The 227,305-nt window shown below is 41.4% G+C and overlaps 11 protein-coding genes, 1 long non-coding RNA gene and 2 other non-coding genes across 26 annotated transcripts in view; 10 read left to right on the top strand and 4 right to left on the bottom strand.

The window, feature by feature from the left end:
- Positions 1 to 8,574: 8,574 nt before the first annotated feature.
- Positions 8,575 to 15,854, top strand: dyrk1ab (dual-specificity tyrosine-(Y)-phosphorylation regulated kinase 1A, b). Of its 3 annotated transcripts, XM_015951118.3 has the most exons (12): positions 8,575 to 8,712; positions 10,248 to 10,314; positions 11,757 to 11,953; positions 12,188 to 12,280; positions 12,630 to 12,818; positions 13,009 to 13,156; positions 13,256 to 13,542; positions 13,687 to 13,833; positions 14,055 to 14,195; positions 14,302 to 14,605; positions 14,777 to 14,901; positions 15,044 to 15,854. In XM_015951118.3, exons 2-12 carry the CDS (start codon positions 10,305 to 10,307, stop codon positions 15,629 to 15,631), a joined length of 2,229 nt encoding a protein of 742 aa, XP_015806604.1. In that variant the 5' UTR covers positions 8,575 to 8,712; positions 10,248 to 10,304; the 3' UTR covers positions 15,632 to 15,854. The 3 variants fall into 3 exon arrangements, with proteins under 3 accessions (XP_015806604.1, XP_015806605.1, XP_015806606.1); XM_015951119.3 differs by lacking the exon at positions 10,248 to 10,314 and having other exon boundaries at positions 8,576 to 8,712; XM_015951120.3 differs by lacking the exons at positions 8,575 to 8,712; positions 10,248 to 10,314 and adding an exon at positions 9,156 to 9,315.
- Positions 15,855 to 18,894: 3,040 nt separating this feature from the next.
- On the top strand, positions 18,895 to 18,966 carry trnap-cgg (transfer RNA proline (anticodon CGG)). Its single transcript has one exon. It is a non-coding gene; the product is annotated as a tRNA-Pro (tRNA).
- A 1,484-nt stretch (positions 18,967 to 20,450) lies between these two features.
- On the bottom strand, positions 20,451 to 20,522 carry trnap-agg (transfer RNA proline (anticodon AGG)). Its single transcript has one exon. It is a non-coding gene; the product is annotated as a tRNA-Pro (tRNA).
- Positions 20,523 to 21,098: 576 nt separating this feature from the next.
- thap12b (THAP domain containing 12b) lies at positions 21,099 to 24,584 on the top strand. Its single transcript, XM_015951117.3, has 5 exons — positions 21,099 to 21,320; positions 21,996 to 22,116; positions 22,217 to 22,324; positions 22,408 to 22,444; positions 22,551 to 24,584. The coding sequence occupies exons 1-5, from the start codon at positions 21,232 to 21,234 to the stop codon at positions 24,449 to 24,451; spliced, it is 2,256 nt and encodes a 751-aa protein (XP_015806603.1). The 5' UTR covers positions 21,099 to 21,231; the 3' UTR covers positions 24,452 to 24,584.
- A 6,884-nt stretch (positions 24,585 to 31,468) lies between these two features.
- Positions 31,469 to 42,106, top strand: map6b (microtubule-associated protein 6b). Of its 2 annotated transcripts, XM_015951116.3 has the most exons (4): positions 31,469 to 32,450; positions 33,995 to 34,208; positions 34,407 to 34,446; positions 38,505 to 38,641. In XM_015951116.3, the coding sequence occupies exons 1-3, from the start codon at positions 31,753 to 31,755 to the stop codon at positions 34,440 to 34,442; spliced, it is 948 nt and encodes a 315-aa protein (XP_015806602.1). In that variant the 5' UTR covers positions 31,469 to 31,752; the 3' UTR covers positions 34,443 to 34,446; positions 38,505 to 38,641. The 2 variants fall into 2 exon arrangements, with proteins under 2 accessions (XP_015806602.1, XP_015806601.1); XM_015951115.3 differs by lacking the exon at positions 34,407 to 34,446 and having other exon boundaries at positions 31,477 to 32,450; positions 38,505 to 42,106.
- A 4,124-nt stretch (positions 42,107 to 46,230) lies between these two features.
- zgc:112083 lies at positions 46,231 to 52,649 on the top strand. 2 transcript variants are annotated; one of them, XM_015951114.3, is made up of 10 exons: positions 46,231 to 46,329; positions 46,635 to 46,810; positions 46,899 to 47,125; positions 47,201 to 47,309; positions 47,385 to 47,537; positions 47,624 to 47,698; positions 51,307 to 51,427; positions 51,639 to 51,777; positions 51,847 to 51,971; positions 52,037 to 52,649. In XM_015951114.3, exons 2-10 carry the CDS (start codon positions 46,660 to 46,662, stop codon positions 52,452 to 52,454), a joined length of 1,518 nt encoding a protein of 505 aa, XP_015806600.1. In that variant the 5' UTR covers positions 46,231 to 46,329; positions 46,635 to 46,659; the 3' UTR covers positions 52,455 to 52,649. The 2 variants fall into 2 exon arrangements, with proteins under 2 accessions (XP_015806600.1, XP_015806599.1); XM_015951113.3 differs by lacking the exon at positions 46,231 to 46,329 and having other exon boundaries at positions 46,343 to 46,810; positions 51,621 to 51,777.
- On the top strand, positions 47,706 to 49,143 carry LOC139062405 (uncharacterized). Its single transcript, XR_011515975.1, has 2 exons — positions 47,706 to 48,173; positions 48,903 to 49,143. It is a non-coding gene; the product is annotated as an uncharacterized lncRNA (long non-coding RNA).
- Positions 52,650 to 53,060: 411 nt separating the features above from the next.
- Positions 53,061 to 55,273, bottom strand: LOC129163799 (uncharacterized). Its single transcript, XM_070543248.1, has 6 exons — positions 55,238 to 55,273; positions 54,704 to 54,796; positions 54,477 to 54,542; positions 53,667 to 53,766; positions 53,378 to 53,598; positions 53,061 to 53,177 (listed from the first exon to the last, which is right to left on the bottom strand). Exons 1-6 carry the CDS (start codon positions 55,271 to 55,273, stop codon positions 53,061 to 53,063), a joined length of 633 nt encoding a protein of 210 aa, XP_070399349.1.
- Positions 55,274 to 62,135: 6,862 nt separating this feature from the next.
- LOC107380075 (mediator of RNA polymerase II transcription subunit 13-like) lies at positions 62,136 to 95,495 on the bottom strand. 2 transcript variants are annotated; one of them, XM_015951104.3, is made up of 30 exons: positions 95,200 to 95,495; positions 93,231 to 93,465; positions 91,157 to 91,325; positions 80,965 to 81,110; positions 80,678 to 80,875; positions 80,162 to 80,356; positions 79,916 to 80,072; positions 79,717 to 79,824; positions 76,889 to 77,578; positions 76,592 to 76,805; positions 76,452 to 76,482; positions 76,240 to 76,361; positions 76,083 to 76,158; positions 75,812 to 76,008; positions 75,529 to 75,719; positions 73,625 to 74,493; positions 73,372 to 73,539; positions 73,070 to 73,293; positions 72,730 to 72,925; positions 72,272 to 72,641; positions 69,568 to 69,784; positions 65,023 to 65,214; positions 64,714 to 64,937; positions 64,474 to 64,616; positions 64,240 to 64,398; positions 63,980 to 64,162; positions 63,745 to 63,902; positions 63,477 to 63,641; positions 63,155 to 63,255; positions 62,136 to 63,078 (listed from the first exon to the last, which is right to left on the bottom strand). In XM_015951104.3, the coding sequence occupies exons 1-30, from the start codon at positions 95,263 to 95,265 to the stop codon at positions 62,946 to 62,948; spliced, it is 6,297 nt and encodes a 2,098-aa protein (XP_015806590.1). In that variant the 5' UTR covers positions 95,266 to 95,495; the 3' UTR covers positions 62,136 to 62,945. The 2 variants fall into 2 exon arrangements, with proteins under 2 accessions (XP_015806590.1, XP_015806589.1); XM_015951103.3 differs by having other exon boundaries at positions 73,625 to 74,496.
- A 950-nt stretch (positions 95,496 to 96,445) lies between these two features.
- Positions 96,446 to 118,716, top strand: c18h3orf33 (c18h3orf33 homolog (H. sapiens)). 4 transcript variants are annotated; one of them, XM_070543587.1, is made up of 5 exons: positions 96,446 to 96,646; positions 96,923 to 96,982; positions 97,095 to 97,254; positions 118,066 to 118,223; positions 118,309 to 118,716. In XM_070543587.1, exons 1-5 carry the CDS (start codon positions 96,503 to 96,505, stop codon positions 118,564 to 118,566), a joined length of 780 nt encoding a protein of 259 aa, XP_070399688.1. In that variant the 5' UTR covers positions 96,446 to 96,502; the 3' UTR covers positions 118,567 to 118,716. The 4 variants fall into 4 exon arrangements, with proteins under 4 accessions (XP_070399688.1, XP_070399686.1, XP_070399687.1 ...); XM_070543585.1 differs by having other exon boundaries at positions 96,447 to 96,646; positions 118,063 to 118,223; XM_070543586.1 differs by having other exon boundaries at positions 96,447 to 96,646; positions 118,306 to 118,716.
- A 1,378-nt stretch (positions 118,717 to 120,094) lies between these two features.
- On the top strand, positions 120,095 to 194,883 carry plch1 (phospholipase C, eta 1). 5 transcript variants are annotated; one of them, XM_070543580.1, is made up of 24 exons: positions 120,095 to 120,298; positions 129,918 to 130,031; positions 152,161 to 152,307; positions 159,550 to 159,793; positions 159,986 to 160,115; positions 163,775 to 163,945; positions 164,283 to 164,376; positions 165,172 to 165,375; positions 166,940 to 167,060; positions 169,587 to 169,758; positions 172,439 to 172,546; positions 178,520 to 178,675; positions 179,333 to 179,395; positions 181,171 to 181,265; positions 182,561 to 182,658; positions 182,747 to 182,926; positions 185,099 to 185,206; positions 186,587 to 186,711; positions 186,887 to 186,971; positions 188,666 to 188,812; positions 189,132 to 189,211; positions 189,335 to 189,394; positions 190,838 to 191,225; positions 192,044 to 194,883. In XM_070543580.1, the coding sequence occupies exons 2-24, from the start codon at positions 129,953 to 129,955 to the stop codon at positions 194,731 to 194,733; spliced, it is 5,745 nt and encodes a 1,914-aa protein (XP_070399681.1). In that variant the 5' UTR covers positions 120,095 to 120,298; positions 129,918 to 129,952; the 3' UTR covers positions 194,734 to 194,883. The 5 variants fall into 5 exon arrangements, with proteins under 5 accessions (XP_070399681.1, XP_070399682.1, XP_070399684.1 ...); XM_070543583.1 differs by lacking the exons at positions 120,095 to 120,298; positions 129,918 to 130,031 and adding exons at positions 144,209 to 144,503; positions 191,636 to 191,663 and having other exon boundaries at positions 192,044 to 192,180; XM_070543581.1 differs by lacking the exons at positions 120,095 to 120,298; positions 129,918 to 130,031 and adding an exon at positions 132,117 to 132,293.
- A 5,318-nt stretch (positions 194,884 to 200,201) lies between these two features.
- Positions 200,202 to 204,449, top strand: LOC139062578 (extracellular calcium-sensing receptor-like). The gene is made up of 11 exons (XM_070543824.1): positions 200,202 to 200,600; positions 200,828 to 201,051; positions 201,193 to 201,284; positions 201,520 to 201,699; positions 201,787 to 201,975; positions 202,061 to 202,504; positions 202,688 to 202,897; positions 202,972 to 203,095; positions 203,194 to 203,387; positions 203,570 to 203,851; positions 203,944 to 204,449. Exons 1-11 carry the CDS (start codon positions 200,335 to 200,337, stop codon positions 204,364 to 204,366), a joined length of 2,628 nt encoding a protein of 875 aa, XP_070399925.1. The 5' UTR covers positions 200,202 to 200,334; the 3' UTR covers positions 204,367 to 204,449.
- Positions 204,450 to 214,494: 10,045 nt separating this feature from the next.
- Positions 214,495 to 220,301, top strand: LOC139062579 (extracellular calcium-sensing receptor-like). The gene is made up of 11 exons (XM_070543825.1): positions 214,495 to 214,770; positions 214,972 to 215,195; positions 215,308 to 215,399; positions 215,548 to 215,727; positions 215,821 to 216,009; positions 216,095 to 216,538; positions 216,722 to 216,931; positions 217,006 to 217,129; positions 217,228 to 217,421; positions 218,834 to 219,115; positions 219,209 to 220,301. The coding sequence occupies exons 1-11, from the start codon at positions 214,505 to 214,507 to the stop codon at positions 219,629 to 219,631; spliced, it is 2,628 nt and encodes an 875-aa protein (XP_070399926.1). The 5' UTR covers positions 214,495 to 214,504; the 3' UTR covers positions 219,632 to 220,301.
- A 3,913-nt stretch (positions 220,302 to 224,214) lies between these two features.
- Positions 224,215 to 227,305, bottom strand: part of LOC139062580 (extracellular calcium-sensing receptor-like) — a 5,696-nt gene continuing 2,605 nt past the window's right edge. The window contains exons 6-9 of the mRNA XM_070543826.1: positions 226,579 to 226,854; positions 225,581 to 225,808; positions 225,376 to 225,499; positions 224,215 to 225,255 (exon numbers count right to left, since the gene is read on the bottom strand). Of these exons, the coding sequence (XP_070399927.1) occupies positions 224,333 to 225,255; positions 225,376 to 225,499; positions 225,581 to 225,808; positions 226,579 to 226,854 (1,551 nt within the window). The 3' untranslated portion in view covers positions 224,215 to 224,332. The remainder of the gene's footprint in view (positions 225,256 to 225,375; positions 225,500 to 225,580; positions 225,809 to 226,578; positions 226,855 to 227,305) is intronic.

The following is a 227,305-nucleotide window of genomic DNA, read 5'->3' on the forward strand; positions in this document are numbered from 1 at the left end:
GTGTGTGTGTGCGTGTGCGTGTGCGTGTGTGTGTGTGTGTGTCCTGTAAATAAAACTTAACCACCGTACAACACAAGAAGCTAGATTACTGGAGGAATGTACTGATTCTGATTGGCTGCACAGGTTTTACATGAAATTAAACATTGAAATGCCCTTGAACCTGCAGTTTTGGGACTTAAAATGAATTTTTTTTCTTTCTTTATATATATATTTTTTTCTTTGCTCCATCAGTGTTGAGAAACGATTGTTTGTCATGTAGCCATAGCATCACTTTGTGATCAGAGAGAGAAAAGGACGCGTGTCTCAAAGTAGCCTTTACCTTCTTTAAAAAAAAAAAAAAAAAGAATAAAATCTACCTGTACCTACTTCAGTTTGTGATGTGCACTAGAGTTCATGTTTCATGTCTAATTTGTGTAGAATACAAAGAAATACGTGCAGCTGTACATGTCACAATTTTGGTCCAATAAGAGCATTTGCTAAACCTAAAAAGATGTATCCAAGACCAGGACGTAGATGTGAAGTGTGTGAATTTCATTTTCTTTATGCTATTTATATGGTACAAGATTAAATATCCTGGTAGGCATATTCAGTAACTGTCACAAATCTCATTGTCCAGCTATCTTGGCTTGAAACTCTCCATGAATTGCTTGCAGACGTTACAAAAATGTAATGAAGACACCTGTAGTTTGCTCTCAGCATCTGGTAAAAAAAATATACCCAGCATGTAATAATCTCAGATCTCCGAGCTGCTGTTTGTTGCCTACCTTGACTGGAGAAAAAAAAAAGAATAATCAAATTGGAAAAATGACCAAAGAAAGTGAACAATGCCATGCAAGTATTGTAAATATCGTATGTTTGTTTTTGTACTTTTGTTTAAAATAAAGTGTACATTTGAAAAGGTATGTCCAATGGATTTTGGTAGTTTTTGTTTGTCTTTGTCTTTAAGTATGTTATTTAGAAAACTTATGATCCAGACTGTGATGAATAAAAGAATAAAAAAGTACATTAAATATTTCCTAAACGGTCCTGCGTGGATGTGTTTTACCATTTCTGGGCCTATAAATAATATTTTTATCGGATACAGAAATCTGTAAACAGATTTGAGTATTTTTAAGTAGTTTTCGATGAAATGAGCAGTTTTTATTTTTTCTAAATTTCTTTTGACATGTTTAGTGACGTTTCTGTGAATTTTTGGGAAGGAGGATTTTTCATGTGCTTGCGTTCTGAGACGCAATGTGTTTTCAGCCTGTTTATCTGACAGTTGAAAATCATTTTGCAGTGTTTATATTGATGATTAATATATTTGTCACTAGTAACATTTGTATTTTTGTTGTATAGATGATAAACAAAGACCAGTCGGTGGTCATGATCCAATTTAATAATGCCCAAAATTGTAACTTTCCTTGTAGAAATTTTAAGTTTTCATTTTACTGATTGATTGAAGTCAAACTCGAAGCAGATTTATATATTTGATTTTTTTAAAAATGTTTTTTTATATTATACAATTATTAATTAATACAAAATTGCAAACATAGTCAGTACGGAAGCCCTTTCCTGCCAGAGGCCAGTCATAGGGGCAGAATCTACGGTTGTCTGGACCAGTCAGAGCAACAAACAACATGGCGTGAATTCATAGCAATGGAAATCAGTCGATGGCGCATTCTGCCATACACCGTCGATAAGAAGTCTAATCTAAATCGTCCAAAGTTGATTCCAAAGCCATTTTAAACAAGTGCCGTTCCTGAGCCACCACCTTCTTTGTTGTTTTTCTCTGTTGCAGCTTTATCGTCACTGTGAAAAAAAATTTAAAAGTTCTGCCATAATGGTGCTAAGCCCGCCCAATGTTTCTTTCTACAAACATGGGGCACTGTGATTGGCCTAACCTACAGTTAACTTAGCTAATGGTAGACCTGCTGAGGCTACAATCGAGGTAGATCAACCAGCAGAGCGAAATCTTTTGTTTCTGCTACGGTTTGTCCAGATTTCTAGGCTACATTCCTGCCAATCTGATGAAAATCAACATTTGTATCTCATAATATGAGATACATGGTTGTTGTTTTTTTTATCTTTTTTTTAGAGTGGCAGAAATGGGCTTCCATACACGTAAAAAGCAATTAACCTGCAAAACAAAATCTAGATATTCTGCCTTAATGAACTCAATGGTAAATGGCCTGTATTTGATATAGTGCCTTCTAGAGTCCTGGAACCCCCCAAGATGCTTTACAACAATCAGTCATTCACCCATTCACACCCTGGTGATGATGAGCTACATTGTAGCCACAGCTGCACTGGGGCACATGCCAGAGGCGAGTTTGCCGTACAAAGGCGTCATCGGTCCCTCCAAACACCACCAGCAGGCAAGGTGGGTTAAGTCTTGCCCAAGGACACAACGACAGCGACAGACTGAGCGGGACTCAAACCTGCAACCTTCCAGTTACTAGGACAGCATTTAAACTCCTGTGCCACCATCGCCCTGATTGAACAAAGAACTCTTGAGGCTTTTTCACTGAGTGAGCCTATCTGTTAATGGATAGCAGTAAAGTCCATTAAGATGATTTTAAACTGAACAATTCAAGTCATGATCAGCGAACGTGAAACCCTGTCGACGATTGTTGCAGATGTCAGGATTTCAGAGTGTCAGAGGAATATTAGATCAGCTTGCATCATCAGTAATTCTACATGAAACATGAGGTAATACTGCACACTTATCATTCACAGCATAGATTATGATAACATCAGTCAGAAGGTTTTTACTATTTATAGTCTATAGAAATAAAAATAATTAATATTGTTAAAAGCAATTACATGTGGGTGATTTGACTCAAATATACCCGCTACAAAAACTATTATATTCTTTTATGTTACGTTGTTATTATCATCTTATAACTGTCTCTCTGGACAAGGTGTGTTAAAATGATTTGCTTATGTGAAAGTACACCACCAACCCCCCAAATAAGAGCGTGAAAAAAAATCACGTTTAGAAGAAGAAGAAGAAAATATAATTTCTATAGAAATGATATTTTCTTCTTCTTTTTCTAAACGTGATTTTTATCTTGAGTCGCTATATATATAGCGACTCAAGATAAAAATCACGAGGCGCTTCACAAAAACAACAAATGGAAAAATCTAAAAAAATTTATAAAATGGTTAAAAATATATTTAAAATGAGCAAAAAATAGACAATTGTGATTAAAAACAAAATGTTAAGTAAGAGAGAGAGTGAATAGGAAAGAGGGGAATCAGCAGATCCTGAGGAAGGTGGAATAGGTGGGGAGAGCTGAATAAAGAGAGAGTGGTGAAGAAGATCATACAAAAGCCAGCTTGAACAAGTGAGTCTTCAGCTGCTTTTTAAAGGAGACCGCTGAGTCCACTGATCTCAGGCTCAGGGGGAGAGAGTTCCAGAGTCTGGGGGCCTGATCTGTCACCTTTGGTCTTTAGCCTGGTGCGCTGCACAACCAGTAGGCTTTGATCACTGGACCTCAGGGACCTGCTGGGGGTGTAGGGACTAAGAAGATCACCAATGTAAGATGGTGCTTGTCCATGTAAGGCCCAACAGACCAGAACCAGGATCTTGAAATGAACCCTGGAGTTGATTGGCAGCCAGTGAAGCTGGAGGAGAAGCGGGGTGATGTGGGTGTGTTTGGAGGACTTGGTCAGAAGCCGAGCACAGGCGTTCTGAACCACCTGTAGACGGTTCAGGGAGGTTCTGCTCAGACACGTGAAAAGAGAGTTACAGTAGTCTAAGCGTGAGGAGATGAAGGTGTGGAGAACAGTCTCAAGTTCAGAGCGGGACAGAATGGGACTCAGCTGCGCAATGTTCCTGAGATGGAAGAAGGAAGAGCGAACAAGAGAATTGCCATGAGAATCCAGGGTGACAGTTGGGTCAAAGGTCATGCCAAGATTCCTGAAGGACAAAAGAGTCTGGCGATCATAGGAGATGGTAGCAGGGACACTACTGAAGAGGATCGTAGACAGGAGCAGGTGGAAAAGAGGAGGTTAGTGGAGAAAAGTTTGAAAAAGTGGCCGGTGACCGCAGCTAAGCTAAGCAAGGCGCCATCTTGTTACCGACCGGGAGCATTATGATTGAAGCCATCCTTCAAAGTGGACATTTTTCCTCAATTTTTCACTACAGTAAATAACGATTTTGGCTCATGGACAAAATAAAACATTAAGTTTTAGTTTATAATTTTACAGGAAGAATTCCGTGGATGTGGAGAAAGCATGTGGCAATAAGAACAGGAACACACTGGGATGATCCGAGCTAAAATTAGCTTCTGCTGCCATCCTCTGGTAAAAGGACAGATGGTCTATTCAAGGAAAAATACTTTTCTGCTAAAAAATCGAAACCAATGAAAAAAATAATTAAAATATATATATGAACAATGGTTTTGTTTGTTTTCAGCATGACTTAAATCCCAGCTGTGTAACTTTTTTCTGTAACTTTGTGTGATGCTTGCTGCTGGGATTTTCTTCCTGGTTAAATAAAATTTAAATAAATAAAATGAATAATATTACCTCATTGCTGTAAGCATAGCATATTTGGTACTTAAATAAGGTGGTTGAAGATGTTTATGTTTTCTTCATCTATAGTCGCTTTGGAATTTCAAAAATGTTAGAAAAAAAGAAATTTGCATTTTCAGCTGAGATATTTTAAATCTAAACAATAGAAATGATTTAGTTCATTTGTCATTTCTTTGGGGTTGTCTGTTTCATTTTTATTACAACGAGGCTAGTTTCACAATAAAAACAAAAACTAATTCTCATTTAGGGTAAATTAATGCAACAAGATTAGTTTTCAATCCCTTTTTGGCCACAGAACACACAAAACTGTTTGGTGGATTATAATTTTTCTCTCTGCTGTTTTAATTCATAACTTTTATCATAAATGTGCTTTTAGTTGAACCTTTCACATTATATAATACTGCTTCTAGATCTTTAAAGTTTTATAGGCTAATAACACATATGGTCTTCATTAATAAAACAAACTACTGATTTTAAAAAGTGGCATGGTAATAAATAGCTATATCTCTTTGTCCTTCACTCTATATGTGTACATGAAAATGAAGAATGAAGCACCCAGAACAACAAGGCACTCTCAGTCCCCACTTGGTGGTGCCCCCGTGCCAAGAAACTAAAAGATGTTTCTGAGATTTTACATTTTAAATCACTTTTAATCCAAATCTCACTTTTAAACAGTAATTAGAGCTTTTATTAACATAAAACATCAATCCAAACTGTTTTAACGTGATGTTTGCTGTCACTTTAAACAACGGGAATGAAAAGATACAAAGAAATGTTGGAAAATGTATTATGGGTGCATTAGGAAATCGGCAGCAGGAAAGAAAACTTTGTGCCATCTTTGCCTTTTGGGGGTAAACTGGGGAGCAGTATAACACCATTTTTATGATTGAAATGAACCAGTTGGGTTGTTTTGTTTTAGGATTATGTCAACGTTAACATCTGAAACCTTCAAACGCCGCGGGACCTGCAAGAATCTGGAAAGAGTCACAAAGTAAGTGAGGAAATGTTCTTGTTTCACTTTTAAATAGACGGACTTATTTTCAATTAACATTAACTGGACTTGGAGTTTTTTTTAAATGCCTAACATGCAGTTATCAGTTGTTACCATCGGTTGTTACATATATTCAATTCAATTCAATTCAAGTTTATTTATATAGCGCCAAATCACGACAAGAGTCGTCTCAAGGCACTTCACATAATAAACATTCCAATTCACAGTTCATTAAGCCAATCAGAAATAATGTTTCCTATATAAGGAACCCAGCAAATTGCATCAAGTCACTGACTAGTGTCAGTGACTATACAGCAATCCTCATACTAAGCAAGCATGCAGCGACAGTGGAGAGGAAAACTCCCTTTTAACAGGAAGAAACCTCCAGAGAATCCTGGCTCAGTATAAGCAGCCATCCTCCACGACTCACTGGGGAAACACCTAATGTTGATTCAGAATCAGATTGTGTAAAATACTAATAAACAGGTACAGCTTATATTTGGACAGTGACCTTTAGCCGGGTAAACAGGTTCAGTTTCACCGAGAACCACTTTTAAAATCACATTGATGTAAATGTTTGGTAACACTTAGGGTCATTTTATTAATGTTAGTGTGTTATTAAGCATTAATAAACCAATAAATAAAGTATAAACAACTGCTTAAAGAGCAAGTCACCCCCAAATAAACTTGTTTTTGCTGATAAACTATATAAACGAGTGTCTGAGTGTGCTGCAAACACATGCAGTCAATAATTTGGCACTTTAGCGCATCTTAGTTAAAATTGAAATATTCTGCCTAAAACTGTCACTGTTGCGCCGTCGTCAGGTAAAAACTCTGCACTGCATTTGAATTTAAATCTACCATCACTATTGGCTAAGAAGTACACTATGATGTCAGCTAGTACATCATGAGATCACAATGTCGTTGTGAGCCTATGTGTGTTTAGTTGTTAGCGGCTCTGTCCTTTCGGTCTGCCAAGCAACTGCATTTTTTGCGTTTTTCAAACAGGAATTGGGAGTGGAGTAAGACTCTGGTAGGGGGTGACTTGCTCTTTAACCATGTTATGTATCGTATTACCAAGTAGACACCCTTCCCCTCCCTGCCCTTCATCCCAACCTTAAGGACACCTTATAGTTAACGATAATGTTAATAAAGAGATCCTTTGTTTATTAATGCTTAATAATACAATAAGTAACTTTAATAAATATACCCTTGCTGTAAAGTGTTACCAAATGTTTAAAATTAGCTTAATAATAATGTTAGCTAAGCGGTCTCAAGTCTTTCCTCTTGAGTCATAAATTAGGTCATGTTCATATTGGTCAAGTCCATGTACCAAACTTTTAATTCAAAATCCTAAACATTAATTTGGCAAAATTAGTTATTTCATTAATTAACTGATCCACTAATTATTAATATTTTTTAAACTTACTCCACTGACTTCTCTAAGTCATGTGACTCGTGTCCAATGAAGTAATGAGGAGTAGTGTGTGTGTGTGTGTGGGGGGGGGGGGGTTCCAAGAAACCAAATTTTACAAGAATTTTCAGAATGTCTGGTCAGTGAACTTCATTAAAATAAAAATAACACAGCATTACCTCATTTCAGTAAAACTAGAAGAGGTAGTAATCATTAATGAATCGAAACTGCCTTATGGGAAAATGTAGGGGACATGTCCCCCCGTCCTCACACCATAATTGTGCCCATGCTCCATTCTACACCTCTGGTATAATGTACTCATGGGAAAACAAACAAAAATACAGTTATAGATAGCTATTTGGTTTCACATAAACTTGGTTTATATCAACATTTTACCCTTTAGCTAAAAAAACATTTATGGATGGTTAGAAATTAGAATATAATAACATAACATTTCCATTTGTTAGAAGTCATCTGAAACTTGTAGCTTAAATTAGTTTTAATTATTAAATTTTTTGTACAGAACAAGGACTGCAGATTTGATGATCCTGTTCAAATTTAATTTACGTGCTAATAATTTCAATATTGTCAATAACAGTCATTTGTGTTGGTACTTAATAGGCTAATTGTTTATTAAAAATAGAATTTTCAGCATTTATTTGTTTTGCTGAGATAATATTACTTAAATATAACTATTATTATTATTATTATTATTATTATTATTATTTTCATCATCATCATCATCATTATTGGATTTAAAATATGCTGAGGAGGAACCACCACATAGTGAAATATTATCGGAATAAAATAAGCATCGTCATCCAAAAAAAATAGCAACAGGCCGAATGAGGTTAAAAACACGGAGAGGGGCACCGCTGGACTCCTGTGTGCGCTGTAACTCTGGCCAGCTCCGAATTTATTCGTCATTGGCACATCCGGGTATTCTTTCTCTTTTTTTTTCTTTTTTGATTGACAGTTTCCATAGCAACAAGCTAGAGCATCGCCATTTTGTCAGGAGGGTTTTTTTCCCCCCCAGCTCAGTCTTTTCAAATGTTCTCCCTTCCCGCCGGAATAATGCTGTCAGTGGATATATTTTTGACGTTTTTGGATATCGAGATGCGTCTAGTGGATCGGATTATTAAGAAGACAAAGAGCCCGACGTTTTAACCTAGTTGAAATAATTAGGCGGTGCCGCACTAACTCAGTTGTCCGTGTCTCTGGTCCACCGGGCCGGTTCACTGCGCAGGTTTGGACCGCGCGCCATTTTGTGAAAATTGACACAAAATTCCAAACCAAAATTTATCAGAGGACACGGCTTCTGCTTAGTGTTTAAAATGCACTAGATGTAATCGCGTTGTCGCCGCTCATCGAGGTGACCGACATTTCAGTCGCAAAGACGAGCGTTAAATCAGAATTTGGCATAACGTTTATTTAGCGGTGGCTAGAATCGTTAGCTTCAGGCTAAGTCAAAGGAGCTAGCTGATGTTAGCTGCCTTCATTTTGTGAACCAGCTAAGGTTAGCCAGTAAGTTACCCGTGCTAGTTAGCATGTTGTTGGTCATCAGCTGATAGTAACGTTTGATGAAATTACTTCGATCACGGATGTTGCTCAGCAAGGCTTGGACAATGAAGCGCGTACTAGATGTGACTGGTGAGTTATTTTAGCCGGCCAGAGGACGGGGGATTGGATTTACTCGCTAACCGTGCAGGGAGGTGGAGAATCAAGCTGGATAAGTTTCCTCATCATACAGGTTATTGGACTTTAAATGAAGATCGTGCCATTAGAGGTAAGCAGATCCAAACTGTTCTATTTCACATTTGCGTTAATTTGGCTTTTCTCGTACGTATATATGTCCCATGTAGCGTGAATGGTTAACAATGATGGAGGCGGTAGTGAAGTTGTGGCGGCTAAGAGATTTTGTGGAGCCAGGGTTAACGTTTGCTTACAGTCAGTAGGTCAAGAGACGGGTTTTAATGCTGAACGTGAAGGAATTTCCAGCTGACTGTGAGTTTGGACGGAGAGTCGTGATGGCACGGTGTTAATGTTCCTGCTAACCGTGCTATATTGGGTCCTGTCATTGTATGATTGAAGCCGTGTTAGCTTACCTCCCCGATTTGATCTACTGCATGGGCCTCATAGCCCGCTGGCTGCACACAGCGTCACTAGCTAACGTCGGGCTGGTGAGAGATATGCTCATCTGCCCCGCAGTTTTCAGGGTAACGACGACAGCGTTATAGCTAGTTAGTCCGCTAGCGGTAACGTGACGGGGAATATCATCTATTTGAGGATTTGGACTGCCTCACGAACAATATGTAAGCAAGAGAAGACGAAAATTAACACTGAATATGCTTTCTAAATTCCAACCATGACGAGATCTACCTTATCATCTGTAAGTACAGACCGACTCGGTATATATTTATTCCCCGCGAACGTTTAGCATTTAATTGTTTTGGATCGGTTATGTTTGATCCATCTTTGGAATGAATCTAATCAGTTGGGCGTGAGAGGATGACACACGGGGCTTGTTACAGAGATCTTTAAGCATCCTTTTGTACGATTCGGCTTCTAATATCAAGCTAGCTGTCGATATATTTACACATAAATAGGCCCACAGATGCCATAATGACCAGAGCCAAGAAAGGAACTGTTCATTTCTTAGTACTGAAGAATAAGATAAAGCAGACGTTTAGGAAAAGACTAAAGAGCTACAAGTGTGCTAAAAATTGGCATTTTGTACCACTATTATTTTACTTGTATTACAATTAGTTTAAACGTTTTAAATAAAATCAAGTCTCAAGACTGTCTAATAGAAGTAAAGCACTCTCAAACTAGTTACTTCCCTCCAGTTCTTTGTAAAATTACATAGTCCTGTACACTAAATATAGTTGTGTTCAGACGAACAGTTGTCTATTTTATTGGTGTATATTTAAAGCTAAAATTCTCGTTTAAATAACATTTTTACCCTAGAGTATACTAAAAGAAGCTAAAGCCTCAAGGCCCACAACAATGTGAATTCTGATTTGTTTAATTTATTTTTTTAACCGTTTTACAGCTTTGCGATTGAATTTTAATTCATTAAAATCTCAAGCAGCTCATAGTTAAAACCTGAAATTTAAAACTTTTAACACACATTTTTAAAATATGCTTTAAGTTGTTTTATTTCCACAGCATTCACATCCAGCTCACTTTTACAAGTTTTTGGGGGTCCCTTATCATCTTTGGTGGCCATCTGTCACTGATTCTTAACTCAGGTTTAATCTCAGTGATGTTAAATCCCACCCAAAATGCAAAATTATAATAAAGTGTTTTTATTCTTTGTAGTGGGTTGTGGTTTGCTGCTGGACTCTCCTCCCAGGATGATATGAAATTAAACAGAAGATGCATCCAGGTTAGCAGCTGTACATTAGGCTTTAACCCTTTGCTGGGGAAAACTAGTTCACTTATGATCTTTTCTAACTTATGTTGCTGTTTTGAATTTGGCCTCAAGACTTAACATCTATGAGTCATCATGAGCAGGACCAAGTCACACAATCTGAACTGCCCGGGACTGTAGTTATTATTTTTAAATTGTTGATGGTAGTTTTTATTTAGTTATTTAGGTTATAATGGTAACATTTATTTTACACAGCAGGATAAACAGTAACAAAGACATGATGGATAATAAGGATATATTTAGAGCTCATAAGATGAACAAATATTTAATATAATCTTAAGTGTAATTCACTTTTTAATTTGTTTAAATTACATTCTGAAAAGGTATAAATGTGTATTTTAACATATTTATAGTGGCTGAAAAAAGAGATGCGTCTTGGCTCTCAAATACCTTGTTGTCTGTGCTCTATCACTTTACAGTTCCTCTTGTTTCTGTCAGTGGATGTGTATTTTCTGCTTTTCCAAAGCTGGGTCAGCTTTCTAACGCTCTCAGATGAAGTGCAGGTTTTAGGCTGTGCAGCTATTTTACTGTCAAGCTCTTGTGTTGAAAGCAACGTCTAAGTGTGCCAAAGTTCAGTTTTATTTCTTGTTTATTTCTTGTTTTCTCATTGGAAAATGGGAGCAGCTCTGCCCTGGCAACAAAAGTAGGCTATTTGCATACTGCGTTGTGATTGGTCTGTGCATTGATGGGCTTGCCAAATCACGCTGTATCTCTGTGGTGATAGGCTATGCTAATTAGGTGCTGTTGCTGGGATTCTGAATAGTGGTTACTGTGTAGCGCTGGTGAATTGTGTTGTCTGGTGAGAGATGCTGATAGCTGAACATGCTATTTAATAATTTTTTGATTCCTTCTGGCTTAAAATGAAGGATGATTCACTGTACAGTGTGGAGATGCTGTATTCTCGCCCCTTCTCACTGTTAAACCTACCGTTTTCTCCCTTTTCTTCACAAAGGTTGATACATTGCTGCTGTTTTATTTTTGCTGTCCTTTTCATGCAATTTAGATTTGGTTAACATGTTCATTAAAATGCAATATCTAAACATTAATTCAGATACTGTGCCTTTTTTTCCTAACATGGATTTATTAAAGACCTGTCTTATTTTAACATGCATGTTATAAATAAATATATTTTATTCATAATGAAAATTGCGCATTTTTGTAAAGGTGTAAAGGGTTTTTGTTGCTTTTTTGAAATAGTAAAAATGAGAAGTTTATATTAAATCTGTACAGTCTGAATGACACTTATTTTAACTGTAATGCAAAAAATGTTTAGCATGAAAATGAGAATATAACATACCATTTTTTTATAAACTTTTTCTTTCTTAATGTTATTTGTCAGTTTATATATTGGGGATTGAAGTGAAAGTACATTCCCTAACATTGTTCTTTTCTCTTAGGAGGAGAGACTTCAGCATGCAAACCTTCGTCCGTCCGGCTTGCGCCCTCTTTTTCTTTACACACTGCTGGTCTTCAGATGGCTGCTCCAATGCCCCATACGCACCAGCAGTACAGTGACCGCCACCAGCCAAGCACTGACCAATCTGTTACAGTCTTACCGTACAGCGACCAGACACCACAGCTCACTGCCAATCAGGTATACGAACCCCACCACATAGCTCCTCAAGGTTTTACAGTTTTGGGTCCAATATCAAAGCCTACTTCCCTTTTTCTACTGTCACTAGGCAGAGCAGCTACATGTCAAATGTCACTTTCAGTTTAATCACGTCTTGTTAACCATCATTACTTGCAATGATTCAAGAGGATGCTGTTTCTTATGAAATTGCCGTGTGTTTTTTTGTTCATGAATACTTTACCTGTGACACTCCAGAGGCACATGCCCCAGTGCTTTCGTGACCCAACTTCAGCTCCCCTGAGGAAGCTCTCCATCGACCTTATCAAAACATACAAACACATCAATGAGGTTTGTTTTTTTAGTTTGTTTTGATGCATTTAAATCTAAACTAATTATTTACTTTAGCAGCTGAAAGAGTTAACCAGCTATACTTTTAATCATATTGGATATGCTTACAATTAAAGTTACTGCAGCTTTTTTTTTAAATGTCTTTTAGATTTTTACTTTTGCTGAGACGAAACAAAATGCAACATGTTTTAATTTACTGCATTTTTATTGAATAAAACAAAGTCATGTTGGTGAGATCATGATAAAATAATCCATTAGAAGATTCAACTTAACAAAGATCATTGTGTGTTTCATTAGCTCGTCAAAGACTTGTGTGTGTGGTTATGGGATGTAATGTGTTAACTTACAGGTGTATTATGCAAAAAAGAAGCGACGGCACCAACAGGGTCAGGGTGAAGACTCCAGTCATAAAAAGGAGAGGAAAGTGTTCAATGATGGCTATGACGATGATAACTATGACTACATCGTCAAGAATGGGGAGAAATGGATGGACCGCTATGAAATTGATTCCTTGATAGGAAAAGGATCGTTTGGACAGGTGCTTCACTATCAGTTCCACTCAAACGTTTATTTGATTCATAAGAATACAATGTTCTTTCTAAAAGTATTAACCAGCATTTCTGTACATTTTCTTTTGTGATTATTGACCCTAAACGTTAATATCAAAACTAATCCGTAAAAACTTCATGCTGAGCAAACTGTAAACTGTTTGTCGTTGGCGTGTTTAGGTTGTGAAAGCGTATGACCGAGTCGAGCAGGAATGGGTTGCCATTAAGATCATCAAGAACAAGAAAGCTTTCCTCAATCAAGCCCAGATAGAAGTGCGCCTCTTGGAGTTGATGAACAAACATGATACCGAGATGAAATACTACATTGGTAATCCACTCTTGAAATTAGCATCTAATCTGATCAGAAAAATAAAAGGCCAGGGGGTTTGTTACTGACTAACATGGACATAATTTGCTTTTTCTGCAGTTCATTTAAAGCGACACTTCATGTTTCGGAACCACCTCTGCCTCGTGTTCGAGATGCTGTCGTATAACTTATACGACCTGCTCCGAAATACCAACTTCCGCGGAGTCTCGCTCAATCTCACCCGGAAGTTTGCCCAGCAGCTATGCACGGCGCTACTCTTCCTGGCCACGCCTGAGCTCAGCATCATCCACTGTGACCTGAAGCCCGAGAACATCCTCCTCTGTAACCCAAAGAGGAGTGCCATCAAAATAGTGGACTTTGGCAGTTCATGCCAACTGGGACAAAGGGTAATTAGCAGCAGTATTTCTCATCAGCTATGAGTCAGTTGGGTGCAATAAAGTCAATAAGTAACTGTTTGTGGGTTATTTATTTATTTTTTTTACGTTTTTTTATTTTTTTTAATTTGTCCCTTATGTGTGTTTTGTGTATAGATATACCAGTATATCCAGAGTCGCTTCTACCGTTCCCCAGAAGTGCTGCTGGGAATGCCCTATGACCTGGCCATCGATATGTGGTCCTTGGGTTGCATCTTGGTGGAGATGCACACTGGAGAGCCTCTCTTTAGTGGAGCCAATGAGGTATAACAATCTGAAACATTAGCTAGGTGGTCATATTTCAGTGAAGGATGACAAATGCTTTCATCTTGTGTCTGCATTTTAAATCTGATTGTGTAACCATTGGAGATAGAAAAGAAGACTTCATAACCTTAAAACATTCTGAACCATTTGGTTTTTTAGATGATGTATTTTACAGCATTTATTGTGTATAAAGAAGTAACACGATTTGCTCACCTCCTCAGGTGGATCAGATGAACAAAATAGTTGAGGTTCTTGGGATCCCGCCTAATCACATAATGGACCTAGCCCCCAAAGCCAGGAAGTTCTTCGAGAAGCTTTCTGATGGTACATGGAGTGTTAAGAAGACCAAAGATGGCAAAAGGGTGACTTCTCTCTCTTGTGTGCATGTGGACCACTGAATATAATGAAAGGTACTTTTTGGTAATTATAACTGACATGCTGGTGAATATTTTATTTGTACTTTTACAGTATAAGCCTCCAGCTTCGCGGAAACTCCACTCTATCCTGGGTGTGGAGACAGGGGGTCCCGGTGGCCGACGGGCGGGGGAGTCCGGCCATGCTGTTGCTGACTACTTGAAGTTCAAGGACCTGATCCTTCGGATGTTGGACTATGACCCTAAGAGTCGCATCCAGCCCTACTATGCCCTGCAGCACAGCTTCTTCAAGAAGACTGCTGATGAGGGGACCAATACAAGCAGTAGTGTGTCTACAAGCCCCGCATTAGAGCAGTCACAGTCTTCTGGAACCACCTCCAGCACCTCCTCTAGTTCAGGTACTCGTCACACAGAGCAAATCAACTGTTTTACATCACTTCAGCTGTGTTAGAAGCCTGTAAAACACACAGTTGTGGAGCTCTGCCTCTATGAGCTTAAGCTGAGGTTGATGTAGCATTTGACATGAAGCTAATGAAGATGTACTTGTGTCACTTCTACTTAACCCGTAGGAGGATCATCTGGGACCAGCACCAGTGGCAGAGCGAGATCAGACCCGACCCATCACCACTTGCACAGTGGAGGACACTTTGGCACGACGATGCCTGCAATCGATGGTGACAGCCTCTGTCCACAGGTCAGCAAGTTGAAATCTGCGAACACGTGGTTAATGTTGTGTGGGAAAGTGTTTGTCTTCACTTGCACCGAACCTTTTAGATACTTTTTATTTACTTAAAGTATTTCACACCTGGCTCATTTTATTTATTTGGCTCTTACAGGCGAGGCAGCCTTACCCGCCCCCGCTGGTGTGGGGAGGTGGCGTTGGACCTGAGTCAGTCACTGGAGAAACCCACCCAGTTCAGGAGACCACCTTCCATGTTCCCCCCCAGCACCCTAAGGCCCTGCATCCCCACTCACACACTCATCACCACCATGGGCAAATGATGGCTACTCGTCCACGTCCACGCCACTACACCTCCCCGACACACAGCTCTTCAACACAGGACTCCATGGAGGTGGTTCATGGCCATCTGTCCATGACCTCCCTGTCTTCCTCTGCCTCCTCTTCCTCTACATCATCCTCTTCCACTGGTAACCATGGCAACCAGGCCTACCAGCTCCGCCATTTACCCGCTGGAGCCCTTGACTTTGGTCAGAATGGTGGGCTGAGCATGGGGCTAGGTGCCTTCTCGAACCCACGGCAGGAGACTGGCATGGCAGCGCACCCTGCATTCTCCATGGGCACGAACACAGGGCCTGCCCATTACCTAGCGGAAGGTCACCTGGGCATGAGGCAGGGCATGGACCGGGAGGAGTCTCCAATGACTGGAGTATGTGTGCAGCAGAGTTCTATGGCCAGCTCGTGACTGCACTGACATTTGGCTGTGTGTTCCCCCTGTGCGTCATTTTTAAGGTGGTGTTTTTTACTACAAGGTGTGTTGAGATCAAAAGCTGCTCACGTCAGAAGGGAGATATCACTGAACCGCTACTACAGAGAAAAACCTTTGTTAAAAGTATATATGTAATTTTTATCAGTTTTTTCTTTTGCAATCATTAGGCACAAAATAATACTGCAGAATAACCATAGTGAGATTGAGACATCCATCTTACCATTTCACCAGTTTCATGTAACCACGAAGTAATCACCATATGGTATTATGTGGCAAAACCTTCTAAGGAGCGTTTCAGAGCAAAGTTTGAAGCTGATCTGCAGCGAGCTGTTGGTGATGAAATGCTTGGTGTCCTTTAGGTTCAAACCGTGGAGCGCCTGACATTATTGTTCCACTGGTTGGTAATTAATTTTGCCCTCTTTTTTTTTTTTTTTTTTTGTGAAATTTCACATCAGAGCTGCTTGTAAATCCTGTAGCTTGACAACGAGGGGAAGTGTTTGCAGTGATATTTCTTGTTGTTGGTCGGTTTTGTGTGACTCTGTTAAAGGGGAGCACATAGCAGTGGAGTCCCTATGCGTGTGCTGGCCGGGTGGAAAGAAGACCCCGTAGGTGGATGCTGACACCAACCGGGTTAAAGGAGAGGGAAGCACCACCCCGTAGGCCTAGAGGTCCTGTGGTCCTGCAAGCTGCAACCGGGCCCGGCACAGGCGAGAGCAGCGATGGGCGTGGGAGACGAAAGGATCCGGCCCAGGGAAAGGAAGACAAGTCAGTGGCTGGTTCTAGATAATCCTTTGGCCTTATGACTCATGGACTTGGAATGGAATGGAGATGGACATTATCATTCGAATTAAGATGGCTTTTCTCTATTTTTCTCTCTAGACAGCCCTTAATTCTTTAAGGAAATTAAAACAATGTAGAAATGGTAAATAAGAATGGTAATTTGAGGCCTTTCTTGACAAAGATTTCGTCTTCAGCAGGGCCCCACATAACAGGGTCTTATTGTACACAACAACCTCCTAAACATTACTTCCTTGAAATTCACTGGTTAAGGATTTTGCAGTGGAAAGAACTATCTATTCCAGAGTCTACCCTTTTATGTTTTTATTTTCCCCCCTTTTGCATGTAGTCCCTCATCAGAACCACCTGCACAAGTCTCTCCATCTAAAACAAGGAAACTGAAGAAAAAAAAAAGAGTTAAGTGACTGCCTTTTTTCTCCTCAAATTATGCTGTGAATTTTACAAGAATTTATTTTCCCTTTGGATATGTTTTTATACCAAAGCAGTTGTTTTATAGCATATAGGTGTCTGTAACCAATAATGTAGCAGTTCACCACTTTGACGCAAACTTTATCAAGATCTTATTTTAACGTCAACACAAACAGCTGCAATATATTCCTTTAGCAAAACTGGAGACCGTTGTCGAGATCGTTGGCTGTTGTGTATTCTGGCCAGACTTGTTTGCAACGTTTTACCAAAACTGTTTCCATATTAATTGGTAGATTATTTTGGGAGTCTTTTAAAACTTCAGTATGTTTAGAAAATTTGGTAGTTACTCTGCAGGCTCCGGAGTAGCGAGATAGAGGCTGATGGTTTTAAACGAAAAAAGGAGACTAATGCGTTCTATTTCTGTCATCGTTTTCTTTCTTTTTTTTTTTTTTTTTCATTTTTGTTTATTTCCCCTCTCCCCCTCCCCTCCCCCCATCATACTATTTCAAAGGGTGTTGCTGCCTTTCATACATCATTTGGTCAACTAAGCTAGTTTCTGCCGTGAAGTGAAGCAAGACTTTGTCGTTGCCTTGCCAGGGTAAGAAGAACTGGCGAACCGGTTTGTGTTTAACGGTATAGTTCTGATTTTGGCAGGACGAATCCCTGTGATTGTCGTCCTTTTCAAAGGTAAAGGGTGTTTCGTCAGTCCACCTTAGCAGTGCTTTCGCCTAGGCAGACATGCATGTCCTCAAAACATTTAGTCAATTACCCGATTTCTTTTTCTTTTTGTTATATCAGGGATTTAAAAGTGCTTTCCTCCTTCTGTTGCTCATTTTGTCACTTTTAAAATCGAAAAACAAAACTAGAAAAAAAATCTGCCCACAGTCACCTTGCAGTTAAAGAAGGGAGACAGGTCATGCCGTTGTCATTTTGTAAGGGGAACCATCCCTAGCAGTCATGCTTGGTATTTCCACAAACACAAATGTAAAGCTACCTATATTGAGATTGGGGTTTTATCTGGATGTCAAGGTTAATTGCATATTTGCAATCATTTTTCATACCCCGCTGAATTTGAGACATTTAGATCTTGTCAGTGGTTTTTATTGCTGGCACTCATACTGGTACTAAACATTCCAAAAATAAAGACTGAAAAAGAAAAAAAATTGACTGCTGTGACTCGTAAGTGTGCGCCTATTTCAGATCATGCTGATTGACCACTTATTTAGAGCAGTTGTCATGAAATGCAGCCCCTTTTTAATAGTTGAAATAGAATTTATGTATATATTTATATTTTTTTAATAAAGGAAGTATAGAACTCACTACCTTGCTCCTGCTGGTATGTTGATTATGTTTGTCAATTTGGTGACCATTCAGTGGGCAGGATCTGTTTCTTTGTGGCAAAACCTTGCCTTTTGGTGAAGGTACTTGACTACATCAGGACAACACTATGAGGTAGGGTTTGAATCAAACAGGGAAAGCTAGATCTTCAAACCTTAATAATTTTCACAGGGTATATTGTAAGTGCATGTACATCACAAACCTTACGTTTTGGTTATATGAGAAGCACATGGTTGAAAAAAAAGGATCCATCTTTCATAGGCCTGTTCAGTTTGTGGGTTATACACGAACGGAGTCTCGGTAACATATCTGAACACCCAAGAGAAGTCAAGTCTTTATTTACCTTGAATTTATCTTTTTCATTTTTGGTTTCACATTTTTTTCCCACTTTTTTTGTACATGCTACATGCACTATAGAATTGAACAGCATGGGGGAAAGGATAAGTCCATGTATCCACAGATTGTAAGATCTAGTCAAGACTTTGCTGTGTTTATGACAATGCCCTTTGTATTATATTAAGACAGTCTTATGTATGATATATAAAAAGAAGTTAATTGAATTGTTTGGTGTCGTTATTGTTTGTCTTGCCAACTGCAATTACATCACACAAAGCATTTCGTTTTAATCCTGGGTAACGTTCGCCAATGGGCCAGAGTACATATTTAAGAGAACATGGTGACGTAGTTTATGTCCTGGCTCGTTGGTCTAGGGGTATGATTCTCGCTTCGGGTGCGAGAGGTCCCGGGTTCAAATCCCGGACGAGCCCTTGTTTCTTTTAACTTTGGTAAATTCTTAAATTTAATGCGAAAATACTTCGTTAATCCCAGAGGGAAATTAGAGTTTCAGTACACACAATTCTTTCTATCTTTAGTGGCTTTGTCTACACAGAAAGATGTACATAGACACATGACAAGAATTGGTGACTGGTCATTCGCAACCTGAGTCTCACTACCATAATAGATCAAGAGGGTTTATATCATGAGGATAGAGTCAGGGGGAGGGGAAAAAAGGCACTTCGGAGTCCCCCCACCACCACCACCACCACCACAGAGAGGGCAGCTTTGCTATGCAAAAAATCACCTCAGACAGATACTGTATGTACACAGACTTCAGACATTACACAACATAAGTATCCACTGGGTGGGGAGGTAGGTTTGGGACTCCTCGCTTCAGTGTGTGCAGCCGCATGGGGCAGCACTCATCACCTCTGTTTGGACAGGGGAGGGAGATAATGGGTTAGAGAGCACAGTGGCTACTAGATATGGTTCCACTGCCTTCACCAGTCACAGTCCCGTCCAGGCTGGGATAGGGAGAAAGAGTTTCCATAGCTACGGCAACATTCCACATTTCTTTTGAGGGGGGAGTTATCACTTCAGCCTCACAGGCTACAAGGGCACCAGATAAGAATTGTTTTGGGGACAGACAGAGATCATTTCCTCTCTGCCTTAGTGTTCTGTTGGTCTACAACCCCTCTAGATCCAATAATGGCGTAATTAATCTATCCCAATCAGTGCTGATCCGTCCACTCGCTCCTTGATTGAATCAACCTTCTGTGCCAGAGCCTGAATCTCAGCCAAAGTTCCAAGCTTACGACTCATCTCAACAATTATATGAGTTTGTGCGTTCACAGCACGATGCATTCTATCCCTGAGCTCCGGGATTGAGCCAATATTCCTCGAAAGCTCGTTAATTTTCCGGTAAACCAGGTAACCGCTCAGGCCAAACAGCAGGAATCCCGACACCAAAACGACGAATATCCAAACATCTTCAGAATCCTCTACAGACAGTTGAGAGAGGCAGATCAAGTTCCACTACTTCCAGAGTCCATGATATGCCCAGCTGGCTCTGTCCCAGAGGGGCATCCGGGAGCCCCTTCTCCCGTTCTCATTGTTGAACGTGTGTGTATCCATTTTTAATAATTTCCAGTTTCCAGATGCAGAAAGCGCCGTGCACAGACAGGACAAAGAGCCTTGGGATAAGGAGGGAAGGAGAGGAGAAAAAAAGCGCCTGTACTCTCCAAGAGCTAGAAAAATAATGGAATATGGCGGAAACAAAAGATTGCAACACAATACTGACATTTTACAAACTAGTGACATTTTTCCTGTTTCAATTAGGTTATTTATACGGATATTTTTAGACATTTTACTAGGTTCTTGGGACACTTCATTCGCAGATCAAGTCAATATTTTTCGTCTGTTCTCTAGAAAGATTTCCCAATGAGCCAAAAAAAAGGACTGATGAAAAAACACCGGGCTCGTCCGGGATTTGAACCCGGGACCTCTCGCACCCTAAGCGAGAATCATACCCCTAGACCAACGAGCCATGTGCAATTTTATACCTATTTACTTTTAAATAGAAAACATATCGAGGATCACGATGAAAATTTTATTTGTCTCTTATACTGTTGATCTATATTGATCGGGATGGTTAACCCCTGCTCAATATGGGTAAGTATGTTATGCAGACTGTGTCTATGGCAACACACAGTTTACGATATTTTCTAGAGACAATACAATAAATGTTATAGTTGTACAACCAAATGTTAGTCAACAATAATGACAGACGTAACAAATGTTATTTTAACAGTGCCAGAAAACAGCGATAACCTTCTCCCGCTGGTTGTTTCCTGCGATATTGATGTATCCTGTAGGTGGCAGCACAATAAGTTACTTTCAATGCATTTAATTGCGAAGAAGAACATTTTGAGTGCTGTCATTTCATTGGTTCGTACAGAGAAAAGAGTGACCAATTGCTGTGCTGGTTATTGAAAAACTGTCCAATCAGATTCGCCATAGGTAATGCTAAAGTAGCAAACCGATTTAGCTCCAAACCAAATGTAGCCGTCTTTGTAGTTTGAGCGGCACTAAAGTTATTACTTTTCTTTATAAACATCCGTTTTTACTTCAGTTGTCTATGTAAACGTGGATGTGTCGTTTTACGGTCACAAACATTAGCAAGACCCTAAAGTAAAGTACTCAAGTCCGCAGATAATAATAGACGGCGTTATACGAGCTAACTTTTAGGCTACAACATGCCAAATTTTTGCGCGGCCCCAAATTGTACACGGAAGAGCACCCAGTCAGATTTGGCGTTTTTTCGGTTTCCTCGGGATCCAGAGAGGTAAGGCATATCTACCGTATTGTTTCCTGTTCAGCACGATTTCGTTGTTGGATGTGAAGTTTTGGAACAAAAAAATAAAATCAACAATATTCTTTTATTAAGTTAAATGATTCCAACCATGAAGTTTTGTCATAAAAATTGAACGTCAAAATTGATGGAATTCTATTATTTGTATAGACTTTAACGTAAGGAAAATGTAAATTAATCTCCAGTTTAAAGCACATACATAACATTTAAATTATTTTTAATTCGTGCATGTTTTTTATGCTTCTATTTTATGTTCAGAAGTGAATAAGAAATTTAAGTGTTGGCAAAAGGAGATCTGAGGCACTCAGGAGGTACAAAATGAATGATTTTGTATCTCCTGAGTGCCTCAGATCTCCTTTTGCCAACAATTATATTGATCCCTTGGCTGAAGAGCACCAGTGAGAGCACCAGATAAAATTTCTTACATCCCTGCAGCATTTCCAGCATTATTTCTATTTTCATTACTTAAGAAATATAAGTGTTCCCAAACGCATTATTTTAATACCACAGCTGTAATGCGAGAAGGGAAATCAACGTGTACTAACCCTTAAAAAAAACGCCTCTTGTTTACATCAGACATCTGTCGCATAAATACGGCTATCTCCTAAATGTCAAATCTAATGTTTGTGTTTTCTTGCATTTTTCCAGATGCAGAATCTGGGTAGAGAATTGCCGCAGGGCAGATCTGGAGGCCAAATCATCGGATCAGTTGAACAAACATTACAGATTATGTGCCAAACACTTCGACCCAGCCTTGGTGTGCAAAACTGTGAGTAGCAAATTGGTAGTGTTTTTTTTTTTTTTTTTTGCACCATGTTTGCAGATTTCAGATGATTTCCTGATTGTCTCATGCATGATTGTGATCTCAGAGTCCCTATCGGACTGTGCTGAAGGACACCGCCATCCCGACAATTTTTGATCTAACAAGCCATCTAAAAAACCCTTACACCAGACATCGCAAGCAGATTAAAGAACTTGTAAGACCATTTTAAAAGTGAAATTGTTTTTAGTAATTTGTGTGAAAATAAGTATAAATATGTAAATGTATTTGTTATTTCAGACTGATGAAGATATTAGAAAAATGAAAGAAAGAAGGTGTAAGTATTTAAGAAAAATGTGGCCTTGCGGGGATAATTTTTATTTAACTGAATACATGTTAACTCAGAACATGTTAGTCATTATTTTCTCTCTTTCTATCCTTAGTGGCTTTGTCTACACAGAAAGATATTAAAAATGATCAGGATACCATAAATTTGATTGAGGATGAACCTCAGCTGTCTACAGAGGAGAAGGAGTATCGGGATTATCTGAGGTCCTTGTTTGAGATTCTGCTCATGGTGGCAAAACAAGGAATTCCTCTAGAAGTTGAGAAAGTATCTGAACCTGAGCTCAAATCCAACAACTTCCAGGCCCTTCTGGATTACTGCATGAATGCTGGAGATCAGCCTCTCAGGAAGAGGTTTGAGGGGACAGCTGTGAACACAGAATACTTGTCCACCATCCAGCAGAGTCAGCTCCTTGACGTTTGTGAGAACACAGTGCGAGAGGAGATGCTCATGGAGGTCAGAGAGAGTCGTATCTTCTCCCTGGTGACGGGTGACCTTGTTGAGTTTGCAGACGGGAAACACTTCCCTCTGTTTGTACGCTTTGTGAATCAGCAGAATGTTCTCAGAGAGGAGTTTTTAGACTTCTTACCATTTGTGGATGGAGATGAGTCTGCTTTGGTAGAAATACTTGAGGCCCAACTGACTGACCGTTGGGGGCTCAGCATGGAGGACTGTCGCGGTCAGGCCCACAGGGCCACCGGGACCTCCACCACCAAGATGAAAGCCGTTGCAGCCCTCCTGATGGAGAAGTACCCTCTTGTACTGCACATGCCCTGCTCTCATATGGCTCTGAACATCCACTTAGCCAACAACCTCCCTTTTCCCAATGTCCAGATTGTCATGGAAACTCTGAGAAGAATCGAATCTTTGTTTAAAACCCCGCTAACTCGGGGTGAACTCGATAAGGCCATCTCGACCCAGCACCAGAAGAACGAGGAGAAAGCAGCAGCTGTGAAACAGTTGTGTGTCTCCGGATGGACGGAGCAACACAACGTCTTTGATGTGTTGCTGGAGATTTTACCTGCGCTGCTGCTGTGCATGGACAACATCTGGGAAAACGGCGACGTACTGTTTTCCGCCTCAGTGGCAGCGGATGCGTATTCCATTGCAGAAAGTCTTGCAGATTTTGAGACCGTCGTCACCAGCATCATCTTAAAGAACGTTCTGACATTCACCAGAGCCTTCGGGAGGAATCTGCAAGGAGACACGTTATCTGTGTTTGCTGCTGCTACCAGTCTAACAGCTGTCCTGCACTCTCTTAACGAGGTCAACGATAATATCGACGTCTACCATGAATTCTGGTATGAGGAAGCTGTGAGCCTGGCTGCCTTGATGGAGATCCCCGTGTCGATCCCGCGGCTGTTCGTCCGGAAGCAGCGAGCGGCCGACATGGGCGAAATCCAAGCCGAGTCGTACTTTAAGGAGTATGTGACCATACCGGTCATCCGCGGCATCATGCAGGAGGTGGAGGACATGTTCTGTGAGACCAACATGAAAGCACTTAAGTGCTTGTCGCTGGTTCCAGCCGTCATGGGTCAAATGAAGTTCAACACCACCGAGGAGAACTACGCCAGCGTTTACCACAGTGACCTCCCCAACCCGGACACGCTCCCCGCTGAGCTTCACTGCTGGAGGATCAAGTGGAAGCACAGAGGCAAAGAGGTGCGCCTGCCTACCACCATTCATGAAACCCTGCAGCTGCCGGATGTTAAATTCTTCCCCAACGTCAACAACTTCCTGAAGGTGCTCTCCACGCTGCCTTTGCTCAAACTGGAAGGAAATAAGAGCGAAACGGCAAGCGAGCGCCTGCAGACGTATCTGGACAGTGTACCGGCCAAGCAGTGGAACAAAAGTATTGCGATGCTCGGCGTGAACACTCACGTGCGACATGACGTAGATGTCATGGTGGACAAATACTGCAGGCTCTATCCTGAGGATGAACCTGAAGTGGAGTCCGAGGAAGTATCTGGGGAGGACATCATGAAAACTGTGGTCTGAGTTTGTGGCAGAACAGAACAAAACCCCTATTTTTCTCATTTCTCCTGTCCAGGCTGATATTTTCTATCAATCCTAAATGTTTTTGTTAGCTGTGCTTAGATAAAAGTGTTAATTATTTAATCAGAAATGTAATTATAGTTGATATTTCTCATCAATTACCTCAGTTTCTTTGTGCAAGAAATGAAAGGAAAGGATCTTTCTGATATTTTTAGTGTGTTATTGTGTGAAAGTTACAATGTTGGGTTCTGTTGGACGTAGACTATTTCTGCTCTAGAAGTTGTCTATAAGAAGTAATTCATAACGTTACACGAATGCACTTAAAAGTTTCTGAAAATACTTTATAAAATGATGTTAAGAGTAATATGTAAACATTCCTTGTAAATATTGTGTTTTTTACTTCAAGTTCTCCTTTTGTAGTAATGCTGTGATTCAATTATGTAAATAAAAAATGCACACGTCACTGGCTGTTTTTTAATTTGACCAATTTTTTCTGTTTCGTTACGGAAGCCGTTGTTTGTTTTTGTGCTTTGATTTAAAATCAGACCACATGATGGAGCCCGAGCGCTCCAGAACTTCTACTGACTAAAACAAAACAAAGATGGCACCAAAGACGAGAACAAAAGAGCCAGCAGCATCTCTGAAATAATGTTTCTAACTTGCTTACACATTTTCACATTTAGGATAAGCATTGTTTATTTTTTATATTTAAATGTTCCAGTTGGACAAATTCAATTCAAAAATACTTTATTAATCCCAGAAGGAAATTAATTGTTGTAGTAGCTCAGAATAATAAGTCATCAAAGAGTTACTGTATATTACAATGGCTGTTGGCAGGAAGGATCTCCAGTAGCGATCAGTGTTGCAGCGAAGCTGAAGAATGAAAGAAAACCAGTTTTGAAATGATTATTTTATTTGGTAAGCAAGGAAAGTTATCCAAACCAAGTTGGTCTTACATGAAAACAACTGGTTTTAACATGTTTGGTGCCAGTGACTGAAACGGATGAGTGGGAATGAGTCACGTCACCCAGTCTTCTTCAGATTAGTTTGGATTCAGCCTCCTTGGAGGGTTCTCCAGCACCAACACTTTTTCGGGTCTTGAATTCTCAGTTTCATCAACAATCTCATGTATCCTACTAATTGTATTCTAGTCAAAGTTGCAAATAAAGACATCAGCAGCTATGCTATTACTAATAAAAATTGTAATAAAGGATATCCATATTAACTACACTAGTGGGAATTAAGTTAGAGTTTCTCAAAATCCTTAAAAGAATCTTTCCGGAGTTTTCCCCTTTCAGAAATTACGTATGACATTTTCATAAATCCGTAAAAGTGATTATCTTATCATGTACTGTGATACAATATGAGAAATACTTTTTTGTTGTTGCTAACCACGCCCCCTGTCCCGCTATGCTCCATGTAATGAACAGAGTGCCAACCAGATCTTGCACTACCGCTTACTTGCTTCAAATTCAAGGAAGTACCTCGGTTGATGCAGAGTTGATGAACTTTTCACGGACAATTTAGTCTTTAAAATATAAATATATGAAAACACAACAAGACATGAGAATAATACTTGTAAAAAAAATGTGTTTTAGCTCTGTCGGCTACAGAAGCACATTTAGAAACTAGAAACGTGAAGTCGCCATCTTAAAAAATGTATCAAGAGACTGTGTGATATGCTTGTCAGCCACTAGATGGTGCCATCAGGTAAGAGAAATACTCTGGAAAGAAACTTTAATTTGGTCGTTGAAACATTGTTTAGGCCAACTGGGTTTGCAATCCGGATATTTATTCTTCTTGGTAGAAATTAGCATTCCAGATATCCATAATAAAAGTCATCGTCGTCTTCCTCCGCTTATCCAGATCCAGGTCGCGGGGCAGCATCCCAACTAGGAGCTCCAGACCGTCCTCTCCCCGGCCACCTCCACCAGCTCCTCCGGCAGGACCCCAAGGTGTTCCCGGACTAGATTGGAGACGTAACCTCTCCAACATGTCCTGGGTCGACCCAGGGGCCTCCTGCCGGCAGGACATGCCCGAAACACCTCCCCGGGGAGGCGTCCAGGAGGCATCCTGACCAGATGCCCAAACAACTGACTCCTTTCGATCCAGAGGAGCAGCGGTTCTACTCCGAGTCCCTCCCAAATGTCCGGGCTCCTCGCCCTATCTCTAAGGCTGAGCCCGGCCACCCTACGGAGGAAACTCATTTTGGCCGCTTGTACCCGCAATCTCGTTCTTTCGGTCATTACCCAAAGCTTATGACCATAGGTGAGGATTGGGAAGTAGATCGACCGGTAAATCGAGAGCCTGGCTTTCTGGCTCAGCTCCCTCTTCAACACGACAGATCGGCTCAGCGTCCACATCACTGCAGACGCCCAACCAGTCCGCCAGTCGATCTCCCGATCCCTCCTACCTCCTCCTGTACAGAAAACATTTTAGATGTAATTGTAATTCTTCCTCAGACATTAATACATCACTTTTCCCATCCACATGTACTTGGTTTTCTCAATGAACAATGTGGATAGTATCTAAAATTTATTATTATTTATTTAGTAGTATAAATATATGTTTGGATACCCAAATTAAAATTACCGATAGCTGGAACAGTGCTTTCATTATCACAAACGAGTTTTTACTTGTAACAGCTGAATTGGAGCTAGCTAACATCTAGTTTTGTCTAGTAAGAATTTAGTTTCTAATATCGATAATGTCCATTCAAGATATTGGAATGCATTTGTAGATTGGAGGTACTGCAAACTAGGGCTGGGCGATATGGCCTAAAATCGATCTCACGATAAATTGAGGATTTCACCTCGATAATGATAAATGGACGATAACTATAGGAATTTCAGCTCTGGATAAATTCTAGTCCTCGAAAAAGACGAACCAGAGCTTTGTTTTCCCAGAGAACAACTTTCAAGGCATTCATTCCTACTAGAGACCATTGCCAAATGAGGAAACCGCATCTTTAAGATGTCTGAAATGTTCATTTTGGATAGTAAGAATTTTATTATGGATATCGTCGTCTTCCTCCGCTTATCTGGGTCGCGGGGGCAGCATCCCAACTAGGGAGCTCCAGACCGTCCTCTCCCCGGCCACCTCCACCAGCTCCTCTGGCAGGACCCCAAGGCGTTCCCAGACCAGATTGGAGATGTAACCTCTCCAACGTGTCCTGGGTCGACCCGGGGGCCTCCTGCCGGTAGGACATGCCCGAAACACCTCCCCGGGGAGGCGTCCAGGAGGCATCCTGACCAGATGCCCAAACCACCTCAACTGGCTCCTTTAGAACCGGAGGAGCAGCGGTTCTACTCCGAGTCCCTCCCGAATGTCCGAGCTCCTCACCCTATCTCTAAGGCTGAGCCCGGCCACCCTACGGAGGAAACTCATTTCGGCCGCTTGTATCCGCGATCTCGTTCTTTCTGTCATTAGCCAAAGCTCATGACCATAGGTGAGGATTGGGACGTAGACTGACCGGTAAATCGAGAGCCTGGCCTTCTGGCTCAGCTCCCTCTTCCCCACGACAGATCGGTTCAGCGTCCGCATCACTGCAGATGCTGAACCAATCCGCCTGTCGATCCCCCGATCCCTCTTACCCTCACTCGTGAACAAGACCCCGAGATACTTAAACTCCTCCACTTGAGGTAGGACCTCTCCCCCGACCCGGAGTTGGCAAGCCACCCATTTCCGGTCAAGAACCATGGTCTCAGATTTGGAGGTGCTGATCCTCATCCCAGCCGCTTCACACTCTGCCACGAACCTACCCAGCAAGAGCTGAAGGTCAGAGCTGGGTGAAGCTAGGAGGACCACATCATCCGCAAAAAGCAGAGACGAGATTCTCCTTCCACCAAACTCGACACACTCCACACCACGGCTGCGCCTAGAAATTCTGTCCATAAAGGTAATGAAAAGAACCGGTGACAAAGGGCAGCCCTGGCGGAGTCCAGCCCTCACCGGGAACAGGTCCGACTTACTACCGGCTATGCGGACCAAACTCACGCTCCTCTGGTAAAGGGACTGAATGGTCCTTAACAGAAAGCCACCCACCCCATACTCCTGGAGCGTCCCCCACAGGGTGCCCCTGGGGACACTGTCATAAGCCTTCTCCAAATCCACAAAACACATGTGGATTGGTTGGGCAAACTCCCATGCCCCCTCCATCACCCTTGCAAGGGTATAGAGCTGGTCCACAGTTCCACAGCCAAGACGAAAACCACATTGCTCCTCCTCAATCTGAGATTCAACTATCGATCGGACCCTCCTCTCCAGTACCTTGGAGTAGACCTTTCCAGGGAGGCTGAGGAGTGTGATCCCCCTATAGTTGGAACACACCCTCAGGTCACCCTTCTTAAAGATGAGGACCACCACCCCAGTCTGCCACTCCACAGGAACTGCCCCCGATGACCACGCAATGTTGTAGAGACGTGTCAACCATGACAGCCCTACAACATCCATAGCCTTGAGATGCCCAGGACGAACTTCATCCGCCCCCGGGGCTCTGCCGCTGTGTAGTTGTTTGACTACCTCAGCAACTTCTGCCCCCGAGATTGGACAGTCCATCCCCAGGTCTCCCAGCACGTTCTGGTTCCTCCTCGGAATGTGCATAGGTGGGATTGAGGAGCTTCTCAAAGCATTCCTTCCACCGTCCGACTATAGCCCCAGTTGACATCAGCAGCTCCCCATCCCCACTGTAAACCGTGTAAGCAAGTTGCTGCCTTCCTCTCCTGAGGCGCCAGACAGTTTGCCAGAACCTCTTTGGCGCCGATCGATAGTCTTTCTCCATGGCCTCACCAAACTCCTCCCACACCCGAGATTTTGCCTCGGCAACTGCCACTGCTGCACCCCGCTTGGCTATACGGTACCTGTCTGCTGCCTCCGGAGACCCACAGACCAGCCACGCCCTGTAGGCCTCCTTCTTCAGCCTGACGGCTTCCCGAACCTCTGGTGTCCACCAGCGGGTACGGGGGTTGCCACCACAACTGGCACCGGCCACCTTACGACCACAGCTAGCAACAGCCGCCTCAACAATCGCAGAGTGGAACAAGGCCCACTCGGAGTCAATGTCCCCCACTGCTCTCAGGATGCGGTCAAAGCTCTGCCGGAGGTCGGAGTTGAAGACCGTCTTAACAGGTTCTTCTGCCAGGCGTTCCCAGCAGACCCTCACTATGCGTCTGGGTCTGCCAGGTCTATACGACATCTTCCCCTGCCATCTGATCCAACTCACCACCAGGTGGTGATCAGTTGACAGCTCCGCTCCTCTCTTCACTCGGGTGTCCAAAACATATGGCCGCAGGTCAGATGATACGACTACAAAGTCTATCATCAACCTGCGACCTAGTCTGCCCTGGTACCAAGTGTACCAATGGGCATCCTTATGTTTGAACATGGTGTTTGTTATGGCCAAACTGCGGCTTGCACAGAAGTCCAATAACGAAAGACCACTCGAGTTCAGATCAGGCGGGCCGTTCCTCCCAATCACACCCCTCCAGGTCAAGCTGTCATTGCCCATGTGAGCATTGAAGTCCCCCAGCAGGTTAATGGAGTCCCCTGATGGAGCACTATCTAGCACTCGTCCCAGGGACTTCAAAAAGGCTGGGTACTCTGAACTGATATATGGCCCATAAGCACAACAACAGTCAGGACCCGTTCCCCGACCCGAAGGCGCAGGGAAGCTACCCTCTCATCCCCCGGGGTAAACCCCAACACACAGGCAGAGAGTCTTGGGGCTAACAAAAAGCCAACCCCAGCCCTCCGCCTCTCACCCGGAGCAACTCCAGCAAAGGAGAGTGTCCAACCCCTCTCAAGGACTTGGGTTCCAGAGCCAATGCTATGTGTCGAGGTGAGTCTGACTGTATCTAGCCGGTACCGCTCAACCTCTGCCACAAGCTTGTGCTCCTTCCCCGCCAGCGAGGTGACGTTCCATGTCCCAAATACCAGTTTTCTTGTCCGGGGATTGGACCGCCAAGGCTCCCGCCTTGGTCTGCCACCCGATCCACATTGCACCGGACCCTTCATGTTCCTCCTGCGGGTGGTGGGTCCACAGTTGGATAAGCCCATGTATCCGGTTCGGGCTGGGCCCGGCCGGGCCCCATGGGCGAAAGCCCGGCCACCAGGTGCTCGCTCACGGGCCCCAACCCCAGGCCTGGCTCCAGGGTGGGACTCCGGTAACCCTCCGGGCCGGGTACTCTGACTCTTTGACTTTACCTCCATGAAAGATCCTGTGAACTGTTCTTTGTCTCACCCTTCACCTAAGACCAATTTGTCATGGGAGACCCTACCAGGGGCACAAAGTGCCCCAGAACATAGCTCTTAGGATCATTAGGGCACTCAAACTCCTCCACCACGACAACCACGACAAGGTGACGGTTCAAGGAGGATTTTATTATGGATATGTAGAATGTTAATTTCTACTACATTTATAAATATCTGGAAAGCATATCCATCCTGCCCAATAAATTGTAAAACGGCTTGCCATAATCATTACTCTAACACCACCATGCTTGGCTGTTATTTTTCTAAAACGGAATGGGACACAATCACTTTCACATTTCTTTTTGGTTTGGTCCACTTGGGGAACACCAAGATGTTTTTGGTAAATGTCAGATGGGTCTTTAAGCTATTTTTGGTCTGCTGAGGACTTTTGGAACTCATTTTTCTTATTTAAACAAAACCTTTTGTGCTCTGGATTCCTTTGTTCTTGTATTTAGTGTGGTGGTGTGTTGCTTTTTCTTTTTTGGATCTTTTCTTATGTTTTCAGAGAGGTTACACAACATCTTTATTTTATATTTGCACGTCTGATATTAATCAGGCTTGAAATAATCATTTTCAAACGTGTTTACTATAATAATGAAATGTGTTTACTGATCTGACTCTTACTTTAAAAATTTGGGATTTTTTTATGCACAAACAAAATAAAGTCTTCCCACTCAGAGCTGTGTTTTCTTCTTTGTGAGTTTTATTTAAACATTTCCCAGTGACACTGGTGGTGGTTTTAGTCTAATAGCCTACGGCAGTGTGGAAGGAAGGTGATGGTTGAACCGTGCAAACGCAGGGATCGCATCAAGCCAGGGGTGGGGTCGCTTTGATACGCAACCAGACGTGGATGTACGCTCCACGGCGAGCTCCAAAGCTCTAAACTTTAGTGAGAACAAACCTCCTGCAGGAGGAGACAGAGGGAGGCTGCAGGCGTGCAGGTTCCTTTAAAGATCTGGTCCATCCAGGAAAGCTGCGCAGTCCAGGATTTATTTTACTAGACAAAAAAATAACCTCCACTCAGTCTTTTTTGTCTGCATCCTTTACTGGGCGCCATGGCGTGGCCGTGCATTACGCGCGCTTGCTGCATCAACCGCTTCTGGACCGAGCTGGATAAAGGGGACATCGCGGTGCCTTTGGTTTTCACCAAGTACTCGGATGTGGCTGACGTGCAGCATCTGGCCCATCACCCGCAGCAGAAGCAGAAGCGGGCCGCCGCAGCCTCGGAGACCTGGCCGCATCCTGAGCAGCCGGAGGCCGCCAAGGCACCGCCCGCGACGGGTGCCGCAGCGGGCAAAGATGGCTCTGCCGCGTCCGTCATGCGCCAAGACTTTAAGGCGTGGAGAGTGCGCCCTGAGCCCAGCTGCAAGCCCAGAAACGAGTATCAACCCCCGCCGGCCCCTTTCAGCAACGAAACTCAGTATCAGAAGGATTATAAAGCCTGGCCCATACCGAAAAAACACGACCACCCATGGATCCCCAAACCCGCTCCCAACACCTCCTCCGGCGGCCCAGAGAGGAGCACAGAGCCCGGTAAGCTGGAGCATCAGCCCGCTGAGACCGAGGGGGGCATGGAGAAGTGCGAGATCGAGGAGAAGATACAGGAGAAGGAGTCAAAGCAGGTGGTGAGGAGGGAAAAGTCGGCGGAGAGGAAAGCTGGTGAGTCTGCAGAAGAGCAGCGGAGAAGCAGAGCGGCTGCAGATGCTCTCAACAAGCAGATAAAGGAGGTGATGTCCACCTCCAGCAGCTACAGGTAAACACGAGGACTCACAGGGCCTGGTTCACTGGGATCTGGCCTCTAAGCCACAAGAGTTTAGCTTTCTGCAGAGTCTCTGTTACCATCAGTCTGAAACAATACAGACCAGGGCCGCAGCATCGATTTTTCTTCCTGTCTCCCTGCTTCCTGATCACTGACAAATGAATGCTGTCAGTTAAGGGCTGGAATGTTGTCAGAGATCTAATCCACCAGAATTAAGTGTTTTCAGGAAAAGTTCCAAGAAAACAGCTTTCAAAAACTAAACAAAAGAATGGTTTTATTATCTCTGTGATGACCTTAGGTTTTAGTTCAACACACACACACACACACACACACACACACACACACACACACACACACACACACACACACACACACACACACACACACACACACAGTCAGAAAAAAGTATATTTTACACAAAAATTCTTTAAAATGACCAAAATAGTTCATCACAAATTCCCAAATTAACACGCAAATATTTACTGTATCTTTTGTGTGGTGTAGTTCAAACTCAGACTGCTAGTTTGCAGCATTTCATATATATATATATATATATATATATGTGTGTGTGTGTGTGTGTGTGTGTGTGTGTGTGTGTGTGTGTAGTATAGTCTCCCCATTATTGTGATATTTGTGTTGCATTGTTTCCATATATTGTGATGTATATCATCATGTTTACATGTATTGTGGTATATACTGTATCGTCTCCATGCATTGTGATGTATATCACAAAGTCTCACCATTTTCGTGATATATATATCGAATCATTTACGTATATTGTGATATATATTGTATCGTCTCCCATATATTGTGATATATATTGTATCGTCTCTCCCTGTATTTTGACAAATATTATATCCACTTCCCTGTACTGTGACATATATCATATTACCACCCCCTTGGGCTGGGCAATAAATTCAAATTTATCGTTATCGAAATTTCTGACTCTTATCGAGATAATTTTTCCCATTGCAATAAATTTGATAATAGAAAATGAAAAGATGTGTGTTGGCAACGTTCATGTTCCTTTAAGAAGCTGTACCACCTTGAGTCATGTAAAAATGTGACAGCCCCATCTAGTGGACACGTTTGTTTCTGCACCCACCTGTAGTTATCGCCCATTTATCGTTATCGAGGTGAAATCAGCACATATTGATTTTAGGCCACATCGCCCAGCCCTACCTCCCGCTGTGTTGTATTGATCTAATCGCCAGGTTCTTGCCTAAATACATCCCTGAATACAAAATCCTAATTTTGTTCATAAACAAGTTCAGTAATTTGTTTGTGTGCAATAAACCACGTTTAAACAGAGTTCACTGAGTCCAGTCAGCCCTTTAAATCCATACCCAGCATAGAGACTGTTCATTAATCTTCAGCAATTTCTGTAACACAAAACCTGCCTGGGCTGACACAGACTTCATTGATGTGTTCATCTCTCGCCTCCGCTTTCTTCTGTGTCACTTTTCTCCTCTAAATAACAAAGAATCAACCACGCTGGAAGCATTTAAACCCTCGTTTTTCATGCTTTGATTTTTCAGGACTGAGTTTAAAGCCTACAAGGATGTGAAACCAGTGAAGCCCATTAAAGCTCCATCCCAGTATAAACCACCTGGAGAGGAGACCAGCCTGGAAACAAGCTACAGTGCCACGTTCAAGGGGGAGCAGGTGAAAGGTCCGGCGACTGACAACAAGCTGCTGGAGCGCAGGAGGATACGCAGCCTGTACAATGAGCCGGGCAAGGAGCCCGCCAAGGTGAGGAGAGCTCCGAGCAACGAGCATCTTCCTCTAAGGATTTCTAACAGTTCTGTGTTTTAAACGTAGAAATGTAATTTTTAAAATCACAGATAACTTTTCTAGGCAAAATGAGATGCGCTTACAGGTTTAACAACAGAGTGGTTTTAAATTGTATATTATGTGTGCTCACGTGGCCGCTCCCTCTCGTTCTTGTAGGACATCTCAGAGACTGAGAACCTGCACCTGCAGTAGTCAGGTGTGTTTCTTCTGGAACGCATGGGGGGAGCAAATCAATCAGACGAATGCAAACTGTGCATACCGTTCACGCACGTTCCACGCACAGTTTGCATCTCGGCCCATGGGAGGCTCTGTCACTTTTATCACCCGGCTGCCAGAGTTATCAGCCTCATGCTCACCGTGCGCTCACCTCTCAGTCTGCACCACAACAACACGTCATCAATGCAAACAAGCCGATGATAAATGATGAGGAAAAGGTGCTGTGACCGCAGGAGAGTCCATTCAAAGCATTTTTAGATGAGCTGCATAAATATTTTTTAGTTTAACACTTAATTTTGGTGCATGTTAGATGATGCAAAACACTTTCCACCCATCGTGCAAATTCCTTTGAACGCCACGGGGATTTTATCTGCATTGCCTTATGTCTAATTTTACTCCACAACCTGTTTTTGAGTTTTTTTTAAATTTGTTGCACATTTATAAAGCAAGAATCTCCTCCATCCCTCAGCTTTTACTGCCTCCAAAGCAGAATGACGCTCATTCAAGGCTGATCTATGTTTTAAAAACCATTTTAGAAAATTTCAACATAATAATTCCCCCTCCGTGCCACTAGGTGGTGAGAGTGCACACACGTTAACAACATTTGAAGATTGGCGTTTACGATTTACTCCCAGATTTTACACACTTCACATAGAATCGAAATTTAATGGCGACACAATTGGACTAAAAAGTGAGACAGACGTTGGAAAACAGGTGAAAACGACTCAGTTTCAACGTAACAGTGGGCATGCAGCAAGTTGCTGTGTCATTGTTTCTCAGAAGTGCTGTATCACAAGTTCAAATAGGTACACAAAGGATGCAAAATATGTTTTGATGTTAAAAACAATCTATGCACAGGACCTACAACAGCATTCATGTCTGCAGACATGGAAGCCTGCATGTTAGACTTTAACACTAATAAAGGGCAAATGTTTATTCCTAAATGCATTTACTAACATCATATACTAATAAATTATTTGAATGCAGTGTTAAAAAAAGTTTTATATATAAGTTTTATATATAAGACAGCACCAATCACCATTCTTTAGAGGGCACAAATGTATTGTTTTGTGCTGTTTTCATAACACTAACCACACACACATCACCTGTGAGACCTGCCAGTATAAAAGGATGTGCTGCATGTTGTAATAGAAGTTTGACTTGATAAAAGCGGATATTTCTGGTACGTTTTACTAAACATTTCTGTGTTTTTTTTCTAAATTAAAGTGACTGTGTCATTTAGTGGAGAATTATTTTTCTTCTAGTTTTGACTTTTTGTCACACTTAATCTTTCAGGTCAGGTAATAGAGCACTGCTGTTGTGTCCTTGGGCTAGACACTTAACTCCCCTTGGCTGCAGGTGGTGGTCAGAGGGACCGGTGGCGCCGGTGTTCAGCAGGCCTCGCCTCTGTCAGCGCGCCCCAGGGCAGCTGTGGCTACATCGTAGCTCATCCCCACCAGAGTGTGAATGGGTGGATGACTGATTGTGTTGTGAAGCGCCTTGGGGGGTTGTAGAACCCAAAGTAGGTGCGATACAAATACAGGTCATTTACCAGTCCAGTCAGGATGTACACATTTTGTTTCAAAATGATGATTTCATTTACTGAGGAAATGTTGCCTGGATCTATGTGGAATCATAAATGAACTGTGATCAAATACGTTATTTAGATAGTTGCCCATGTCAGTAACCACGCCCAGGCCTGATTACTTGCTGTAGAATGAAAAAAATCACGTCAATAGTACCTGTATGAATCTGGTGTAAAACCAATCATGTGGACAGCCCCTTTGCTCTGTCAGCTGTAGGTTTCTGAAGAGCTGAATTGAAGCCAAATGAGCGGTTCTCCACCATCTTGGCTGCATTACACATCTCGTCACTCCCGGAAAATAAAAAATACGAATGCAGAATACGGAATGCAGAATATCATCAGGGGGGCAGATTGAGACATGATGTCATGCGTCTGTGACAGTGTGTGTGTCTTGTCACTGTGACTCGATTGATCATGCGCCCTGGCTCTGTGGACAAGGGAGATCTCCCTTTGGCTGACTGGTTAGCATGTGTGACTTTCTCCCGGGAGTCTGGGGATCAAATCCCGATTGGACCATTTTTTTTATATCCGCCACAGATCTCTCTGAAGAATCCACAACATTGACGGCTTCAGCAACGCTGTGCCACTCGGTGGATTTTCTCTTATTTGTTTTGCAAAAGCACTTCCTTTCATTTCTCCACCTCACCCACAGGTACCTCAGCTTCTGCTTGTGAAATTGCGCTTCCTTGATCTGCCTTGATCTACGGTCGCCATCGTCATTGGCGGAGCGCTGCAACAGCCGGCTTATGTATACATGAGATCCACAAGGCACTTTGCATTGACTATTTATGACAGTAAGTGGGCGTGGTGAGGGCGGGATGTGACTAAAAAGCGGCTGAGAACCTTTCTAGATAGTTTTTGATTTATGAAGCGGAGATTGCGTGCAGCTGTGCATACTCCATGTTTGATAGGTCACAAACCTACTTGGCGTAAGTACATTTTTTGCTGAGCTTAAGTACGGTTTTAGTAAGGATTCTACGCAATGTTTGATAAATGAGACCCCTGATCTGGAAGGCCAGGGCTCCTGATCGCAGCAGTCTGGCCCTGCTTGGAATTTAACAGTCCCAGTCCGTATTAGATCTCACATTCGGCCTAGAGACGAGTTCGCGGGTGGCAACACCCCCCACCTCCACCGCTCTCCCAATGGGGAGGGCCGACTGAGGGCAGATGATTCGTAAAAATTTCAGGGCTGAATTTTGGTCCCAGTCCACCCCTGCTCATGCTGAACAATCAACACCCCCTCCCCCCGATGGTTGGCGAACGAGTGGCAAAAGGTCCGCTTGGTTCCACGAGAGTCAACAGGAACTTCCTCCTTTCTGACGCCAGACCCTGGTGGACGAAGAGGGACCTGCAACTTTTGTCACCCAGTGATTGTCCCTTGTTGCATTTCATTAATGGAACAAAATTATGTGTGATGGTCTATGGTTGATTTGCTGCTTCAGGAACTGAAACACTCTGTAGTTGATTAAACCTTGTAGTCTGCTCTCTATCAGAAAATTTACTCTCAAAGACCTTGACCTCTGACCTTTGACCTCAAAGAGCAAGTCACCCCCAAATCAACTTCGTTTTTTGCTGATAAACTATATAAATGAGTGTCTAAGCTGTAGACGCTTGTAGTCAATAATTTGACACTTTAGTGCATCGCAGTTAAAACTTAAATATTCTGCCTAAAACTGCCAGTTTTGTGCCCCCTTCGGGTAAAAACACTACGTTTCCATTTAAATCTGCCATCGCTAAGAGGTACCTTATGACATTAGCTGGTACCAAATGATGTCACAATGCTGCTGCGAGCCTGTGTGTGTGTGTTTGTGTGTGTGTATTTGCTAAGGGCTCCGCCCTCTTGGTCTGCCAAGCAACGCCTCCTTGTGACGCGTTTTTCAAACAGTTAGACTCTGGTAGGGGGTGACTTGCTCTTTAAACAGTCCATTCATTCTTGGTTCTGAGTTACATTTAGTTTAAATTACTTTCCCCACAGAGTCAGGTTGGTCTGGATGGCCTTTTCCCCTTTAATCGATGAAAACATAGCTTGAAAACAACATTTTCCTTTTACTCAGGTATTCTGTATCTGACAAAGAAACATTTAAGTGTGACAAAAAAAAGATAAATGGTTGTTCTCTTGGTAATCGGGGAAGTCGTCTGCATGCCACTGGAGTGCTTGTTGCTGATTTCACAAATGTGCTTCCATAATCTAATGCTTGTCTCAGAACAAGCATGGCCAAAAACAGCTGAATTATGTATCATGGAATAGACAATAAACTTGTAACTTTAAATGTCTTTGCCATAAAATGATGACATTAGGAACTCACTGCTTCACCTGTCAAAGACCTAGATTTGTGCTAAGCTAATTAGCTGCAGCTTTAGTTTGCTGGACTCATAACACTCATCTCAGAAAGAAAAAGCTGATTTATACATGTCTAAAAATATCTGATTAACCTCTTTTTTTCTCCTCTCAGGTGGACAAGCCAGTGTCCCGCACCAAACCAAGAAAGGCACCGACAACAACAACAGGGAAGACGGTGAAAAAAGCTAAAGAGAAGCAGATTTCTAGTTCCCAGTCAGCAAAGAAGAAACCCCCTGGAGGCTCTTCAGAACCCAAACCGGACGGCGCCGTCTCCAAGAAGAGCAAAGAGATCAGCAACAGACTGGCTGAGGCCAATCAGTAGAAGAGGATCATTTCTAACCATTTACGTGATAAATTAAGCAAATCTCTTCCCTACAGTTTCTCTCCTCCCTTCTTTTCCCGACCTGCGTGGTCCACCTGATGTTTCGCTTGTAGAATAATGATATGACTGTAATCTGTGAGAACGAGTGAAGGTTTGTGATTCTTTTTGTATTTTGGTGCACTGAACTGCTTTTATATAGCTGAGCACATAATTTGCACATATGACTTTAATTTGCGATCAAACTTTATAAAGGAAGGGGACACGTGTTTGTTTTTGGTGCAAAAGTCTTGTGCTGCCCTTCATGAGGGGGAGGTTTCTGTCATTGTGAGTGCGTCTGTAGTTATCTCATGGATGGATTTAAAGCAACACTAAACAGTTTCCCGCTCCTCCGCCCTACTGGTTGACAGTGGAATTACCACGGTCATAAACAACCCTGCTGCAGCTAGCGCTAACAACGAGCTAACACTAACATGAGTAAACAATACTAAAATAAACCAGAAAGGAAAAAGATCCACGCTGTTGGACAACGAATATTATTACTTACAAGTCCAGTAGCAACAAAGCCAGGTCACCATCAGTCCGCGATTTTATAGCCTCCTTTAGCTCTCTCAAACTAGAGTAGGCCAGTGTTCACTCGGGTTTAGCTCTTTGCCTCCAAAGACATTTCTCTGACTTTTACTTCTAGGCTCCATCATGATGCCAACAAAAAAAGCAAGCTTCCTTATTTTCTTCTTGTGGTTTTTATTGATTTTCTGCAAACCTAAAAAGCTAACTGCTAGCCTTTTAAATTAGCGACCAGCACAGAAAATAGCCAACAGCCTTTAAGGAGGTAAAGAGCGCCCCCTAGCGCACCTACCTGCTACACCAAACTGCTGTTTCTGGTCAGTAGAGTGCTGTAGCGTGAAGTTGGTGAAGTTTCTACCTACACAATCACTGAACCCCACTTTTAAAGGAATTGGTTAAAGTGTTAAAACCTCCTTTGTGTCGCTGTAAGTGAACTTTCAGAAAGTATTCAGTCATGATTTCCGTTACAGCTAATTTACATTATCCAGCACAAAAATGGCTCCCGGTCATTTTAGCTTTACGAATGTTGAGCTAAAATTGGATTTCGTAGCAGCTGATAGTCTAAATTAGGTTTTAACAAAAGAACAATTTAATTTGCAATTCTGAAAAGCAGCGGAAATTAAGCTTTTCCTCATTAATTTCCAGGTCTTTAAAACAGAAGTTGGGAGTTTCCCCCTACAGGTATTATGTATGATTTTTTTTAAATCCATAAAAATCTGCTGACATAATGTAGGCAATACATTTTAGCTAAGCGCGCTCCATCCCACAGAGCCCAGCGCAACTTCAACTGAGCGCCATTTTACTTTAGCCAATAGCGTTGGACATCCGTTTATGCACAGATGTTGCCAACATTTTTAAGGACAAGTAAGTCTTTAAAAAACATATATATGAATAAATAGTATAACGTAAGAATTGTAATTACTAAAACAAGGTGTTTTGGCTCTGTTGGCCAGCTAGAGGTGCACGTTCACAAACAAGAGGCGCTGCTTCTAGCTGTAATCACAGAAGTAGAGGGATGGACTTAAGGTGCAATGCATTTGTTCTGCCTCTAGATGGCGCCCGCTGCTTTAGCTATTTTATATTTTCCTCAAAATAAGCCAGACTTTCTTGTAATCCTTCAAAGTGGTGACGATCATTAGTTCAACATTCCTGAAAGTTTCTCTTTGACCTTTGCTGTTTCACACCGTTTTGGTCCATGCGTTGGAATGAAACTTTTTTTTAAAGAAATCCATTTTTTTTACACTTTTAATGTGACCTTTAAGTTGTTTGATGAGAAAACTTTCCCTGATATAAAGGAGAACATCTGAATTAATATGAAAACGTTCTCTTGAGTAACTTTGACTGATTACGACCACTTTTATTAAAATTACAAGAAAATCCAGCTTCTCTGAACTATAAAGTAATACAAGGGGATGGCTTGAGACTTTTGCACGTTATTGATGCATGTGTGTGAAACGTTTTTTTTAAACCGTTGAATGGACTGAGATCAGGTTTAATATAAATCAGTTAAAGGACCTAAAGCTTTTTGTTTTCTGAGACCGAACCACACGAGTGATCTAGGGAAAGGTCAAACTCTGTTTTCCGATTTCTTAATTTCCAGTGCCTCCGCTGTACGGTTCTCGTTTCATTCCATTGTTCTGGATGATATCTGGTTTAATCAGATTGGTTGCTAAGAAACCAAACCAACTATAATGTAATTTCCACTGCTTGCATGCAAGATGCTGCTCTCCTTCTTTTTATTTATTTTTATTGGTTAAGTAGCAGCATACAGCAGCCTGCACTCTGCAGTCACATTCTAGCTTGTAAATTTGCAGCATCAAAGGCAAATTTATAGGAAAAAGACATTTTCAGATATAATGCATGAGTAGAAATAGGTAGCAATCACACCAGAAGCTACACTCAGAATAAAATCATAATCGGGTGACTGTTAAAGCTGTAAAAATGACAGAAAAACGGCTCTCTCAAATGAAACGAGATCCTCTGGAATTTCAACATAACTACAGCAGTTTTGTGACATCGTAGTGAAATTATAGGAAAAAAAGGTGATTCGCTGACTAATCTTCTCCAGGTGTTTAAAGAGCAAGTCACCCCCTACCAGATTCTTACTCAACTCCCACTTCCCGTTTGAAAAATGCAACAAATGCTGTTGCCTAGCAGACCGAGAGGGTGGAGCCGCTAACAAATACACACACTCACGACATTGTGACATCATAATGTACCATCTAGCATCATAGTGTGCCTCTTAGCCAATAGCGATGGCAGATTTAAATTCAAATGCAGTGCTGAGTTTTTACCTGACGACGGTGCATCGCTGACAGCTTTAGGCAGAATATTTAAAATTTAACTAAGATGAACTAAAATGCCGAATTATTGACTACATTTGTCCACAACACGATCAGACACTCATTTATATAGTTTATCAGCAAAAAAAATGTTGATTTGGCGTGACTTGCTCTTTAAGGACAAAGAAAAAGGCCAGGACTAAATTAATTCAAAACGCTGCTGTCTGAAATCACGTGCTGAAATGTCAGCCCAGCCTTCCCTTTCAGGTTGTTATCCGCCACGAGTCTCGTCAGCGGCTTCAGCGAGGGGCGCATCCGAGCCCCCAGGTTCTGGTGCCGGTGTCTGACCTCGTCAGTGCTGCTCTACACTCCAACATCTTGGTGCTATATCTCATCGGCTGTGCTGTCTGGTTTGGACGTGCGTGTTTGGCCTCGGATCAGAGGGAGGAGATGACGCCATGACGTCATCCTGCTGCAGATGTGTTGTGATGTCCTGCTTGTATTTCCAGCTTGCCCTGAATGAACTGATTAAAAAAATGCAACAAACTCCCGTGTTTGTGTAGTTTTCACAACAGCGTTTCACACATTTAATTTGTTAAAACAAAGCAGCTCATCTGGTTTCAGCTTCCTGCTTTCCTGGTGCTGTAATCTCAAAGATTTGGTCAAAATTACCCAGATTATGCAGGTTTTAGAGGAATCCTCTCTGACTTGGGATCCATCAGGAGGAGCTGGAGAGTGTCGCCATGGAGATGGATGTCTGGGTTTGCTCCTGGATCTGCTGCATCTGTAACCTGAGCTGCAGAGAAGAGGATTAAAATGGGTATAGATGGATGGAGAAGTGGACAAAAGTAAAAAAAAAACTACATTTTGTCACATTTTTTCTGCTCTGGTTTTAATTTTTTGTGAATCAGTCAACCAGTCAACCAGACAGAAATCTGCATGAATAATTCAGTGATTATGGGCTCTTGTGTTTGCAGAGCACTATGAAATATTAAATAAGAGCCCGGCGAGGACGAATGTCTGCCTGGTTTGGGCCTCATCTTAGTTTAGCTACCAGTCATCCTACTAAAAGGGTGATCTTTGTTGTTATTAAAACCTTATTTGTTTGTATACTCAGTTCACATCTGAAGACATTAAAATACCGTTTTTAATGAACAGAAAATTCCTGCATGTAGAAGAGAGGAAATACAGTGAAACAGCCGTGTGTGTATATAGATGCTTCTCTGCAACAACGCACTTGTTTTTCTAGCTGGATTATCTATTTGTTGAGCCATCAAGTGCTCCAGAAGCCTGTTGATCACCCATTCAGTCGTTTCAAGTGGTCGGAGCAGGGAAATACCTGAAACATGGTGTATGGAAGCCCTCGAATGCCAGGATTCTTTATCAGTTTTCTAAGCAGATAATCTTTGTTGTTGTTTTTGGAGTCACAGGAGATGCAACCTGTTTCAGATGACATTAGATGACTTATGGGAGGAACATTTAGGAATTGCATCCCCAGTTTCACATCACAAAGTCGTTTATGTGGAATTATCCGATTGTTTACATGCATGGTCAATAGACAGGACAAGAATATACAAAAATTGACAATAGTGAAATAAAACAACACAATAGCGCCTTTTTGGACCTTAATCTGTGGAGAAGGCTGGTCATTTTAACTAATGATCATACATAAAATAAATATACCCCAGTTCTTACATACTTTCAGTTCTCTTGGTCTTATTTTTAAAATGTGTATTTCATTTGACTTCCTTTCTCTTAACAGGTTTATTCTCATTTACCATGTGAATTTCATCATCCCTTATTTCTAATTTCTGGGTTTTCTTAGTTAGGTGGTTGCTTAAAATCCACTCCTTCAATAATTATTTATTTCATGTATTTATGTATTCATATTAAATATAAGTCTCTTAACTCTAATTTTTCAGCATTTGGTTCCAGTTTTATTGAAAAAACAAACAAAAATAATGCAGATAATGAAAAACAAATAATGATAAAACAAACTTTTGTTTAACAATGCCTCAGAATTAACTAATTTTCACTGTCAAAGAAATAATTTACATATATATGGGATAACTAAATTTGAACTCTGTTAATTTTCTTGTATTTGATTTAAAATTAACTTGCATTGACTGTGATTTAATGTAATTTTCCTCTGGAAGTAATCGAGTATTGGTGAATTTAATATTAAATATATTTTGCATGTAGTGTGTGTATATATTTTTTCTTTTATTAATACTTATTATTGTTTGCCATTATTATTTAGTGTCATACCTAGATCATTTTATATGATCAACTCGTCTTCGTCTTCGTCTTCCTCCGCTTATCCGGGTCCGGGTCGCGGGGGCAGCATCCCAACTAGGGAGCTCCAGGCCGTCCTCTCCCCGGCCTTGTCCACCAGCTCCTCCGGCAGGACCCCAAGGCGTTCCCGGACCAGATTGGAGATGTAACCTCTCCAACGTGTCCTGGGTCGACCCGGGGGCCTTCTGCCGGCAGGACATGCCCGAAACACCTCCCCGGGGAGGCGTCCAGGAGGCATCCTGACCAGATGCCCAAACCACCTCAACTGGCTCCTTTCGATCCGGAGGAGCAGCGGTTCTACTCCGAGTCCCTCCCGAATGTCCGAGCTCCTCACCCTATCTCTGAGGCTGAGCCCGGCCACCCTACGGAGGGAACTCATTTCGGCCGCTTGTATCCGTGATCTTGTTCTTTCGGTCATTACCCAAAGCTCATGACCATAGGTGAGGATTGGGAGGTAGATCGACCGGTAGATCGAGAGCCTGGCTTTCTGGCTCAGCTCCCTCTTCCCCACGACAGATCGGCTCAGCGTCCGCATCACTGCAGACGCCGAACCAATCCGCCTGTCAATCTCCCGATCCCTCCTACCCTCACTCGTGAACAAGACCCAGAGATACTTAAACTCCTCCACTTGAGGTAGGACCTCTCCCCCGATCCGGAGGTGGCAAGCCACCCTTTTCCGGTCGAGAACCATGGTCTCAGATTTGGAGGTGCTGATCCTCATCCCAGCCGCTTCACATTCGGCCGCGAACCTACCCAGCAAGAGCTGAAGGTCAGAGCTGGGTGAAGCTAGGAGGACCACATCATCCGCAAAAAGCAGAGACGAGATTCTCCTGCCACCAAACTCGACACACTCCACACCACGGCTGCGTCTAGAAATTCTGTCCATAAAAGTGATGAACAGAACCGGTGACAAAGGGCAGCCCTGGCGGAGTCCAACCCTCACTGGGAACAGGTCCGACTTACTACCGGCTATGCGGACCAAACTCACGCTCCTCTGGTAAAGGGACTGAATGGCCCTTAACAGAAAGCCACCCACCCCATACTCCTGGAGCGTCCCCCACAGGGTGCCCCTGGGGACACGGTCAAAAGCCTTCTCCAAATCCACAAAGCACATGTGGATTGGTTGGGCAAACTCCCATGCCCCCTCCATCACCCTTGCAAGGGTATAGAGCTGGTCCACAGTTCCACGGCCAGGACGAAAACCACATTGCTCCTCCTCTATCTGAGATTCAACTATCGATCGGACCCTCCTCTCCAGTACCTTGGAGTAGACCTTTCCAGGGAGGCTGAGGAGTGTGATCCCCCTATAGTTGGAACACACCCTCAGGTCACCCTTCTTAAAGATGGGGACCACCACCCCGGTCTGCCACTCCCTAGGAACTGCCCCCGATGACCACGCAATGTTGCAGAGACGTGTCAACCATGACAGCCCTACAACATCCATAGCCTTGAGATACCCAGGACGAACCTCATCCGCCCCCGGGGCTCCGCCGCTGTGTAGTTGTTTGACTACCTCAGCAACTTCTGCCCCCGAGATCGGACAGTCCATCCCCAGGCCTCCCAGCTCTGGTTCCTCCTCGGAATGCGCATTGGTGGGATTGAGGAGCTCCTCAAAGTATTCCTTCCACTGTCCAACTATAGCCTCAGTTGACGTCAGCAGCTCCCCATCCTCACTGTAAACAGTGTGCGCGAGTTGCTGCCTTCCTCTCCTGAGGCGCCGGACAGTTTGCCAGAACCTCTTTGGAGCCGATCGATAGTCTTTCTCCATGGCCTCACCAAACTCCTCCCACGCCCGAGATTTAGCCTCGGCAACTGCCACTGCTGCACTCCGCTTGGCTATCCGGTACCTGTCTGCTGCCTCCGGAGACCCACAACTCCTTCTTCATAAACCCAAATAATTTGAATTCATATAATGAATACTAAAATATTATAAGGTATATAAATTCTAAGTTTTTTCTAACGTTTCCAGGGATAATGTAATATTTAAAAAGTGTGGTATTATGGATACAAATTAGATCAGAGATACACTATCGCACGTAAACTTGACCTAAAAATATTGTGTTTAAACCATTGACATTTACGGTTTAAACCTAAACCAGGCAGGAGGTGGAAAAGTCTGTGCACGTTGTAGTTTTACAAATAACCACAAGAGGGCAATAGTTCCACCAGAAACAGAAGCCAAAGATCAAAGTTTCGAGATAAGTCGCTGCTTGTCAAAAATGAAACATCTCCACTAGATGTCTTTGATGTCTTCATCTCCAGCTAGAATAAATTTAAATTATTTTTAAAAATTACAAAGTTGAAACATGTCATCTGTTGAACAAGTAAAAGAGGAAATGACAGAGAGCCATCAGCGGAAAGATGAAGCCGTAGAACCGCAGCGCCGCCACGCAGCAGCCATTTCCGGTTACACAGGAAGTAAACAAACTCAGACAAGCTTGGAGGAGGGAAGAAGAAAAAGAAATAGCTAAGAGGTAAAACGCTGCTCGGCTTTTTTAAAGAAATCATTTACAACAAACAACGTCACGGTGTTCGTATGTTTCTGTGTGTGATGTCGGAAGTGTATCTAGAGAAAGTTCTGACAAACTAGAGCTCGAATGATGTCATCTTGGCGGTGGCGAGGCTGTTGGGACACAAAATAATTTTATCTACATTTTCACGTATAACAAACGGCTAGCATTTGTTATGGCCTCATCACATTTTAGCATAAAGTAACTGCAACGTAAAGACATCACCTACTAACTTTTAGTTAATTGGTAAAACAAGTCCATGTGTAAAGTTTACAGCTGAGCACGCGCCACACCATGACGTCGACAAAAAGACGGGAGAACTTTGAGGTGGTTTGTGCCTGGGACTCCTGCAGCTTTGAGGGACACAGCATGGAGGAGCTAAGTGAACATATGTCTCATCATCTGAACGACTACCTTGGAGACAAAGATGCCCTGGAGGAGCTGGGTGAGAGAGGAGGACACACCCGTGTCCTTTTTTTTTTTTTTTTACACCTTTCAAACTTAAGTTTCAACATTTTGTCTTGTTTGTTCAGATGAGTTTGCTTGTCTGTGGGACGGATGTGAGTTCCTCTCCATGGGCAGCCCTGCAGAGCTGGAGGTGCATGCATATTTCCACAACTACCACAGTAAGCTCAAGTTTGTTGGGTCGCAGCTGCTCAAGTCTCGCCCTGACCTACCGAGCTGCAACCTGGGCGTGCACAGCAACAACCTGTTGCCCGAGGGATCAGATGAATTTGTCTGCCAGTGGGAACATTGTGACGTAAGCACAATTTGATTTAAAGTAATATTGTTAATTAAATAATCATTAACACTGCTGTTTTCTTTCCGTCTCCAGAGTACATTTAACAATCCTGAGTGGTTCTACCGCCACGTGGACAATCACGTAGAGAATGCTGAACAGCAGTCTCTTTCCCAGCAGCAGGCGCTCCTCTGCAGCTGGGCGGGTACGATTCAGCACGAGGAGATTTCCTTCACTTGTCCCCGCTCTCTTTTCACGGTTCTTCCTGTTTCCATCCCAGGCTGCGACGCCTTCTTCAAGATCAGGTACCGGTTGAGAGAGCACATGCGAAGCCACACTCAGGAGCGTATTGTAGCCTGTCCCACCTGTGGCTGCATGTTCTCCAGCAACACGAAGCTGTTTGACCACCACCTCAGGCAGGCTGAACCCATCGGTGAGACTCTGCGAGGTTCATTTGTGTGAATTCTGATGTTTTACGTGCATTGCATCATGTTATTGTTTCTTCTTTTTTTTTAACAGAGTCGCTAGTGTGTGAACATTGTGGAAAAGCATTTCCCACCGAGAGGCTTTTGAGGGATCACGTTCGTCAGCACGGTAACAATAGTTTTGGGTAGAGCTGAAACAACTAATCGATTTAATCGATTATAATCGATTATTAAAATAGTTAACAACTTTTTTAGTCATCGATTAGTTGTTTAATAATCATATTTTACCGCATAAAGTCTATTTTTTACCACAATCTGACATCGGTTACAAGCTGTTAAATTTGCCGCCAGTGTGTGGCAGTAATGAGCCACTGATCTACCAGTGGAGCCGTAGAAGAAGAAATGAGCCAATGGGTGCCCTCGGTTTTCATGACGTATCACGTTACTGACGCTCATCTTGCTGTGAGAGATGGCGGAACAAGAGGAAATACGGAAGAAAAATAGAAGCGACAAAACTGAAGAGAAACCCCGGACAAAAACCTCACGAGTATGGGAGCACATTTGAGACGAAAGCATGTGGGGGCTGATGCAGCAGAGGAAGAGCACCGCGGTCAAGTGAGCCGTCATTTGGAAGAGCCAGCCCGGTAAGTAACAGAAAATAAACAAGCTGGACTTAGTGTTTTAGCTGAGTTCGTTATAGTGGATGTTAAACATGTTTTTTTGCCGCGTCAGTCTGCGGTGTTCTACTTCTGATTGACTAGATGCAATCGTGAATCTCCTCCGTGTTGTGTATCATGCGCTTGCCAAATTTAGCACGTCTGTTTATAAGAATGTTCTCGTTAAGAGAAAAACGGCACAAACCCATAACTATGTTCCTCATTCAAAAAAGGACAACTCCGCGGAGAAAAATATACAGACAAGCTGTGTCCAGGTGAATATAACGCGACATAGTTGTACACTTTCAATTTTTAAATACAGGAGAAATTCAGAAAAAGTCATTTTTTTACTATTAAAAGGCTGTTTTACTATCTAACGCTGTAAAACGCCTCACAACACATTTTTATCATGTTTCTTAAACAGTATTACACAAAATAAACATTTTTCACATTTCTCTGGCTAATTTAAACACTCCCGACTCAAAGTAAAAACCTCATGAGCTTCTTACTTAGAGCTTTTTAATAGTAAAAATGTTTTACTTTTTTTCTGAATATCTCCTGTTGCGGGCTATTTTGTAGAACGTAACCCTCAAAATAAATGATCACTGTATATTGTTAATTAATTCAAATAATATAATATTGATTTAGTGTTGTAGTGTGTGTGCTGCTTTATTTTATATGTGTACTTATTTCAGTCTATTTGTGTTTCTTATGCAGAAAAAAACAAGCAACGATGGACAACTACATGGGGAAGAAGACACTCACCCCCCAGCAATTCATACCACTTACAAACTCTATTCTAAACATGCTGGTAAAAGACATGAGGCCACTATCCATGGTGGAAGGAGCAGGCTTCCAGCTAATGCTAAAAATTATTCTGGACTGATATTTTGCACTGTTTAGCTCATTTTATACTGCTGACTGTGTTCATGTGCAATAAAATAGATTGCAGTCAACTGCACAATTCTCTTATGTTTTTTTGTTCTTAACTGAAATGCATCCATCACTTGTATAGGTTAAATAGCTAAACAATAACAAACCGATTAATCGATTAATCGAAAAAATAATCGACAGATTAATCGATTATGAAAATAATCGTTAGTTGCAGCCCTAGTTTTGGGTTTAATTTGGATTAATGAAAGAGTTTAATTATTAGCTATAACACTTAATATAAGGGTTCGGACCTAAACTGTGAGTTCAAGTACATAGAAATGGGAAACATGTTTTATATTTAAAGGTACACTAAGTAAGAATTTTATAGTGAAATAATCACAAAACAGTCTAATGTCTCAACTGTGTTGGAAAGAAGGTTAGATTGAAACGGATTCCTTGTCATCAGCTGGAGGGTTGTCAGTTTTACTCCTTATGAAGAGTCTGAAGAGAGAAGGACATGGTATTTGTTTACAATCGGACCCACCTCCATGCTTCCTGGTTCTTGAACCAATCATTTTTTGACCCCTGGGGTTGCCAAGTCTGCGCTGTCATTTGGAATTTGACACTTCAGGGTAAACTTCAGCAGGGTGGAAAGGCACGATGGAAGCCAGTAAAAGGAGCGGGCCAGAAACAAGAATTTTTTTTGCTCGTGTCCAACGGGAAATCTATAATAAACAGAGGAGGAGGCCTCAGGTGTCACCTTTCTAGCACTAAAGTGCAGTCTAAACCTAACTCCCAAACAGTTTGAGTCTAAATCACACCCTCGTGCATCTAATCAAAACAACCATTCTAACACAGTGGAACCTAACGACACCAGCAACTGCTCGGTGGTAGGAAGGAGGGGTATTCATAGGTAGTTTCATGTCGTTAGGAAACAAAAGGGAGCTACAGTTTATAAACTCGATTTTACCTTTTACCAGAACTGACAAAGCTCCTAGCATGAGAAGCCTTCAAGAAACCAGGGAACCCTTTGGAATACTAGAGGCTAGCGTTGAGCTACGATGCTAACGGTGAATTACAAACAAATAGTTACCAACAACTCAATGTTACAGTGAAACATATTTATGTACTTATCAATCAATCAATCAATCAATCAAAGCTTTATAAAGCGCCTTCCGCAACCCTGTCAGGAAGCCCAAGGCGCTGAACATGGTACAGTAGAAGGTAAATATATTGAATAAATCAAAAATAAAAGCAATTCAAATTACAAAATAGGTGAAACATTCTGGTACAGGACAAATGTGTAAAACAATGGATAGAGTGAACCAATGAAAACTGTGAAATAAATTCAACATAAAAGAGGGCCAAAATCAAACATGTTCAGGGAACGCCAAGCGGAGGAGGTGGGTTTTTAGGCGACTCTTAAAGACTGGCAGAGATGGGGACAGCCTGACTGAGGGTGGCAACTGGTTCCAGAGTGACGGTGCTAGGACTGAGAAAGCCCGGTCCCCACGGGTACGACACCTAGACCGAGGGACAGCGAGCAGGCCTTGGTCAGAGGAGCGCAGAGCACGTGATGGGGAGTGTCTCTTCAGGAGTGTGGCCAGATAGGGGGGACCACCACCCTGGAAGAAATGATAAACAAAGACGAGGATTTTGAATTGTGAGCGATAGCAATCGGAAGCCAGTGCAGAGAGGCCAGAACCGGACTGATGTGGTCCCGTTTCCTGGTCCCAGTTAGGAACCTGGCGGCGCTGTTCTGCACAACCTGTAGGCGACGCAGTGTTGACTGACACAACCCTGCATAGACAGAGCTGCAGTAGTCAAGCCTAGAAATAACAAAGGCATGCAGTACCCGCTCCAGGTGGGCTCTCGACAGCATAGGCTTGATATTTTATCAATTTTATTTATTCATGTCTTATAACTAGAATCTTTTGGCACTGAGCCATAACTGATAACCGCCATGAAACTGACGAAGGAATGGGGCTGACGGTTGACTCGTGTTTTGATCTGCAGTACCTAAAGTTGACCACAAGATGTCAGTCTTACTTCATGCACCTTTAAAAACTGCAAATTTAGTTTTGGACGAAATCCTTCTAAAAGAGGTTTCGGTGCAGTAATTTACTAAAACAGAGAGTTTCTACATCAAAGCAAGAGCAGCTTGACCTAGCATCATAAATATAATCCATGTTACGTATCTGCGTGTCTAAATATTCTCTTCCCCCTCCACCACCTCTGTTATCTCCAGTGAATCAGGTGAAGTGTCCCTTCTGTGACATGACCTGCACCACTCTGGCAGCTCTGAAGATCCACATCAGGTTTCGCCACTGTGATGAGCGACCCTTTCCATGTGACTTCTGTGATAAAAGGTTATTTATGTGCAATTTTACCACCAAGAAACAAAGTTCAGCAACAGATGAAATTCAAAATTCAGTTTCAAGGTTCTTAACCGAGGATCGTATTTTATTACGGTTTTTAATATTTCCACTTCAATTAACTCTTGTTACACTAGTTCAGTGGAACAAATGTTTATCTGTTTGTAAAACTAATATTTGTTCACAGCTTTATGAATTATTGCAGATTTAAGAACCAGCGGGATCTCCAGAAGCACACGGACGTCCACAACGAGGGCACCGTGTATTACTGCACGGTGGAGGGATGCGATTATTCCTGTCACACCTTCCAAACCATGAGCCACCACTTCAAGAGGGCTCACGAGGTTCGTTAGCAGCAACAAACGATTACAGGAGTGAAGTTTTGTTATCGATCCTCGTTTTTTAACCGACAGGTCGGGGGAATGTCCAAATATAAATGTCACATCTGCGATAAGGTCTTCTCCTGGTGCTACACCCTCACGCTTCACCTCCGTAAGAAGCACGAGCTGAAATGGCCGTCTGGACACTCTCGCTTCAGGTGGGCGCCGCTTCATTTTAGTTTTTCGGTTCTGTGCAGATGACCGTCATGCTGTGATTTCCTAGATACAAGAAGGACGTCGACGGTTTCCTGAAAGTCAACATGGTGCGTTTTGAGACCGTCGAGGTGACAAAGGAGATCATGAAGAACATGGCCAAGAAGCCGCAGAAACTCAGACACAATCAGAGACCCAGCAGCCGGAGCAAGAGGGCGGCCGCCACGCCGTCCACCACCGGATCCTCCTCGCCGTCCTCCAGCTCCTCCTCCTCAGACTCCTCTGACCTCTCTGGAGGGGAGGACATGTCGTCCCAGCACAGCCCCAGAGGCAGGGACTCTCCGGTCTACTGCAGGATGAGGACCGTCCCTCACACGGTGGACGAGGCTGGAGGACAGAGTCGGGAGGACTGTGATGGTGAGGGGACCTCCGGGGCCGTTCAGGCTCTGACGGAGGTCGCCAGGGGCCTCGGCATGGACGTAGTTTGATGTTTTAGAGCGGAGCTGTCAGCAGAAACATGTTACATGATTACATTTCTGAATTTCAAACGACTTTACCGCCACGGGACAGTTGCACCACGTTTGGTTCCTATTCTTAAACGCTGGCTTAGCAGGACTTTTATTTTGTGCTCTTTAGTTTTATGGTTATACATTTTAAATCATTAAAAAATATATTTGCGTCTGTTGTTTATTTGATTGTTTTCACTTTAGATTTCAACCACAAGATTAAACAAATCAGCAGATTTCTTAAATGATACACGTTTAAAAAAACACTCGTGTGTGTTTTTGAATACATTTAAAGGATTAAAAGAGATCAGCTGATCGTGCAGATTCATGAACTCAAAATGAAGTCAACTTGTAAGAAATTCAGAAAAAAGGATTGTGGTGATGAATCGTGTGACTTCGGTGGATCCCGGCTGTACAGGAATCTGATTCTGATCCCTTAAAATCGGAATGATGAATCTCAAATCTTTTCCTAATCCTGAAGTTTTTATCCTTACAGATAAATATGTAACGGGAATAAAAGTGTGCAGATTTGAAACAGCTTATAAATAAGTGATTGCTTTGAAGGGAGTTTCTGCCTTTTGCCTTTTATCAAGTAGACTCCTGTTGCCAAAATGCCAGGATGATGATGATGATGATGATGATGATGTCATCTCCTGTGAAGATAACAGCCCTGGGAGCGTCTCCTGCCTCACAGCGAGAGGAAAACTACGAGATGACGTAAAGAAATCCTTAAACGTGTTGCAGAAATGATCTTTCAGGACTTTTTGCCTTAAATAGAAATCCACTCTGTCCTTCCACACCTGCTCCCATAATGCACTCTGGTAGGGATGTAAGTCAGGCCCTGGGTGGAACCTGCAGCCACTGCAGAAACATGAACCACTGAAACTCATTTGTTGGGTTTGTACTCTGTAGGAGGAAGGCTGAGGTGCGGTTGGAGCAGAATCAAACTGGTTCTTCGCTCTCTTCATATCCCTGAATCTGTCACAGTCTAACGGTCTCTTCCTGGATCTTCTGTCCAGCTCAGGATTCAGGTTTGGATCCCGGGATGAAGGGTGAAGGTCTGGGAGATAACTTCTGCTGTGCTTCAGATTTGGTGCTGTTTCAGTTTCATTCCTGTCTGAGGAACCTAAACGGGAGAAAACATGATTTAAAATATTAAACATGTTTTAAACGCCGTTTGAAGCCAAAACTAACCTGAAGATGGGAGTCTGCAGGTAGGATGGAGCCATTCTTCTGGATCACATGTGGGAGGAAACTCCGGTAGCAGCTGACTGTTTGGTTTGTGGTGCATATTCTGTGAAATTAGTCCCAAAGTCATTGAAACACAATTTACAGAGAGCTAAAAAAAACAAAACAAAGTGATGTGAAGAGGTGGGCGGAGCCTAGTTAGATCAGACAAATCAGAGTAGACTTTAAAATAATATATATACGGTATAAATTTTTTATAGGCGATTTAAAAAAAAAGTACAAACTTTATGATACAAGTTTTTATTCATGTATTTTAAAAATAACAGAAAGATTTTATTTGTAGGCCAACTTCAAAAAAATGTTGCCTCAATACTTTTTGCTGGGGTAATACCGGGTAGCTAAGAAAAAGTTTTTAGCGTAGCAGAAAAAAAACTCATTAACACTAAACTCAAAAAAACTAGTTAGCTGGCCAAACTTTAAAAAAAAATTTTGGGTAAAATTTTAGCTTAAATTTGTTTAGTAAGATGAAACAGTGTTTACAGTGCATGAATGTGTTACTTTGATTCATGCTCATTTTAAACAGCAGCACTACTACGACTACTAATACTACGACAAATAATAATAATAATTATTATTAATATCCTTTACTAATTTCATTCAATGCAACCTTAATACTTAAAATTATTCGAATTATTACTTTATTAATAGAAATTGCTTGTCAAATAACAAATAAATATGTGAATGAATTTATTATTCCAATGAAACAAGCAGGACAATTCTAAAATTATAATAAAACAAAAATGCATTTAATCAAACCTTCAGTTTGTGGTAGTAAATCCTCCATGCAATACAGACATGCAGTGCCCCAAATGGTCTATGCGTCTATAAAAAATGATCAATTACATTAATTTAAACCAAAGAAGATGAATGATATAGTTCTGTATTTTTTTAAAACTACCTGCATTAACATGTTATTTCAGCATTTAGGCTACCAAGTTAAAAGAGGGTCTAAACAGGTTTAGGCGTGATTCAGAGGAACTCACAGCTGATCGGGACGTTTTCTGAGTGGTTCTGTGAAAAGCCTTGACAGGACCTCGGTAGGTTCTCTGTGTTTGTTCATAAGGCTGCATGATGGGCTGCAGACAAACAAAAGACACAAATAAGTAAATAAATAAAGCTGGGTGGGCTCCAAGTCTATTTTTTCCTCAAGCCAGCTCCCGTTGAAGGTTTCTTCATGTTAAAGCAAGGGTATTCAATCCTGGAGGGCTGGTGTCCAGAACGTTTTAGTTGTTTCTCTGCTCCAACATGCTTGATTCAGTGGTTGAATCACCTGCAGCAACTCATCAGGCTCTGCAGAAGCCTGTTAATCATCCGCTGATTGGAATTAGGTGTGAAACAGAGTTAAATTAAATATTGCTGGACACCGGACCTCCAGGATAAAAATTGAATACCCCTGTGACTAAGCAGTATTGCTTGCTTTTAGCACCCCCTAGTGTCAGTTCTTAATTATCTGTGGTCAAATCAAAAGTGAATCTTATCTCCTCACCGTGCATTTGTCTTTTTAACACCTAAAATACCTCATCAAACTGCTGAAAGGTTTCCTCAGCCTTCATTAGTGTCTACAGAAATGATTCATCACTAAATTAAACAAATCAGCTGTGTTCATCATGACCTAAAACATGAAGGAAACGTGCTGGAAGCCCCATCTCAGATCCACTGCAGCTCCCTCCACCAGCGCGGGGGGGGGGGGGGGGGGGGGGGGGGGGGCAATAACACTACTGAAGTTGCAAGTGCGGCGGGGGTCTGAGTGACATTTCATTAAACCTGTGAAGGGACATTTTAGCATACTGGCTTGAGAAAAAACATAAAAATATGAAAAAGTTGCATAGTATCCCTTTAAAGGGGAGTTTTCTTCTCCACTGGCACTACATGCTTGCTCAGTGGGGATTGCCGTAAACACTGTGACACTTTTGGAATATTAACTTTTTGAAGTCACTCTTGTGATTTGGCGCTAAATAAATAATAATAATAATACATTTTATTTATAATGCGCTTTACATTACAGAAGTAATCTCAAAGTGCTACAGAGTATAGGGGACAGTTATAAGGTACACAGCTAGTTAAAAACACAGTTAAAATTTCAGGATACTATCAAGTATGAAAAATAAAAACAGTCCCCAGAAGTAGATAAAACCCACTAAAAAGTCATTACAGTAGATACAAACAATAAGTAAAAAACAACACAATAAAGTAAAACACTCAATAGGTCGTTGTGCACTAGAAAGCCTTATTAAACAAAAAGGTCTTGAGGCCTTTTTTGAAAAGCTCCACAGATTGTGTGGCCCTTAGAAACTCTGGGAGAGAATTCCAAAATTGAGGGGCCACTGCCTTGAAGGACCTGTCTCCCATAGTGGGGAGTTTAGTCAGTGGTTGGTGCAGGCGGTGTGAAGAGGTGGTAGATAGGAGGGTTCTCGTGGCAGTGTGTGGGATGAGAAGTTCTCTCAGATAGGCAGGAGCAGTTCCATGGATGCACTGGTGAGTAAGAAGGCCAATTTTGTACTGAACTCGATATCGGATGGGCAGCCAATGAAGTGATCTCAGAGCTGGAGTGATTTGATCGTATTTGCGTCTCCTCATCAGGACCCGGGCAGCTGAGTTCTGGATGTGCTGGAGCTTTTGTATGCTCTTGCCGGGGGGGGGGGGGGCAACGAGGAGGACATTGCAATAGTCCAACCTGGAGGAGATAAATGCATGGACCAATTTCTCTGCATCTGGCTGGGAAAGAGAGGGACGGAGTTCAGCCATGTTTTTGAGGTGGAGAAAGGAGACCTTGCAGAGGTGGCGGATGTATGTGTCAAATGTAAGATTTGAATCTAGTCTGATACCAAGATTTGTTACAGTAGAGGAAAGGGCAATGTCATGACTGAAAATGGAAATACTGCTAAGGGAGAGAGACTGTGTTTGATGTGGAGTGCCGATAATGATAGCTTCAGTTTTATTACTGTTTAGTTGAAGAACATTTGCGGCCATCCATGCCCTCATCTCCTCCAGGCAGACCTGAAGTACAGATGGAAGACTTTTAGGTGTAGTGGAGTCCATTTTCATGTCGTCTGCATAACAGTGAAACGATATTTTGTATTTTTGGAAAATTTGTCCAAGTGGAAGCATGTAGATGGAGAAAAGGGTTGGCCCAAGAACTGACCCCTGTGGTACTCCACAATTTACAGTGTGGGGGGATGACTGACATTGTCCTAAAGCTACAAATTCCGTTCTGCCCGTAAGGTACTCCTGGAACCAATGTAGTGTGGTTCCCGAAAGGCCAACCACAGTCTGGAGTCGATTTAGTAAGATGGTATGGTCCACAGTGTCAAATGCCGCTGACAGATCCAGTAGGAGGAGAAGAGATGGTGAGCCCTGATCCGCAGTTAGAAGTAAATCATTCATAACATTGACCAGGACAGTTTCTGTGCTGTGGGCTGAACGGAAACCGGACTGGAATTTTTCATACAGATTATGAGTATTGAGATGATTGTGGAGTTGGTGTGCTACAGTTTTTTCCAGTATTTTAGCTAAGAATGGTATGTTAGAGATGGGTCTGTAATGGGACAAGATAGCAGCGTTTAGAGAGGGCTTTTTCAGACGGGGACGAATCATTGCAGTTTGCAGGGCTGAGGGAACCTGACCTGAATGAAATGACTGGTTTATAATTGTAGTGATTAATGGACTGACGACTGTAATATTTGATTTTAAAAGTTGTGTCGGGAGAGGGTCAAGGGGGCAGGTTGAGGTATTCACGCTTTTTATTGTTTTCTCCACTTCGGTCTGGGTGGCTGCTGAGAAATCAGAAAAGGTATTTAATGTATGTGGAAGGGTGGTGTCAAACGGATGCAGAACTGTACGACTGATGGAGGATCGGATTGATGCCACCTTGTTGGTAAAAAAAAGGTCCATGAACCTATTGCATTTATCTACGCGAGTGTCAGTATGTGGATTTGTAGGAGGGTTTAGCAGTGAATTTATGGTGTAGAATAGCTGCTTTGAATTTCCAGCACTGTTTACGAATTTCTGTGAAAAATATTTTGACCTCGCGGCGGTGAGTGCTCTAGAGTATGTTCTTTGATGGTCCCGGTAGGCCAGTTTATGAACAAGCAACCCCCTTGGAGGTAAACAGACGCTCCAGGGCACGGCCATTTGTTTTCATTTTGCGTAGTTCTGTTGCATACCACGGGGCTGACCTGGAGAATGTAACTGACCTTGTTTTTATTGGTGCATGTGATTCAAGAATATTGTGGAGGTTTAGGTTGTAACTGTGAACAGATTCGTTTACTGACGTGTGATGTTTAACTGATAGAATATTCTGAATGTCCCGATTAAAGCGGATGGGGTCTATAACTTTTAAATTTCTGAAATGGATCTGACGTTTTGGCTCACTGTATGCATGGACGTAATTTTCACTTTAGAAGTGGGGGGGGGGCACGGGGGGGGGGGGGGGGTATCTTTACAATATGTTCTAAGGGGAAACCGGCTTCAACACAAACGGTTGCTTTCCGCTTGGTCATAGAGCTCAACCAGTGTCAATTTAATATAGCGTAATATTGTTTTTGGATGGTACAAAGTGCAGGGGTCAAAACTTGACTTTGGAAAAAGTGGGGGGGACATGTCCCCCCTGTCCCCCCCAAAATTACGTCCATGACTGTATGTGTCTTTTAGTGGCAGTTCCATGGAGACAACACTGTGGTCAGACACACCCAAATCATAAACCTGTAAGTTTGTAATGATAAACAGAACAGAATCTAACAGTCTTGTGTTTTTTATATTTTCCTGCAAATTTTCTGTTTTCTGACACATTTATTCAATTATTGCTGTGTGGGTAAATAAGAAACTGGAGAAACACGGATTTTTTTCTAATAAGTTTGATGGTTTTGTTTTTATTTGTTATGAATTTAGAGGCAACTTTATCCAACAAACCACACAGTATCTTGTTACAGTAAATTGCATTACAGATGCTAATCCTATTGAGGTATTCAGTGACAATCCCTTTTATTAAATTTAGAATAGATCATGTGATTAACGAAACTAAAGCACATTGATTGTCTACATTTGATGCATAATAAATATCTGCAAAATAAATGACTGTAAAAAACATCAGGTGACATTGAAATATAGACTTTAAATCTCAAGTTTTGCACTTTTTTAGGGAAACAAACATGTAAAAAGCAACAGTTAAAGCCTAACTGTTTTATATGTTAATTAAACATGATATTTTATGTACATTTACTAAAATTTAACAGTTTCTTTTACTAAAAAGCATTAGTTAATACATGCATGAACCCTAAAACCTTGATAAAATTGCACACTGAGTGAATTTTAATATTTTATGGGATCTGGATCAAAGTGAGAAGCCCTAAAGAAAGTCTTACCGGAGTCACCGATGGGTCACAGAAAAAAAAAACGTCCTTCCTTGTTTTAAAGTCCCAGCCACTCCGGCACATCTGATGCTTTGTTTTGTTGTGAGCGGAAGCGTCGGTTCTGCAGAAGCCACCAGGTGCTGTTCTGCCTCACATCAATTAGTCGGTGTTACTTATCAACACCAGGAAAGACCATTAACTACTCCCAATGGCTTAATCTAATCTAATCAGACCTCTAAACCTTTCTGATTCAGCTTATGGCGGCAGCAAAGGAAGACACACACAAAGAACATTATACAAAAAACAAATAAATAAAAACAAATAAATATGTTTATGGCATTTATACGTTTGCTCCTTATTTATTTAAAGATGCACCAACTACAGTATTTTCATGTTTCAAATGTCAAACTATTGAAAAACAACAGTTTTTGCAAAGAACCGCACAAATGAATGTTTTTTTTTAAATAAGACATAAATCAGTAGTTTCTGCCAGAGAAGGTCAACGTGAACTTCCACCGAAGCTCTGAGGTTTTTGGGTTTCCTGGAACTGAAACCCATCTTTGGGATTCTGTGGTCCAGTTGTCCTGTGTGGCCCCAGGCAAAGTGGGCTACCCTTCAGCTGGATCCCATTAAGCAGAACTTAAGTCTGATTGGATGAGGCTTTAGGATGACATGTTCTCCTTGATTAGCTAATTCCATTCTCCCAACGATTCAAATCCTGTTAGCGTGGGCAGGGTTGAAGCTGCCACGCGGTTCGACTGGTGCACAAAACACGACCCGTGATAAGCCAGAGTTTACCCAAACGCGTCCGACGCCTCACAGCCAGGGTTTCTGCAAATTCTGTATTTTGGGAGTTCCCACATTACTTATTCAGTTTTCTTCTTTTTTTTCTGAAATTTTCATTTTTTATTGTTCTTGTAAAGCGCCTTGTGATTTTTACTTGTGTAAAAATGTCTTCTTCTTCTTCTAATGGAGCATCTCAATTGCTGCAATTACAGTTAAATAAAAAAGGGAATTTGCTGCTGCTTGTGTAAAGTTGTTGTTAAGTTGTCATACCTATTAGCAACCACACGGGGGAGCTGAATCCTTATACATCTAATTTTAGAGGATTTAACTCCCTGATATCCAAGTTGGTGTGTTTATGTGAGAAGTGTGTCTAAAGGTGACCTCTTGGGGACTGGCAAGAGGTGACGTTTAAATGATTAACAAAAAGTAAAGTCAAGGAGCAGCAGTTTGCTACTTCTGTTGTATTTACTGCCTTTCAAAGTCCAGAGGGTCAAAATTTGTCTGTGCTTGTTGCCAGAGTGATGGTTACTATCTGAAATTTGAGTTTACTGCCACCCATCCATTTTCTTCCGCTTATCCAGAGTTGGGTCGCGGGGGCAGTAGCCTAAGTTGAGAGGTCCAGACTTCCCTCTCCCCAGGCACTTGGGCCAGCTCTTCTGGGGAAATTTCAGGTGTTCCCTGGCCAGGTGAGAGACACAGTCCCTCCAACGGGTCCTGGGTCTTCCTTTAGGCCTCCTCCTGGTTGGACGTGCCCAGAAAACATCACCAGGGAGGCGTCCAGGAGGCATCCTGACCAGATGCCGGAGTCACCTCAACTGGCTCCTCTGAGATTAAATATGGATAAATCAGTCACAACTTTTGTAAATTTTGCAAATAAAAGTAGAATCTACTGACAGGCTTTCTGAAAATAGGCTACAAATCATTAACACGAAGAAGGGTGAACATTATATAGTTGTATAAAAAATATTTATTTTGGCCACATTACTCTTTGAACACCTGCGATATCAGTCTAAAGTGGACACTGGACTTATTTCATGCATCTTCACAATGTTCTAACTTGGTGTAGCTATAAATATATTGTGAGATAAAAGAAAATAAAATTAATTAAGTTGTTCTGTCGCATTCCGCCAATAACCATCCAGTTGTCGGTCTCGCCGAACCACCGCTCTTCCCTGGATCCTGCATTCGTTACGCACTCGTGTGTATTTAGCAACAGAACACTCGAGTCCCATAAAGAAAAACACTATTTGAAGTCATGGACAACAAAAGACATTTGGACATTATTAAATTAAATTAAATCATTACTAATATTCAGATTTAGCTTTTCTGATTGACTGGGTACATTTGTTCCTTATAAATATAACCCTGACCCTTGGATTTGCTCTTTGCCAAAATGGATGTTTTAGACGAATCAGTTGTAAAAGTTCAGTGTTGATCCAGGGACTGAAAACATGGAAAACAGCGACCGGTGTTTAGCGCCACTTCGTTTCGTCCGGCATCAAGGTTTTCTGGTTCTGGCAGAAGCATCTCAGGGAAGATACCTGAGAGGAGGGGTGAGCATTCCTTGACTATATTTTTGCTCAAAATCTAGCTTGTTTAGTAAATTTGCTAGAACAGCTTTAACGCAGGTAAAACATGAAAAGTTTAATCAAAAGAAATAATAGACCTAACAAAAATGATGAAATGTGACTTTTGCCATTACATTGTCAGCTGTAAATCCACACAAAATATATTCATTTTCCCCATTTTTTTCCCCCCAAATCTAAATCAATTTTCATTAAACTTTATTTCCGTACGTCTTCCTGAAACCTTTTTCTTTCAGTTGATGCACATCTGCTGCAAACTTAACTTCCCAGAAGAACCTTGGATGGATGAATGAAGTTCTATTTGAATCATCTAAAAGCCACACTAAATAGCACAGATGAGAAAATTACAATAATCAACATGTATTTTAAAAAGAGAAGTTTATTTGGTCATAGTTTTCTAGAAGTGGAGTTTGATGACAATATTTTGCATAATAAAGAACGGTGAAAGATACAAACTGTTAAATAATCTTTAAAAGACCAAAGTAAAATATCAAATATGATTCAATTCAGCACATTTTACAATTAGTAGGTAATAGTGGCATTAAAGTAAAGAAAGCAGCTTTTGAAGCTTCAGCCAATAGATTCCTGTGCTGATTCGACCAGTTTTTACTATTTTTTTTTTTTTTTTACTTGATGCTTCTTTAAGGAAGTGCAAAACTAACTCTGGGCCAAAGAACAGTCAGCAAAAACAGACAGTAAGGTAGACGCACTTTATTCCTAAAACAGAAGCTGCACCATCAGTAGCGGCACACAAGTATATGTACACATATACACACACAATTACCTAAATCTGTTATATAAAATATATAATCTGACAATGTACCTTTAATTCCTCCTCAGAGCTCACTGAGTTACTGTGCGAGAGACAAAGAGGTAAGTCTCAGCCACTCGTTGGGTGGGACGCAAATGCCCAGGCCAGCTTTTACTTCATTTTTTTTACAGCATGGCAATAAAAAGGTCTGTACCCTTTGAAAAAATAAGATTCTAAAAGCAATCTACAGCAAAATCCACTTGAACGGTTTTGTTTTTTCTCTCTGGGATCTAATTGGAGAAAAAGTTACACTTTTTAATCCGATTTTCCTTTACAGTGAGATGTACACACTCCCTAGGATTTGTAATATATAAAAGATATTAAGCATTAAAAATTCCACATTTAAAAACTTACAATAAATAATATATGCAGGCATTTCAATAAGATAAAATTTCATAGATTGCAATCTACAGTCATTAAAAAGACAAATTTATTCTCCTTTTACGAAACGTCCCGTGATCATCCGAAATGCTGAAATGAATTCTTGGCATCTGATTGATTGATTTGGGACTTTCCAGTCAGCGCTGGGCGATAGACACCAGGGAGGAGGATGAGGCTGGAGACTTCCTCCGCATTCGCTCTGATGGCGTTCCTTTCGAATGTTTGCAATTCTTCATTGCACAAGGAAAGAAAAAAATCCACAAGTTTGACTTAGTAAATCCTCCGATCCGATCAGTTTGAAGCCGCCCGTAGTTCAGAGCATGTTCATGATAAAGTTATAAATCTGTGTGAGCACCACGAAGTGAACAGGCAGGCAGGAGCGCCGGTCCTGGGTCGCAGGGTTGCACGTCAGCCAGGAGAGGGCGTTGTATTGCTCTAGAACAAATCTAGTGCAGAGACAGAAATGTTAAACATGTCACAGCACAACTAATAACCCTCCCCGAGTGTGGACTTGGTTTCTACCTGAGCACGTCGGAGGTGTGGTTAGAGTCCAGCGGGTGGGAGTGTTTACTGTGCAGAAGCTCGTCTGATTGGACTGAAGACACGTGCAGGTGCAGAGAGGCCTGGGAAACACAGATACTGCGTCGTGAACTGATTCGAAGTACTGAGAGTGTTTTAAAGATGATAATAAGGTTTAATCATCAGTGTGTACGCAATATAGGATTATCTGACTGAGCCAAATGAGCAGGTTTAGGCACGCTTCACCTGCAAATTTCCAAAATTATGAGTTTAATATAATTTTTTTTTAAAGCACACAGAGCTGTGGCCAGAAGAGTGTTTTTACCTTGAGGAAGAGCGGACACTGGTTCTGGGCCTGGGGACAAGCCGACCAGAACCAGTCAGGCAGTGGACCAGCCTTGGCGGTGGAGATGAAGTAACCCAAAGCCATCGGCTGCTGCAGGATGTTCAGAGCCTCCTCGTGGGACTCCATCCGGTCGGCGCTCGGACCCTGAACACCAAAAACAAGCAGAACATGAGAAAAAAATTCACTAAATAAATAAACAAAAATGGTTTTTCTAAGTAACCTAAAGATGAATTTTGTTTTGACACACCTTGCTTCCATCTCCTCCCTGATGATAGTGAGAACCGGGAGAGTGACCCGGAGAGGTTGTGGGGGAGTTGGGCAGGATGTTGATCAGGTCTGGATCCACCATGTCGTGATCCATGTCGTTATCAAAAAGGTCAAAGATTCCCATCCCGTCAGATCCATCTACGGAAGAAGAGAACGGTTTAGGATTTGGAGTCTCTGGAGGATGACCGGGAGGTTTGGTGATGAAGGCACGTTACCGGGGTTTATGGGGTTGAAGCTGATGTCGATGGGCTCGGAGGTGTTAGTGTTGACCTGGACCACAGCTGAGGTGGGGAACACCAGGATGTGTGTGCAGGATGTATCCTGAGGTGTGCTCAGCTGGGACGTCTGCATGTTGAGGGTGGTGCTGCGACCGAACACCGAACCCGTGGAAACGGAGTCTGAAGATGCAAACGCATCTAATTTAGAGGTTTTTACATTTTTAAATAAAAACCCCAGACTCAAAACTGATTTTTACCTGGCATGATCACAAAGGAACCCTGTGGCTCCATGGCAACCAGACAAGCGCTGAGGATGCTGGGTGTGTCAGAAGCAGAGATGCCACACATCCTACAGGTCTCCTTCAGACGCTTACTGAGGGACTGTAGGTTCCTCCTGCTCAGCAGAATGCTCCAGTCTGAAACAACAAACCAGCACATCAGCACTGGTTTGACCCTCTTTGTAAACAAGCTAACCCCTCATGATGGCATACCTCTCAGCTCGCCGTGGCCCATCCGTCCGAGCCGCCCGATCACCACCCTCCAGGGCAGTGACGTCAACTGAACCAGACCCACGCACCAGTCCCACAGCTTCTGTAAACCCAGTCGCCTGGCTGAGCCCTTTTTCCTGCGAGCCCTGTAATAACACAGTAAATAAAGATGGAGTTGTTATTAACCGAGCCGGTAATCCGGTAGCTCTGAGGCGTGTGTTTAGTGTGAGAGGATCCACACACCTGTTCGGTACATCAATACTGATGATGCAGGACTCCAGCAGCTCCCCGTGCTGGTCGGTGCAGGACGCCAGCAGCCAGCGCTGGTCGTGAGAGAGGCAGTAGCCCACAAACAGGATGTTGTACTTCTGCGACGCCTCGCCAAACGTCTCCCCGAGCTCAGTCTGCTTGTCTTTCACTGGAGCCAGGATGAAGGGTGGCGTGTACAGACGCAGGCACTCCGGCCGCTGCACAAGAGAAAAGATGAGTTCCAACAACGACACTACGTCAGGCTCAGCCGGCAAGCTCCGAGCGCCCGAGACCAGGGCTCACCTCTGGGTTCTTGAGGGCCATGTCGATGGCGAGCCCAGGCCCGAAGCCCGTCAAAGTCTTGAAGTTGGTGGAGTTGGGAAGGGGACGACGACACTGAGTGTACACGGAAAAGGCCAGAGACTTCAGGTGCTGGCTGTAGGCGTGGCGCTCGGCGCTGTGCACCGGCTGCAGCAGATACTGGCAAGGAACGATCTAGAAATGAAAAGAACCACAAGAGTTTATTCCACACCCTAATGTCAGATTTGGTTCTCAAACTCGAGCTGCCTGAAGAATAATCGAAGATTTGTGTTGTACATGTCAGTTTGTCTGAGAAAACCTTCCTAGGCTAAGTTCTGTTGTTCTGTGCTCGTGACTAACAGAAGCACGTTGACGTGAGCCTCTGGGACACTTCAGAGCAAAAATACAAAAATTCTGCAGCTGCTAAACAGAACTTATCATTATCCTTTCACCGCCACGCTTCAGAGCTGGAATCAGGTGTTCCTATAAGATGTGTTTTCACGTTTAAGCACTCCCAGCTGTTCTTTTTCTAATGAAACAGTTTGACTGAGCCACTATCTCACTGGGCTGCCGGTCAACTAGAGACAAAAATATGCAACAAAATGTGCTCCTCCTTGAACCGTGACCTTATCGTGGTGGAGGAGTTTGAGTGCCCTAATGATCCTAGGAGCTATGTTCTGGGGCACTTTGTGCACCTGGTAGGGGCTCCCATGAAAAATTGGTCTTAGGTGAAGGGTGAGACAAAGAACGGTTCACAGGATCTTTCATGGAGGTAAAGTCAAAGAGTCGGAGTACCCGGCCCGGAGGGTTACTGGGGTCCCACCCTGGAGCCAGGCCTGGGGTTGGGGCCCGTGAGCGAGCGCCTGGTGGCCGGGCTTTTGCCCATGGGGCCCGGCCGGGCCCAGCCCAAACTGGATCCATGGGCTCATCCAACTGTGGACCCACCACCCGCAGGAGGAACATGAAGGGTCCGGTGCAGTGTGGATCGGGTGGCAGACCAAGGCGGGAGCCTTGGCGGTCCGATCCCCGGACAAGAAAACTGGTTTGTGGGACATGGAACGTCACCTCGCTGGCGGGGAAGGAGCCGGAGCTTGTGGCAGAGGTTGAGCGGTACCGGCTAGATATAGTCGGACTCACCTCGACACATAGCACTGGCTCTGGAACCCAAGTCCTTGAGAGGGGTTGGACACTCTCCTTTGCTGGAGTTGCTCCGGGTGAGAGGCGGAGCGCTGGGGTTGGCTTTTGGTTAGCCCCAAGACTCTCTGCCTGTGTGTTGGGGTTTACCCCGGGGGATGAGAGGGTAGCTTCCTTGCGCCTTCGGGTCGGGGAACGGGTCCTGACTGTTGTTTGTGCTTATGGGTCAAATATCAGTTCAGAGTACCCACGCTTTTTGGAGTCCCTGGGACGAGTGCTAGATAGTGCTCCATCAGGGGACTCCATTGTCCTGCTGGGGGACTTCAATGCTCACGTGGGCAATGACAGCTTGACCTGGAGGGGTGTGATTGGGAGGAACGGCCCACCTGATCTTAACTCGAGTGGTGTTTCGTTATTGGACTTCTGTGCAAGCCGCAGTTTGGCCATAACGAACACCATGTTCGAACATAAGGATGCCCATCAGTACACTTGGTACCAGGGCAGCCTAGGTCGCAGGTCGATGATAGACTTTGTAGTCGTATCACTTGACCTGCGGCCGTAAGCTTTGGACACCCGAGTGAAGAGAGGAGTGGAGCTGTCAACTGATCACCACCTGGTGGTGAGTTGGATCAGATGGCAGGGGAAGATCCCGTGTAGACCTGGCAGACCCAAACGCATAGTGAGGGTCTGCTGGGAACGCCTGGCAGAAGAACCTGTCAAGATGGTCTTCAACTCCGACCTCCGGCAGAGCTTTGACCGCATCCTGAGAGCAGTGGGGGACATTGACTCCGAGTGGGCCTTGTTCCACTCTGCGATTGTTGAGGCGGCTGTTGCTAGCTGTGGCCGCAAGGTGGCCTGTGCCAGTCGTGGTGGCAACCCCCGTACCCGCTGGTGGACACCAGAGGTTCGGGGAGCCGTCAGGCTGAAGAAGGAGGCCTACAGGGCGTGGCTGGTCTGTGGGTCTCCGGAGGCAGCAGACAGGTACCGGATAGCCAAGCGGGGTGCAGCAGTGGCAGTTGCCGAGGCAAAATCTCGGGCGTGGGAGGAGTTTTGTGAGGCCGTGGAGAAAGACTATCGATCGGCTCTAAAGAGGTTCTGGCAAACTGTCCGGCGCCTCAGGAGAGGAAGGTAGCAACTCGCTCACACTGTTTACAGTGGGGATGGGGAGCTGCTGACGTCAACTGGGGCTTTAGTCGGATGGTGGAAGGAATACTTTGAGGAGCTCCTCAATCCCACCTACGCACATTCCGAGGAGGAACCAGAGCCGGGAAACCTGGGGATGGACTGTCCAATCTCGGGGGCAGAAGTTGCTGAGGTAGTCAAACAACTACACAGCGGCGGAGCCCCGGGGGCGTACGAGGTCCATCCTGGGTATCTCAAGGCTATGGATGTTGTAGGGCTGTCATGGTTGACACGTCTCTGCAACATTGCGTGGTCATCGAGGGCAGTTCCTGTGGAGTGGCAGATCGGGGTGGTGGTCCTCATCTTTAAGAAGGGTGAACTGAGGGTGTGTTCCAACTATAGGGGGATCACACTCCTCAGCCTCCCTGGAAAGGTCTACTCCAAGGTACTGGAGAGGAGGGTCCAATTGATAGTTGAATCTCAGAATGAGGAGGAGCAATGTGGTTTTCGTCCTGGCCGTGGAACTGTGGACCAGCTCTACTATACCCTTGCAAGGGTGATGAAGGGGGCATGGGAGTTTGCCCAACCAATCCACATGTGTTTTGTGGATTTGGAGAAGGCTTATGACCGTGTCCCCAGGGGCACCCTGTGGGGGACGCTCCAGGAGTATGGGGTGGGTGGCTTTCTGTTAAGGGCCATTCAGTCCCTTTACCAGAGGAGCGTGAGTTTGGTCCGCATAGCCGGTAGTAAGTCGGACCTGTTCCCGGTGAGGGCTGGACTCCGCCAGGGCTGCGCTTTGTCACCGGTTCTGTTCATTACCTTTATGGACAGAATTTCTAGGCGCAGCCGTGGCGTGGAGTGTGTCGAGTTTGATGGCAGGAGAATCTCGTCTCTGCTTTTTGCGGATGATGTGGTCCTCCTAGCTTCATCCAGCTCTGACCTTCAGCTCTTGCTGGGTAGGTTCACGGCCGAGTGTGAAGCGGCTGGGATGAGGATCAGCACCTCCAAATCTGAGACCATGGTTCTCGACCGGAAAAGGGTGGCTTGCAAACTCCGGGTCGGGGGCGAGGTCCTACCTCAAGCGGAGGAGTTTAAGTATCTCGGGGTCTTGTTCACGAGTGAGGGTAGGAGGGATCGGGAGATCGACAGGCGGATTGGTTCGGCATCTGCAGTGATGCGGACGCTGAGCCGATCTGACATGGCGAAGAGGGAGCTGAGCCAGAAAGCCAGGCTCTCGATTTACCGGTCGATCTACGTCCCAATCCTCACCTATGGTCATGAGCTTTGGGTAATGACCGAAAGAACAAGATCACGAATACAAGCGGCCGAAATGAGTTTCCTCTGTAGGGTGGCCGGGCTCAGCCTTAGAGATAGGGTGAGGAGCTCGGACATTCGGGAGGGACTCGGAGTAGAACCGCTGCTCCTCCGGATCGAAAGAAGTCAGTTGAGGTGGTTTAGGCATCTGGTCAGGATGCCTCCTGGACGCCTTCCTGGGGAGGTGTTTCGGGCATGTCCTGCCGGCAGGAGGCCCCCGGGTCGACCCAGGACACGTTGGAGAAGTTACATCTCCAATCTGGTCCGGGAATGCCTTGGGGTCCTGCCGGAGGAGCTGGTGGAGGTGGCCGGGGAGAGGATGGTCTGGAGCTCCCTAGTTAGGATGCTGCCCCCGTGACCCGGACCCGGATAAGCGGAGGAAGACGACGACACTATCTCACTGGGCTGCCAGTCAACAACTAGACAAAAATATGCAACAAAATGTGAATTTTCTCTCTGAACTTTTTTTCACATGAAGTTTTACATGTGTCCATTTGAGGGTTTATATAAAGTTATTTTTGTCACAATTCTTCCTTATAAGGTGCTCAAACTAGATGATGAAATGTGTTTTGATTAGCAGCACCTGCTGGTTACTGAAAGCTTTTAATTCCTGTGAGGTCACTGGGGCCTTTTTTTTATTCATTTTTTTGCTTTGGTGGAGTTGAATTGAATGACATCATCATCCTATGTTGTTTTTATCCAACTTTAAGACCTAATTAAACTCAGAATTTTATAAATTGTTGAAAATAGCGGAGCTGCTGAACGACGTTTCACTGTTGAACCGACCCTGAAGCTGCTCATGTATTCACACCACTTGTGTTTGAAAACTCCCTTTGGTCTGTTGATGCAATCCTGAGTTGCTGCATAACCAGTGTGGCAGTTTTCATCTTCATTAGTCTCCGCTAATGATTCCCCTGCTTCTCCAAACCCTCCCCTGAGCCGCTGGAAACTGGCTCCATTACAGGTAACAGACAGTACCTGCACTGAGACGGCGTTCCTGATGTGAGCGGGTAGGAACGGGAGCATCTCCATGTAGCAGCGCAGCAGGCCGAATGTGAACGTGCTGGAGTGAATCTCTCTGTCTGCGTCTTCGTAGCTGAAAGGGTCCACGATGTAAACCACTATGGCGGGTGGGTAGGAAACGGCGTGCGACTCCCCGTCTGTTGGCTTGCCCACTTTGTCTCTTTCCATTGTGCTGTTAATAAAAACAGATTAGTCAGTGTCTCAATAAAACATCCAATCATATGGGTCGAATAAATATGCTGACTGAACAGAGTGAATTTTATAGCAAAAATTAAATCCTGCTGTGTTTTTTAACGAGCAGCAGTGTGCTCTAATTTAGCCATCAACAATGGCTCAAGGTCACTTTGAAGGGGGATATGAAATTATTTCTTAAAGGTGTGGTTTACTCATTTATTCGATACATTAGCAGTGTTCTCTAGTGTAAATCAATGCCTTACGAGTCATAAAAAAGGCATTGATGCTCCTGAGATGCAGAAGTTTGCTAGTGCAGTGACTGGCTGAAAACAGCAGGATTACTCATTATTATTAATGACAAGCACACATCTTGCTTCCGATTCGCTAACAGAACACATTCAGCTATGTGGCAAAGTCACCATCACCAAGACAATCTCTGCTTTCTCTTCTCGCTGCAAAAAACCTTAGAAATGCCTTCCTGTGGTTGGGCGCGAACCAAGATGAACGACGGGTGTAACAGTGTGACATACGTATATGAGGATTTTCACATCCCAGCATTTCATCATCTATTTTCTATCAGAAGCTAACGCAGGAGATAAGTGCAGAAGGCTCTTTTCATGTTCAGCCTGCACGAAAAACCCAGTGAGCGATAATAAGCAGAAACAATAATTAAAAATGTTTTTCAGTTAACCACACCTTTAAGTTATAATAATTCTATGGTTGATAAACATTTACGAAGTCTTTTTACACTAAATCCTTCTCACATAAAGAGATTTCAGCATCTTTATTCTTGACATTTTCAGTACCTTCCAGAACGAGCCATTTCAGGGCTCTGTCACTTTATGTTTATGTATTTAGCAGACGCTTTTGTCCAAAGCGACTTACAGGTGATGATCAAGCCATCAGGTTGCTCTTAACCTCCTGAGACCCGAATTTGTATTTGGTGCGATGGAAAATAAAATTAAATAAAAATCAACAGGTTTTCTAGAAAAAACTGAAAAGAGATGTTTTTACCTAAATTCGATATTAAATGTTTCTAAATAATAAAAAAATAAGGTCTAGTTTGAAGAGAATAAAGTCTTTCAGTGAAAGACGCCAATGTGGACACAGGGTCTCAGGAGCTTAAGGCTAACAAAAACTATTCAGTCAATCCTAGGCGGCAGTGAGGCAGCAATAATCAATCAGGGAGGGAAGCGAATATGGAGTGTGCAGTAGAGTGGGGGACAGGTGCTGGGAGGGTGCTAGTTTAGAAAATGCTCTCTAAAGCTTGGTTTATGCTTGACGCGTCCGCGAGGTTCGCACGGCTCCGCGCGGCAAAATTGCATCATTTTAACAACCACGTCCCTCCACCGCGCCTCCGCACGGCCCAAACTTTCCGCACCGCACACCTAGGAAAATTTCTAACCACGCGGACAGTCGGACGCGGAAAAACATGGCGGACTAGCAAGAACTAGTATGGCAGAGGTTCGTAAATACAGACATTTGTATGATTCAGCTCTCAGAGATCACCGTGATCAACATGTTGTTAATAATTCTTGGAGAGAAATAGCTCGCACTGTCGGAAAAGACGAGGACGCTGTTAAAAAATGCTGGAATGCCATGTTGTAAACAGTAATTTTTACTTCTACTATGGTGTGGTGTTGGATGCATGCCGTAGAGCTCCATGCTGCTGCCCCCTACAGTCTGGGAGAATATTGGCTCACCGCAGAGACAAGCCGCATGAACCATAAACGCTGCAAGTTGTGAAGCGAGTTCCATCCGCGAGCCGCATCACCAAGCGGAAAGTAAATGCGTCGAGCATAAACCAAGCTTCAAGAGCAGGGTCTTCAGGAGTTTCTTGAAAATCGACGAGTATGCCCCTGTTCTGGTAGTGCTTGGTAGGTCATTCCACATCTGTGGAATGATACGTGAAAAGAGTCCTGAGCGTGGTGTAGGCGCTGCTACCCGACGATCCTATGATGACCGGAGCGACCGGGCCTTTGCAAGAGGATTCAGGTAGACAGGAGCTGTACCATACAGGACTTTGTATGCTAGTGCTAGCGATTAGAATTTGATGTGTGCAGCTAGCGGTAGCCGATGGAGTTCAATGAACAGAAGGGAGACGTGCGCTCTTTTAGGCTGATTGAAGACCAGATGCGCTGCTGCATTCAGGACCATCTGAAGAGGTCTCACAGTACAGGCTGGAAAACCAGTTAGTAGGGCATTGCCGTAGTCAAGGCTGCATGTTCTAAGAAAACATGCGGGAGCTGGCCACGCCCACCCACACCCTTCATGATCACCAACAACAAGCATGATTGCAAAAGAAAAAGCAAGAATTCTTGTAAAGATGAGCTTCATTCATCAGAAGTTAAACATCTAGCTCTTTATGGTTTGCACCACTGGGCTCCGAACCCCAACGTGGGTCATGACAAAACAAATAAAGGGTCTCTGTGTGGTCTTCAGACACTTAATTAACATGAATGCTATCAAAGTAGAGGTGCCTCACCTCTCTGGGGTTTCTGTGGGACCTTGAGGCTGACTGGACCCGTTTTCTGCGAGTCCCCCCGAACCATGGGAATTCAACTGAGGTCCGTTCTGAGTAGCACCTCCCTGCAAGCCCGCTGACCCGAACGGCAGGTAGGAGCTGGGCTTGCCTGACGCCATCCCCCCGATGCTCTGGGAGGCTGACGAGGAGGAAGGAGGGGTGCTGTTGACCTGGACGGGCTGAGCCGCTCCGGCGCTGGTGGTGTTGGTGCTCTGGAGTCCTGAGGAGATGCTGGAAGAGTTGGTCTGGGAGGACGAAGGGGAGGTGGCCGCGGTGGGATTACGTTGGGCCAAAAGGGAACTGTCCAAAGGAAGCTCGGCCAAATTTGACGCTGAAAACAAAAAACTTTCATTTATCTGATCAAAAAAAATAAATACCTGATTAATTTAGGGGTTTTGCATCGTGAGGGGAGGTTTTACCTAGATCATAACGACACACTTGAGCAAAGAGTTTGAGCTTGTTGAAGGCTTCATTACTTCCTTCTCTAGCAGCCATCTTGAGAAACCAGTCGCTGAGAGGCTGCTCCGTCATGCTCCTGCCTTCTGTGGCACCGACCGTCAGAATACCCTCTGGGTGACTCTTGCAGATGGGCCTGTGCTGCCCCAGCTGGCAAGCCTGTTGAGAGAATGATAGTAAATGCAATGAGCAAACAGTGAGTCACTTTTTAAGGACCTCAAAGCTGCGTGCGTGTGTGTGTGTGTGTGTGTGGGCATGTCCGTGCAGGAAAAATGAGTTTTCTGAAGCGCTACAGCTACACACCTCATACATGACACTCAGATCTTTGAAAAAGGTCTTGGCTCCGCGGAGTAGGGCCTCGTTTTCTGGGCAGATGACCACATATCCCACATCCCTCTGGGAACCAAAAGGATCTAGGAGCAGCTTCTCCCAGTACGGCAACCCGAAAGGAGACAGCACGACAAAATCGTATTCGTAACCAACCAAAAAGGTCGGGATGGGCAGAGGTTCTGGAGACTCATCCGTTCCTGTAGTAAAATAAGATTGTTTGGATTTAGGAAAACCGATTCCTCGTCGTAAAAGTGAATCCCTGAGAGGAACGTTACCATATGAGCCCCTTCCAGCCATTTTGTGGAACTGCTGCCAGGTGAGGGGTCCCTGAACCCCCCAGGACCGCACACTCCTCTTCTTCTGAATGGTGTCCTGCAGGACGGGCTGCAGAGACAGCAACACCCGCAGGACATCCTGAGAGAAGAGCTTGCTCATGTCTGCTGCTGCAGGACAGAAGAGAGGGACACAAGTGTTGTACTTTACATCAAAAGAAAATAGAAGTAAAATGTGCAGAAATCAGATACATACATTTACATTTTGGCCACTGATGAAGGCTGGTGCTTTTCACTAGTGTTTCGTCCACTTTTCCTCCTGACATGTTGTCCATGAACTGCCTGCCGTGCTCCAGAGCCATGTAGCAGTCGTTATAACAGTCTCTCTCTTCGACCCTCAGGAACGAGCTGGGAGCGGAGCCCTGTTTAGAGTACTCCACACCAGCCAGTGGTGCCAGTGGGTTGGAGCACTGGTCCTGGAGCAGCAGGATCAACTCATCTGGAGGTTTCTCCTTCAAGCTGCTTCTCAGGTCCTCGAAACACCGCTCGGTGTCCCGGCTGGCATCTGAACCGCGTCCTACCACGTCCAGCTCGTCCTCCAGAAACAGCCCGGCCGACTGGCCGAAGCGCCGGTTGGTTACGGCGCTGAAGCCACAAGCGCACGAATACTGGGCCTCGCCGTTGTCCTTCAGGTACACGCCTACATCCGCCCCTCGGATGTTCATGTTGCAGACGCACACGCAACAGCTGTCAAAGTTGCAGTCCTTGAAGAGGTTCATGACCGACTCGGAGAGGATCAGGGTGACGTAGAGGCTGTGGGCCTCGGGGATGGAGGGCACGGTGGCCGGCTCCACCGAGCTGAGGGGTCGACAGGTAGAAGGCGTGGACGCCGGCGAGTAAAGGTCAGAGTTGTCATACTTTAGGGAGCCCTGGACGCTGGACGGACCGCGGGGCGTTCGTGGAGTGCGTGGCGTGCGAGGCGTGGGCACAGAGAAGCGCGGTGTAGCCGGGGAAGGCAGAATGCCAGGGCCGCTGTTGCTGGGCGGAGCGCTGCCGGTGTGGAAGGGTGTTTGGGTTTGAGGGGTGTGGGTCTGGTTGTAGTCTGGCTCAACACTGGGGACATTACTGCTGAACAAGGACAAACAATTATCAGGATTAAAGCTCCGAGTTCACAGGATAAACAAACACAAGCTTAAGAGTTTTCTGCTAGTTTAACGACCGTTCAGACTCTGGTCAGGTTTGATATAACTTTATTAAAAGGGATTTGTTGGACAAAGGATTTAAATAACGAACATCAAACCTGCTGTAGGTAGCTCCCCGAACCACCTCTGTTCATTGAGAATTTTAGTTCAACAGGACTGATAAGCTAACAGGTAGTCAGAGAACAGCCAAAAGCTGCTATCCTAAAAGATTTCATAGGCTGTGCTCTTTCTAGCTGTTAGCTCATCAATCCTGAAGGACACCATCTATTTCTCAGAATATGGTAATAATTATATTTATTTACTTTTACTGAGCCTTTCCACCGGACCTGAAGCGTAGTACTCAGCAATTAGCCACCGCTAAAGCCAGTGCGGGAGTTTCCACCGGCTGCAAGGTGGTGTGTTTTGGCGTCCTTGAAGCATGCAGACGTATTGCTACACTAAATTTACTCTTCCAGGTTAAATTTTCGGGCGCTACGCTTCCAGAACGCATCAAGCTCAGCAGTTCAGATCGGACCAGACAGGAAGCAAAACACAATATCAGTGTAAAACACCTGAAAACTTTCAAAATAAAAGACACTGCAGATTTCCAATTACTTAAAAAATTGCCTCTACCTTTGAAACCTCAGTGTCCGAGTTAAAAGAATTGAAAAAAGACCACAGACCCTTTTCAATACATGCGCCTGTCTTTCTATTTGCTTGTTATCACGTGAATTACTGAAATCACGCGTGATCTCGCAATCTTCCTGTGATTTCGTGGCCTTGTGGGATGAGCTGCTGGCGATTTGCATCTGAAACACTCCCAGTGGGAAGGGTCGTGCCGCTGAGCTCGTGGAAAAAAGCGACTTTTACGTTGCGCGCTACTTATACATCCAGTGGACAGGCCAGCTCACGCAGAAACACTTTAAAATCCCAATCAGGGACCAAATTGTGCAACAATCAGCAGTAATTACACATCTACCTGTCTTTGGTGAGGAGGCTGACGCTGGTCATCAGCTCCACTTTGCCCATGGTCCAGCTCGGTGTGTACATGCAGTCCTCTGGCAGTTTGATGGGTGACAGACACTGGCTGGGTAGTGTTTTTAAGGGGGCGTACATAGTTGAACCGATGATGGACTGACTAATTGCTGGCTTGTACACAAAGGAGAAGTCCTGAAAGCAGATAAATCAGTGGATTAATTCAACTGGAGAAAGAAAACCTTTGGTGCCTTTTCTCTTCTTGCCAATGGCATCACATGTCCCACCTTTAGTTCACATGGCTTTGGGCTGCAGTAACCCTCCTCCACCTCCATCCTGAAGTGGGTGTTGAGCTGGCTGATGTCCAACACGGTGAGACTCGCCCCTGTTTCCAGACTATTCTGGCTCCCAGAGTTCATGGGGGAGTATCCCTGCTGGTCCAGGGAGGGCGGGGTGGGAAACATCGTGTGCAGGTCTACTGTGCCTAGGAAAGTCGCACAGCGTTACAAAAAGATGACGTAAATGTCAGAATACATGTAAGCTACCGGTGCTCCTTACTTATGATGGTCGGTTGATCTGGCAGGGGGGGTCTACAGACAACATCTGTAGCATCTTCAGTTCTTCTGGGTCCAGGCTGAGAAGGACAAAAACAATCTTCAACAATTTTTTCTCATCAGCGTTTTAACAAGTGCAGCTTTGACCAAACTTAGCTTACCGCTAGCTCATCTTCATCGGAGTTGAATAGTTTATCCAGGTCGCTGTAGGACACGGCCAGGTCATTCTCATGGATGAGGCTGGTCGAGGCAGAAGGTTTACTGCCTGATGGACCCTGACCATCTACAGCAACAATATAGGGCAGACCTCAAATAAGACAATCAATTTCAATGAGTCCATTTCAATAAATGTCAAATCTGATCAGTTTCTCACCATCTGCAGAAGTTCCATTTCCTTCATCCATCTAAAGTAAAAAAAAAAGAAAGTTATTTTTTTGTTTATGAAATCAAACGGACCAGAACTACCCTCTAGACTCAAGTTGAAGTGTAATAATTATAAAAACGGAAATCCACCTTCTGTTTCTTGTTTCCTTCCTTCTCAGTCCCAGACTTGTCCTTCTTCTCTGTGAAGTTGTCGTCCTCGTCTTCCACAAAGGCGTAAGGGTCTGGCTCCTCGCTGTGGTCTCCGTCTCCTGCTGTGGAAGAAAGATGGCTGTGTCTCCGCTGAGCGTACGTCCTGACCAGCTCCTGGGAGACCTTCAGAGGCTGCGAGGAGTCGGACATCAACCTGAGAAGAGGAGAACTTTTAACATCCGCACGGCCGTTCTGTCATGAACAAACAGGAACACTCGTTCCACGTCAAATACGTACTCCGTGACAGAGACGACGTTTTCCGTTCCTCCACAATCATCTCGTGCTTTATCCACAGGCAGCTGAGGCGTCGACAGGTTGGAGGGCTTCCTGGGCAAGTTGAAATACTTCCAGGGGTTGTGGGTGGAGTCTTCATTTGGGTTTACAGCTGAACCTACAAACATCGTCAGTTCCAAGCTTTCGTTATAGGTGGGGGTGAAGGAAGGCACGGGGACGCTGTCCAACTGATGGTCCTCGGACGAGGCTTTATGTGGCTCCACTGACGGCGGGTAGATCGCTTGGTGAATAGGCGTGGAAGAGTTCTTAATGGCTCTTGGGGTTAAGTCGCTTTCTGCATGTTCACATGGATGTGGGCTGAGAGGAGGGGGTGGCGGGGATCCTACCAAGTCTGTGGGGGGACCGTGCGCGTGTAGCGTGGGTGCTTTGGGCGCCACTGTGTCGACGTGGTGCAGGCTGGGATACGAGCCCTCCTCCAGCTGTCTGGGGCAGAGCCGCGGGGTCTGTGGCTCCAGCGGCTGCTCCTCGCTCACAGAGTTGCGGTGATGAAAAGGCGTTTGTGGCCTCCTCTGCTGCTTCTCCCCCTTCTCCAGTTTCTCTCCCAGCTTGTGCTTGGGGGCTGGCTGGGCCGACTGGCCTGATGACGGTGGGTGTCCTGAGGTGCTGCCGGAACGCTGCTTCTGATTCTTATGCCTAAGTAGAAATAAACAATTACTATGAGGCACTTTTTGAAGAAACAGACACAGTCCAGCAAGTTTTAACCTGGGATTTTATTATGATGGAGTTATGATTGTTTTGGTCAAATCACTGCAAAATGTTTTGGAATCCATCATTACCGGGAACTGATTGACTCATGAGCTGCCACAGTTTAAAATTTGTATTTTTTTATGTTTATGTATTTAGCAGACACTTTTGTCCAAAGCGACTTACAAGTGATAATCGGCATGTTGCCCTTGAGGCTAACAACAACAACAACAACCAATTTCCAGTCAGTCGCAGGTGGCAGTGAGGCAGCATGATGAATCATTTCATGCTAATGCTAAGTGTTGGGAGTCCCATTTCCTGATATTTGGACAATTTGTCTCAAACTGGACAACAGCAACCCGACTACCACTGTTTCCATTTGCTTTGCAACGACGATGTTTTATCTCCACAAATAAAACAAACCTGGAGGAGCTTCTATCATGTGGTTGAGTTGCTAATGCTAATGGTTAGCTTCTGCTAGAAGAGACGTTATCTGCCGTTTTTCGATGCTAAACCAACAACAGCCTTCCCAGTCACGAGCCAGTATGGCAGGGTATCTGCAGGTTTAAGGGAGCCAAATTTAAGACTTTTTAAGACCTATTTTAAGGCCACTTTGACCAAATTTAAGCTATTTTTAAAATTAAGTTTAAGCTATAATTTCTAGCTATTGCCTGGAACCGGTGCTAACCACGTCGCGAACGTGAGATTAGCCATCCAGTTACCATTAAACCAACACATTCTCACACCCAAGGCGTCAAAATATGACGTGTGTGACCAAGCCTCAATATATGACGATTGGGGATGCCCCTGCGCGTCAGGAGATGATGATCAGGGACATGCCGGGACACGTGGCTCCGCTGGCATCACTGTTTGACGCACGAGGTCACACGGACATTATTCGACTATTTAAACTTCCCCCCCTTCCATAAACTGTGACCTTAAAGTTAGGATTGGGGTCAGGGGAAGGTTAAGTAGTTCACAAGTAGTTCTAATGTCCGTCTTAGCACCAGCGTCGGATACCGACGCTCTGGGACGCTGCATCACCAGTTTGTCCCTGATCGTCGTCTCCTGACACGCTGGGGCGTCCCGAATCGTCATATATTGAGGCTTGGTCACACGTGCAATATTTTGATGCTTTGGCTGTGAGAATGTGTTGATTAAACTTGCACTTCCCCATGGCTCAAGCTCCCACTAGCTTAACCAGCTAATGTGCTCATCTAAAAATAGCCCCCTTTCACAACCAACTGAATGTGTACGGTTCCGCTTACGCCAATATCATACACAAAAAATGCTGAACACCAACTAGAAAATCCCCAAAATTTTATAGAATCTTGTTTATTGGGTCTTTGGTAATTTAAGACATTTGGAAACTGAATTTAAGGATTATTTGTCATTTTTAAGGATTTTTAGGGCCTTAAATTTGGAAAAGCAAATTTAAGACTTTTTAAGGACCCGCGGATACCCTGTATGGGTGAGTCCAAGCGCTGCTTGACGTAGATCTGTCAGGTTTCTCAAAGCCTAGAGTTTCACCGTCTATTTCCAATCATAAGCTAATCAACAACCTCTTCTTATTCAGCTGTTTCTACCAATTCTGATGATAAAGATTGCAGGAGTGATTGAAACTGTCAGCAAGGTAAAAAACTTCCTGTGATAAAAAAAAAAAACCTAAAAATGCATTCAGAAGAAAAACAGAACGAATATACAAAATATATAATCAGAAATATTCATAAAAAAGGCAGAGTGTGGAATCTGCACATATCTTATGCAGAAGGCTCTGCACATAAGAACCGTCCATCCATCAGAGCAGAATGCTGATTTTTCTCTTTTGCACACATTTATTACATTTTTACTGAGTGATCATCTTAGCTTTCAGTGGAACATTTGATATAATTCATGTTTTTAGATTAGGAATTTATTTTACATACAATTTTACAAAATTTCTGGTCAAAACTGTGAGGAAACATTTGAGAGCCGAAAGAGACGTTTTTTTTCTGGTGAACCTCAAGGACCAGCTCTCTTAAAAGAGCCGGAGATCCAACCACTATTAAAAACAGAAATCCTTCGTAAATTCTCTACCGTATTTTTACCTTGAACAATTGCAAGATGGTCTGCAAGTAGGTTCCACAAAATCCCAGAGTCTTGTTTTCTCCAATTCCTCCTCACACGCGCCGTTTGTCAAGTTGGTAAACTTCCTCCTAAACAACAACAATGCAAATTTCAGCCAGTGGAGAGAGAAAACTTTACCAGTAAACAGCAATTTACAGGAAATGGTGGCAGTAAACCCACTTGTTCCCAGTACGGTTGATGTTATACTCCTGCCACACTGATTCCACCATCTGACCAGCCAGCCTGCGGGGGATTTTACCCCCATGAAGAGTGTTGTTAGAGTTGTAGCAATCGGACGCAGAAGACAGCTTTAGCCAGCGGTGGGCAGGCTGATAGTCTGAGGAGAAAAACAAACAAACAAAAAAACAGATTAGTAAGCAAAATCTTCCAGAAGCAAAGGTTGACATAAGTGCGTTTGATTCTCACCAGTGTGAGCCTCTTCTGGTGATGTGGGCGGAGTCAAGGTGACAGAGGATATGGCGGGGTCTCTGTGAGTCGCCTGACCCTGCTGAGCGCCACACTGGGCCCCCGGGGTGTTGGCCGAGCCCTGGGAGACTACGGCGGGGAGGTCCGATAGGGGGAGAAGCACAAGGCAGGATGGGTAAACCATCCTCACCCCCGCTGAAAAAAGCACAAACACTGATTTTAAAAACCGAATGTGACCATATTTACAACAGTTATGTGAATATTTAGACTCAGGATCACTGGTACAGTAAATTAACTGGGTGTTTATTAGTGAGGAACTCAATTAGGATTTATGATTTTCCTCCAGTCTCAGGTTTGGCTGTAGTCGTGCAGAAAAGCCTCTTAAGCAGTTTCAACTAATATCCATCACTAAACACATCCTTTGAAAAGATCTGTACACTTTAAGTTCAGTTAAAACTTACCCGCTTGCATCCCCTTCACTCATCGCTGCTTTATCAAATAATTATGACGCCTTACCAACAAGGACTTCCACAGCCGCTAGGGAGTCATCCTCCCAGTCCGTATCCTCCAGCTTGTCTTCCTGGGACTCCTTGGGATTCAGACAAATGGGATAAAACTGCCTCCACTCCTCGATGAGTTTCTGAGTAGGGTGATCTGACATCTTAAACGTTTGGCCGGTGAGTGTCCCGTTCAAGCCGTATGGGCTCAGGATTACTGCAAGGCAACACAGTCACAATAAATTTGATATGGGCACAAAAAAACCTTCGCAGTGAATGAAAAATAGATATAATATGTAAAACTACCTTGCAGGGGGCTGGAGCTCTGCTGTGCAAGGCTTGGATGCTCTTCGCCGAGTCTCTGAAGTGGCTGATGTTGGGCGATTTCCACGCTCGTGCACACATTGCTGTCGCCATGAACGAAGAAGGTGAAAGAGCAAGACAGGTGCTCGCTGTAAACAAAGGAAAAAGAGGCATTTTAATGTTTTGAACAATTAGTCAGAAGACAAACTACATTTTCAAACACACAAAAGGCAAAAATGAATGCTTATGTCTGACTTACATGTCCAAGAAAAAAAAAAAAAACTATAAAAACACTGACATCAGCAACAAAATCTATGTAATTGATAGAGATGCTCCAATCCGATCGGGCCCAATCGTGTGATTTTAAAAGGATCGGAATTGGGTAGAAAAGATCGGATTTAGCCTTAAAAAAAACATGACTTTTTACAATTTGAAACTGTCAGCGTTGATTTTGTTTTTTTCCCCCAATAATTGTTGTTATTAAAACAATGATAAAGGTAGAGTTTTATTGATCCAAAGTGTCTAATGTGAATTTTTCCTATTGCTTTAGTAGATGTAGTTAACATTTCCTTTACAGAAGTTGAAAATGATCGCATCAAAAGAAAAATACACTAAATTGTGACAAAAATATTAGCAATGCAAACGTGCAGCTGTTAGCCAGCAGGCTAACGTGTCTCCTCAGGAGGGTGAAAGTCATCAGTTTGGTGGCATTGAGTGTAACAGACGTGTGCAAACTGGGCATTTAAGGTGGTGGAAAAGGTTGAGCTGTCACCTATGCCACCTTCAAAACAAACTACTTTTAAGATTTTTCCTTCAGTTGTCACTAAAACAAATCACCGATTTCCATTGACTCCTAGTTTGCCACCAATAGTCCCAGTTCACAGCGGCAACTTGGACAAAAACGCAGAGCCAACCGACAAAGATATGCTGATAAAAAAAGAGATATTGCAGATGGCGGCCTGTGGTAGCTACTGGTGTTGTGTCAGAAAAGGTTAGCCTGCCAGCCCTGTCACAGGACTGCTTATTGTTCAATACATCCATATTTTGAAGGTTTGAAAGACTTGAAATATGAGCTACGCAGTAACTTTTAAATAACATTTAAATTTATTTTTAATCAATGTTGTTCTTAAAGGGCTCGTAAAGCCTGCCTCAGAGTCCTTCTCCACCCACATATCAATTTTGAAAAATGCAACATTAGTCGGCATTGCCTGGAGGACAGAGAGGGCGGAGCCACGGCAGTGACGAAGATGGAGGGGTAAGGGTAAGGGTTAGCGAAGCTAGCTCCCTTCACTCTGAGCAGTCGTTAGAAGTGGAGGACGTTTCTCCTCACCAGACAATCGAGAAGAAAGGGACCAAGTCTATTTGGAGGAGACAAGCGGACCTGAGCCTTATTATTTGCGCTTGTGAGTTGCCTGAAACAACCGGAACCGACCCAGCAGAACTAGCTCTGAATGGTAGGTAGCAGTTAGCCATAGCATTAGATTAGCTGCAGGGTTCGGCTCCACGGCCTTAGAGAGCTATTATCCAGCATGCTTTAGAAGTTTATCTGCTTCTACGCACCTGGTTTTAATTAGCAGCAAATTGCTGAGCTGCTGAACAGCTAATCTAACCTGTTAACGCAGGAAAACCACTGAAACGTGCTGGATAGCAGCTCTCAAAAATGAAAGTGAATCTTCAAAAGGACAACTTGAATGGGGTTTCCTTTGCTGAAAAAAATCGGATCAGGAATTGATATCGGCAGATACTCCAAATCAAGTGAGTCCGACTCTGATCAGGAGCAAAGAAACGTGATCGGAACATCCCTACTATTTCTGCCAGGTGACGGAGCTTAGTTTTATAAACAGAGACAGTTTGAGACATTCATGAGTGAAACTATAATCCTACAAGCTTGAAATCAGACATGTAATTAAGTACATTTTTCCCCGTCTGAATTACCTACCAAAAATACTTAACCTGGGATTAATAAAGTATTTTTGAATTGAACTGAATCTATAATCTTAAAACAATGCACATCTTTTATTTCTCACACCCCATCTGGTGGTCCAGGCAGCTAAATGCACTAAAATAGTATTTGTTGACAAGGCTGCAGTAAAACCACAGTGCACACTCAGCATATTCCAAAGACTGCTCTGTTTACCAGCTAGAGAGGGCAGGCGACAGCAAGACTGCCACTGGACTCTGTTAAAAAGGTGCTGCTGTGCGTGTCAAGGTGTCAGCCCACTTGCTCGTGTGTTTATGTTCAGATCGCATTATGTAGAAAACAGAAGAACGCAACAAGTGAGCATTAAATCCCACTCTCTTTCACACAACAGCTGCTCAAAACTCTGAAATCCATGAGAGTTGCCAGATGGAGCCAGACCAAAGAACAGCACATTAAAAAACGAGTCATATGAACACAGCTAAAAAAGCCGAGGCTCAGATTAGCTCACTGGGAAACTCTAGGGTTCCCCTGGCCCTTCGTGTGTCCTCAAGATCAAACAACAAGAGAAAACAGCAACAGATTTAGAAAGAAACTAGTGACGTATGTGCTCATGGTTGACCACAAGCATTAATTTCTACAACAAAACACACCAGCACATTCTCAGTCTTTCATTCAATTTCACATTTGCAGTAAAATCCACCACTTTTCCTGTTTAGAAAGGAAGTAATCAAGTATCTTAATCTGCATCCATTCATAACTTTAACATGAAATTTTAGTATATTTAATTATTAACATAAAATTATCAGGAAAATAAAAACACCCAATGATGCTTTAAAGCTGGGCGGACACTGTGCAACCTTTTCACTCGTAGCACTCAGCTTCAGCTCAAACTGTACGACTTCCTCGCAGGGCAGATCTCACGAGCCATGTGCTCACACTGTACGTCTGGTAGCAACACGTTGGACCTAAAAATATGCTAAAAATAGCTGTTTTTACACAACACGTCAGACTTTTTTGTCTTGTCTTGCCTGTTGTCCTTCAGGAGTGCTGCAGGAGGACACACAGGGATTTATGGGGGTTGGATGACGAAAACGAAATAAAGAAAGTAAATCTGTGTTTTGTGATCAGTTTAATTTGACACGAACACGACAAACACGCTTTCTTGACAATCTTTGTGAGTAAAAAACGTGTTGAAACAAAAACGAACAATGTGTGTTATTAGGGAAATAGCGGGCGAGCGGTGTTGATGCATGATTGTGCATGCGCCGTGAGCGGTTCTGATACTTTTTGGGTCGCAGCTGCTCGCAGCGCCGCTTCAACAGTGCGATATCTTCACGAGGGACGAGCAAAATATCAAACACGCCAGAAGTCCGTGCGAGCTCACGATTGCTGATCGGTAGCTGGTCACGTGGTGTTAATCGCCTATCGTAACCCCCTGTACACTACATGACGCTCAGCGCAAAACTCGCCCCGATCTCGTGGATTCTCGCACGACTGGAAAATCGGCTCAAAAAAGTGAAAAAGTCGCACAGTGTATGCCCGGCTTAAGTGTATTTTGAGCTTTATATTTAAACATAAAACATCATCCTTTCCCCAATAAAAGGAACATTTTACTTGCCATTAAATGCACCAGTAAAGTAAACAAAGCCTAGGTTTTTGGCCGATCACCGATCTTGAGAAAAACCTGACTTGCAGATACCAACTTCTGCCGATACCGATTATGTCTCAACAAAAAGCAGATTACGTCAATGTTTCAATTTTCTTTTATTGAGAAAACCAATATGAATACTCATGAAACAATACCAGTTTCAACTGGACATGAGGTTATGTTCTCAAATATAAATGAACATATTTAGCATTGCTGTTTCAACTACAAAATCATATTTGTTCTTTTAGACTTCTAATTTTGAAAACAACACTTATGTACCCATTTTTTTTGACACACTTGTGCAAAAAATAAATAAATACAATTCTATAGCAATAATTTGCTTAAACATTAACTAGGGGTGCACTGAATGTAGTTATTGCCCCCCCCCCCCCCCCCCCGCGAGATCGGGGTTGATAGACTGGTGCTCCCCTAATAAAGCCATAAAGAAAATAAGCATCATGATTTCAAAATGACCCAAATAAGCAGCAATTTTTAACAATAAACCCTGGGTTAATATCAAATAATTGATTCATAAAAAGATATATTCATTTTAACAGGAGAAAGAAGAATTGTCTGTTTTACTAACTTAAAAGTAAAAGAACAAATATTGCAATAAAATTTGTGTTTAAATTGAAATTCATTACTAAATAAAAATGCTAAACTAGAGATGAGGAAGATATTTCAAGAACGTTGTTTTGCAAATAGTTAGCTGTATGTTAATCTGATAAGTTTGTTGTTTGTCCTGTTATGAACCATCAGGCTAATTACAACAGCCGGGGGTGGTCGGCAGCCTCGCCTCTGTGTCCCTGCTCTGTGTTCTAGCGGTGTTTTAGTGGGAAAAAACATTCAGGTGGCCCAGAAAAACAGGCAGCCTACCTTGTTTAATTAGTGCAGGGAAAAATAACACAATTGAAAACAATTCTTACCTTTAGTTTACCTCCTCGCATTATTAGAGTAAAACCTTTCTATTAGATGGTATGATGTAATTTCCGGTCACATTTACAAATATACCTGCACATTATACAGATTTGTTTAGTTCATTAATACGGAGAGACAATTTGCAACTGTCAGTGTTCATTTTGGTATTTTCCATACATAATAATTATTATAAATATAAAGTTTTATCTATCAAAAGTGCGAAATGTGAATTTTTCATGTTTCTTTACAGTTTCAAGTACATGAAGCTGACATTTCCTTTACAGAAGTTGAAAAGTATTGCATCAGTAGAAAAAATATATATTTTTTAGTCGACTATAATGAAGTTCCATAAAGTCTAAGTCCCATTAGTCATCATCACACACTGGTGAAGTTACCTCTCTGCATTTCATCCATCTCCGTGGGGGGCAGTGAGCTGCAGCAGTGGCTGTGCTCAGGAACCATTTTGTGGATTTAAAGGATTTAAAGGATAAGGACTTCCATGGTCTCTTGAAATAGCTACAAAATCATCAAAGGCATCTGGAATCTCACCGAAACTATTATCAGCTTGATTTCGGCAAGTCAAGTGAGGAACTTTGGCCTAGATATGCAGACAGACCACAGCAAAAGCAAAATGAGTTTGGTCTGCGGGTCAGTCTAGCCATGCTTTGAGCCTCAGCTGGCCCCAACAGACTTGTGTCTGGCCAATCACAGCACTCGGTCGGTTTGGTGGGCAGGATGATGCGACCGAGCAAAACAGCAAAGATGGTGGTGGATCGTTTCAAACGGCTTTGGCATTAACTTTGGACTGATTAGACCTGGCCTTATCTTTGAGTTAGGGCTGCTCAATTAATCAAATTTTAATCCCAATTACGATCTGAGTTTTGAACGATTATAAAAACAAAACAAGCCAATTATTTGCTCCTCCCTCTTGCGCTGCCCTGAGTTGCAAATGAAGCGCTCCTCCCACAGTGTTGCCAACTTGGCGACTTTGACGCTGTTTCTAACAGCTTTTCAGACCTCCTTCTTGACTTTTTAAATCTTAAAAGTACCTAGCGAACACCTCAGAAACATCTCTGGTAACCCTTAGCTACTTTCTGGATAACAGTCGTCAACATTTCCTGCAGGTTAGAAAAACACTCCGCCTGCGCTCCGGACCGTTCTTCAGGACATTAGGAAAGGGAATGATGTAGTGATGTATCAGTCGCTAAAGAAACAGTTCTCAGAGCCGGCTCCCTGTTGGATTAACCAGAGTGAGTGACACACACCGTACCTGCGGACTCCTGAGCCACTAAAAACGGCTAAATGTGCGGCGCACTAAACACGTGCAGCTTGCCCCTGATTGCTGTGAGACCGGGTTAGGGGGTGGGGCAGCTGTGGTTGGGACAATTATTACATTAACTGATGGACCTGTAAATAAATAGTTTATAAATAAGGTAGAAATAACTTCCTCACGCTGATAACTAATGTCTCTGAGGACACGGTGCTAGTGCACTCTCCTACAGCACCTTGACATGACTAAATAAATGTTATGCAAAATTTTGTGAACATCAATTTATTTGCATTTATTTGTTATAAATGCCACTGTATAATTCTTGCTGTCAGCATTTGCAAGATATTGGTATTTGGGTCTGTACTGGTTAGACTTAAATGAGTTAAACCAAGGTCTATAGCCCTTGGGTCATAAACTATGAGCTAGAACTATATTGGTCTTTATATACTGGGAATCAGGAATTACTTTAGTGATCATCTTGTTCTTATTTATTTTTGTCCTGATTGTGCCCTGAGCAATTTTATGACAGAATAAATACAAATAAAATCAACATTAACTGAAAAATCGTCTTAAATTATCGAGATCTCAATTTCAGTCATAATAATCGTGATTATTATTTTTGTCATAATCGAGCAGCCCTACTTTGAGTCAAAAGCAGAGGTACTTAAACCCTTTATCTAGAAAAAGGATGTATTTGTGTCTTCTTCAACGACGTACGGCAGACTGCCCCGCTGACAGACATTCGTAGTGCGAGTATGTCACGTTGTTTGATGTCCAATAGCATGTGGAGACAATTTCAAAGACAACTGCCCCATGACTGAGATCTGTATCTGGGTCGTGGTCAGACTATATAGGCGTGTATCTGTCGTCTGAACTTCAGGGTAATGTTTTAGGGGGAAAACTGACAGGGAGATATGATGGCATGCGCCTCTCAGCTGTTGTGTTTCCATACAAAGTCAACCCTTTCAGGACTTTGCACAGAAGTTAGCATAACGTCTAAAGTAACATTAAAAGTTTTATTCTGTTGTAAGTACCACAATTTAATCCATTCTGAGCATCAGAAGAGTTGCTGTGGGATATAAAATGTGGTATTTAATGACCAGAAGAAGTACCATTTTTTACAGTGCTAAGCGAGAACACAAAGCCCTGTAAATTACACAGTTTTTACTAATACAGATTCTTTTAGACGACTGCAGATGTAATTTCCTACAGAAAAACCACAGCCGGTCAGCGCGAGTTAAATAAATGTTCCGATCAGCAACTCTACTGGGCATTTCCGAGTACCTATCCCGTTTCATGGCTTTCCGGGCTAGAGAAACTTTGAATCGATGACTAAAAAGCTAATAAATTTAGGGCAAACTGAGACATATTTATGATGATTTGTAAGCGATTTATTTAAAATTACATCACATACCCTCATGAGCAAGCCATATACAAGTTTCAATTTTTTTTAAAAAGTTATTCTGTGGGATTCAAACTAGAGCTGTACAATGTTGCATTTGAGCATCAATATTGCAATGCGTGTGTGTGTGAAAGTCACATCACAGGCCCCAGTGCTCTTACCCAACGCTAAAGACACCTGAAACACAATGATCCACCAATCACCAATTTACGTTTGCTGCCTCTTGGCCAGGACTCTATTGACAATGAGGTTTTGAATCTCAGTGGGACCTTCCTGGTTAAATAAAGAATAAATAAATAATCACAATCTTTCTTTCTCCGTTTCCAGAAACAAACCAAGAGAGGTTGGGTTTGAGTTTGTTTTCTTCCAGTGTATTTGGCTATTTGGTGTGTTTATCAACAACATAGTGTGTGGAATTTGGTTAAAGCTACACATCTGAGAATGGGGGCCAGACGTGTTGAAGTGGATGAGGTAAGGTGTCGATCAAAGGTTTGAAGTTATTAGTAGGATACTAACAAAGGATATGATGAAAACTTTAAGAAAGACTTGTCTGAAGGAGATTTCCATGGTTTTCTGTGGTATGCTATAAACATAAGACATGTTGTCGATGAACCATTAATTGAGCACAATAACTGAAAACTTGGATGTAAAAAGTAGGGCTGTACGATTAATTGCATATGCAATTAAAATGCAATGTGACAAAAAGGAGATTTTCTAATCGTAAAAGCTGCGATTGGACTGGCAGCAAATAGATAGCACAATGGTAATATACATGAAAAGACCCATAGGGATGCTAATGCTAAAATCGCAGATTACATTATTACAAATTTTGAATTATGAACATGCCAAATGATGACATTTGGAGTCTAATAAAAAGTAAAAACTGCAATCAAATAAGTACAGACAGATATTTTAGTAAAGCTAGAAAAAAGTAAGACATTTTAACTCCACTGAGTTTTGGCTAGCAGCTATGGATGTAACTGAACTACAGAAGCTCTGCATAGACAAGATATTTTTGTTCAAGATCATGCTGTTCTGTCAAAGACAAGATGTTTCAAATGGTGAGTCAGACATTTAGCATTTCTAAGTGGTTTGACATACATGTTTAGTCTGCCTACAGTTATGGTTGCATCATGTTGCAACAAAAATGCAGATTTGACCTGGAAGAATTGTCTAATTGTTAACCGTCAACTAGTAACACAGTGTATAAAAGGATTATGGTAGAAATTTTTGACTCAGTAAGATTATCCCTTTTATGGGTTTAAAAAAATAAATTATACATAATTTCTGAAAGCAGGAAAACTCTGGATTGTAGCTCTAACTTCTAAGAGCAAATGAGAAAGTAGGAAGAAATGTTATCTCTGTTTAAATTTTTTCATTTCAGTTCAAACAATGATAAAATTTGTGTTTTCATCCCATCTTGCTTGTACTTTATTATATCTTCTATACACCTTCTTATATCTCTTATTTTTTAATATCTTCATCTTTATTCATGGTATGAGAATTTTTGAGTTGTATTATTTGAAGAAAGTATCATAATACAACGTAAAAATTACTTGAAATGTTTTGTATTTTTTAAAGTGATGTGAAAAGGTAAGTGTGTATGAATGGTGAAAGTTTTGTTTTTGTAGCCGCCAATATTTTTCAACAACTAGGCATCACACAGCAAGAACACACCTAAGATAGGCATCATTTAATTCATTTTCAACAACATTTCAATGGATATTTCCAGATTTATGGTAAACACTACACATTGTCACTTTAAAATAAGTTTTGCATATTACACATAATATTTCTTCTATAATTGTATTTGTTCTACTGCATTTTATCTGTAAGAATGTTAAAAAAACATTACAATATATTGAAATATATATTGTTACCGCATGTGTATCAGATTATATCTTGATATGAATTATAGTCTATTTCACCCAATTCCCGAGTTACTTTACCAGAGTCCATTCCATAGAGTGCAGCATAACTTGTGTTATTCAAGTCATCTGTTGAAAATTCTTGCATTTTTTAATGTTGCATTTTACTTAAGTGTAGAAAAAAATGTGTTATGCGAATTTATTCATATGTCGTGCAGCTCTAATTACAACTGAGTGTGTATAATGATCTGCAACAACACAATCCCCATGGCACAAATAGATAAAGTGGAGTCAGATTTCTTACTATGCACCATTACAATCAATTGCAAAGAGGACAGCTTAAAGGACGGGTTATATTAGAAGGCTTTCATGCTGCGATCTTTTACTTTGACCAAAGCATGCAGCAGACATTTGATTCAAACCTCAGAAATGTCTGACACCAGCATCAGCATTGCTCCATTTTTTTCAGTTGACTACACTATATTTTCCCAAACCGGATAAAAAGATGTCAAAGGCCTGAAACTGTCAAACTTTCTGCTACAACTGGGATAATAAAAAATATATATCTGCACAGTGAGGCTTTCCCTTCAGATGTAAACAAACAAATCTTTATGAATTCATGACTGAGTCCAATACTGCTGCCAACAATTTCTCACATTTCACTGTATATCCAACTGTGTGTAAAGGGGATCTTTATTAGACATCTCAACCAGTAATCTGACATAGCAGATCATGACTAACGCTTGGCTCATCAGCACAAGTACGATTCACAACACTCTGCTCTGATTTCACATCTAATTCCAGTAATTATGTTTCTTTTGTGTGATAAAAAAAACAATAAATGAATGTGTGTACAATACCAGACTGCAGACAGAACGTAAGACTTTCTCTCCTGCATGTTTCATATTTCTGACCAAGTTAAATGTCTTCCTTGTGTTGCAGATGTTTTTCTTTGAAACATTTGCACAACATTTAAGATTCATTAACCAGCAGCTCAACCCTGGGATGTGCAACTAAGCAGGAATGCTGCATGGCACGATCTTACCGTACACTACAGATATGGCCGTCCTGTGTACATGCCCCTGATCCAAACTGAACTAGCCAGCTTGTGTGTTCCTGGAGTCCTGCCCATAATTAAAACAACTGAAGGAATGCTTCATAAACATACCTTTTATTAATGATCTTCTCCTCCTTTTGGTATGGCTTAACGAACCACTTGCCGACGCGAACGAAGCCACGGTTCATCAGGCAGCGCTCCAGCAGGTTGTGAATGGCTTTGAACAGGAGCGTTCGACACTCGTAGGACAGACCGCTCTCCCACTCACCATCCTCCTCGCCTGAAACAAGGCAGATTCATGAAATTAGACTGCAATGACACCTTCATACTCTCTAGTTAAATGCTTACTTCATAATAGACTTTCTTAGAAAGTCCCAACATAACTCGAAATAAGCATCATTTTAAAACTCTAGATGGTTTTATAGACCTGGATGCACAATAACAGGGACTGCTGTAAAAGAGTGAGAGCCAGTAGATTTTACAAGGCTTTAAAGACTGTAAACTATCTGGGTTTTCATAACTTTTTTATACTTTGTATTATTAAAAACTGATTAAAACTCCCCACCACAGTTTAGAATGATGAACCTCACTGACAAACACCAAACGTGTCCCAACACGGACAAAGTTCCAATAAGGCCGACTCTCTTTTCCTGTAACTCCCCTTTAGCATCGGAGCGCCACAGAAAGTCTTATCAGTGTCAATAATTAGACTCTTAAACTGTGCTTTGTGCCACTGATCATAGCCAAACTAAGTGACTAAAGTTTGTCAGTGAACAAACACACACAATTGTGGGCAGGTACAATGAATCAAGTTACTTAAAAATCGTGAATTTTTTTAACCAAGTGAAAAGTAACGAAAATCAGCACTTTTTTTTTTTTGCTGTCCCTAAACGACAAGCTGTTCTCTGTAGTTATGACACGAAAACAAGCCGTCATTGTTTCCTTGGAGATGCTTGCAAATATGAGCTTTACTAGTCAACATCAAGTTTGATTAACGGTATGGTCTCTGAGGGCTATGAAATATTGCCAAGGAGAAAAGAGGAGGGGTCCAGTTACCTCTGAGATATGGAAATGGCTTTGGTGATGCGGTGACCAATAGCAACCAACCGCATGTTTGAAGAGATATTTATCTGAAATAATTATTACAGCACAACAAACCTGTTGCTGCAACAGAAAATGAAAGCATGCAGAGGACTGTGTCATGCCTTGGATCCTCGTCACAAAAGGAAGTCTGTTTATGTTTGAAAAAATCTAAGAACCAAAAAGCGGGTTTTAAACAGAAGCGTTTCCCTTTTGGTATAATCAAAATTAAGTCAGATAATTCTGTTTTACAACAGGCGATGGTTTCACTCTTTCTGTGGAGAAGTCATTAATGTTTAGCCAGTCCTTGTCTACTAATTCTGGTTTATGTCATTAATTATTTTCAAACTAAAATGATGCACATTTAAAACCAGGTGAATCTCGTTTGTAGTCTTTTTCTGTTAAAAAAAAAGTTTACAAGCAGTTAATATCTTACCTGTTGTAGATAAATCTTTGAACACATGCTAATGACTAGCCCAAGTAGGGTCAGTTATCTGGAGTTTTGTTAAACCTAACAAAATTCCACAGCAGTTCAAACGGAATGTTATTTTATTAGCTTTTATGCCACCATAAATTTCTGCTGTTGGAGATTTTCAGACTAGAATCACCACAAGTGAGACGTTTCTGGGTTATTTACGGCAGAAATTAGCTGCAGAACTAGCTACTATAGAACTTTTGTTTGCAATTCTTGGTTATATCCGTCAGAATAATCATGAACTCTAAAAACAATGTAAAATGCTGCATAATCTAAGATTTTTTTGGGACTTTAAAAAATCTTTGTGACTGACCTAATTTGAACTAGCTGTTAGCTCCTCTGTCAGATCAGGACTAATCTACATTGCTCCAAACTAAAGCTGCTTGTTTTCTCTTTATTTTATGCATATAAAAGAGAAAATGTAATCAAAATTACAGTTTGACCATAATTCTAAAAAAAGAACAAACTAACCAATCTTAATTTATTTCTGTGATCATACCACCCACCCCTCAAGTAAACGTCACAATATTTCCATTTGGATCAATGAACATCAAAGTTGGTGAGAGTTAAACGGGATATTGTGCGAATCTCAAACCCGGCAGAAAACATGCAAATGATGCATTCACTTACTCGAAAGCTCATTGTGGATAAGCTCTGCAAAACTGGGGTCATCCCCCCACCAGAAAAGCCAAAGCTCCCTGCGACCCGGGGTGTGGTGCCTTCTCCACACACTTAGCACATCTGCTGCCAGGCATCGGCTGAAGCTACACAAGATCGGGTCCTCCTCGGTCACCGGGAAGAGGATGGGCGAAGAGGTGGGACCTTGCCACACAAAACGTCGCCATTTTATTCCAGTCAAATCAGCCTAAAGGGAAGAAAATATAAAAAAACAAAGTGTGAATAAAAATTTAAAACACAAAGGCAAATCCATGGCTATGCGTATGTGTTTTAGAAAGCTGAAGGCTGCTTTTTCTGTCTTATAGTAAAGCACTTTACATAATAAAGATAATAACAAGAGGATGGTTGACATTGTTGCACGCGGTGTATAGTTACGGACTGGGCCAACTTGTGACTGCCTAGTTGTATTATGAATAAACTTAGCAAGGCTCACAAAGTGCTGCACAACACTGCAATGCAAGGTGGCATCACTGGAAGTGACATGAGGTTCAACTTGTCCACAAACGTGTCAACAGATGAAGAGGAAAAGGCCTGAGCTGCAGGTGTCTTTCATCTGAGACACGTCTGACCCTCAGCACTTGTATTAGCATCAATGCACGGGGGGTTTCTATCAACAAATTAAAAATGAAGCTTTATGTGGTGGATGAACCAACTTATTTGTCCCTCTTTTCCATACAATCAACATGTTAAAAAAACTTGAAAAACATTTACATTTAGATATTTAAGCTTTTGTTTTTTAGAAAATAGAATGCACAAACATACCTGATGCAAAAATTAATAACAGAGAAGAACTTCAAAAGCTGATTAATTGAAGTATTTTACACAGTAACTGATCAAACTTTCTATTTCAAGATCATTTCAGAGCAAAGCCACCTTCTAGGAAAAAAACATTCTGTGTTTTCATTCATTTTGTTCTAAAACATGTAGACAACACTGAATGTTTCACTGCAAAAAAAAAGTAAGCATAAACTTGTAAACACATTTCATTTTAAGTTGCCAAGGCAGCTGACTTCATTCCAGACTTTTCCAGAGGTTAATTTCCAGACTGCAGCTGATTCTAGAACATTTCCTGAATTTTACTGTAAATATCCACTAAATAATTGTGAAATAGGCTAGTTAATGTGCACCTGGTATTCTGACAGTTATTTTAACACGTTTCTATAAAGGTCAAATGATCCAACTAACAAACAGAATAACACTCAGCATGGAAAACTCAAGATATAACCATGGAAAACCAACAGATGTCCATCCCACTAGTAATATAGATGTTATTATATTACACGTTAATTTTACGTGCATTTCATGATTAGTCAATAAATAATATCATGATCGCTAAGGTTTGTCTTCATTTTTCATGTTAAATAACTCCATAACTTAGCTACATTGTTTTGAAAAGCTTGTATGTTCACTTCTTTAGAATCTGATTTTTACATTTTTGAGTAATAAAATAGTAGGAAACGAAAGTCTGGTAACGCAAATGCGTTCCACACACTGCTCTTATTTCCATACATGTAACGGAAAATACAAAATAAAAACAATTTTATACTTTTTCAGACTGCAAAGAAAACCCTGTTATTCTGTTTATAGATCATTTAAAAACATATCCAACACAATTTAGAACAATCGGCTGTGTTTCAAACAATTCCCAACCCGTTATAAACATGTTGCTAACACTGATTATCCCTCTTCAACTGCAGTGTAAACATGGGCCAAAAGCACAATCGCAAACACGTCATTTTTTATAAAGTAGCCAAACAACATGTGTTTTGTGTGTTATTAAAACAAGCAGGATGACAATTTGAGACTTGAAGGCCCGATGCCTTCTCGCCAATCTGAAACTGACGTTACAAAGCTTGTTGCCTTCTGAGCCAAAATGGCTTTCTGGCCTTTCAGCAACACAACTAGCGCTAGCTAGGCTTACCAGGCAGAAGATGTTGGAGTGGCAATCCTCCAAACTGGCTCCGTTTGGTACAAAGCACGAACTCATCCTTTCACTGCGCGGTGGTAACGTTCAAGTCCATTGTCTCAACCACCTTTGGGGCAATAGCTGATAGGTGTAACTCGCAAGCGAAGCGACGTTCACTTGTAATTAAGTCAGCCAACTTCTAACCGGCGCTAGCTACTAGCCTGGCGGCTAAGCTAACATTAGACAGACAGCCAGATAGCGTCAACTGTAGGCTTCTAGCTAGTCGATTCATCAATCCTATTTGAAATGTATTGTCTGATCTGGTTAGCCGCAGAGCTGCGGCCACATCACATAAATATCAAACAATTAACGTTAACCTAACCAGAACAGACTAAAGTTAAAACAAACCCCAGAAATTTGAAAGAACGAGCTCGGAAACTAAAAAAACTTCATCACAAAAGCTTGGTCCCTGGTGTGCTAATGCTAACGTCAGCTAGCTGATCTGAAACAATTTCAAAGCAGAGGAACTCTCCCCTCCCCCTGATCTCAGCTAGCCTGCCAGCTAAATAAAACAATCAGCTACACCGCCCTCATTCCTTCTAAAACCTCAACGGAGCTCCGTCATGATAAAACTGTTCGTCAAACAGAATAAATGCCAAATCTCCGACACTACTCATCGGCTAATCGTCTCTGCCTGGATCCATGGGTGTCCTGCAGATTTCCATTATTTCACTACATGGATTGAATTCTTTAATGGCGGCCAGGAGGACAACTCTGCCTCTCAGCTCCCATTGGCCAATTTGTGTTGATGGGGGCGTTATCCGGCTTCAAGAAGCTCCATGACTTCACAGTTTACAAGATGAGAGCCTCAGTGCATCTGTCATACAGTGGTAACTCTTTACTTAACATGTCTCACTCTGCTGCCAGTGCTAGACGTTACCATTTTTATATAATATGTCAAGTTTATAAGGCGGCAATTTAGCTTTTGCACTTTTAAAACAAAGATATCAGCACTCTAATGTGTAATTGGGGATTAATGTGCAGATGTTAAATAATCTGTGGGCAATCTGAGTGGTTGCTGCTAGCACTAGCATCCTTAGCAAGTTAGCTAACTAGCCGAGCTTTTAACGTTCACAAACCTTTACGTTTTAAACCAAAGTCGACTGCACATGATGTTCTTTGGTTTTTTTTTTTTATGTAAACTTGATGCTGCTTTCGCTTCTACGTTGAGGGGCGGAGCTTCTGCTTACAGTCCCGTTTTAAACGTCCCTCCCCCAAAAAGGCGGAGCGTCAGACTAGTCGAGAAAATGTCAACAACATGCCGGAGCCCACCCGAGAAACAGAAACAGAGGAGGTTGTGAGTGACAGGCGACGGAGACGGGAAGAAAACCAGAACCAGCCGTCACGTAACGTCGTGTCCGTAGTTTCTCAATTCGCAGACGAGAATTTGTCGCTCGTGCGGGTAGGAGCCTCTTTTGTCTAGGATCGATGACGTATGTGGTCTCACGAGCTGAAACCTGCACATGTGGGGACATGTCTTTTAAGCTGCTCTTTTGCAACACACGATGTCTGGTGAATCACCACACCGGCCAGATATCCCATCGCCAGCTGTCAACAGTAGCCTTTAGTGCGCTTGTGTTACTGTCATTGCTGGGTGGAAGCACATCCACAGCTGAGTGTAAGATTTCACTCTCACCCTGTCACCTTCCTCTCCCTCTCTATCTCCTGTCTCACACAGAACATTAGCACTGGACTGGCTCTCGCTGGTGTGATAGTGATCGCGAGGAGCATCAAACTGGTAGGGAAGAAAAGCCCAAGTGATACTCAAACACACTCCGTTAACTGATGACATAAAAATAAACATGACAAATCCAAATCTAAAAGACCTTTTTATCTTTTGGTCTCTGCAGATCACAAAATTCCAAGCTGCTTGTGATATTCCCGCTCGTTTCATTGAGAGGAATGTCAGTCTTCGTGGGAAAGTTCATTCCATCACAGAGAAAGGAATCGAAGTGGAGCACGTTCCGATTTATCTACCTGTTCTCTCTCCATTACTGTCAAATCACAAGGGTAAAGCTGGAGTACTTTGTTATTATTACTGATTTTCTTTATTTACAATTACCAAAATAGCAGCAACATCCCCTGTTTCACTTTATTTACAACTACATTTAAAATATTTGTAGTAATGATACACAATAGGGAGCCTAAGTCACGTCCGTCTACATCAGGACTATGGGTCCCCAGCTGCCAAAACATAAATGGAAGTCTGATCCCGTTTGAAATGCGCCATGGATTTCACATATGACGTCCATGAATTTTAAAGGTGTGGAACACTTAAAAAAACATTTTAAATTATTTCTGATAATAATCAGTCATTCTGAGTGTTTCATGCAGGCTGAACATGAAAATAGTCTCCTACACCTCCTGCATTAGCTCGGCTGCGGCCTTTCTGCGTGGAGTTGCGTGTTCTCCCCATGCATGCGTGGGTTTTCTCCGGGTACTCTGGTTTCCCCCACAGATCACAACATGCCCTATAGGTTAAAAAAATTGTAAGTCGCTTTGGGTAAAAGCGTCTGCTGAGCACATAAACATAAACATTAGCTTCTGACAGAAAATAGACAATGAAACTCTAGGATTTGAAAAGCCTGACAGATCTACGACACACTGTCACTGAACGTTCATGGACTCACCCATCTTGACGCGCGACAGAGAAGGCTGTTGTTGGTTTAGCGTCCAGGAAACAGCAGAGAACGTCTCTGCTTGTAGAAGCTTACTATTAGCATTAGCGACTACCACACAGCAGAACTCCTTCAGGCTTGTCATTTGTGGAGATAAAACACCAATCTTGCAAAGTCAGTGGTTGCCGTTTGCCGGTCCGAGGCGAGATGTTCGAATATCAGGAAATAAGAATCCAAATCCTGTCTTCTGAAGCTACTTTCTCCCCCAGCTGAATTCTCTGTGCAGAAATAGGCACTCATGGGCTTTTTTTTTCCCACCTCGAAAACAACTTACAAGGCATTCATTCCCACTAGAGACCACTGCAGATTTATTGACTGAATGAGTGTTCATCACCTTTAAATACACATTTTGATGCCAAGAAAGCACTTATTTTCAAATGGCACCAACAGTTATTTCAGGTTTTTGTGTGAAAAGACGTAACAGACTACAAATTATCGTCTCACCAAATTGATGTCATCGAACCAGGCACGGAGAAGAGAAGATTCGTTTAGCGAGCTTCAAATCCTCCTTCCAGGATGAAAAAAGGAGCATTAAATGTGGAGAAACCCACTATAAATCTCGCCATATGGTAAGTAGCAGCGACGCTGCTGGGGAGGAGAGACTCTGCGATGACGTCTAATTTGTAGTCGTATTATTACAAATGTTTACAAGCTAATGAATCTCAAAGTACGTGACAGACATAGTCGGAACACATATTTACTTTTCATTTAAACTGAAGTACAGCATATGTGTGATTCAGGGTGTAAAGCATAGCAGATTAGAAAATAGTTTTTATAACTCTAATCGCTTGCATTCCTTCTTTCTTTGTGCCGGAGGCCCGTGAGCCGACCGGAAGGGAAGGAGACTTATGCTCCCTATGAAGTCATTTTGTCAAATAAATTTTAGACACTCAAATAACTAATGCAGCATCTGAGAAGGAAGATGAATGTTTTTAATCCCCATTTTACACAGATTAATTAAAAATATTTACAAATTGAATATGTGGAAAAGTAAATTTTTAATATATTAACAAAACTACCAATGCATAGACATTATTTCAAAATTACAGATTTTTCATAATATCTACATAATGTGACTTCAGTTTAGTTCCCTCATATCAGAGGAATAGTCCCTGTCGGCCCTAAAAATGTGATTTATTTTTTATAAATAAATAAAAAACTAAAATATTTTCACGGGGATTTTTGTTAACGTTTACTCCTCAAAATAGGTCAAAAATAGGAATAATAGTAAACCTCTGAACATAAAAATGTTATCATCCTACACCAAAAACCTGCTTGATAGACAATATTCAGCATAATAGAAATGCAACAGAGGGCCGCACAAAATATCTCTGAGGGCTGCAAAGGGCGCCTGGGCCTCAATTTTAACCTTCTGGCTTATATGTATTGTCAGATTGTCATAACATTCTGATATTGGTTGAAAACAGTTAAATTATTAAACATGGTTAGTCTTTTATTATTACCTACAGATGTGGACAAAATAGTTGGTACCCTTTGCTCATCCATCCATCCATCCATCCATCCATCCATCCATCCTTGGCTCCTTATCCGGGGTTGCATTGGCAGCAGCCTAAGCAGGGAGGCCAAGACTTATGTCCCCAGCCACTTGTGCCATGTTCCTCGGGGGAAACTTCAAGGCATTCTCTGGCCAGCCGAGAGACAAAGTCCCTCCAGCATGTCCTGGATTCTCCTTTAGGTTTTCTCCCGGTTGAACTTGCCCGGAAAACCTCGCCAGGGAGTGGTCAAGGAGGCATCCTAACTAGGTGCTCAAGCCACCTCATCTGGCTCTTGATGTGGAGACAGAGAAAAATATGCTGGCGCTTCAGTAAATGAAAGAAAAACCCACAATGGTCACGGAAATAACTTGAATTTGACAAAAGTAATAATAAATAAAAATTCTATGAAATTTAACCAATGAAAGTCAGACATCTATCTATCTATCTATCTATCTATCTATCTATCTATCTATCTATCTATCTATCTATCTATCTATCTATCTATCTATCTCATATATATATATATATATATATATATATATATATATATATATATATATATATATATATTAACTTGTGGAACAGGTTTGGACAAAAATGATGGTACCCATAGAAGGATTTAAAATAATGTGACCAAAGGGACATGTTAATTGAAGGTGTGTCCACTAGTTAACATCATAGGTGTCTACAATCTTGTAATTAGTCAGTAGGGCTCCACTGTGTTGTTTGGTGACGTGGTGTGCACCACACTCAACGTGGACCAGAAGAAGCGAAGGAAAGAGTTGTGTCAGGAAATTAGAATGAAAATTATAGACAAGCATGTTAAAGGTAAAGGCTTTAAGACAATCTCCAAGCAGCTAGATGTTTTTATGATTACAGTTGCACATAGTCAGACATTTCAGATCCATGGGACTAGAACAACCTCTCTGGACGTGGCTTCTAGAGGAAATTTGATGACAAATCAAAGAGACAGATAATCTGAATGGTAACAAAAGAGCAGAGAAAAACTTCTAAAGAGATCCAAGGTGAACTTCAAGCACAAGGAACATTAGTGTCAGATTGCACCATCCGTCGTGGTTTGAGCCAAAGTGGGAGACGACCAAGGAGGACACCATTGTTGAAAATAAAAACGCCAGACTGAAATATTCTAAACTACATGTTGACAAGCCAAAATCTTCTGGGAGAATGTCCTTTGGACAGAAAAGACGAAAATGGAACTTTTTGCCAATGTACATCAGCTCTATGTTCACAGACGGAAAAATGCAGCATATCTATGGGCTTAAATAAGGGCCATAATGTTGTTGTAGTTAAAAGAAAAATTTGAAATTGAAAATATGTAAACTGAAAGCAAAAGTCACATTTTTAGAGTGAACTTTGAAAAAGAAAGACTTGGATTTAAAATAAAATCAAACGTTTGGAATATTTGTAAGAACTGAAACCCCAATGGTATTTTTATTTAGAATTTTTCTGAGTAAACTTTACTAAAGAATTTTCAGTAATTTTTTTTAATTATTGTTTTTTTTAAAACCATTCAGTCTCAGATTACATTTTTTCACATTCAGATCTTTTTAATTAATGTACAAAAAATTTCTTCAGGTTCAGATTTTTCTTTCAGCTTCAGATTTTTTTTTCACTTTCGGATCTGTATTTTTCAGTTACAGACTTTTGGCCCTGTTTTGGCCTGGTGGGCATGGCTACACAGAGAGGGGCGGGGAATCATGAGTGACAGCAGGACGCTGGAGGCTGAAGACGGCCCATTTTTCATGTTGCCTTCAGGAAACCTGGGAATAAACACAATTTATCAAACACCTCCTGCACTGTATTATTTGATAATGGTTAGATAACATGTCATGCATAACTGCTTAAACTCAGTTACTAAAGCTCTTTCAATCAGTAATGTGTACAAATTACGCAGTGACTGATCAATTATGAGAAGTTTTCCCAACTACTACGTTAGAAGTAGTAGAAGTTAGGCACGGACAGACAGGGAAGTTGTCCGGGGCGGCATTTTTTCATGACACAAAAGGGACGCACAAGCGCTGAGTAAAAAAATAAAAAAAAGAAATCTGTGCCGCACCGAGGTTTTCTATTCTATCTGTCATATCACAGAGTCTGGATTGGAAACAACAAGTTGGCGCCCCCTGCAGCTGCAGGCGCTCCTGCTGACTGAGAGGGTTCAGGTGCACTGTGTGTGTATGAAGAAGAGGAAGGGGAGGGGCGCGGCGGGGGAATTCACCTCTGGGTCTTTCCCAAATGAAATGAGCGGGTAGGGGCTGAATCAACTGAATTAACATGGCTAAAGTCAATCACATCTTGATGTTCTTCCATTTAACACACGTTTCATTCATAATATCATAAACACAGGCCTATCATTCTTTCAGGTTTTCTGAATTGTGTGAAATGGCCGAATAAAAAAAGGAAAAACAAAACGATTTTGTGGTCACCCACCCAGGTCAAATTGTTTAGTCCTGACTAAAGGAAACTTATTGAGTCAAGAGCCAAACAGAAGAGATGAACATGAAAAAGCTAAAACCACCAGCCGCATTGTGGGGGCCTGGGAAAGACCCAGAGGTGAATTCCCCCCACCGCGCCCCTCCCCTTCCTCTTCTTCATACACACACGGTGCACCCACCTGAACCCTCTCAGTCAGCAGGAGTGCCTGCAGCTGCAGGGGGCGCCAACTTGCTGTTTCCAATCCAGACTCTGTGATATGACAGATTGAATATAAACCTCGGTGCGGCGCAGATTTCTTTCTTTTTATTTTTTTACTCAGCGCTTGTGCGTCCCTTTTGTGTCATGAAAAAATGCCGCCCCGGACAACTGCCCTGTCTGACCGTGCCTAAAACTGCTACTGATTTCACCATGAAAATTAAATAAAAAAACAGAATAGCCGAAAATGAATCTTACTTTTAATCGTAACAATAGCCACTTCGTAAATTCTTAGCATTCACAGACTGCAGTGTAACTTTTCCAAACTTAAACACTCACCTGACTGTTCGCACCAGCAGTGTTGTTGGATGACGACGCCATCGTTCCCTGAGGCACAACAGCAGCACCCACGTATGCTACTTTGAGAGCATGGGAAATGATCACTTCTCACGTAGTAGTTGGGAAAACTTCTCATAATTGATCAGTCACTGTGTAATTTGTACACATTACTGATTGAAAGAGCTTTAGTAACTGAGTTTAAGCAGTTATGCATGACATGTTATCTAACCATTATCAAATAATACAGTGCAGGTTACTGATTGAAAGAGCTTTAGTAACTGAGTTTAAGCAGTTATGCATGACATGTTATCTAACCATTATCAAATAATACAGTGCAGGAGGTGTTTGATAAATTGTGTTTATTCCCAGGTTTCCTGAAGGCAACATGAAAAATGGGCCATCTTCAGCCTCCAGCGGCCTGCTGTCACTCATGATTCCCCGCCCCTCTCTGTGTAGCCACGCCCACCAGGCCAAAACAGGGCCAAAAGTCTGTAACTGAAAAATACAGATCCGAAAGTGAAAAAAAAATCTGAAGCTGAAAGAAAAAATCTGAACCTGAAGAATTTTTTTGTACATTAATTTAAAGGATCTGAATGTGAAAAAATTTAATCTGAGACTGAATGAATTTAAAAAAAAAACAATAATTAAAAAAAATTACTGAAAATTCTTTAGTAAAGTTTACTCAGAAAAATTCTAAATAAAAATATCATTGGGGTTTCAGTTCTTACAAATATTCCAAACGTTTGATTTTATTTTCAATCCAAGTCTTTCTTTTTCAAAGTTCACTCTAAAAATGTGACTTTTGCTTTCAGTTTACATATTTTCAATTTCAAATTTTTCTTTTAACTACACAAACATTTTGGCCCTTATTTAAGCCCATACATATCAAGAAAAGAACACTGTCCCCAACGTGAAACATGGAGGAGGCTCTGTTATGTTCTGGGGTTGCTTTGATGCATTTGGCACAGATGTCTTGAATCTGTACAGGGTACAATGAAATCTCAAGGCTATCAAGGGATTCTAGAGAGAAATGTGCTGGCCAGTGTCAGAAAGCTTGGTCTCAGCCAAGTCATGGGTCTTGCAACAGGACAATGACCCAAAAACACACAGCTAACATCACCCAAGAAGGGCCAAGAGAAAAACATTGGACTGCTATAAAGTAGCCTTGAATGAGCCCTGACGCCAATCATATTGAGCATCTTTGGAAGGAGCTGAAACACGCCATCTGGAAAAGGCGCCCTTCAAACCTGAGACAACTGGAGCAGTTTGCCCATGAGTGGTTCCAAATCCCTGCTGAGAGAGGTGCAGAAGTCTCATTGACAGTTACAGGAATAGTTTGATTGCAGCGATTACCTCAAAAGGCTATGCAACAAAATATTAAGTTGGGGTATCATCATTTTTGTCCAGGCTTGTTCCAGGAGTTTATTATTATTTTTAATCATTCAATTAAAGCATGGTTGAAAAGCAATGTCTGACTTTCATTGGTTAAATTTCATAGAAGTTGTATTCATTATTACTTTTGTCAAATTCAAGTTATTTGTGTGACCATTGTTGGTTTTTCTGTCATTGGTCAAAAGGTACCAACAATTTTGTCCATGTCTGTAAATGTGAAAGCTGGGGTATGGAGTAACATTTTTATAAAATAACTTAAAAGGCTTAAATTTGACTATCTGACCCTGTTCTATGATGTAAAGTTTGTAATCTTTCAGAATTAATATTACCCCTTAGACCCTCTCCTGGTCTCTACAGCGAAACGAATAATTTATGCGTGCCAAGAGTGTTGACCAATAGAATTGTGTATCCACAAGAGAGACTGAGCCTCAGCACACCAACCTAGCATGAATGCTAACTTGACTTGCATTGTATTAATGTCAATGTAAACTTCAAGCTAATTTTGGAGGAGGAGGGAGGGAAAAGAAAGGGGATTAATGTTTTGTGTATCGAAGCTAAGTGAATATAGTGGCGTTCAACCTTACGCTACATCGGAATATTGCTGTATTCCATTGTTGGGTTAGCAACGAAAGCCCATGCCAGCTTCCTGCCGGTTTTAGATTTTTAGCTGCTTGAACGCTGCAGATTTGAAGGAGTTGCATAACTGCCTCTTCCAGTACATTTGTATTCATTTAGGTACAGTTACATCAAAACCAAACAGTGAAGAGCATGTACACAGTACGGTCTGCATAAACTTAATTTTTTTAAAGTCGACAGTCAAGTATTGAAAATCTAGTCGACTTTGACTAGTCGTTGATGACGTCATACACCTGAAGCGGTTGGTTCACTGGAGTTTTTAACAGTTTAAATTGCACCCACATTTTCTAAGTTAATGTAACCGGATTACAGGATACAATAAGATAATTAAAAGAAAAAATAAACAAATGGGCCAATAATTAGGTTCGGGGAGAATTGGAGGTTGTTAAGAATGACTGGAGTCACGGGTATAGCATGAAACGGTTTATATACTAAATCTTAATAATAATGGGAAATATAACACATAAAGATAACACACAAAAACAGATGAAAACAATCGACAATAGTAAAATGCTCGGTATGAGATTTGATCATATGAGTCACAAGTCAGCCGGCGTCAAGTCAAATCCCCACGCTTGGGGTGAAAGTCAGAGTCCGGTGGTGCGATTTTTTCCTACCACACCGTTGAGATTGTTCACAGAAGAGAGCAGTCTGCTCTTCAGTTACTTGAGATGTCCTGGTTCGTTCAGTGGTTAAGGCTCGCCATCTCCCTCGTCAGGAAGAAATCCAGTTCTCGTTCCAAGTGAGTGATCATAGGAGTCGGGATCAAACCCAAGGAAAAAAAAAAACCCAGCCTGTAAACAACAGGACTGTTAGCAAGTTGGCATCGACCCTTCTCGTCACATCACAGCATAAAGTCTTACAGACTTAAACAAATGCTTCACTCTATTGGCATAGCCAATCATGTTTGGGTTCACAGTTCAACTAACATAACATCAATTTGATTGTCTATTAAAATAATTCTCAGTAGCTCTGGAAATATAATTACATATGACAACAATTGTTCAGCTCAATAGGCTCAGTTAGATTCTATTACTCTACACTATTCAACAAGAAATACATTCATGACAACAAGGATACATTTAGTTGTGTTTCTATACAGCATTGTGACACCTTGTATATCTGTAACACAATAAATAAATAAATAAATAAATAAATAAAATGTTCTATAACAAAATTCAACAAAATATAAATTCTGGTCCTTTGGTCCACCCTTTGTAAAATAATTCCTCCCTAATCAGTTAGCTTTTATTTATTTTTATTTATCTATTTTTTTTTATTATTAAATGTTTGGTTAAGGGACGCATTGCTAATTCTATGGCGTTAGCTATAACGCCCCTGAGGACCTTGTACATCTAGGCCGTACCACCGTTAACTGGCGGTTTGAGCCGTTAACTCCTGGGAATCCTATATGCCGTACCGCCGTTAACTGGCGGTTTGAGCCGTTAACTCCTATATGCCCTACCACCGTTAACTGGTAGTTTGAGATGTTAACTCCTGGGATCTAACGTCTAGCAGCCCACTGCTGTCACCTCGGTTGCTGTAATTAGCTTTTTGAATTTAATAATTTACTGAATTTAATCTCATTCACTCACCAACGCGCTCCAACGGTTCCCTCCTACAGAGGATTGGTTCACTCGGTCGTCTCCACACAAATCTATAAGAATGGAATTAATTTGATAAGCTATTTAAGTTTCCTTTTTTTTTTTTAAGTTGCATCGTTAGCTTTTTCTCTTCTTTTTTCTTTACTCACCGCGTTGGTTCCAAGTTCCTAGCTCTTATTAGAAGGAGTCAAGTCCGCCTCTCCCTCTATCTATGCGGCACCCAAATCAGGGTTCTTCACGGCCTCGACCGTTGTTTTTTTTCTCTCTCTCTCTCTCTCTCTAACCGCTCAGTCTTTGCTTTCTGTATCTGCGTGCTGCACAGCCGTTTGTCTCTCCTCTCGCTCAGCTGCGTCGCACGGTTTTATTTCGCGGAGGCGGGACTTATTTCTCTCAGCCAATGAAATTTCAGATTCCCACCTGGACCAATAGTATACAGCTTTCCTCTTCTGTTTCTGTTAGGGATGTTCAAGATTCTTGTTTTAACCGATGTTTAATATTAAACTCGTTATTTTAGTTATTCACCCTTCCAATAATTCATTATGAAATTATCTATTAGTTAATTAGATATCTATTAATTAGTATTGTTAATTTCCTTAATTTATATTTTATATTTTATCTAAATTGAGGATGGATCATATTAGTAAGCCAATTAGTTAATACCTCATTAAGGTTCTAGCTTCTGGGTTACATCCTCCCCCATTAAATATCATGCACGTCCCTGTGCATTGTTTCTACGGGGTACACAACTTCTTGAGTAAGAGAGTCAATAAAAGCTTTATTAAGTCCTTGGAAAAGGGACCTAACTACGGTCACTAGTGGATTGCCCAATTGAGAGTAAGTTAGTCTTTGAGGAGGCTGACTACTTCGTTCAGATCTCCTGACATACATCTCTGGTTGCACAGTATCATGCTCATCCGTTTCGGTTTGATTCTCAACTGAGACAGGACGAAGTGAGCTCTCTGTTTCCGACAGAGCTGATGAGCTATTCTCTAAGACTTTGGTCTTTTCAGATGTATGTGTCTGATCGTGTATGATGGGTTCAAAACTTACATCACGTTGCTGCGACTTTAGGACACCATCCAATTGAGGTAGGTTTGTGTTAGTTTCATCCCCCGTTTCTACGTCAGGTAAGTATACTTCGTTTTTTTTCGTTTTTTCAGGTAAGTATGTTGCTGCTTCTTTCACTCTTTCAGGTAAGAATGTCGCAGTTTCACTCATTCTGTCAGGTAAGAATGTTTCGGTGTTGATGCCTTTGTCAAGTAAGGACAATTCAGCATTTTCATTACCAGCTAAGGTTGGTTCCTTGCGATCCCCTGTGTGTAAGGATAGTGTGTTTTGTTGTTGAATATTATTTACCGGTCCTGAATCTGCTATGAGTTCCCTATTTGGCAAGGTGACCGCTATTTGATAGGATGGTCGGTTTAGCACTTGTGGAAGATCAGAGTAATAAAACTCATCTACCTCTTCGTCAAGTGGCTCATCTGGGTCAGGTTCTAAGGCTGAACTCTGTCTTGTATGAGGTCTGCTAGGTTTCGTAACGCGTTCTGTTTCATTTTCTAATGAAGAGAGAAAACCACAAGGCAGTAAAAGATCTCTGTGGAGTGTTCTGTTGGGTCCTTCTCCGTTCTCTGGTTTTACAGTGTATACTGGCAAGTTTTCCATCTGTTTGAGAACTATATACACTGTTTGCTCCCATTTGTCTGCTAATTTATGCTTTTCTCTTAAGCGAAGATTTCGGACTAAAACACGATCTCCCACACCTAGTGTGGACTCACGAATGTTTCTGTCAAACCGTTCTTTGTTCTTCCTCGCTGTTTTTTGAGAGTTTTTTATGACAATGTCATAACTCTGTTCCAGATGACTCTTCAGTTCTTTAACATACTGAGAATGAGTTATAGAGGGCTTGTTCAAATGCGGTAACCCAAAGGCAATATCTATAGGCAACCGAGGCTGCCTACCGAACATTAGCTCGTAGGGAGAGTATCCCGTCACGTCATTTTTTGTACAATTGTACGAGTGAGTAAGTGGTTTTACAAAATCGCGCCAGTGATGTTTCTCAGTGGCTTGTAAAGTTCCCAACATGCTGAGTAATGTACGATTGTACCGTTCAACGGGGTTGCCACGAGGGTGATAAGGGCTCGTTCTGACTTTACGGATACCAAGTAAAGAACAAAGTTCCTTGATTGTACGTGATTCGAAATCCCGTCCCTGATCACTATGAAGACGCTCAGGAAACCCGTAGTGGACTAAAAAATGTTCCCACAGGTTCTTCGCGACGGTGGTGGCTTTCTGATCTTTGGTTGGGATGGACACTGCATACTTTGTAAAATGGTCTGTAATCACTAAGACATCTTTAGTGTTCTTACTGTCTGGTTCTATGGAGAGAAAATCCATGCAAACTAACTCCATAGGTCTGGTGGTGGTAATACTCACCATTGGAGCAGCTTTGTCAGGGAGGGCCTTCCGACGGATACATCTTTCGCAAGTTTTAACTTTGATTTCGATATCACTAGCCATTCTTGGCCAGTAAAAACGGGACCGAATGAGATCTGTCGTACGTTCAACCCCAAGATGCCCCATATCATCATGTAGGCTTTGCATGACTGTTGAACGTAATGAATCAGGCAAGACTAACTGCAATGATGTCTCTGGTCCTAATTGGCGTCTCCGGTACAGTAAATCATTTTGAAACTCAAACCGTTTCCACTCTCTCAAAAGGTTAAGAACCACCGGGGGTTCTGCAATAGTATCAGTTGGCGGTTTATTGTCAGTCATAAGCAGCTGAATGACTCGGCCAATGGTTGGATCTTTCCTCTGCAAGGAGACAAGGTCAGCATGGTTATACTTGGGCACAGCAAAGAAACTGTCACTATTGTCTTCCAACTGGAATAGGTCTGGAATGGCCGCTGCAGACATGGCAAGTGACTGAACTAAACCACAAGGAGAATCAGTCTCATCCAAGACCATGTGCTTTTGGCATGTTGCCTTCACTGCTTCGGCTTGAAGTTGAAGCTCGACTTCTTTGACAGAGGATAAAAGATGAGATCGGAACTCATCTAGTCGTTGGCATTCCTCAGTGAATTTTGAGTTGTCTTCAGGTTTATCATGCAGCCTCCTAGACAGGCCATCCGCGTCAACGTTCTGTGTACCTGCACGGTATCTGATGTCAAAATTATAGGTGGACAACGCAGCTAGCCAACGATAGCTCGTTGCATCGAGTTTTGCCGTTGTTAAGAGGTAAGTTAACGGATTATTATCAGTAATGACAGTGAATGTGTTCCCATACAAATAGTCATGAAACTTATCTGTTATGGCCCACTTTAAGGCTAGAAACTCCAACTTGTGCGCAGGGTACCTAGTTTCACTAGAGCTTAAACCGCGACTTGCATAAGCGATTACCTGTGTGACACCGTTTTGCACTTGGTATAGCGCTGCACCGAGTCCGGTCGTACTAGCATCTGTGTGTACTAGATATGGGAGTTTTGCGTCAGCGTAGCCAAGAACTGGCGAAGTGGTAAGTTTTTCAATAATAGTTTGAAAGGACTTCTCACAGTCTTGGCTCCAACGATTCCCAAAGGGTTCTTTGGGGTTCAAGTACTTTGATCTACATGGTGGTGTTTTAAAGTTTTTCCGTTTGGGTGGATAACCAGCCGTGAGAGATGTTAGTGGCTTGACAATATTTGAGTAATCTTTAACGAAGCGTCAGTAATAACCGGTAAATCCTAAGAAAGATTGGAGTTCCTTCAAAGTCTGAGGCTTCGGCCATGTTTTGAGTGCTTCCACCTTATCTGGATCGGTTTTTATGCCATCTCGAGATACTATATGTCCAAGATAACGCACAGATGTCTGGAAAAAACGACACTTATCTGGTGATAGCTTGAGTCCGTATTCTCTAAGCCGTTCAAGAACGTGAGAAAGTCTGGTTTCGTGTTCTTCCAAGGAGTTGGAAAAGACGATCAAGTCGTCTAGGAAAACTAACACTTCCTTCAGATTAATGTCCTTCATACACTTTTCCATAACCCGTTGGAAAGTGCTTGGAGCATTTGTTATTCCTTGTGGCATACGGTTAAATTCATAAAACCCAAACGGGCAAACAAAAGCAGTTTTAGGTTTATCCTTTTCACACATCTCTATTTGATAGTAACCTGACTTGAGGTCCATCACAGAAAACCACTGTGATCCAGCGAGAGCAGAAAAGGACTCCTCCAAGTTAGGCAGGGCATATGCGTCGCGAATGGTTTGCAGATTAAGCTTTCTATAGTCTATACATAGACGTACCTCACCATTCTTTTTCCGAACTACGACTATTGGTGAGGCAAATGGAGACTCCGACTCTCTTATTATACCGGTTTCCAAGAGGGCTTCCAAATGTTTTCTCACGGCTTCATAATCATGTGGATGGATCGGCCGAGATTTCTGTTTGAATGGGGTCTCGTCTTTTAAGTTGATGTGATGTCTTATCTGTTGTGTATGACCAAAATCAAGATCGTGGTGCGAAAACACATCGGAGTAAGTGTTAAGTTTGTTGGTGATCCTCCCTTTCCATTCTTTGGACAAGGGCGAAGTACCGAAGTCAAAACTGAGAGGAGGGTTTGAAGGTGAAGTCTGTTGCTGCAAACTACACGCCGCAAGTACTTTCTGATCACTTTTGTCAGGTTCTGGATATGGCATAACACGATCAGCTTTAACTAACTCAGCGATCACACAGTTAGTGGGTAATGTGATGTCATGGTTAGTTTCGTTTCTTAGTACAACAGGTACTTTGTATGGACCATGTGAAGGTAAGGAAATGAGGCAACAGTCTACAATTATACCCCCTGGTAGAGAACCATTGGTGGGTTGTTCAATGAGTGCATAAGGCTCATGCTTGTTTTGGCTGGGTTGCATAAACCCTTCTAGTAACAGTTTTTTATTTGCAGGGAGAACTTCTTGGGTTCTCCCTCGAAGCTTCACCACACCAACTCGTCCATCTTTGCTTTGTTTTTTTCTGACTGCTAAGGCTTTTAGCACGTGTTGGTACCCATAAGAGAGTGCCTTGGAATCAGGTAAGTTATTGGCAGACAATTGCTCATACAAAGGATCGAGTGTGTTTGTGCCAATGAGTAGTGGTGTATCAGAGTTTGAGCTTATATCCGGAACCACTAACGCAAGGGTAGGTAACTCAAGTCCAGACTGATCGAGCTCTTTTGGAAATGTGACACTTATCTCTATGTATCCTAAATAAGGAACTGCTTGACCGTTTGCGCCCTCGACTTCTAACAGATTACTGATGGGTTTAATTGAGAGGTCAGGTAAGTGTTCTTGGTAAAAAGAATTGGCAATGGTGGTTACCTGGGACCCTGAATCCAGTAAACAATTACATTCAACACTGTTAACTGAGACTGTAGCTGTGCATCGCCCACCCACTAATCTTTTGGGAAGTTTTGGCACTGAATGAGCATGAACTGGCTTGCAAAAAAGTCTCTCTGTCCTTTCCTTAGAGGGACTTGGTTCTACTTTAGCACCTATCTGTCCCACGATAGGAGCTTCTACCGGTTTAAAGGAGGAGACTGAGCAATTGGCTTTGACATCTCCCACTCGCGCTGCTTCTGTCTAAGAGCAAGTCTTTTAGTTGCAACTAGTGCTGGATTTGGCTCGTTGCTACAGCTAGAAGCTATGTGCCCATCTTCTCCGCACTTAAAACAGTATCCAGGCTTTGGTCTGGGCACCACTGCTGTTATCTGCTGAATCTGTTTGGGCTCATCTGGAATTTTAGTCCCCACACGGGGTTTTGACTCTTTTTGAGTTTTCTTTGCCTTTTTATCTGTGTTGTTAACCTTAAGCTGTGCAATTTGGCTCCTGAGCTCAGCGATTTGTTTGCGTAAGTCATCACAGTTATCATCTATTTCCAGTTCACAAGTGTTTTTACTCTGAGAGCATGTTGTTTGCACATTTGAATACACTCTAGTTCGTTGTGCCCCTAAGTGTTGTTTCATGCGTGCTGCTTTAGTAGCCTGTTTGTCTTCTTCAGTGCGCAGTTTGAGGAGAAGTGCTGTAAAATGAGGCGGGTTGTCTTTCTTTTGTTCGAGTTGCAGGTTTGAAATCAGCGAGCTGTCCCAACAGCCTCTGCAAAACTGCTTGAGCAGCTGCTGGTCGGCGTCACTGGAGGAAATTCCATTCCTCTGAATAACTAGGTTTAACAAGGTGTATAACCTCTGAAAGTAATCGGAAGGTTTTTCACCACTGTCCTGGTTTGTGTTTAAGAAGCGAGCAAAGAGCTCGTCGCCGTCTTCGACAGCTGCGTAAGCTGAATCGAGATGTTCAAGGTACGTTTCCGGGTCGGATTTTGGACTAAGAGCTTTAACGATGCTCGCTGCTGGGGCTGACAGACTCTCCACGATTCTTCGTACAATTTGGGACTTGGTGAGTGAAGGATCATTTATGCATAACACTACACTACTACGCCAAGTATCATAGTCAGTTTCAAAAGAAGGGTGTGGAACTTGCCCTGAGAACGGTTTTAGTCTGTATTGTGAAGTAGGCGGAGGGATAACCTCACTGCTTTTAACAATGTGTTCCACAATAACTCGCTGAACCTCAGGTGTGTTTAAAAGATTTGGTGGAATGCAAGGGTTTTGTTTTCCAGTCTCTGTAGGTGGACAATTGTCCTTTGAGTTGTTCATATAGTTAACTTCTGGTGTTAAAGGCAGGGAATATGTAACTTGGTCACTATGGAGCATTGGCTCTGGTTCAGTGACTGGTTCAGATGCATGGGTATCCCTTCCTAAAGATTCCCCAATTTTTGCCAGTTCCTCCATTAGAAGGTCTTTAAATGATTGATTGCTACACGCAGCTATGTCCCTGAGCTCTGACAGATAGGCATCAGTGGCAGATGTGCTAGTTTCTAGACTGTACGCGCTGGCTAGGTCTTGAATATGGAAGAAAACATCTGGGTTCCTAGTACAAGGTTTGTCATAGGGTAAACATTGTTTCTTTAATTCCTTAACAGTGGCTTCATGTTGAAACTCCACAATAATCTGATCACAGTTTGGTAACTTAATGCGCCTGTTAACTGGTCCGAATCCTTCCATAAACCCAAAGACTTCGTTATCAAGGTCTGTATCAGTTAACCCACTGATTAAAACAGCATTTGAAACCTTGACCTTTTCTGTTTTTACAACTTCCATTTTAAAACACTCAAAAGTACCAATAATGCCAAAATGGCAAACCACTGTGACCTCCAGGCACTCTTATGATGTCAGTCAATGGTTAGCTAAGGTAACAACTCTACAATTCTCCTGGCTGGCTCGCCAAGTTTTATGTAACCGGATTACAGGATACAATAAGATAATTAAAAGAAAAAATAAACAAATGGGCCAATAATTAGGTTCGGGGAGAATTGGAGGTTGTTTAAGAATGACTGGAGTCACGGGTATAGCATGAAACGGTTTATATACTAAATCTTAATAATAATGGGAAATATAACACATAAAGATAACACACAAAAACAGATGAAAACAATCGACAATAGTAAAATGCTCGGTATGAGATTTGATCATATGAGTCACAAGTCAGCCGGCGTCAAGTCAAATCCCCACGCTTGGGGTGAAAGTCAGAGTCCGGTGGTGCGATTTTTTCCTACCACACCGTTGAGATTGTTCACAGAAGAGAGCAGTCTGCTCTTCAGTTACTTGAGATGTCCTGGTTCGTTCAGTGGTTAAGGCTCGCCATCTCCCTCGTCAGGAAGAAATCCAGTTCTCGTTCCAAGTGAGTGATCATAGGAGTCGGGATCAAACCCAAGGAAAAAAAAAACCCAGCCTGTAAACAACAGGACTGTTAGCAAGTTGGCATCGACCCTTCTCGTCACATCACAGCATAAAGTCTTACAGACTTAAACAAATGCTTCACTCTATTGGCATAGCCAATCATGTTTGGGTTCACAGTTCAACTAACATAACATCAATTTGATTGTCTATTAAAATAATTCTCAGTAGCTCTGGAAATATAATTACATATGACAACAATTGTTCAGCTCAATAGGCTCAGTTAGATTCTATTACTCTACACTATTCAACAAGAAATACATTCATGACAACAAGGATACATTTAGTTGTGTTTCTATACAGCATTGTGACACCTTGTATATCTGTAACACAATAAATAAATAAATAAATAAATAAATAAAATGTTCTATAACAAAATTCAACAAAATATAAATTCTGGTCCTTTGGTCCACCCTTTGTAAAATAATTCCTCCCTAATCAGTTAGCTTTTATTTATTTTTATTTATCTATTTTTTTTATTATTAAATGTTTGGTTAAGGGACGCATTGCTAATTCTATGGCGTTAGCTATAACGCCCCTGAGGACCTTGTACATCTAGGCCGTACCACCGTTAACTGGCGGTTTGAGCCGTTAACTCCTGGGAATCCTATATGCCGTACCGCCGTTAACTGGCGGTTTGAGCCGTTAACTCCTATATGCCCTACCACCGTTAACTGGTAGTTTGAGATGTTAACTCCTGGGATCTAACGTCTAGCAGCCCACTGCTGTCACCTCGGTTGCTGTAATTAGCTTTTTGAATTTAATAATTTACTGAATTTAATCTCATTCACTCACCAACGCGCTCCAACGGTTCCCTCCTACAGAGGATTGGTTCACTCTGTCGTCTCCACACAAATCTATAAGAATGGAATTAATTTGATAAGCTATTTAAGTTTCCTTTTTTTTTTTAAGTTGCATCGTTAGCTTTTTCTCTTCTTTTTTCTTTACTCACCGCGTTGGTTCCAAGTTCCTAGCTCTTATTAGAAGGAGTCAAGTCCGCCTCTCCCTCTATCTATGCGGCACCCAAATCAGGGTTCTTCACGGCCTCGACCGTTGTTTTTTTTTTCTCTCTCTCTCTCTCTCTAACCGCTCAGTCTTTGCTTTCTGTATCTGCGTGCTGCACAGCCGTTTGTCTCTCCTCTCGCTCAGCTGCGTCGCACGGTTTTATTTCGCGGAGGCGGGACTTATTTCTCTCAGCCAATGAAATTTCAGATTCCCACCTGGACCAATAGTATACAGCTTTCCTCTTCTGTTTCTGTTAGGGATGTTCAAGATTCTTGTTTTAACCGATGTTTAATATTAAACTCGTTATTTTAGTTATTCACCCTTCCAATAATTCATTATGAAATTATCTATTAGTTAATTAGATATCTATTAATTAGTATTGTTAATTTCCTTAATTTATATTTTATATTTTATCTAAATTGAGGATGGATCATATTAGTAAGCCAATTAGTTAATACCTCATTAAGGTTCTAGCTTCTGGGTTACATCAACACACATTTCTTTTAACAACAGTAGTTTCTGCATCTTTACTGTTCCCCTGCTTCAGCCCTCTCCCCCCTCCCCCTGCACAGCGGCCGCAAACTCACTGATGCACCTGCAGCCTCTCAGAGTTCCTGCTGCTCTAAACATTGAAATAATTATTTCATTTTCTGTTCCTCACTTCTGATTACCTTCAATGGTGTCTGTTTGTTGCAACCACCAGGTACAAAGACGAACTTGTTTTTATTGGACTATTTTTCTGTCCTGCCTGTTTATTATCTTCCTGCATCTCCTCTCAATCCTAAAGAAAAACTGCTACCTGACTTCATATATATTCACCTTATGTGTAACCTTTCAACTGCAGTTCTTATAGATCTACCGACCTCAAAAACAGCCGAGTGCGTGCTGCGCGCCGGCCGCACCAGTGAGGCGAAGTCACCGGAGGACAAAACAGGTGATGCGCCCTGCTCCACAGCAGCGGGGTGCATCAGGCACAAATAAAAGAATAAAAGACAGAAAACATAAAAGGAAATGCTGACATAAACGATCGCGTGTTAAATTTGTTTTTGAGGTGGCGACATCTAATTTGATGTTACTGCGGCCGTGCTCAGAACGCAGATGTCTGGAGCGCGTCAACGATCAGAGCTTTGCATGCGCAAGCTGGTTAAGGTTAGGATGGGGGTGAGGGGAAGGTAAAATTGCAAGAGGGTAAAGGTCACAATTTGGTCAAATGTCCGTTTTAACGTGGGCGTCTGATACCGACACTCTGGCACAGCGCGTCGCCTCCCGACACGCATGTGTGGGCTCGTCACCTGCTGTCTTTTCCGAGGACTGCATCTTGTCGGTCATTATCACGTGACAGCGACTAGTCTATGAAAGTCATAAAAAGTCACTACAGAGCGGTGAAGTTGACTAGTTGATACAACCCCTAGTACACAGTGCATCATCACCCTTAGAAGTCTGGATTATTAGCAGCATGACAAAAGGGATGGCTTACTTCAGTCAGTGCTAACTATGGCCTTTTATTAAATCTAGATAATTGTGATTATTTAAAATTGTTGGTTAGATTTTTGCCTCCCAAACAAAACAGGAGGTTAGTGCCTATTAATTGAAAGCTCAGCATCTCATTCTGCTTTGAAGGAAGTTTGGTCTTTAAAACATTTCTAAAACAATGTCAATCAATCAATCAATCAATCAATCAATCAATCAATCAATCAATCAATCAGTCAATCAGTCAATCAAAGCTTTATTTATAAAGCGCCTTCCACAACCCTGTCAGGAAGCCCAAGGCGCTGAACATGGTACAGTAGAAGTACAAATATAGTGAATAAATCAAAAATAAAATCAATTCAGAAATAAAAGCAATTCAAATTACAAAATACAAATTACAAAAAAGGTGAAACATTCTAGTACAGGACAGATGGGTAAAACGAGGGATAGAGTGAACCAATGAAAACTGTGAAAGAAATTCAACGTAAAAGAGGGCCAAAATCAAACATGTTCAGGAAACGCCAAGCGGAGAAGGTGTGTTTTTAGGCGACTCTTAAAGACTGGCAGAGATGGGGACAGCCTAACTGAGGGTGGCAACTGGTTCCAGAGAGACGGTGCTAGGACTGAGAAAGCCCGGTCCCCGCGAGTACAACACCTTGAACGACGGACAGCAAGCAGGCCTTGTTCAATCTGAGTAGGGTTTGCATAAACTTAATTTTTTTAAAAGTCGACAGTCAAGTGATGAAAATCTAGTCGACTTTAGTCGTTGATGACGTCATAGACCTGAAGCGGTCGGTTCGCTGGAGTTTTTGACAGTTTTGACAATGTGATGGAAAGGTGTTAAAACTAGAGAAATATGATCCATTTGGCTAATTTCGTCCTAAAATACATCAACAGTGTCCTTAGGTCTATGTTTTTACAAAGCCTGCATTCAATTTTTGCTGATGATTTTTTAAGTCGTTTTTGGAAGACACACCATGCCGGCAAATTGGTGTAAAACTGCCGCCATGGTATCTCGCCACGCTTGGTAGTAATATTACAGCAACGCCAGACTTCTGAATGCATATTACGCCTTGGCGTAACAGAGGGAGGTGTCATGATCACATGGGGAGTTATTGCCAAGCTCTGGACAGAAAGTATATTGAAAATGAAAGTGAACATGGAGAGAATTGTTCACTTTTGTAAACAGAATCAGCTGAGATGATAAGCTGGAGCGATGCAGAGCTCCAGGAGCTTCTCTCCATTGGAGCTGGAGCTCAGATCACCAGAGACTGCACAAAGGCAGTGGAGGACAGACACCTTTCAGAGCGGTTTGCCAAAAAACTTAATGAGTGCGGTTTAGATCACAATAAAAAGCAAGTTATGTCGAAGATAAACGGAATTCCGTGGCAGCACAGAGACCGCCCCCTTCCCCTTTTATACAGCCATCGTGTAATCTTGCGAAAAGGACACGGTTGCACCACATTACCACCACGGCCTGACCACTTTTAAATGACCAAAGGCTCCCCAATGCTGATTCAGCGTTAAGGCAAATTGGAGGCATTGTTGTCCAAGACGCTTTAGTGATTGTTGAGGTCTATCCCTATTATAATCAAGGAGGTGACAAACCATCAGACAATTTTTAAATACATGGAAGTTTGATACACGTCTAGTTTGACCTCAGTTTTCAAGGAATAAATCAATAATTTCTTCTATATTTTACACAATGTAGATATTCTGTCAAGAATGCTCTTTCTGTTCTCTTCAGAAGGCCCCACATCTCCACTGCTGGTGCATCTTGCAGGAATTGATCTGACCCAAGAAGGGAGACTCTGGCTCCAGAAGAACCTGACCCCTGCTCAGACAGTATGGCTAAAACTTATAAGCCGAGAGGGCAACATGCTGCATTGTTTGGTGTCCCAAAGCAAGGTGAGTGAAGGAATGACGTTTCCTCTCAATTATGGAGTAAAAGCAAACAGGAAGTGCTTCTTTCCTTCTCTTATTCCTCCAGCAGGGGACAATGTGGAGCTTCTGTACAAACGAAGAGCTCCTCAGACTGGGTCTGGCTCGCACCGCCCCCATCGCTGGAGTCCCACCCGACTCTCGCCTCTACTGGCGCCTGCACAGACGACTCCACAGGGCAGAGGTGAAAGCGGAGAGGAAGGGTCGGGGTCTGTGGAAGGAGGCGAATCTGTGGGAGAGGACTTCTAAAGCGCTCAGAGACAGCCCTCTCTTCAGACTGATGAGGGGGATCTTTCAAAGGACGGAGTGACTCATTAATCTAACAAGCTGTTTATTATTATGAGTTCTTGGAGTCATGTAGGGACACAAATCCAGTTTATAAGCATATTTTGTTTAGATGCAATCACAGAGTTGAAGATTGGAATCCTGCTAAACTTGAGAATAAATACCGTGCACGGTTTTTAGTCTGAAACAGTTTAATGTCTCCCAATACGCGACATGTTTATATTTATAAATTTTATTGAGTTTGTGTTTAAAAAAGTTATAAAATGAAGAAAAGTATCTAAATCTTTGGCTTGTATCCTGATACTTTACCTCCAATGGGACATCCCACTGAACACGAAAGGCTGGGACGGGATATGTCCCGAATGGAGAGGTTAGGAGGGGGGGGGTTCCAGTGTTGCTATGGAAACAAACAAAGTGGCGTAAAGGCTAATCTCCATTGGTTCCTCTCAGACCCCATGGGACTCTGGTGTGTAAGGGGGGCCTTTAAGTGCTTAAAAAGCTGGTCCTCTCGGGGTGTAACATGACCAAGGCTTCAGGTGTTTAAGGAAGAAAGTGGAAATCCGACGTGTTTGGAGAAAAAAACGGTTTATTTTATACTTTGAAGTGAGTGAAATAAAACGTGCAACAAGGGAATAAATGACCATCTTAAACAGCTTACTTGTGCATGCTCATTCTCAAAAGTAACATTTGCTTTGATCGAAGCTAAAAGCTTAGAAGAAGAAGGTCTGCAAATGAGTTGTGATGTGGGGTGCAGGGGGTCTCAGTGTGGTGAGAGTTGGGCTCAAGGAGGGGAGGAGGGCCACGAGGCAAAGGAGACGGGGATTTTGGCTCCAAACACAAAGGCAGGAGAGGAGGAGTCAGAGGAAGGGGATGGATGGAGGCGGCTGATGATGAATCAGCTTGTCTTCGCTTTTGTTGTGCAAATGTCACAAGCGACTGTTACTGCCTGAGAGGCTCGTGATTGGTGGGCAGGTTTAAATTGTAAGGTGCATTTGGAGCTGCTGGACTTTGAACTGTCACTGACTGAGGGAGGAGGAGTGGCAGGGAAACCACGGCTGAGACGAACCAAAGTTTCTAATCCAGGGGAGAACCGGTGCTGTTCAGTGATTTAGCTCATTGGGTTTTATCTACTGTCTGTGTTAATATTTATTCAAGAGTCAGAACAGTCTGGGACAGTTTAACAGGAGGCTGATCTGTTCAATCATGCAGTTTTTTAAAGGTTGTTTGCCTAAATTAAAGACTAAATGCTTCAAAGGGAGCGGGGAGATCACATTTAAACATACAGGCTTGATTCATGATCCCAGCCAGACACTATAAAGACTATTAGGAATAAAACAAATATAAATACAACAGTCATGACTCTTTTTATGCACTCTTAAAAAGCTTATAAAAGAATAATTTTCTACATATTTTAATATGTTTTATATTTTTCTCTCCCACATTTCTGTATCATTGAGTTACTTTTAGAGAAAAAAGTAAATCCACTCCTTAATCCGGTCCAGGCTTTGTCAGATTCACTTGTCCCACAGCAGTAGTAGTCATTTGAAAAGGCACCATGCTTGATGTGGTGGATAGTGACCCACACAGGAGAAGCTGTTGGGACCGTTCCTGTCGGAGATCACTGGGACAATTATTAATTTAAATTATTACTTGCTGCCATGGATTTCCAGCTCCTGAAGGACTCCTTCTATGGGTGAACGGGATTTGGTTTTGTGTGGATGCTGTTTCTAAGACAGAAACTAGAATAAAAGAAAACGGTGAGTTAACTAATGCTTGATTTGACGTATTTTTTTAGAGGATAAAAACGTGACATCTTTGTTAGATGCCCATTTTCTCTCACTTTGGTACATTTCACACACACTCAGTTGTCACTTTAAGCTTACAGTTGTTAGGATAGTATCCAAGCATCTGTGCACCTGTTGAACCTCACTGGAGGCAAAACAGAAGCTCTAAACTCAAACTTTGCTGCACAGCTGCAGGTAAAATAGGAACATTTTATTTTTTTTCTCTGATTTACATATTTTAGTCATATCTGAGCATATTGAACTGACAAAATAAACAATCAGTGTAATTTCTAACTAAATTCAGCCACTTTATGCGGCTCCTTTCTCCTGGTTTGCAGCACAACAAAGGCCTTTATTACTCTCAGTCAGCGAGAAAGACGTTTGGCACTCCCCCCTTCTGAAAGGACAGTCCTTGGGGGATTTTTTTTATTTGATTTGAGTGGGTTGAGTGGGGTGTGAAAGATGAGATTTAAAGAGACAGCTGGTGTGACACTTATGTAAAATGCAAAGGTAACTGCTGTTATTTTCAGCCCCATTGAGGTCAGTTTCCTTCAGATTCTCCTCAATTAAACCAGGAGCCTGTTTTGCCTGCTGTCACATGACACACACACACACAGACACACACACACACGCACGCACGCACACACACACACACACACACAAGCAGCAATAAATGTGAGCAGACCCTCAACAAGTCATGCACTCTGATGAGAGAGTGTGTGTAGAGGAATGCATCGGCTGTAAAACGACTCCCTTGTTTTTATGAGACTGGAAGTATTGTGAGCCGTGTGTATTCTCTTACTGGTGTCTAGTTGTAGGAGTAGAAACTTGACTCCCTGTGGGTTCTCTGATCCCTCATGAATAATTGAAGTGACGCGGCGGAAAGGAAAGGAGGGAACGACAGAATGAAGAGTTTGGGATTGAATTAGGCGTGCTGTGAGTACGTCTGAGTAAATGTGTAGATCAGGGATGTCCAAACCTTTCAAGATGAGGGCCAAAAGTCATCATGTTAACAGTCCTCACGGGCCATTAAAATGTTAGGTAACACTTTACAATAAGGGTCCCTTTATTACTTAGTGCATTATTAAACATTAACCCTTTGATGCATAATGGTCACTACAGTGGACAGGTACTCAAAATTGTTATTTATTTGTTTTTGCTATTAAGCACAGCTGTTGAAGACTTTATTGCATTTGAGCCCCTCCATTTGGACTTCAGTAAGCCAAGCCAACAAATTTCATGCTCAGAATGCATGCTGCCCACTGAGGTGGACATGTAATAAAGTATTTGTAAATTATAAAATTTTACAAAAAATATTTGTTGAAATTTGTTTCATTCACACCTAAAGATGAATGGAAAAAATTGTTAAAAAAATCATGGTTGAAGATTTCATAATTCATGCATCAAAGGGTTAATAAGCAAAGGGTCCCTTTATTGGCATTATTGTTATTGTTAACATTAATTGTCCTGATGGTTTGGAAAAATAGCCAAGGCAAGGTGTCTGCTTAGTAATGCATTATGATCAAGCAATAGTTTGGTAGTTTATTAATGCTTAATAATGTACTGAGTAATGTTAATAAAGGGACCACTATTGTAAAGTGTTACTAAATGTTATTTACATATTTAAAAATGTATTTATGCAGTTTTTTGCATTTTAAAATGATAAATGATCCCAGCACACTGATGGTGATGAGCTACAATGTAGCCACAGCTGCCCTGGGGCACACTGACAGAGGTGAGGTGGCTGAGTGGCGCCACAGGTCCCTCCCACCACATCAGCAAGCAAGGTGGGTTAAGTGTCTTGCCCAAGGACACAACAGAGGCGTTCTCCACTGGGATCCGGGATCGATCCCGCAACCCTCCAATTACTGGACAACCCGCTCGACCTCCTGAGCTGCTGCTGCCCCAGAACAGATCCAAAATAGACACATTATTAAAATGCACCAAAATGCTAAAATAATGAATACACACATTTAAAACACTATTAGACACTCATTTATACAGTTCATCAGCAAAAAAAAAAGTTAATTTAGACGTTACTTGCACAGCATGTTGGAGAGAGAAATACATTTGGGCGCTGCAGCATTGGACATGCCTGATGTAGATGAAACATCTTGTTTTCCACATCTATGAAGAACAATAATACTGTCCATTTGAAAATAGTGTGTCAATTTACCACATAGTTCACTTTTTATCTAAAGGGTAAAGTAACATTTAAGTGAGCTTGAGATATGAGAAGGTTGTCCTTCCCAACTCTCAGAGGTTCTGGTCCGATCTCACCCACAATGGACATTAATTTTCTGATTTTAATCTATTTCTGTTTTAAGATCATTATGGTTTTCTGACTTTGTTTTATTCTGTTTTGATCTATGTGAAGCCTTTTGTGATTCTCTGCCTGTGATGAGTGCTATTTAAATAAAATGTACTTAGTTACCAGTGACAACAAAGCAACAAAAAATAAAAAATAAGCAACTTTTAGATCATCTTAGGTGTGTTCTAAAAAAGAACTACAGCATGGAACTTTTAGGTAATTTTTAGGTGTTTTATGTTACTTGTTTAACCCTCAGGGATTATGTTAACTGAGCATAATCACCAGTTTTTAGTTTTGTATTGCTGCTGTTTCAATTTACTTTACTACAGTCTCAGATCTAATCTTCCCGCCTCTTTGTAACTCAAGACTGACCCCCATCAAGGTTCACCCTATCTGCTGAGAAGGTCAAAAGGTCACTGAACCAGAGAAGTTGGACAAAGTTGGGTGACTTCTTTATATAGATATCTGCAGCTTTGAAACTGCTAATTATAATCATCAATTGTGAAACTCATAAGGATTTTTACATACTCCAAACTCTAGTTTCTTTTTCTGAAACTTGACACTTTCCTCAAGTTTTTGTGATATAACAAATACACTTGAGAAGCCACGATCTGCTGTTTAAAATTGGTTTTAAACATGAATTTACAAAAGATGTATGAAATCTGTAGTTCTGCACTTCCGGAGATAAAATTCCTATTTGGACTATGAACACAATTTAATCATCTATGCACAGATAGAATCACCAATCAAAGCCCATCAAGCAGAAACAAACATTCTGTGTGTATCTAAAACAGCTCTAACACTAGTAGAGCTGCCGCTTTAGTGTGAGTGAGTCACTCAGTGTTTATTATGAAAGCGTCGGTCTGCCGTGGACATTCTGAGGCTGTTTACTCTGACCTGATAACAGCTTTACGAGCAGTAAAGAGTCACTCTTTTAACAGGTTTGTCTTCAGTCAGAATCTTATTGGGATCTTTGTTGATGAAGTAGATCTTCAGAGGTTAACAAAATGGGGTTAAATCTGAAGCTGCCACTGTGAACTGAATCCTGATGGAGTAATAGCTGTCAGTGTCTGACAGTCCCTGATGGGACCCTCCTCTGCTCTCCCTCCCACCCAGCCAGAGACCAGCCTCACACTTGCTTGTTTGGAGATTACACATAGGCGTCATTTTAGCTGAGTGTGATGGGTACATGTCCCTAATGACTGTAGAAATAATGGACAAGCCCTCTGCGCTGTCACCTGAACTGAATTGAAGCCCAGTGGGCGGTTCTAACTACGCCGTCTTGGCAACATCACACGTTTCGTCCCTTCCTGAAAAAAACAAAATTGGAGCTGACAGCAGGGTAGAGAGGGTGGGGCAGATGATTAACAACCATCAAACTCTGAGCCGATGTAGCTACGAGCTAACTGAGCTAACCAAAGCTAATGGAGGTTAGAGGGTGCTTTCAGCCAAAACCATGCTTGAGCAACTCTGCTACCCTTTGCTTTCAGGTTGTAACAATTTTAACCTGAGTTTTAACCTTCCCCGGAGCAGGGGGGCAAGCTGCTAGTGCTAACGCGGGTGGCTCATCTGCTACCTGCCACTAAAAAGGGCATGCACTGAATTATTCAGAACGTCACGCTTCAATTACATCTAAACGGATGAGTTACAAAAGAAATCACTCCCTCAGAGTATCATGACTGTCAACTTGACCTTTTAAACCTAAAATGTTTTTGTACCAGGCTGTAAACATGTGTTTTTCTGTTGTGAAGTTGGCCTTTTTAACATGGGAGTCAATGGGAACCTTCTCCTTTCGAGATTCAGCCCCTAGTGGATGAGGGGGAAATTGCAATTTTTGTCACTTCTGCATTAGCTTCAGTTTAGGCAGGCGGAGTTTGCCCTTTGGCGCCCGCCAATATTTATAATGGTCAGATTTGTCCCCACCAATATTTACAGTTGACATTTGTGTTAAAAACCTGTTGCAGCAGCTTGTACTGGAGAACCACCTTTATAGCTGGAGTTAGTCGGCATCAGAGCTTCTCAGTTCGTAGCAGCATGATCGGTGGATGGGTGGATGTGGCCAGCTCCAGCTTGTTTTCTTTAAGTGACAGAGTCCTCAAACGGCTCATTTTGGAAGGTACTGAAAATGTCAAGAATGAAAATGCAGAAATTGCATCATGAGAGACAGAGTTTAAGCAGAAAACTTCATAAATATGTTTTTTATCGACCACAGACTATTATACCTCAAGAAAAATTGTCACAATACCTTCCCTTTAAAAACCAGACAACAAAACTTTTCAGTTGTGGGCATCCATGACCTACTTTCTGCCATGGCTAAGGATAGAGTTGCTTTGGCACCCTGGTAAGGAAATTTGTTTTAAGGCTCCTCTCTCTCCCAGGAAGAAGCCCAACAGGCAGGAGAGAGCGGAACTCCCCCGAGGTTGTGGCAGATGAGAAGGCTGCTAGTTACATCAAATAAGAAGAGTCGCTTTACCCTCACGTCATGAGAGAGTCCGAAACACATAGAGAAACAAGAAAATCCGTCACACACTCATGCATTCATAAATCAGATGTTAGTGTTGTCATTATCTGAAAAATAAGTGCTTTTTGGACTGACAGTTGCTGAAAGTAGAACCCTGTGCAAAACGTTTCCTTTCTTTTTTGTAAAATAGGTAAAATGGGTTTTATTTTGCATTAAAAAGAAAGAAAGTTTTAAGTTTAAATATTTTTTGTTTACTTTTTTCACACAGCCTCACACCACCTATAAAACCATTCAAACTGTGTCCTCAGTCACCTGCCTCCCAACCTCAGCCTGTAATTTAGACTTTGTTATGAAAACATGCAGTAATTTAGGGACTTCGCTGTTTAATTAAGCGGTGAGACACAAGGGGGCTGTGTTCAACTGTGAGTTCAGAGATACTCGAAACATTTCACTGACGAAGGTGAAATTGTTTAATGACTCTGATGACTTCTTGCTTTATTATTAGAAAAATCTTTTTGTCTTATTCACATATTTTAGTAACTTGTAAAGATTCTGGTTTTGAGCAGCGAGACCAATTTTTAATTCTTATACACACCTGAATTGAACCGATTTGCCTTTTTCCAATTTATTCTAAAAAACTGCAATTAACAAAGTATTTTTATGTTCGTTTGGAGTAAAACTTCCTCAAATAAGATCCGTTATTGTCAGTGTCTCAGTGGTGGACAGCTGGAACAAATGTCAGATTGTTTGTTGCTGCTCTGCAATGTGTTCACGAGCCAGACAGGAAACAACAACTGATGTTCTGTCTGCTGACTTCCTTTTAAAGCTGCCTGCAGGTGACCTAGATCAGGAGATTACAACCTTTTCTAAAAATAACAATAGATTCAAAAATCCACATTTAGGAGTGAAGCAAAAAGAAAACTGTGTAGCTCATAAAAAATCCCTTAAGCTATTTTGGTCCTATGAACTAAAATGTGAATCTGATTAGTTAAAAAGATTTTAAATGAATATTTGTAAAATATAAGCACTATTCTGATAATTCTGTTATTGAAGGATGTGTTTATAAGAATTGATTTCAGATTTGGGCTGACTTTGTTAATACCTTGGGGAGGTTCCTGTAGAAAATTCAGCTTTCCAAAAAGGAAACAATTTTAACAAGAAAATAATATAGAAAAGAAGTGTAATAAAAATAATGAAAAAACAGTAAAAGAGTAAGAAATATAAAAAAAAATATGCAAGAAATGGAAATATATCAGCAGTATTTACAAAGGTCTTAATCTTACAAAGGTTAATGCACACTTTTTAATTCATGTAATGTATTATTTGTCTAATTTCTGTCAAAGAACCCTGAGTTCACACTGGTAGTCAAACCTTGTTTCATTATCAGTTCTGCAGAAAATCAATATTTGAAAAGATCAGAACTGGACAATTGCAAACCACTCTGAGATTTGAGTCCACAAAGTCCTGTTTCACAGTGGGTTGATGGTAGAGTCACATAGAAATACTTTCACCTGAAGCATACTTGACCTGTGAACTCTACATACTCAACAGTCGCCCTTCCTCAAAGGCAGCTGGCACAAGACCCCCCTTCCAAAAAAACATCCCAGAGACTTTGACCTTTTTCCGGATCTAAACATCTTTTATGTGTGTCTGAAAGATAAAGATCGAGTGTGTTTGAAGGTGTAAATCAAACAGATGAGCAACAGGTGGGGGAAACATTGAGACCTGGCTGTGAGGAATGAAGGAAATCAGGAGGACAAAGCGGAAAATTTGGAGTTTTGGATAATGGGGATGAGAAATGAGAAGAATTATGATAAATGAGAACAGATGTGGAGAGGAATACAAAGACTAAAAAAGGTGAAAAGAAGAGTGGAGTTAGGAGTTAAATTAAAAAAATAATTCAAGAAAAGTCTACTTCCTGACTTTATCTTAAAGCTGCAGTGTATAAGAATAAAGTAAGAACTCTACAGTGAAATTATCCCAAAACAGTCTAATATCACAATCATGTTGGAAAGAAGGTCATACTTGAAACATATTTCATTCTCAAATGACTGGGGGGTTGTCTGTTTTTTTCCTTTCAAAATAAAGGGAAGTAGCTTCTGTTTACTATCAGTGAGTGCGAGATTGTGGTGTCTCCTGCGAGCTAACGCTGCAGCGCTGGCATTTGTAATTCCTCTACAGCTGGCAAAAAGCTCCAGAATTGTTTAAAGAACCTAAGCCAATAACAAGGGTGGGCCAAAAGTTACTTTTTGTTACCCTAAGAATCCACGGCATCTTTTTTCTTTACTCTAATATAGAGTAAAGAAGGCTAGAGGCTAACATTGAGCTAACAACGCTAACGGTGAATGGAAGCAAATAATCAGTTATAAAAATATCTCAAACTACTTTTCCAATTACCAACACCTCATTATTACAGTTAAATGTGTGTAAAGTAAATGAGTCACTCGTGGCGTTTCACTTCCTTGAATGAGTCATTCAGAACTATAAAAGCAAGCTAACAGCAAGAAAGCAAACAACTTCTTCTATGCTAGAGGCCTATTACCATAATAAGTGCAGTAAGTGCTCCCTACAGTTGTCGGTACAGGATCCGCTTGGGTGCAAGATCGGCTCGGGGTCCTTCAACTGCCGATGACGTCAAAGTAGTTAATTGGCTGAACATGAAGCTTACGGAAGTTACGTTATCACGTTACGTTGGTCCAGACAACTTTTTCTGTTGGAAAGATGGACAACTTTTACAAAGAAATCCATCATTACCTTTTAAAAGGGACTTATCACAGCCTTACTATCACCTCACAACATCCTGAGAGCAGAAAGGCCACCATTCGAAAGTTATTGTGACCTAATGTTGATTTTTAGCGAGTCTTTGAAAATACACTTTTAGCATAGAGCTGCATGTATATTAGGGCTGGACGATTACTTGCATGTGCAATTAAATTTCGATGTGACAAAAGGAGATTTCTAATCGCAAAGGCTGCAATTTGACTGGCAGCGAGTGGTTAGCGCAATGCTAATATACATGGAAAAATCCATAGGAATGGTAATGCTAATATCACCGATTACATTCTTACATGCATGGACATAATTTTCACTTTAGAAGTGTGTGTGTGTGTGGGGGGGGGGGGGGGGGGGGATCTTTACAGTATGCTCTAATGGGAAGCAGGCTTCAACACAAAAGGTTGTTTTCCACTTGTTCCTAGAGCTCAACCAGTGTCAATTTAATATAGCGTAATATTGTTTTTGGATGGTAAAAAGTGCAGGGGTCAAAACTTGACTTTGGACCCCCCCCCCCCCCCCCCCCCCCCAAAAAAAAATTACGTCCATGCTTACATGTAGTTTTATATACATATAACTGATTTTTGGTCCAATAAATACTCCCAGGCAGAACAACATAAATAAATTGTGATTATACTGAAATGCATTTATTGAAATGGGAAAATATTTTTGGGGAAATACATTCATATTACAAAAGAAAATGTGAAATTAAAGCAAAAATATCAATTGATAAATGAGACCTTGATCAACTCAAATTTTGATGAAATGGAGTGAAATATTAAACATAAAACATAACTAACAAAATATAAAGAGGAGTTCAACATTCATACAAACCGACAGAGATGCTAATTATGTAAATTTTAGAAAATATTTTGGCGCAGACTGATCTTCATTTTATGTAGTTACACATTCTTTACTAAATGAATACAATATGGTGTTTTATTTTACAAATACCATCATAAACACAAACTTTTGTGGTAAGAAACATTATTTTAATAACGAAACTGCTAAATTCTTTCCAAAACCTGAGTGAAAGAATAGTATGAAGATGTGTAGTGTATTCTGTCCGAGTGGATTTGCCGTACTTTGACGTCATCGGCAGTCGAAGGACCCCGAGCCGATCTTGCACCCGAGCAGATCCTGTACCGACACCGTAAAACATCTAAGAGTGCTAGCACAAGCTTTGACAATGTATTTATCTACTTATCAACATACGGTGTAGGACTCATCTTGGCTTGTTATCTTGAAGCTTCTGGTGCTGATCTGTAACCTTCAACAGCCATGAAACTGGTGAAACAGGAGTGAGAGAGTGATTGCGGTAACCAAATTTGACCACAGGATGTCTTTTGACTTTATTCTTACACACTGCACCTTTAACCAATTTCCTTCCCTGACCCAGAATAAATATATTTATGTTTTATCTCAAAATTTTCCACATTTATGCTGATGTTTGTTCATACTACATTATAACTACAACATTAAAACAGATGTGTATCACAATAATTGGGGTTAAATTATGGAACAATTTAGAAGAAGAAATTAAAGTAAGTACAAATATAAATGTGTTTAAAATGAATTATAAAAAACATATTCTGAACAAGTATATAGTAGAAAATAGATGATTTATGTGAGTGTCCTTTATTCTAAGGAAAAGTAAATTGTATCAATTGTAAAAAGATGTTTTTTTTCTTTTGTTGTTTTTTTTCCATATAATTTGGTGGTTTTTGGTGACTTGTACCATTTTGTTTGTTTTAATGTCGGTTTTGTGTTAGATTTAGTAAACAAGTAAAAATTACTTGTATAAAGGGGTAGGGACATATAAGTTTCCACTTCAGCCTACTCCTTTTCAAACACAGAAGAAGGGATGATATGTATTTTTTCTGTTTGTGGTATTTTTTTAAAAAAATGTATGTTTTCTTTGTTTGAAATAAACTAAACTAATTTAAATAACTGAGTAATTTTTTAGATTTTTTACATAATTGTTTAGAACTAATTTCACTCTTGATAATAAAAATGGCAACAGACTTAAATTCTTCTCTCGTTTCTAGGTGGTCCAGTTGTTGGTCCTACTCCTCCTGTCATCATGAGCGCCTGGGTGGTGAACAGGAAAGGGGAGCCTCAGTATCGCCGCCACTTCCTGACAGACAACAGCATATTTCATGGTACACACACACACACACACACACACACACACACACACACACACACACACACACACACACACACACACACACACACACACACATACACACTCGCACGCACACACGTGTGTAATAGGAGTGAACACTAGAGGGAGACTCACTGCCATCCAATCGGAGTTCAGAGTCTTGTGGTAGAAATGAAACATCTTGCAGTTCATTGCAGCACTTGACCTCACTGCAGGCTGTATTCAGGAATATAAATGTTCTAAAACACGATTGTATTTGCTGTGCTTTTATTTAAACACACACATGCACACCATTTCTTCTTCTTATGACATTACTGTAACTAAACCTATTTTTGAGCACTTATTCGCCTAATGTCTACTGCTCATCACTGGACGAGTTTCATCACGGTCTAGGGATGTTCCAGTGAACGATCCATCAGATAAATCTGGGAAAAATCAAATAAGTTGGTCCGCCTCTGTGGCTCTTCCACCCACGGCAGGCAGACCGTTCACAGCCTCACCTGGACAGCCATCATCCACTTCTGAGCCCTCTGTGGCTTCACAAAACACTCCTGAGTGAGTCAGAGCTGTTACTGACTCATCTGATCTATCCAGCTCAGAAAAGTCCAATACGATCAAATTTCTGGTTATTTCATTCTAATTTTCCACTTTTATAATAATGAGGGATTGTGGTACAACTGTGAAATAAACATTGCATTCATTTATTTTGTTTATTTAATTGAGGCAGATACAAAAGCCCCATGTTTGTGACAACATGCTTAGCTAATTTGCAGCATTTGTCCCTTAAGGGTGTAATTCAGAAGAAATACTAAACTTTTACCTTTTGTGTCTTTGTCAAACTTCAGATCATCTCAACTTCTAAATCCTTCATGTCCTTTCTTGTCAGACAAACGTCATTTTGTAAATACATCTCTGTCTTTCCTTCTGTCTATCCCACACGACTTTTCTTCAATTAGTCTCATTTCCTTGCTCCAATACATTCATTTGGTACTTTGTTTGTGAGAGGCTGATGGTTTTGCTTTGGCTATGGCCCATAAATCAGTCTCGGGTGGAAGCTTTGGGATCAGGCAGAAGTGCACGAAAAGGTGCAGCATTAATCACAGCAAGCAATCACTAGAAAGACTCAAATACCTGATGCTGACATGCATGGGCACGTGTAGCATCAAAACAGAGGATGACACTGGAGATGAGAAAAAAGGAAAGCTTTTTGTTCCATCATTAGGTAACTGCTGCCTCTGGGGAGTCTGTATTTGTCCCGCAAATGAAATGGATTTCGCGTGGACCAGTGAGCAAGACTAATCTGGAAGCTATAGGCTTACTGGACTTTCATTAGAAAATTACTAAACCAGTGGGAGATACGCTCTCGTTTTGATGTAAATGCAGATACGCATAAAATGCATGGTTTAAATGCGTAAAATCGCGTGTTAGCGTCTTTGCGCGGAAGCAGCTCTGACCAGATCAATGGGAAACCCTTGTGTGCTCACCGCGTCCCCACTGCTTAGACTCTCCAAATTAGCGGGATTTACGCAGAAGTAGGTGGCGTAAAGTGGGTCAGCGCTGCGCAAAATGCACTAAAATCAAAATAGTGGCGCAAGAGCTGTTTTGGTGGGGAATTTAAACTGAGACAGATGAGATGTCTAAGACCGTTAACTGAGCCTCTCCGTGCGTTATCGTTCACTCCAGCTCCCCGCACGCGCATCCAGAGCTGTCTCTTATTAATAATAATAATAATAATAATACATTTTATTTCAAAGCGCCTTTCAGGACACCCAAGGTCACTTTACACAAAACATCCACATTCACATTAACACATTAACATCCACACTCTCTCTCAGCCCTTCGAGCGCATGAGGAATCGGCTTATCTTTTCTCCTCGGCGTCGCGCCTGCTGAGACTGGAGGAGAGGATGTGCGCGCAGATCAGAGGACGTGGATGTGAGAGGTTTGGCGCTTTGTGAATTTACTGTGACGGCACAGGGAGGCAGGTGGTGAGGCGCAGTTGGTGGGGCTTGTGTCTTCAGCTCCTCCAAAGAAAAAAAGGGACACATCTTCCTCGTGGAACGCTTATATTTAAACACCCAACCATCATGGAGAAATGGAAAAATCGAACCTTTTTTGATGCCATTTTAGCGTTTTATTGCTGCTCCAACTAGGAATCGGAAATGATGCCCAGAGCACTGGAGGGACCATATGAGACCAACAAATCCACTTTTAAATGGCAGAGCTTGAAGTTTGCAGAAATTTGAGTTTGGAGAAGGGTAAGGGATCGTTTTCAACCTTTTTCTTGCTTGTTTGTGGTCACGGTAATGTGTCAGTGAATTGCACATGTTTATTTGTAAACAGAATGGGGACCAGTGTTCCTATTGAGCCTGTTGTAGAGATGTAGAGGATTTCATCACCCACGCTGCTACAAATAAATAAATAAATAAATAAATGAATAAACGAATAAATAAATAAATAAATAAATAAATAAATAAATAAATAAATAAATAAATAAATAAATAAATAAAATACCAACCTAAAAATGTGGAGACCGTCGATTCCCTTCAGGGATTCATTATGTAAAACTGATCTAAATTTACTTTTTGTTTGTAGTTTACAAATTATTTTAGAAAACTTAACTATAAATATTTAATACAAAATAAAAAAGGTGACAGACTGCATGACACATCATCATGAGCTCTAATGAAGGCCAGCTGTTTAGCAGGTAACTGTCCCTGGTGCTGAAAATGCCCCTTTCTGCTTGACAGCAGGGGGCAGAACAGCCTCTTCAACTCCAAAGTTCCTGCTCATGCCCTCAATCCAGAATATTTGCATCCTCTTCGTTGTCCACAGAAATCTAACTCGATTCACAGGCGCTGTCATCACAATGCCTCGGTGTGAGGGTGGCAGATCACATATCATTACCACATGCTTGGTAACAGAGGTTGGCACGAGCATCCTCTTGAAATCCAGGGGCTTTTTGAGGACCGCTTGATGTGACAGAACTCCAGCTCTGAAGGCAAAAATTGACCACTTGCTGTTCTTGGGCTTTCAGAGAGACCCTTTTATTCTCCCCTCCAGTTCAAAAATAGAGAGCAGCTCAAGAGAAGAATGTGTCAAATTGGTAGTTTTTAACCCAGCAGCTTATTCCTCCCTGTGACTGTTGGGGTTTGAGGAGCAGCAACGCTTGATGACTCAAAAAAGGAGAAAATGCAAAAAGAGAATGCTGCCAACACAGAGGAAATGTCTTGGGAAAATGTGTTTTCCCTTATGTGCCTTTCCGGAGCTGCTGATGATGAATCACTGCATGTTCACACAGTCTTCCTCCTTCTCATGCTTTTGTCTTCTTTGCATCCTCGATGTAACTGTAGGGGAAAAAACAGCAAGTATTGGCAATGATCTCCTTTCCCATCTCTTCCCATTCCATTATCTAATTCAGGTGGTGCTGAAAACAACGATTCCTACCCCTTCTTCTCATGCCTTCTCTGTCTGTGCGTTTCGAATAAGTGACACCTTTACTGTTGTGTTTTCCCACTCGCTCCCTTCGGACCATCATGTGCCTGACACCACATTTCACAGACTTTGAGAAACTGTACCCATCTGACTTCAGCACCACCACATCACGTTTGTCTCAAAACATTTCCTTCCTCAAGCACATTATTCACCATGTGAGGGTAAAACCGGTTTATTAGCGGCAAAAATATGCAGCTGTACAGCCTCCTCTATCAGCACCACACCTGCATCTAAATAGGAAATAGAAAGCTAATTATCTGAGGAAATTGAAATTAGTTTAACTTTCCTTTCATCTCCCCGGCTGTTAATTTGCTGACCTGTATTCAATGTTTTCCTGTGTCCATAAAAAAGCATCGGATTATCATTTCTAACGCCAGTCTCAAGCTGAGATCAGACAGGCTGTCTCTGCTGCCACGGATACTGTATCTCCTGATTTGGGGAAGATAAGCAGAAAAAGGGGAGCGTCGGTTTTGAGCATGATGTGCAAATACATTGCGTGTGTTCTCAAACAGGCTGCTCGTCTCTCCTTTGATGTCTGTGCTGAACTCTTCCAGTCGGGGAACCCCCAGTAGCCTCACATGTGTCATGCGGCAGTAATCTTGTGTTTATTCTTACTCCGGTGTTGCTCCACACTCTGCATTCCGAGGGGACCCGGGAACCCATTTGTTGCTCTGGTGACTTGAGTGCTGCCCTAAGCGTCCTTAATTAGGCAAAGTGAGTAATCGTGAGATAAGAGTTCATCTTGCTCATCATTTCTTTCTGCTTCCTAAACTTTGAAGCTGCTAGAAAACTGTCTTACAAGAATGTTTAAACTTTTTTGTGCAGGTTTGGGTCAAATACCTTCCTTTAAAATGTACTTTTATTCAAACGCATTCCTGCAGGTATCAGGATTAAAGATTAGCTGTATGCTGCGGATTATAAACCTTTGAAGCTTTAGTAAATAAAATGCTTTAGGGACTTCTCTAAGAGTGAAGCTTTTAGTATACTTTTCATGTCCTTTGTGGCATATTAAGTCACCAATGAAGGATTAAAAAGCCTATAGCAAAATAAAATGCTTTAAATGTTCACAAAAGGAGAAAAGGCAATACTATATTTTCTGTAAGGATTTCTAGGTATTTACAGCTGTTTTAGCAATTTTACAGAACAAGCTAGGTTTTGAACGCAAACACAGTCATGGAACGCTCACACCTCCCCTCAGGTCTTCCCTGGGAGGCTTTTCCCAAAACCGGACACCCACATTTCAAGAGGAAACGAGAAAGAGCTAAACACCAGTTATATCCAAACCTCTTTAGTTGTCCGTGACTTTAAATGGTATTTTTCTTTTTGGCACGCTGGTAGTTTGTGGTAGCAGCTGGCTGTTTCTCCTTCTCTGATATTATTGACCGTAGAACCTCTCACACCAGTGGTGTTCTGTTGCTACATACGCAAGTGTGTAATAAGTGGATGACCCAGGGCAGTACGGCGCTTCGGCCAGATCAACAACATAACGGTCCAGTAGTCGTTTTCGATCCAGCAGCAACTATTGGCGGAGGTTTTTAGACGAATGTGAGAATCACTTTATTATTATTATCTCCACAATAGACAACGTTTTCGATTGAAGGTGAAGCTCTCAATTTACGGGTTGCTCTACGTTCCTACCCTCATCTATGGTCACAAGCTTTGGGTAGTGACAGAAAGAAGGAGATCACGGATTCATGCGACCAAAATTAGTTTTCTCCCCAGTGTGTCTGGGCTCTCCCTCAGAGATACGGTTAGCAGCTCGGTCATTTGGGAAGGGCTCGGAGTAGATCTGTGGCTCCTCCACGTTGAGAGGAGCCAGTTGAGGTGGCTCGGGCATCTGGTCAGGATGCCTCCTGGACGCTTCCCTGGTGAGGTTTTTCCGGGCTCGTCCAACTGGGAGAAGACCAAATGGTAGACCCAGGACACGATGGAGGGACTATGTTTCTTGGCTGGCCAGGGAACACCTTGGGATTTCCCCGAAGGAGCTGGCCCAAGCGGCTGGGGAGAGGGAAGTCTGGGCCTACCCGAGTATACCCGAGTAGCCTATAGGCTACTGCCCCCACGACCCGACTCTGGATAAGTGGAAGAGAATAGATGGATGGATCTCCACAATAAATTCACAGCTATACAATGTTAGAATAGTGTTAAAAGGCACGAAACAACATTCTTTAAGCCAACTTGTTTTCCAAATTTGTCATTGCAGCTTTAACTGGGGCAGTTACATAAAACCAGATGAAACTGGAGCAAAAAGAGTTTTTTGGTGGTAACTTTGCCCACATACAGTACCTTTCCATTTTGCCTCATGAACACTCCCCTAGGTGCCACTCTGGAGTATTTCCAGCAACTTTTCTCCCACTGAGAGGCTCCTGTTGTTTTCATTTGTGAAAGGGCAACTGTTGATAGAGCTTGTTACACATTGTAATTCTACAAAGTAGGGAGCACATTTTGTAAATGTCATCATTTGGTGCCAACGTGGATCTCTGTGGGTTTGCAATTTGTCCAGACAAGCCGATTCTTCTGGGATGTGTTTTTTTCCCCCCAGAAAAAGCCAAACAAAATGTATAAAATTTTCACCTAATTAGATTTGGACCTTTTGCCTTTTAAATAGCACCCTGGGATACTTTGTTGTGCAGCTGTGCGACATAAATAAGCTTAAATCGCTCTTTGGAAAAAGTAGTTTTCATTTAGCAGACATTCAGGTCAGACGTCACCAGAATAACAACGAGTACAACTAAAAGTTTCTGCCAAATTAAAAGTAGTTTATAAGTCTGATTTTTAAGAATGCTTTTGCCTCTACATGACATCCCTGCATTCATGCTGGGGTTTTCCATTATTCTTCCAAATCCCACATGAGTAAACCTGAGTTTCTGTGGATCGTTGTTAATCCGGACTGACAAGCAGGCTGAAGCTCTTTACCTGCCGTAACCGGGAGGGCTCCAGCCCTATAAACCAAATGTGAAATAGCCAGAACATCACTGCATTCATTGTTTGGGATTACGACCACAAAGCAGTCACTTCCTACTGGTGGAGCGGGAGAGTCGTTTCAGATTTTTGGCGAGGGGTTAGCTCAGTTCTGTAACAAATGTTCTGCAGTTTTCCTCCCACCGCGGTGAAGCCCGATTTCCCACGCATTTATCCAGAAGTCATCATCTGTCAGTGAATGGCATGCCTGACTAATTTCATTTCATAAGCTGCTGAATGGCCTGGGAGATACAGTGAAACAGGAAGGAGACAGACTGTCAGAAACTCAGATTCACAGGTTTATATCAGATAAGCAAAATGTGGGATTACAAGGAGGGGAAGTTTAGGTTTATTGTCATTTTCTTGAGTTTACTCATTAAAACGTAAACTTTACGTAAATATACAGTTTAAAGGGAGATATAAACATTAGGTGTCATGTTGGGTGCCAGGTGTTTGACCCATGACACAGAATCACCAAGGACCACAGAAGGTAAGATAAATAAGTTTGATTAAAAAAGGGGAGAAATAATGTTAACTCAGGGTGCTGCAAAGAAGCAGGAATAACGGCTGATGCAGAGGACGGGTGCTCGGCGGGACGGGATAGGGAGAACAGAGCGAGTATGCTGAGAAGTCTTGAGAGGGCAGATGACAGGAGGATATGAACAGTGGCAGAAGCTTACATTCTTCAGGATGAAGGGAAGCAAGGGGGAGGTGAGTCAGGTCTGGGTGAGTGGAATTTCCTGGAGGTAGCGGCAGGTGGGGGACTGAGAGCGGGCGACTAGAGGAGGGCAGCGAGATGTGGTATGAAGATCTGGGGTTATAGTTACAGGAGTCCATGAAGCAGATGGGCAAACAGGTTAACAAACAAAACAGGTAGATAACTATGGCGCGGTATGGGGGCCAAAATTAAGACTACTGCCCAGCAGCAGGAGGCTATGTAAATTCCGAAGCAAACTACTGATCTGATTAATGATTAGCTGGCGCCAGTAACTGAGAGGCTGGCGCTGCTTACTGAGGAATAGCACATTTACCAGCGTTACTAATAGATACGCTAGGGACTAGCAGCCCTCGGCTGGTCATTGACTGGTTCACACACTCTCGCTGCTGTCTATTAGCATGGATAGGCTAACATTAGCCTGGATGGGCTGGTGTTAGCATTGGAGAGGCTTGCCATTAGCGTGCCTAGGCTGGCCACTAGATGGATTTCCTACCTCCTCGATGGACCATTAGCATGGATAGGCTGGCGTTAGCATCGGAGAGGCTAGCCATTAGCGTGCCTAGGCATGCCACTAGCTGGATTTCCTACGCCCTTGATGGACCTTAAACATGGATAGGCTGGCATTAGCATAGGAGAGGCTAGCCATTAGCATGTCTCGGAGAGTCACTAGTCAGCTAGTGGCCAGCCTAGGCACGCTAATGGCTAGCCTCTCCGATGCTAATGTCAGCCTATCCATGCTAATGGTCCGTCAAGGGGGTAGGAAATCCAGCTAGTGGCCAGCCTAGGCACGCTAATGGCTAGCCTCTCCAATGCTAACACCAGCCCGTCCAGGCTAACACTAGCCTATCCATGCTAATAGACTGCAGAGGGAGTGTGTGAACCAGTCAATGACCAGCCAAGGGCTGCTAGTCCCTAGCGTATCTATTAGTAACGCCGGTAAAGGTGCTATTTCTCAGTCAGCAGCGCCAGCCTCTCAGTTACCGGCGCCAGCTTATCATTATTCAGGTTGGTAGTTTGCTTCAGAATTTATATAGCCTCCTGCTGCTGGGCAGTAGTCTTAATTTTGGCCCCCATACCGCACCATAGACAACGGGCAGGAGTGCAGGACAGGTGATCAATTCTACCTAAACTGAGTAATCAACCAGCGTGGAGAAGAGTCACGCTGCTCCTTAAATACTCAGGTGCCGTGATGATGATGCCCGACAGCTGGGGAGTCTCAGCCACACCCACCTGCAGGGAAGAAACTCAGGAACAAACAAACAGAGCAGTACCCAGACTGTGACATTAGGTTAGTAACGTTTTCGACTGGAAAGAGTTTGTTGAAATTCAAAAGAAAACATCATTGTTTTGTCAAAATGGACAAACTCTTAATTTCATACATGTAGATTTGCATTATATTATCTTTTTTATTCTAAACTATATTAAATTTTATACTGATTATATTTCTCCCCTCATTTCACAACAAAAGGAAAATCTTCAGATGTTCATTCCTCCCGAGATTTATTCCTGTTATTATGAAATCTCTCCCTCCTTTAGTTTCTGCTAATTTATTCTTTTATTAGAGACTCACATTTTATTTTCAGTTCGAGGAATAATTCAGAATATATTAAATAAAAATAAAAGAAATACAAATAACATTCTCAGTGGCAAATATTTTAATTAACCCAAGGAAAAGCTCTAAATAATAGGTCACAAACATTAACAATCAGCAAATAGAGTTTGAGTGATTTCTAAACAAATGAAATTAATTAGATGTCTTCTTTTGATGCTAGTTTACAACCAAGAAAAATATGCCATCTGTGATAATGTTAAAATAACATCTGTAAGTTTTTAATCTAAATGAGATAAAACAAAGAAGTAAAACAAGCTATTTTTCTGAATATTTACTGTACAAATGTACCAGTAATAGTACAGCTGGGGTCTGCTCAGAATTGCATTACATAGTATAAAGTTAAGAAATTGTTATTACGTAATTTAACCTCCTGAGACCCAATTTTGTATTTGGTGTGATTTAAAAATAACACAATTATAGCCAATATAGATTAGACGACTTTTATAAATGTAAAAAATAAATAAATAAAACTAAAAATTTTGTAACTTATGAAAAAGTAAAAAATCATTATCAAGTGTCTTGAAAAAACGGTCAAAGTTGAAGAGAAAAAATATTATAGTGCAAGAAGTTAATGTCCACATATGTGAACACAGTGTCTTAGGAGCTTCATAGTGGGCCTTACACGGACAAGCACAGTCATACATTGGCAATCTTCTCATTACCTACACCCCCAGCAGGTCCTTGAGGTCCAGTGACCAAAGCCTACTGGTTGTGCAGCACCAGGCTAGAGACCAAAGGTGACAGATCATTTGCTGCTGTGACCCCCAGATTCTGGAACCCTCTCTCTCTGAGCCTGAGATCAGTGGACTCGGTGGTCTCCTTTAAAAAGCAGCTGAAAACTCACTTGTTCAGGCTGGCTTTTGCATGGCCTGCATCAATTCTGCCTATTCTAGAATCCACTGATTTCACTCTTTCTTATTCATTTCCCCTTTACTTAAATTTATAATCCCAATTTATATATACAGTGGGGCAAAAAAGTATTTAGTCAGCCACCGATTGTGCAAGTTCTCCCACTCAAAATGATGACGGAGTTCAGTAATTTACATCATAGGTACTCTTCAACTGAGAGAGACAGAATGTGAAAAAAAATCCATGAATTCACATGGCAGGATTTTTAAAGAATTTATTTGTAAATCAGGGTGGAAAATAAGTATTTGGTCACTTCAAACAAGGAAAATCTCTGGCTCTCACAGACCTGTAACGTCTTCTTTAAGAAGCTTTTCTGTCCTCCACTCGTTACCTGTATTAATGGCACCTGTTTGAACTCATTATCTGTATAAAAGACACCTGTCCACAGCCTCAAACAGTCAGACTCCAAACTCCACTATGGCCAAGACCAAAGAGCTTTCGAAGGACATCAGGAAAAGAATTGTAGATCTGCACCAGACTGGGAAGAGTGAATCTACAATAGGCAAGCAGCTTGGTGTGAAAAAATCAACTGTGGGAGCAATTATCAGAAAATGGAAGACATACAAGACCACTGATAATCTCCCTCGATCTGGGGCTCCACGCAAGATCTCATCCCGTGGGGTCAAAATGATCATGAGAACGGTGAGCAAGAATCCCAGAACCACACGGGGGGACCTGGTGAATGACCTGCAGAGAGCTGGGACCACAGTAACAAAGGTCACCATCAGTAACACACTACAACGGTAGGGAATCAAATCCTGCAGTGCCAGACGTGTTCCGCTGCTGAAGCCAGTGCATGTCCAGGCCCGTCTGAAGTTTGCCAGAGAGCACATGGATGATACAGCAGAGGATTGGGAGAATGTCATGTGGTCAGATGAAACCAAAGTAGAACTTTTTGGTAACTCAACTCGTCATGTTTGGAGGAAGAAGAATACTGAGTTGCATCCCAAGAACACCATACCTACTGTGAAGCTTGGGGGTGGGAACATTATGCTTTGGGGCTGTTTTTCTGCTAAGGGGACAGGACGACTGATCCGTGTTAAGGACAGAATGAATGGGGCCATGTATCGTGAGATTCTGAGCCAAAACCTCCTTCCATCAGTGAGAGCTTTGAAGATGAAACGTGGCTGGGTCTTCCAACACGGCAATGATTCCAAACACACCGCCTGGGCAACAAAGGAGTGGCTCTGTAAGAAGCATTTGAAAGTTCTGGAGTGGCCTAGCCAGTCTCCAGACTTCAACCCCATAGAAAATCTGTGAAGGGAGTTGAAAGTCCGTGTTGCTCGGCGACAGCCCCAAAACATCATTGCTCTCGAGAAGATCTGCATGGAGGAATGGGCCAAAATACCAGTTACTGTGTGTGCAAACCTGGTAAAGATCTATAGTAATCGTTTGACCTCTGTTATTGCCAACAAAGGTTATGTTACAAAGTGTTGAGTAGAATTTTTGTTATTGACCAAATACTTATTTTCCACCCTGATTTACAAATAAATTCTTTAAAAATCCTGCCATGTGAATTCATGGATTTCTTTTCACATTCTGTCTCTCACAGTTGAAGTGTACCTATGATGTAAATTACTGACCTCCGTCATCATTTTAAGTGGGAGAACTTGCACAATCGGTGGCTGACTTAATACTTTTTTGCCCCACTGTATGTATGTATGTATATATATATATATATATATATATATATATATAAAATTTTACTTACATTTTTTAATAATTGAAAAAACCTTTTTTATATTGAAAATTTTTTGTTCTTGTGAAGCGCCTTGTGGCTTTTATCTTGGGAGGTGCTATATAAAAGATTGTTTTCTTTCTAGTTTATTAATGCTTAATAATGCACTAAGTAATGCTAATAAAGGATCCTTATTGTAAAGTGTTACCAATGAATGTGTGGATAGAATGTCTGTTGGGGTTTTCAAACTAGAATATTTGACTCAAGAAGCAGTTTTGCAGATGTTTGAAATGGGTTGTGACACTAGTGCCACCATGGGCCCTTAAGGGTTAAAATCGCAGAGCTACAGAGGTTTTAATGCAGCACATAAAACATGCTTTATTTCATTTAGAGGTTTTCTTCTATTTCATCTAGAAGATCAAGAACAATGTAGATTTGCCCTATTTGTCTATTTTGGGCTCTGTCACTGTCTGGTGGCGTGTCTCAGCGGTACCTCGTTTCACGCTCAGTGATGGTTGGGATGGACTTCAGGACCCCTTTGACCCCACGGAGAACAAAGTGGGTTTAACACATGAATTGATGGATGCTTTTTTTTAGCACTGCAGACACATTTACAAAATGTAGGAACCTCCTCTCTAAAACCTCATCTTCCCTTGTAAACGTTGTCTGACAAAGCCACTGGACACAACATTTCCTTCAATTTTTTATTATCAGGAAAAATATCACTCTTCCTTTTTGTCTCCAAACTTGAAACTATAAAAAGGCTTTTTCCACACATCCAAAGGTGTGCCACAAAAGCCATGAAAATGAGGAAGTAATTATCTGTAACTGTCACTTACTGGTCAGTTTAACCTTAAATAACGTCATTATGTATGATAATTATGTATGATTTTTCAGAAATCTGTAAAAAGGATTATCTTTTCATGTACTGTGATATAATGTAAGCAAAACATCATTTTCTTTTTTCTTTGTGATGCATACCCCTTGCCCCGCAGAGCTCCGTGCAATAGGAAACTGAGCGCCGACAGTGGCATGTCCAGATCTTTTAAAATGGGGTGGCCCAGGTGAGGCACAACTTTGTGCATGGGTGGCACCAATGGTTATGCTTTATTTTTGTTTTACCCTCAAGCCTTTTGTGGACAATGAAAAGCCTATTTAAAGGTAAATTAGTGTGGTGGCACCTGGGGTGGCCAATCAGATTCCAAGGGTGGCATGTGCTACCCCAGGCCACTCCCTGGACACGCCCCTGAGCGCAGATCAGAACTACCCAATAGAGTTAGCCCACTGCTTACATGCTTCAAATTTAAGGAATACCTCAGCTAATACAGAGTTGATGAACACTCTCACAAAACAAAAAGATTGACTCCTGTTACTCGATTGTTCTCATTTTATTCACAACTTGGTCATCAGCTCCTCCCAAAGGCATGTCTTATTTCTGGTTTTTTAAAATGTAAATCTAGTTGAGAAAACTTATGACGACTATTTTTAGAGGAATTTTTCAGCACACATTTCTTTAAGCATGTTCAAAATTCCTGCAGTATGACAGGAACTTCCCATGACTCATGCATGGAAATAGGGAAACCTCGTGAATGCTCTGAGACAGTCTAGAAGCAATTTGTTGCAGCCAAGTGAGGTTTAGTACTTGGCAAGGTATCCTGTAAATGGAAATATGTAGTCTGGCCACGAGCCACTGAAACAACCTAGTGATGGTGGGGTGGAATCAAAGATTGTCTTTCAAACAGTCTCCACATGCAATTGGACAGTGCTAGTAACATGACATTCATCGCTACGGAGGTCAGATATGGGGCGTTCCTCCATATTCTGGTGGATAAGAAAATACATCCTTTTTCAAAAACAAAGGACATAAGTACCTCTATGAAAAGCTCAAGTCTCAATCGTCGAAAGGTGATTAAATGAGCACTGTTCCAGAGCCAGCACCAGCTCTAGTGTTAATCCACCAAAACAAACATGGAGTGCTGTGATTGGCTGGATCTAAAAGTGTTTGGGCCACTGCTGCTGATGCTACAATGGAGCATGGCTAGACTGCCCTGCAGAGCCAAATCTTTTGCTACTGCTACATTTGGTCTAGATTTCTAAGCTAAAGGTCCTGGCTATAGGAGACAAAAATTACATACAATGAGGTTTCCATCTAATTTAAATGATAAAATCCGTTATTATTAGTAGAAGGAGATTTTCATTACGGTTAAATCTAGAAAATTAAATTCAGGGTTCTAAAGTTGGCTTAGAAAGACAATTTCCCAAAGAAGATTAAAAGCTTTTGTGAGCTAACAGAGCTTTATCTGTAAAACGGACAGATGCACTTTGTTTGACTTTTCTGTGAGTGCACATGCACACTTCTGCCCATTAAGTCTTGCTTCTCAAAGTGTGTTGTCATGGATGTTATGTCATCTTTTTTATCCCTGAATTCAACTGGTTGACCCTAATGAACCCAGCTTGTAAGCTGCACTATCCTCTTCCTCCGTTTTCCATAATCACTGAATGAAACTACACAATAACAGAGCTGCCAAATGCTAAGTCCAAATCTGTGCTTTGAAGACAGCCATCGTGAAACATCTGTGGTGAGATACCACACATCAGAGAAAGGTTGATGGGTGAAGCAGGAGGTGGGAGTGGAGAACAGATGACCATAAGAAAGGCAGACGTGTGTGTGTGTGTGTGTGTTTCCAGACAGGCAGATGAAGGCGCCGCTGCAGATCACAGTTCCGTGCAGAGGAGGATGAACAGCAGGAGTTTTGGTTTCTTTCTCGTTGTTTGGAGTGTCAAGCATCTCAGTTTGAATCTGATCTGGAGTTCTACTTGAGCCAGACGCAGGGTTTCCTGGAAGTTTTTGCTTCATGAGTAGCTAACAGCCTCTGAGCTGAATTCCTACAGGTGTCTTGCTTTCTTGGACTGAGACATGGGGGAAATGTGTTCTTCTATTTTTGGTCCCACTGCTTTATCTAATCAAAAAGTACGATCCACCTTTGCTCTCGGTTCTGCTGAAAAATCAGCAGGACCGTCTCTGCTGGCGCGTAACATATACCATATCGGAGGCATCATGGCTGTACCACAGAAATGCAGGCTGTCACTATCTGGTAAGGGTGAGTGTGTGTGTGTGTGTGTGTGTGTGTGTGTGTGTGTGTGTGTGTGTGTGTAAAAGCTTATCTGCCTTCCTTTATATTTTTTATTATGTGTCATAATGCCATTGAAAACCTCTCATCTTATTGTTTTTGTCAGTGTGCAGCCTCTTCATCAGTGTGTGTTTTGCTGACAATCATATTGCATCATGAGAATTTTTCATGCTAGATCTATTTATAGCATCAGCAAGGCAGAAACTCATGTTTATGTATTGAAATATCCTCAAGATGAAAAGAAAAATCCTACTTTCTTCCACCATAACTTTGAACCTGCAGAAGGCTTGCCCTAATGAGTGGAAGGGGAAGAGCTGGCTCGCTGTGTGTTGATTTCTGCGTAATTCGCCATCCATCGTACCTCTAATCATGAGTAAATGCCACTCAATTTATCCTGAGGACAACCAGTCAGGCAAAACTGAATCACGTCTTGATTAAACTTTGGCACAAAACAAACCTTCAGGTCACAGGAGGCATAACGCCGAGTGCCTGTTCAGCCAATTGTGTTTTGTTTGATTGTCACGCTCGTTGTTGTGGTTCACAGTTGCACGTACTCTGGTGCCTTCTGCCACATGAATAGTGCATGAAGGACCAGGCAGATGCTGGTGAATAGGAATTTATGCAGTTCCGAATAAATTATGATAAATCCTTGTCTATTCGAGTCACTCTCAAACCAGATCCTGATGGTTATCTTGTGCAGAAGCGTTCAACTATTGAACTATTTAACCGTATTTGACTTTTTGTCATTAGGAATCCATCTGAGAGAAATCTCACAATCTGTTGTGATGAAAATCGGCAGTTAAGTTGAAAAGGATGAATGAACTGATCACGTCTCAGCAGCTGTTTTGCGTGTGCCACCCCAGGCGTCGTTGTGGATGCGAGTGAGGACGGGCTTTCTTCATCACCTACCCCATTAAAAACGGGTTTGAATGGCCTCCACCTCTGAGCCGAGATGCAGCTTTGATCTGCTCTCTGCTCCGTGCCGACAAAGACGAGGATTCATTTTCATGTGTGTGCATGCATGTAAACACGATGGGATTCTAGCAAAATCAAAGTTTTTGTTTGAAAAATGAATCAAAATTTGAAATATCTTGATAAAAAAGAGGATTTGAGATTCAAATAATTTGCAATATCAGATTTACAGGCTCTCTTTTCTCACCTTCTAGAAAGTGTCTTGGCTAGACTCGGGGAATTCAGAAGAAAGGGAAAAAGCAAAAGAAGCAAACAGTTTTTTATTATAATGTTATTCTGTTACATGTCTGTCCCATTTCTCTTAAAGCGTTCATGGTCTGGCTGTGGAGCTGTCGGGGGGGGGGGGGGGGGGGGGGGGGGGCTATTTCTGTATTCTCTTTTAGAAATGTTTTCTTATGAAAAAAGTTGCGTTTCAGAAATTCCTCTTCACGTATTTTTGCTCCACGGGAACAATGATATGACGAGCTTTTAGTAGTTAAGTCTTCATTAATGTCGGGCCTAGCCTTTTGAGCATGACAGGAAGTTTGTCTCATAAAAATAAACCTGTAAATACACCTTTTTACTGTAAAAACTGTGGAGCTGATCTATACTTGTATGAAGGAAACATTCAACATGTGACATTGAATTGAAGCCTTAATAAAGCTGTGAATTTCAAAAGCGTCCATGAGATAAATAATACAGTGTAACCTACTTATTTAGCTTTCTCCAAGAGTTTCTGACTTTGGTGCCCCAGTACTTTTTCCAGCTCTGGAATATTGTCGCAGTAAAACATGGACAATCATGGGCCATCTCCCTCATGAGGCACTGTATCAAAGATTTCCTTGGGCAAGTCACTTCACCCTCCTAGCCATGGAAAGTTGTCTTGCCAGAAACTAATTCCATGATATAAAAAGGTTGAGAGCCATAAATTTAGGACCCTGTTAGTTTTTCTGTAAAACATCTGGATCTAGTCAGTTCTGGTTCAGGTCGGAGTTTAATTCAATTCAGTTCATTTATAAAGCGTCAAATCACAACAAGAGTCGTCTCACGGCACCTTCGCAAAAAGCAAACCTTTCAGTACAGTTCGGTTCATTAAGCCAGTCAGTAAAAAGTTTCCTATTAACCCTCTGGAGGCAGGCGTTGCAGATTTACAACAGTTAAAACCTACTTACCTGGTTACTCCAAATACGTATTTCATGAGCATTTTTTTTACTCAGAAGTACCCCTGAAGGACTTAGTTGTTCGTCCTTTTGTCAAAACTTATTTTGAGCCTGAGAGGGTTAGAGGAACCCAGCAAAATGCAATGAGTCACTGACTAGTGTCAATGTCTTTACAGCAATCCTCATACTAAGCAAGCATTTAGTAACAGTGGAGAGGAAAACTCCTGTTTAACAGGAAGAAACCTCCAGAGGTTCCTGGCTAAGTATAAGCAGCCATCCTCCACGACTCACTGGGGATCAAGAAGACAGAACACACACACACACGCACACACACGCACACGCACGCACACACACACACACACGCACACACACACGCACGCTCGCGCCATGTATACCAAGTAGTATTTCTATGGCTGAACAGTGATTTCTTAGTAGATATTGTATTTAGGAAAATTAACTTTATTTTCTTAATCCAAGTAAATTTATAATTAATTCAACAGGTAAACTAGTAGTAGCACGTTCCATGTCAAATAAAGTAAAATGTTATTATCAGAAGAGGGAGAATGTTAAGTGGAAAAAATAAAGTTAACAGCTGAAATGACAAGAAATAATGCAATTAGAGAGAAGCGGTAGAAGAAAGTAGTCGAGTGTGGACAGTGGTCAGTATGTCCTCCAGCAGTCTAAGCCTATAGCAGCATAACTATGGATAACCTAGCCTTTTAGATGGAGGCATGTTGGAGGCAGGGCAAGGGAGAGCCGTCTTTACTGACTGTATTCCCCACAGTTCACTCCACCATCTTCTTCTTAGCGTTTTTAACGAATGCTTTAATAACCTGTTTTGTGGTCTGCATTGCGTTGGTTTGTGTCTGAGTGTGAGCATGTGAAATCCAGTTCTATTAAAATTGAGTGTTTTATCCACAAGCATCAAAATCCAACGTTCCCCAATCAAAATGTACACCCAAAAGCAATTAGTGACATTTAATGTTCAATGATGTAAATATTCCTTATTTACATTTGTTCTACGAGTATGTGAAGCTGTGACACCCCCTTCTGTTGTGTTGTTTGTATCACTCTCACAGGGATTGTTGTGTCACGCAATAATTCGTGTTTAACATTAATTAAATGAACCTTCCTTAATTCCCTGTCAGTTGTGAGCTGAGGACAGCATTGGTTTGAGTGATGACAGACTGCAGTGACACTTAAGAACCTGAAACAAATAAGATAAAAGCAGCGCTAAGGAATATTCTATTTAAAGATGAGTAAAATGACAATGTGTGAAAGGTTTTAGGGTTTAACAAAAATAAATCTGATTTTTCAACATTTGCCAGATCTTTTGGAGTATTTTATTTTAATTAGAAATGTTTTTGCTTTAAAAATAAGCAATAGAGCAAAAGCAAATGCAATAAAAACAAACAGATTTTGTTTCTTTTTTTTTGTCAACTAGACACCTCCATAACAGTTTCTTGACTCGGATAAACACACATTTAATGATATCAGCACTGTCTAGCTCTTCCATACCTAGAACTATTGTGTTTCATATCATTCATAAAAATCATTTCCTCTTTTAATATCCAGAAACAGGAGCTTTTTATTATGTTCATCACAGTAATCGCTAACTCGCTTCATGTTAGGGTATTCTTAGGAGCTGTTCCTAAAAGGTCGACCTCAGCAGTCCATTAAGCTTTGTTAAAACCTCATCTTTGCCAAGGATTGCTTTCTATTTTAAGCTACTTGCTCAGAAATTACCGAAAATATCAGCAATCAGAAGCCAAGCTCCATCTGCCTCACAGATCCCCCACATACACTATTGTGTTTTTTTAATCCACTACAGATTGTGTGGCTGTTAAATCGTTTATGCTTTTTCTTTACATTTCAGAAGATAATACTTAAATCATCGATTCACATGCTTCAGCTTGTGATTTGTAATAATCCTGCAGTGAGCATCTGTCCCTGAAATAACTTGTCAAATATCTAAAGAATATTCCTACCATGGCTAAGCCTGTCCTCAGGACGGAGAGGCTGCTGACAGGCGTGCAGCGGAGCGTTTGCACTGTCAAGTGTGTTTAAACATGTGTTTTGGAGCCACGAGTGCTTTGACTTTAGCTGTCTTTGAAGATAATCTCTTATGTCACCAGAATATGGATTTGTTTTTTGTATTTTTTTGTGTGCAGCTGAGCTTTTGTGATGTGTTGCTGTTGGAACATTTGGTTCATTATTCTTGCAGCTCTCGTGGACTTCAGGCTCTGCTGTGCAGAAGTCTTTACATTTATTAATGCCGAAGCGTTAACTTGATACTGGAAGCCAACTTCTAAAAATTCGGTCACTCGGAATGTTGAAAATGTGTTTAAAATTTCAAATGATCATGCACAATATTTAATTTAATGTATTTTCATTGATTATTGACATTGAATCTGGATCTGTTTTAAAAATGTGTATTTTTTGTTGAGAGAAAAACATTTGAACATTCCTTATTATGGCAAACTTGCAGACTTTCTGCAATTGAACATGATCATTTCTATCTCTATCTATCTATCTATCTATCTATCTATCTATCTATCTATCTATCTATCTATCTATCTTATATGTATATATATATCTATATAAAATAAGGATATCTATCTATATCTACATCTTTATATATTTATATAGATATCTATATCTATTTATCTATATCTATAAGGAATGGAAAATATATTGGCATCAATATCGGTATTGGCCGATGTTAGTAATTTTTTTAACATAATAATAATAAAAAAATACATATCAGTATTTGTTTGATAAATAACACCGGGCCGATATTATTTTCATCTCATCCCCATTTGTTTTCCTATTTCAGAGGGTGAGGGGGGTGATGTGTAATTGTTTAGTCATGTGAACAGTGAATGAAATAATCTCAGAACCGTAAATGTGAGTGTTGTGTGTACATAATAATGTAAATTCAGCTTTAATCATTTTAATTCTATACCAAATCTGCTGATTTTAGAAGCATTAATGTCAGTATATTTGGTATTGGCAAATATCGGTTGTCGGCCATAACAGTGATCTTAATATCGGATATCAGTATCTGCCCAAAAATTTCATATCGGTGCATCACTAATATCCATATCAGCGTATATGCAGGAATCTTGAAGTTAAATTTAATAACTTTTCAAGACTTTTTGAAGACCTTCTCAATATGTTTCAATACCTCACCCACCATCTCAAGGTGTATCCATTTACAGTGAGCAGCGAAACTTTTAACATTTCGGTGCATTCGTAATACGTACCGGGAACACCAGCGTGTACATAGTGGTTTAGAACTTTCGCCCCACCTGCCCTAGTGCTCTGAGAGGAGAATTCCTAAAGCACCCACAAAACCCTGTTCGTTTTTTAAATAAAATGACTAAATGCACACACTTTTATGATGTTTTAGGGATTCAAACTGTTGGACGTTTAATTCAGAAAAAATAACTTCAAAATTTAAGACTTTTAAAAAGCCGCAATAATACGTTTTAATACCTTTTAAGGGTCTTACTTTCACCAAATTTCATTTATCACCTTTTAATACTTTTCAAGACTCCAGTGATACCCTGCATATTTATCTACATATATCTAAGAAGATACAGATATATATATATATATCTTTCATCTTCCTTGCTCTTGGTTTTTATTATATAAATAAATATATATATATATATCTTTATATCTATATCTATCTATATAATAAGGATATATATTAATAAAACCAAAAGCAAGGAAGATGAAAGCTGCGAATAAAATCATCTTTTTCTAGTGAGTTTCATTGATGAAATTCTGCTCTACCACACCATTTAACACCTGTTTTGTATGAGGAAAGCCTATTCTTTGGCCTGGAGGACTTGCCTGCAGTGATGGTGTTAAAAGGCAGCTGAATGGCCCTTAAGTGACTCTCTGAATTCCAAAAAGCCCGTAAAGCTCAGAGTTCCTCTGAGACCCTTTTGCCTTTAGTATGTTAGACACAGCACCACCAGATAATACTGCACAACAATGTCAAAATTCTGCTATCATGGATCGTTTATTTTTATAGTGAGAGCTACATTGACATGATCAAGTTTATAATTTCTACTTTTATGGTGCCAAAATTGTATGAATTATGTTTACGCCGTGCAACATGGTCATGCTGTCTCACTGTCAAAAGTGATATTTAACTATTGTTGTAACTCACATTAAAATATGTTATTTCTCATCAGCTGATGGATTAATTCACAATCCACATTCAGAATTACAATCAGCATTTTTAATGTTTTTGCATAAATTACACATCCTTTTTGCATTTTTGTATTTGTGACAATTGTGTTGTTGTTTGTTGTTTTGTGCGTCTATTATTATGTCTGAACCTTTCAGCACCAAACTGCTAAGATCTGAGGAAAATAATAAAAACACAAGTAGACTCAGAGAAGAACACCATGCTCTTTATGTTAAATGTAAAAAAAAGAAGCTTTTTACACATTAAAAAAGAAATCCTGCACACTTGAGCTGATGGATGTTGATGCAGACATCCTGTTTGCAGCTTCTACCTGCATCCAAACTCATGTACACCAGCTCCACTAATGAGGAGGAAAATCTCACTGTCTTTTTGTTTTTTCTGTCTGTACTTATGACAGATGCTGTCACAGAAAGTAAAAAGTCTGAAGTTTCCATTTTTATCCAATGTTTTAAGCTGGACACAACCTCTCATCCATTTTCCCTCATCCTAAAAATGCTATTCCATTTTTTTTTCCAAGAGCTCGAATCTTTGGTAATTGCCAAAGAACTCTCTAACAATGCTTTCGCGAGCCAACATCTGTTTGTGCCCGACAGTAAAATGTGAAGCACATCAGCACGCGGGTGTGTCATGCTGAAGCTGATGGGCTGAGACATTTATAAATGCCACCCCATTTAAAAGATTACACAGAAGCATTATGTAACTCAATAATGAATGCATCTAAATCCACTTGAAATTGGCTCCAAAACAAGAACACCCAACTAGTTCTCATCCTTCATTAACTCAGTTCACAGTGAAATGTAGATAACACTGATTTTTTAAGTTAATGTTTAAATGGTTATTTCAGCTCCGTGAGCAAATTGGTGTTCTCTTCTCTGATGCTGCATGGAAGTCATGGATCATCTCAGAAACCGTTTCCCCCACCTGCCTCAGTGTGATGAGTAGATTGTGTTTTTATCTCCAGGCCGTCTCAGAAACAGAGGGATACACATTAGATGAGTGTCTCCTTTTGAGACATTTCTATTTCCTCTGAGTTTCTCTCAGCAGCAGGTCAGTGGGTAACAGAAAAGCAGCCTTGTGGGTTCCCACAGTCGTGCCTCTGTTGCCGTTTGGGCGCTGACTCACATCAGCTGCTGGCTGCTTCACCAAAAGCATGACTCTGTGACACTTAAACCTCACTTCTTCCTGAAATAACATAAATAAAGCCAGACACACCTGCTCCTTTGGTGTTTTAAACTAGTAATAAAGGAGTTTCTCTTCTTTTTATTTGGTGTTTTGTGATTCGCAGTGGAGCGATGCATGAGCGTGATGCAGTCCGGGACACAGATGGTGAAGCTGAAAGCAGGATCCAAAGGGCTGGTGAGACTCTTCTACCTGGATGAGCATCGCTCCTGCATCCGCTGGAAGCCTTCACGCAAGAGCGAGAAGGCCAAGAGTGAGTGGCACGCACACATCTGTGTATAATACTAAAGACCTTCAAACTCAGGTTCATGCCTTTTTTTATTTCCTGGTAATAAACACTACAGTTACACTTATAAGACAGGGTATTTTAGCTAAAACCCAGCCTTTTTGGAGGTCTGAAACTCTGGCAGATTACATGATGAATTCCTTTTATGAACACCCTTTTGCAAAAATGGGGTTGAATAAAGTTTCTGTTCATCCGTGACTTATTACATTTGAAGAAACTCCACTTTTGGTTATAAAACGGCTGATTTCTAGCATGGAAAGCCATACTATATGTGAATATATGGTCTGACCATGTTCCATTGATGGATCCTGTCATAGGGTGGGATCTACTGCTGACTTTCAAACTGTCTCTGCATGCTATTGGACAACAAACAATGTGACATACTCACCCATACGGACGTCAGTTAACGTTACAGTCCACCATACTCTGTCAAAGAAGATGCAAAAACATCATTTTTCTACATATATTTAAGTACATCTATCTGCTCGACTCGAGAGAAAACCCAAGATAGTCCAAAATTGATGCCAAAGCTGTTTCAAATGAGCCATCTTTGTATATATCATCCTGCCCACCAACAGGGTTCTGTGATTGGCCCACCAAACCAATAGAGTGCAGTGATTGGACCACTATGGATGTCAATCAACGGGGCAGTCTGCTTTACATTGTGGAAGAACTACATAAAACATAAAAAAACCCATAAAATAAACTTTACTATTACATTAAAATGTTTGTAAATAAACACAATATGACTGGCCAGCCACAACACTGGCTGGAACTGCGAGGTTCTAGTGGAGCGTTGCTGGACTCTCAGTTTTGCTTTGGTAAATGTCGGTCTAGATTCTAGGCTAGCTGATTTCAACAAGTCCAATGGATTCCCAATACCTTGTGTCACCATGGCAACCACAGATAAAACACAGAGCAGGGAGTTTACTTTTTATTGTTATCATCAGGAAATTAGTATGTTATGTCCATCCATCCATTATTTTCCCACCCGCTTATTCGGGGTTGAGTTGTGGGGGCAGCAGCCTAAGAAGGGAGACCCAGATTTTACTTTCCCCAGCCACTTGGGCCAGCTCATCCGACGAATCCTAAAGTGTTCCCTGGCCAACTGTGATAGTTTCTCCAGCGTGACCTGGGTCTTCCAGCGTGACCTGGGTCTTCCTTTAGGCACTCTCCTGGTTGGACATGCCCTTAAAACCTCACCAGAGAGGCGTCCAGGAACCATCCTAACTAGATGCTTCACACTCGGCTGTGAACTGCTCCAGTGAGAGCTGGAGATTAGGTTCTGATGAAGCCAACAGGACCACATCATCTGTAAAAAGCAGAGGCTCAATCTATAGGTCACTAAAACAGATCTCCTCAACACCTTGGCTGCACCTAGAAATCCTGTCCATAAAAGTTATGAACAGAATCAGAGACAAATGGCAGCAAAGGCGGAGTCAAACTCTCACCGTAACAAGCCTGACTTACTGCCGGTAATGTGGACCAAGCTCTGACACTGGTCATACAGATACCTAACAGCCCATATCAGAGGGCTTGGCACCCCATATTCCCGAAGTACCCCCTAAAGGTTCCCCCGAGAGACGTGGTTGAATGCCTTTTCCAAATCTACATAAGACATGTAGGTTGGTTGGGCAAATGCCCACGCACCCTCCAGGCCTCTCCTAAGGGTATGGAGCTGGTCCAGTGTTCCACGGCCAGGACAAAAACCACACTGATCCTCCTGAATCCGAGGTTCGACAATCCACCAGACTCTCCTCTCCAGAACCCTTGAATAGACTTTACTAGGGAGGCTCGGTAGTGTGATCTCCCTGTAGTTGGAACACATCCTGAGGTCCCTCTTTTTTAATAGGGGGACCGCCAACCCGGTCTGAAAATCCAGTTGAACAGTTCCCAACGTCCACATGATATCACAGAGCCGTGTCAGCCAACACAACCCCACAACATCCAGAGAGAGAGGAACTCTGGGTGGATCTCTCCACCCCCGGAGCCTTGCCACCGTATGTTACATATGAAGTATAAGAAAACAAATGTCAAAGTTAAGAGCTATGTTTCCATAAGTATTACCTCTCTGCTTTCACCAGAAATCATGACCAATTTCTACATATTGGAGTCAACAATTTGCATTTTTAATAGTGTTTGAAGAGCAAATTGAATCTATTTCAGAAATAATCCCGGTCTCACTTTAGCTAGGAGTAGACTGATTGAACTTTGGGGTTTTAGCAATAAAATAAGTCAGGTTTAGCTCACAGACTATGTTACCATGGCAACAATCTCAGAGATTTACCTGCCTTTAATTCTACGGTTGTTCTCCAATTTCAGGGTTAATTTTCTTTCTTGCTTCATGCAACATGGTTCCTGGAATCCTTTCTGGTCTGAAAGCTGAATAAAACTCTAAACTAAGTTGAAAAACAACCACAGCTGATGTAATGACATAATTACATATAAACCAAAAGTGGCGTTTCAGACTTGCATTATAAGACTTTTGTTTTAAAGCGCTTTGCATCTGATCACTCCATTTTGTTTTTTGTAACAAAAACTACTTTGTTGTGTGTGTTTTCCTGGAACGTGTTTTGGAGCTTCTTTAATCTTCACCACACTGCTCCGGCTCTGAGGGGATTATCGTTAAACATTTCACAGCCCTGTCAAAGCATCATCACCACTTCTTTATCACACTGGTTTCACGCATCCACCCAGCAAAGCCTACATCTGTCTGTGGGCCTCCTCCTGCGTGCAAATGACAATACATTTGTGTGTGTGTGTGTGTGTGTGTGTGCACTTGTAAACTGTCAACCTGAGATAAGCTTCTTAGATCATCTCTGCTGACACATGACAAAAAAGGCACAAAAACTGCCCTTTTCATTTTGAAATTGTGTGTCAGTGTGTGTGTGTGTGTTTACTTGTCTACAGTTCATACTGAGGACCAATGACACATTTTTCAACTGTAAGGATTACAAGTTGTTTTGTGAGTTCTGAGAAGACAATTAATTAAATACAAGCATGGATTTAACCCCTTCAGTCATAGGTGGCATTTCTAGACACAAAAGGTTTATTGTTTCAATTAAAAAATGTGATGTGTTGATGAGGATTCTTAAAAAGGAACCAGATTTATACTAAAGGACAGAGATTGGGTGAACAAACATGCAGAGGATGTATAAAATAAAGAGCAGGAAGACATTCACCACAGGATTTTCTTAAGACAGAATCTCAGACGGTCAATTTTATTAACCAATCTCATTAGACTGTGATTGTCTCTGAAGCCTGTAGAAGGAGCTTACCTTTTATTGTTACATGGGAAACCAAAGAATGCATAATTTCCTTTGTTTTCCTTCCTTTCTCTATAATGACACTTCAATGGGAGCTCCTGATTACAGACTGAAAGGTAAGTGGTGAATGAACAGGGGAGCTTTTTTAACTGTGGACTGGTGGTTTCAAAGTGAGAACAGGTGAGCAGATTAACTGATGAGGCACAGGTGTGTGGGGTGAGTGACTAAAATGCTGACGGAAACCAAAACTAAAGAAAACAAAAACACCAGGTTAACAGTATATCTGTATCTCCTTAGATATATGTAGATAAATATGCAGGGTAACAAATGTATTTTTTTTTGTTTGTTTTAAGTCTGGTTAAATCTTTTTTTTTTTACATAAAAAGGTGCAATTTACAAAAATGTTTATTTTCATGCAGAAAATCAGAAAAAACAAAGTGATCAAATATGGACGTTGGCCCTGTTCTGGTAAAATAAATCCCAAAGTAAAACACATGAACAAGATAAATAAACATTATTTTTAAATAATATAGATAATTATAAGTCACTTAGAAGAATATAGCTAATTTTAGAACATTATATCACTGTTAAAAAATACAGAATATATTACAATTATTAAACAATATAGTATATTTTTATAAAAACTGATTATTGTGGAATATTTTTGAAAAGTTACTGAACAATAGATACAATTTTTTATCATATATAGATTATTGGAATATTTTAGAATATTTTATATTTGAGGATCTGCCTCAATCATCATCATTGATGGCGAGATTGGTTGGCGCAATAACTGTTCTCCATTTTCCAGAGAAATTTTAGTTTTAAACTGCAAAATATATTCAATATTATAATTGTTATTATTACCTAAAATATTCATAATTTATCTAACTTGGTCAAATTTACTATGTTCAAATATGGCAGATTTGATTTTCATGCGACAATTTCACCAACTTTATTGAATTTAACATTTACAACACATACATCCTTATTTAGCACAACTCGTCAACCTTGTGATGTGAGTTTCATAAACCTAGCATTGTTAGTTTTAGAGATCTGACCGTAAACACGAGAGGAGACCGAGGAGGTTTCTGGATCTGCTGACACATCAATGTTAGACCCGCACTGATTGGTGGAATGGTGCCATGGCGCAAACAGGGGACCAGCTTGATCTCTGATGATTGTTTGGGTAAAATCCCGTAATTCTAAGAGTTTATGAAAAGGCATACTGACATCATTTATTATGTGAGTGGAGGTGTTTAAATCTAGAGGTTGGCCCTATAAAGGGTTAACTCAGTCACTACCAGCCATTTCCTGATCAGAAGCCCCTGACCGTCAACGTTTTAGAGCATTTTTACAGTTATTTTTGAAGAGTCACAGAATATTGTGCTCTATGATCATGTAAAAGCCAAAACTACCAAATGAAACAGTGGACACATTTATTACATCAGGAAGAATCTGTGCATTTCTAGCATTATCCATTCTTTCATAATTCGCTGTCGAAGAGAGAGCTGCAGAAGCTTTTCCGGTTGGCGCCTCGCTTTTTTCACAACAGCGTCCCAAAACAATCTCTTAAATCGCATATTTTCTGCTTTCTGATCACGTGACGTGTGATATACATGGATCAGATCAGCTTTAGAGATGTGATGTTTATTTTCACAGTACGGGGACTCATTCCCACACCCGCCCCAGTAAAAAAGTCGTCAATGGCAGCGAGCGGTTGTATTTAAAATGACGACTTTAGTCGTCAATGGCAATAAATGAGTTAACAAAAAATTCTACAGTAAATCACTTGTCAAAATCCAGTTGACACATTCACTTTCCAGAATGTTATAGGTGCCTCTGTCCTCTGCTTAACTCACCCGAACTGAATGGAAAATTCTACAATGGAAACATCTAGAATATGCAGGACCATGTAAAATAGTGTTTCTAAAGGACCTGACTTTGACACCCCCGCAGCAGGTGACCAGCAAAATAATGGATGCCTTTTTCAGGTTTGATTTTGGGGCTTAGTTTGGTGCAGGTGCAGTGGTGGCAAAGAAGGTAAGTGCCTGCCCCGTAACCAGAGGGTTGGAGGTTTGGAGTCATCTGAGTAAAAAAAAAGCACAGTACAAATGCAGGTCATTTATCATTTTTCAAAAACAGCCCCTGAGAGCTACTAATCTGCATGTGTTTCTCAACCTGGTTCTCAGCCCCCCCCCCCCCCCCCCCCCCCCACCCCCCACCCACACACACACACACACATCCTGCTTGTTTTCTATGGCCCAATCTCAATACTTGCACTTGCACCCTTGCGCCCTTCATTTGCGCTTTCCCAGCCAGGGGTGCGAGTGCGTAGGGCAGGGGTGTCAAACTCACTTTAGCTCACGGGCCACACTGAGCGAAATCTAGTCCCAAGTGGGCCAGACCGGTAAATTAAAAACAACTTCAGATTGTTTTCTTTGTTTTAATACAATCAATATAAAACAAGGCTAGAGCCTAAGGACAGTGTATCCAAAATAGTACAAGTACAACACCTGAAGTGTACTTGAAATTTTGAAAAAAATGAAAAATAAAAAATCAATTAAAAAAACATTCCTTAGTGATTCAAAGAACTTACAGATCACATGGCTATATCAGTTTCATGTAGCACTTAAAAAATATTTGACTCACTTTACTTTACATCTTTTAGCTTTCACCGGCACATCAATATCAGAAGTCACATCCTGAGTGGCGGCCAACTTCAGGATGTGATTCGAGTTCTTGTGTGAGCCTTGAGCACAGCTTTGTTTTATTTATACTCATTACAGAGAAAACTTGCTCACAAAGATAAGTTTATTTTCACTCTACAGTACATTGTAAAGTATGAAAATAAAGTTTACACAACCATCTCGCGGGCCGGATTTAACCTGCTTGCGGGCCGGATCTGGCCTGCGGGCCACATATTTGACACCCCTGGCATAGGGTGTCCCGATTCTCAAATGTGGAAGTTGACCACGCCCCTATTGCACTCTAAATCTGCACTCCACACCTGACTTAAAGGAATGAGTGATTAACAGGCTTCTGCAGCACTTGATGTCATCCTAATGGGACAATGCAAATATGTGAACCAGGTGTGGTGTAGCAGAGACATGGAAAACATGCAGGACAGGGAGGCACTGAGGACCAGGGTTGAGAACCACTTGAATGATCCCTTGCCTTAACACACCTGATTTAGGTGAATGAGTAATTAAAACACTTCTGCAAAACTAAAGAGTCAGAATCAGGTCTGTTTGAGTTAGAAAAATCCAAATTATGCAGCTTAGTAAACCTGAAGGGCTGGGATTAATATTTAAAACAATCAACATTTAAAATTATTTCTTTGATCTTTTAGAAATAAGTTTTCAACTACAACAATATCAACACAATAAAATAAAAATAAACTGTAATGTCATATGATCTGATTTCAGTGATGACCATTTTTATTGTAGGAATTAATTAATTATTATTAAAAGCAGAAACATTATTCTTAATTAAAATTGGTTAATGGAGTAGAGTGAGCTGTAACTACCATCTGATGTCAAATAGCATATTCTGTCCTTAGAAACTTTCTTTCTTCTCCTTTTATTAGTTTCCACTTAGAGGAGTCCCATAGCAGCAATGAAATTGGTGGATATTCAGCTCCAGTCTCATTAACAGTTTAAAGATCTACAGATGGCGTTTTTCACTTTTCACATCTGTAAGCAGTCAAATGAAAATGAGGACAGATTGCCTTCAAAAATATATTGTTTTTAGTTTTTTTAAATAATGGATAGTTTCGCTGAATCTGAAATGCAATAAGTCCTTCTGATTTTTTCCGTCATAGATGTGCTTGAATTAAAGTTTCTAAATCTGTGTACAGAGAGAAATAATATTACCACAGGATTATGTTTTATTCCTTATTGACCCCACCCCCACCCCCCTTTGTGTGTCCTCTTCATGTTAGTCACCATTGATTCGCTCTACAAGGTGACAGAGGGCGGTCAGTCGGATATCTTTCATCGGCATGCAGATGGCACCTTCGATCAGGCCTGCTGCTTCACAGTGTACCACGGTAACCACATGGAGTCCCTCGACCTGGTGACATCAAACGCAGAGGAGGCCAGAACCTGGATAACGGGCCTCCGCTACCTGATGGCTGGGATCAGCGATGAGGACTCGCTGGCCAAGAGGCAGCGCACACACGACCAATATCCTGTCTTCAAAATCACCTCAGCATGTATTAGTATAAAGGCAACACCAAAAAGCTGCTTTAATATCATGTTTATCATTTTTACTGGATCTATTTTTCATTTAGAATCCGTTTTTCTGTCTAAATTGTAACATTTGAATTTCTGCCAAAATATTTCACAGATATTTTTCTTTAATTGAGCATGTTTAACGTGGATGAAGCAGACGTTCGAGGAAGCCGATAAGAATGGAGATGGCCTGCTGAACATTGATGAGATTTATCAACTTCTTCACAAGCTGAATGTTAATCTGCCCCGCAGGAAGGTCAAGCAGATGTTTCAGGTCAGAAAATCAAACATTTTTAAAGATTTTTAGAGAGCGTAATATTTGTGAGTTGCAGCCTTTGCAGTCTTGTTATAACATGAACAAGAAAGGATGAATATAAAGAAAGGATGAAAGGATGGATATAAAGAAAGAAAGAGAAATCTAGACTTTGGCTTCTTTCAAATATAATTTACTCATGAACTGTATGGGAATGGGCCGAATAAATGTGGCAAATTGTATCACTGATAAGGATTTCCGTTTGAGCACAATAATGTCCTAATCACCAATGTCTCATTACTGTTACATGGCATATTTTCTAGGTGGAATGTGTTGTGCAAGCATGGCAGTTGTCCCCCCCCCCCCCCCCCACTTCTAATGTCAGTACTATGTCCATGGACGCAAGCATATACACCAAAAATGTTTAAAATAAAATTAAAGATTTGTGTCCTGTTTTATCTGTTTACCACTAAATTACCCACAAGTTTCAGCAAATAGAAGAACCTTCCTAATTGTAAAATGATGAGGTAATAGTAAACAGCTTGTTTTTTGTTAGTGTGAAAAGAGGTGTGTGTGTGTGTGTGTGTGTTTACTTGTCTATCCTACAAACTGTGGACTAGTATCGCCATTGTCGCCTATAAATTGAGGACAGTTGCAAAACTGGGGACAATTTGCCTCATCCTCACTTTGTTTTGGTACTGATCATTTCTAGTTTTGGAATTATTGAGTGAACTATGTTTTAGGTAAGGTTAGGGTTAAGCATGATAAAGTCCCTTTAGTGACTGCAAACAATTCAAGGTCCTCACAACTACCAGTGAGACAAGTATAGGTGTGTGTGTGCAAGGTTAGGCAATGAACAAGAAAATTCGCTTTTTAAATAGTGATTCACAAGAGAAGTGTCAAGTTAAATTTAGTTTATAATCAGTCAATGATCCAGACGTTCTCATTTTTTTTACTGTTTAAAAAACTCACTTTTTGAGTAAAAATCAGACAAACTAGTTATTTAGGGTTTATTCTTCGAGTAGTGGCAGACATTTTAAATAGCTTGCGTTGCTTAAAATAGTCCAAATCTGTTTGTATCCTGTTTGTGTGCTCCAAGTCCATCGGAGTGATTTATCCTGCTGGTTCTGTATGTTATTAAGCCCCCAGTTCCCACAACAATGACAATATGGACCTGTGATGAAAGTGTTAGATGGTATGATTAGATTTGTTGTAGAGTCCAATGGGTCCAATGAGGTTTAGGTAATATCAGATTCTGGATAACAGTAAACAAATGGAATGAAGGTAGTGGGATGGATGAGAACTTTGTGTCTGAACTGATGTTTTTGTAGGTGTAGAAAATGGAACAACGGGCTCACTATTGAAAACAGATCATGTGAGATAACTATTGACTTTCTAGCCTACCTAGGCCATGAAAAAGCATAACAAAATGTATTTTTTAGTTGGGTAAAAACCTTCCTCCATCCAAGATGGTGGCCGGCCACTACGCCAGCTCCAACAGGCAGCACCAAGTCAAGTCAAGTCAAGTCAACTTTATTTATAAAGCACTTTACAACAGCATAAAAGCTGACCAAAGTGTTTAACAAGCCAAAAAGAACAGAAGTTCCCTAAAATTTCTAAAAACAAGATAAAAAGTTCATCACAAAGTAAAAACATGATAAAAACAAACATATCAAACTGACATAAAAACTACTAAAAACAGATGCATTCTCAAACTGAATTAAAAGCAGCTGAGAACAGATGAGTCTTTAAAAGCGATTTAAAACCCGATGGTGACGATACCATCCTAATCTGAATTGGGACTGCATTCCACAACCTTGGAGCTGCTACTGAGAAAGCTCCATCACCCCTGAGCTTTCTCTTTGTACTCGGCACCTCCAGGAGAAACTGGTCGGCTGACCTCAGTGACCGAGGCGGGGAGTGAGTAACTAAAAGTTCACACAGATACTGCAGAGCAAGGCTATGTACAGCTTTAAAAGCCAATAAAAGAAACATGTACTGGCCCCTAAAATCGACAGGCAGCCAGTGCAGCAAAGCTAAAATTGGGGTAATGTGCTCCCTCTTTCTCGAACCCGTCAATAGGTGTGCTGCTGCATTTTGCACCATTTGAAGACGGGAGAGGTGAGACTGAGGAAGAACAAGGTACAGTGCATTGCAATAGTCAAGGTGTGATGTAATAAACATGTGAATCACCATCTCATAGTCATGACTTGAGAGCAGACACTTAACCTTGGTGATCCTCCTTAACTGATAAAAACTGGCTTTAGTGACGGCACTGATTTGCTTTTCCAGAAGCAGATCACTGTCAAGCTGGACTCCCAGACTGGTCGCTACAGGTTTCAAAAATAGGGCTAGTGGACCAAGGTCAGCAGAACATGGCCCACTGGACACACTAGGACTAAAAAGCATGACCTCAGTCTTGTCATTATTAAAATGTAAAAAATTTGCAGACATCCAGGTTTTAACCTCATCAAGGCAGTTTAGAAGAGTATCTAAAGAATTGGGTAGGCCACGTTTAATGGGAATATAAACCTGGGTGTCGTCTGCATATAGATGAAAAGAACATCCATGTTTCATAAAAATAGAACCCAGAGGTAGCAAATACAGAGAGAACAACAACGGGCCCAGCACCGATCCTTGAGGAACCCCGCATATGAGAGGCGAGTGAGATGACGTGACGCCACCTAATGATACACAAAATGATCTCTCAGCCAAATAGGACTTAAACCAGTCCAAAGCAACTCCTTTAATCCCAACCGACTCTTGTAACCGTGAAATCAGGAGACTGTGATCCACGGTGTCAAAGGCAGCAGACAAATCCAACTGTACCAGAACCACAAAATCACCAGAGTCACGGGGTCTCTATGATGTATGTGTGTAGTACTAGTTTTATTGACTTACAAGACGGCACAACTTATTTTGACTTATTATTTTCAATAAATATTGTAGTTGTCGTCAACTTGAGTATATGCACAAACATGTGTAAAAGCATAAAACCTAGCAAAACAATTTAAAAACTTTACACTTTTTGCAGCGAAAAATAAAAATAAAACAAGAACACAATTTCCATGATAATAAAAAAGTCACAGCTATGGAAAAAACAAGTATTGAAAGTCACATTTTACTGGTTTGCAAAATAAAAATTGCCCCAGTCTTCATAAAAATAAAACCTTAATTATTTTATTCTTGTCTGTTTATCTCATTCTTTGTTTTCCAGCTTTTTGAAAACTGTCTTTTCTGTGGCATTTGTAACTTTGTTTTCTAGTTGCGTCTTTGTTCTTTTGTTTGTTTGGACCTCAGGAGCTTCTTCTGACAGTCAGAATGAATCAATGCAATTCAAAACTTGACTAATTCCTTTTGACACCGATTTTCATGTCTGCTGGTTTCTCTTCAGCAAGATGTAGATCCTGATTTATTAGTGGGGTGTCACCCCAGCCTCCATTATTAATGACACACTGAAGCTCATGCAGTGACTACCTACATTTTCATAAGATCTGAAGGGCTATGTTAGAAAAGGAGAAAAAGAAAAGAAAAGAAAAGAAAAGAAAGAAAAGAATGGGAAAAAAAGAAAGAGAAGAAAATGAGAAGTGATGATTTTAAATACCCGAAATCTGTCTTGAAATCTTTCTTCCCAATGCAAAAACTTTTAAGTGTTGTTATTCATTGATTCACTTTCTTAGGAGGCAGACACAGATGACCAGCAGGGCACGCTGACGTACGAGGAGTTTTCCGTCTTCTACAAGATGATGTCCATCAGACGGGACCTGTACCTGTTGATGATGGTGTACAGTGATAGGAAGGACCACTTGACAGTGGAGGAGCTGGCCAACTTCCTCTACAATGAGCAGAAAGTGAGCTGTGATTCTAGATTGCATCACTGGATATTAAAAACAACAGTATTATGATGGAGAATTTGCTCCATTGTGCCCTAAAACTGGTTAGGGTATAACTTTCTATTTCATTTTGCAAAACAACCCAATTTCCTCTCTATAAACTACTGTTATAATTTATATGTTCTGCTCTAACAATTGAGAACAATTCGTTTAGCCTTAGCTGCTAGTTTGGAGTCACTAATAACATGAAATTTTTATAAAGTTTAGAAATATTCAGGCTCTTTCCCTTTTTGCTTTTTGTGCTAACATAATTTTGTATGTTCAGTATTCAAAATAAACATGCTGTTTTTTTTAGATGACCAACGTGACTTCAGATTATGTCATAGAAATAATTGAGAAGTTTGAGGTTTCTGATGAGAATAAACAAAGAGGCGTCATGGGAATTGAAGGTAATTTTCATATAAGTTTTATTTTCCTCTGTAAAGCATTTAGTAAATCTCTGCTTGTTGTTGTTATTTATAATGGTACTTGTTTTTAAATGTTATTTTATTTTCTGAGCTGCTATGCAATGCAAATGAATAGACTTAAAAACTACCACAAAAATCATCTCAAGTATTTCAAAACATACAGCAGAAAAAGTTAGTCAGAATAATAATTATTAAAAAAGAAATGAAGCCAATTATGTCCTTAAAAACCATGGATATAAACTACATTTTGAAACATTCATTTAAATTTTAGTAGGCAGTTACTGTTGAACTATTTACACTGAATACAACCAACACAAGAGTGTGCCGTCAAAATCAATTATAATTGTACACAATCTCCTGTCAAATCTTGTATTTTATATGTGCTATTTATTTTTTATTTCATTTATCAAGAGAATACTGTCGTCGTGAGAATGTAACCTCCTGATTCTGCTGCCATTTGTTTACGCTGTGTTTGATGATCGGTTTAATGCGTGACTCAAATCCAAACACATCAAGATCTAAAGTCAGAAGGGATGAACAGCACCACCGAGACTCATTCTGTGGGGGAAAAATATGAAATATCTATAAAAAAAATCACAGCAATCTGTCTCATAGTTGTTGAGTTTATTGCCTGGCAAACACATTGGCAGAAGGACAATTATGATGTCAGGAATGACTAGGAAAGCCTTATAGATTAAAGAAAATATTTAGCTGAGTATGCAAACAAACACAAATAGCTTCCAAACTAGCTGAATCTCACTTGTTTCTTTTCTTTAGGGTTCACGAGCTTTATGCGTAGCCCAACGTGCGATATTTTCAACCCTTTGCACCATGAAGTGAATCAGGACATGGAGCAGCCTCTTTGTAACTACTTCGTCGCCTCGTCTCATAACACCTACCTGACCGGGGACCAACTCCTCTCACATTCAAAGACCGACATGTACGCTTGGGTTCTGCAGTCTGGCTGCAGATGTGTAGAAGGTACGCACACGTGTAAAAACAGCCAAAATTAATTCAGTTTTTAGTTTTTATTTCTGCTGTGTCACTTCCTGCTGCTGCGGCCCAGCGGGATGCTTGACAGAAGAGAACATCATCATTCTGGATATTAGTAACACCCTCGACTTTCCTTACTGTGACAAATCAATAAATTTGCTGTGAAAACAGAGCTCTGCAATTAGATAAGGTCATTTTTTTTAAAACTGCGCATTGTTACAACAAATGCCGGTTTATCAAAGCCCCCTTCAAACAAGATTGAGATCTTGCAGTGATGCCAAAATATCTTTTCAGGGCCTTGGCAACATCTTCAGGCCTGTCTTAGGAATACATTAAGATCACTATTATGAATGACTTGTCCACGAGGGTTTAAACATACAGAAGACTTCTATAGTAAGGTCATGAAGGTTTATTATCATGGTAGAAGTGCATCAAAGCCTCGGGGGAGACTGATGGATTTGCATCCATGACTGAGTATATGTACACATAAAAAGACTATGTTGTCTTTATGCTTATCATCAAACCTCTCGGAACCTTAGATCCACATCTGAAAACCTCCTGGCTGTTCCTCGAACCAGACTGAAAACCAAAGGGGACAGGGCCTTTCAGACTATTGCCCCCAGACTTTGGAACAGTCTACCTTCAAATCTCCGTCTCTCTAACACTGTAGAGGTCTTTAAAAATCATCTAAAAACTCACCTTTTCATCCAGGCGTTCCCTCCCTAAATGTTCAAAAAGATGGTTTTGTTCGGGTTCACACCTTCCCTTTGTTTATACTCATGATTTTATTTTCTATTTTATCACTGCTATTGTTTTTCTGATGTTTTTATGGGTTAGAGGTATTTGCCCTGATCTTTATCATGTTGTACAGTGCTTTGTGATTTATATCTGTGAAAGGCGCTATATAAATAAACTTTTACTTACTTACTTACTTACTTAGACCACAACCAAATCATACCATTAGCATCATGCTAGCATAATCTTCTTCCTAGTGCTGTGGCATCCTGATGAGGTCATGTCAGTCATGACCAAGGTGTGGTCTGATTTTAAATGACTCGAAATGTGTAGAGCCTTTCACTGCAGAGGACTCCAAAGTGCTTTACACTACAGTGTATCATTCATCCATTCACACACACGTTCACACACTGATGGTGATGAGCTACGTATACGTGTATGTTGAAGAATCATCATGGGAACTAGCTATAATTAGAGCATAGCAGCTTCATGATCATGTTTGCACTTAAGACAGTTTGTCCAAATCTAAAAGGTTGTGGAAGGTGTAGCGGAGATTTAATCCAATATGGAGGAGCTTTTAAAGGAGGTGTTGTCACACGCATGTCACAACTCATAAAAGTAAGGAGAGGAAGGAGAGGCTTGTTCTAAAAGTTTGTAGAGAATGTAGTGGGATCTCATTTCAGTGTAAACGACCTGCTTAGTTTAGATGTTTAAACTTCTGTTTTCAGCCTTTAACCAAAAATGTTGCATTTCCATATGAGAAATATGTTTATAGTTTCCAAACGCATGATTCCTTTTGTACATTTTTATTTTGTAGTTGATTGCTGGGACGGTCCTGAAGGGGAACCAATGGTCCAGCATGGCTACACTCTAACCTCCAAGATACCCTTCAAGTCCGTCATCGAGACCATCAACAAATATGCCTTCGTAAATAACCAGTGAGTTGACGCTGCTTGTTTAAAGTGTGTGCGTGACTGGATGGAGGGCTTTGTGGATGGCTTCTGAGAAGATGTTCGGCTCTCAACTGCGTAAATATGCTGTGGAATGTTGCCATGTTGCAGGTGGAACACTGAATATGAAAGGACGTTTCACCTAGTTTTTCTCAAGTTTACAAACATATTTATTTCCATTAAATCAACAAAACCTTAGAAAGTTGTTTGATAAAAGGTTCTCGTGATACACCTCATAACAGGAAACTTGAATAATTTCAGAATAAGAGTTGGAAAGAGCATCAATACTGTAAAAGACATCCAGTAGTTTTAGATCAATCCTCATTTGTTCACCTTGTTATTGACTAATCTAATGTTAGATTTTGTAAGAGATTCAAAAATAAAACTCAAATTTCAAAAGCTAGATACTCATATTTTAGTTGGTTATAGGAGAGTGATTCCTGGAAGTAATTAGCATCTATTACTGAACCATCTGCTGAGCAGAGTTTCCCCTGGCTCCCCAAGGAGCTGCTGATTGTTTCTGCTGAGTCCAACAGGACTTGAACAAAGTCGTGAAAAATGCAGCTTCCTGCTGTCACGTTCGCTGCCACCGACCACCGTCGAAGCTTCTTCTGATGGCAGTGCAAGAGTTATAAAACCATTTGTTTTATCCAAAAACAGACACTGTTAGACTGGAGTCAGTTTGTGTAATTAAACAAAATGTCTTGCTGCATGTGGATGCTTAGTAGAAATTTGAGTCTTCATGCATGGCGGACAGATTTTTGTGTGCAATCAGTGCTCATGATATTATGACTGAGTGATAAAGGGAAGCAGTTTGTTTCCCCATTGTTTACATTTGATCTAGCCACTTTCTACCTTTCCTGGTGCAGACTTGTGCCGCCTGTCATACTGCAATCCTGTACAAGATGGATGAAATATGACGTGACCATTCAGACTGAAGTTGCTTTGAAACATCTTCAGATATGCATCAGATTTATGACCATAAAGTCACATGTTTGATTTGGAAAAAATAACCTGATAAGTGATGCTCAGAGTGCTAACATTTATCACAAATTGATCAGGTGTATTGGATTTGGGCCACTTTTCTTCTGCAACACAAGGATCTGACAAAATCTGAAAATAAAGAATTTGGCAAGGAAGTTTATATATTAGGACAATAACTAAATTAGTAGAGGTGCATTGATTAGAAATGAAAAGCAGGTGTGAGGATGTGACTGAAACTACAGAAAAGCACAACGGAGATCTAAATAAAAAAATGCTAAATAGTAAAATAAAGACAATTAAAGCCATTACAGACAACAGCTAAAATAAATTCAATTTAGTTTCATTTATGCTCTCAGGTTATTTGGTGCAGCTTTTGGAAGATTGCAGTTTAACAATTTTGCTCCCAGTTATTGATTGTTATTATTTACTGTTTTAGAATATGTATTTATTATGTTAGAAACCTTTTCAAATGCATTCAAAATTCATAAGGCATATTATTTTTTTTACTCATATTTTAAAATGCTGTAAAACTGAAAATTTCCTGTGATTTTAGCTTTGGTCTCTTTTAAGGCTATCCTTTTGAAATCTCAATCTGCTAGAATGAAACTGGTCAAAAATCATATAAATAAATGTTTATTTTAAGGAGAATCATCAAAATCAAGCCTTCACTCTGAAATGTTGCCATTTTCTGAGAGAAAATATCTTTACTAATGTAGAAAACACTCATTAACTCATACCTTGACATATGATGATTTAGTAATCAGTAATAGTGCTGACAGGTGGAACAGAAGAATCAACAGAACATTTTGTCCCTTTTCGCTCCTGATGTACTTCTCACCAACAGTTTCAGTTAGCATTTTATCCCAGTGCTGACTGTTAATGTTATTAATAGCCTCCAGGCAACATTGAAGTGTAGCAATTCTCTGCTCCCTTTGAATAACACACACACACACACACACACACACACACACACACACACACACACACACACACACACACACACACACACACACACACACACACACACACACTGAGCCCCCTCACGGCTTCACATGAAAGATGCGACTGGATGTTTGCCTGTCACAATGAAATGACTGAATCTCTCTCTGTTATCATCTCTTTTGTGTTTGGGGAGAGCAGTCATGTGTGTTTATGTGAGTAGAAGTGTGTGTGTGTGTGTGTGTGTGTGTGTTTTGGAGATCAGAGGTGGAGGTGCGAGTGGGGTTGTGTCCCCCGAGGGGAAGCTGTCAGTCTGACGAACCTGACATTTGAGCAGTGGCGCTGAGTGGCCATGAGTCGTTTCAGTTTTCTGATACACCAGACCTCACATACGTGCTAATAAACACACCACAGGCAGGGAAAGGTGTGTTTGTGCGATTTGGTTAGTCTCTGATGAACACAGGTGAGATGGCATAAACACCCCTAACTCTGCCATCCTTTAGCTGCATTTCTGACAGGATTTATGATTACAAACAACATTATTGGAACTTATTCCAACCTGTCTTTATTTCTCCATCTTCTTATCAAAAGGTTCCCAGTGATTCTCTCCATTGAGAACCACTGTAGCATCCAGCAGCAGAAGAAGATCGCTCAGTATCTGCGAGATATCTTTGGAGACAAACTGGACGTGGGAGATGTTTTGAGCAGAGACTCCAAAACGTTACCAAGTCCCCAGAGCCTGCAAGGAAAGATCCTCATCAAAGTAAGAGAACAAAAACAAAGGACAGTCTCTGTGCCTACTCCACTTTCACCCCTTCCACAGCCCTAATCTGTCACTGCAGGGAAGAAAGAAAAGTCCTTATTATCTGTCAATATCCATCTTCATGTGGTACACAAGGAGTGAGCCAACTGCAGGGCCACTCGTTCCCAAACAGAGATGAAAAGAATATGAGGACAAAACTGGGTCATTGTTTTAATCATAGATGGAGTAGGGGGATGGAAGCCTCCACATCATGTCAGTGACAGATTCTTGGCTTGACTACGCTGTAGTCTTAACAGCCTAATTGGTGACTCCTTTTGGCCTGTCACATTGATGTTTTAATAGCTAGCAGTGGTAACAGCACAAATATTTTCAGCAAATGTTTATATATTCCTCTATGTAATATTCTTTTTAGGTCAAATACTGTATTTTCTTCTAAAACGTGCTTTTTAATATGACAGAAAATCTCAAAACCCACCACATGCATGCCAGTTTTGATGTACACTGCCTGCCCCCCCCCCCAAAAAAAGTTGACTTCCCAAAAACAGGTCACACACTAATGTTTAGTTGGACCACCTTTAGCTTTGATTATGGCCCACATTTGCTGTGGCGTTGTTTTGATAAGCATCTGCAATGTTACAAGATGTATTTCCATCCAGTGTTGCATTAATGTTTTACCAAGATCTTGCATTGATGATGGTAGAGTCTGACCTCTGCGCTAACCCCGGCTTTCCACTGGCCGTGAAAGCGGTTGCGTAACTTAGCGGCGTTCCACCCGCAAGCTCGTTCCCAACCAGGAGCAACTCTGACGCGAAACGGAAGCGAAAGCGATCCACACAGCTGATCCCGTCACGTCACGTAATAACAGGAGAACTACAACGCCACACGGGATTCCGGACGTCCACACATGATAATAAACAAGAAGAATGGCAGCTGCATGCATGAAAAAATGTCTGTGGGGTTATTTTCTGTTCTGTTTACATCATTTAAGAAGTTCAAAGGAAACTTACTGCATGTGGCATTTATTTTGAAAGTTTTCAGATGTTCTACACTGCTTTTGTGTTTGACTTCCTGTCTGGCTCGATCTAAACTGTGGAGTTTAACATGTTTTGGAAGCGTAGCGCATCAAAAATAGACTTGAAACATAATGATGCAATGCCCTTGCTTCTGGGGCGCGTTCAAAACTTCACCCTTCGCTGCCGATGGAAAGGAACTCATCCACTAAAACTGTGGCTAACTGCAACATAGTATGTATCGCGGCCGGTGCGTGACGCTTTGACGTGCAGTGGAAAGAAGGCGTAAGCATTCTCCAGCAAATCCCAAAGAATCTCAATGGGCTTAAGGTCTGGACTCCATTAATGGAATAACCGGGTCATTCATTACATTCAGGTGGTCAGCTGACCTCATTCTTGGAGCACATCCTGTTGCTGAACCTAGACCTGACCAACTGTAGCAAGCCCAGATCATAGCACTGCCCCCACAGGCTGATGTCTGCATCACTTCATCTGCCTCTCATCTTACCCTGATTCACCATCACTCTGGAACAGGGTCCATCTGGACTCATCAGACCAGTTTTTAATAATGCGTTGGACAGTTCTTAACCCAGTTTCACTTCTTTTTTGGTCAGGCGGTGTATTTTATTGTTTAATTTAACAATATGAAAAAAAAAACCTCAAAAGAAATATAAAAACAGCAAATAATACGACTGAAATACAATACGTCCTTGATTGCAGAATTGTCTTGTCAGAGTCTCAAGCTTATCTGTTTTTTACACATGCTGAGCTCTAAAGTGCCAGAAAGACGATCTGTCAGTCATACGAGTGTGCAGAAGTATCAGCTCTTTTTATTGGACCTCACACCTGTGATTCTAGATTCTGTAATCAAACAAAAGCTCAACTTTCAGATCACCTAACCAAGAGAAAGTCTAACATCTTATCAGATTGCCAAATATGATTGTCTTCCTGTGTGGAGTTAAGAGAGTCTACCCTGTAGGGCCCTATCTTGTAAGCCAGATATCTTCAAATGTAAAGAGCATTATTGATTTTCTATGAAGGCCCCTGATCTCTTTTTTCATCTCCCCTCCTGCTCTTTTTAAACAGCCTTTCACCTCTCTATTTCTCCCAACAGACCAGACAGGACACAATACAGAGAGATTTCATCAAGGTTTCTGACAATCGCACGTAGAAAGAAAAGTGACAGTCTGCTAGTGGTTGAAGTGGGGGCAGTGATGTCAACCAGGGAGAGGAGACACGATGTGCTGCAGGAAGCTTTGAGTGTCCAATTTTTATTAGAGGAAGATGCTTAGAAAATCTAGACTCCCACTCACACCCTAAGAATGGTCCACTAATGGGCTTTCAGTGAGCTTCTCAGGGAATCTGCTGCTGTATGTGTTTTTACAAGTGAGCGTCATGTGCCCTCTTATGTGCCTGAGAAAAGGCAGCAATGCCTTTTCAGTCTGCCTGTAACCCCCCCTAAAAAGACAGAGATGAATTTTTATTTGTTGGCTTTGAAAGGATTTCCAACATAATTCCTCATTTTTGGATTATCTTCAAGTTGCAACCTGTGCAGGCTTCAATATGTAAAAAAGGGGACGAGGAGGGGTGGTTGGGTGCTTACTACACATGCATGGTTCAGATATGTGTTTGCTGCTTTGCCTCCACGTTTGTTTCTTGTCTCCATCCAGGGAAAGCGCCTGCCTGCCTATTTGTCTGCAGATGCCGAGGAGGGGGAGGTGTCGGATGATGACAGCGCTGATGAAATTGAGGAAGACTTCAAGCTGAAAAGCAGCAATGTAAGACTGAGGAATGTGGCTGCAAATTTTACACATTCCATAAGTCTCAAATCTGTCCTTTACATACATAGATCAATGCTGATCATGTGTTCTTAGCCTTTACGTGACTGTTGCACACTGCCAACATGAGAAAAACTGGAGATGTGTTTGCATGAATGCGGGTTTGTAAGTAGAATTTCTCAGAATGGTTTAATTAAAACGCTCTTAGAATAAAAACTGATCAACATTGATTGATAACTGATAACAGATAAACATATAACAAATTAACCGGATTCAAAACTGTCAACTTTAAAGGGATACAAGGCAGTTTTGCTTGCTTTTAGCACCCCCTATTGTCTGCTCCTTGCTGTGCATTCGTCATTTTAACACCTCAATAGCAGCTGAAACGTCTCCCAGCCTTCCTAAGTGTCTAGAGGAGTGATTCATCACGCCATCAAGCCAGACAGCAGCGTATGTCAGCTCAATTGTTCCATCAGACTGGACCGGCAACTGTGATGTCATAAGTGCGATATTCTGGCCACAGGGGGCGATAGAGGCTGGATGGCCTTTCACTAACCCTGTAAAGAGTCATTTTAGCACATACTTGCTCAAGAAAATGATTTAAAAATATGAAAAAGTTGCAAAATATCCCTTTAATCAGTTTGAGTTTGACATGCATGCTAAACATGAAAATCATCTTTAACCCTCATCGCCCGCAGTGGCCACCAAAAGAAAATAGACTGGAAAAACCATCATGTCAGACAGAAAAATCTATGTGACACTGTTTGCATTCATGGACTAACCCACCTAACTCACAACTGTGAAAGGCAGTGTTAACTTTCCTGTGAGGAGACAGAAGAGTGCATCTCAGCTAATAGAAGCCAACTGTTAGCATTAGCAAATCAACAACATGGCAGAACAGGTTCAGGTTTGTGTTATTTGTGGGGATTAATCTTCAATAATGCATTTTTTCCCAAGAAAGAAGAGCGAATGAAGGCCGTAGAAGAGTCTTATTGCTGTTAGCCAATCAGAGGCGAGATGTTCACATATAATATTAATGAGTCAGACTTGTAATTCTATTGTTTTCCGTCCGCACTCCTCTGACTAACTTCTGCCTCCTGAAACAGGAGCACAAGAGCATTTTCTGTACAGATTCATTTATAGAGACCACAGAAAAATTATTTAAAGAGCAAGTCAACCCCTACCAGAGTATTACTCCACTCCCACTTCCTGTTGCAACAAATGCTGTTGCCTAGCAGACCGAGAGGACACTAACAAATACACACACACACACAGGCTCATGACGACATTGTAGCATCACATGGTACCAGCTAACGTTCTAGGATACCTCTCAGCCAATAGCGATGGCAGATTTAAATTCAAATGCTGTGCAGAGTTTTTACCTGACAACAGCACAACACTGACAGTTTTAGGCAGAAAATTAAAAAATTAACTAAAATGCACTAAAGTGCAAAACTATTGACTACATGTGTCTGCAGCATGATTAGATACACATTTTATAGTTTATCAGAATAATAAGTTGATTTGGGGGTGACTTGCTCTTTAAGCTGGTGTAGGACTCTTTTAACATAAACTGTAAAATTGAGCTCAAATTAGAAGTTGTGGCAGCTGAGAATTATTCACAACACTTAACTCTGAATGCAACCACATTGTGGGAGATTGTATGAGCTTGCACATATTGTTTTAAATATTAGCCACCCTTTCTCAAACAAAGGATTTTAACTTACTTTAAAACTCATGTCCCAACTTTATCCACAGGTAGAGTATCTCACACTCTTCTTGTTGAAGAATTTCAAAGCAAAACACTCACATACTCTTTTCCATTTGCCCAAACTGGCTAAATAAGCAAAGCAGAAATAGAAAATAATTCAAAAACAAAAAAACAAGCAACAAATTAAAGTTGGCATGAAGCCGGGCAGACGAATTACATTCCTTAAAAGAATGCAGGGACTTTAATTTTTGACTATATTTTGTAATGCCTATTGGAACTCTTCTTTTACAGCAAATTAGCCTTAGCTTTTCATCAAAAATATTCCTATTTTATTTAATTTCAAGTTTTGCAAGATATTTCTTATAGGATTGAGCAGATATGAAAAAGGATGGATGGAACATCCTAATTTCATTGTAAAAAGATTATCTTCTGTGTTCATCCAACAGAGATTCAAAGGTTGACTGCAGAAACAGGTTTAAGACAAGTATTGTTGCTTGTTTTACATTTTAGCCTTTATCTAGGGAAGCCTTTTAGAAAATGCAGTGTGTCACTATCTGTACATCTCTGTAAGAAACCCAAAATGCCCAAAAGGAGTCCGGGGAGCAGAATTAACACACTGCTGCCTTTTTTTTTAAAAACAAGAAGCATCATAAAAAATTTAAGAAAACTTCACCTACACTTTTATTTTAACGTTGCAGCAGAGCTCAAACATGCATTTTGGTAAAAGTGAGCAACCTTTTCTGAACGGGAGGGGGGGGGGGGGGGGGCAATGCCAACAAGAGTCACAGTTGATAAGGGAGAGGAAAACACGGCCACTCTTCTAAATGACGTTACTCTTTATTTCACTATTCCTTTGGTCCCTGGTGGATAAGTTAAGTGGTTCTTGAGAAAAAGCAAATAGGAGACACACTTGGAGAGGCAACCAAACTGTGGAGGATTTCTTTTGTGTCCTAGTACTTCAAAATTGTGCATTGATGACATGACAGTAGTTACTTAATTGGATCTTAATGACATTGTTGTACTCTTTAATGACTTTGGTAATTGGCTTGTAATGTTTGATGTTTTAATAGTTATTGTCATTAAAGGTTTTGGAGCAGCTAATGTTCAGTGACGCTGGTTAAGTTGATGAAATATAGAGAGAGATTTCAAACATGACGGAAAATTACACTTCTGCAGGTTTAAGATGCAGATCACACCTCAGCGCTCCGCGTCAGGTCTCTACGCTTCTCTTTTCTCATTCTTTAGATTTTGTGGTACAGTAGATAGCTGCTAACTGAATTAAAAACAGCAAAAAGCTCATGTTTCCTTACACACTGTTCAGTTTTGAGACCAAATGTGGCACCAAATCTTCACATTTAGCTAGAGGCACGAAGGCGCAGATGCCACTGCAGATGATCATTGCCATTTTGAAAGGGATGTTGGCAGGTTTCTGGGAGGTTTTGTAATAAAGTCATTAAACCATTATGCTTTCACAGCAGTCACTGCGAACATTGCACTAATACACTGATGCACCTTTTACACAAAGGAAATTTGTTTGTTAGGGAAAAAAATAAACATATTCTTTGGTTTGACTAGAAAATTATGCTAATCCATTATTAGAAAATATACGTGTTAAAACTTACAGCTAAATGAAATAGAAAGAGTATATTTGCTTGGCTAAATAAGGTTATTAAGAAATTTTCATGCTGAACACTTGGAATAAAACCTGCGTGCATGCACAGATTTGACCAAATGTTACTCATCCTCTGGGAAACAGCAGCCACATTAGCTTAAGCTGTTATTTGTCATTTTTGAGTGTTACAACCTGTCTAGGAGGGTTCAGGCCACAACATGAAGGTGGATTCCCATTTTCCACAGATCCCAAGTATCACACCACAGTTTGACTTATATACAAGGATTTTATTTACAAGTTTTAAAATAACTAAAAGCGAGGGAGGATAAATATAACTCAGGGTGAACCAATGGCCAAAACAACAAATAAATAATCATCATACCTACAAAATAAAATAGAAAAAGAAATACAACCAAACTTACCTCCCTGATTACAAAAACAGGAGAAAACTGAATGGAGAAATTAAATGGCAGGTTCACCCCTACTTTCCACAAGTTTAACGACAGGTCTTAACACAGCACTCAACACCGGACACTAAGGCCTAGTCCACACGTAGCCGGGTTTTTTAAAAACAAATATCCGCCCCTCCAAAAACTTGCATCCACACCACCTTGTTTAAAAAACAAACTCTGTCCACACATACCCATAAATATGTTGTAAAGGACATGCCAGACCTGTAGGAGGCAGTACTTCCCCCGTTCTTAACCTCGTCCTTCGTCTGTGGTCTTCCGCAAGGAGCAGTAGTTCCGCTTGCAAAAACAAACAAGCAAAAAGCGCTTGGACAATTGATAAAGCGAGCGCAGCTCTGAGGGCATCCATGCTGTCGGCTAATGTAAACACAGGTCGCACACGTGATGTCAGCATTTTTTTGTCGCGGAAAGTGACGTTGCGGACCTTAAAACTCCGGTTTTGTCTGTCCACACGCAGACACCCAAAACGGACAAAACGCAGATCTTCACTTTGGCCGGAGTTTTTAAAAAGATCCGTTTTCGTGTGAAAAAACTCAGTTTTCGTGTGGATGACAGGCCAAAACGTAGAAAAATATCTACGTTTTAGCAGATCCCCGGCTACGTGTGGACAGGGCCTACATGGATGGTGGCAGGTTGGGATGAGCAGAGAATGAGGATCAGCTGCAGGTGGTGTTGACATCCCTCTTAAAGGTCTGCTCCCATCAATTATCCAATCAGGACTCTCTCCAGGCCACTGGCTCACCAATCGGATGTGGGCACCTGCACTAAGAAACATTATGAATACAAAACAAAACAACTTACAACCTTTGGTTGTAACATGAGTTTAACATGCAGGCTGAATGTGAAAAAAGTCTAATGCCACAAATGGTAGAAGAAAATAGACAGGGAAACACTCTGATTGGAAGAGCCTGTCAGCTCTATGTCCCACAGAAAATTTGGGTTCATGGACTGAGCCATCTTGGCTCACGACTGGGGAAGGCTGCGATGTTTTAGAGTCCTGGAGAGAGCGTCTCGGCTAGTAGAAGCTAACTATTAGCAACACCACAACATGGCAGAACTCCATCAGGCTTAAGTTATTTGTGGAGATAAAAACATCAACGTTGTTGAGCAAAGAGTCAGTGGTAGATTTGCTGTTAGCCAATCAGAGGCGAGATGTCCCAAATATTTGAGACATCTAAATAATTTTAAGACTCCAAATCAGGGCGTGTTCTGCTCCTCACTCATCTGGCTAAATTTTACTTCCTGAAACAGGAGCGCCTGAAACAGAGATCGACGCACAAGACATTCATTTATGCTGAAGACCACTAGATGAAAAAATACACACAAACTGTAACAATAGCAACATTAGCAAGCTACATCTGTTTGGCGAGCTCAACACTAGAGCTGTGACGAAGATAAACTACAAAGATGGTGTTAACTTCGGAACGGTGCTTTTTTGAAACGGCTTTGGACAATTGAAACTTGGGCTTTTATTTGAGACATGAGCAGATGGAGGTACTTATGACCTTAATTGTGAAAAAGGATGTATTTGCTTCTTCGATGGTGTTTGGTGGACTGCACCATTCACTGACATCTGTATCCATGAATACTTCACATTCATAGTTGCTCTGATTGGTCCTTGCACTGTCCAATTGAGTACAGAGACAGTTTGAAAAACAACCATAGATTATGTCGGTATGTCTGTGAAGGTTCTCAGTCATCCAGGTCATTGTAGTCTAATGAGCTTTGAAAGAAAAGCGTCTGGACTTCTTTGAGTTGCTTGAAGACGTTTCACCTCTCATCCGAGAGGCTTCTTCAGTTCTAAGGTCAAATGGTGGAGAGTCCACGTCTTCAAGCAACTCAAAGAAGTCCAGATGCTTTTCTTTCAAAGCTCCTTAGACATAGATTATGTCCCATGACTGGGCGGTTTCAATGGTTTGTGGCCAGACCATATATGGACATATAAAGGATTGCTTGCCAGGTTAAGAGACCACGGCATCTGTCTGGAAAAAACAAGTGAACTTGGTCTATTAAAAAACAATTAAAAAGTTATTTGGTGGTTGACAACTCTCCTTGCGAGTTGAGCTTTAGGTTGAGATTTGATTTCTGCATTTTTGCTGGCTACTGATTTCCCTAATCACAATGCATCTGTCCCCCATGTGAGAATAAATACCCTCATTTTCACCCCTTCTCCCACCCAGGGCAATGGCCACCACCAAGTGGAGTCTCACATCAGAAAGAAACTGGACTCTCTTTTGAAAGAGTCTCAGATCGGAGACAAGGAGGATTCTGACAGCTTCAGCATCAGAGCTCTGCTCCGAGCCACGCACCAAGGCCTTCAGAAGAACCTGCGCCAGGTACAGCCCCAAGGCTCTGAGCAGAGTTGTATAGGGGAAGGAGAAAAGCTAGTCTGGGGAACAAGAGGGGAGAGATTTAAAAGCGCAAAAGTAGGGATAAATCTAGGCCATGGTGTTAGTCACGGAGGGGGATGGAGAAAATAAAGTAACTGCTCAGAACAGCATCCAAACCGAACCTCTTCAGGGCGCTCTGAAGGGACTGCTGGCTTTCTGCGTGGTGTTTCATCAGATGAACGTCGAAACAGACCGAGAGCGAATATCTGCAACGTTACTTAATATTTAATTTCACTGCTCTTGATTTATTTTTAGAAGCTTGAGTTTCTTGACAGCCATTTTACTGTAGTGGGTGTAGCGCATCGGGGTTTCCTATCCTCGCTAATCCTTTGTTGGTGATCTCCTTCACCTCATTCTGTCTCCAAAGCTTTATTTCTCCCAAGAGATCCTCGCAGTTGTTTGTCCAATTCCTCGCCCACTACACTCTCCAGCTATGTGCTGCTTTATTGACTGCTGTGAGCTGCAGCTCCTGAGCTTTAGGGGCTAAATGACTCACTGGGTGTCGATGTGGTCGGTATGCCACACACCATGTAAGCCCCCCACATAGGAAAGCAAGCAAACAGGCTCAAACCCACATATAAAAGCTGTTCTCCTGTTTTCTAGAGCTCCAAAGGGGTTCTGAAGAAATCCCACAGCAGGTCTCTGATCACAACTCTTAAACAGAAGGTAAGAGTAAAAAAGTTTTGAAATGTATTTATTGTAGGAGACAATTAGCTTTAGGCAAAGAAAAAAAAACAATACTGTTCTGCTGCATATGTTTAGTGTCTTTGTTGTCAGGATGTCTTAATATAGTAACTGAGTTTTATATGAATTCATTCACATTACCATACTAGGTCCAATTTCATCTTAATCCCTTTTAATCCCAGTTCTTCATTCAGTAAGTAATGTTTTTTGAATCAGGCTGTAAACATGTTTATCTCTAATTGCTGATAGATTGGGAGTGAGTGCATCGGTGGGACTAGATGTTTCTATAATTTCTGTAGTGTCTCGGGCGCTCTTCAAGATCATGAAAGCTTCAAAAGTAGATATGGAAGAAAAAAAAGTCATGATCGGAGGCACTCGAAAAATAATTTGTAATATAAGCCGACGTGTTTCGGTCGCGTGCGACCTTCTTCAGGGCATCGATCGGTCGATCAGTCGATCAAAATCAGTTCAGATTGATCAATCAATTCTCAACAGCCTCTGGCTGTAGATGAACCGTTCTGTTGGGAGTGAGGATCTATCTATCTATCTATCTATCTATCTATCTATCTATCTATCTATCTATCTATCTATCTATCTATCTATCTATCTATCTATCCATCTATCCATCCATCCATCCATCCATCCATCCATCCATCCATCCATCCATCCATCATGTTTCAGCCCCAAATTTAGGTGCTTTTCCAGTAAATGATATTTCTAACGAAGGAGACCGTGTCATGTTTCAGCCCCAAATTTAGGTGCTTTTCCAGTAAATGATATTTCTAACGAAGGAGACCGTGTCCGGGTTGCAGTAAAACTAGTTCTGAAGCTTTCTAGTTTTTATTTGACTCACAAAACATCACTCTTTACCTCCTTCATTTTCCATGTTAGATTTCCACTTACATATTTTATGCCTCTCGTTTAGCATCTTATGCGCCATCCCACGTTGGTGTTTATGGTTGCGTGTCGACTGTATAAAAATATACTTGCATGGATAGATGCATTGTGCTGGCAAGCAGCTTAAACCCCATAATTACTAACTTCATCTACTTCTCTGGTCTACCTCACCTCCAACAGATACTGAGCTTCTCAGACACAAAAGAGAGATTAAAGATGCCTGTCACAGAGGATTCTACATCTCAGATCGCAGCGTTCATCACACAAACTGATCCAGCAAAATAAAAACCTTAGTACTCTAGTAGCTACAGACACATTCTCAACAACCTCTGGCTGTAGATGAACCTTTGTGTTGGGAGCGAAGAGGCGGCATCACATACATGATTGTATATTTAGCACACTTAGGTTAAAGTAATAGTACTGACCTACTCAAGTTTCTATTGGCAGGTTGAACAAATAACATCCACCTGTTGATAGCTCTTTAGGATCTCCCAGTTTGGAGAAATAGAAATTAGTTCTAAAATTATTATGTTAAATTTCATGAGGATTTGCAATGGAAATTAGCATTTTAATCATAATTTCATATTGCTTCAGCCTGAATACTTATGTAACTTAAACTGTAAAGGTTTATAAAACAGCTTTCACATGAACTTCTATGGGATATTTATCATTTAGATACTAGTAATCCACTTTGTACCAAGCCATTAACCCAATCAAACTAATCTGTGCTTCTCCAAACTAAGGTCCTTTAAAGTGCCACTTTAAAAAACAATCTGAGCTCCTTTAAGGCAAAGCACATATAACACTTTTCTGCTTTTGAGGTGTTTATTTGAATATTTCCGTGCTCCTCTTTTGTCCAGAGGCACTCCAAATCCAGGCTGTCATGCCAAAGCGTGGAGAAGGATGAAGACGTCCAGGAGAAGTCTGGGAGGGAAGCTGGAGGACAGTTCAACAGGTAACCTTTGAACAGCTTCACCGCAACACTGACAGCTGACAGGTTTGATGGATGTCAAGAGCAGAGATCAATGCACGGCATCAGTGTTGCTAGGAAGCCAATACGATGTCGTACGCTTGTGTGAAAAGTGTAGTGGATGGGATCAAAGGGTAGAACTCAACCTGACAAAAAAAGGTAATCAATTTCTGTTTGTTTTGGTTAAAAACTTCAATTCTCCCGCTGAAAATGTGTGATCATGCCACGTTTCATTGCTGTTTTTTAATAAATGTTTTTGCAAAGATCAAAATAAAATAAAGTTTCAACAGTAGCGCTTCCTTATCTGGTTTTGTGTAATTATAATTAATAAAATAATGTATTTGGCCTTAAATATAGTGGAATAAAAGATACTTTTCAAAAGTTAAACCGTATAATTATTTTTAAATTGAATTCCGGTGAAATTCACGTTATTTTTATATTGTTTTTTAAACAGAATTTGTCATAAAAACACACAAACTGAACATGTTTTTAACATTGAAAAACATAACCATGTGTGATAACTTCAATATTTCAGAAATGTTTCAATGTCGCACATCCATTTAGTATGTTTACACATGCAAAACATAATTTAGCCCATATGAGATCTGAGTTTTTTGGTTAAAATGTACACCTAAACGTTAGGTTTCACGCGCCACTTTTAAAATTTACATGGTTTCACATGTGATTTACTAATGTGAAGTTCATGTGGGGTTTCTGTGTAAAAGTAGTGTTCATTTGGTTCAAAAAGAACAAAATTAAATGAAATCCCACTGCCATTTGAACATACTGTAGCCCAGTTCTTTTTATAAACCACACTATGTGTGTTTCTATATATGTCCTTCAATCCTTTTTCTGTCTGAGTGAACATTTGGCGGGATTCATGGACGCTCAGCTTTGTTGTCCTAAGTCCATTGTTCTTGCAGTCTCTATTCCTGGTTGTGAATTTATACATGCATGTCCCTGAGAATTGCCAGAAAAGAGATTCCTGCTGACAATTCCTGCAAATGTGACCGACTGTGTCTAAAGTTGTTTGTGCATGTATCTGTGAGTACTGCTGCGCTCCATGGGTTCTGGTCCCTATTAAGCTCTTTGCCTTTGATGCTCTTTCCTGTGGTTTGCAAGCTGCTTCCGACGGACAATCCTAACCTTCCTGCCATATTTTTTCCCCTCTGTAAATGGGTCAATGTGTGTGTGAGAATCAAATGTCACGTTTCACCAGCTTGATGCACCTTTACAAATTGTCATTGTAACTACTGCGCCCATTTCTGGAATTATTTTAGATGTGGACGAAAGAGGAAGACGATGAAACTGAGCAGAGATCTGTCAAACTTGGTAGTGTTCACCAATTCTGTTGCCTCACAGGAGTGTTTAAATGAAGGTGAAACAATAAAACATGCACAATAAGTTCTGCATTTTACCGCTCGGGGGTACTTTTATTTTCCTAATCCAATGTTACTTTTTTTCAGGTACTCCAGGTGATGTTTTGTCATTCAGCGAGACCAGAGCTCAATCTTTGGTCAATCACCGGACCGAACAGTTCCTGGCTTTTAACCAGAGACAGCTGTCACGGATTTATCCCTCAGCCTATCGAATCGACTCGTCTAATTTTAACCCTCAGTTCTACTGGAACGTGGGTTGTCAGTTGGGTAAGGCGTCGCTCTGTCACTGAAAGCTCCTAATAATAAAAAAACTGAGCTGCCTCTGTGCAGTCACATGTCACCCATCAGTCCACATCCTTCACCGGATGTCTCCATTTACATTAAAATGTTTGTATAATTAGCAAAGAGTTCACCTCGTGTACAAAAGTCCCGAGTTATTTCCATTGTGTGAGGAGGTAAAGATCTGAATCCAGGATCAGGCAGAGAGACAATATTACACTTTTAATCGAAACAAAAGGCACCACAGTAGCAGGTCATCTTTCAGCACAAGTCCTAATGACAACGCAGCAAACAGCGCTAAAAGAAAATTTGATCTTGGCACGATTAGACAGAAACGTAGCCAAGTCTGAGGCTGAATGTGAAAAAGAAAAATTATATCAAAGTAAGAAGGTGGAAGGTGATGGAGATGTGTTGGTTAAATACTGAAATCAGGCAAAGAAAGACAGAAAAAGCCCATAAATAAGTCTACAAAATGAGATAGAAAATAAAACAAAAACAACATAAAAGAATATTACAAAACTACATTTGTTCGTTTTACATTCAGCTTTTGAAAACTGATTTTGACAACCTGTTTGGAGCATTTTTAGTAGCATTGATAATACGATAAAATATTGGTGCAGAGGATTACAATTTGATGTTATTTTAAATTTAGTCACAATACCGTTTTGACCTGATTTGATTTAGGATCCACCAATCGATATGAAACAATATTGCAAAAGATTGAACACAATCATTTCCCAGGGGAAAGACAAATTCTTCTGTTCTCTGGCTGCTTGCCTCTTCATTCAAAACCTTTGGTGATGTACAGCAACAGGTGGAAAATGGCATATTAGCAGAACTTCAAAATAAAGCATTTTTTTTAAATAAAAATGCATTTGATAAATAGTTATTCTATCAATTTTTTCATTTTGAGTCAATGACCATATAATTAATCTACTGTCACACTTATAGGTGTAAGGCGCAAAATTTCACTTATTTCAGCAATTCAGCTTAAAGCTGTTATAACAAATCTGCAAACAAGCAAGGTTTTGAACGCAAACACGATCATGGAACACTCACCCCTCCCCTCAGAAGTCATCCCTGAGACGCTTCTGCCAGAACCGGAAACCCACGATGCCAGATGAAACGAGGGTGCTAAACACCAGTCGCCATTTTCTACGTTTAAATATCGTTTGTTGTCCGTGACTTCAAATGGTGTTTTTTTTTGGGGGGGGGGGGGGGGGACTTTGGTAATTTCTGGTAGTTTCTCCTTCTCTGATATTACTGAGCGGAGAACCTCTCACACCATTGGTGTTCTGTTGCTAAATGCGTGAGCGCGTAATCGGTAGAGGACCCAGAGAAGTGCTGAAGTGTGGCAGTTTGGTGAGACCCAATAACTGGATGGTCCAATGGTTGCTTTCAGTCTGAAACATGTTATTGGAGGAGGTTTTTAGACAAATGTGAGAAAACCATTAATTTTTTCTTCAAACACGGTTTGACCGTTTGTGGATTATTAGATGTCTACAGGATCGGGAACATTTTTTTTCAGTGATGATAATCATGCTTGCACATTTGCTCCTGAATTCGAAATGAGCTTAACTAAATAAATTGTATCCCTGTAACAAATGAGCAGTTTTTAAAAAACTTAAAATGTGCATTTCTCTCCTTGGCTGGTTTTCAAAACTCCAAGTCCTAATTCCGTATTTAAGATACAGAAAGTGTTTTCATGAAACATGACGGTAGCGTGTGCGATGGTTTCAGTCTAACGACAAGCAATGCATAAACAAACAGGAACCTCCAGCTAAAGCGTTACATTGTTTTTATTTAACCATCACATCAGCAGGTTTCTTACAACAGAACAAAATAATAGGATGAAGCAATGTTGTTGTTTTTTTAATGTAGTGCCCTTCAGGGGTTTTCCTCATTTGCATAATCAACTATTTATATCATGAATTTGAGCTGGAGTTTACATTTAAAGATGTGAATGTAATAACTGAGCATGAGCTCATGCCTTTTAAAATGTGCTAACAAGTCGTTTGTTTAGATTTTGAGTGTCAGTATTAACTAATACTACAAGTATGATCAAGGTAAACTAAATCGGAAGGATCTTGTTAATAGAATTTCTGAAAACAGTTTTTGGAAATAATGACAAAATTCTTCTGGTTTTTTATTTTTTTCCAGTGGCACTAAATTATCAGACAGAGGGACGGATGATGCAGCTCAACAGATCCAAGTTTATGGTGAACGGAGGCATTGGCTACGTCCTCAAACCTCCACCAATGTGTAAAGGTACACAAATAAACAGACGTGCATCAAATGTAGAATTACAGTAAAGATTTAGAATGTTTCTAATAAATTAGTGATGCTCAAAGAACAAGAGGATGTAGCTGTTATTTTGTAAACTTTAGTCACAAACAGTGTTAGGTACGTTTGCAGTTTGATGTATCGAGTCATTAGGAACACAAATTGAGCCAAAATGTGTGTGATGTGTCTCGTTTCAAATTGTAACAAATCTAAAACGAATCTAAATAACTTTTGAGTGGGACATGTTTTATTCTGAATTATTTGGTCATTTTTCTCTAATTAATTTGAGTGTGACATTTTTTTCTGCACAGTGATAAGCTCCAAACTGTTTGGAGCTGACTTTAAAGAGGTCCTTTACTGAGAAACCAGTTTTTACTTATTTTTGCAAGTAATCAGTCACTCTGAGTTTTTAATGCAGGCTAAACATGAAAACAATCTTCTGCACCTATCTCCTGCATTAGCTTCTGATAGAAAATAGACGGTGACAGTCTAGGATTAGAAAAGCCTGACTTAACTGTCACCTAACGGTCATGGACTCACCCATCTTGACGCGACGGGGAAGGCTGTTGTTGGTTTAGCACTTGGGAAACAGCAGTGAACATCTGAGCTAGTAGAAGCTAACCGTTAGCATTAGCAACTCCACAACATGGCAGAACTCCTTCAGGCTTGTGTTTCACATGGAGATAAAACATCCACATTGCAGAGCAAATGGAGTCAATGGTAGAGTCATGTTGCTGTTAGCCGATCAGAGGCAAGATGTCCGAACATCGGGAAATAAAACTCCAGATTCTGCCGTCTAAATCTCTCCTCTGATTTGGATATCTTCTAGTTCCTGAAACGAGCACCAGATTATGACCTGAGTACGACTTCAAAAACAATTATTTCTACTAGAGACCACTGCAAATGTATTAGAAATATGAGTTAAGGACCTCTTTGGGCATTAAAATTTTCTTTCATAAGACATTTGCTGGTGTCTTTACTAAACTGACCTTCAATGCTTCACACTATCAGATATAGACAAAATGAAACCTAATCTGTAATTCAAAAGCTATTTGGTTTTTATTTGAAAGTGTCTTTTTTGTAGGGCAGAATAGACAAAACAAAGACATGTTTAACCTGTCTTTATTTTTGAATATGGTTTTCCACGTTAGATTGCATCTGGAAAACATTCTTTAATGTCATTTAAACCTCTTATTTTGTGTGTTTTGCATTTTCAGCTGCAGATAGACCTGATCAACGTTTGACCATCTTAAATTACAATTAAACATACCAATAAAAGCAGACATCGCAGCAAGAGGCCCTGAATGATGGGATTAACCAATGACAATAATTGAAGTAGCTGTTCTTGTCTTTTACTCCCTCTAGGCTCATTCAACCCATTCAGTGATGACCCACTTCCAGCTTACCCCAAGAAGCAGCTCATTCTCAAGATCATTAGTGGACAGCAGCTGCCGAAACCACCAGACTCTATGCTGGGGGATCGAGGGGAGGTAAAAACACACCAAAGCACAAACTCAGTGTTCTCACACTCCCCATCTGTTGTTTTTCCACACACGTTTCTATACATATTGATAGCCCAGAAATATTTAGCATGCTTGCAGCGGAAAAATATCCAGTATCGTTGCTGAATTCCCATTAAATCCCGTCTATGCTCTCCTGTAATAGATTATTGATCCATTCGTTGAAGTGGAGATCATCGGTTTGCCAGTCGACTGCTGCAAGGAACAGACACGAGTTGTTGATGACAACGGTTAGACACACACACACACGCACACACACACACACACACACACACACACACACACACACACACACACACACACACACACACACACACACACACACACACACACACACACACACACACACACACTTAACTGTTTATGTGACTTTGTCACAACTGTCATGTTCTTGTAAGACTTGACCTCACATTTTAACAAAAATTACTTAGTTGTATGTTCTTTCACCAAACAGCATATATACAAAAGGCACCATGTTTCAAAGCCACATCATGTGTACTGTATTTGTCTCTGGGTTGTGGAGCGATGCAAAGATTGAAAGTCAGATGAATTAATTAGAAACACAAAGGAAGCAGAATGAAATAATCTGCTGTGTGACCCCTAAGATGGGTGAAGAGCCAATTTTTTCAACAGTCCATCGAACGCAAAGGATGGTGCTTGTCTGTGATAGGTTGGCCCAACAACAGCCCAAGATCATTTCCAGCTTGATGGCGCTGCCTCTTTCGCTCCTGCTGAATTCTTTGCAGAAGCCAGATGCAACACTCTACACTCCCAACCCTGCTCTGGGACAACCTGACAATGCCCCCCCCCCCCCCCCCCCTCTCTCCGTCAGAGATTCCCCGACAGAGAATAAGATGGGGAGGGTGGGGGATTCAAAAAGTTATATGTATCCTGGGGAGGTGCATCACAGAGAATCATTGACAAACACTGCTCTACATCAGTCGTCATTGTTTCTTGGATAACAACATTATGACATCACACAAATGACGGCTGTTGTTAGCTAGCAGGCTAATGCGGAGCTTCCTTTCTTGCTCACGCACAGCAACTATGTGAATTGATAGACCACACCTTATCTCCACAAAACCTTAACATACCTATTCTGCTAGTAAGCCAATACTGAGCTAACGCGTCATCTCACCCGAGTGAAAATGTATTTTAAACTGGACAGCGAAGGCAACAGCCACTTGTAATGTGTGCAAAGGGGGCATTTAATGTGGTGGAAAAGAGAGCTGTATGATGCGCTGCCTTAAAAACAAAAATATTCTTTTGGGTTTTCCCTTCAGGGTTCCCCACATCGTCTGTCTCCATTAAGTCCCAGTCTGCCACTAATGCCCCCAGTTCATGTGGTAATTCGGACAAAAACACAGTCAGCTGACACTGAAAGATACATTAATAGACAAAGAAAAATTCTCAACGGACAGACAAATGTCAGGTTTTGCCGTCACCTGGAGCTGCAGTATGAGGTGCTGTGCAAGAAAAAGTGAGCCTGCTAGCTGTGGCATGCTTGCCTCAGTGCAGGAAAATGCATCGCTCAGTACAGCTTCATACTGTTTAAACATTGTCCAACAAGAGATAGTACATAGAAATCTTCAATTTTTGAAGATTTGACGAAGTTGGCCGTGACCCCGTCCGTTTGCAACGCAAAAGGAGCTTTGTTTAAAAGTAACTGAAAGGTGATGGGCCAGACATATTTCTTTGTGGGGTTACGACCTTTAATTTGTTTTTTCATATAGTCAGACTTTATTTCAGACTTCTTTGTACAGAGAAAAAAAAACATTTGGTCCTGAAAACAAAACAATTTAAGACAATCCAAAAACTTTCTTCTGCTGTTTCTGTTGATATCACAGGGCATTTTCCAGGGAGGTAAAATGCCAACAATTTAGATGCTTTGTATTAAAAACAAACTTGTTTTCACTGCATTTAGGTTTTAATCCAGTGTGGGAGGAAACTTTGTCCTTCACACTTCACATGGCTGAGCTGGCGCTTGTACGTTTCCTCGTCTGGGACCATGATCCTATTGGACGAGACTTCATTGGTCAACGAACTGTTGCCTTCAGCAGCTTGATGCCAGGTCTGCAGCATCTCTGTGTTTTCAGTTTTTGTTTTTGATCAGACACCTTTTGTAAGTAAATGGTACCATTAGAGTAGTAAATTTACATCTTTAAGTCATAGTTTTGCCGCAGCTGTATTATTTTGTGAATCATAATGATGTGACTAATTTATAATAAAAAACACATGGTTTAGCTAAATTTCATTTTATTTATTAATTTGAGTAGACCATTAAGTCCTGATTCCCCTTCCTGAGGCAGCCATTACACAATCAACAGTCTGATGACAGCTTTTTCAAAGCTCTGGCTCAAACTCTGTCATCCTTCATCTTTTAACAACAGGTTACAGACATGTTTACTTGGAGGGACTGACTGAGGCTTCCATCTTTGTGCATGTGTCAGTGCATGATGTTTATGGGAAGGTAAGTGCCCAGTAGTCCAATATTTGATGTAACATACTTTTGTTAGCCTCTATTGTCAAAAATGCCTTTCTCTCAACACATCAGTCGATTGAGGCTCTACCCCTCCCATTTTTGTCTCTCTAGTGGAGCCCTCTTGTCTTGAATCCCAGCTTTACCATAATGCACTTTTTAGGAGCTCACAAGGTATACTGAGACCCTGGGCTCTTTGTTGTGCTGCATGAAAAAAAGCAATGCTTGACACAGATGTGCTGTTTTTGTCCAGCCTTTCATTTTGGAACATTTGTACACATTATGCTTGCAATGATTATACATATTTTGTCTTGAGATCATAAAAATGGTAACAGTTTAAGCTTGCATGATCAAAGAAATAACAGCATCTTGTTTGCTGTGCTGACAACAGGGGTGACGATGCCATCTACTGGTAATGTTTAAAAATGCATGCAGGTGTTTCATTTAGTTGAAAATCAGAATCAAAACATGCGATGTGTATGGGATTAGATTTGTGCCAATAGGATCAAGAAAAACACTTTGGAGAGCAAACAAATTTTAAGATATTGAGAGAAAAAACATTTGTTTCAAAAGAAAAACTTACGATCTGAATCAGATTCTTAAAATGATCAAGAAAAAAACTTTGACGGTCAAACACAAATTAAAAAATTGACAGAACAAAAATATTGACTAAAGGAAAAATATGTTTCAAAAGTAAAACTTACTATCTGAATCAACTTCTTAAAATGAGTAACAAAGTATGTTTCCTTTTTCAGTTTGCCTCTATGTGTTTTTGTTATCAATTTCCTTAGTTTCGTTCTCAAACATTGTTTAAGATGAGTTTTTAATACGTTTCTCTGGAACAATAGACCGTTGTCCTGAGGCTAGCACAATGGCTTGCTTAGCAGCTAGCTAGTGAGCTAACGTCTGGTTAAAACCAACTTAAAAAGTGGCTTAACTTACAGATTAACTAAGAAAAGATAAAATATATTATCAATACTCACTTTAGATCCTCAGTAGACACCACAGACAGCAGAAATAACGTGTTTGGGGCTCAAAATTCATGTTGTTGACCAGGTGGAAAAAAATGTCTTGGAGGCTATACATCACTTCCGGGTCACTGAACTGTCACTCAAGAGAAACCACTGTCCTATGGGAGAGGACTTCTCAGAAGTCCCACCCACCCGAAAGGGTTGTGTCAGAATTGCAACCAAAAACTCAGGGATTGCAAAGGAGAAAGCCAGACAGTGTAAGTGCAAATCTGGTAGTGAGAGCAAAGCTGTGAGCAGTGGGAACAAAACTAAGGAAATTGATAACAAAAACACATAGAGGCAAACAGAAAAAGGAAACATACTTTGTTACTCATTTAAAGAAGTTAATTCAGATCGTAAGTTTTTCTTTTGAAACAATTTTTTTTCTCTCAATGTCTTAATATTTGTTTGATCTTCAAAGTGTTTTTTTTTTATCCTATTGGCACAAATCTAATCCGATAGATGTGTTTTTATTGTTCCCATGGTTTACATAACACATTGGTTTAACATCATCCGCTGTGGAAAATTTGTGTTCAACATGCCAAAAAACCTCCCTGGTTTACAGTTTATTCCTCATTTCAACTGATTTTTTATTTCCTCCCGTCAGAGTAATCAACTGCGGGGCATTCGTGGTTTCTTCAATCGCTCTTCCAAGTCCTCTGTGGACACAAACTCCAGTTGTCTTCGAAAGCGATCCCTCAGCGATCACCTCCTGCGCCGCACAGCCAGCGCCCCGGCGAAAGGACGCAAGAAAACGAAGATGATGCTGTCAGAGTCAGTGGCCTCTATATCTGATCATAAGAACAGTTCTGGTGCAGGCGCAGGTGGAGAGGAAGTGTCAGGAAGGGAAGGAGGGGCGGAGAAGCCTCTCCAGCCTAGAGCGCCACTTATCCACAGGCCCATCTCCATGCCGTTAGACAGGCTTCTGCAGGGGCAACTGTCCATCTGCTCTCCAGACAAGGAACAGCATGATGTGGGGGCAGACACTCTCATTGGTAAGGATATTTCATTATATTTTACTAAGTGAACAGAAATATTGTCAAATGACAGATTTCAGAAATATTGTCAAATAAAATACGAAATAAATAAAAATAATTTAATATGAATAGCATAAAAAAGTTTTTCTCTGGAAATATTTTGTTCATTTTGTTATATGAATGAAAAAAAAGGCTTTTGCTTCTGAAAAGTTGACTGAAGTCACATATTTTAACCACATCATTTAGTCTCAGATGCTTTGCATCCTAATGAATCCAGGCTGTATTCTCATTTCTCTTCGTTTCTTTCTCCGGCTACAGCAAATTAAAGCTCACGCACAGCAACTATGTGAATTGATAGACCACACCTAATCTCCACAAAACCTTAACATACCTTTTCTGTCCCATCTTCATTTGTTGTTTCTTCATAGTTGAGAACTGACTAGGATATTTCTGCAGGTAATTTAAAATACCCGTTGTCTTAAAGCTGCATTGTTTACAGACATACAAGTATTCACCCAGTGTATTTTATTTTAAAATGGTCTGATATATATATAAATATCTATATATTGATGTGCCATTTGCTTCCATTTGACCATCTATATCCTTATGAGATTTGCAAACATTAAACCTTTTTTTGTTTCAATCTCAACAGCCCCATTTTCCAGCTTCCACTTCACAGTTGTTCTTGGTGATCCATTTGTGTGTGTGTGTGTGTGTGCTGTATTGTTATTGCCTTGTATTGGTTGACCCGTTAAATGTTGTCCTTCAGATTTTTTTTGTTTTGTACTATATTACAATATTTCATCACCCTGTTGTTGATTTGCTTGTGCCCCCAGGAGCTTGCCCATTCGACAGGGTCAGATCTTCCTCTGTGGACCTTCTCATCGAATCGTCATTCCCCGATGAATCGAGCACATCTCCCACTTCAAAGACACTCAGAATAAAAGAGTTTGATCAATCAGGGGAAGCATCTTACTTAGTTATTGGTTGCGAAGATGTAAAAAAAGAGGACATCTATGTAAATTATCAGTCAATGCCCATCAAAACAAAAATGCACTTAACAGAAATGGAGAAAAAACATTCAGCAACACTTTCAGCGAACAGTCAGGTGGTGTCCGATCGACCAGAAACCTCATTTAACAATACAGCATTCACAGCTGCACCTTCAATCTCATCGTCCTCTTCCTCCTCCCACACCCCCTCATCTGCAGCACCTGTTTCTCCTGTCAGAATGAGCTATGGTCTAAAGAGTCCAAGCTCTTTGCACGATAGCACAGTTTCTAGACTCATTGATGCTGTTTCTTTGGGCACTGAACAAGACACATGCCGCTCCATTTCAGCTCTAATTGATCAGTTTGAAAGCACAGCTAACGAAAACAGTCTAACAACATCAGCACATGATACCACCCCTTTCCAAACATCAAGCTCCTGGTTCAACGGTCCTAAAACAATGGGAGATTTAAGGTCTCCTCTCACAATCAACACAGCATCTCCTAAAAAGAAACTCTCGATGAGTCCCCAAAAGATAACCCAAGAAATAAATCACATGAACAATGGGATTTGTTCCTCTCAGAAGATTTCCCAAGCAAACGCAAGTACTTCAGCCCTCGTCTCAAGCCCAGAAACAACAGAGATTGAGGAGGTCTACACTATTCTGGATGAGGAGGTTCTGTTGCCTGTGTCCATGTACAACCTTAGAAAGCAGACAGTACAAATTCAGACAGATAGTACAGGCGTCTCATCTTCAAACTGTTTAAGATCCACTCCAACAAAGGCAGATCAGAATTTAGTGGGATGGAATGGTGTGGACAGACAGTGGAGTCAAAGAAAAGAACCCGAGGACATTGAGGAACGGGTGTATGAGGAGGTGAATGATCACCCAACCGTAGAACCTATAAGAAATCAGGGTACTCCCAAAAGGTTCTCAAGCCCCAGCTCTAACAACCGCTTACAGATTTTCCAGCATTCGACAAGAAGAGTTTATAGAGAGGTTGAATTAAATGTTGATGAGGATCCATTGGAAATCATACCAACATTGCCTAAATGCAGCAACCACTGGGAGGGACTTACAAGTCCAGACAATCATGAGGCCATTTACCAGAACCATGAATCCACTCCCATTCACTCTCAACAAAAACAACCATATTCATATTCTCAATCACAGTACCCAACACGATCATCTCATACCTCATTCTCACAGGCACATTCTCCAATTAGTCAACCATTACACCAGCTGTCCAATCCCCATCAGCAACAGAGCGACTTCCACCCTCCAGGTCAACACAAACACATTGACCCTGGGCCTTCCAGGTCAAGTCCATTGCATCCGAACAGCTACCCAATGTGTCACAGCAATTTTGATACCACTAACAACACCAGAGACTTAAAGATGTCCTACGTTCAACAAAGGAGCTTTAGTGGCAGTGAGATATTTAACAAATCTCCACAAGACAGGGAAGGAAACAAGCATACAAACACTGAAAAAGCTGGATGCTTTTACAATGGTTTTTCTTCTGTTGAAAGCCTTCCTAGTGCTGTGCCTGCCAACATTTCCAGAGGCAGAGGTCCATGTTACCCATCTTACAAATGTGAAACATTTTACAGCCAGATGGACCATGGTTGCATTACGCCCTCTTCTGATTCTTCAGCCTCTCAAAACATCCAACCACAAAACCAACATCAAACAAAGTTAAGTTTACCTAAACAGTTAGGGAAGCATGAGCCTCAACAAATTAATAACAAACTCTGCCTTGAAACTAAAGCTCCTCTGCAATCAGATTTGGAGCCTCCATCTACTTATGTCCACTCTTCTACAACAAAATCCACCGCCCACAGCCCATGCAAGTCTAAGTCCCTTGGAGACCTGACATCTGAGGACATATCCTGCAACTTTCAGAGCAAATACCACATTATTAGTCGCAGTTTTATCACTTCTCATATGAGGAAGCAAAAGCACAAAGAAACAACAGGGGAAGCCGCCCCTCATTCACTGTCGATGGATCCACTTACAGAACAGCTACGCAAGCTGGTAAGTCTGGAGGCAGATGATGGAGTCAGAGAAAACCCTAAGTTTCAACAGGAAGATAAACCCCAAGCATCAAGTTCATCTTCAATTGTTCCCAGAGACCTGGATGATTCCCCACCAGTCCTCACCCGTCGCCTATCTTCCCGAAGCCAAAGTCGAGTGCGCCACATCAACAGTCGTGCCCGTGAGAGGCAGCAGGAAGCTCTGAAATCAAACACAGGAGTGGTGATTGATAGCACTGCCAACATTGGTGGGGTGGTATGGAGGAATAAACCAGCCCTACAGAATCTGCCACCCAACAGACACTCTACTGGTTCTTACATAGCAGGCTACCTTGGTGAGCTGGAAGACAGAGGACTTCCTGAAGGAGCCTGCACATCTCTACGTTATGGTAACAGGGACAATCTTGGAGATCTGTACTATACAGATGATTCTCTTCCACCTATAAACACTTCACATTCATCCTCTGAACCTGAAGTTTACTTTCTTCTTAGGTTGTAATTGTTACCAGAACTTGGTTATGGAGCTAAGGAGTTATACTTGATTCGGTTCAGTGAAACCAAAAGCCAGATGACCAATGAAATGAAACCTTGCACTTGTCTGTCGACATGTTTCTTGACATTCCTCTCTTTAAGACTTATGAAAATATCATTCTGGGCAGTTTCTAGTCAGTACAATAAACAGTAAGTGAAACACTACATATAACAATACATGGTTGGACCCAACAGCATGAAATTACCTGTATGAAATGTTCACTTTCCAGTAGAGAATGGTCTTGTTGACTGTGTATTGTCCCTAATCTGCTTATGTGTAAATGTTTTTAGGGAGATGTGAGTCCCCCCAAATGGCTTCCTAGACTGATTGTACAGACTGTTGTTATCTTTGTCACTGTGTTGTATCGTCCAATCTATGTACAATGACTTTGAAGCAAAAAAAAAAAAAGATAAAGCAGAGGAGGGATGCCTTTCTTTGCATCATTTGAATGTGTAGTATAAACAAAAGGCTAATTTCAATAGATGCGATCCATCTCTTCAAATATCCGACGTAAGTCTTCCTTCTCTTTTTAGTGGTACTTCCTTATTTGTGTAATGTGTACATTTTCCTGATATGATTTGTCATGTGAGATGGGTTTTAGCTAAGAACCAGTTTGAACTATACATCTATGTTTGTGCATGTTACATGTGAACATGTCAAGCATGACTATGCACCAGTTTATACAATAGATGTTGGATTATCTGAACACATTTGCACAGAACAGAGGTCAGAGGCTTGTTTGCATTGGGTGCAATACAGTACATGAACATGTGCTTGGACTTGTTGCTCTTTGAATGACTTGTGAAGTTTGATGGTTACATTTGAAGAGAAATTGGAATTTAAAGGTTTTTATTTTTATAATTACTTTGATACAGACAGCAAAAATGAGCTCTTGTCATTTCGGGCTGTTTTGTTTTGTATAACTTGGTGGATGGAACAAAGATGGTGAAAACTAAGTTAAGCCAAGGAAAGAAGAATAAATGAGATGTAGGTTTGTTTTTAAACAATTGCTTCAGTATTACACCATTGTTTTTCTTTTTATTGCCGCTCATTGGAAAAATGTGAGCCTTTTTCCTATCAATGCAATAAAAGAAATTTTTTTGATTTGAACTAACGGCATATTTGTTTCATGTTTTACTGCAAGGTTCATGTTAATGTATTAGAATGCTGATCAAGCAGTCAGTAAAGTTTTTTTTTTACTAAAACATAATTTATCATGCAGGACTTGATTTTTGGGAGAAGATTTCAAAATATTTAGATAACCTTTTCAGAATACTCGACTGCTTTCTGCACATAACCAACACAACTAAATTAGGCATAGCTTAACATTTAGTGGAATAATTAAGGTATGGCTTACGTTAGCTTATGCAATTAAGATTTTTTATTTATTTACCAGACATATTGTTGAAAGTCATGTATTAACACATTGGGATCTGTTACTCCTTTCAAACCTAATGTGTAATCAGTACTTATTATTTTTGTAATATCCGTGTGCTTTTTGCACCGCAGTGGTCTACCGACAAACTAAGTACTAAAACTCATTGCAGCAGGACCACCATATTTGACCAAAAATATCCTCATTAATTGCTCGAAGAAGTGTTGCAATCAATCAATCAATCAATCAATCAATCAATCAATCAATCAATCAGCTTTATTCATCTAGCACATTTAAAAACAATCAGTGAATGGCCAAAGTACTGAAAGACAAGAAACATTAAGACAAATTAAACATCGATAATAAAGTAATAATAAGATTAACAATAACAAAGTAAAAACAACAGTAAAGAAATAAAACGATAATATTAAAATAGTAAAATGATTAGAACACTCAAAACTAAAGAAAATAGATGTATTTTCAAATTAGATATAAAACTCACGGCAGAAGGGGAGTTTTTCACCCAAGTAGGAAGATATTTCTAAAGTTTTGGGGCTGCTACAGCGAACGCCCATCACCTTTTGTAACACGCTCAAACGGGTACAGTTAAAAACAATTTTGGTGCCCGTTAGTTTCAAAATGCCTTACGTTATAAATCCAAACTTACATCTGGTTTCATGTATTTAAATGAATCTATACATATGAAAAAGAGATCAACTACAGGAAGCCTAAAAGCTGCTCCTGGGTTAATGAACACACTTTACTGAAACTCTTTAGGATTCAATTCAAGGTTAATCTCAGGCCTAGTCCACACGTAGCCGGGTTTATTTAAAAACGAATATCCGCCCCTCCAAAAACTTGCATTCACACCACCTCGTTTTAATAAAACTCTGTCCACACGTACCCGGATAAATATGTTGTTAAGGACATGCCAGACCTGTAGGCGGCAGTACTTCCCCCGTTCTTAACCTCATCCTTCGTCTGTGGTCTTCCGCAAGGAGCAGTATTTCCTCTTGCAAAAACAAACAAGCAAAAAGTGCTTGGACAATTGATAAAGCGAGCGCAGCTCTGAGGGCATCCATGCTGTCGCCTAGTGTAAACACAGGTCGCACACGTGATGTCAGCATTTTTTTGTCGCGGAAAGTGACGTTGCGGACCTTAAAACTCCGGTTTTGTCTGTCCACACGCAGACACCCAAAACGGAGAAAACGCAGATCTTCACTTTGGCCGGAGTTTTTAAAAAGATCCGTTTTCGTGTGAAAAAACTCCGTTTTCGTGTAGATGACAGGCCAAAACGTAGAACAATATCTACGTTTTGGCAGATCCCCGGCTACGTGTGGACAGGGCCTAAGTTAATGACAGGGAAAAAAACTGTTCAATTCAGTCAAACCTTCAAATTTAAACTACTTTTTGAAATGAACTGTTCAATTCAAACAAAAAATTGAATAAAAGAAAAAATTAACTTGTATTTGATATGTAAAAGTTCACGAAGAAAGCTGATTTTTATGATGTCACATATGGTCTGCAAGAAGAAAACAAGTGAACAAACAGTTGCAACCTGTTGTTCACTCATGTGCCACCTGTGTAAATGTATAATGGGATGTAATTGTTTGTGAAATGAGCAGTAATTAAGATTACAAGCTGCACACCTGTGGCTCATCAGCACCTTCTGCCCTCTTTCAGATGCACATCTAAAAACTTTGTGATGAAGGCTTTGAGTGTGAAACATGTAGATTCTCTCTGGGAATAATGTAAACATGCCTTATTAGTGACAAGGTAAGGACAATGTAAGCACAGTGCTCCAGTTCATTTCAGGACAACTGTTTGTTAAATGATCAAACTGACACCATGGCCTTCACCATCGGAGTTGACTCCTCTCGTTTCAAAAGTCAGTGATGCACGATCCCTTGCGGTATTTATGAAAATATTTATGATAGTAAAATAACACAAATACATATTTGATCATGAGTAGTGACTACTCAGTTAGTTTTAACCGATAAATGTATTAAGATGGTACTCCAATTTCCTCTAAGGGTGAGAGTTGAGGGTATTTGGAAATTGAGTTAATTTATTCAAACGTTTAGTTGTCGCAGACCCTGATTAGGCTCTGTTTGAATACATATATGATTCAGTTTTCTCTGATAAGACAGCGAGGCAAAAACGTATTTAGTCAGCCACCAACTGTGCGAGTTCTCCCACTTAAAAAGACGAAAGGTCTGTAATTTTCCATGATAGTGATACCTCAACTAGGAGAGACAAAATGAGAAAAAAAATTCAGAGAATCACATTGTCTGATTTTTAAAGAATTTATTTGGAAATAAGTATTTGGTTATTAAGAAAAGTTCATCTTAATACTTAGTTAAATACCCTTTGTTGGCATTGACAGAGGTCAAACAGGTTCTGTAAGTCTTCACAAGGTTTTCACACACTGTTGCTGGTATTTTGGCCCATTCCCCATGCAGATCTCATCTAGAGCAGGGATGTTTTGGGAAAACATAAGGGAAAAACAAACAAACAAACAAACAAAAAATAACAATAATATTTTAAAATAGGAGCAGGAAGAATAAAACTTTCTGATATTATCCAGCCTGACTCACAGACCATCCGTTTCACCACAGGTGAATATTGTTTGAAAATCATACAAAATTTCATTTATTTCCATAAAGATGATTTTCTAAACAAAAATAATAATGGATCTAAGTCATTATTTTAGTCTCATTTGTAAAATATGCCCCAGACACCAACATTTTTTTAAAGAAATGGCTAATTTGGTCTATTTTTAAAATAAGTTACAGCAATAATTTTAGTGTTAAAATCCTTAAAATGATCGAATATTTTATAGTTTTGTGGTCGTCCAAACTTTTTTAACAGACCCATGAAATAAGCAAACAGAAAAAAAAGAAAAAAAAAAAAAAGGAAAAAGCTAATTTATACGTTTTTATAGTGTTTTTGAAATGGGACATTTTTGTCCTGAATGACTAAAGAGTAAATTAAGATGACACCTAAGGGTTGAGCATAAATTGACCCACCATTTTAATTACAATCACTGGAGTAACAACAAAAGAAAACCACCAGCCTGGTGATGCCGCTGCCATTGGGTTACTACTTTTTGGTTGCTAAAATAATTTGAATGATTACCAGATTTGTTGAGCTGCCTAAACAGAGGCCTGGACTTCCCTCTCCCCAACCACCTGGGCCAGCTCCTCCAGGTGAATCCTAAGGTGTTCCCAGTCCAGCTAAGGTACATTGTCCCTCCAGCATATCCTGGACCTTCTTTTAGGCCTCCTCTTAGATGAACATGCCTGAAAAACCTCACCAAGGAGGAGTCCAGAACACATCCCAACCAGATGCCCGAGCCACCTCAACTGGCTCCTCTCGATGTGAAGGAGCAGTGGATCTAATCCGACCCCCTCCCAGATGCCCAAGCTTCTCACCCTATCTATAAGGGAGAGCCCAGCCACCCTGCAGAGAAAACTCATTTTGGCTGCTTGTATCCAAAATCTCATTCTTTCTGTCACTACCCAAAGCGTGTGACCATAGATGAGGGTACCCTGTACGACTAAACCTACTTTGCTGTAAGTTCCTTATTTGACAAATGAGACCATGCTTAAGGTTTTAAAAGAGTTTCTGCCGTTAAAGCCCTTGTGAGGTTTTGACCTCTACAGACTAAACTCTGAGATTCACTACAGCCAACAATTAATTTAACATTTAGGCTTAATTCTTTAATAGTATAGTTATTTGTGAGCCATATTAGAGGACTTATAGTAAAATCTTAAAAAAGGAATGAAAAACATCCCAGTTTACCATCTTCTTCTTCCCCACACAACTGTCATGATTGCTCTGCTGTTACGTCAGAGAGAAATCGTTAGGTGTCATCTTGGTTACCATGATTGAGCCATTGGCTTCACAGCGATGATAAAAACCCCAGACCAACGTTCATGTGTCACAGAGCAGGAAGGACGACGGTCTATGCTTTGTCGACGTGTTGAGATTTCTGTTTTCACAGGAACTTTAGAATTTCTGGTGTTTGATCTTTTTCAGTTTAGAAGGTAATGTCTGAAATGACTTCTTGCTGTTTAACCGGTAACTTTTCTAATCATTTTGCTCATTTTGCCTTTATTGCATCTCTTATTATAAATGTTTTGTACTAGGATTTATTTTTGTAGTATCAGGTGTCCAAATTAGCTCCATCCATGTCCTGGATGTCCTGGCTCATCACTCTGTGGACCTGCTCCGCTCCGTCCCTGCTTCTTGCGGGGCTCGTGGGCAGACGGCTGGGGCTCAGGACTGGTTCTAAGATGGCCGAGACGCTGACTTGTTCTCGGTGGGGAACTCCAAGCGAAAAGGGTTTGTTTGAGGACGGGGACGTAATCATTGGCGGGCTTTTTAACCTTCATTATGCTCCTCCAGCTTTAGACTATAGCTTCACTAAGCGGCCGACAAACCAACCTTGCACTGGGTAAGACTGAACTTGCCGTTTGCTGTCATCAGTGTGTGATTAATGAGAACTGACTTTGATTTTTATGTGAAAAACAAGAGAGCAGTTTGACTTTCAGATGTAATTAACTTGATTTATTTATTGATTTATTTATGTATTTATTTATTTTTAACTATTTGGAAAGTGTTTAAGTGCACATTGTAACAAAACAAGTTTTCTGTCATTTCTATGACTGTTTCTCATTCTAGTTTACAGAATCTGCCATTACAGTACATCTATGCCATGATGTATGCACTGGAGGAGATCAATAACAGTTCAACCTTGCTACCAGGGGTGAAGCTGGGCTATTATATACATGATAGCTGTGCTTTTCCTGCCTGGGCTCTGAATGCAGCGTTTGCAATGATCGGAGGAAACACCCCATCCTGTAATTCAACCGCTGAATATGCGGAGCAAACTGGAACCAGAGGGAGTAAAGATACTTTACATATCAACCAGATCATCAACTGTTTGAAAAAGAAATAACCACTGATAGTTTTTATTCCATGCAGTTTTTTTGCACTGATTTGGGGGAACAAAACGTGACATGGACTTCATTTTGCTGTTTCATCAGGTGACCCACCTGTTCCTCTCATCATCGGCGGGGATTCTTCCATTACCGCCCAGATATTGGCCAGAATTCTGGCGCCACTTTCAGTTCCTCTGGTGAGTCCCCTCAAAAAAAAAAAAAAAAAAAAAAAAACTAAACAATAATTTGCAGCATTTTTGTTTTAGTTGCCCATTTGATTTTAAATAATTTCTTTAATGCTTTATTGAACTTTGCTTACTTCTCAGATATTTTCAGTCCATCTAATTCCATGTTAATATTGAAGTGATAGGTTTGCATCGGAATGATGAAGATGCAGGTTTATCGATGTTCACGGTGTGTTTTGTATTTCAGCTAAGCTACACGGCTAGCTGTCCATGTCTAAGTGACAGGCTGCAGTATCCTAACTTCTTCAGAACCATGGCCAGTGACATCTATCAGGCCAGAGCTATGGTCCAGCTGGCTATAAAGTTTAACTGGACCTGGGTTGGAGCGGTCATAGCAAACAATGATTATGGCCTTGTAGCGTTGAAGGTTGTTATTTTTATTTGATCGAAAACTCCTAAATATAATCTTTGAATAATTGCTGCATGTCTAATACTTTTTTTCTCAATGCATCAGATATTTCAGGAGGGAATCGAGGGCACTGGGGTGTGTCTGGAATTTGTAGTGAGACTCCAAAGGGAAAACATTGTAAACGAAGCAAGACGAGCAGCGCTCACAATTCAAGCTTCGACTGCCAAAGTGATCTTGGTCTTTACCTGGTACACAGATGTGTTGGAAATATTCTTGCAACTTGAAAAGTTAAATGTAAGAACTTAAGATAATGTCTGAATTTACAAGATTCCAGGTGTGATTTCCTTTCCTCATCGTTGTGTTTTGCTGTTATGACAAGGTGACTGACCGACAGTTCCTGGCCAGCGAGGCTTGGAGCACCAGCAGCGACCTTGTTCAGAACCCTGTCTCGCGTAAAGTGGCGAGCGGAGTTCTCGGCGTGGCCATTCGGAGTTCACCCATACCTGGATTTAAAAGTTACATTTTAAATTTGAACCCATCTCTTCGGCCTGCTGACATGTATTTAAATGAGTTTTGGGGAAATGAATTTGGCTGTAGCCCTGGAACGCTTTCTGGCTCTTTACCACCTTGCAACGGCACAAAGACCCTGGCTGGAGTGCACAATCTCTTCACCGACACCTCCAATCCACGCGTCACGTATAACGTGTATCTAGCTGTTTATGCTGCAGCTCATGCCCTTCATTCCCTTCTCTCCTGCCCTGACGCCAACAGCCCTCCTGAAAAAGTCAGCTGCTCGATTCCAAAACAAATCTCCCCCAGTGAGGTAAACACGTTCACAATTTGGTGATTTACATTTTGCATTTGCACGTAACAAGTTGTGTAGTTTCAAAGTTTTTTTTACAGGAAAAATAAAACGTTGCATGTGTTAATTCTTATTTGGACTTCTACAACTTCTTACTTGTGCATTGTAAAGTGTCACCCGTGGCTTTTCTGTTATTTCTTCCAGCTAATGCATCATCTGAGCAGAGTGAACTTCACCACTCCACAGGGTGAACTGTTTTATTTCCAAGGGGCGGACATCACTGCCAAATACGACCTTTTGAACTGGCAGAAAACCTCAGAGGGACAGCTCAGGATTGTCATGATCGGCCACGTGGACGGGTTTAAGCTCCACCTCAATGAGTCGGCCATTCAGTGGAGCACAGGCTCCAATAAGGTATTATAAAGATGTGGAGAAACAGTTACAGTAATTATGAAATTAACCACACTTTGATATTAATATTGATTTAGGTGCCTGTTTCAGTTTGCACTGAAAGCTGCCCGCCCGGTACACGGATGGCCTCCAGGAAAGGGGAACCAATCTGCTGTTTTGACTGCATCCCCTGTGCTGATGGAGAGTTCAGCAACAAGACTGGCGAGGACAATTCGTTTTAAACGTTGTTTTAAACTCTAAATAGTGAGCAGATTTTCAGCTCATCCACGATCTCCTACTGTTTTTTGTGCATTTCTCAGGTTCCCCTCAGTGTGATCATTGTCCATCTGAGTTCTGGTCCAACGCTGGACATACAGCCTGCATCCCTCGCCAGCTCGACTTCCTCTCCTTTAATGAAACTCTGGGGATCACTCTCACAGCAGTGGCGGTTTCTGGGGTCACCGTGACAACAGCAGTGTTTGTAGTTTTCCTTCAGTACCGTCAAACACCAATGGTGAGAAAATTAAAACACTTTACTACACCACATTTTTAAAGTTTAATTCTTTTGCAAACATGAAATGAAGTAAAACTTATTCCTTTGGACACACACACACACACACACACACACACACACACACACACACACACACACACGCACACACACACACACACACATATATAATTTCTTTTGATCAGGTGCGTGCCAACAACTCAGAGCTGAGCTTCCTGCTCCTCTTGTTGCTGAAGCTCTGTTTTCTCTGCTCGCTGGTGTTCATTGGTCGTCCAGCGGTGTGGTCGTGTCGATTCCAGCAGGCAGCTTTTGGGATCAGCTTTGTGCTTTGTGTTTCCTGCCTACAAGTCAAAACTATGGTGGTTCTGGCCGCGTTTCGTTCAGCTAGACCTGGTGCTGAAGCCCTGATGAAGTGGTTCGGTCCCACCCAGCAGAGAGGGAGCGTCTGCGTCTTCACCTGCATACAGGTCAGGCACAGTTTGGACATCCATGGGTTCTCATTGAAGTTGTTTTAATAAACAGCATGCTTAATGTGTCATGTGCCCTTTTCTCCATCAAGGTTATCATCTGTATTGTTTGGCTAACAGTTAGCCCTCCGGCTCCTGAGCCTGATTTGGCGACCCCGGGGTTAAAGGTCACCCTGAAGTGCACCATGACGTCTGTAGTGGGCTTCTCTCTGGTGTTGGGCTACATCAGCCTGCTGGCCTGTACCAGTCTCCTCTTGGCCTTTCTAGCCAGGAAGCTCCCAGACAACTTCAACGAGGCCAAACTAATCACCTTCAGCATGCTGATTTTCTGTGCGGTCTGGGTGGCGTTTGTTCCTGCTTATGTTAGCTCTCCTGGAAAATATGCAGTTGCTGTGGAAATTTTTGCCATCCTTGCCTCGAGCTACGGCTTATTGTTCTGTATCTTTGCTCCAAAGTGCTTCATCATTCTTTTGAGACCAGAGAAAAACACAAAGAAACATCTAATGGCCAGATAAACATTTTTCTATTGTTAATTTAATTTATCATAGTTAGTCAAAGCTGCTAAGTTATTCTAAGCACATCTTGGTTGTCTCCTCCTACTTAATGTCCACTTTTATCATTTTTAAAATTGTACTTTTTTTTGTATTTGAAATAAAAAATATCAAAACTAATAAAAACCCAGAACTCTTGTGTTTTTGTTGTCATGTTCACAGTTTTTCTGAATGCACATCTTCCTGCAGGAAGTGAAGTAAACAAATAAAAAAAGGTTGAAATGCCAATTAGTTTCATTCTAATTGTAGCATTTTCTGCAGTAAGGATCAGAACTGGGCAATTTTATGCACTGGTTAGTGTGTTCATTGGTGACAAAAACAAAAAAACAAAAACAAAAAAAAAAACAAAACAAAAAAAAATTAAACTAATCTTTTTATTCAATGTGCTTCTATCTGGACAGCTCTGATGTAAGACAAGCCATGAAATAAACCTTTCCAAAATCATTCTATTCCTCATCCTACATTGAGACATTTTCAATTTGTTGCTGTCATCTGCTGGTGGTTTGTAGGAAGTTCTGTTCTGGATGACAAAACCTAGAAAATGACAATTTATTCCTGGTTCTGCACAGCCACTACCTGCATGCCTGTTATTCATCCAGTAATTCAAACCAGTTGTGTTGTTGCAGGGGAAACACGTGACTGAATAGCCCCGATGTAGAACTTTGGTTTTAATGTATTGTTTTCATTTCTCTAATACAGGGGTACTCAATTCTGGGCCTGGAAGTCTGGTGTCCTAGCCTAGTGAACTAGACCAAATTCTTGCTTTGCAAAGAATGTCTAGGCATGCTCCATTGGAACCTCAGCAGCTCCTACCAGGACTCTGGCTAGCCAATCACAGCTCTCTAGAGGGGTTTCAAACACATAAATAGCTGTGATTGGTCCATAATGGTGGGCCAGTCATAGTGCTCTATCTGCTTAGTGAACAAATCACAGAGCTTTATCCGCTTTGTGGGCCAATCAGGGCACTCTATATGCCTGGTGGGTGGGATGATGCAACAGAGTGAAACAAGAGTATGTCACATTCATTGTCCAGTAGCATGCAGAGATCATTTGAAAGACAACGGGAGAACCCGCCCCACAACCGAGAGCCGTCAATGGAGCATGGCCAGACTAAACCCTAAACTCCAACACACACCCTTGTGAACACACCCTAACCCCACAGGGAGGCTCACCCCACGCTCATTGCCCCTCCCTTATCATCAACATCCACCACCTTAGGCACCTCTTGGCCCTCTGCAGTCCTAGAGCTTCCAGTCCCCCTGCAAGCACGCAGTCCCCTAAACTTCCTCAGGGGACATGTCACCGAAGCCCCCTTCAGACAGGCCATGAAAAACGGAAATGTTCCGGAATCCGTCCGTAAGACCTTTCTGTCTGAATACAAACATCCGGATAACATGTTCCGGAATTTACGAGAGTCACGTCGGACATGTTTGATGCCACATGCTTCACCCTCCACAATGCTTCCACTAGAAACACCACAAACTGCCTCTTATCCCTCACAACCACCACCCCCTCATCCCCACCACCAGTAGACTGAGACCCATCACAACGCCCCGACGCTCCACCACCCCGAACCTGCACACAACGCACCGCCTCAGCGTAAGAAACATTATGCACCGCCTGATACTTTTCCACCTCCACTGCAACCTCTAAAAGCCGCCTGATGAGCCCCCACCACAATTACAACACAAAGGTTGCTCTCACGGTCGTCCCCACACCTCAACCCCTCCCCACAGACTCCGGCCACATGACCAAAGCCCTGACACTTAAAGCACCTCAAGGGAGGCTCTTCATAAGCCCTAACTGGGAAACTAAGATAGCCCAGCTTGACACAAGCCGGGAGCTCCACTGCGCCAAAACTAATTAACAACGGAGCGGACCCATGCTTATCATAATCAAAATGCCGCACCGACACCACCACCTCCACCTCAGTAACGTCATTAGAGACACCATAAACCACCCCCTTAACCAATCCACCAGATCGTGACTCCGAGACTTCTATACTCACCCACAGGGACTTCTCAAGCTCCAGGGCTCGGTGGAGCTGGGTCTTCATCCTACAGACAACCACCAACAACCCACCAAAAAAAAACGTTGTGTCTGTCACAGCACCAATCATCCCTCTCAGCTCCCTGGACACCGCCAACGGGTTAGTGGTAGCGAAACGCGCCCCACCCGCCGCACGTATACGGACCACAAAGCCCCCCTCTGCAGTCCACAGCTGCTTCAGCTGCGGATCTACATCACTGTCCGATGCGCCATCACTGCCCCCACGAACCCGCTTTGCCGCCCCCGTCACAACCGACTGAACGGCCTTACTTGCTGCCCTCCGCCCCATCCTCCACCACAACCGAGGCCGAAGCGAAGCCAGACCGCCATCTTACCGGGCCCGTACAGGCCGATGACCCGAACTTCCCCCGAGCCTAAACTGAACCGATAAGCCACAACCAAACACACAGGTGTTCTGCCCCATCTTGCTCTCGATGAAAACCCGTAGTTTCTCTCAGCTGCTGCATCGATCGCTTCCCAACGTGAAACGTGTTCCTTTCCTCTCTACCCATTTTGGTGGTTTCTCTGTTCCAACACACTTGATTCAGTGGTTGAATCACCTGTGCAGCAGCTTATTGGGCTCTGCAGAAGCCTGTTAATTACCTGCTGATTGAAATCAGGTGTGTTGAAACAGAGTTAAAATTAAGGCCCTGTCCACACGTAGCCGGGCATCTGCCAAAACTTAGATATTTTTCTACGTTTTGGCCTGTCATCCACACAAAAACTGAGTTTTTTCACATGAAAACGGATCTTTTTAAAAACTCCGGCCAAAGTGAAGATGTGTGTTTTCTCCGTTTTGGGTGTCTGCGTGTGGACAGACAAAACCGGAGTTTTAAGGTCCGCAACGTCACTTTCCGCGACAGAAAAAATGCTGACATCACATGTGCGACCTGTGTTTACACTAGCCGACAGCATGGATGCCCTCAGAGCTGCGCTCGCTTTATCAATTGTCCAAGCGCTTTTTGCTGGTTTGTTTTTGCAAGCGGAATTACTGCTCCTTGCGGAAGACCACAGACGAAGGACGAGGTTAAGAACGGGGGAAGTACTGCCGCCTACAGGTCTGGCATGTCCTTAACAACGTATTTATCCGGGTACGTGTGGACAGAGTTTGTTTTTTAAACGAGGTGGTGTGGATGCAAGTTTTTGGAGGGGCGGATATTCGTTTAAAAAAAAAACCCGGCTACGTGTTGACTAGGCCTAAAACATGTTGGAAACCAGCCCTTCAGTTCTGGAATTGAACACCCCGGCTCTAATGATTTACCGTAACTGAAAAAAACAACATAGAACAATTTAAATGCCTCATTATGTATTGAACAAACAGTGATAAACATTTACTGTGGAAGAAATGAAAAGAACTCTGTCTGCTTTATGGATGATAGAAAAGTGATTTTGTCCTGCACATAAATGCAGATTTTAATGATAAAAATCTTCAACGCATTTCTTTGTAATTCTGGCATCAGGACTGTAAAACTGTGGTGCTAAAAAGCTGAAACTGGAAGCCAGGATGACAAACACCTCCATGGCAGCTGCACATGAAGCTGGTATACAAATGACACTCAAAAAAAAAAAATAAAAGAGAGAGAATATGGTGCAAAAGTCCATTTATTTCAGTAATCTAACCTAGACTGAGAGACCAACTAAAGGCCCAGGAACTGTCGGCAGGTGTTTTGGGTTCATTAGCTGATTAGAGAGCAACACTTTAAGCCTAGACTACTGAACCCTTTCACATTATTCTGATTGATTTTTACGAGCTGTAAGCCATATCATCACAGTTATAACAAATAAAGGCTTGAAACATCTGGCTTTGCATGTAACACGTCTATCTCATGTATTAGTTTTGCCTTTTAAGTCTAACTACTGACATAAAAGAACTTTTGCACCTGTTAGGAAAGTTCAACACGCAGGGGTTACAATAAGCAGCTGATCAAAACCATATACCAATAATTGACCAACAATAACTATGTAGACTTTGCAAAGTGGAGAAATGAAATGCACACCACACAGAGGTCTGACACTTCACTCTCATCAGTCCTCCAAGAGTATTTATTAAGCAGCCACACAAAAAGATAAACGCACACACATTTACACACAAACGTTTGAGGTTCTCACAGCCTCTCGGGCAGGAAGGCACTCCAGGTGCAATTTCTAAAACAACAGAGTCTGGCCCAAAACCCAGAGTACTACTGATAAGGGGGACACCAGCACCAAGTCTGGTACCGAGGGCAAGGTCAATCCTCCCTGATAGAGCTTACAAAAGCCTGTCTGTTCCCAGAGAAATAGACATGGATGATGAACCTTCGTTTAAAACCTCCACATGTCAAACCATTAAAGACATTATTAACAGTAAAAACAGTATTTACCCAGCAGCACCATATTCAAATGTTTCGAGTTTCACCTCTAAGCAGGAACAACAGCAACCCTCATAGCAGAGGAGAAGTGATTAGTTTGGCCTAACGGAGTAAAAATAGCCTGTTTCTTTGTTTTACACATTTATTTCTGAGTCACTGAAATGGAAATAATTTAAAAAGACTTTTGTTTATTCAAAATTCCAGAAAAAGTGGTTTTCTTCATTGAAGGCAGACTTTTTCATGTCTCAGCCCCAGCCTGTTCACAGCATCACAAATCGTTAAAGCACCAATGTTCTCATCACCAAGTGATTTGGTGAAATTCACCCTTTCCAGGTACTACACAAGCTAATCAAGATAAAAAAATAGGAAAATCATAAAAGAGGGACAAAATGAATTTTTAAACAGTCGTTTTTTTTAATAACTAAATGCTAAAAAATTTTTATTGTGTCATGGATTGTCTTTGTGTATATTTTACTAAAACCTTTGAGTTCACAATTAGTTTAAGTCAATGGCAGGGATAAAAGCTGTTGAATGCATTCAAGCCTTTATATATACATTTACATATACATCATATACATCATATACATACATACATACATACATACATACATACATACATACATACATATATATATATATATATATATATATTATATATATACTGTATATATATATATATATATATATATATATATATATATATATATATATATATATATATATAAGTAAAAATGTATGCACATGTACAGCACACACACACGGCAGTATTTGAACGTGAGTGAGTGAATAATGGAAAGAGCCTTATGTGCGGTGAAGAGAGCTTCATAAATCTAATCTATTATTATTATTATTATTATTATTATCATTATTTTATTAAATCCTAAAAGTTCATGAGTAAATCAGATTTTCATGATGTCACATATCTGCAACAAGAAAACAAGTGAACAAACATTTGCAACCTGTGGTTCCCTTGTGTGCCACCTCTCTGTAATTGTATAATGAGATGTAATTGTTTGTGAAATGAGAAGTAATTAAGTTTACAACTTGCACACCTGCGGCTCATCAGCACCTTCTGCCTTCCTCGAGCTGAACACTAAATTAAGACCTAAGTGTTAAACATAGTTTCTCATTCAATTTTCTCTGGGATTTATCTACACATTCCTTACACGTGACCAGGCCGCAGATTCTAAGGACTCATCATGTTCCCAAAGTCGTCGTTGTCTTCCTCCGCTTATCCGGGTCCGGGTCGCGGGGGCAGCATCCCAACTAGGGAGCTCCAGACTGTCCTCTCCCCGGCCACCTCCACCAGCTCCTCCAGCAGGACCCCAAGGCGTTCCCGGACCAGATTGGAGATGTAACCTCTCCAACGTGTCCTGGGTCGACCCGGGGGCCTCCTGCCAGCAGGACATGCCCGAAACACCTCCCTGGGGAGGCGTCCAGGAGGCATCCTGACCAGATGCCCAAACCACCTCAACTGACTCCTTTCGATCCGGAGGAGCAGCGGTTCTACTCCGAGTCCCTCCCGAATGTCCGAGCTCCTCACCCTATCTCTAAGGCTGAGCCTGGCCACCCTATGGAAGTAACTCATTTCGGCCGCTTGTATCCGCAATTTCATTCTTTTTGTCATTACCCAAAGCTCATGACCATAGGTGAGGATTGGGACGTAGATCGACCGGTAAATCGAGAGCCTGGCTTTCTGGCTCAGCTCCCTCTTCACCACGACAGATCGGCTCAGCGTCCGCATCACTGCAGACGCCGAACCAATCCACCTGTCGATCTCCCGATCCCTCCTACCCTCACTCGTGAACAAGACCCTGGGATACTTAAACTTCTCCCAAAGTCATATGTGTAAATGTCCTTTAATAATAATAATAATAATAATAATAATAATAATAATAATAATAATAATAATAATAATAATAAAACTTTGACACAAATTCATTTTTTTATTTTACTTATTCAGACAATTGAATATAAATACTAATTTATTCAGTTTGTTATAAAATTATATGAAGGTGGTATTCCTAATTCATTTTTAGGTGAGCATTGAGGGTATTTGCAAAATCAGTGAATTCTTTCAAATTTCACACTATTGTTGTTGCAATCTGAGACCCTGCTTAAGCTCTGTTTGAATAGTTATGTGATGCATGTTCTTCAAATGTGCCATAAGCAATAAAAATCAAGAAAAGATGAAAAGAAACAATTATTTACAATTTAAGATGAAGCAGGAAGAGCAAAAATGCTTATTTTCTTGCCCCCACTTACAGCCACCTGTTTCTTACATGGACACCATGGTCCTCAAAACAGAGACGAATCATCACGTTGCCAAAATGATGTTAGGCCCCTTGCTATATTTATGTTAACGATACAAATAATAAAAGAAAACAAATGCAATATTTATTCACTTACGCTGAATACTGAAAATAAAAACTGTCTACTCAGCTTGTACCTGTGACAGACTTTGACAGTGATTCTCATTTTTTGAAAGCGAACGAGAGGATGTGTTGCAAATATGAGGAATTACACTCGTCAGCATCCCTGGAAAGGTTTATTCCAGAGTACTGAAGAGGAGGGCCAGGTCGATAGCATTATGTTGAACTAAATAAGAGCAACGTGGGGCAGCTCTTTACCTATGCTAGAGTGCTGAGGTGCTGCATGCAAACAGGAAGGGCAGGCAATGTCTTGGGGCCCCCAGGCCCAAAGGGGCCACAGAGGTCCCCAGAGGGCAAACAGCGATTGAACCAAGTCTGAATTGCAACAGTATTGAGACGATAAAATGAATGGGGATGGATGGCTATTCATAATTAGCCATTCAATCCCTGTACCATGCGAGTATGAGTATGGTCCACATTACTGGTGGCACTAACTTGGGCCGGCTCCTGGTTGAGTTTATTATGTTTATATATGGCTCTTCTAGGTGCAGCTGTGGGGTGGAAGGTATTGAGTTTAGTGGAAGAATGATCTCTTCTCAGCTTTTTGTAGATGTTGTGGTCATTTTGGCTCCATCAAACAATGACCTTCAGGCCTGCTGGGAAGCTTTGCAGGAAAGTGTTAAGCGGCTGGGATAAGGATCAGCAGCTTGTGGTTCTCTATGGGAAAAGGGAGGGGTCAGTAAAGGTCCTTCCTCGAGCGGAGGAGTGGTGTCTCAGACTCTTACTCACAAGTGAGTAAAGCAAGGAGCAGGAGATTGAAAGGCTGGTTGTGGCAGAGTCTCCAGCAATGTAGACAGTCAGTTGTGAAGAAGATGGACGGAGACTAGCCAGGAAGTAAAACCCTAAATTTCCCAGCCTAATTCTGTCTCAATCCTCATCAACATTATGAGCTTTGGGTGATGGCCAACAGGAGCCAGCTTGGATGCTTTGGGCATTCTGCCAGAATGCCTTCTGGATCCCTCCCAGAAGGTGTTTCAGGTATGTCCTGCCAGCAGGAGGCCCCCAGATTCACCTAGGACACGTTGGGAGGATTATACCTCCACTCTGGCCAGGGAACGCCTCGTGGTCTCTAGTGGGTGGAGCCAGTGGATGTTGCTGGGGAGTGGACGGATTGGGCCTCTCCTCATTTCTGATTATAATCGGTCACTCCGAGGTTTTCATGCAGGCTGAACATGAAAATAGTCTCCTACACCTATCTCCTGCATCAGCTTCTGATAGAAAATAGATGGTGAAACTCTAGGATTTGATTATCCTGTCAGATCTACGTCACACTGTCACCTAACATTCATGGACTCACCCATCTTGACTCATGACGGGGAAGTTTGTTGTTGCAGCAGAGAACATAGCAGAAGCTAACTGTTAGCATTAGCAACTCCACTACACAGCCGAACTCCTTCAGGGTTGGGTTATTTGTGGAGATAAAACATCCATGTTGCAGAGCAAACAGAGTCAGTGGTAGAGTTGTGTTGCTGTTAGCCAATCGGAGGAGGAATGTCCAAATATCAGGAAATAAGACTCCAAATCCTGCCGCGTTGAGCTCTCTGATGTGGCATTCTGCTAGTTCCTGAAACAAGTGCTTCTGAGCCTTTTCCCCCATTAATATGACTACCACTAGAGACCACTGCAAATGTACTGATTAAACAAATGCTCCACACCTTTAAGCTCTGTTTGAAAACTGCAACAATCAGAATGTGCAAAAAATAAAATAAAATAAATAAATTAATTAAAAAACAGGAAGGCGTGGTTATAACTAGGGATGTAAGAAAATATCGATATGGCAATATATTGCGATATTTTTTCCCCCAGTAATATTATATCGATGTTCAAAAGCCGTGTATCGGAAATATCGATATGACAATATATCGTGATATGCTTTCCTGTGATTATTACATCGATATTCAAAAGCTGTGCATCTAATTTTTGAAAGAATTTACATGCAAACATTTGTGTATTTTGTTTTCGTTTTGTGCAATTCAATCGCCACCCACTAGTTGGCAGCAGTGTGCGACGGGTTTTGTTTCCACCATTGAACTGTAAATCCCTCCATCACGGTTCAGATACCTCATGTTAAACATGTTACGTATCAGATTTGACTGTTTCTTGAACATTCTTACAATAAATTCAGTAAAAAAAATTGCTTGTAACGTCTGACTGAATGTATCGCAATGTATCGTGATATATCGTATCGTCTCCCCTGTATCGTGATATGTATCGTATCACCAGAATTTCAAAAATACACATCCTTGGTTATAACTGAAAATCATCACTAGAATCAAAATGCAAATATGAGAATAATGTTGGAATAGGATGATGAATGTTACAACAAAAGAAAACCCCCTGTCAGGTTGCTGCTGTTTGGTCCTTGAATTATGACCACATTTGTTCTTGTTGAGCCTGAAAGACAACGGTTGCTTTTCACCTCAAATTGGTTTCTTACAGCGGGAAGTTTTCATGCAACTTATTTTAAAGCATCTAATTTCCACAATGCTTCATTAGACTTTTATTTAGACATTTTTAGACACGCACTCCTGACCAAACCAGCCTTCATACAAGGTCCAAATTCAACAGAACCCTCAAAATCTTAAAAGTTCTTAGTTTCAGGATGTGGTGCAAGTATCTTTACAGTGTAGGAAAGTGAAAGTGGCATTACCTACATTTTTGTTTTCAAATTTGTTTTAAATCAGAGCAAAAAAGTTTCTGCTGTTAAGGTCCTTGTGAGGTTTCCACCTCTATAGCCAAAAATTAGATTTAATTCTCATAAAATGAGCGTTATGGTCTAGTTGTTTAATATTACAGCTTTTCTGAGCCACATTGGATGAAACACAGGAAAATCTTCAAAAAGGGATTAAAACACATCACATTTGGCTCTTCCTACCTTTGAAAATCTCTTCTTCCTCACACAACTGTCATGATTGCTCTGCCGTTACCTCAGAGAGAAATAATTTGGTGTCATCTTGGTTACCATGATTCAGCCATTGGCTTCACAGCGATGATAAAAACCCCAGACCAACATCTGTGTTGTGCAGAGCAGGAAGGACGAAGGTCTTAGCTTTGTAGATGTGTCGAGATTTCTGATTTAACAAGGACTTTAGAATTTGTGGTGGATGTTTTATTATTTTAGAAGGTAATGCCTGGAATGACTTCTTGCCGTTTAACCGGTAACTTTTCTAAACTTTTTTTCTTTAACAATTTTGCTTTTACGGCATCTCTTCTTTCTATATTTTACAAAACTGTGTGTCATGCATCATTTAGGTGTCTACATTAGCTCCATCCATGTCCTGGATGTCCTGGCTCATCACTCTGTGGACCTGCTCCGCTCCGTCCCTGCTTCTTGTGGGGCTCGTGGGCAGACAGCTGGGGCTCAGGACTGGTTCTCAGGCAGCTCAGATGTTGGATTGTTCTCGGTGGGGAACTCCAAGCGAAAAGGGTGCGTTTGAGAACGGGGACGTAATCATCGGCGGGCTTTTTAACCTTCATTATGCTCCTCCAGCTTCAGACTATGGCTTCACCCAACAGCCAGCAAACAAACCTTGCACCGGGTAAGACTGAACTCGCCGTCTGCTGTCAGCATTGTGTGATGAACGAGAACTGACTTCGATACTCATTAGAAAAACAATGATACATTGTTTTATTGCTGTACATTATTTTCTAGATTTAGGACTGTTTAAGCTGTGCGTTTAACAAGATAATTTAACATTTTCTCTAACATTTCCATAATTGTATTGCTTCTATGCTCCCAGTTTACAGAATCTGCCATTACAGTACAGCTATGTTATGATGTATGCACTGGAGGAGATCAATAACAGTTCAACCTTGCTACCAGGGCTGAAGCTGGGCTATTACATACATGATAGCTGTGCTTTTCCTGCCTGGGCTCTGAATGCAGCGTTTGCAATGATCGGAGGAAACACCCCGACCTGTAATTCAACCGCTGAATATGTGAAGCAAACTGGAACCAGAGGGAGTAAAGATACTTTACATTGAATCAATTTGGTTTTTAAAAGCATTTAAGGTTTAATTTAATACAGATTTACGGGGGTAAAAGTAACATTAAAAACATTTAGCTGTTTCATCAGGTGACCCGCCTGTTCCTCTGATCATCGGCGGGGATTCATCCATTACTGCCCAGATATTGGCCAGAATTCTGGCGCCACTTTCATTTCCTCTGGTGAGTCCCCTCAAATACAAAGATAATTCTCAGATATTTTCACTCTTCATCCTATTCCACGTTAGTATTGAAGTGATGTGTTTGCATCGGAGTGATGAAGATGCAGGTTTATCGATGTTCGCTGCTCATGATGTGTTTTGTATTTCAGCTAAGCTACACGGCTAGCTGTCCATGTCTAAGTGACAGGCTGCAGTATCCTAACTTCTTCAGAACCATGGCCAGTGACATCTATCAGGCCAGAGCTATGGTCCAGCTGGCTATAAAGTTTAACTGGACCTGGGTTGGAGCAGTCATAACAAACACTGATTATGGCCTTGTAGCGTTGAAGGTTGTTTTTTTTTATTAGACCCAAAACTCTTAAATTAAAACTTTTAATAATTGCTGCATGTCTAATTCTTTGATATTATTTTTGACACATCAGAAATTTGAAGAGGGAATTAGGGGTACTGGGGTGTGTCTGGCGTTTGTAGAGACCCTCCTGACAGAAAACATTGCGACTGATGCCAGACGAGCAGCGCTCACAATTCAAGCTTCGACTGCTAAAGTGATTTTGGTCATCAGCTGGTATGCAGACATGTTGGAAGTTTTTCTGCAGCTTGAAAAGTTAAATGTAAGAACTTAAGATAATATCTGAATTTACAAGATTCCAGGTGTGATTTCCTTTCCTCATCGTTGTGTTTTGCTGTTATGACAAGGTGACTGACCGACAGTTCCTGGCCAGCGAGGCTTGGAGCACCAGCAGCGACCTTGTTCAGAACCCTGTCTCGCGTAAAGTGGCGAGCGGAGTTCTCGGCGTGGCCATTCGGAGTTCACCCATACCTGGATTTAAAAGTTACATTTTAAATTTGAACCCATCTCTTCGGCCTGCTGACATGTATTTAAATGAGTTTTGGGGAAATGAATTTGGCTGTAGCCCTGGAACGCTTTCTGGCTCTTTACCACCTTGCAACGGCACAAAGACCCTGGCTGGAGTGCACAATCTCTTCACCGACACCTCCAATCCACGGGTCACGTATAACGTGTATCTAGCTGTTTATGCTGCAGCTCATGCCCTTCATTCCCTTCTCTCCTGCCCTGACGCCAACAGCCCTCCTGAAAAAGTCAGCTGCTCGATTCCAAAACAAATCTCCCCCAGTGAGGTAAACACTTTCACAATTTGGTGATTTACATTTTGCATTTGCACATAACAAGTTGTGTAGTTTCAAAGTTTTTTTTACAGGAAAAATAAAACGTTGCATGTGTTAATTCTTATTTGGACTTCTACAACTTCTTACTTGTGCATTGTAAAGTGTCACCCGTGGCTTTTCTGTTATTTCTTCCAGCTAATGCATCATCTGAGCAGAGTGAACTTCACCACTCCACAGGGTGAACTGTTTTATTTCCAAGGGGCGGACATCACTGCCAAATACGACCTTTTGAACTGGCAGAAAACCTCAGAGGGACAGCTCAGGATTGTCATGATCGGCCACGTGGACGGGTTTAAGCTCCACCTCAATGAGTCGGCCATTCAGTGGAGCACAGGCTCCAATAAGGTATTATGAAGATGTGGAGAAACAGTTAAAGTAATTATGAAATTAACCACACTTTGATATTAATATTGATTTAGGTGCCTGTTTCAGTTTGCACTGAAAGCTGCCCGCCCGGTACACGGATGGCCTCCAGGAAAGGGGAACCAATCTGCTGTTTTGACTGCATCCCCTGTGCTGATGGAGAGTTCAGCAACAAGACTGGCGAGGACAATTCGTTTTAAACGTTGTTTTAAACTCTAAATAGTGAGCAGATTTTCAGCTCATCCACGATCTCCTACTGTTTTTTGTGCATTTCTCAGGTTCCCCTCAGTGTGATCATTGTCCATCTGAGTTCTGGTCCAACGCTGGACATACAGCCTGCATCACTCGCCAGCTCGACTTCCTCTCCTTTAATGAAACTCTGGGGATCACTCTCACAGCAGTGGCGGTTTCTGGGGTCACCGTGACAACAGCAGTGTTTGTAGTTTTCCTTCAGTACCGTCAAACACCAATGGTGAGAAAATGAAACACTTTATTATACCACATTTTTAAAGTTTAATTCTTTTGCAAAAATTAAATAAAGTAAAACTTATTCCTTTGGACACACACACACACACACACACACACACACACACACACACACACACACACACACACACACACACACACACACACACACACACCTCTTCTTCCGGCCCTCGCAGAGTACAGATGCTTCTGCTTTTGCTCCCTTATCTTTTTTCCCAAGGCTCTTTGTCCTGTCTGCCTACAGAGCGCTTCTCTGCATTTTCTTCTGGAAATCCCTATTTTTTAGAAATGGATTTAATTAATTGGTCATTCAATGCGATTGATAAGATTTTTTCTATGATGAGAACCGAGGAGGGGGCTCCCACTTGCCCGCAAGGGACACGCGCAGCGGGATATGCGCTCGATTCCTGGATGTTGTGGTGGATCGTATATCTCTCTCAGCTGTCCATTGAGGATGCCGAAGATGTGTGGATATTTGGCCTGATGATCACTGGATTTCTTCTGATTGGAGTGGGAGGAAATCTGGTTTTCTGGAAATTTGGGAAGACGGGAGCGATTGGAGGGTGACCCACACCCACGGAAAGCACCGCCCGGGCGGAGACCTCACAGACTGGGACGTTACTCGAGGTGAATCGTAAGCTGGACAATGTTCTAGCTGCGTTACCGGTGTTAGTGCGCAAAATGGATGTCATCTCGGAGAGGGTCACTGGACGGTGTGGAGATGTTTAAAACCTAAATTGGCTTCACTGAAGGACTGGAATGACCAGTTACAGACTGAAGGCAGAGAGGAAAATTGTATCTCTGCCTGACCCAAACGAAGTCTTGTTATCTGAATCTGACGCCCTGGTAGCCTCGAGATGCCAACAACAACAACAACCCCCATGAAGGAAGGAATGCAGACAGATGCTCTGCCTAGCGAGGTCATCAACCTGCAGGGTCAATGTGCTCTGCGTTCCTCCCAGGATCTCCCTCCCACCTGTGGTCTACAGTGGTTGAGCACCATGCATGCCGTACATGGCTGCTCTCGCTGGGGGACACAGGATCCCAGCCCCCCCTGCCTACCTATTGTGATGTTGTGTTGTCTTATCTGTTGCTTATCTGTTGAGGTGTTTTTTTTTTCGCAGTGCAAAGCTGCCCTCCTGGGGGGAGAGTAGCTGTGAAGTGCCTTTTTTCCCCTCCTCCCGAATCCATTCCTCGTGTTATACTTTTCTCTCTATTACGGTAGCGCGACTCGGTTGCGAATGACCACAGTCACCAATTCCTGCCATGTGTCTTGCCCAGTATGTCTGATCTTTGAATTGTGTGTACTGAAACTCTAATTTCCCTTCCCTTGGACAAATTAAGCTTTTCATTTCATTTTTCATTTTCATACATATTTTTTTCATTTCTTTTGATCAGGTGCGTGCCAACAACTCGGAGCTGAGCTTCCTGCTCCTCTTGTCGCTGAAGCTCTGTTTTCTCTGCTCGCTGGTGTTCATTGGTCGTCCAGCGGTGTGGTCGTGTCGATTCCAGCAGGCAGCTTTTGGGATCAGCTTTGTGCTTTGTGTTTCCTGCCTACAAGTCAAAACTATGGTGGTTCTGGCCGCGTTTCGTTCAGCTAGACCTGGTGCTGAAGCCCTGATGAAGTGGTTCGGTCCCACCCAGCAGAGAGGGAGCGTCTGCGTCTTCACCTGCATACAGGTCAGGCACAGTTTGGACATCCATGGGTTCTCATTGAAGTTGTTTTAATAAATCAGCATGCTTAATGTGTCATGTGTCCTTTTCTCCATCAAGGTTATCATCTGTATTGTTTGGCTAACAGTTAGCCCTCCGGCTCCTGAGCCTGATTTGGCGACCCCGGGGTTAAAGGTCACCCTGAAGTGCACCACGACGTCTGTAGTGGGCTTCTCTCTGGTGTTGGGCTACATCAGCCTGCTGGCCTGTACCAGTCTCCTCTTGGCCTTTCTAGCCAGGAAGCTCCCAGACAACTTCAACGAGGCCAAACTAATCACCTTCAGCATGCTGATTTTCTGTGCTGTCTGGGTGGCGTTTGTTCCTGCTTATGTTAGCTCTCCTGGAAAATATGCAGTTGCTGTGGAAATTTTTGCCATCCTTGCCTCGAGCTACGGCTTATTGTTCTGTGTCTTTGCTCCAAAGTGCTTCATCATTCTTTTGAGACCAGAGAAAAACACAAAGAAACATCTAATGGCCAGATAAAAACCATCCTATTGTTGATTAGACTGGTAATCATAATTCATTAAAGTTGCTATTTTGATGTAAGCACATTTTCTTTAGACTGGATGGCTTTCATTTCCTAAAAAGTTTTTTTCATACATTTTTTTCATGTTTTAAAATATTTTTTTATCTTTCTTAAATTTTTTTTCTTCTCTTTTCTATGTTTAGTATTTTTTATTTTGTTTATTGTTTGTATCACCTATGGTCACGAGCTTTGGGTAGTGACTGAAAGAATGAGATCGCGAATACAAGCGGCCAAAATGAGTTTTCTCAGCGGGGTGGCTGGGCTCTCCCTTAGAGATAGGGTGAGAAGCTCGGCCATGCGGGAGGGGCTCGGAGTAGATCCGCTACTTCTCCACATCGAGCGGAGCCAGTTGAGGTTGCTCGGGCATCTAGTTAGGACGCCTCCCTGGAGAGGTTTTCCGAGCACGTCAAACCAGGAGGAGACCTAAAGGATGATCCAGGACACGCTGGTGGGACTTTCTCCCTCAGCTGGCCAGGGAACGCCTTCGGATCCCCCTGGAGGAGTTGGGCCAAGTGGTTGGGGAGAGGGAAGTCTGGGCCTCCCTGCTTAGGCTGCTGACCTCACGATATAATCTATACTTCCAGTTTTACAATTTTTTATGTCCACGATGCCTTTGAATCCATGCAGTTCTGCAGGAAATAAAAAAAACAAATAAAAGAGTTTAGGTGTTCAGTTGTCATCGTTTTGAAAGTCTGTTCTCTACTTGCAGCACGATGTCCTGCTCTAAATGTTTGTTTTAGAAATATTGAAGACATAATTAACAGTGCAGTGCACATTGATATTTGAAAAGAAATTTAAAGGAAAGGGGAAGAAATCTGGATCTGAAAATGAAGAATTTAAACAACCACAAAAACAAAAACCAATTAAAAGATCCTTTGCGGGTTTAGACGTGTAGAGCTTTATTAGAGTTTCATTTTAAACTAAAACCAGTTAAACATTTCTTATTATTCCATTAAAAAGTTCTTTGTTTTAGCATTTTAACACATTTTTATGAATTAAAAAGCAAATTAATTTGGAGTGTAAGTGTGAATAATTAGGGTGTCCACTGGTGACAGATAAACTGAGCTTTTAATTGAAGGAGAAATTCTTTAATGGCAAAAATATCTAATTGCTACTTAATGAAAAACATTCTCCTTTATTCCCTTCTGTCCTCGTAAACTGGGACATTTTAAACATGATGCTGCCATCTGCTGGTCATTTGCAGGAAGTGCTACACAGTGTTTTAAAACAGGGAAAGCCACTATTAATATTAATATGTCACATTTTAAATAGGATGAACGTCTGCCTTTATCTTGAAACATTTATAATATCTGTATTACCTGTATGCTGTAAAATGTTTCTGCTGCATGTGTCATATAAATGCATTCTCTATTTTAGTTGATGGTGTACTGAAGAGCTAGCAGCACAAACTGTGTATTGAGATTCCAACTAAAGGCAAAAACTTTTGTGTGTTTGGGGTAAAATTTATGAACTTATGAATTTCTTAGAAATAACTAAATCAGGAGTCATCAAAGCAGCCTTTGATTTATTGTAAATGAAAAAATAAAAACAACAACACATACAGTGCCTCGGTATGCAGTGATTCTAAATGAAATATAGGTATTTTGTTGAAGACATGTAATTTCATCTTTCCGCTTTGATTTAGTCCTGAAAACAAAGGCAGATTTTCATCATCAATTCCACGACACATAAAAGCCATTTCTCTCTGGTCTTATTAGCATAATTTTACTTTTCACAGCGTCACAAATACCCCATATTAATGCATTCACATTCCATCAAGCAATTTCTATTGCTGCTGTTGTGAAGTAAAACCAAAAGTCTCTGTAGCCAGGTCTTTCACTTCGACCAACTGCAATGCCCAACGTACCACCCAGGAAGGGCTGGAGGTGAGGGCTATGAAACACCACAGCTGGAGTAAAAAGCACTGAGAACTTGGAAAAATAAAATAACACAACACAAGTTTTCTTCTCTCATTCAATATCACTTATGTGTGTCTGCAGCCATTTCCAGTTTTGCACACTAAAGTCACTATTATGCCATTACTATCTTATATTTTTAACAGAGGGCCTTTGGTCACAGGTATAGATTATTAATCTAAAGAAGGCTTACAAACATGTCCCCTGAGATATTTTAGGAGAGGTACTTTGGAAACAGAGATTTTTGTTATTAGAGAATAACAGAAGATGTTGTTTTCAAAAGAAGTTAAAGCTTTTTTTTTGTTTAAACAACAGTAAATTTTGCACAATGAATTGTAAATGTGACTGATATGACAGCTTCTATAGTTTTTGTTTGTTATGGAAGTGATGTGATATGATTTTTGATTCTTGGATATATTTATGTATTGCTCTGTGTAAACTCTCCGTATTTACTTATTTAGATTTTTAATGAACGCTGAAGTGTGTGGTAACTTACTGGTATATCATTATTGCAATTGAGCTAGTATGATTATAATGAGCTCCTGGGGGTTGTTGTTGTTGTTGTTGTTGGTGTGTGTGTGTGTGTGTGTGTGTGTGTGTGTGTGTGTGTGTGTGTGTGTGTGTGTGTGTGTGTGTGTGTGTGTGGGGACGGGGGTGTTTTGTAAATGTTTGTAATGAAATTGGAAGAGACCTCAGGAAGAATAGCTCCACACTATGGTGGGAGCTAATGAGGTTCTCAATAAGTAAATAAAAAATAAAATAAATAAAATAGGAGACGATGGAGTCACTTCAAAGTGAAACCAGTTGCCTTTGCAGCCAAACGAAGAGCTCGGTACACGTTATTGGTACAAAGTAAAGCTGTTTTCCTGGTGTAGGTTGTTGTAGACTGTTGTTGGGCCTCCAATCCTGCTTGTGATTTTGATGGGTAGAATCTCAAGATGTAGCATAAAAGTGGGTATCGTCTGGTGTTCACGCATCAGGAATTCATCTCTGGATTTTGCATATGATGTGGTTCTGTTGGTTTATTGGTATCATGACAATTTGTGACATTTGGATATTTGTGACATTTGAATGGTTCAAAGTGCAGGTGAAGTGGCTAGATTGAGCTGCAAGTTCAACTTTGAACCTTCACCCATCTTTAGACGAGAAAATGTTTTTGGTTTTTGTTCTCAATATTCATCGGTACCCTTGGAACTTCAACTCATCAGGGCTTTCTTTGTATTTCTTTCTGGTCTCAGCAGAATTATGTAGCATTTGGGTCCAAACAGCACCACCAAGACGGCAAAACTGGAATCCAGGATGGCAAACATCTCCACTGCATCTGCATATTTGCCTGTTGAGCTGATGTCTGCTGGAACAAAGACCACCTACACAGCACAGGACTACAACCGCTAAGACTACGACCGCAAATTTGTTCTGACCAATCAAAATCATAAAGTGATAACGTAACTTCCGTAAGCTTCACGTTCAGCCAATCAACTACTTTGACGTCATCGGCAGTCGAAGGACCCCGAGCCGATCCTGCACCCGAGCAGATCCTGTACCGACACCGGTACAAAGTTTCCCCCCGTTCTCCACCCAGCCTGCTGGAGGTGGTGTAAATCTATACTGAAATGTGAATTCCCAAAACTGGTTCACCTCTCATGAAAAAAAATGCTGTGTTAGAAACAGCCATAATTTATTTGTGCTATGAGTACCAAATTTCCTCGAATCAACGACTCACCAAGCTATTTTCATTGCTGTTATGATAGAAATCAGGACGTGTTTGTAACAGAAAATCTCTGAATCCTGGTATTTCTCCTCGACGAATGCCCAAGGTGCTACCCAGGTACGGCATGAGGCCAGGAGTCTGAAGCAAAGCAGCTGAGGACCAGGCTTCACTGGCTAACCACTGCAGGCCTGTCAGGTTCTGCCTCACCACCTTTTAGTTAGTAAATTAAAATGATGTAAAATAGAACAGCTGAAGTTTAATTATGCAAATTTTACAGAAAATGTTTTTCTTGCTGTGATCATTAACAAATGGAATACACAGCAAAATAAAAAGTAAAATAAATAAATACATATATTTTTTTAATATGCAGTTTTCAATAATACATAATGGATTCTTAAAATGAATTAACAAACATATCAGCCTGAAATCATCATTGCATTTTCAAAAACCAACCTCTTCCATGAGAATGATGCTTTGAGGTTCATGTGCAAACACAACGACCACACGAGCTGTGGATTTCTTCATCACATCCACAATCCTCTTCAGTTCAGTTGTGTCTCTGTTCCGGGGCAACACCTCTACATGAGCCAGGTATGCCTCGCTTCCTCCGAGTGGAACGATGAAGGTCGGTACACTTTTTTTTATTGTATTGGTCACATTACTCTGGTCTGCAGTAAATCACACCTTGACTCAAATATTTGTCAAAAGAGTAAAATTAGATTTTTATTGGGACGTAGCTTAAGCAGCAACAGATCTTTAACATAATTTGTCAGGATTCATACAGTTACAGTTAAGTATTCCATGCACTCTGGAAGTAATACAAGACATAACACCCACATTTAATGAGATAAAATGGCGTAAGATAAATGTGGCAATATGTGGGTGGGGGGGTGGGGGGTGGGGGGGTCAGAGAGACTGAATAAAGTGTTTGGAGATGATCTGCTGGTGTGGAGTGATTATGTGTGTGACCCTGACGTAGCTGTAACCGCTACAACATAAAAACCCATTTCACTAATCAATGTTTCTATTTTTTAATATTCAACAGCTCTCTTGGTGTTTCGTCCCATCAGGGCTTTCTTTGTATTTCGTTCTGGTTTCAGCAGGATTATGTAACATTTGGGTCCAAACAGAGACACCAAAATGCCAAAACTGGAAGCCAGGATGGCAAACACCTCCACTGCATCTGCATGTTTTCCAGGTGAGCTGATATAAGCAGGAACAAAGGCCACCCACACGGCACAGAAGATCAGCATGCTGAAAGTGATGAGTTTGGCTTCATTGAAGTTGTCCGGAAGATTCCTTGAAAAGAATGCAATCAAACAACTAATGACAGCTAGTAAGCCAATGTAGCCCAGTAACACAGAAAATCCAACAGCAGAGCCAATTGCACACTCATAAACTATCTTATTATTGTGATATTGTGTGTTTTTATGGGGCATGGGTGAGGATAAGACAAGCCAAACCGTGCAGATTGCTGCTTGAACTGAGGTAAGAACTAAAACTGTTCCTCTCTGCTGTGAAACACCAAACCACTTAAGGCTGGCGCCACCTCCTGGCTTGGAGGCTTTGAACACAGCCAGAACCACCATGGTTTTAACCAGGATGCATGAAACACAAAGAACAAAGCTGATCCCAAAGGCTGCATGTCTCAGCTGGCATGTCCACAGTCTGGGTCGTCCAATGAACAGCAGCGAACACAGGAAACATAACTTCAGTGACAGCAGCAGCTGAAAACTCACTTCTGAGTTGTTGGCTTTGACGATGGGAGTACGGCGGTGATAGATTAATATTCCCAGAACAACAGCACAGATAAAAGTTCCCAGTAACGAGGCAGCTGTCAAACATAATCCCAGAGGTTCCTCATAGGACAGAAAAACGGTTTGTTTAAGAACACATTGGTCACGTTGGGGGCTGGACCAGAAGCCTTCTGGACAACTGAAGCACTCCAAAGAGTCTGGAAAACAGCAAAGGGCAAAATAAATGAATAAATAAAAACATACAAACAACAAAACTAATATTAGGAAAATAATCAACAGCATGTTAGACATTATTTTACAAAAATATGGATACCTACTGGTGCTATTACTGATCTTTCCCTCGGAACAAGGGATGCAGTCAAAACAACACTCTGGTTCCCCCTTCTTTCTCACCGTGCGGGTACCTGGAGGACAGTTCTCACTGCAGACTGATCGTGGTGGCTATGGGATGAAACTTTGGTACAGTTGGTTCAATTTACAAAGCACTGATGAGGCATAAATGAACAAACGCTAGCTGGACACCTGTTTGGATTCAAAGTTCCAGAAGATTTTGTCTTCGTCAAGCCTGAGTTCTTCACCATTTAAGACCGATGCTTTAACATCTCCAACAGTCACGACCTCGGTTCTTCCATCAGGATGCCACGACCAGTTCATAATATCATAAATAGGTAAAGCATCGCCATTCTCATCAAATGATACCTGGTCTCCAAACGATGTGGTGAAATTAACTTTTTCCAGATAATACACGAGCTAATAAAATAAAAAACAGTATTCAAATTAGGAAAGAAAAAATAAACAACACCAATGAGTATGCAGTACTCACAAAACTGTTGTTTCAAAATCCACAATTTAATCAGGCTAAATTGCAGGGGCATTCATTCATTAACAGTCGCCATCATTACAGGTGTTTTAGTCATTTGAATACCCGTTTTATTGTCCGGCTTTCATGCAACATGATCTTTTAACTGAATTTTATTTTGTTTTATTGCCTTTTTTTATTGATTGACTTGTCATTTTGCACATGTGTTGTTCAACGCCTTGGGCTACTGTAAAGGCAGTAGAAAGCGTTATATAAATACGTTTTGATTAATGAATTAATTATTAATTAATTAGGCACGTCACCACATGCATTTTGGGTTGGTGTGTCTGTTTCCAAGAGGTGGCTACGCCCAATACAGGTTGTCAGTCCGTCACAAGGACACAGATACCACTTTGCAATTTCTATGTAGTTAAAATGATTTGAATATCAGATCAAATTATTTTTTCTTTAGGTTAGGTTTAGGTTCTTTAGGTTATTCTAATTGATAAAACTGATTAAATTCAACGAAAAGCCAACTTTCCCCACCAGATTAAGGATGGGCACTCATGCAAACACTCACATGAAGTGACAAATATTTTACAATTCTTGACATGCATGTTTTGGTCTCTGGGAGGAGATGGAAACATTTGGAGAAACGCTAAACATGCACAAGACAAATCTATGGCAAAACATTCGTTCAAATAAATAAGGCATGTTTTACCTGCCATGGCTGAAGCGTTTGCAAAGTGGCACAGCCATTCTTACTGAAAGGCCCTCTTCCTGGCTGACACTGCAGCATATCATCAAGGGCGTATGCCAGAGCATACACAGCCTTGTATATGTTGTAATCAGACCTGAGGTTAGAAATGTCCAGAAACTTTGTGTCCACACTCTGTAAGTCTTCTTCTCCCGTGCACAATGTTCCCCTGTTCTCCACCCAACCTGCTGGAGGTGGTGCAAATCTACACTGAAATGTGAATTCCCAAAACTGGTTCACCTGTCATGAATAAAACTTTTGCATTAAAGTAAAACAGACAGTTTTTGAAAACTTTAAGCTAGGGCTTCAACATTGATCTCAGTGATTGTTGGGTTAGAAACTTCTCCAGTTTCATATTTGACACCTCTCGGCACCCCTCTGCTGACCACCGCACTAGATAGTTTTGTGGAGCAGGTAAGTGTCCTAGGGTGAGCTTTTTACCTGCTTTACGGCTGTTAGATGAAATGCTAGCAGTTAGAATTTTCGGTTTGCCAAATGTAAATAAAAACCACAAGAATAAGGAAAAGAAGAAGTTTGCTTTTTCTTTTTGCATCATGGCGGAGTTTGGAAGTAAAAATAAGAGGGTAATGTCTTTGGAGGTGAAGCAAAGAGCTAAAACCAGAATGAACATCGGCGCGGCCTACACTAGTTTGATAGAGCAAAATGAGGCTACACAATCACGGACTGATAG

This window comes from Nothobranchius furzeri, chromosome 13, assembly GCF_043380555.1.
Source record: "Nothobranchius furzeri strain GRZ-AD chromosome 13, NfurGRZ-RIMD1, whole genome shotgun sequence".
In the NCBI taxonomy this organism is placed as follows: Eukaryota; Metazoa; Chordata; class Actinopteri; order Cyprinodontiformes; family Nothobranchiidae; genus Nothobranchius; species Nothobranchius furzeri.

Excerpts from the sequence above, each read along its gene's own strand:
- dyrk1ab (XM_015951118.3), top strand. Across the intron at positions 11,954-12,187 it reads CACAGCTCACTGCCAATCAG|AGGCACATGCCCCAGTGCTT; the intron begins GTATACGAACCC and ends GTGACACTCCAG. Across the intron at positions 14,196-14,301 it reads AGACCAAAGATGGCAAAAGG|TATAAGCCTCCAGCTTCGCG; the intron begins GTGACTTCTCTC and ends GTACTTTTACAG.
- LOC129163799 (XM_070543248.1), bottom strand. The coding sequence starts at position 55,273 with ATGAAGGCTGAGGAAACCTTTCAGCAGTTTGATGAG. Across the intron at positions 54,797-55,237 it reads CCTTTCAGCAGTTTGATGAG|CCCATCATGCAGCCTTATGA; the intron begins GTATTTTAGGTG and ends GTTTGTCTGCAG. Across the intron at positions 53,767-54,476 it reads TTTACTACCACAAACTGAAG|AATATGCACCACAAACCAAA; the intron begins GTTTGATTAAAT and ends CTAATTTCACAG.
- thap12b (XM_015951117.3), top strand. The coding sequence starts at position 21,232 with ATGCCAAATTTTTGCGCGGCCCCAAATTGTACACGGAAGAGCACCCAG. Across the intron at positions 22,117-22,216 it reads CAGCCTTGGTGTGCAAAACT|AGTCCCTATCGGACTGTGCT; the intron begins GTGAGTAGCAAA and ends TTGTGATCTCAG. Across the intron at positions 22,445-22,550 it reads AAAAATGAAAGAAAGAAGGT|TGGCTTTGTCTACACAGAAA; the intron begins GTAAGTATTTAA and ends TTCTATCCTTAG.
- map6b (XM_015951115.3), top strand. The coding sequence starts at position 31,753 with ATGGCGTGGCCGTGCATTACGCGCGCTTGCTGCATCAACCGCTTCTGG. Across the intron at positions 32,451-33,994 it reads TCCACCTCCAGCAGCTACAG|GACTGAGTTTAAAGCCTACA; the intron begins GTAAACACGAGG and ends TTGATTTTTCAG. Across the intron at positions 34,209-38,504 it reads CGGGCAAGGAGCCCGCCAAG|GTGGACAAGCCAGTGTCCCG; the intron begins GTGAGGAGAGCT and ends TTCTCCTCTCAG.
- LOC139062579 (XM_070543825.1), top strand. The coding sequence starts at position 214,505 with ATGTCCTGGATGTCCTGGCTCATCACTCTGTGGACCTGCTCCGCTCCG. Across the intron at positions 216,539-216,721 it reads AACAAATCTCCCCCAGTGAG|CTAATGCATCATCTGAGCAG; the intron begins GTAAACACTTTC and ends TATTTCTTCCAG. Across the intron at positions 217,130-217,227 it reads AGAGTTCAGCAACAAGACTG|GTTCCCCTCAGTGTGATCAT; the intron begins GCGAGGACAATT and ends TGCATTTCTCAG.
- c18h3orf33 (XM_070543584.1), top strand. The coding sequence starts at position 96,503 with ATGCCGGAGCCCACCCGAGAAACAGAAACAGAGGAGGTTGTGAGTGAC. Across the intron at positions 97,255-118,062 it reads ATTACTGTCAAATCACAAGG|AAGGCCCCACATCTCCACTG; the intron begins GTAAAGCTGGAG and ends TGTTCTCTTCAG. Across the intron at positions 118,224-118,305 it reads GTTTGGTGTCCCAAAGCAAG|CAGGGGACAATGTGGAGCTT; the intron begins GTGAGTGAAGGA and ends TTATTCCTCCAG.
- zgc:112083 (XM_015951113.3), top strand. The coding sequence starts at position 46,660 with ATGACGTCGACAAAAAGACGGGAGAACTTTGAGGTGGTTTGTGCCTGG. Across the intron at positions 47,310-47,384 it reads GCTCCTCTGCAGCTGGGCGG|GCTGCGACGCCTTCTTCAAG; the intron begins GTACGATTCAGC and ends TTTCCATCCCAG. Across the intron at positions 51,972-52,036 it reads TCTGGACACTCTCGCTTCAG|ATACAAGAAGGACGTCGACG; the intron begins GTGGGCGCCGCT and ends GTGATTTCCTAG.
- LOC107380075 (XM_015951103.3), bottom strand. The coding sequence starts at position 95,265 with ATGAGTTCGTGCTTTGTACCAAACGGAGCCAGTTTGGAGGATTGCCAC. Across the intron at positions 64,617-64,713 it reads AGTATTGATGTACCGAACAG|GGCTCGCAGGAAAAAGGGCT; the intron begins GTGTGTGGATCC and ends GTGTTATTACAG. Across the intron at positions 64,399-64,473 it reads GGGCCACGGCGAGCTGAGAG|ACTGGAGCATTCTGCTGAGC; the intron begins GTATGCCATCAT and ends TTGTTGTTTCAG.
- plch1 (XM_070543578.1), top strand. The coding sequence starts at position 144,326 with ATGGGGGAAATGTGTTCTTCTATTTTTGGTCCCACTGCTTTATCTAAT. Across the intron at positions 181,266-182,560 it reads GCTGGAGGACAGTTCAACAG|ATGTGGACGAAAGAGGAAGA; the intron begins GTAACCTTTGAA and ends GAATTATTTTAG. Across the intron at positions 188,813-189,131 it reads CTTCAGCAGCTTGATGCCAG|GTTACAGACATGTTTACTTG; the intron begins GTCTGCAGCATC and ends TTTTAACAACAG.
- LOC139062578 (XM_070543824.1), top strand. The coding sequence starts at position 200,335 with ATGTCCTGGATGTCCTGGCTCATCACTCTGTGGACCTGCTCCGCTCCG. Across the intron at positions 202,898-202,971 it reads GGAGCACAGGCTCCAATAAG|GTGCCTGTTTCAGTTTGCAC; the intron begins GTATTATAAAGA and ends ATATTGATTTAG. Across the intron at positions 203,388-203,569 it reads AGTACCGTCAAACACCAATG|GTGCGTGCCAACAACTCAGA; the intron begins GTGAGAAAATTA and ends TCTTTTGATCAG.